Source organism: Lissotriton helveticus, chromosome 4_1, assembly GCF_964261635.1.
Source record: "Lissotriton helveticus chromosome 4_1, aLisHel1.1, whole genome shotgun sequence".
Taxonomy (NCBI): domain Eukaryota; kingdom Metazoa; phylum Chordata; class Amphibia; order Caudata; family Salamandridae; genus Lissotriton; species Lissotriton helveticus.
Window position 1 is genome coordinate 638,297,777 of NC_136063.1, and position 288,358 is coordinate 638,586,134.

Genomic DNA, 288,358 nt, shown 5'->3' on the forward strand with positions numbered 1-288,358 from the left:
AAAAAGATTCAATGAAAGGGGATATCCTCCAGATATCACCGAACAAGCATTATTTCGAACACAACAAAACACGAGACAAGAACTTCTGTGCCGTAAAACAACCACATCCAGTAATCGCATCACATGTGTAAGTAAATTCTCCACGGTTAGCACACAATTCAAGCAAATCATTAAAAAACATTGGCCAATGTTAAAAATGGAACCAGACTTCAAGGGCATTTTTTCTCAGGAACCAATTTTTGCACATACACGAGCAAAAAACATAGCGGACTTGTTAAAACCAACCAAGGAAGTAATCACCAAAACGCTTTTTCGAGGAACATTACCTTGTCACAACTGTAACACATGCAACAACATAATTAAAGGTTCCACTATAACACATCCTCAAAAAGGGTACCCCATACAGTTGAAAGTGAATGCAACGTGTGATACAAGCAACGTAATCTACATGATTAAATGCCCATGTGGAGATGTCTATGTAGGACATACTGAACGAAAATTGAAAATAAGAATAAACGAGCACAAGAGCACCATAAGACTAAAAACCGGGAAAACCTCCATAGCAGAACATTTCACCCAAAAACAACATAATGTCAGCCAATTGAGAGTATGCGTTTTAGAAACATTACCTAAAACCGAAGGTTCTATGAACAAAACGAGGTTACTCAAGCAGGAAAACTACTGGATTTATAATCTGGGGAGCCTGAAGCCAGGCGGATTGAATGAACGCACAGAATTTCTTTGTTATCTGTAGAAATGGAATTTGCAATATGTCATTTGTAAATATTACCAATTGTATTTAGATTCATAGTAAATAGTGTAAACATACTACACTAATTGTCTTTATACGCTGCAATAGCATAAAAACAGGTGGTAGCGAGCACTGGGGTCCATTCATTCAACATTGCAATCACAATAAAGTTAGAGAAAAAGAAAAAAAAGGGGCAGTGAAAAGTTTAATAGGGCGCATGCGCGAATCCCGACATACCGGAAGAGAGTAGAAGCGGAGCGTGGAGCTACAGAGCGGCATGTACGAAACGCCGAGGTGAGCAGCTAAGCGACCGTAGGATAGACTTACAAGGGCGCAGTAATAATTCGGTTCCCTTTTTGAAGGAACGCAGTCTCATAGAATTCAGTCAGCGCTTCAGGCGAGTTTTTTAATTATGCTACACCGCTGGTCAAACGGCAAACGCCATAGCTAACTACCGCTTTAGAGAGCCAAGCCGAGCCCCATTGTAGAATAGAAACTCACAAGAGCCTCTTTATTAAAGGACATATGAGTATATGTGAATAATGTCACGAAACGTTAGATAACCATGTTTATGAACAGTACAAACAATGAATTTATTTTGATAAAACGAAGGTTATAGTGATGCATGTTTTCTTTGATTATTTGTAGATAAATTAATTCCCTGATGAAGGCAGCAAGCACTGCCGAAATGCATTGGAAATCATGAGAAATAAATGAAACATTAATGAAACAATGGACTAAATAATTTATTTTTGAATCAAGTTACTTTGAAGAAAAAGCATCATGTTTTAATCACTTGAAGTTGAAATTTGATTGAAACTCAAAGCTGGTACACAGCACAAAACGGTGCCCAGGGGGACAGCCATACCCGATTAGGTATAGCAGCTACAGCAGGTTTAAAACCTAAAGATGACATGGTCAGCTCTAAATGACATGCCGCAGGTTCTTTTATTAACCTGTCCCAGTGTAGATTAAAGTCTCCCGTTACTACTACATTTTTGTAGTGTGAGCGGATGTCAGATATGGTAGACAAAAATAGATCGTTGAAGTTTGGGGTGGAGTTAGGTGGACGATAGACTGTAAGGATCACCAAACATAGATTGTCAAATGTAAACTTTACCGCAATCATATCAGCTAAGTCTATCGTTTCTGCCAAGATTTTAATTGCCGTTAAAGATTTTTTAAACACAATTGCTACTCCCCCCCCCTCTGGCGTTGTCTGCTCGATTATGCCATAGAATATGGTATTCATTCGGGACAGCAGCTATAATATCTGGCAGTGAGTTGTCTCCCAACCAGGTCTCGGTTAGTGTTAAAACATCAATTTCCCCGTCCTGGAGTAGAGAATATCTCGAGATTGTGGCATTTCAACGACCTGGTGTTTAGACTGGTCAGTTTTAAGGGGGGTAGGCTTGATGCGGACCTGCAAATAGTTGGTCTTAGGATGCCCAGATCGGATAGTGTATTCACAGTACCTGGGTTTAGTACTGCTACTTCAGTGTGTCGTTGGTGCAGTTCTGCCGATGTATAGGACAGTCTACTACTATAATTCTTCTCTTGTTAACCTGACACAACACCATGTACCACATCAAGAGGAATGTGATGTCAAAGGTGATATATTTGGCGCTATATAAAATGCCATCAATAAATATTGTACTCTATCCTGCCATTCCAGGATGCTTTCTTTCACATGTACCACCCTCTGTCTGATGCTCTTGCTGGTTATTGTGCACCCTGCAAACTGGACACATATACATGTAAAAGCTCCTCTAGGATCCCTTTCATTTGACCTGGACTTTTCCCAAGTGGTGAGCTGGCCATCACACCACACGTATTTATGGGCTCTGTTTCCAATTCTGGACTTTTGTGTGATAGCCAGCTAAATTCTTGGTTAGGTTCTGAAAAGGAGCATGCAATTATTACAATTTATTGCCAGAGCTCAATGGATAGACAGATGGCTTCACATACCTGAGCGGATAACATGCTAGCAATGATCTAAGGCAAATATCCTTTTATGATTTTGTTGAACGGATGCAAAGGTGATCACCAGCGCATTGACACTATTCTGGCAATAAATTAAGCTTCTGGGTGATCATCAATACGATAATCTCAATATGAATCGAAGGCAGTAATTCCTTCAAAGTATTTATCTAACAAGGGGCGCTAGAGGGCGCATGAGCGGAATGGCCGCTTGATTAAGTAGCTCCCGTGCCTTGGTCAGTAATCCTCCTTATAATCCTACATTACAGGGTGCAGACCCGCCAAGTAAGCCCGTCGCTGCCTGCAGGCTATCGCCCTCTACCTCCGTTCAAAATTTGGAACTGCTGCCGATCTCAGGGCCGGAGATATTGCGACCGCTGTGACTTCCGAGACCTGCATTGAAATTTCCGGGTGAGGAGCGCGGGGAGCGACGTCCTACGCGAGGCCGCGGTCGGCCGCGAGGGACTGGGCCACACTGCCGGACGACCGCCTGACCGGTGAGGCCCCGCGCTGCAATCTGGATTGGAGGGGTGCTGCAGTCGGTCCGCTACTAGCGCCGACCCCCCTGCTGACAAAGATCCTCTGCACCCGGACCGGTGGCGAGACCTCCGTGATTCACCCGGCGGGAGGGGGAGAGATGTGAAGGCCGGGGACGGCCTGGGGAAGACTCCGACACACCGTCCTGCTGGGGCTGGCACAGTGCTACGCGTCTGGCGCGACATACGGTTGAGCCATACACACCTACGGCCCTGAGCAGAGGGGAACACCACGCTGGAGGACGCCATCGCTCCTATGGGCCCCACGCATTGCGAGGTGTAGAGAACTTTGTGCTGGCACCCTTCTTACACGATACCCACATCGGACAATGCCTGCCTATCCAGTGCATGTGCTGTGACCTGGATATTGATCTGCCTGCACTGTGATTTCAGGAATATTGCGTTGTCAGCAGGGCCGCGAGGCCTCACTATTCCCTCGCTTCTCCCATTAGCACGGACGTCCTTGGGCTCGCGGGGACCGCGCCGGACGCGCGCCCTACTCCTGATAGACACTGCGACGCGCGGTCCTGCCGGCGGCTACCTTTCCGAGGGTTGCCGCGGCTGACCGCGACCCCCGCTGCCTGGCGGCCTACTTGCAGCCTCCGGAGAGTCACTGGACCACCTGGGCGCGTGGTATCTGCGGACTGCCCCCCTCCACAGTCATGGGGCGCCCCGATGGACGTCAGGCGAAGCTGAGTTTTGACGGTGCCAAAAAGGGTGCAAAATCGGTACCTAATGGCCCTGGACCCAGTGGGACACCCCCGGCGACCGCTCCGCCCCCCCCTACGGACCTGGATTTTCGAGCCCTATTTCAGGAAATGAGGCAGGGGTTTACGACAGTGGTTGAAAAGGTTGATGGGGTCACTGCTCGTTTAGACGTCTTGGTCCACAAGGTGGATCGTCATGAGGAGAGACTCACGACTGCAGAACAGCGGATTTCTACTGCCGAAGATACTGCCGCATCGCATACGACACAACTGACACAAATGGACAATTTACTCCGGATTATAGCGGCGAAAAACGAAGATTTGGAGGCTTGTAGCCGTCGCAACAATATACGCGTCACGAATGTGCCGGAATCTACCAACACGGGCAGGATGGAACTTTTTATTGAGAAATTGCTTAAGGAGACCATCGGAGAAGGTGTTTTTTCTGCCCAGTTCATCGTGGAACGAGCGCATCATTCCCTTGCGCCTGTGCCCAAGCCAGGACTGCCGCCTCGACCTATTATTGCCAGACTACTAAATTATCGAGACTGCGATGCAGCACTGAGAGCAGCCCGAACTCAACGCAACTTGCAGCACAATGGAATCACTTTTTCCATCTATCCGGACTTTACGCCGATGGTACAAGAGGAACGCCGCAAATTCCTACCCGTGAAGAAAAAACTGTGAGAAGCCCAAGTGGACTATGCTCTTTTATACCCGGCGAAACTGCGCATCACTCATCAGGGACGGCAAAGATTCTTCACCAACCCGCAAAAGGTAGAGGATTTCCTGAAATCACTCCGAAGGGAGCGACAAGAGAACCGGAATGCTGCGGAAGAGCTGGAACATGATGATCTGCCACCAGAACAGGACGAATGATGTTTGTCCCCGGGGGTTCTGTAGGCCGTTTACCCTACTTTGTTGGACATTCACTTAACATATGGACTGCGGCGCCTGCACTGGACAAAGTCACCGACGTCGCATGGCATCTGCACACCTGTGGTAATGTACGCCAAGGCCCACTCTCTTCGCTCTAGGCTCCACCAAGGGCGGTACGAACTGGAGCTGGGAGCCGAGAGTAGGCTGTGCGCACTCTATGTTTTACCCCCTCAGGGTACTCCCATTTAAGCTGTTACTAATTGTTTGGTCACTACATGGGTTAGAAGTGACAGGGAGGGGTGGGAAAAGTTGGGTGGGACTCATTGGCTACTGGCATGATTGGGATGCTGGGGTGGGAGGGGGGTTGGACTGTTTTTTGTTGAGGCTTTACTTCCTTGAATGCTGTAGGAAGATTGTACGAGGTTATGCATGGTCCTTACGAACAGTCAATAGCGGAGAACCGCCGCAGACCCCGGCTTTATGCTCTGGTTGTTACTACTACTATTGCTTTGAACTGAAAAATGTCTCTACCAACTGCTAATGTATATTTAAATTGCTTGTCCTGGAATGTCCGGGGACTGAACGATGCTAGAAAATGTCGAAATGTTATTGCCTGTCTAGATAGACATCACGCTCAGGTGGTTATGTTGCAGGAGACTCATTTGCCGCCACGAGATGGGGCCACCTTTGCCAGTAAGTGGGCTGGGAACCGACTTTTTCTTCTTACTCCACATATGCAAGGGGGGTAGCTATCCTTGTGGCCCGGACCGTGCCATTTCACAAGTATGGGGAACTTGCTGATAAGGAGGGACGATATGCACTCTTATGGGGCAGATTGGGCCGAGACACTTACACATTTGTTGTGGTTTATGCACCGAATATAGACACGCCTGCTTTTTTTACCGCTCTGTGGGGCAAAATTCTAGCTGCGGGATCCCGGTACATCATTTGGGGAGGTGATTTCAATCTGGCACTTGTGCCACACTTAGACAGAGCTGATGGGGTGTGTTCCTATAAACCTAGAGCTCGCGAGGCGCTAGAGGGGGTGATTGCTGAGGGAGACCTTCTGGATGCTTGGAGGCACGTACACCCAGTGGGGAGAGAGGGCACACATTTCACCTCACACACGGGACATGGGCACGTTTGGATTTTTTTCTGATTTCCAGGGGGGTTGCCGCGGAGCTGGAGGGGGTGTCTCACCTACCTAGGACGTACTCTGATCACAGCCCCGTTGTCCTTCGCTTTCGGGTTCCTGGGTGGGATAATCAATGTCCTCATTGGAGACTCCGCCCTGAAATTCTGTTGGACGCTCTGTTTCGGACTGAACTGGGGGAGGAGATAGCTGCTTTTTTCCCCAGAAATAAAGGATCTGTGGACTCTGTGGAACATATTTGGGAGGCATTCAAAGTCACTATAAGGGGCTATTGTATATCCAAGAGCAGTGGGGTCTTACGCGATATCTGTCGCACTATTAGCAAACTAGAGAATGAGCTGGGCGTACTAGAACGCCGCATGGTGGATGACCCCGATCCGGTATTACATGCTACCTTTAGGGAAACATTGTCCAAATTTGAAGAGGAGGCTGCCAGAGAGACTAAGTTCCGTGGCAAATACTGGCAGGCCCGAAAATACTGTGAGGGAGACAGGCCTGGGAGGGTATTGGCTGCACTTACTCAACCAACACGTGATCGCAATATCATCTTTGAACTCACAGACACAAATGGCGCCACACTCAGAAACTCGGACGACATACTCACTACCTTCACGACACATTACCTTTCATTATACACTTCTACTGTGGGGAACACACCATCTTACACTGACTACCTGAAGGATGTGGCATTATGTTGGCTTAGCGATGGGGACAGGGCCTTTCTAGCTGCACCTTTCGAGCTCGATGAGGTCTGGGATGCCATCATGTCTCTCCAGAACGGTAAAGCTCCTGGCCTAGATGGCATTCCAGCCGAATTTTATAAAGCATACATTGATACCATGGCCCCTGTTCTGCGTGAGGTTTACACAGAATCCCTCGACGAAGGGGTTCTGCCCTGCTCTATGCGCGAGGTCGTAATCACGTCCCTACTGAAGCCTGATAAGAATCCCAGCTCCTGCAATTCATATCGCCCACTTTCCCTCCTAAACTGCGATGTGAAGATACTAGCTAAAGTCCTGGCCACTCGACTATCACTGCTTATGACCAGACTTGTCCTACCTGATCAGTCTGGATTCGTTGCAGGCCGCTCCACATCGCACAACCTCCGCACCCTGTTTTCCCTCCTGAGAACCGTACACCCCGACACGCCTGTCGCAGCGATCTTTCTTGACGCGACCAAAGCGTTTGACTCAGTTGAATGGCCCTATTTGTTCTCTGTCCTGACGCGCATGGGATTCCCACCCTTGTTCATGTCCTGGATACGCCTACTTTACACCCGACCTACGGCACGAGTGCTGATCAATGGCCACCTATCGCAGTCCATTGACATCACTAGAGGCACGCGCCAGGGATGCCCGCTCTCGCCCTTATTATTTGCCATAGCTGTTGAACCACTGGCCTGCCGTTTACGTCAACTTCATCGGGATGGCGCGGTCCAATGCCTACAGCGACAAATTGATGTGTCCCTCTATGCAGATGACATCACGCTATATGTCAAGCACCCTGAGATAAACCTCAATCCTTTGCCCAGAGAGTTCATCGTATTTGGGAGCATGTCCGGAGTACACATCAACTGGTCCAAGTCCCAATTTTTTCCCCTTACTGAGGCAGTGAGCGACTTCCCTCTGGATTATCCACTGGAATGGTGCCGGACGGATCTCCGCTACCTGGGGATACGCATTTCCCGAGACAGGGAGGAGACGTTACGAGCCAATTACGGAGTTGCTATCACAAACCTAACTGATACTGTGGACCGCTGACTCACCTTGCCACTCTCTATGGCCAGTAGGGCGTCCCTAATTAAAATGGTTATCCTTCCCCGATTCCTCTACCTCTTTATCAACATTCCCTATTTCCCCGGCGCTTTCTTTTTTAAGACGCTAAGGACTGAACTGCGCAGACTTTTTTGGGGAGGCAAGCAATCGCGGCTTCAATGGGCCACACTGACCTTGCCCTATGACAAGGGAGGGTTCGATATACCGGACTTCGAGAAATACTACCAGTGCGCTCAAGCACACTTTGCCTACCACTGTATGGCTCCCACTCCTTACATGCCGCATATAGCGGTGGAGGACTGAATAGTGCGACCCCTCCCGCTGTCAGGATTACTCCTTTGCCCGGAATCATCCATAACCATGCCGAATACATCTGTTTCATGCACGATGGATGCGTGGCGGCGAATTGCCAGGAGCTTAGCATGCCAGCTACCTTATTCGCCGAAATTACCGCTTACCTATCATCCGGAGCTCACGTTACTACAGGAGCAGGGATTCCGTGTGTTGTGCACTACACTACGTATCTCCTGTTGGGGCGACCTATTTGTCAATGGTCAATTTAAAACGTTGGACCTTTTCTTCCAATCATATGTCTACACCCCACTAGATCTCTTTTATTACGTGCGTCTACACGCAGGGATGCGGAACATTCTCCCCAAATTTCCTGACGAACCTGAGATTTTGCCCCCGCTCCACTTTCTGCTGAACTCTCGAGATGGGAAGCACTTGGTATCTGGCCTCTACCGCCAGCTCAGGAACGCAACGCAGACGCTGGACTCCAATGCCCGGGCGCGCTGGGCGACTGAATTGGCTGCAGACATTACTGATGAACAGTGGCAATATTGCAGCGCGCTCACCTCTCGCCTGTCTGCCAGCAGCAGATTCAAAATTATACATTATAAATACCTACAACGAATGTACTACACACCGGTGCGCAAACTCAGATTTGGATTGGCAGACGACGACCGGTGCGTCCGATGCCATGCAAGTCATGCAGATATCCTACATTTAGCATGGGAGTGCCCGCAGGTGGCGCACTATTGGCAGCAGGTAGCGGATGCCCTTACAGATATGACGGGCGCCACGGTGCCCGTAGACCCCTTGGTGACGATACTTGGATACACGCAACAGATCCCTAGCACTTACCGGAAATTTGTCGACATTGCGTTGCTGTTGGCCAAACGCCAAGTAGCCTGTCGGTGGGGCCGAGGCAGAGCGCCTAAATTCAAGAGCTGGCTAGCAGACCTGACTTATTGTCAAGACCAATACAACACGTTTGCTGATTTATTACCTACATCCTGTAAACCCAGAGACATATGGGGCCCCCTGGTATGTTACATGCTCCAACGATCGGCTGCAGAAGACGCACCTGAGGGAGATACTGCTCCTTCCTGAGGCTATACTGTCCGACTCAGCAATAGCCTTGCATTCTAACTGCAACATTCACATGTCATAGACGTTAACACAGAACATGCCTCTCATACTGCGTATGGACTAGAATAATCAACTCGCATGCCTGTAGATGCATCCTTCACCTCGACACGCTACATATGACACGGGGATCCTGTCATAGACTCCGGACCCACTAGGGACCCTAACAAAACATGGTGCTATTAACATTAGACTGTACACTACACTGATTACCTGCACTGCCTCACCAATTTGTCAGTTATTATATCCTCTTTTACCTTTCAAGGACGATCAGAATGCCTCTTAGGTTCTTCCATGTTGGGAAGTTTTTTTTGTACTATTGTTCTCTCAATACAGGTTGAAATGAAAACCACTGTTCTGCTGCAGCTCATCCTCTAAAAACCCTACAACGCCGACTGGCCTCATCTTTCTCCTATTTGCTTATACATCGCCGTCGGGCCCCAGGGCTGCCGACTCCAGGGCTGTGTTTATACTTGTATACTACGCTGCCGGCCTCCGGGTTGTAGGCACTAACAGCTGTGTACTTTGGTCTATATCATGCAATAAAGCAGTGTTGAACCTCAAAAAAAAAAAAAAAAAGTATTTATCTAACAGACGTTACGGTGGTTATAATAGAGAAACATCTTGGTGATCTTCAAAAAGGCAATTCCAAGCCTGATGAAGTCCATGTTGGACGAAATGCGATGGCTGGGCTGATGCATTTGACTACAAATAAAGAATAATTGAACATATGAAATCTCAAGGCTCCTTGCACTCCATTTTTGCATGTATTTTGTTCATCCCATAATATTTTGCATAATTTGGGAATAAAAAATGTTTAATTACATGCTTGTGCATAATTAATGAAGGAATTACGTTCAATTGTATGCTCCTTTTCAGAACCTAATTACTTTGAGAGAAAATCTTTTCTCTTATATTTGTGACTTCTTAGTGGTGGGGTCACGAGAAGTTGAGCATCTCTACTATACATATATGAGAATTAAACACACTTGTGCATCCTCTATTGCCTGTACTGCTGTTTGTATAACTGCAAAAAGTCTTGGTTAGACTTATATGCCTGACATTAACAATATGTAATTTAAATTTTCAGGACTGGAGTGAGTGTTTGTAGATAAGAAGGGAAAAAGAAAGAAGAGACACACAAAAGGAAAATAAAATCTTGGTGGAGAATCCTATAAATCTGGCTTACAATGTTCCGGCACTCATGATTGCTTTGTGCATTATCAGGGCTGGAATAACAAAATTTGCCACAGCAGCTTTTGGTTCCGAGTCAAGTACTGGTTGAAAATGTTAATAGTTACCTGGTCAGACGCCAAAGTCCTCATCAATTTAGCATCATTCACACATGCCACTTTCTGGAACAATTGAGGTGCAGAGCATGTGGGTAAGTGAAGGTCACCCACCCAGTAAGGATCAGATGGAATGTAATTGATTAGTCAGTGTTCTTCCCCCACTTAGAAGCCAAGTCAAGACATGCGGGTCTTTGTATTAGCTCATGTAATGGATGTGGGGACCATGTTGATTCAATTTATGGAAGTGGAAGGCATCGGCACTCTACAGTCATCCAGCCGACTGGTGAATGACCGAAAAACATTGTAGTATATGAGAGAAATGTCGCTGACAGACAGAAAACTTAAATACAAAATTTATTTACAATTTACAAAATAGTTAAAACACTATAAATAACGTCTTACATGAAGTAATGAAGGCGCTTGTTATTATTAACCCATTTACAATATAAAAATAAATCAACTACAATGTGGGTATACTATTGAGTAACAACTTTTCATTGGTCAAGTATGCAACATCACATTTTTAATGCTGCTAGTGTGTAGAAGATTGGATGTGTGGGTGTTAAGGAGTGGGCCGTGTCCACCATGCATGTTTCAGTGGATGGACAATCCGCTGGAGTACACATGGTGGAAATCCCTTTGGTAACCCTGTCCACCATGCATGTTTCAGTGGATGGACAATCCGCTGGAGTACACATGGTGGAAATCCCTTTGGTAACCCCTCAATCAATTATGAGAGTGTAACTTTTTTTTCTACCCTTCACAAGGCCTGTACTCCACTTTCTTGCAGGAGTAAAGCTGTGAAGATTTACAGGATGGGTCCCAACCTAGGAACTAATAATACCAATTACAAACACTCACCAGTGTATGATCAGCACCTGGAATGGCCACCACTTGGATTGGTCACTGTCATACACCTGATGCTACAATTACATTTGTATATCGTGGCATTTCCTCTCACTGATCAGTTTCTGTATCCTTGTGCTCCCCTTACATGCACAGACTATTGTGTGGATTGGGCCCTAGGGGAAATATCTTATGAAATGGAGGCCAGCTCTCATGTCTATTTGAGACTCCCACGTCAAGTTAAGATCCCTCGGGGAATTATAACTACTAAATGCGGCCATGCAAGTTCATACTCTGACTGAGGTAGAAGCATGTTGTACTCGTTTCAGGGGATGCAGCAATTAATCAGGCTGAAGAAGGCTCCATTTCTGTAATAATGGCTCTGCCTACCATTGAAACATGGCCCTAGAAGGGCCTTAGGAACTTTGTCGACCCAACTCTTAATTTGGTAAAATAAATATTGGAGCACTTTGTATACATTTCTGAAATGGCAAGTATACGATTGCATTTGGAGACTTCCTTCTATATATTTTCAGGTATGTGCATCTTTACATTTATGCACATTTATATTTTTACATTTTATTTTTCATTTAAAAAAATACTTGACATATTTACTTAAAACCACAAAAAGCACTAAAAATCCAACAAAGGTCAATGATTAGTGCCTTCATTCAGACTTACTGGTGATCTGTCCAGTCTTTCTTTTTATGGCCTCTGCTACAGCTTCCAAATGGGAATTAAAATGGGAAAATTACATTTTGGAATCCTCCCTCTATAAAATCACGTGTCTCCCCTTCTCTGACAAAAGTCTGTCAAATTTTACTTTTGTGCAGTTTTGTCAAACGGGGCCAAAGTTATTACCCCCAAAAAACCTCCTATTAACTAGCCAACTTTAAGATAAAAATGAGGTGCTTTTACTGCCCTGTTGTGATCGCCCTATTTTCTACAAGGCTAGAATGCTACCCCACCTTCATGTGGTACGTGTCGTAAAACAATGTGTAATCTTTATACCCTAAAGGTTACATTTGTCATTGATTGTTTTACAAAATGGGTCCCACTTGAATAACGTGGACTGTGGTATACAAAGTTCATTCTTGAAATGATGTGGAAGTTGGAAAATTGCAAGTGGACCCCACTCTCATTCTCACTGCTGACACTCATTCAGTGCCAATCGGTGGAAATAGTAATGTTATTACACTTATTACAGTAATAAAGTTATAGAGGCACCAACTTTCTAACCAACACGGCAGAAATACAAGATGTAGACAATACACATAGATATACATTGTACAAACACAAAAAAACTTTCTGCTCATCCATGCAAAAAATGGTGTAACTTGCCTTCATGTTAGCTCACCATATAAATACATCCTTGTTCTCATATGGAAATGTCGCTCACTTGATGCATTTGAAAACAACTGTTTAGAAGATAAGTTGAGGCATAAAACGGGAAAATATTATATGTACATTTCACAACTGTGACATGCAACTTAATATCCCCTACGTTTTTTCATACACATCCGCCAGAAGACCCGCTCAAAGTGTCTTGAGTCTGTATTTGAATTCAACGTCATGGGTAGGCTGCAAAATACCAAGGCCTGCTCGTGATTGGTCCAACAGGGGCAACTTCACGTTCTTGTCAACGAGTTCCATCTCAAAATAGGAGACCAACAAACACAAAAACTGCTTGATCTCATGGACAGCGAAGAACCTTCCAGGGCACTTTGTTATTCCTGAACCAAAAGGCATGTAGTAGTACTTCAGCTTGCGCCCCTTGTAGTAGAAAGTGGTCTTCTCTCTCCCGTTATCATCCAGGAATCGGTCATATTTGAAGGTCTATAGGGAAGAAAAGGCACAGAGAGATGAGTCTCGATATTAGTGTTGGGGCGAGGACCTTATGTATGTGGCTGTCATTGTAGGCAAGCTAAAGCTCCAGAGATGGGCATCTGATATTATAATGGCTACTTACCAATGGGTCCTCATAGACTTCAGGGTCCAGATGCACCATTTGCGGGTAAAGAGCTATGATGTCATCTTTGCGGATGTTGTACGACTCGTTGCCGTCCAAGTGTAAAGCGAAATCCTCTTTGGCAACTCTTATGTTCATGGAAGCACTGGAGAGCCTCATGGCCTCCTTTATTATACTGTCTAAAGAAAAAAAAGGTGATTCGGTAATGAAGAGTGCAATGTTCATAGTGTAAACTAACAAGAGCCGCCTCACTGGTTCTGTGCCACGACTACCTGTTTCAGTGTGCTTTAGCATCGGCTTGAATTGACAGTAAAAAGTAAGCAGACAATAGCTTAAGAAAGTGACTTTTTCCCCACCCTAGTAACTGTTTTGCACCAGAAGATCCACAGCTGAACTGCCGACTAGTACAATACCGGTTACTGATGGCCCAAAAAATGCCGGCTTGTTGAGGTAGGGGCTCTCAGTCCAAAACAAACCAATAGCTGACTCAAAGCACTTTGTAGATATCATTCCAGTTCAAGCAATATTTGACTTTTTTTGTATGGTCTTACAGCACTTTAATGTTAAATTGATCCCTGATGTAGGGGATCATCACTGAGGGCTTTTCTCCAAGTGACAAATAATTTTATACCAAGACAAATTTAAAAACTCAACTTGCTCATTTCAATGGACTCCCATCTCCCCACACAATATTTTATCATGTTAAAAGACTTTTAATGCTATGTTTCTTATGCAATGGTTTTAAGTAACTATGCTAATAAAATATGAGTTGACTCAGTGGTGACTCCTCCTCTATGGCGGAGGAGCGTTGCCCCCTCTCCCCCCCAAAGATGTCAGGAAAGGAAAAATAAAACAATACTTGTTTTATTTCTCCTTTCCTGCTGAGGCTTGGGGGCAGGGTCTGGGAGGTGACAGCGCTGAGGAGAGTGGTAGGGCACTCTCCTCACTGGGTATGATCGTTTGGCCGGATGTCTCAGGTCGACCAAACCTTCATGGGCGGTGAAGCTCTCCAACCCCCACTGCATTGCTGGGTTGGAGAGAGCAGGCACAGACTCTCAGTCTGTCATGGAGTGCTAATCAAGGGTGTTCAAGCCAATCCTGAAGCGGCTGTCATTTGAGAGCAGTTTCAGGATTGGCTGCAGGGCATTCTGGGAGCCTGTGCCTGAAGAAGAGGAGCAGAGGAGTGGGACGCGCGACGCGGCCGGCTGAAGGTACACTTATTAGAAATTATTATTATTTTTTCTTTTGCTCCCCTCCCTTTGCGACCCCTAGGCCCACCTCCCATACAACTCGTCCCAAACACTGGCCGCTACTGACCTAACTTGACCTCCCTAGGCACTGTGAACTGTTTTAAACACATATCATTGCCATTTTTATTTGTAAGACAAGAACCCCCCCCTCTAATGGGATAGTATGATTCAAGAGCTATTAGCGCTAAACAAATACCTGTAGGGCTCTCTAAGACCAATGTTCCTCCCCTGGAAGGCAGTGTTAACTTAGGCAAGATGTCTACAAATCTTCAAGCTATATTAAAACTCATCAATTTCTTTATGTGGTAGGATTTTACAGTACACCAGCACTTTTTAAAAGTGCATGTTCATGATTGTTAACAGATGAGTCAGAGTTCACCACTAGTTCAGGTAAAAGTGAGATGACTGCAGTCTATCCTATAGAGAAGTGCCAAAAATGTGTGAGTAGAGCAGCAACACTGTTTGAATTTTGACCAGGTGCAGTTGCTGTGATAGATCACATTCCCCTTTAAAGAAGGGGGCTTCATCATACTGTTATTTTATCATGAAAATAAAGCTTTCAGATAAGGGCATGCTTACCTAATACGGGCATATTCTCCAGTTGTTCACGTGTCAGTGAGATATGTTTTCCATCCAAGCTGACTTTTTGGCCTGCGTTTTCTAACACTCGGTGTACCTCCTCTGTGGCAGCTCTCAGGGCATCTGGGTTTCTAAAATAAAAGAATTCAATAGTTGGAATAAAGGAAACATGTAGATCCAAATCTCGTGGCTTATATTTTTGCTGACGTGCCACGTACAGTGGTGTGAGGGAACAGATTTCTGCACCAGGAATTTCCTACTGAGTGGCTCATTTCATAAAAGTGTATGAGAAAATATCTTGTGGAGTTTCTAATAGTGGCTTACATTGTTACATCAATAGGTTACCACATGTTTTGCTGAACCCTCTTACAGATATTAACTTCCGCCTGAACTATGTAGGTGGGCTTCAGTGAAGGAAAGCTGTATCCTTATGTAATGGCATCAAGGACTAATATTAAAGGGTACAAAACCAAGCAATGATTATGCTATTTTTTTGATGGATTTTATCATTAGTAAAGATCATCTGATGGAAAATCAGACATCAATTGACATTAGAAATGAAATGGCCACATTTTTGGAGGGATATTATGAACAGGGAGAAATGTAAATGCTGTTACCATTTGCCACATCTTGTCTAAGTTGGAAGATAGTTGCTTACCTTATAGTGTAGAGGAGACTCCAGAAAGTGGCGGGCAGCGTGTTAGCTTGAGAAGCCCACAGTAATGCCAGATGCGTTTTTGCTTTTCCCATATCATCAAATGTGGAGAGAGTGTCGTTCAAGAACATTCGGAGTGATATCAGATCTGACATGTTGTCCCTTTTCCTCAGGTTCTCATGGAGCAGGCCTTCTGCCAGCTTTTCCCGAGCACTGTAGGCTGTCTTGAAAACATGGATTGGCAGACCGGCGACGAGTGCTGGAAATATTTTATCAAATTCCTTGAAATTTTCTAGAGCATTGAGGATAAGTGCCCTCTGTGCTTCTAGCCTTGCAGCATTCTTATCACCTTGAGAATTGAGCTCTTTGCCAAAAAGGGTCAGGTAACCAGATTCAAACATCACTCTGTAGCAAAAGGCATAGAGTCCATCAGCTTGCCACTCCCTGGAAGCAACTTTAAGTGTGTTGGATTGCAACATGACAAGTTGAAGGTTCTCCATCATGTTTTCGATGAGTGACCCAAGTGAGTCCCCCTGCAATGTTTTAATGAACGTCTGGTGTAAATTTTCTGTGGTATATCCATCACTAGGATCCATGCTGTTGTGTCCAAAAGCCTGTCATAAAAAAATATCATAAAGTAAATATTGCAGCCATTTCTATACCTACTGTGAATACTTAACAATACAATGTTATTTACAACAGAACCGATACAAATATTTTCCATGATGGTAGAACAGTTTGTATTAGAGCTAATCACTAAACCTCATATCTCAGTTTTAAAGTAGTGAGTCTGTTGTGGCGTGTGGGTGTGCTTGTGTGCATGCACCTGTGTGGGTTGTGAATGAACATAACCAGACATAGCAGTGGGAAGGAGGCCAAGGTGAAGCAGGGAGACATGTAGAGGGTTCCTTGTTAAGAACAGGGTGGCAAGTGGACAGGGTAGCTGTTATCTATTGTGGAGGTCCATTGGCAGGGGCGACTCCTCTGTGAGTTCAGAGGAGCTTCGCCCTGCCAACTATAAAACTCCCAAAAGACAGCCCCAGAGATGAAAAATAAAATGGTAAATGTAATATATTACCATGTATTTTTCATTCACCCTTCCTGAACTGAGGGTCAGGACGGGGCGGGGCTTGCTGAGTGGTAGCAGCAGGAAGGAGCGTGGGTTGCCTGGGCATTTTTCAAAGTGTTCATGTCCCGTTTGCCAAATGTTAACAGAAGTAAGCGCCAGCCCTGAGTGCTTCCGTACTCATGCTTCACACCAATGTTGCACCATGCTATTTATATTACCTTTTTTTGAAAGCAGATTTATTTGTCAGAAACAATTAAGACAGCCTCCATGCCTGGACTGGGAAACAAAATCAGTCCACACTGCAGGAGACAGTGGTTAGAATGGGGTTGTGGGACTTTCATGGTTGGGCCATGGCAGCCCATACTGTGTCCCATCCTGGGGAAATGCCAGAGTGACAGACTAGCCAATCCACCTATTCTTAAAACGTCGTGCTTGACCGTGACCTGCTGCCAGTATCAGGTAGATTACTCGACACCTCAAGGCTTATTTAAAAGTCCCTAGGGTTATCGGTACGTCACTTTTTGTGACGCACCAGAGGCACATTTTGGTGCCCCATATTTACAAGGACACGAAAAGCCACCCTGTGTGGCTTTTAACGTCCTTGTATATACAGCACCTTTACACACAGCACTTTCTGTGAAAGGGGCATTCCATTGGTGTTGCTGTGGGTGTTTCCATGTAACGCCCATGGAACCTGAAACATTACCAGATTTACGAGAAATCGTAAACCTGGGAATGCATCTGAATGCTACGCCTCCCCAGGAAAGGCATAGCGAGGCGCAATGAGGAGAAATGCTTTCATTTCTCCTCGTTGTTTCCTCTTTCTATGCGTGCTGTATTCTGCAGCACACATAGGAAGAGGAAATCACCTCTTGTGCACAAAAAACAAAAATTGAAAAAAATGCAGTTTTTCAACTTCTGTGTGTGCTGCATTAAGCCGCACACATAGAAGTTTAAAAATGCCATTTCCGATTGTTTATGTGCTGGAAGGGATACCTTCCTGCAGATACACAATCATTCCCTGTGGTGCAAGGGTGCCTGCACCGGCGCATGGCAGCAAATTGTGCGCTAGCGCAGGGGACAGCAAAGGGATCCGTCATATTGTTGTAGATATCACGCATGCCTGTGCTTCAGAATTAACCAGTGCAGCTCAGCCAAATGGCTTGCGGCAACCTGCTGCGTTAATTCCTTGTAAATGAGGGCCCTCATGTTTTTGCTGGCCACAGAACAAGGTGACGTCTGGATTCTATATTTGCAGGAAATTAAGGCGGGGAAATGATACGCAATCCATTCGAAACTGGTGAATAAAGAAGTCTTGTAAATTAAGACTTTCTGCCTTTTGTACTGCATTTAAGAAACTTTAAATGAAATACATTTATTTCACTGCATGTTTTATGAAGCACCATTATATTGCTTTTAACCAATCTGCAGTTCGAAAGAGTCTCGGGGAAGTTGTACCTCCTTTTCTCAACTCTGTTAAATCAGTCTCTGTGGAGAGACCAAGGAATAAAAGATCATGTCTAAACTTTGTGTATTAGCTTCCATTCCGCCTGATTAGACCAGCGCGATGACAAAGCTTCCTTAGCTGCCAATGTCCTCACCTAACACCTCTTACAAAAAGATTTTTTTAAACAATAATTTTAACAATGCTCTTACATGCTATTTTGTTGCACATAACGTATGTTTTGTGTAAAAAAAAAACTCTTCTAAAGTGATAGGAAACCTGTCTGAACCAGTGCTTCATTTGTGAAATAATAAGTGGCAAAGCCCAAGATATTTATCAGATGGCCACTGAAGTTTGCAGCACTACGGGTCCCTGCCAACACTGCAAAATACCAGCACCAACAACATCTGCTCAAGCTCACAGTCCTGCCAATGTGTCCATTTGGACAACTCCAGACGATCTAAATCTATAAGAATGGCCTGACCACTCTGGTATTAATATTTTGGTAATCTTATATTGAATTGTTAAACACTTTGATCTCATGCTTTAAAAAAAAAATAGACTGACAGCACCACCTTGTGGGAGACTATCAAATATATGATGGTGTCATAAATAAGTGCCGCCAACACCAGCGCAAATTAAGCACTAGCCTCAACTGTTTTGTCACTTTAATATGAAGCACCTTATTCGTTGGTAATCAGTTTTAACTGGCAGGCATTTAGACCTATGAATCATCATGATCTGCATCAAGATTCAAATGCCACCAGATTTGGATTGCTTCACCAATGATGAATTGCAGAGCCTGCAAGATCGCAGGGCTGACAGCCTATGCCTTTAAAGCAACACGCCTCTCCATACACTGCAGATGATATCACGTGCCCGCACTGTGCATAGCACAGCCCCTGTAGCCCCCTCCCCCCCCCCCCCCCCAGCAGGGGGAGATTCTGTGGAGGGTTCTCTTAATTTTGCGTTACGCCATCGTGCGTGCATGTTACTCATGCACACTGACATGGCTGTGTTATCAACGCTCCATGCTTCTCCAGACTACAAGATCTGTGAAAATATACTTTCCCCAAATCTTCAAGGGCAGGAGTTAGAAAAGTAAATTATCTTGTCCTCGAATACCTGCTCGTCTTTCCTTGCCTCCCCTATCCTTTTCAGGGGAAGCATGGAAATATGGCAACTTTCAGGAAGCACGAACAGATGGTGAGCTCCTGTTAGAGCATCTGCCTGCCTTGACAATGACACGTGACACTCAAGTGTGTCCTCACGTAATGCAACTGGTGCTATGTAAAGCGCTCGGATACCCGATTCGGGTCAAGTTCGCGCTATATAAAACTCAGTAAAAAAGAAAACAATAAAACAATGAAAAAGTGCTACTGTACCTTTGCAGAGGTCGAGAAATGAAACTTCTTCCAGTCGAAGTGTTTCCCCTGGCGGATCACCGAATGATAGGAGAAAGGATCCGTCAGGAAGTGCACGAACTTCCCTGCCAGCTTGCAGGTGAAGATTTGACCGAACTTCTTCTGGCGGGTCCGGAGGAACTCGAGTGGGTTGGAACCGAACTGCAGAGCGCACCCCAGATATGGAATGACCCCATTCTCCACGGGGGGCTCTTCTGGGCGCCTGAAACATACAAAACAAATCTTATTTATAGTTTTCAAATGACTCAGATTGATTACTCGTTGAGTTGCGATTCACCTAAAACACTTACTGTACAATGTCATGTTATGTTATGTTATGTTATGTTTTTGGTATTTGTAAAGCACGCTATCATCCATCAGGGCATCCTGGCACTGAATAGGCACGTGTGCCCAGTCTACCCTGGGGCAGGGGAGGGGAGTGTTATTCCCAAAGCCACGTCTTAACCTTCTTGCAGAATTCAAGAAAATAGGAGGAAGCTCTTATGTGTAGTAGGAGGTCGTTACATGCTTTAGAAGCTATGTATGAGAAGAACTGGCCTCATATCTGTTTCTGTGTATGAGTGGGATGTGTGCATGTAGGAGTTCGGCAGAGCTGAGGACTCTGGGTGGTTGCTGGAAAGAGATGTGATTGTTTAGATTGGTGAGGATTGTGTAGTACATTGAATGTGTGAGTGAGCAGTTTGCATGTTAGCTGTACTGTTTTGTTTGCACAGTTGGAATAAGAAAATAAGTAAGTGGCATTGGAAAAAGTTTATCTGTAAATCTGAATTTCTGCCACTAACTTCTCCATGGGGCAAAGACATTTCTGACATGGGATTATCCACTCCCAGGATTTCTTCTAAATGAGAATTTTTCATTTTTTCAAAAATCCACAGATTTTCTGTTACCACCCACCTCGGGAACAGGCTCAGAGACTCCAGGGTTGGGCTGTCTTCCTACTCCCATGTGAATACACAGTTTGGGTTCTAAATTTCTTTTTGTATTTCAATTCTTTATTACATTTTAACCAATATTGAGCAAACACTGCACAACAAATTAAAATGCCAAAAAACCAATATGTAATATAAACAGGAATAACACAAAAACAGAGAAGGAAAATAGCATAAGGAAAACAATACAAGTACAACAGTAACGTACAAAGATGATCTGTTGATACATCAAATTTTAAATTAATTATTACAAGAAAGAGAAATGGTATGCAAATAATGGATAATAGACTTATTGAAACCCATATGCACTAAGGTACAACAAACAGACACAATCACTGCACACCTAAGAAGGGGCCCCATGCATTATCAAACTGATGTAGATTCTCATTTAGTTTATAAATAATTTTCTCAAAGTGAGACACATCAAACATATCTGCAAGCCAGGAATGAAGTGCTGATATAACATTAGTTCTCCCAAAATTTCAAATAATAATTTTAGCTAGACTGAGAGCGGTGGAGAGCTATTTGAAGGCATGAATGGAGATATGCGGTACTTCAGAATTATTGTGTAAAAGTAATAAACATTTTGTGAGAAAGAAGTTAAGAAAAGAATGTACTCTTTTTCTTTGATTCCCATCACAGCCAAGTGAAGATTCTTATGCACTTCTAACACTGGGAGAAGCTCACAAGGACAATGCATGTTAATGTCTCCCACTATTCACACTCAGTATCGGCTCCTGGAGGGAGTGCTGCGGGCGGTAGGCAGGACAGGGGAGGGGTAGGGAGGGGGGTAGTAAACTCCGGCATACGGCCGAACGGTGGAAAGTTCATAAATAAATAAATTAAACAAATTACATTGCGCACGCTGCAACGCCAAAAGGTGATGCACTGCGTGTAATGTAATTTGTTTAATTTATGTATGTACTTACCTCTGTTCAGCCGTATGTCAGAGTTTACTACCCCCCCACCCGGCCCATCCCCCACCCCACCTCACCACCCCACAGCACTCCCTCCAGGATCCGTTACTGATCAATCTTTATATATCGATTCTGTCTATGCTGCATCCAACACTACAATTCCCAACAGCAGGCAGTGGATCAGCACAGGCGCCACAGAATGTAATGCAAGTACAGTAAATGCCCCCATCACCATAGTTTAGTAGTAAAAGGAAGTCGAAATTGAAATGCAGTAGGCCACTCATACGTGTATTCCCTGGCATCAATGCACTTACTTCACTATTGATAGCTATGCCCCTGTCAGTGGCCTCGCTTGTTTCTAGGTTCCTGTGTTGGGACCCAGGTGTGGCTGTGCTGTGTGTGGCTGTGGATTGAACCCCACAATATTTCTGCTACTCTTGAGGGCATGTGGTAGCAATGAGTGTTTGTTTATAGCACACTTTGGGAACAATCTGCCCTAATCCATTCCAAAGCAATCTGCCCCACTCCAATCCAAAATAATGAGCCCAACCTCATTCAGCCCTCTACTATCCAAAACAATGTGTCTCACTCCAATCTGCCCCACACCTCAATCCAATCCAGTCTGCCCCACTCCAGTCTGCAATACTCCCATCCAAAACAATACGCTCACTTCAATCTGCACCACTCAAATCCAACCCATTACAATCCAATCCACTCCACTCCAATCCAATTAATCACACACCAATCCAATCCTCCCCAATCCAGCCAAATCCAACCTACCCCATTCCAATCCACCCAACCCCACCCCAATCCAATCCTTCTCAGTCCAATCAACCCAAGTCCAGTTCACCCTACCCTACCCTAATCCAACCCACGCCACTCTAATTAACCCCACTGTATTCAACTGCACTCCATTCCATCTCACTCAATTCCACCCCACTCCAGTCCACCCCACTCCAGTCTACCCAGCTCCAATCCAATCTACCTCGTCAATCCATTTCACCCCACTCCAATCCACCCCACCTGAAGCCAATCCACCCCACCTCAATACAATTCACCCCACCTAACTCCAATCCATCCCACTCCATTCCACCACACTCCAGTCACCCCACTCCAATCCAGCCTACTCCAGTGCAAACCAATCCACCCGCTTCAGCCGAATCCAATCCACCCCACTCCAATCTAATCCAGTCCATCCACTCCAAATCACTGCGCTCAATCGCTGTCCAAACCATCCCACTCTACTCCAATCCACCCTACTTAATCTCAATGAACTCCACCCACCCCAGTACAGTACACTGCACTTAATACAACCCATCCAGCCTGCCACACTCCAATCCACCCCACTCCAATAGAATGCACCCCACTCCAATCCATTCCACTCCAGTCAACCCACTCCAATCCAATTCCCCACTCCACTCCAGTCCAATACATCCTACTACAATCCAATCCACCCCACCACACTCCAATCCAATCAACTCCACCCCACCCGACCCCAATCCACCCAACCCCAGTCCTATCACTCCAATCCAATCCACCAACCCCAAACCAATCTAATCCACCCCACTACAATCCACCTCATCCCATTTCAATACACCCCACTCTAAACCAATCCATCCCGTCCAGTTCACCCACTCTAATCCACCCCACTACACTAAATTATTCTTACCTTCTGCGGGTGCCTAGAATTAGCCAGACACAACAGCACAGCGCCACCACCAGTGCGAATATTAAGGATACGGTCAGCATCTCTCACAGGATGGCACGCGACTTCTAGGGAATGAAGCAACTGACACGGGCGCTGAGCAGGGTTCAGACAACTGCAAGGTGCCCAGCTGATCCTTACTGTTTATATACACAATGCGAGGGATGAGTCTGTGGGCGGGCCCCGGATTAGCATACCGAGCTGTTAATTAACCTCGTGCATGTTGTGTGGTGTGCTGGCGCTGCCTGATCACACTCTGTGGAAATGCTCTGGAGGTAAAAGTTGGCGCGCGGCCAGTGCGGCCTTGAGTCGGGTCCACGGGCATTCCAAAGTAATCAGAGAGCTGTAATAATTGATAACGTCAAGGTCTACAAGGCAGCGCCTCATTGATCGAGACCGCTTGCCCACTTGGCGCTACAGGTGACACAAAAGGCTTCTTCAGTGAATACCATGAAAACAGAGTAAAATTAAACCAGAAGAAAGTCATGACTTTAAATGACTTCTGAACGCTCCACTGCACCCCCGCCCCACCTCTCCCCCAGAAAAAAAACGTACCCACCCTGCTAACCACACTCCTGTACAAAACCACAAACCGGGAAAAAAAACTCCTCCGCCGGACTCGGACTACCTTAAAGGCGCGGCGTCACCGAAATAATTGCAGATGTGCGGACAAGTGTCAATTAACAGTAGAATTAAATAACAGTGTAGAACATGAGCTGTTTTACAATGTAGAACAGAAACATGGAACGGAGAACTGTTTACAGCCACTGCATAACATGGATCCCAGCGTGGAACCGGATAATGGAGCAGATTACAACGTAGAACATGAAATGGATTACAATGTGGAACAGGGAAAAACACTTAAATGGATCACAGAGAAGAACCGGGACGTGAAATGCATTACAGTACAGAACATGAAATAGATTGCAGGGTAGAAGCAGAACACTGACTGGATTGCATGGAAGAGCCAGAAAAAGAAATTAATCATCGACTAGAACCAGAATAAGCAAATGGTTATAGTACAGAGCATGAAATACATTACACCCAGAGCTCGAGTCGGGGTACCACTCGGGTGGGCGGCATCCCCCCACTTATTTTACTGGCAGCCCGCTAACTGGAGCAAAAGGAGCCACACATTCACTCTTTGGCCTCTCTGGGGTGAGATCGGAGCTCATTCAGAACGCTGCTCACGCGCTGGCTTCTCTGATGCAATCGCATCTAAGAGGTGAGCGAGGGGAGGCAATGAGTCTGATGGTGCAGGCCACCTTTCATGACGCCACTTCCTGTTGTGACGCCAGCGTCCCCCCACTTCTTTTTTAAGGACTTGTGCCCTGATTACACCATTGAGCATGGAATGGACAAGAGTGTAGGACAAGAACATGAATTGATCACAGTGTAGAAGTGGAAGTTGCAAAGGCTTTCAGTGTAGAGCATATAATGGAAAACAGCGTAGAACCAGAGGATGAAATGAGTTACGATGTAGAACCAAAATATGGAATGCATTACAGTGTGAAACAAGAACTAGACTGAAGTGTAGAGCTAGAACATGAAGTAGATCCTAATGCAGAATCAGCCCCTGGAGTGGATCACAGAGCAGAACTAAACAATGAAGTAGATCACAGCTTTCAAACGGAAAAAACATGGTGGTCTTAGATTTTCTCTCCTGGCCCCTCAATTCTGGAACTCCCCCCTCCACTGAACTCAGATCAGTAACTTCTTATGTTCTTATGCCCACGTTAGATCACTCCTTAAGACCCTTCTATTTTCTCAGGCATATAAGTAAGCCCCGCCCACAGCGCCATGAAACCGCCTGGTGTAAGTGCGCTCTACAAATGATTTTAACATAACATAACAGAGTGAACCGGTGCTTGTAATGATTTACAATGTAGATCAGAACATGAAACGGGCTCTATGTAAAATACAAGTACTGATAGTAACATCCTCCTGCTGTCTTATTGAAAGCAGCGTTGAACCAGAACATGGAGCGCATTGCGATTTAGAACCAGAACACCACATGAATTACAGTGTAGAACCTAGAAACGATTGCAGTATGTAGCCAAAGCATGCACGGTGTAGCAGTGTAGAACCAGAGCATGGAATGGAATACACTGCAGCACTAGAACATGAAAAGGATCAAGGTGTTGAACCAGACCGTTGAACGGATTGCAGTGCAATACCTAGAACCAGAATGGATGTAAGCCACGAGAGCAACAGAAAAGGGAATGTGCTGTCAATTGTGTCATATAAAAGAAAGGTTGGAATTGAGGAAATGCACGGGGTAATGTAAACTGCTTAGGAATGTTAATGTCTTCAATTACATACCGGTAATTGCATTTCTCCAAGTCATACTCTCTAGCTTGAACTATTACTATGTGAGGCATGCCGGCCTCCTCCCGGACTCACCAATCCCATAATAAGAAAACATCACGTAAAAAGCCCCCACCTTCACCCTCCATATTTCCGATTTTAACCAAGCCACAGAAAAAATCTTAAGTCAGCCTGGACTGAATGGGTGCTTGAGGAGATATAATGAATCAAGCAAGGGAGAAGGACTCTAAGTAGTTGAAGACATTACCTCCTTGCCACTCCCTTGTTTGATTCATTGCTATGTAAGATGTACCCAAACTCAAACACAGGATGACTTAAGCAATCCATGCAGTAAAAAATATTTATTTTAACACAGAAAGTCATCAAATACTTCTACTCTATTACATCATAGAAGTGAGTACCTTGGATGTATTTATATTCCGCGCCTTGAGCTATTCTGTGGAGCCTAATAAACACATAAGGAGCAGCCCATGCGGTGGCCTGACAATTCTCCTTCAGAGACTCTTTGATACTCCACCGAAAGTGCTGATTTACCTCTTGTTTATCTACCCTGGATTTTCACAAGAGAAAAGGAATTAGAAGACTTGTATGCTAGAGTAATCAAATACCTGATCCACCTGCCAAAGGTCTGAATGGAAGGTTTAGACCTCTTTCTGCTGGCCAAAAGGTCACAAAGAATTTGAAGGACAAAAGGAGCCACCCTGTCTAAATAGATAAGAAGAGTCCATTTAATAACCAAGATATATAATCTGGTTTACCCAAAAGCAAAAGGAGAATAATTTAAATTAAGTAAAATATCCTCATGATCCAAATGGAATGGAGACACTACTTTAGGAACAAAAGACGTAACGAATCTAAGCATTATTCTATCTGAAAATGCTAGGTCTGCAGTAAGGTTGTTTGCAGGACAGAGAACACAATTCACCAAGACATTTAGCTGAGCAAATAGCTACAAGAAAAAAGGATTTAGGAATAAAGAACTCTAAAATCTTCTGACTCCAAAGGCTTAAAAAGTGCATCCTTCAATTCATTAAGAACCAAAGGCAGTTCGCAAGAAGAAGCCACTGCACCACAATGTGACTTCATATTGTGAAAACCCTTATAAAGATGACTGACTAGACCATCTGAATCAGAAATGGAAACCCACGATGTCTAAAGGCTTTAAAAACCGTAATTTGGAGTTTAAGTGTCTCAGTTCTGCGATCCATTGGAAACAATCTTGTGCAAAAGACAAAATCTGGACCAAGTTTGTTAACAAAGGCTCTAAAGCTTTAGAATAACACCAATTCTTTTTTTGGTGTTGCAATTATTTATTAATGAATAATAATAATGCACAGCATGGAAAGTCATCATCCTCCACTCAGGTACAATAACTAGATACAATAATAACATGGATAATATGTGCGTCTAATTAACTAGAAAAGATAGAGGATGGGGGGAGGGCTTGGGAAGGAGGGAAGGACAGGGGAAAAGGTACCTGCCTAGAAAAAGGGGGGGGGAGCGCGAATGTGTGGGATTAAGCTGGGTGCCCCTAGGTTTGTTGCTAATCTACATACTATCACAGGAAGCATTAATATCCATGGAGGGGAGGTTGTCTGGTCCGGGTGTCTCAACATCGCTTTGTAGTTGATGGGTTACCGGGTGTCCGGTGTCCGTGCCTCTGAGGACAGATCATCTCTCCCATAATCGCCTTAGGGCATTTCCTAGGTGGCACCTGTCTGCGGTCTAGGGGACGGGGCTGGGTGTATTCCTGGGGGAACAAGCTTGTGTATAGTGTAGCAGGGGAGTGGGGGTTGTGGTGGGACATTTGGAGCTGTATATGTTCGTGTGAGGGTGGGGATGTGTGGGCATGTGTGGGCAGGGTGTGTGGTGGGGTGTGTAAGTGGGAGAGAGGTGTGGCTGTTGATGGAGAGCATCCTTGTCTGCCATGTCCACTGTTATTGATGGAGGAGTATGTTGTTGATGTGGCTGGGGGAGGGGGTAGGGTGTGTAATACTATCTGGTGTTGTCGGTGATTTCCTCCGCAGACATCAGGGTGAAAGAGAGGACCCTTTTACTGAGGATCTGCAGATCTAAATATCTGAATATCTGCATGATCAGGGGGGCACAAGGGTGGGGGAGAAGAGGATAGACAGGGGGCATAGGATGAGGTCGGGGGCTTATAAGGAGGAGGGTGATCGCATTTGGAGGTAAACGAGGAGGGGGGGCAGGGCAAGCATTAGAAGTGATCCTAGTAGTGACAGGATGACAGAGGGGAGGTGGGGGGCGGATAGATAGAGGTGAGTTTTGGCTGCATGGTCTGCTTAGAGTGTGTAAGGGAGGGGGGCACGTTAGAATGTGTGAGCCGTCTTGACCACGGGGGTGGAATTATTGTATAGAGTGGCGTTACTCATTGCGGTCTATGTATCTTTTGCCTATTACTGTTATTGTTGTTTCTGTTATTACTGTGGAAGGGGTGTTGGGGGTGTGTGGCAGGTGGGAGGGCGAAGGTCCAAGCCCCCTGGTATGTGGCACCCCCCATCATCTTCTTCTGTTCGCAGGAAGGGTGCCCACATCTGTAGAAACAGATCAGATCATGTGAGGCAATGTGGATCATAGCCACTAACCGGGCCTCCTGTGATGGTGGTGTCTGCGACCTCCATTGTCGTAAAATACATATTTTAGCTGTGGCCATTGCCGTGTGGAAGAGATGGTGTCATGGCTTTGATAGCTCTGGTGAATGCTGTAGATCATGTAGACGAAGAGCTGAGGGGGTGAGTGGTAGGTGCAGGGGCACAGAGGCACTCAGGACCTGGCCCTCATTGGAGCAGAAGGATTGTATCGATGAGCATTCACATATAATATGTGTTGTGTTGCAATGTGTGTTTGTGCATCTCCAGTAACCCTGGGCGGAACACTACGCTACGCTTGCAGAGTGTGCGTAGTTTGCGCAACTACGCGCTATGCAAATTGCACATAGCACAGTGCAAAAGCGCGTAGCGGGCATTTTTTGCTCGCTCGCGGTCCTCAACATCAAGTTGGCGACCGCGAGTGAGCAAAATCACCATCCCGGCAGACTTTTCCTCGTACGCGATCAGCAACATCAAGTTGCCGATCTTGAGCGTGGAAAATAAACCTCCCGGCGAGATTCTCAATGCAGGGAGGTCAGGTTTCTCATTGCGAGTGGTCGCGTATGCTCGCGACAGCTCGCGATGAGAAACTACAAGTCCGTTTGAGAAAGCTGCCGCTCAAGTGCAAATCTACTAGAGCAGCAGAAAACCACCGCTTGCAGTGTGCAAGATGCCGTTTGCAATGATTGCACAGTGCGGAAAAGCATCCGGTACTGTGCAATCAGTGCGAACAGCATGTTCCCTACCGCACTACGTGGTTTGCATAGCTACGCGTAGCGTGCGTAGTGGGAAGTGCACTTCGCATAGCTACGCGTAGCGCTACTACGCGAACTACGCCCTGGGTTACACAAGAGGAATATAAAGACCTCGGTGCATTCAAGTTGTCTGAAAGAATACTTACTCTAGTAGAGTTAGCGTGCTCGAGTGGAGGTGGAAGATCCCTGTTCCAGTGAGTGTGCCAATCGGGTGAAAGTTCCCGGAAATAAAGCGTGCTCGAAACAAAAAATAAAAGTAAAAGACGGACGATGTTTTAAAGAGATGTATCAGTGTAAAGGAAATGGTGGCTGCCATCTTAACCTGTGAATAAGTAGTTCAATACCAAAAAGAAAAATGGAAATAAAAACATTGTGGTGTAACATAACAAGCGATCTTAACCTATTAGAAATAATATTGCTCTAACGAGGTTCTTAAATGAGCCACGCTATAACAATGTCTGGTGTGATCAACAGTGTTCAACATACGATTAACAATAATAACTGTGGTGTATATACTCTCGATGGAGCTAGAATGACAGTTATGGTGGTTAATAGAATCAATGGAAAAGGTCAAGAGTCAGTCAATTATGAATAACAGAAACGGGCTAAAGTGACGAAGTGAAATGCAATTAAAAATCAGTCTGTTATAGATAACATTGGGACTCCATCCTGTTGTTCATTCCATTTGGTTTGAGTGCGTCAAGATGTTGGATCCCGAAATTCTCACGCTGTAATAAATGATTGCGGTTGTCCCTTCCTTCCAATTCGTCAACTACCTCAAGAATTAAGAATTTCAATTGACTGATGTTATGTTTGGTTCCAAGAAATGGCAGGTAATCGTGGATTTGAGCAGTTTGGTCTTATATTGCGTTTATGTCCATTGATACTGACCTTGATCATTCGAAAAATGTGATTTTTTCAGCTAAATATGAGGTTTGCATGGGATTCTAGGTCAGAAAACTTTGGGGGGGTCCTGCAAGCCATACCTCCCTAGACTCCCCCTGGTGACTAGTTTTCTGAAATGTGTGGGTTTGGTTGGTTTACCTAGATGGCCACTGAGCCTGGGGCCAAAAATTAGGTGACCCCACTTACAAAACCAGATCGTTTTGTGAAATGTAATTTTGATGCCCCACAATAGGTTTTGGGCCCTTCTATGACACAGGCACTTGGCCCACCCACCCAAGTGAGGTGCCATTTTTATCGGGAGAGTTTGTAGAATGCGGGTTGGGTGGAATTGTGTGGATTCACAAAGATTCCAGAACTTTCCACCACAGAAATGTGAGGAGAATGTTTTTTTTACAATGTATGAGGTTTGCAAGGGATTCTGTGTAACAGAACCTGGTGAGAGCCACACAAGTCACCCCATCCTGGATTCCCCTGGGTGTTCAATTTAAAAAAATTTATAGCTTTGCTAGGTTTCCCTAGGTGCAGGCAGAGCTAGGGATTAAAATCCACAGCTAGGCACTTTGCAAAAAAGGGTCAGTTTTCACTGTAAAAATGTGGTGTGTCCATTTTAAGTTTTGGCCCATTTCCTGTCGAGGGCACTAGGCCTGCCCACACAAGTGAGGTACAATTTTTATTGGGAGACCTTGGGGAAAGTGGTGTGGGTGAAATTTTGTGGATCTGCGCAGATTCCAGAGCTTTCCATCACAGAAATGTGAGGTAAATGTTTGTGGTTTGCAAGAGATTCTGGATAGCAGAACCTGGCGAGAGCTACACAAGGCACCCCATCCTCAATTCTCCTTGGTGTCAATTTTCATAAAATGTATAGGTTTGCTAGGTTTCCCTAGGTGCCGGCCGACCTAGAATTCAAAATCCACTGCTAGGCAATTTGAAAAAAGGTCAGTTTTCACTGGAAAAATCTGATGTGTTCACGCTGCGTTGAGTGCTGTTACCTAGACCTACCCACAAAAGTGAGGTACCAATTGTATTGGGAGACTGGGGTGTGTGGAATTTTGTGGATCCACGCAGATTTCAGAACTTTCCATCACAGAATTGTGAGGAAAATATGTTTTGTTTTTACAAAGTTTGAGGGTTGCAAGGGATTCTGGGTAACAGAACCTGAAGAGAGCCAAACAAATTACCCCATCCTAGATTCCCCTTGGTGTCTAGTTTAAAAAAATGTATAGGTTTGCTAGGTTTCTATAGGTGCCGGCTGAGCTAGGGTTCAAAATCCATTGCTAGGTAATTTGCAAAAAAAAGGTCAGTTTTCACTGGAAAAATATTAAGTGTTCATGTTGTATTGTGTCCTATTTCCTGTTGCGGGCACTAGGCATACCCTTACAAGTGAGGTACCATTTTTACTGGAAGACTTTGGGAAATGGTCGGTGGGTGGAATATTGTGGATCTGCGCAGATTCCAGAACTTTCCATCACAGAAATGTGAGGAAAATGTTTTTTTAACAAAGTTTGTAGTTTGCAAGTAATTCTGAGTAACAGAACCTGGGGTACGCCACACAAGTCACCCCATCTGGATTCCCCCGGGTGTCTAGTTTAAAAATAATTTGTAGGTTGGCTAGGTTTCCGTAGCGCCGGCTGAACTAGGGTTCAAAATCCACTGGTAGGCAATTTGAAAAAAAGGTCAGTTTTCAAAGGAAAAATGTGATGTAACCTTGTTGCATTGTGGCCTGTTTCCTGTCGCTGGAACTGGGCCTACCCACACAAGTTAGGTACCATATTCAAAAGTAGACTTTGAGAAATTTGAGGTGGGTGGAATTTTGGGGATCCACGCAGGTGCCAGTACTTTCCATCTTAGAAATGTGCAGAAAAGGTGTTTTCTTTTTACAAAGTTTGAGGTTTGCAAGGGATTCTGGGTAATGGAACCTGTTGAGAGTCACAAAATCACCCCATCTGGGATTCCCCTGGGTGTCTAGGTTTAAAAAATGCATAGGTTAGTTACGTTTCCCTAGGTGCTGGCTGAGCTATGATTAGAAATACACAGCTAATCACTTTGCAAAAAAGGGTCAGTTTTCACTGTGAAAATGTGGTGTGTCCACGTTGCGTTTTGGGCCGTTTCCTGTTGTGGGCACTAGGCCTACCCACACAAGTGAAGTATCATTTTTAATAAGAGACTTTGGGGACTGCTCGGTGGGTGGAAGTGTTTGTGGACCCACACAGATTCCAGAACTTTCCCTCACAGAAATGTGATGAAAATGTGTTTTTTTGACAAATGTTGAGATTTGCAAAGGATTCTGGTAATGTAACCTAGTGAGAGCCACACAAGTCACTCCATCCTGGATTCCTCTGGGTGTCTAGTTTTCAAAGATGTATAGGTTTGCTATGTTTCCCTAGGTGCCGGCTGAGCTATGATTCAAATTCCACAGCTAGGTACATTGCAAAAAAAGTGTCGATTTCACTGGAAGAATGTGATGTGCCCACGTTGCATTTTGGCCCATGTCCTGTAGCTGGCACTATGCCTACCCACACAATTCAGGTAGCATTTTTATCGGGACACTTAGGGCAACACAGAATAGTAGAACAAGTGTTATTACCAATCGACTTTCTTTGCAGTTCTGTCTTCCAAATGTAAGACAATTTGTAAAAAAAGAGGTAATTTTGAAAAATGACCTCTAATTCACATCCTTATATGGGTATCCACAATTTCGGAGATGTGCAAACAACCACTGCTTATAAACTCTACATTTCATTCTATTTTGGCAATATATTGATTTTCTTTATACTTTACCAAAAGATTTACTATATACCCGGTACACAATGAAAAACCATTGCAAGACGAAGCTCAATTATTGGCTCTAGGTTCCTCTGGTTCTTGGCGAACCTACAAGTCCTATGTATCCCCACAACTTGAAAGTTCCAGCGGATGTAAAGGTATTTTGCTTTAAAAAGTCTGTCATACTTAGAAGTTACATGTGAAAACTTTGACACAAATAGCTGTGTTTTTCAACCCAACTGCATTATTTTCATATTTCAACTGTTAGTATCTATAGGAAAACCTTGAGAGATATACAAAAATTACCCCTAGCTGAATTCAGAACTTTTCCTAGTTTTTAGAAATGTATAGCTTTCTGGTTTCATACCCATTTCATTTGTACCACTAACTGGAAGTAGACTGAAAGCACACAAAATAGGGTATTTCCCAGTAAAGTGCCAAAACTGTATAGAAAATGTTGTTTTTCTCTGACAAAAGTCTGCCTGTTCCTGAAAACTGAGAATATGGTGATTGATTTCAGCACCACAAACCCTTTGCTGCTGCCATATGCAGGGATAAAACTAGAAGCTTTCTTCTGCAGCAATTTTTATCTCCATTTAGAAACAAAAAAAACAACATTTAGCTGTATTTTGGCTGATTTCTGTGTCCCCTCCAGGGGAATCCACAAACCCTGGGTGCCTTTAGAATCCTCAGGGTGTTGGGAAAAAAGGTTATAAATTTGACATGGATACCGTATGTGGACAAAAGGTCACAGTGGCCTAAGCACGACGCACCCCAAATAGCCAAAAAAGACTTAGCACTGGGCGGGGGGAGGCCAGCAGCAAAGAGGTAATCTTCTGCCCTAGGAGCATATTTACTAACATTTCTTGCAACCCAGCGCGGCAAGGGAAGCCGCTGCACTACAAAGGGAGAGCTCTGAATTGCACCATGTGTATAAAGATATAGCACAGTTCAGCTCTCTGCTAGTGCAAATAAACTTGTGGGTGCTTAGCGCCAATTCAGGCATCCTTGAACCATGTCACAAGGGTGCCTGCATTATGGTCAGGATTGTTTTTGTGTAGGAAGGGGTACTTTCTTAAACATAAATAATAATTAGAGGCATATTCCTCTTACTATGTGTGATGCAGAATGGGGAAAGAGGAACTAACAAGAAGAAATTAAGATATTTCTCCTTGTCATGCCTCTTTCAGGTAGATGCACCATTTTGGTGCAAACCTAGGTTTACTGACTTTAAATTAATTTGGGTTCGCTTCATAATGAATGGGTGAATGCATGGGAACTCTTCCCAACTCAGAGTAAAACAAAGCCGTGTTATGCACTGAGCTGTACTCTTTTTTTTAATAAGCCACGCAAAGCCAAGCAAATCGGGCTTTGCGTGGCTTAGAAAATTCCAAAATTCCTATTTTGCATTGGGGCTACATTTAAAAAGTGATGCAACCTTCATGCAAAATGTTAGTAAATCTGGGACTATGTCTCTTTTTAGGTGCTTGTTATCCTTCAAGGGGCAAGGCTGTGGCTATTTCTCATGTTGAGTTCCACAAGGCTGGATACATTCTCACAGAGGGCCTGCTCAATCGGATTTGCCATTACAGAGAAGCTTTGAGTGGGAGAAACCTGTTTATTTAGTCCAGCGAAGTGGCTGCTTGGGTAGATAGGCTGGGGTGGTTTGTGTGGTTTCAGAACTTCCTCTGGAGCTCTCTGGAGTTATGAAAGAAAAATGTCACCATGTTTTTCAGGAGTGGTAGAAGAAGTCCACGTAGACACAGCCAAGGGTCCCAGACCTCAGAAACAACACTCGGGTGTCAAGCACAGACCACCATCAGAGTCCAAGTCAGGTCCAATTGGTACTGGAGAGATGGGAACTTCAAGAAAAGGCCTTGTGCAGCTTTTGATAGCACTGTAGTCATCCAACTGGCCCTTGAAAACCCACTACTTTGTCTTGGGTTCAAGACAGAGGAGCCTCAGTCCTTCAGAGCTCCTCTCAGGTCACAGACAGCAGGTCCAGTCCTCTTCTGTTTTTCAACAGGTCCAGAAAGTGTGCTGAAGAGGATGCCTTGGCATACCTCATTTATGCCTGGAACTAGCTAGTGAGTGGGTTGACTCATGGCCCCTCCCTAACCATTTGGGTAAAGGTTTGCTGAGGTGACCCTACACACTTTAGCAGAAGTTTCGTTTTGCCGAACTGAAAACAATCCCCGGAGCTGTCCACTCCTAAAAATCGGAGATGAGAAAGCAGTTCTCCCCTTTTGCAGAGCTGGTGTGCCCACCTAGAGGGGTATCCGGTAATGAGCTGTGACATACTGCCCCAAGTTTCTCTTTGGACAGCAAACTCCCTTCTGAAATCAGGCACCATGACACAGTAACTCTTTCAGGACATCAAAGGCCTTCTGACAGTTCTGTCAGGAGAATTAGAATGGTGCCATATGCCTTGACAAAACTACTTTAATACCCTTTCAGCACCAGAAAAGAAAGCTCTCACCTGAGTCTGAGTTTTGGGTAGTTATCAGTTATGGGAATGGTTTCCACTTAGTGGTTTCAAAAGTGGTTTCAAGTTATATTAAATAGACAACAATATCGAATCTTGAGTTGTCTATGATATCACTTGGAACCTGAGATGGAAAACTCAACATTATTGACATCAACCCAAGGACAATTTTATATAATCTATTCCCCTCGGAAATAATCAATTATGCAGGGTGTACAGGGGAAATGTGGGATCCAAGCACAACATGGCTTCAAATCCTGCAGGTCCGATTCCCACAGTTGTATTTAAAAATGAATATACCTTTGGTTGGCAGCCATTTCGCCCCTTCTCCTTCTTGCCACATCCAGTGAACCAAAGAAAAAAGCTGGGGTCTCTGCCGTAGAGTTTTACAGACATGTTATCAGTCAGAAATTTGATGGGGATTCTGTCTACCTTGTTACAAGTGCCACAGGATATAATGCACTTGTAATAAGGCGGACGGGATATCTGTCACATTTGTGCTGGAATAACTCATACACCAAACTCTAAATCAGACCCTTGGTGTCCTGTCTATTGTCAGTATATTTACTTCTCTGGAGTGTAACCTGGCATCCAGCTGCCACACCCCCATCACTCCCAGCATCTCCCACTCTGTTCTAATATTTAAAAAAACACATCAGAACCTAACATCTTGTCACCTTTTGTCAGCACCCTTAGTAATTCCCTCCTCCACCATCCCCAACATTAAACTAATCAAATTATTATATGTCATTCTGTTACAATCTACCATCCTCTGCTCCTTTACTCCCACTTGTAACTGAAATTGCATCCCCTGCACTCATTGAGAATGGGGAGCCTGTGCTGCTGTAGCTGTGGCACTGTGAGAGCATCTTGTCGGCGCAGCCTGTATTTCCCGGTCAGTGTCTGTAGAGACCCATAGCTCACAAAGGAGATGGTGATGGGGCAGAGGAGCACCACCCGCATTTTTGTCTCCCTCCTGGCTCCAGTAGAGGAGATGGGTCATTGTCATCAAAGAAGGGCTTGAGAAATGAAGGCCCATATTTACAAAGTGCTTGGTTTGGTCTTGCACCACCCAAGGTGACGCAAGGCAACAGAAGACCTTTAGTGGGATTTACTAAGCCACCTTCCTGGTTTAGTAAATCCAAAGTAATGCAAGGTAGCACAAATCCATGCCTTGAGTTACTCCACGTTGGGAAGGCATTCCTTAGGTGAAGCATGGGCGTTCCCATGTATCCACCCATGGATTTTGATATACTAAGGTTCACAAATCTTGGATTGTGTCCAAACAATATGCCTTCCCAACAGAGGCATAACCAGGAGAAATATCTTAATTTTGCCTCATTCCTTTCCATTTCTATGTGTGCTGCATTCTGTGAAAAGGCCACAAAGGATTGTTTTGTTGAGGAACGGGACTCTACTTGCACAAAACAATCCTTCCTGTAACGTAGGCACCCGTGCTCCATGAGGCAAAGGTGCCTGCATTTGCACTAGGCAGTTCTCAGTGCAACTGCACAAGGAGAGAGCAGGAATCCATCATATCTTAGTAGATATTGTACATTTCTGATTTCTCCCTAGCTGTCTTGTTGCATTGCTTGACCTTTTAATAAATCTGCCCCCCTGGGTGATTGCTGATCTAACATCAGAGCTGTGATAAATCAAATCATGTTTTCTCACTGATTTCATGTCAAAGCCATTGATAACCAGGTATTGAAACCTGTGTTGTTGATAACAAGCTTCCTATGGAAACCATACTGTTGGTTCACTGAGGTATGGGCCTTAGGCGGGCAGCAACCACATTCCTAGTCAGGGTTGGAGGCAGGCAACCCTAAATTAACCTGTGTTCCAGTGGCAGCTGGTGCCATGTAAAAATGGTGAAGCAAGGTATTCTAATCCCTCCCCATCTGTGGGGAAAATATGAAGATGGGCACTACAGCAGTGGGAGGAAGACTGGCAGGGTATGGAAGCGCTTTACATTGACACCACTCACAATTACACAATGTCAGGGTCATTTTTGTAGGCGTGGGGAGTCGCCTTGGAGAAGTATGCCAAGAGGAGTAACTTTCGTGCCAAAAGCAATGAGCATGATCCTTGCTCTGTTCCTCCAGGTTTCCCAAGGTTCTTTATTGTATTGTTTCATGAACAACAGCATGAAGCATCAGGGGCGACTTCACCTTCTTTTGTGTTTAGCGGCCCGTGTCACCACAAGATAATAATTTCCTGCGGAAAGGTAAACCGACTGCTGCGCCCACGCGCAATGGTGAAGGTGAGGCTGCACAGTCTTCTATCCCCAGCATTTGTTTCTCTTTATATGACATGCTCTAGTGATCACTTATTTCAAATATCTATAATAAAAACAAATAGTTTTTGTTGTAAAATCAACATGTTCCCTTGCCAGCCCCTTCCTCTGCCTCAGGTGCCAGCCTCGTTCCATAAAAGCTGTACCAGCAACCATTTGCTGTTTGGTGGCATTTGGATCTGTCTCTACAGTGCTTTATAAGGGGGATTCGGGGGGGTTCTCCTTCCGTGAAGAAATTATTTAAAAATTGGCATTTTTCTGCAGGCAACCTGCTACCTTCTACCATATGATATGGGAATGCCCAGCGATACAAAGCCGGTGGGGTAGAATCACAACACATTTGCACTTTGCCTTAGGGAAGGAGATTACCTTGACTCCAAGATTGGGCCTGCTTAACATCGGGGAGGGGACAGATCTAACGGAAACAGAGCAGCAATTGGTGACACTGGGCTTCACACTGTTCAAACGAGAAATCGCTAAGGGATGGGGTGGAGTGGAGCCACCGGTTGTGACCGTATGGAATAGAGAAATGGATAGATGCATGATAGCCGAGAAGGAAGTATTTATCGCTAGAGGATGCCCTAAGAAATGGGACAGGAAATGGTCAAAATGGAATTCGTACAAAGGAGAGATTTATGTGTCACCAACGGTAGAGTTGGATCTGAGGAGGACTGGGGATGGAGCACAAAATATGTAAAATATATTTTTGTTTTGAACTGACTCTATATGTGGCAATAACTATATGGGATGTAAGGGGATTTCAGCACATGAGTGAAATGTCTGTCATTTTTGTTAAATAAAAATATATTTTTTAAAAAATTAACATTTTTTGGTGCGATTTTCAGCACTATTTCTATGATAAATGGACTAAAAATTCAGTTCTTCTAGGTATACATAAAAGAAAACTCATACATTATTTCAGAGAATTTCTGGGTTGCCAAGCAAGTCTGACTTCTGAAGAGGGCTAGGGTACTAAGCAAGACTGCTTTGGATCTACCCTTTCCAATAGAAAACACTAGTTAGCGATGTGAACAAGTTCAATGGACAAATCTGGGGTCTAGGGAGAGTCCCTCTCCTGAGAATGAAATTTAAAAAAGATTGGCAAATGGTACATTTTAAAGCAAATGAATGCAGAGCCAAGGCTTATTAGTGGGAATGTATAGTCCTGAAATATTAAACACATTAAAAACTGCCCCGTATCTTCTTGCATTAATTTGTTCAACAGTTACTGTAATATGTAAATTGTTCTACCTAACAACTTTAGCACTTTAAAATGTATGCTTGCCCAGTGTCTTGCACTGCATGCAGCATTAACTTTGGAAAAATATGCTCTAACCAGACTTAGGGAAGCACTCACAGTTGCAGGCTCTAACCTTTCATATAGAAATATGTGCAGACAGGTCTTTAAGTGAGATGAAAAAAATGGGTGCTCCCTAACATGCCAAACACATTTCTGTGTTTCCCATAGTGTGCCAACAGACCGTATTTTTGGTTTCTCTCGGAGATGTAATTTTATCCAGATAAATGACACAGCCACCGACATACGCCTAAAGGCTGTCAGTATGATTGGCTTTGTCACTTGGTGTTAGCTGTTTAAGATAAATGGGTAACAATAATGATTTCTTATAAATAATTAACATCGAAAATGTTTAAATTCTGAAATAGTGAGTCTGTGAATTAAATAGCATTGAAACCTGTGGAAGGGGAGGAGCTTGGCGGGCATCCGTGATGGCCGCTTGAGCACAGCGCTCTCCGGACCCTCGCCGCTCCCGGCGATTTATCCTGACTAGATCCTGATTTCTTGTAAGAATTCAAGTAGAGGACGTTTGGCTGATTACCCTGGCACTTTTCGGAATTTGCTTTGGATCTCGTACTCCTGAGCTACGGTGGTCTGAACTTTTGGGCTCCGCCCTTGAGGTGCGCCCGGGACGGGGTGCAGATCTGTGGCCGTCCTGGAATTGAACAACAACGGCAGGAGATCTGGCCTTGTGAGACCCCCTTCCTGAGTTTCGGTTTCGATTCTGTCTCGACCTGTGCCACGAGTGTGCGTATCGCGCTTGGCTGAGACTTGGAGACAGTTCGGACACGGGGCTTTCCTCTTGTCTATTTGCTGGTTTGGTGGCCTCCTCCCGAGTTGAGCCCTTCTTTTTGGTGTACTTTTGATCCTGAGTTTTGGGTGTTTGGCCCGTCGACCCTGGTGGCTTGTCCCGTGACGCATCTTCAAAATGGCGGGCAGAGGGGACAGAGAAACGCGCAAGACGAAAACACCTCTGCGCGGAGCGCCGGTTCAGACGAACGTCATGGACCGTTATACTCAATCTAAGGGGTCCCCCGGAGCTGCCCTACCTGGCCACAGTACGGCGTCTGAACGAATTTTGGAAGAGTCGGCGGAGCCTTCCCTACAGGATATCATGGGCGCCATCTCGGGAGTGAGGGAATCCACCGGCCTTCAGTACGAGGCCTTGGCCCACAAACTTGACACCGTGGCCATTGAGGTGAATCTGATTCGTGCTGATCTCGGCAAGACGAATGAGAGGGTGCAGTCATTGGATATTAAATCATCTAGCCTCACGAAAGACGTCTCGGAGCTCCAGACAGAGGTTGGGAATCTTCGTCGGGTGAACGACTTCATGACCCGACGCCTGGAGGATTTTGAAAACAGGGCACGTCGCTGCAATGTTCGCCTGGTTGGTGTACCGGAAAACCCTGAACCCCACTCTGTTGATCTCCTGGTTGAGGGTCTGATTTTAAACCATCTTGCCCCCTCCGGGCTTACCAAATTTTTCACGGTTGAACGCGCACATCGTGTCCCGGGGGGCAAAGTTAAGCCGGGTGCTCCGCCAAGGCCTATTGTGGCTAAACTGTTTCATTATAGGGATCGGGACGCTATCCTGCAGGCCTCACGGGTGAAGGGCCCGGTGGCCTTCGAGAATGCCACAGTGAACTTCTACCCGGACTTCTCCCAACAGGTTCAAAGACAACGGATGGAGTTTCGTGGTGCTAAGAAACGTCTTCGAGATCTGGGTCTACGCTATGCTATGCTTTTCCCCACCAGACTTCGTGTCGAGTATAATGAGCGTACTCTGTTCTTTGATAGACCGGATGCTGTTAATGACTGGCTGGACTCCTTGCCGGACCGTCCTCCTGAGACTGAGTCTGCCGCTCACCCTGGTGGTGCCGAAGGTGGTGTGGAGATCTGATTGTTTGACTCTGATGTCTCGTTTTGAATACGTTCCCAGGAGTGGTGGCCGGCGTACCTCTGCAATGTGATTATTTCTTTTTTGTGTGTTGATTCTTGCTCTTACTGTAGTCTAGGGGCGGGTGGAACGGAGACCTTTCCTCCTCCGGGGTCTTTGTGTAGACTAGGGGTTATGGGGCGACAGGCACACTGCAGGTTGGGGTGGCTCTTTAGCTTTTTGCAGGGGTGCAGGGTGGGGGGTGTTTCCTTTCAGCTTGGGGGAGGGGGGATGGGAAGTTCTTATTTTTTTGTGTGTTGTTTTCAAGGCGAATTGCTTCTGTCTTTACTGATGTTTCTGATGTCTAGCTCTTGGATGGGGGGTCCTGGCTCGGGTGGGTGGGATGGGGGGTAGGGGGTTGAAATTTGTTTCCTGGAACGTTAATGGCCTGGGAGATCGCATCAAGCGCAGTGTGGTGTTGAAATATATAAGACGTTTGTCACCGGACATTGTTTTCCTGCAAGAGACCCATTTGATTGGGAATGTATGTAATGCAATGAATAGATGGGGCTACAGCCTTGTAGCACACTCGGGGTTTACTTCAGGATCCAGGGGTGTGGGTATCCTTGTTCGTAACTCCCTCCCTCTGGCGATAGATGAGGTGATTCGGGATGATCGTGGGAGATATATTGTTCTGGTGGGTAGATATGAGGGCCGCACCCTGTCCCTCTTTAATGTTTATGTCCCCCCAGGCTTGCAAACTGTTACTTTCACTGATTTAGGCCGTGTCTTGTTGGACCTTCCTGATAGTGTACTCTTTCTTGCCGGTGACTTTAATTCAGTGCTTTCTGGCCTTCACGATCGCCATCCCCCCAGGGATACCCCGCATGCCCAGCGTTGGTTGGGTGGGTTTTTGGATACTTTTGGCCTCGTGGACTGCTGGCGATTGTTACATCCTACTCAGCTTCAATACACTTTTCACTCTGGTGCCCATGGTAGCCTATCTCGGCTAGATTATTTCCTGATGCCCGCTGCCCAGTCGTCGGCGGTCCGTGAGATTATACATTTGCCAAGGGGCATCTCTGACCACTCGCCGCTCTGGCTTCGTTTTGAGGTTGGGATAGAGGCAGTGGGCCGAGTGGCTCCCATTAACCCATGGTATCTCTCCTCCCCTGAGACTCGTGCCCTCTTGCTCAAGTCCATAGATGCTTATTTCCTGGAAAACGAGGGGTCGGTCCCTTCGGCGGTGTCCCTGTGGGAAGCCTTCAAAACTGTGATTCGTGGACAGGCCCTTTCTTTGATTGTTGAAGCTAAGAAAGCCGGGAAGAGGGAGGTAGTGGACCTCGAGGGGAAAATTTCTGCCTTGGAGGACGAGTTGGGATCTGGTGTCACGCCTGAGAAACTTCATGCCCTGGGTCTGAAACAGTTTGCATATAAATCCCTAGTTACTGACGCTGCAAAAGTGATGTTTCGTGAGCAACAAGGCAGATTGTATGATGTTGGTGATAAGGCGGGTAAACTCCTGGCGTGGTTGGACAAGAAAGAAAGAGCTAATCGTGTGGTGCCTGTGATTCAGTCTGCGAGTGGTGAGAATGTGATTGATCCGATCGCCATTGTGGATCGTTTTGCGGAACATTTCCGTGTTGTGTATGTTCCGGTGTCTGTGAGGGATGTGGCTGACTCTCGCCTCCTTTTGCGTGATATTGCATTGCCCTGTGTCTCTGATTTGGACCGTATCGCTTTGGACTCCCCCTTTACGGTTGATGAAATAGCTACTGCCATTCGTTCGCTCCGTTCGGGCAAGGCGTTGGGTCCAAATGGTTTGCCTATTGAGTTGTACAAGTTGCGACCCGATAAAATGGCGCCATATCTCCGCGATATGTTTTTGGAATCACGTGAGCGTAACCTCCTTCCCTATGATCAGCGTTTGGCGACGATAGTCGTCATCCCTAAAGACGGTAAACCTTGCGACCTTTGTTCCTCATATAGACCCATCTCCTTGTTAAATGTTGAACCCAAGGTTCTGGCGAAACTTTTGGCGACCCGACTCCTATCGGTTCTTGGGGACTTAGTTCATCCGGATCAATCTGGTTTTATCCCGCATCGCAACACTGCTTTGAATCTACGTCGTCTTCACGGCGTGATAGCGAGGGCGGGGCTACTGACTGAACCGGCCATTTTGGCGTCCTTGGATGCCTCCATGGCCTTTGATACTGTGGAGTGGCCTTATTTATGGGCGACTCTTGAGAAATTCGGTTTCGGGTGCGAGTTTATTAGCTGGATTAAGTTATTGTATGCGGAACCTTTGGCGCAGGTTGTTGTGAATGGTAGGGTGTCTGCTCCCTTCCCCCTGGGCAGGGGCACCCGCCAGGGTTGCCCCTTGTCCCCGCTACTGTTTGCGCTCGCCCTTGAGCCGTTGGCGGCCTGGCTCCGCTGGGAACCGTCCCTTAAAGGGATCCGTTGGGCCCCGGACTTCGAGGACCGAGTCTCGCTCTATGCGGACGATATCCTCTTGTATCTTACCTCCCCTCGTAAGTCTTTATCTGTTTTATTTGACGTTCTTGTGTCCTTTGGTGCTAACTCGGGCCTCGTAATCAATTGGACCAAGTCCTGTGTGTATGTTTTGTCTGGTGTCTTGCCTCCATTACCGAGCAGGCTCCCTCTTCAGGTGGCCCGGGATGGTTTCAAATACTTGGGAGTTTTCGTTACTCTGGACTCGTCTCTTCGCTTTGATCGTAATCTCCTTCCTCCGTTGCTTCGACTGCGTTTGGACGTTGCTCGTTGGCGCAGGCTTCCCTTGTCTCCCCTTGGTCGGGCAGCCCTGTTTAAGATGATGTCGTTGCCGCGGTTTCTTTACGCTCTCCAGAATTATTATGATCCTGTCCCTCAGTCCTATTTTCGGGAGATTGAGACCCTTCAGAGACAACTTGTCTGGGATGGACGCCCGCGTATTGCTCTTGCTAAGCTTTCCATTCCTTGGTATGACGGTGGCATTGCACTCCCCGATATTAAGAGGTATTATTGGGCCTCACACTTGTCCGCTATCAACCACATCATGTTCTCGCCGGGTAGTAATCCGGCGTTTGAGATGGATAGACTTCAGCTTCCGGGAGGTGACTTTAACAGAGTGCTTTACTCTCGCCCTGCTGGGCGCCATCTTGTGGGTCCTACGTCGATTGCTTTGGCGGTGTGGCGGGCCGCGACTCGGAGCATGGGCTGGGAGGATCGCTTGACGTTAGCCACGCCGCTTTATGCTTCCGAACGTCTGGGCGGTCTTTGGTCTACCAAGGGTTTCGATCGCTGGGACATGATTGGAATTTCTAAAGTGGGAGATGTGTATTCCAAGGGCTCTGTGCGAACATTTCAGGCCCTCCAGGCTGAATATGGCTTGAGTGGTCGGGAATTCTTTCGATACCTACAGGTTAGGCACGCCTTGACCGCTGTATTTGCTCCTGGTGAGATTCCGCCTGATTCTTCCCCCCTTGAAGACCGTGTCCTTGACGAACATCTTCCTGACAGCACTATCTCCCTGATTTATAAGAAACTGATTAATAATCGGACTGATCTGTTGGTCCGACTTCGGGAGGCGTGGGTTCGTGATGGTTTGGAGCTTGACGACGAGGATTGGCAGTCGGCCCTCTCTTCTCCTAAAGAGGTGGCTATCCCGGCTCGTCTCCGTTTGGTCCAATTGAAGATCCTTCATCGGGTGTATGTTACGGGACCTCGTTTGCTTGTGATGGGTTTTTCTTCCGATGGGTTGTGTAAGCGTGGATGTGGTTTGAGTGCGACTTTCCTACATATTCTTTGGGAATGCCCGATGGTGGTTGCTTACTGGACGGCTGTGCTTGAGGTTATGGCTGTGGTGACAGGGGTGTCCTTGTGTCCGGAACCTCGTCGTTGTCTTTTGAATGTTTGGGAGCCCACTGACTGCTCGGTGGCCCAGACTAGGTGGGCCACCCTGGGTTATATGGTTGCGAAGCGAGATATTGCTCAACTTTGGGGGGCCTCCAAGCCCCCTGAACTATCGAAATGGGAAGACAACATGGATTGGTCTATGTTCCGTGAGAAGACTGTCTACGTGGCTAGGGGCAGACCCAGGGCATGGACTAGGGTGTGGGGTCAATGGAATGAATATCGTGGTGCCATCTGTACTCCTCCCCTTGTGGATGACATTGAGCTTTCCCGGTCTCCTTAGGCGAGCGTTCTTGGAACCTTGCATATAGGGGTTGTGCTGGTTTTCCGGCTCCCCCCCCCCCCCCCCCTTCTTTTTCTCCTTCGTGCCCCGTCCCCCCCCCCATCCGGGCTCTTTGGAGCTTATAGCTTTGATTCCATTTTTGTTGCTGTCCCCTCCCGTCCTTTGGGCTGACCTTCAGTAATACACTTTCGCCTTTTTTGTGTGTCTGTTCTTTTTTATAAAACAAAATCTGTTTTTGTTCTGTATATTATATGGAGTGTTGCATTGACGATTGATCGTTACCGCTACGGAAGTGTATATTGTGTATTTTCTCCTCTTTAGCGGCTGGCCCGTGTGGTTGTAGGCCCATCCTTGTATTTTATTGCATACTCAAATAAAGGTTTATAAAAAAAAAAAAAAAAAAAAAAAAAGAAACCTGTGGAAGGAGTTTTGGCCTTCAATTATGTGTGCTTCATGTTAGATATGTATCCTCTTTTTCTCTGCATATCTAGTCCATCTGCACATCTTCAACCCCCTATTTTTCCTCTTCAGCATCCTCTTTTCCCGAATGCCTTTCCTCACATCTCTGTCACTTCACCGCCCAAACATGCACTGCACTCAATATAAGCACTTTAATTTCTCTTACTGTTGCCTCACTGCCCGCCTTACCTGCCTCACTGCCTGCCTCACTGCTGCATCACTACCCGCCTCATTGCCTACCTCACTGCCAGCCTCGCTGCCTGCCTCACTGCCAGCCTCACTTCCAGCCTCACTGCCTGACTCACTGCTTGCCTCATTGCCAGCCTCACTGCCTGCCTCACTGTTTGCCTCACTGCCAGCCTCACTGCCAACCTCACTGCTGCATCACTACCTGCCTCACTACCTGCCTCATTGCCAGCCTCGCTGCCTGCCTCACTGCCAGCCTCACTGCCAACCTCACTGCCTGCGCAGAACTCGCTAAGCCACTCCATGTAAAGCAGACGGTGAGGCAAGAGACAGGCTGCTTTGGTTCTAGTCCCTTCCCAATTCTTAGCTCATGAAATGGTGGTAAAGGCCATCAATTAAGATGACGAGCAGCCCTCTTTTTGAATGGCTGTCATGTGAGCGGATTCAAAAAGGCCCTGGCAATGGAAACAAGTTCAAAGGCAGAGGATCCATTCCCGACCTGCATGGATGCTGTTTAGAGGGCTGACTCCACCAAGGGAGACTAAGTGATTGGCACAGGACGTTGAGCCAATTCCTGGACTCTGCACAGTTCTAGATGATAATCGTAACTCTCCAAAATAGTGAAAATACACAGGAAAAAGTAACAGGCTGAGGCAGCGCTTACCAAGTCACTTCATGGGTAACTTGGGGCCAGGACCAGGTGACGTGGAGAGCTCAAAGTGTAAATTTTTCATAGTCAGGCAGCGCCTGGCCATCGTCTTTTCATCGTCTTTTCTGCTCCCTGGGCAGGATGAGGCAGGAACAGCAGCGACCGAGAAAAGACAGGAAGGGATAGAAAATGACCGTTCACATGGTTTATGAAGCCATACTGTGATTGGCCAAACCTCCCACCCCAATGATGCCTCCAAGAGTTTGCCTACTCGCCTTTCTTCAGACAATCCAGACTCTGCTCCCTACCAGTGTCAGGATTGGCTGGAGTAGGCAAAATCAACGCTCCTTAGGAGACCGGCAAGGCTGCAGCTTTAATCCCCAGCTCACTAACGTTGTGCTGGTGGAAGAAACCTCAAGTGTACATTTAGGGTTGGTCGTAGGAAGACACCCGTCCAACCGGACATGCGAACTAACACTCACTTCAGACCCCCTATGCTGTCTATGTTGATGCCCCACCCTCGCCCATTCATGATTTAAAAAGACTAGGCATCCGCCTACAACGTGTGATCTGCCTGTGGCTGCAATTGAAGCATCGTAGACGGGAATATAAATAAATGTAAGTACATCATTTAAGCTTTTTAATACAGGGGCCGAGGGGGTAACAAATAAATGGGGGGGCGGCGTCTTATCATTCCCACAGAGAAGCTGCCACTGCTGTGTTCACCTTCTGGTAGCTTGGCACAGAGCCATCAGGCTTAACTTTCAAGGCAATGTGTAAAGTATTTGTGCAACACTTCAAACAGTAAATCAGTGAAAAACACCTTTCAAAATGATTCCACACCAGGTTAGAATAATAGAGCTTAGTTTAATAAATAAAGCAAGACCAAAACGCCAAAAATCCAATAAGTAGAACTTAAAATATTGAATTAGATTTTTGGGGGGTAAAAATTGTGCCTAGAAGTAAAACGTGCTATTTGTGAGATCTAGTTGTGCTGGACCACGACAAAGTCAAAAGTTCAAGCCGACTGCGATGGAACACTGGGCAAATACAGGGCCCCAGTTAGGCCTGCGGACCCAAGTACCTTAATCCTGGTTGCGGAGAGCTTGGTTGGAACCACGTTGAAGGTGTGTTGGTTCCGTAAAGCAGTGAAACTGCTATAAGAGGTCATGCTGCATCGTCATCAAGGATCCTGTCAACGGGGCTGACAATATGAAGTCTGGTGTCGAGGATGCGAAGTTCAGCAGAGGCAATGCGTCAGTTCTGATGAAAGCTGAAACTGCGATGCGGAGATCCATAGTCGAGACTGCCATCTAGAAGGGATACGTGGAGCTTGCACCGCGTAGAGCATTGCTCAGTGGCGGTTCCCAAGGCGGTCCCAGATGCAGGCGGCTGTGGTAATGTGAGTCTTTTGTGACATGTCTAATACACGCAACAATTGCAATGCGTCAGTTCTGCTTGAAGATGGGCCACTCAGCTGATGAGATGCATTTGTTCTGCTTGGGGATGCATCATTAGGCAGAGGATGCTTCTGTTCTGCTGGAGATACAACTTAGGCCTGTTTTCATGAGTCCAGAACTGGGGTGGCATTATTTGGCAGAGCAGACTCACAAATGGCGAAGTCTAGGCGCAGAAGCAGGTTGGTTGGAAGTCTTTTATGTAAATGAGACTTCAGATCAGGCGGCCAAACAGCTAGCCCTTCGAATCACTTTGGGGTCTCGGGACACGTGATAAGGCCCTGCTCTTCTTACCTGGGCAGGAAGGCAGCAGCAAGCAGGTCAACAAAGCAAAGCAGGAGTCCAGCAAAGCAGCAGTTCAGCAGAGTGGCAGTCGTTCAGCAACACAACAGTCCTTCTTCCTAGCAGAGCATCCACTGATCCAGAAGTGTACTGACGTGGTGATGTCTGAGGTCCAGTACTTATACCCAGTGGTACCTTCGAAGTGGGGGAGACTTCAAAGACAGATCTTTGAAGAGTACAGAGGTCCTCCCTACCTGCCCTAGCTCCCGACTCACTACGGAGGTGGGGGGTATGCAGCTCTTTGCGTGGGAACAAGACACAGCCTATTCAAGTGTAAGTGAGGCTGGGTCTAGCTTCTTCCTCCCATCCTGGCAGGTGGCCCATCAAGTCACACCTAAGCTTCCATTGTGTGTGGCTATCTAGGGGGAATACACAAAGCTATCACTCTCCCCAGACAGGTAACAGGCAGCAAATAGCTAAAGCAAGGAAATGCCAACTTTCTAAAAGGGTATTTTCAGAATTAGAATTTAAAATCTGCACTGGCTGGACCCAAGACAGGACTACACACCGGCATGGCTAACACTAGAACAGGGGCTGCTAAAAGGTATGAAACCCATCTCCCTCCTCACGGCCACCAAACACCCGGCAATCAAAGACAACCCGGTACTCAGAAACACAAAACAAGCTCTGCTAAAAATTGACAAACTTCTCAACACAAGTATCAAAGGATCGAATCTATCTGGCACAACCCATCCTTAAAATACAGGGGGAAGGTCCTCGACATGCACGACTGGTATAGCCTAGGGATATCCACAGCCAGGGATCTTAAGAACAAGGGTGCAGATGTAACATTCGACACCCTGAAAGGAGAGTACAACCTAAACAGCGTAGAACTATACAACTTCCTGAAGATAAAAGTCGCAATTAGGAAGGCGAACCTCAACACCCAGAGACCCTCGATAATACAGCTGGCCAACAGCCTGAACACGCTAGGACACCAGGTGGCACACCTCTACAAGATCCTAGGCCCCAAACACACCAAACTCAATGACAAGGTCCTAAACTTCTGGGGAGAGGCAGCAGGTCAAGCACTCAGTCAGGAAGCCAAGGCAGAGCTATGGAGGTCCACTAGCAGGAAAAAAGTGACGGCCACGCTGAATCAGACAAAATTCTGGCTGATACACAAGGCATACTGGACACCAGCCCGATTAGCCACTGTGGGCATTAGAGACAGCGACATGTGCTGGAACTGTGATAGAGAAAGGGGAGACTTAGAACACCTCCTTCTAAAATGCCCAAAAATCAAGGACTTCTGGGGGAAGATCAGAACACTCATCCGCGAGATCACAGGCATAGACATACCAATGAACCTCACAAGTCTGGCTCTAGGGTTCACGTCACAGGCAATCACAAAGGCTGAGGACAGGGACCTCATAGATCTCCTGCTGACGGCCGCAGTCAAAGTAGTCCTAACTAACTGGAAGGACACATCAAAGGCGGCTCCACAGGCATGGCTCAACTGGGTCACGTTCCTTAGGGGGGCGGACAACATAACAGCAAAACACACACCGAAGACGCACAAGCAGTCGACCATGTGGGGATCTTTAGACCACTACCTGTCATCACACAAGCCACCGTAGGCGTGAACGTGATACATCTGAGGTCACGGGCAGATACAGACTACAGACTAGAGCCAACAGAGCACCGTGTACATCTCCTACTTAACCTATAACCTATATCTCTCTCCACTATCCCCCGGGGCGGCGCGGGGAGCATGATGCTTGGTCACAAACGCCAAGGAACACCAATGGACGCAATATGACTATGAGACTATGAGACTTTGGACTATGAGACTACGAACTGGCGAATGATCTCAAGAGTACGGAATGCCACCCCCCCCCCTTTTTTCTTTTTCTCTTTTCTTTCTTTTTTCTCTCTTCTCTTCTTTCCTCTCATGTATAAGCCTCTTCCCTGTATGTAAAATTATATTTTTATATATACAATAAAGAATTTCGGAAATAAAAAAAAAAAAGAATTTAAAATCCGACTTCACCATAAATTTGGATTTTAAATTGTGATTCCAGGGTCACCAGACTTAAAGGGTTTATCTCTTCCCAATAATCAGTGATGAAAGAGAAGTAAATAAAAGCACTATCAGGATAGTTATCGGGTTAGTTGCTCGTTTTATGAAAATCTGTTGAAAAGCTGCTACAAAAGCAAACAATGGAATATTTCTAACATGGCTTGAGGAATTGAATAATTTCTTCCAACTTACTGATATTGTACAGGCTTTTTGGCACGAGCTATGTCATCATGATTCATTGTCATTATATAATGTACTTGTTGGCATATTTAAAGTCTCTCTGCCACAACTTGAATGCCAGTGCTGTTGCATAAGTGAGCCCTGGCACAGGAAATGCTTGTGAAAACACACATGGGCGTAACACGCACATATCTTTTCATATGAGAGGTGTAAACCGTGTCGTACAGCTGCGTCCCAATGACTCACAGTGAGGTACAGTTTGAGGGCCTGATTCACAAAGGAACTCCTCACTCGTGGCGGAGACCCCTGAGTCTGGGGCAATCTCCACACTTGAGTGCAGAGGCCAATTATGAATCAGGACCCAAATGTTCATAGCTCTGAGAGAATTATGCTTCTGTTACATAGTCATGGGAGGGCAAAGCACACTTAATTTTTAACACAGCAACTCAATGACTCAAGGGACAATAAAGATTACAGATAAGTAATATGTTCAGTATGTTACTCAAAGATGTTTTAAAAAGGTTCCTATGTGTTTTACTGGATGGTCCCTGCGTAAGGCTCCACGTCAAGGCAATGGGTTTGACAATGACTTTGCTTCGAATCTACGGTATTTGGAAGTTGAAGTTGAGTGCGGGCTCTACATTGGCCAAACAAATTACACAATCCATAGAAGATAATTTTATATTAGCTGGTGACTGTAACCATGTTTTTGATCCTTTTATCAATAGATATTCTAAATCCCCCTTTGTGCCTAATAAACCAAAAAAATCTTTTGTTCACACCATCACTCAACATAAGCTCCTGGACGCTTGTGTAATGCAACATCCAGAGAATTTACTTTTTACTCACCTACCCATCACACCCAATCCAGACTCGATTATATTTTTGTCTCCCATAATATGTCTCAAACACTCACACATGCAGAAATAGGCCCTATTTTAATCTCTGATCATGCCCCGGTTTTGATTGACATTGATGTTCTCCCTAAGTCCTCTGCTCCTAAAAGGTGGCGTTTTAACTGCGCTCTCCTTTTAAACCCTGAGTTTACTGCTTCCTTCACTACTTTCTCTCATGAATATTTTGAATTAAATCATTCTGAACACATGCCATTTTCAACTATTTGGGATGCTTACAAAGCTTCGGCAAGAGATTTTATCATTGGTTTTGTCGCAAAACAGCGTAGAAATGGCCGCATATGTACTAGAGATCTTCTTCAAGATATCAAGAAGTTAGAGCATTCCTATTACACTGCACATTCAAAAGATTGTATACCAGCCCTTATTAATGCTAAATTGCAATTTAACAAAATATCGTCTGACGATGCATCACCACTATACCTATTAAAATCCAGTTCAAAGTTTTATGGAGGCAAAAATAAAGCTGGCAAGATATTAGCTAATTACTTAAAGGTTAAACAAAGCTGAGCACGGGCAAATGTAGGTCTGTAAAGACCAGATCCAGAGCAGATATTCAGGATAATCACTGACAATATAAAAATACGTTTGGTTCAGATTTATTCTGTGTAAATGTATCATCTGTGGATTTCTTTAAAGTCTGGCATAAAATGACACTCCCTCGACACAAGTTGGACACGCCTATTGAACATCGGACACCAAGGGCCATATTTATCATTTTTTCATGCAACACAACTCAGCAAGACACTTGGCTTTGCTCCAAGAAAGGCAGAGGGTAGGAATGCACCATTTCTATCAAGATATGGCTCATTCCTGCCCTCTCCCTTTTGCTGGTAAACTTTTGGCTGGCTTGCGCCAATGCAGGCAGCCTCACACCATGGTAACACCCAAGCTTCAGCCATGGAACACCTCCCTGAGTCAGAGAAACACAAGGTAGGGACTTGCACGCCTTGCAATACTTCAGATTTCCAAGCAGTGCAAGGCCATGCAAGGTAGGCTTGGTAAATCACCTTGAGGTTTTGCATTGCCCTTGTGTTACCTTGCATGGCACAAGGGTGACACAAAATTTTGATAAATGTGTTCCTGAGTTTCGGTAAATGGAGCCTAAACCAAACGATTATCACCTGTTTTAACTGCAAACCATCACTGAGGTCCAGGAGTCTGAGCTTTTCTGTGGCTAATCTTTTGAGATCGAGGAATTGCAGTTCATAAATTGGATACTGTTATTCTCAGTAGACATACTGTGAATGGAGCACTCACCCAGCTAATCATCTCTTTGGTATCCTGGTTACATTGTGACTGCTAGCACACTAAAAGCATAAGGTATTATTATTTTCAAACAGAAAATACTAGAACTGGCATCTTCCTGAGTTTACTAATTTATGTACTGATGTGTCACCGGCTGCATCCCCAAGCAGTCACTAATAGTTTTCTTGATATAGTACCATGTCGGCATGATAGCGGCAGCATTTTGTGAAATGTATGGTCACTGTGAACCCTTTCTCAGTCTGGGTGATGGTTTTAAAGTCGGTACACAAGCCACACAATCATAGTAATTCTTATGTACACCATGTCTGATTTCACAAACATCTCAGCAGGATTGTTTTTGAGTCTTTTTGGTAAATCCATCTCCTTTGTAGATGGTATCAGGATCTGCTCTTACTCCAACAAGTTCAATATGTTATGCATTTGACTTTACCAGATTTCTAGCATCAAAATATCTGCTGCTTACTCTGCCAGCCGAGTTTCTTCTCACATCTCTTTTTAGGTCCTATACATCTCTGTGTCAATACTACTTTAGGTCTCAGACATCCATCTTTGTGGCTCATTCAGAGGTGCACCTAGCTATTTTATTTAATGATCTATTAACAAATCAGATAGAACAGAGGAATAAATATTAAACACTTCTATGTCTTGGTACTGCGCATGAACCGCATAGCGAAAAAAGTGGTCATACATGGGCACGAATAAGTTCCTACTTTTTACTATATACCAATAAGCTCCCTCTACACATTGAAACTGTTGTACTGAATACATTCTCATGTAGCATGTGCGATTTCAGTACCAGTCCGGAGGCTATCATTATGCTTTCATCCTTTTATGCTACCGTTAGGCATTCATTTTATGCTTCTCCATACAGCACTTTAAATAACACATATTAACATAAAACTTTAACAATCCAGAACTAGAACCTTCCTCCACATATACATAGTCCCTTCACGGAATCATTTTCCTCTTTTAAATGTTGCTCCACGTACAGATAAGTAGCACATTTTTATATGCATGTTATGCTTTTTAAAGGTGCAATTCTCATGACAAATTATTATTTAATTCGAGGGAATCCTTCTGTGTGAAAATTAAGAAGTTTGCAATGCTTTTCATCGTGAGATTGCCGTTTTAGTATCTATTCGCCAGTATAAATGCTCCTGCATACCTTTCACTTGTGAAGGCCCTCTGCCTATTTTCTTTAAGCTGAGAAGTAACATTTCTGTTAAAACACAGGGAAAGCTACATTGTTGCTTTACGTGCATGGAAAAGAGAAAATTACATGAGCTGTGGGTACACAACGTACCTTACGTATGATAAAAATGATGTACAGTTCTAGTTTAAATGTCAGTGAATGTGTACCTCCGTTACATTGAAGTTGTGCTGAATTCTACTTTTTAGGCCTCGCCTACCAGACAGCGCAGGTGGTCTGGCTTGGAGCCCACCATTGGCTTTGTCTTCACTCTCATTTTCCTGCTTTTTATTTGTTAGCTTGTGTCAGCTTTCCTTCGTCTTCTTGTGTTTGTCACTGCTCTAGAGCATAGCTCATTCATTACTTGTGTCATAGCACTGCTTACGTTTCAGGAATTACTATTTTCTTAAGCACTCTATGAGACTGCACGTGTTTTCCAGCTGTCTCCCTCATGTCTTATCTTCCCCCTCCACCACTCTCTGAGTTGTTCTCCTTCACACATGTGCTTCTAAAGCAGCAATCTATTTGTTTTGCTTGGGCTTATCTCCTAATATGTCATGTCTTACATTTATTAACCCCATATCAGGGCTTGATGTATGAGTTCAGGCTCATCACTGTTCCACTGGATGTATGACATTACAACGCATGCTTTCACTCCGCATGCCATTACGACGCAACTTTTACAACGCAAGTCGTTACAACGACTTGCGTTGGGGGCGCTGGATAGTGAATAGTTTAATTTACTATTCCAACTCCAGTCCCCGTGGATAGTAGGGAAGGTGTTGGATAGTAATTAAACTATTCCCTATCCTAGAGCGCCTCCCAGCGCAAGTCGTTGTAATGACTTGCATTGTAATAGTTGCGTCGTAATGGTAGTGCAGAGTAAAAGTTGCGTTGTAAAGGATGTTTCCCGTTCCACTTGAATAACGGGCCTTACCAATTAATGTAGCCATGTTTATGTTATCACTTAACACATTAGTGCCTATTCTGTAAACTGTACATAGCTGTTTTCTAAAGCGATTATATATGGTATTGATGCCTGTTCATAACTTATGCAAATTAATGGTGTGAAACTGTCTTGAAGAGCGACAGCATACTGGAGCAGGTATGATCCACTACATTCTGATCCTCTTCTGCGTTCATTCGTTACTCCATTAGGAAGATTCTCTGTCACCTCAACTGAGACTCCTTACAAAGCCCACTCCCTACAATAAGCACACCTCGTACATGCAGCGTAAAGAATGGGATCGCCCAAATAACTGCCTATTTTTTTTATCCACCATTGGTTTTATGATTGTGTATGTGTGAGGAGTAGTTTGAATTTTTTGCTGACCACGTTTCATGTAGTACTTGGGTTGCAAGTAGATTTTAAATCGTTGTCGGTTTCTCTGTGGAAAGTGAAACCAGATAGAGCCATTTAGTGCCGGCTGGTTACACTTTGATTGTTGGGCGGGGCATAAACTTTCTCCCTAGCACCAGTGGAGATGGTAGAGGTAGCACTGGAAAGGGGATGAAATCCTCTTCCTAGTAGATCCCTGCTTGAGGATCACACCAGGATCACTCGCCCCAATTAGTAATCCACCCACTAGACACTAGGAAATGCTTTTTTAGGGGGGAGCAGCCCCCTGTGACTGGGAAAGGGCTCCCTATGCAATAGTCTTTCTGCCACTTCAGGGGGAAGATAGGGTTGTTGAGCCGTAATCTGCCCTCCCTGGGTGCGTAGAAAGCCCACCTGACACCAGGGACAGGAAAAAAAGACAGAAGGGCTGGGCCTATCACCCATAACAGAAATGGACATATTGAGGGGCCATACAAAAGACCAGATTGACTACATATGTGAACATTTTTATTCATTGCGATCTCAAGTGATTGGCCCACCAACAGAAGTAGGGTATCGTTTTTATAAGAGGGAAGTGTAGCAACGGTGGGTGGTAGGAGCTTTTTTGGATCCCCAAACTTTCCCTCCTAGAAACATGAGAAAAATATATGACTGTAGCCAAAGTTTGAGGTTGACAGGACATTCTTGGTAGGAAAATGTAGTAGGATTCATGCAAATCACAGCAGCCTGGACTCCCCTTTTGTGTCTAGGTTTTAGAAATGTCTGCGTTTGGTAGGTTTCCAAGCCAAGCGAAGTCCGGGCCCGAATTCTGAAGCTACCCAGATCACAAAAATGGGTAATTTGTCATGATAAAGAATTGATTTCTCCACATTGCATCAAATGCCTTTCCACTCACTGACGATTGGCCCACCAACACAAATGCAGGATTCAGTTTTTATTGACAGAAGTGTGGGAATCCTGGGTGGTAGAAATGATGTGGATCCCTTCATATTCTGACACTTTACCTAACAGATATGTGAGGAAAAGGCATGCTTAGTTGTTGGCTCTGGTTAGCAAGTATTTATGGACAACCAACAAACACTATATATCCCTGTGACCTGAAGAGTCGGACGGACGTAATGGTATATTACTTTTGTAACTGGGCTATCAGGGAAAAAATTACAGATAAAAACGTTGTCACTATTTCTTTTTTTACCTAGTTTTAACATTATGTTTGATTTTAACAATTAGTTTCTTCGGGAAAAACATGAGTGATATATAGAAATGACCCCTTGCTGGATTCAGAATGTTGTCCACTTTCCAGAAAGGTATAGCTCTCTGTGGCACCATTGCTTTTTTCACAATAAGATCAATTCCATCTACCAAGACTTCGCACCCCAACCCTCCACCGAGGACAGCATCACCTGCATCACGTCGACCGACGTACACCCACACCAGTTTACCTCGTGACATCGCCCATTGTGAGATCCATCCACTCTGGAGCCCAAGACGACCCCTGCCCACATCATACTTTCAACCTTGGCAATCAGCCCATCGGCAAAGAACTTACCAAGGTCCTCAGCTCCTCAATTACCAAGGGCCACTTCCCCCAGAAATGGAAAAATGGCAACGTGACGCCACTGCTGAAGAAGCTATCTGCAGATCCAGGGGAACCCAAGAACTACCAACCTATCTCCCTGCTCCAGTTCCCTGCCAAGCGCATTGACCAAGCCATCTAAATCCAGCTCACCAGACTTCTGACTCCAAACTCCACTGGCTACAAGTCGCGAGGAGATGCCAGCTCAAGCAACTCATCCATACTTACATGGCACTACACAATGAAGAACCAAAGTACCTCAACCCTTAAATGAACTTCCACCTCCCTACAAGGAAACTCTGCTCCAAATCCCTCTTCCTAGCAGCCACACGTCGCATCCGCTAGAACAACAGCAGAGGGCGCTCCTTCTCCCACCTGGCGGCTAAGACCTGGAACAACCTTCCCCGCACCGCAGAGCGTCACCATCGCTCCAGCAGTTCAGGAAGGACCTCAAGACCTAAGGGGGTTCAACCAATAGGAGAACTGGCAGATCATTCTCTCAGTGCCTTGAGACCCTCATGGGTGATGCAGTCATGCTCTACAAATCCGATTGATTAGTGAACACCTGCCTTTTACACATGATTCCACCACAAATTGTAGGTGAGTTGAAACCATATAAAATAAGAAAAATGGACTGCTGTTGGACTTGGCCCTTTTGGCAGATTCACCCCTAAACTTTTTGCCTTTTATGTGACCTGATATTAGTAGTTTTTGGCCTCTGCGCACTTTAGCACTGTGGCCCAGTGTAAAGTGCATGCGCTCTCAGAGTGCGTGTGGTGAGATTGGCCTGCCCTCCCATGGGAATGCTCGGGGATATATGTTGCCATTGTAATTCCTAATATGAGAGGATTGCAGGGGAGAGTTTAGTATGTGCGAACTCATGAGAATAAATGCCGCGCAATAGTGTGCGCAGATTGTGGTTATTTTAGAAATGCCAATTTTAGAAGTTGGCATTTCTGTGTGTTGTGTATCTGCCTGTCTGATGTGAATTGCATGTCTGGCTTGTGATTGACAGGGGCTGGATGGTGAGTCTGCCCAGTGGTGAATAGGAAGATCTGTATGTAGATGGGAGGGAGGAGTTGCTTTTGTTTCTTATGAAAGGATTTGTATTCGCAAGTCAGGTAATCACAATTATTTACGATTACCTAAATTGCGAATGCAAATAGGGAATTGCAATTTGTGAATCCCTAATGCACATGTAAGAAGCCTTTCCTAAATGCAAACTGTGCATTTAGGAAATGCTAATTATGATCAACTTCAAGTTGATGGTAACCATGTGCCATTTTGAAAAATGCACAAAAATGTATTTTTCGAAGTGCCATGTTTCGCACAAATGCCCCCAAGGCATGTGTGTTCTTTACATGTGCACAATTGAAATTTTGGGGGTGCTTCAGGGGGGCCTTAGGCCCTAGGGCACCCTTGGCATTGCATAAGCTAGTTTTCAATTATCAATTAGGTAATGACAATTTAGCTAATGCAAAACCACGCACCTATGGGCCTTTCGGCCCATAGGAACGAATGGAGTCATATTACCTAATAGCGATTAGCTATTTAACAAATCGCTTTTAGGTAATATGAAGGATTCGCCAAATCTTTGGCGAGTCCTACATACATAGCATTTTGCGATTCCCAAATAGCAATTTGGTATTTGAGAATCTCAAAATGTTCTTGATACACCTGGCTCCAAACATTTGTTGATGCAAAGTTTAGTAAATAAATAAAACACAGCAGTTCTTTAACTGAGGCTAGAATTGTCCATTCTAGATTCCCTTGCTGTACCTGCGCTGCTCCCACGAATCAAGCATAGACGTCATTCAAGGATCGCCAGGAGATGCCGCTATGACCCCTGGCTTGCTTCTTGTGACCACTGGCAATACCTTTGTGACCCCTGGCCACATTGTGGGCAAAATCAGTGGCAAGAAGACAGGGGTGGCTTAGCCCTCTTTGTTTTCAGTTTATTTTGAAGTAAGCTGACAGTGAATAATGGTATACTCTTTGCCTTTAGTGTAATTAAAACTGGAGCATCAGATAAGTAAAACCTGTGTTTAAATTAATGTTGTGTGTATGCTTGTGGGTGAGACTGTGTTTGTATGAGTGAGGGAGTTTTTGTGTGCAAGCCTGTGTGTGTGTGAGCATGTGTGTGTGTGTGTGTGAGTGAATGCAGCAGTGGGTGATAGGAGTGGCAATACATTAGATTAAATGTCTGTAAGTGAGCATGTGCTATGCTAGTAAGTCTGCTTTTCTCCCTTGCAAAATATTGGTGTTGGCATACTAAAGGCAATTGTCAACAGAGAAGTACCTGGCATACTAGAGATAAACCTTGATGTATGGGACAGCCATGGCACAAGGTTGGTGCAGGCATACTAGAGATACTTATTGGTATGCGACACCAATGCAAAATTAACAAGCTAGCACACTGGAGATGGTATTTGGCATAAAGGATGACTGCTGTGGCATGTAGGAGAGGTACACACATGACCAAATGGTGGCCATTTCATACTAGAGGTACATTTTGACATACGGGTCATTCACAGTACATGAATAACATGAATAGCTAAATTCTAGTGCATCCTATTATATGTGATTGTTGCCTGTTGACATAAGAGGGCACCCTTGGCTTATTGGAGGTACCAATGGCAAAATGGAGGTTGACTTTGGCATATGTGGGCACCCACAGCAAATCCTTTCAAAAAGGGAGTCGAGGGAGGTTGCAAGCGCCTAGGGCATATATTCGATATCCAGGGTCTCATCCCCTTTAAGGACCTGCAGGAGGAATATGCCTCCAAAGCTCTGATCTTTTCCCCCACTCCCAGATGACGCATTGGATCTCAGGGGCCACAACACGCCCCTTGGCAGACCGACTAATGCGACCGTTTGAGAAATGTCTCACTCATAATAAAGTTGATCATGGGCTTATTTTTGAAATAAATTCCTTTCTCGCTTTAGGCATCCAGAAAGTTCGTACAGTGTGGCAGAGGCGCTGGGAGGCGGAACTTGGGGCGCACACTATCCGATAAGGAAAGGGGTGATATTTTTTTATAGGTCACACCACACAACACACTCCATGGGCCATGAGGAAATTGCTTTTAAAATTGCATCTTATTGGTACTATACTCACTAAGTGGCACCCTGGTTGCGACTGTCTCTGCTGGTGGGGGTGTGGTAGCCCTGGTACCCTCCTCTACTTGTGATGGCACTGCCCAAAGCTCACACGTTACTGGGAGACAATATTGGACGACATTGACAAGGCCTTCCACACCACCATTCCCAGGTTTCCGGCTTACACTCTTCTAGGCCTGCCTAATGTGCTGACCTTCCTCTTGCGCTCTATTAGAGGGAGACAGATGGTGCTCGCACTAAATGCCGCACACCCCGTGATTTTGGCGGGGTGGAAATCTGATAGGATCCCGGACCATACACAATGGTTGTATCAACTCTGGTATCTTTTAGGTATGGAGAGACTCTCGATGGCTGCCTTAGGGAGCTACGCAGACTATGCCAAGATTTGGGCCCCATTCATAGCCATTCTCTCCACTGAATTTCGGGAACTGACCTGCCCTAGTTATCTCCAACTCCTGAAACTGATCCCGAGGAGAAAATCCCTGCCTAATATGGAGGCTCCTCGTTAGACTCATAAACCTGTTGGACTTCTGGGGGTTCTGCACCATACACTACATGCAGATCGGACTTTTCATTTTTTTAGTTTTTGCTCACTGGGGAAGGGGGTTGGGAAAGGGAGTGCGAGATGGACCCCGGAGTAACCAAGTGTCTTACCGAAGTTGCCTCGGGAGGGAATGTGCCAATGCGGGTCATGCCTCACGGACTACAGCAACCATCACCCTCTGCTGTTTCTTCCCAGGAACGCGATGCCGGTATGAACCCGGAAGAGGTACAGACTGACCCTGGATGTGGTAGGAACGAGCCAATGAAAGGCATCTTCCAAGGAGCGGAGGGAGAGAGAATTGGCTCGCAGGACGCCAAAGAGAGGAGGAAACCGAAAACGGGAGAAGAAGACGCTGGACCCGTAAAAGAAGGCGCGGGACCCGTGAAAGAAGACGCGGGACCCGAGACTCCAGGAAACCCGGACGTAGAGAAAGACAGCTGGTGCGAGGACTGGTGGTGTCCGGAAGAGGCTGGAGAGCGGCCACAACTCGGGAGAAGGGTTGCGGCGGGGCCGGTGAGTGACTCGGCTCGAGGGACTTGGGAAGCAGGGCAGCGGGAGGGAGAGTAGGGTGGGGGGCTGGCTTTGAGAACTGCCCACTGTTTTCTGAATGTTCTGAAGTTGTTGGCTTTAGGAAATCACTCGAGTGTTCTCATTCGTTTGCACATAACCGGAGCACACAACTTCCTGTCCTAGGCACTTAAAGACAGTCAAACCCCCCCCTCTCCTTTTGCTTCACCGAACCAACACGTCTTTTTCTTATAGTTGTCACCTGTACAACCACCTAAGGTGCGGTGAAGGGTAACTCAGACCATATTCCGTTTTTGGCCATAATTCTCACGGTTCCCTCTGTAATTTCTTTCCTCTCCTATGAGCCTCCGGGGAGACCGCCAAGGCCCTGAGGATACGGAGAAGACCACAACACTGCCCACTTCCCCATCCAGCTCATCATCGGAGACATCAGAGGAAGAATCCAACGAGGGAACATCCACCAAATCCATAACACCTTCATTTGTTTTCAATAAACCACCATCTTTTAAACCACTACTTCAGCCTCCACGCCTGTTTATAAAACCCGCCCTCCCACAAGTGGTGTCAGAAGTGGGATCCCAAGGCAAAATGGAGGCTGCATTAACAAAGATGGCTGAGAATCAAGAACACCTTGGTAAAATTATGGAACGATTCCTGAACGTGGTAGAGGAAGATCGTGACAAAATGCAGAAAGTCCTTATGGGACAGGGACAATCTCATGGAGCAGCCATGGACAAACTCGCTGAAGCCTTGGGTCAACAAAGAGGTCCAACCACTTTGCCATCTGTAGTGCTGCAACGATATGTGGCGGGAGAGGACCCTGATTTTTTCTTTAATAACTTTGAGAGAATGGCAACAGCCGCATCATGGCCTGCAGAAAAATGGGGGCAATATCTGGGACCTCTGTTATCGGGTGACCTACAAGCAGCCTACCAGGCCGCGACCCTTCAAGGAGCCGTCCCTTATGCTGAGATAAAGAAATGCATTCTGGAAAGACTGGGAATAGATGACGAAACATACAGAGTAAAGTTAAGGCAAATGAGGGAAGGACCTCAAGAAACTCCGCGTGCCTTATACTTTAGAGTAAAGGATATGGCAGATCGTTGGCTTAAACCTGCAACCACTGATAAGGACGGGATTATGGCCAAGATCTATCTAGAACAATATCTAACGTCTCTCCACCCACCGATACAACGCTAGGTTCGACAACAGGCCAACCTTACTTTGGAAACAGCTGTAGAAATAGCCAGTGCATACAATAGAGCACAGGATATGCAAAAAGTAAAAGATGAGACAACAGGGAAGATAGGTGGACATGCACCTCATAGACCTCCTCGTCCTCCGTTAGTTAAGAAGCCTGAACCTATTGCTTTTCTACCCAGCGTACCATCCCCTAGTGTTCCGCCTATTCGTCCAACACTGATAGGACCACAGTGTTTCCAGTGTGGGGGGATGGGACATATTGCCAGGTTCTGTCCCCAAAAAGAGGAACCAATGGAGATAGGAATGGCCCGAAATTATTACTGTTCACCCACAGAAAGAAAGCCACCCCCATATCGGTGCAATGTATCTGTCAACGGCCAACCCGTAACCGCTTTAGCTGACACAGGATGTTTACATAGTGTAGTCAGACCCCAAGACCTCGGTGATAACCTAGGACCCATAGACGGAGTGGTAGCCATTAAGTGTGTGCATGGGGATATCAAACCCTACCCCACTGCCCAAGTACAGATCCAACATCCACAAGATAATGGAACGTCCTTAACAGTAGGCCTCATTCCCCGCTTACCTGAACAAGTAATCTTAGGAAACGACTATCCCAAGTTAACCCAGTTGCTACAGAAGGCCCCAGTAGCTGAAGAGGAATGGCTAGCTACTGCTCCGTTTTCAGATGATACAGGAAAAGAATGGCCATCCTCCAAGCCCCGTAAGAGTCGGAGACAAAGAAGGGCGGAGAAAGGGAGAGAACCCATGGTGATGCCCATTATACCCGAAGAGATCCCATGGGAAACAGACAGGAATTTTCATGCTGCACAACGGGAGGACCCCCTCCTTAAAGAAGCATGGAACAAAGCACTTGAGGACGAAGATCCTAATCATGTAGGTCCTTATTTCTTTGTCAAACAGGGGTTATTATACAGGAAAGGCAGTCAGAATCAGAAAGCCCAGTTGCTCGTTCCTGAGCTGTTTAGAGAGAAGGTGTTATACCTAGCCCATAGTCATTTATTAGGGGGACATTTTGGGGCTGATAAAACAGAGAAAACCATCCTGGAGAAATCTTATTGGCCAGGGATCTATCATCAGGTGAAACGATATTGCAGGGAATGCCCAGTCTGCCAGAAACACAGCCGTTATCAACCTCCAAGGGTACCCTTGCGTCCCCTCCCCATCATTGATGAACCGTTCAGCCGAGTTGGTATGGACATCATAGGGCCCTTGTTACCATCACGAAGTGGGTGTCGTTATGTCCTTGTAATTGTAGACTATGCGACACGGTTCCCCGAAGCGATACCCCTACGCCATCCAGACACTACCAATATTGCCAAAGCCATGATTGGTGTATTCTCTAGGGTAGGATTTCCAAAAGAAATATTAACAGATCAAGGAACACCTTTTGTTTCCAAAATGATGAGAGACATCTGTGCTCAACTAGGAGTGAAACAAATAAAAACAGCAGCATATCATCCGCAAACGGATGGGCTGGTTGAAAGATATAATGCCACCATCAAAATTACCCTAAAAAAAACTACTGGCACTAGAAGCAAAGACATGGGAGGATATGCTCCCGTTGGCACTATTCGCCATTAGATGCAAGGAACAGAAAAGTACCGGGTATTCTCCATTTGAATTATTGTATGGTCATAAACTCCGCACTTTACTTGACATGGCCCAAGAACTATGGGAAAGGGAACCCGACAATACGAAACCGCTTCTGGAGTATGTCTCAAACTTAAAGACCCATTTGAGACAAATCAGGGATATTGTTCGCAATAACCTGGAAAACGCCCAGACCGCCCAAAAGGGTCAATACGACAAAGGGACCAGGAATAGATCCCTTCAGGTAGGGGACTTAGTATTGCTTATGATGGCTTCCTCAGACCAAAAGCTTTTGGGACAGTGGCAAGGACCCTACAAAGTCCTCGCCCAGGTGACCCCGGTGACATATCGCATTGAAATCGATCCCAGATCCCAGATTTACCACATTAATTTGCTTACAAAGTGGGAAGGACCTTTACCTGTGACAGTGAATGTGGTAGAACCCCAAACCCCACTGTTTCACCAGAGCATTGATATGGAGTTACCGAGCTCCCAGAAAACTGAATTGATTGCGACTTTACAACCATGGTCTCATATCTTTTCTACCTTTCCCGGGCGAGTGTCTGTCATTGAACATACCATTAAACCCCCACCGGGTAAACGGGTCCGGTAAAGACCATATCGGATACCCGAATCCCGCTGTCAGGTAATAAGAGAAGAAATACACAAGATGTTACAAATGGACATCATTGAGCTGTCCAGGAGCGAATGGAATTCGGCCATTGTGCTTGTGCCAAAGCCGGATGGGTCAGTCAGATTTTGTATTGACTTCCGCGAGGTAAATAAAATATCCGAATTTGACACCTACCCCCTTCCCAGGGTGGATGAAATGGTGGAGAGGATAGGGAGAGCTAAGTATATAAGTACCCTGGATCTATGTAAGGGATACTGGCAAAAACCCCTAAAAGAAGAAGACAGAGAAAAGACAGCTTTCTCCACCCCTGATGGGCTATATCACTTTAAAATGATGTAGTTTGGCTTACATGGGGCCCCGGCAACATTTCAGAGAGCCATGAACATGATCTTGAGACCACATGATGACTATGCAGGGGCTTATATTGATGATATCGTGATATATAGTGACACCTGGGACCAACATCTCTCACACCTTTCCCGAGTAATTCAAACACTAGGATCATATGGGTTGAGAATAAATCCGGCCAAAAGTCGCTTGGCTGCTCAAACAGTTAAATATCTAGGTTACCTGTTAGGTGAAGGGGTGATAAGACCCCAATCATCTAAAGTGACAGCCATATCCCAGATCCCATTACCCAGAACAAAAAAAAGACTTAAGGGCTTTTCTTGGGTTACTGTGTTACTATAGGCGGTTCATACCCATGTTCTCCCAATTGGCAGCTCCACTAACCGACCTCCTACAAAAGAACAGCAGAACAGAAGAGATCTTAAAATTCCCTCCGGCTGAGGTAATACACTCCTTTGAAGCCCTAAAAAGCTCCCTAACGTCAGACTCTGTGCTGATTAGCCCTGACTATGACCGCCCCTTCATCTTACAAACAGATGCCTCCGATCAGGGCCTAGGAGCAGTTTTATCTCAAGAAACCCCCCAAGGTGAGAAACCTATACTCTACATTAGTCGCAAACTCTTTCCCCGAGAAAAAAATTATGCGACCATCGAGAAAGAGGCGCTGGCAATTAAATGGGCCATCGAGTCCTTATGTTATTATCTGGAAGGAAGGGAGTTCACCCTATTTACTGACCATGCACCCCTAGAATGGTTAGCCACAAATAAGGGTCACAATGAAAGGGTACTCAGATGGTTTCTATCTCTCCAGCCCTATAGGTTTCATACTAGGCACCAGAAAGGGAAAGAACAAGGAAATGTAGACTATTTGTCTAGATATCCACAAAGCACAGACCCTAGAAGAAGGACAGCAAGGGAAAGGGGATGTGAGACGGACCCCGGAGTAACCAAGTGTCTTACCGAAGTTGCTCAGGAGGGAATGTGCCAATGCGGGTCATGCCTCACGGACTACAGCAACCATCACCCTCTGCTGTTTCTTCCCAGGAACGCGATGCCGGTATGAACCCGGAAGAGGTACAGACTGACCCCGGATGTGGTAGGAACGAGCCAATGAAAGGCATCTTCCAAGGAGCGGAGGGAGAGAGAATTGGCGCGCAGGACGCCGAAGAGAGGAGGAAACCGAAAACGGGAGAAGAAGACGCTGGATCCATAAAAAAAGGCGCGGGACCCGTGAAAGAAGACGCGGGACCCGAGACTCCAGGAAATCCGGACGTGGTGGAAGACAGCTGGTGCGAGGACTGGTGGTGTCCGGAGGAGGCTGGAGAGCGGCCGCAACTCGGGAGAAGAGTTGCGGCGGGGCTGGTGAGTGACTCGGCTCGAGGGACTTGGGAAGCAGGGCAGCGGGAGGGAGAGTAGGGTGGGGGGCTGGCTTTGAGAACTGCCCACTGTTTTCTGAATGTTCTGAAGTTGTTGGCTTTAGGAAATCACTCGGGTGTTCTCATTCGTTTGCACGTAACCGGAGCACAGAACTCCCTGTCCTAGGCACTTAAAGACAGTCAACCCCCCCCCCCCCCCTCCTTTTGCTTCACCGAACCAACACGTCTTTTTCTTATAGTTGTCACCTGTACAACCACCTAAGGTGCGGTGAAGGGTAACTCAGACCATATTCTGTTTTTGGCCCTAATTCTCACGGTTCCCTCTGTAATTTCTTTCCTCTCCTATGAGCCTCCGGGGAGCCCGCCAAGGCCCTGAGTATACGGAGAAGACCACAACACTGCCTACTTCCCCATCCAGCTCATCATCGGAGACATCAGAGGAAGAATCCAACGAGGGACCATCCACCAAATCCATAACACCTTCATTTGTTTTCAATAAACCACCATCTTTTAAACCACTACTCCAGCCTGTTTATAAAACCCGCCCTCCCACAGGGAGTTAACTTTATCTTTTTATTGATTTTGCCTCTTATGAAAAGCAGTACCACTATGAATATTCAACCTTTTGCAGGCTGTCGCCTACCATTGGCCGCTTGCCTGGCAGCACACTGGACCATATGGCTACCAATGCGTTGGGGAAGCGGTAGCCGCCTCCCTTCTCCTTTTTTACCTCATGATGTTACCCGGCCCGCAGGGTTGTAGGTGCCAGTGTCCTGTTCTGTCTTGCTTTGTGCTTGCCAATAAAAATTGTTTTAATATTAAAAAAAGGGAGTCAACTACGGTGTACATCAGGTTTCAAAGGATTGGCATAGCATGAAAGGACTTAGACATTTCACAGCCCACAGCTTTTTAGCAGATTTCTGTGAAAAGTTTTACGTACACCCCACCGCTTTCAAAGGTTCTGTAAGCACCATAATATAGGTGAATCCAAAAGAGAAACTTGTATTTTTATATTAAAGACACAGCTATTATTCAGTGATGTTAATTATTGTGATATCATCTGGGTGAAGGTCAAGTAACATTAGTTCCTGGGAAGATTCAGGATGAAAGTTCATATGATGTCTCTTCCTTTGATGTCAATAAGGTTGAAGGGTGTGTGATGTCACTTCTGCTACACCTGGCATTTTGGTGAATCAATTTCCATGGAATCAAGAGTTAAATGCCAACTTAATTTTTAGCCGCCAATTTCAAATTTCTTCATTCATATAAAATGTTTTACAATGCTCAATTTCAAATGTTTTTACTTTAAGAAGCAGGTGGGGGGGTTGGACTTCAGAGAACAATAACAGACAACATTCAAACATATCAGCATATGATTAAAGTTTTTACTGAAGAATCACGCCTTGATTTCTAGAAGTACTACGCTTCTCAAAGACATACAAAGTTCCAGTTAACAGATTTTAGCATTGGGAAGATAATATGATTGAACTCCTCCTGAGTTGGCTTCCACTCTGCTTGACTGGGCTTGGGACAAAAAACAGCTCAACCAAGCCAGTACCGAGACAGCAGTAGGTAAAATCCCCCTAAGAAGTAAGGCTACCCCAGAGAGAGAGGAAGTTAAGTTAAGTAGAGGATGGTCTACTGCATCTGAAAATAAGCAAAAAAGTCATAGCTAAATAAAAAAATATGAAATCATATGTCAAACATTAAAATGTTTAGCTTACAAATAGCTGAGTGCCGCAGTGTAATTAAAGATTGGATAACGCGGGGGAGAAAATGTAAAAACAAGCAGACCACAGCACAACCTCGTTTTCATCTATCTCTGAAACTAGACCGTAGTAGAGGGTGGGTTTCAACTCCTCCTAAGTGAGCGTCCACCATGCTTGATTGGGCTTGAGAGAAAAAACAGTCCAACTGACACAGCCAGTTCAGAGAGAACAGCAGCAAAAATCCCCCAAAGAATTAAAGCGACCTGAGAGGTAGATGAAGTGAGTTGTAAGATGTCTACCACATCTCAGAATAAGCTAAATAGTGTGAACTAACATAAAAATATAATCCACGTATTAAACATAAAAATATTTATCCTTTAAAGTGCAGATTGCAGCAGTGCAAATAAAGAATTGGATAGCCTGGGGGAACAAATGCCATTGGAAATGGACTTTCCCTAGTGGTAGGGTCAAGCACCAAACTACACTTATTTATGGACCCTGTTTCCAGTTCTAGACTTTTGTGTGGTAACCAACTGTATTCTGGATTTTGTAGTCATGTTTGATTCCATGCAACCAATTAGACTCATACACCTGAAATCAACAATATAGAAGTGAAATGTTCAGGACTGAAGACAGTGTCGGTAAATAGAAAGGAAAACAATAGAAAGGACATTAAAACCTTGCCTGCTGATGACGGCTCCCGTCCGTCATGCGTCACAGTGCTCGTGTGCTGATGAAGGCCGGGAGCCGGCATGACCACGCCCGCGATCAGAATGTCCAGCACAGGAGCGGAATTCCGGCCGCGGGCAAGGGGTTAAAAAAAAATCAAATCTTGGGGAAGCATCCTCCAAACCTGGCTTACAATGTTCAGGCACCCATGATTTCTCTGTCCATTATCACTGCCGGAATGACAACATTTGCCATGGCTATTTTTGGTTGTTAGTCCAGCCGTGATTGTAAATGTTGGTAGTTAACTGGTCAGACGCCAATGTCCTCTTCAATATAGCATCAGTTAAACTTGTCACTTTCTGGAACTGGCGAGGAGCAGAGCATGCAGGTGAGTGGAGGTCACCCACCCTGTAGGTTCTAATGGGACTCAAAAAATCAAGGGGGAAGGATCACTGGTCCTGCATAACCAAGGTTTGCAGGTCGGTGTGTGGTGTCTCTCAAAATAAAAGACCCTCATGCACGTGTAGGTAAACTTTACGTAGCGGTATATGATGTCTCCCCGCTTTGTTTCACACGTGTGTGCATAATCCTTGCGTCAGTATTCATGCAACCTCCACCTGGAGGTATTAACCATTGGTTAAAACAGTAGTGATCGTAAATGAGGGATAGTGTGTGGTAGGGAAAGGGGGTTAAAATACCCGGACAGCCAGATGAAACTTTAATAAGTCTGGATTCGGGTAGCCTAAATGGAGGTAAAAAGCTGTTGTGCCGCTACGGAATTAGTTATGAATTCAAGCGCACAATAAGGGTGATTCTTAAAATACGGTCGACATGTTTCAGCTCTGGTTGCCTCAGTAGGTCAGCGAGCTTTCTTCAGGACCAGTGCAAATGGTGAAGTGGTGAAAGACAAACAAAAGAAAAAGGTAAATTTGTGACCTGTTTCTTCAGTCAGGGTGAGGTCGCATTGTACCTCACGGAGAGTTAGGTTTAACTTCATCGGGCAGGAGGCAAGTGGAATAAGGAGCCTTTCTTCGGCTTTTCCTCTACACCCGCAGCATGTGCTGTCGCTGCCTATGCTGACCCGGAAAACCTAATGGGATGCAATTGATTTGTCAGTGTTCTTTCAACACTGAGAAGTCAAGTTGAAAGATGAAATGCAGGTCTTTGTATAAGTTCCTGATATGATGAGGAGACCTTGGAAATTTAAGTTATGGAAGTAGAAATATATCCGTCATTCTATGGTCATCTACCCAGCTGGTTAATGGAAGCATTACATTATAGTAGTACATGAGAGAAATGACTCCCAGAGACCGTAAACATAAACAAAATGTATTTACAATTGCAAAATAGTTTAAACACTATAAATAAAGTTATGCATGATGATTGTTAACTCTTTTACAATACAAAAATAAATCAACTAAAGGGTGGGTATACAGTTAAGTAACGATCTTTCATTTGACAATTATGGAACACCACAATTATAATGTTGCTAATGTGTAGAATATTCCATGTGAGAATGTGAAAGAGTAGACCCTGTCCACCATGCATGCTTCAGTGAACTGCCCATGGCATTGGCAATCTGCTGAAGTACACTAGGTGTTAATCACTGGGGCCAAAGAGAAAAAACTTATGAAATGTCGACAGCCTCCCATGTCTATTAACGACACCAGGGTCAAGTTAAAATCACTCAGAAAATTGTAACAGCCATGCAGGCTCACACTCTGTTAGAAGCATTTTGCAATGGTTGCAGAGGATGCAACAATCAGTCAAGTCAACTTCTAAAGACTGCTACATTTCTGTATTGATGGCTCTGCTTACCATCAAGACATGGCACTAGAAGGGTTTTAGCGGCTTTGTGGTGCAAAGCCTTGATTAGTTAAAATAATATTAGAGAATTTTGTACACATTTTACATGTTCTCTTTTCTCTTTTAATAATGGATACATTCAGAATGCCAATGATCGAGTTCTGTAAGGAAACCTACATTTGTAGATTATTGCACAAGGTGATTTCTGAAGTCACATGGGCAGCTCCAGGCTGCAAAAGCATACAGCATCCATTTATTGGCACTAACTACAGAAGAGCATCACAACATAATACATTTAAGATAATAAAAAAGCTATGTGCTTTGGAACAAAAGTTTAAAAGATGCAAAAAGTTTAAAAGAAAGGGGATATCCTTTATACAACCTCGAATATACAGTTTAGTGAAAACATGAATGATAATTCACAAAAACAGCATTAAAAACATTCTCAATTCAAACAGCAGTTTAAGAAACGTCAGTCCATAAATACAATAATGCGTACAGCACCATTTATTTTATTTTTAGCCAGTCCTAGTTTTATTGCAAGCTTCTGTAAGAGTAAGCCTTGGGTGAAAAAGCGTCAGTTCTGCTAGGCCGGTCAATCTTCATGAGATTGAGAGAACAGGACTCCACACACCAGTATTTCCCCAGTGACGCCACCACCATTGCATCATATGTTTTTTTTCCTTCAGGCGTGAGCACTAAAACCCACCTGGAACGCAGCTTAAGAGGCGAGACCCCAACAAATCCACTGGACAACACTAGGTTCTGTTTCACAAACTCCGTCGACTCTTCAATAAGGTTGTTAATTTCCGGTGCTGCCTTGTTTGCCTGTTTTCTTTTCTTTCTCTTGGCTCGAGTTACTTCTATTTCAACTCTTTTCCAAACAATTTGTACATAACCACTGTGACTAGCAATCTGTAGTAGGAGAAAACCACCACCTACTGTTATGGCTGCATGCTTTCCGACTTTCTGGAATAAAAATCCTGCGCACCAGCCAGACACTCCGCCAATTACAATTTGAGTAGCCACAGAATATTTTTCAGTGATTGGTCCAGAGTTGTTGCCAAAGACCCTGCTTCACCAGTGATGACGTCTAGCATACTGTGTTATATCTAACACTTCAAAGGAGTTGTCATCACTCTCTCAATCTCTCGTGTCCTGCTTAGAGTTCATCTTGTGAGGCTCTGTGCGGCTCCCGAAGTAGGTGATTTTAGAGGTGCTGAAACCCCCGCGCTCAGATGGACGAGGGCCAGAGCCGCTACTCTCCTATTGATGATGTTCATCTGTGACACCGCCCCTTCCTCTCCACAGCCTATCCACAGCATCAGCCTCCATCACAGGAAACGTCCTGTCAAACGTGCCTCCGTCACGTGACTGTGCGTCTGCCACTGACTCTGACTACACGTGCACATTTTTACATGTATACAACAGCATAAGGAGAGTTTTTTGTATGTCTTTTAGATATGTGTATCTTTATAAGTGTACACATTTTTATGCATGTCGGTAGTTATAGTTAGGACCTTGTTTCCATAGGAAGAAAGCTTTTTGTTTTGCTAATAACTTTGTCATCTTTGACAAATTAAAAAAAAAAAATCAAAACTAGTTTGCTCGTCACTTCAGCTGCTGTCTGTAACATTTTGGGGTGATCCATCAAGTGGGGGCCAAGAAAAAGGGAGGTCCCAAAATGCATTTTCCCCATGCAATTTCTTATAGGGATTTTAGACACAACTACATTCCAAACAGCTGATCGGAAGTACACCGAATTTGGCAGAAAGATAGATCTTACTCGAGAAAAGGTCCTTTGTTTTTTCCAGTTAATTTCTAAGGTTTTTAAACATTTTATTTCCTAACTATAATGGCCAAATAACCTTTGCTTTTTTCCAAGTGAATTTCTATGATTTTGAAAAAACCTTTTCCTAACCATAACCTCCCTGCAACCTGGGGTTGTGTGGGGGGTGTGAATGGGTTTATGGGTCTGTGAGTGGGTATGGGAGTGGTTACACCCTAAAACAAAATTGCATTTATGATTGATTTGTTCACAAAATAGGTCTCACTTAGATAACATAGAATGTGATATGAAAGAGACATACCTGAAATATGGAAGTTGAAAAACTGCATGTGGATCCCACTCTCGTTCTCGCTGCTGACACTCATTCAGTGCCTGTAGGTGCTGGACTGTTCTCATGAGGAGCAGTGTCAAGACTGATTTGCATATGGCTGGCTCAACACTGTGATGGCATAGTGGGCGGAAAGTGATGGATTGGTATGTGACCCTGAGAGATTGCCAGTGGCTGAGATTAATTCAAGCATTCCCAGCCGCGGCCCGTGGAGGTAAGTCCGCCGGGCAGAGAGGCAGGGTGGGGGTTGCTAAAAACCAGAATGTATTGATAATTGGAGGTAAGTAAACAATTTAATAAATAAAACGGATTTCGTAGCGCGCCCTGCATCGCATATTGCAATGCTGGGTGAAACGAAATACGTTTCCCCACGGAACTCCCTCTACGGGCCGCAGCTGAGCATTCCATCCATCACCGTGCTATTTTTGCAATTGGCACCCTAAGTCAATCCGCAAAGTCTCCCGGTTCTTTTCCCCTTCTGCCCTCAAACTCATACTCCTGGCGATGGTGATGTCCCGCTTGGACTACGGCAATGCCCTGTATTGTGGCATGCTGGCGAACCTCGTGAGGCGTCTCCAGTTGGTCCAGAACCAGGCGGCCCGCCTGGTTTTCAACTTATCTAAATCACATCACGTCACGCCCCTTCTTAAATCCTTACATTGGCTCCCCGTACAGCAACGTGCCCTGTTCAAGCTGGACTGCATCATTTTCAATGTCCGGTCCGGTTCTGCCCCTGCATTCATCGGTTCTGCAATTCACGCTTTCACCCCGTCTAGAGAGTTGCGCTCAGCCACCCAACAACTTCTCGTGGTCCCCCGCTTTAAACGAAAAAAATGGGGTGGATCTAAGTTTTCTACTTTGGCTCCTGCCTTTTGGAACTCTCTCCCAATCCACTTGAGATCCTGCCCTCAGTACTCCCTTTTCCGGAAAGCCCTTAAAACCTTTCTTTTTAATCAGGCCTTCCCTTCTTAATTGCCCCCTTGGCTCCCTAGTCTTTCTGTTCCTTGGGTTTTGTAGTACTGCATAGCGCCATGAAACCGCTGGGTGTACGTGCGCTCTAGAAATACTTTTAAACTCAAACTCAAACTAAGTGTGCTGGGCATGCCCCGACATGGGTCCTGGTTCACTGTGCCACTTGAGCTAAGCTATATCTGGCTTAAGAGCCTTAAGGGCAAAGCTGGTCCTGACCTGCTTGTGTTCCGGTTCAGAGAGAACCTGGAATGGCAGTTCAGCCTGGACTGTTTCCTTTGAGGAGCATAGTCAAGACTATTTTGCATATGGATGGGTCCAAACTGAGGTGGCAAGGTAGGGGAAAACTATGGATTGGGATGAGGCCTGAGCAATTGCCAATTGCAGAGATTAGTTGAAGCATTCCATCCATCACATTGTTGTTTTTGCATTTTGAGGTGGAAATTGTAATTTTATCACAACTACTGCGGTAAAGAAGCTATAGACGCATGACATTTCTAACCAATACAAGATAGACAATACACATACATTTACATTGTGTTAATGCAATATTTACATACATAAAAATGCTTTTCTGCTCATCCATGTTAAAAAAGCGTAACCTGCCTTTGTGTTAGCTCACCATATAAATACATAATTGTTGTCAAATGGAAACATCCCTCACTTGATGCATTTGAAAATACATGTTTAGAAGTTAAGTTTATGCATGAAACGGGAAGATAATACATGTACATTTCCCAACTGGGAACTGCTCCTTTATATCAACAAAGAGGTTTTTCATACACATCCCTCAGAAGACCCGGTCACAGTGATTTGAGTCTGTATCTGAATTCAACATCATGGGTAGGCTGTAAAATACCAAGGCCTGCTCGGGATTGGTCCAACTGAGGTAACTTCCCATTCTGGTCAATGAGTTCCATCTCAAAATAAGAGATCAACAAACACAAAAACAGCTTGATCTCATGGACAGCGAAGAACCTTCCAGGGCACTTTCCTAATCCTGAACCGAAAGGCATGAGGTAATACTTCAGCTTGCGCCCCTTGTAGTAGAAATTGGTCCTCTCTCTCCCATTCTCATCCAGGAAGCGGTCGTATTTGAAGGTCTAGAAGGAAGAAAGGGCACAGAGAGATGAATCTGGATGCTTATGTTGGGTTGGGAAGCTTATGTACGTGGGCAGCATTGTAGGCACGCTAGAGCTCAAGAGATGGCATCTGGTATTCTGATGGGTACTTACCAGTGGGTCTTCATAGACTCCAGGGTCCAGATGCACCATTTGAGGGAAAACAGCTACCCAGTCACCTTTGCGGATGTTGTACGAGTCTTTGTCGTTCAAGTGAAAAGTGAAATCCTCTATGGCAACTCTTATGTTCATGGAAGCACTGGAGAGCCTCATGGCCTCATGTATTATACTCTCTAAAGAAACAAAAGGTGACATGAAAAGTTAGAGTGCAATGTTCATACTGTAAACTAGGAAGAACCTACTCACTGATTCTGTGCCATGACTACCTGTTTCATCCGGCTGAGATTGGCAGTAAAAAGCAAGCAGGCCATCACTGATGAAAGTGGCTCTTTCCTCACCCTAGGCACTTGGATTTCTCAAGCATATATCATCGCCAACTTTATTTATAAGACAAGAACCCCTCCTCTCCCAGGTAGTATGATTCAACAGCTGTTAGCACCAAGCAGGTACCACTACGGCCCTCTTAGACAATTTTTCCTCACCTGAAATGTAGTGTTAACTCAGATAAGATGTCTACAAATCATCATACTATATTAATGCTCATCAGTTTCTTTATGTTGTAGGATTTTACATAACACCAGCACTTTTTAAAAGTGCATGTTCACAATTGTTAGTCAGGTGAGTCACAGTTCACCACTAGTTCTGGTAAAAGTGAGATAACTGCAGTCTGTCCTGCAGGGAAAGTGGCAGAAATGTGTGAGTAGAGCAGCAACAGTGTTTGAATTTTGATCAGGTGCAGCTGCTGTGATAGATTACCTCCCCCTTTAAAGAGGAGTGCTTCATCATATTGTTATTTTATCAAGAATATAAAGCTTTCAGATAAGGATACACTTACCTAATACATACATATTCTCGAGTTGTTCACGTGTCAGTGAGATATGTTTTCCATCCAAGCTGACATTTTGGCCTGCGTTCTCTAACACTTGGTGTACCTCCTCTGTGGCAGCTCTCAGGGCATCTGGGTTTCTAAAATAAAATAATTCAATAGTTGGAATAAAGGATAAAATGGATATGTAATCTCATGGCTCATACTTTTGCTGACATGCCACTTATAGTGGTGTTAAGGGGACAGTTTCCTGCACCAGAGATTTCCTATTCAGTGGCCTTGTTCATTAAGATGTATGAGAACATAGATTGTTGAGTTTCTAATAGTGGATTATATTGTTACAAGCAATGGCTTACCACATATTTTGCTCACCCCTCTTATAGATATTAGCTTGCCTTGAACTATGCAGGTGGGCTTTATTGACGGAAAGCCATATCCTAAATGAATGCATCAAGGACTTTAAGCTCCTATGGATGTGTACAGCAATTGATGAAACATTGGATGGGCTTCCCCAGTGATGGGCAATATATATGCACCAAACACTGACAATTCCGCTTTCTTAGCATGCCTTTCCAGCTCACTTGGACCATGGGCCCATCTCTCATGTGTGCTTGGTGGGGATTTCTATGTGATATTCGATACCACCTTAGGCAGATCCTATCCTTTGTTGCCTCAGGCTCCCACTGAAGGCAATGCCTGCTCTCTTACTGACTGGATAAATAATTGATCATTGGTAGATGTGTGGAGGCAACACTATCCAGGTGTCAGGCTATACTCGTACAACTCCACCCCGCATGACCTCTGTGTTTGCTGGATATTATGCTCATCGCACCTATGCCTTAAATTCTCTGCCTTTGACTACCTTGACCAAACCATCTTAGATCATAACCCTCTAATTACATCTTTCTAATGGTGTGATACCCTTCCTTCCATACAAAATTGGCACATTCAAGAGGACCTCCCATACCAGGAGTCTCTCACCTCCCAAATATAAGATGACTTTGAAGTTAACAAGGGCTCCACTTCCTCCCGCTCCACCGAGTGGGATGCATTTTAGGTAGTAATTCTGTGCCATGTTAACATTTTGTACACACTAAATTAAGATCTCACAAGCACTGAAGAAACCAACAAAGACCTACAATGTAAAATAGTAACTAGCCCAGACTTCCAAACTGATCGCTTTTGGGAGGCCTCCTTATTACAGTGACTAAGAGGCCTACACTACTTCCAATAAATTTCTCGCATCCATATTGAAGTGGGCAAGGCATGACGGTTATTGGCCTGGCTGGCTACTAGTGACACATCACAGACCATGATCACAGTGTTTGATATCCTGTCTGATGCTCTGGCATCCATACAGTGGGAAATCCACTTGAGCTTTAAGAGCTATTACAGTCAATCTAACATTGAGATCCCAATAGATGTATTCTCCCGCATTCAAGACTTTCTCCAGGATCTATTCTTGCAACAGGTGACATGCCTTGAAAGGGAGGAAATAGATGTCCCAATCACGACCCAAACAATTAGCTATTCGCGAACTTGTGGCATTAAACATGTCTGGAACAGAATGCCTCCAAAATAATGTTTGCAAGATCTTCTCGGGCTCACTTTCCCCAAAACTGGCAGCTCTCTACGAAGTGGACTTAAATGGCAGACTTACCACGATCCCTTAGGGAGGCACTGCTAGTTCCTTTCCTTAAGCAGCAGCTCTCCTCTAAACATTCGTCCTCCTGCAGGCTTATAGCTATATTGACCTCAGACAATAAAATACCCGGAAAAGACCTGCCCTCCAGTATCCTACTTATTCTTCCACAATTAATCCACCCGATCAAAACGGGTTTATTCCCCTTAGGAGCACTTCTTTAAACCTCTAATGTCTCTTTCAGATCTTAGAAGCGTCTCCCTTGTCCTGGTCACGAGAAAGTTCTCATTCCTTGAGATAGGATTAACTTTTCAAGGTTCTTAGGCTTTTTGGCTTTGAGTCCTGCACTCTTCATTTCATTTGAGTGCTGTCAAAGAACCCCTCAGTGCATATTGAAGTGGGAAAATTCATATATCCTTCCTTTGAAAGTAGCAGTGTGACTAGACAGGGTCGTCTCCAGCCCCCCCCTGCTTTTTGCCCTAGCTATAGAGATACAGAACACCTGGTAGTTCGGTGCCAGGTAAGCCCCACATTTTTGCGTACTCCAAAAATACCCTGTTGGAACTGAACGGGGTGGATAGGACTTCGGAATGTATATGTATTTCTTTTGATTCAAAACCGTTTGCTCTTCCAGGGGCCTGTCCTAATTGCAACACTTCTCTCCCTGTTATCAGATATCAGCCTATTAGGTCCATTATTGATAATGTATCATGGTGAATGCCAGGTCCTTGGTGAAACATATCATGGAATGTGCAAGGCTCATAAAGGAAAATGAAATAATGATGGCTTTCATCACTGAAGCTTGGACAGACGAGGCATCTGGTCCAGATTTGGTGAAAGCTACCCCATCTGGTTTTCTCTGCCATGCATTGAACAGGCCAGTTAGGAAAGAGGGTGGATTGACAATAATATACCATAGCTCTATTAAAGCTGTATTCCTGCCCGTCTCAGCTACAGCCTGTGAGGCTTTGTCTTTTAATTTCAGCCTATCAAAACGGGTTTATTCCCCTTAGGAGCACTTCTTTAAACCTCTAATGTCTCTTTCAGATCTTAGAAGCGTCTTCCTTGTCCTGGTCACGAGAAAGTTTTCATTCCTTGAGATAGGATTAACTTTTCAAGGTTCTTAGGCTTTTTGGCTTTGAGTCCTGCACTCTTCATTTCATTTGAGTGCTGTCAAAGAACCCATCATACCTTTTAAGGTATTTTATTGTATAGACCACCAGGAGCTAGAAATTAGTTTGCTGCTCCTCTTGGTAATTTGCTGGAAGAGGCTCTTTGTTGCAACGCCTACACCATCTTGGATGATTTGAACTTTTATTTAGAGCTCTCCAATGACCCTGACACAGCAATGTTGATGTACTTGATGGATAGTGCAGATTAAAAGCAACTTGTTAGGGGACCGACTCATGGAGCAGGACATACCCTGGATGGTATTTTCTCAAACCACCCAGGCTTGTCATTTACAGACATATTACCACTTGTGTGGTCTGACCATACTGCTGTCAAATTTGATCTCACCATTGCGACACAGCATGCAGGTAGTCGTAATCACCAAAGGTCAGATAGAGATGAGAGCCTGGATTAGAGTCGATGGAGTTGCTCTACTTGAGCTTCCAACTTCCATGGCAGGTCATTTACTGCAGGGGTAGAGGAGGTATCCTCCATCTACACCATATGGCTTGCACAAGCGTGTGATAAAGTAGCTCCACTAAAAACTGTCTTCCCTAAAATATTACATCCCTCTGCTCCATGGTTTACGGAGAAGGTGGGAAATCTAAAACGGATCTATAAACACCCTGAACGTAATTGGAGGAAAGGCTACAAGGAAGCAGAGAAGAAACTGTATAAACCTAGCCTTCAGATCTATAAACAAGCTATCTTTTCCGCAAAACAAAAATTTCATTCAGCCCAAATTGATTTGGCAAAGAATTCGGCTAAAGAGGTCTTTAGAACCGTCTCCAGTCTTGCTTCCACGAGCTCAGTTAATGTGCAATCTAGTCAGGAATTATGTGAGATCGCCAAATTCTTCCTTAATAAAATGGTGAGCATATTCTCAGTCTTCAGAGCATCAAATGATGCTGGACTGAACATAGCGAAGGAGGTTTTTGAGCCTAAAATGATCCCTCCTTGTGCCTTGGACCAATTTAGGCCACTGACCGTTCACGATACTCTTGAGCTCCTAATAGGAGCCAAATCGGGCTCACCTTTTGATCCATGCCAGGTGACGGTTGTAAAACTGGCCCCTGATCCGATCGCTCTTTTTCTCACATTCATTTTTAACGGTATGTTTGAAACAGGACAGTTCCCCAAGCTTTGGAAGGTGTCCTCAATATTGCCCCTTCTGAAAAAGTCAAGCCTGGACTCCAAGGACCCCAACAACTTCCGCTTGATCTCTCGTCTCCCTCTCCCTGCCAAAATGGTTGAGAAAAATATGAACCATCAACTCAGTGCTTTTTTGGGGGAAGTCCAATCATTGGATCCCTCCCAATATGTCTTTAGAGAGGGACACAGCACTGAGTCGGCACTCATTAAGGCCACGGAGGAGATCAGGGAAGCAGTGGATCAAGGAGGCAGGGCAGCTCTGATCCTCGTGAATCTGTCCGCAGCATTTGATACGGTCCATCATGATATTCTGATGGACCATCTCAAGGACTGTGGGGTCCAGGGTAAAGCTTGGGATCTTCTCAAATCCTTTGTATCAGACAGAGGACAGATTGTATCTTTAGATAAATTTCAGTCCAAACTCTTTGCACTGCTATGTGGTGTACCACAGGGGTCATCAATGAGCCCTACACTCTTTAATGTGTATGTCTCGTCATTGGCTCCTGTTATCAGTGCATTTGGGTTTGGGATCATGTCCTATGCTGATGAGACACCAATTGTGTTGTCTCTATCACCCGGCCAAGAGTTGGGAATAGATACACATTTTCAGACCTGCATGGAATCAGTTGGGTGTTGGATGGCAAACAATTGCCTAAAGCTGAATTCAGATAAAACCGAAGTTATGTTGTTCAGGAATGATCTTAACTTCTCGACTCCTAACTGGTGGCCTGCCTCCCTGGGGTCACTCCCTACACCCTCTAAAAAGGTGAAAAATGTGGGAATAATACTGGATGAGAAACTCTCCTTTGAGTCCCAAGTGAATGCAGTAGCTTCAACAACAGCGCATGTCCTGAGAACTGATAAAAAGGAATTGCAGCTTCTACATTTGGGGAGCCGTCAAGTAGTGGTTACAGCATTGGTCTTGTCGAGGCTAGACTATTGTAACAGCCTGTATCTAAAATTACAACAAAAACTCCTGCATAAACTCCAGCAGCTACAAAATGCCGCAGCCTGATTACTTACGGGCACATCTAAGTTCTCCCCAATTTCTAAAGAGATAAAAAAAATTGCACTGGCTCCCGGTGAGGAACCGGGTGCATTTTTAAATCTCTCTGTATGGTTTTTTAAGCACTTTAAGGGACCAGATCACCTAAGATGCCAGTTTCAATGGTATAGACCGACGAGAATGCTTAGATCACTGGGAGCCAACCTGGTCATAGCTCCACCAACAAAAAAAGCTCAGTGGGGTGGGTGGCTGAAGCTTCTCTTCATGCGTAGCAAAAGCCTGGAACGACCTGCCATTCCATCTGAGAAATACCACCAATCTTCTAGCTTTCGGGAAAGGGTTGAAGACCTGGCTCTTTGATAAATAAACCCTCAATTTTTCCAGCTCTGCATTAGGGAGAAGTAACAAGCGCCAAGACACCTCCGGGAAATCGTGCGCTCTATAAGTCTCCAAATAATAATAATAATACAGAGCCATTGGTGATCTAGGTTAGGGCTAGTGATAAAATCTAATATACTAAGGTGAAACACTTCTGCATGTGAATGAAATACACTTTTTTAAGAGATTTTATCATGTTTTTACATTTTTGTTGCAAGATGTACTTAAAATGAAAGGTTTCCTGAAGTTATGTGGTGCAGGACAACTTAGATAATGTCTTTCGCCAAGGTTACTATGTAAATGAATGCTTGTCCATTTAACAGCTTTCTGAATGTTCATGCTCATTCAAATATATAGCAGGCCAATCCTGCTTTTGACCAGGAACTGCATGTAAAGGTGACATGGGCCTCACGTTGCCTCTGAGCCGTACATTGAGTATCAGTGCTGTAATAGATGGGATTCACTCTACCTCCTTATATACTGATGATCTTATCATATATCTCAAAGAATGTAAGGGTAGTATAGCTGATATAATCCAACTCTTTGAAGACTAACGGCTTGTGTGTTAACTAGTCAAAATCACGTATATTTCCTTTTGCACCGCATAACCCCCAAGAATAAGCAGAGATCATTGGGGACCCACTCCATTGGAAAGTGTTTCCTTCGGTACCTGGGTATTAAATTTACTACACCGAGCAAGACCTGCTATATGGCAATCTTACCCGAACAGTAAAGGCCATCATATTCTAAGTGATATTGTGGAGGGCTCTTCCTCTGTCCCTAATAGGACAAATTGTTGTTTCAAATGTTATTGTTAACCTGCTTTTTATTTTGTGTTTTTAATCTCCCAGCTATTCTTCCCGTAGGGACCTTAGATAAACTCCTAGGGTAACTCATACAGCATAATGGCAAGCAACATGAGACCTTAGCTAAGCTTCACCTATCAGAGGATGAAAGAGGTCTTGCAACACCCCAGTTCAAACTGTATTACCATGCCACCCAATACCAATGCTTGAGCAGGTGGCTCTCTGGATGAAACATGCACTGCAACACGAGCACTCAATGTTCTACTGGTCTCACACTCCCGGTGATAACTACCTCACACTCGACTTCTCAGAGTTGCACTCAGCTGTTATGCGCATGCGCTCTGCCTCAGACAGCAGACAAAACTATATGCTCTAATTATCCCTCTTCAAGGCATCTAAAGGCCCCCAGGTGCTTTAGACAGCAGGCTCAAACCCAGTGGCATGCTGCAAATTTTGGAACCCTGGGCAACCTATTTGATGAGAGATACTTAATATTATTTGATGAATTGACTTCTCGATACAACCCCCAAAAAGGCCAATTCCTAATATACTGCAGAAGGCAGCATATACACTATACAAACTGGTCCATTATTGACACCGAGACAGAATATGCCTTCTTCATCCAAGCCATCCGTACAATGGAACATGGTCGCACACATATCACTTAGTTCTATAAGGCCCTACATCACCACGTAGTCCTTTCCCTTTTGCCCCTATATGACAAACGGGAGAAATAGGCGGCTAGTGTTTTATAGGAGGAATGTGTCAAAGGCCTTGCCCTTCCCCATTCAATATGTCAGAATGCAAAATTCAAGGAGATGTAGTTCTTCATTACTCACAGGATTTATCTCTAGCCTGTCACCATTAATAAATTAATAAATAGTTTCAACTGGTGAATGCAGCCTGCCATTACTCTACGGACCCTGTGGATTTTCTACACATGTTTTGGGCCTGTCCACCATTGGGTCCATTCTCGTCCCACCTAATTGACACAATTACTACAGTTAGAGACCTCTCCCATATGACTAGACAACTACAGCCCAATACACCTACAAATGATCCAAGAAAGATAAAGTGGCCAGACTTCTAACTAAAATTGAACTCCTTAATGCAAAGCGTGCAGTCCCCACTAACTGGAAGGCCAAAACACCTCTCCACTTTATGGCATTGAACACACCTTTTGGCGTGGGACCGAGGGCGAAAGCAAGGCGTTGCACAGACAGGAGGCCAGGGGCGTATGTCTGCACACAATGGCTGGGTCATGTGCCTCTTAAAATCCTCAAAGGAAAACTTATCTGAAACATCTTTGCCCCAATATACTCCATACCATACAATTCCCTTCATATCACCTTCTACTATCTTAAGTCACTCCCTTTGTACATCATTGAAGGCACCCGGAACGTAAGCCTAACTCCCCCCCCACAACTGCTCGATTACTTGCACTGTGGGCTACTGATAGTGCAGAAATGTGTAAACAGTTTAACTCTTTAACTTATGACAGAGATCTCCAGCTCCGCGCCAACTCCTTCTCTTGGTCAACAGATCTTTGCCACCATGTTAGAATGGAAAAGACACAGAATTGATGAAGGCCATTGTTCTGCATTCTGTCTATCAATTAGTTTTGCACCCTGTAAGAAAGGAGCTCAGCTCAAAATGTATCAACTTATAGTTAATGATGAGAGGGTTGGTAAAGTTTTAAAAGTTTTATTTCTCATTAACAGATTAGCAATAATTTTGTAATTTCTTCAGATTAGTCAGATATAACCAGTTACAGAAATATCAATGAACATGTGGTTAGAGACTACATGAAAAATAACAGCGTGTTCCATAAAGAAATAGTCCCAATCTTAATCTAAAGGACCTAACCTAATCTAACATGAAACCCATAAAGAGTTTCTGTGGAAAAGAGCAAGGATTTGGAGCATCAAGCTACTAGTTGCCAGAGAGCAAACTTCACTTTAAGAGCAGTTCTGGAAACTCAGCTGAGTTCGCCGACAGTTGTGGTAGCAACCATCAACTCAAGTTCGTCGGAAATTAAGCACAGCAGCAGCTATTATTCTGCATAAAAAAAGAAAGTCTCGTCACGAAAGGTACGGAAAACAAGAAAATCACTGTTAGTGGCAGCTTACAGTAATTCGGACTAGCACAAAAAAGTGCTAAGGAGCATGCCAGGGTAAGTGTGCATAGAATGTGTTGAATGCTGCAACTCTTTAACTAGGAACACATACTTTATAGAAAGCACAAAAACATATGCTGCAAAAACAGGTGCTTAAGTCATTTCAAGCTAATGAAGAAGGATCTTCCATGGTCCTTCGCCTCCCCCTTGGTTCCCACAGTAAACGTCCATGTTGACATGTTATTTGAATGTGGCTACAGCGTTTTACAAAAAGATACATCCCGGAAGGTTCTAATGAGAACCTTTACAAAACCAACTCTGTTAGCTGTTCAGTGTCTCATTTTGTAACAATGGACTGCTCTATGAAATGAAACATTAGCCGCATGCGCGCTAGCGGTTTTCCCGCTGCGCGCTGCGATTTTGAAAATCCCGCGTTACGTGACAAGGTCAGCTCGTCATCCGCGTAGCGCAGGTTACGCCCATGACGAGCTGACCTTGTCATGAGCGCAGAAGGGGTTAATATCCAGCATGTCCTGGTTAGATCAAGAGAAACATTAACCTAATACGACAATATCATATGATGTAATGAAAGACAGAAATGCATTTTCTTGAAACAGCACATTTTCTGACTATGACATGTATTACAGCTAAATATTGGGATAAATCAGCAGTTCTAAAGGAATTATTCTATTAAAGGACAAAGGAAAGAGAAAAAGAAAAAAATATGAGGCCTAGTCATGTAAGCACAATCAAAATGAGAGCTTTCTGGCGACTAATAGGCAGCACATTTGTTTTTACACATTTAATCATTCTCTACAATATTGTCAAAATATATTTTAGCATCTGTGTAAGGTTAATATCGTCCAAAACCTTCGGCTCTGTCAAATCCCACCTTCAGATGATTTTCTAACTCATTACACAACTATGTCTCACATGTCAACTTGTCTTAGAGACATGAAACAAGTAAAGGTACCTCTGGGACCATCGATTCAATGTATTTATCAGGACCTAGGCTTAATTATTTTACCTACGTTAATTGTCTGGAAATGAAAATAATACTTTTAACCATTTGACATATAGGGTAGATAGACATCAACTTATCTCTCTGCTTTTGCGACAATAATCAGCACAACAAAATAAATACTTTTACGTATTCTTTTGAAGGTAGAATTTACTTCATATTCTTGAATTTGTTAAAAACAAGTATACAAATCTTTTAGCATTGCTTTTTTTCATATGATTTTGTACATATGACCATTTTTCCATGAGAGTTAGACAAATATAGAAAACCAGTGCAAAACATATATATTTACACAAATTCATTCTTGTTAAAAAAAATCATAAATTGTGAAAGTCCTACTCTACTTTGCATGCATATCGGGATAAGCTGAACTCAAATTATCCTCGATAGTCTTTCACTGGGTGGTCCTAAAAAAAAATGTGCTCAGAGTGACATTTAAGAACTCTTCAACTGTTTAGACCATCTTGTGTTTGCTTAACTTCTATATAACTTGTACAGTGGTAGTACTCTGAGTCACGTGAAAAAACAGTGAATTGTGTTGGTGCCGACACGTTTCGACCTTCGTGCAAGGGACCGGGAGGATTTCTAGGAAGGTCTTCCTCAGAGCTGGGGCTGTGAGTGTAGGACTCGCTGATCTATAATTCATATAGAAAAATGAAAGGGGGAAATTTGTGTTTGCCAATTACTAAATAGTTCTGGTGTTATTGAACATGGCCTCTAATTGGTTCTTGTTTCATACCTAATGTACAGGGAACTCTTAGGACTTGTCCTGTAGTCCAGTTCTGCAGGGCACTGAAGGATTAAATCTTCTTCCTTTTGGACAAATTCAGATGTCATTGTACCTATGGATCTAAGCGTATTTCTATTTAAAAAGAATTAAAAGCATCTAAGTGCCATGGCCTAAATATGCCGTGTTCAAAATATTTGTCAATGGAACTTAAGTGTGTGTACATGCCGTGGTTGGGGCACGCGCGCCGAGCCGGTTATTAGCTCTTTTGCGGTGCCCCGTGATTTTCAAGGTATTCTTAGGGATGGACTGGCTTTAGTTATGGCTATGGATCGTATCTTTATAATTCGGGCAGCGTACTTCTTTCTAGCAAGCGGGGTCGCATTTCGGAATCGGTGCGTAGTGGCCTTTCTTCATGCCTTCACCATGCTCATAGTTTATCTTTTGTACATGGACATGCCAGTGAACTTGCTTTCAGTATAGCTAACGAGTCTGGTGCATTGAGACGTGTTTTGGCGGCATGCTGGTAGGTGTGTAGCAGTTGTACAGTGCATATTTAGCCACACATATGCTTCTTACATCCTCCCAAGTGGTTACCCTTGCAATTCGTTCAATAATCACTGGTTTCTGGGGCTGCTGGCCGTTCAACAGGTGAACGCTGCTCCGGTTTTCTTTACTGCGGCTCACACATTCCGGGTTGGTCACGTGGTGTTTTGGAACCCGACATTTTGCTGTTGATTTGCTGCGTTCAGGACGTGGCGATTGCATGCTGTCCCACTGCAATGCCTGACTTCCTGTTACTTTTGTTGCCTTAGAGACCGCCTGCTTGATGACGTAGTTGCCGAAAATGTTTTTGCATGTTTTCTCGGGGATGTGGTAGACTTGCTTTTACTGTAACTTCTTATAAAATATTAAAAATATTAAAAAATATTGCTGCACAATTTTAACGTTGCCAGATATTTATTTTCACGTGCTCCTGCAATGACCATAATAACGCTGATTTCATGGTGAGGCCAGTTTATTTTCTTTTTCTTTTTGCAGGTGAATGACTGGTCCTTACTGCTCAGGCATACCTTTGGATAGTATGTAGCTTTGGGCGTGGTATCCATCGATCTATTTGAAATTTTTCAGGGCCCGTGTGCGGGGGAACCACATTGCTTGTCCGAGAATTCACAAGATCGAATTTTCTTTGTAGAAACCCAAAGGTTTGCGGTACCAGCAAAATGACAATTATTATGACTGGTTGTGGTAGGATTAGTGTGTATGTGTTGTTTAGAAAGATGGTTCATGTGTTCCCTAAGGGGAAGAGGAAGAACGCATGGTTCATCCATATGTTCTAACTTTCATTAAAATCACTTCTGCCTGATGGGGTTCAATACTTGTGTCAGATGGTTATGTTAGAGACAGTGCATGATCTCTGAGAGTTCATTTAGGCCATTTTCTGTCATCCCTAATTTCAGTATCATTTTGGCTTCGTAGTTCGTCAGTAAGCTTGTTGACGTTCTTCGTTTAATTTGTTTTAGGACTGTCCATTTCATTTCCATAGGGGTGTGATTTAGATCCATACAGTGTTTTACCATCAGCGCTGTTAGCACTTTACATTTGATTCTTGATTTGTGCAGTGTTATTTGCGTTTTCACTTGTTGAGTAATTTTCCAACATATGCCAGGCCGCATGGGCAGATGATACAGTGTACCACGTTTGAGGTATTACAATTTGTAAATTCCTCGTGCTTGATGCTTTTGTTGCCATACACTAAGCTGAGCCTTACACGGTAGTGCTGCAAACTATACAAGCTCCGCATCGATGATGGCCTTTAACTTGTGGGAGAGATAGCATCGATTGTAGGGTTGGTTGGATTTTTTTCTTCTTCGTGTTGGCCCTAACAAGCTGTTCCTTGATGCTTCTGTTTTTTTCAGCGCAAATATTGGCAGTTCTTTAAATTCCTTTAGTCCTTTCACACATTGCCAGTTATGTCTGATGATTTTTTTTACCTCTTTCGTAGAACCTGAAAAGGTGGTCACGCATACCAGCGGCATTTCCTTGTTCTTGTCTTTTGGTGTTAGCAGGGATTCTCTTGGTGTAAACCAGGCCCTCTTCATTGCCCTTTTTGTCAATTTTCTGGGGTAGTTTCGTTCCACTAATTTCTCCAGTAAGATCTTAGCATTGGCAAAGTAATCCTCCTTTATAGAACAGTTTCTTCTTATTCGAAGAAATTGGCCGAATGGCAAGTTATCTTTTAGGTTTCTCTGATGTTGCATTTTTCGAGTTTTCATCAGAGAAACCCAAAGATCTTACTGGAGAAATTGGTGAAACGAAACTACCCCAGAAAGCTGACGGTATAACAACTCATTCTGTACTAATAAGAAGCAAACCTCCAGATATCTCTAATGCAACACATTCTCTTTGAGTCAGACCCCAACACTTAAGTTTAGTAGATTGTAGTAGAACTCAATATGCAACTTCAATTGGTGTAGTTAATTCTTCTTTTTCAGCAGTTAATTTCGTAAAAGACTACCTCTATCCTTACTCTGTGTTCTTCTAAAACGTTGTCCCTATTTCTTCTGTAGCTTTTACTCGGGCCTAGGTTGATCTTCTATAAAACAAAGAGCTAAAACAAAAAATATCTAATAATTCTATTTAGTTTCAAGTTCCCTTCGCATTATTTCCATCAGCCTTGTTTCCTCGTTTTTTAGGAAGGTTCAAATAGTTCAGGGTTCACGTTACACAAGTCTTCCAATGTGACATTCAAAACAGTGTTCATGTGGTATGAACATTCAGGTGTGACAGCACACTTGTGCTCATTTCGATGTTCTTAGGTTTTGCTGATTTTGATCTAGGCTACCTTCGTCTCTAGACTTAACTTCTTCAGGTATTACTTTTGTAATTCAAGCTATTGTAGAACCTCTCAGATTTTTGTTTCCATGGCTTTATGGCCATTCTGCTTGGCTATTTGTTCTCCTCATTTCAGTGCTTGTACCTTTGCTTGGGTCCTCCTCTCCTCAGTAGTTGATTCTGCTACTGATGAGTGCATGGGTGACCGTCTTTCTGGACACTGTGGCGAGCCACTTGAAAATCTTTCGGAGCAGGCGAAGCGTGTGGAAGCAGGATGATGAGACGGTGTTGATCTGGTGGCTCATGGTGAGCGAGAAGTCCAGGATGATGTCAAGTTCTGTGTGTGGTCCACGGGTGTGGGCCACGCAAGGTCGTTGCCGGCTGAGGTTGTAGAACCCATGATGAGGATTTCTGTCTTCTCTGAATTGAGCATGAGGCAGCTGTTCTTTATCCAGGTGGCAACAGCCCTCATCCCGTTGTGAAAGTTGTTCTTGGCGACTAAGGGTTCATTGGTGCTGGAGAGATTCAGTTGGGTGTCATCGGCGAAGGAGACGACAATGAGTCTGTGGTTCCTGATGATGGCTGCAAGCGAGCCCATGTAGATGTTGAAAAGAGTGGGGCTCAGGGAGGAGCCCTGAGCAGGAGTTTCTTATGCAGGTAAGAGCGGTGGGGCATTGGGGTGGGGGAAAGCAACAGACAAAGAGGAGGGAAAATTAAATAAAAATTACATTTTCCGTTATCGTCGTCAGTCGAGTCCTCCCAGCCCACCATACCCCACCCCAGCCCACCGCTCTTACCTGCATGGGCCGCTCCTGGCCCTGAGGCCCTCTGTAGCTGATCTGTGTGGGTTCCGAGAGGGACAGGGGTAGTCTGACTCTCTGTTTTTGGCTGGTGAGGAAAGAGCGGATCCATTCCAGGGCTTTGTCATGGATGCAGGCGTATGGAGTCTTGTGCTTGGGGTGCAGGAGAGACGGTATAGAAGGTGGCCCAATTGTCCAGGAGGATGAGGGCTTCGGTCTTGCATTGGTTAAGGAGGGAATGGATGTCATCTGTGGCAGCAAGGAGGGTGGTGTCGGTGCTGTAGTTGCCTCAGAAGCCGGATTGGGAGAGGTCTAGATTGTGGTTCACTTCGATTAACTTAGAAGGTTGGGAATTGATGACCTTCTTGATGACCTTGGCTGGGAACGGGAGATGAGAGATGGGTCTGAAGTTCTTGAGGTCCATCTGGTCGGCAGAGGGTTTCTTCAGCAAGGGCTTCATCTCTGCATGTATCCAGTATTCTGGGAAGGTGGCAGAGTAGACGGAGCAGTTGATGATGCAGCAGAGATTGGGGGCGATGGTGGTGGCTGCTCTGTTGAAGATGTTATGCAGGCAGGGTTCCAAGGGTGCTGCAGAGTGGATGCTCTTCATGATCTTGAGGGTGTCATCCATGGTGATGGGAGTTCAGTTAAGCAAGATCTGTTAGGGTCCAGCGTAGGAGGGTGCAGTGGTTGCAGGTGGGGTGGGAGGGTCTTGGATAAAGAGACTGTTGAAGCTGTTGTATATCTCCTTGATCTTGCAGTTGAAGTTGGTGCCGAGGTTGTTGCAGAGGTCTTGGGAAGGGGATGTCTGCTGTGTCTGTGCTGGGTCTGGTGAATTATTTGACCACAGTTCTTTATAATTGAGTGCGTTGGCGTTGATCCTTTGTTGCGGGGCTGCTTCTTCGCTGTCCTGATGGTGTGTGGTGACAGCGGTCTTGAAGGCTAAGTAGTCTTGTAGGGTCTTGCTGCTCCTCCATCTCTTCTCGAGCGGTCAACAGGAGCGTCTGGACTCATGATGGTTGGGAGAATGCCAGCTGGCTTTCTTAAAATATTGCTTGCTTTGGGCTTTCATGAGGGGAGCCAAAGAGTGAGCGCAGTCGGAAATCCATCAGTGGAAGTTGCGTGCTGAGGTGTTGGCATCTGTGGATATTGGTGGAGGGGGTTGGCTGAGGGAGGTAGTGAGTTGTTCTTCTGTAACCTTGTTCCATCTTCTGCGAGGGTAGTGATGGGCGTGGTGGTGTATGGTGGGTTTGGTGAAGGAGAAGTGGATGCCTCATCATTAGAACTTTATTTTGGTTGATAACGAATATAAAAGTATAAATAAACAATTACACAGTAAACAAATACATAAATTCACAAAAATACACTTTTAAAAATTATGATAAATACCATATTGTTTAAAAGGGGTAATAGTACCCATTACACAATTGCTGTTAAAAAAGTATAAAATATCAAAATCACGGGGGCGTGACCTGGCACCAGCCAAGATGGCCGGGTAGTTCAGGAGCTTCGTTGCAGCCTTCCCATCCTCGATAAAATCTGGCATCATCCTGGGGAGCTCTGACATGGCAGAGCCTGCCGAAATACCCAAGGAACAGAGGAGCACCGTACCGCACCAAAACAAAACCGCAATCGGCAGCAGGAGCGGTCTGACAGAGACAAGGCCGCGAGACCCGGGTGTGCCGCTGGAAGCTCATGTAATAAGGCTGACTCTGGCACCAGAAGAGCCAGAAACTAGAGGAGCCATGAAGCGGTGCTCCAGGGACCGATCGGAACAGAAGGCCACGCTCAGACTATGCCGGGGGACGTTGGAATACCCAGCTGATAGGCCCCAGCTGCCATAATAATTTTTTGAAAGGTGACCTCCACCCTTCCACCAGACACTCGCTGAGAGATTAATGGGGGGCTTCTCCCCTCCTTGTTTACCTGATGGAGGACCACACTGTGACTTAATTACTGCGAAGGCTGCCGAGTTGATTGGGCTCTGCAGAAGGCCGTAACTCTGCGGTGTGTACCTGGCCGCTTGCCACGGGTGACAGATACAGAATACGCCCCAAGAGTGCCCCCTGCAGCAGACTAAAAAACTCGACAAGTACACAGTACCCAAAGTATCGAAGGGCAGTGGAGATGGATATTCAGGACCCGGCAGAACCCTCGTTAGGGGCAATTATGGCAGCAATACATGATCTGGGAATGACACTCAAATAAAAAATTGACAAGGCCACAATTGAAGTGACCTTGCTGAGAGCGTACTTGAATAAAGCCTCCGAAAAAATGGGTACGGCAGAAACAAACATCGCCGAACTGCAGACAGCTTCCTAGAGAATGGAGAAACAGATACAGCATCTCACTCAGCAGCACAGGGTGATGGCAGTGAGGCTCAACGATCAGGAGGGACGACCCGCAGAAATAACATCAAAGTAGTAGGCGTGCCCGAGGGGGCGGAGGTCCCAGACGCAGGACTCTTCCTGGAAGACCTCATACTTAACCACCTCCAACCCAACCACCTTTCGAACCTCTTCTCTGGGGAAAGAGCGCACAGGGCGTTGGTGCCACCACCAAAACTGGGGGGGCCTCACTACTGACAATAATTGCTCCCATCCTCAACTTTCGAGACGTGATATATTACAGATGACTCGTACAAGGTGTGATCTACCCTTCGAAAACTCGGTAGTTGGGTTCTTCCTGTACTTCACCTTTGCGGTTCAGCGCAGAGACGCAGCTTTGATGAGGTGAAGAGAACCCTAAGACTGAAAAACATCAAATATATGATGCTGTTCCCCACCAAGCTGAGAATCCTAGATCAAGAAAAATCCTGGTATTCACAACTCCTCTTCCTGGCGGCACTCTGACAGATGACACTGGAGTTCATACACATTTTGGACCTGAGGCTGGGGGCTGACCGGCGGGGGGTGTGAGGATTCGCCTCAACGCCGCAACTGGAAAGGAAATAACCATGCCTGACCTGGCAGACAAGTAGAAACAGGAACTGAAGACTTTGCAAGGTACCAGGGGTCTATCTGATGTGATTAATGACTGCCGAGAAGGTGCAGATGACACTGGACAGTATATTGCCTATATGGCCGATCCTCTGTTGTAGGAGGATGGGAGGGCGTCTGCCTACACGCACATGGCGGAGCCAACCAACCCCAAGTTGTAGTTAAATGGTTTTATTAGGGCAACAAGTGCTCTGCAAATTGGGGAGGTGGGTAGTTTTAAACCTAAATTGCAGGGTGGCAGGGAGGGGGACAACTACACAGGGAAATTATGTTTTAGGCATAAGATTATGCCTGTTACAAGTTGTTGTTGTATTATATATTGATCCATCATTTCAGATACAGAGCATCAGGCAACAAGCATGGACAACTACAGGGGGACTTGTTTTATATGCATAGTATTATGCTTTTCACAGCTACTTGTTGTGCTATGCATTGATCCGTTCTTTCAAACACAGCGCATCGGGCAACAACCGGGGAAGAAACGAATGGGAAGGGAGGTGGGAAATGGCCCTCACATGCACAACACCTAGATATGGCTACAGTATCACAACGCGTAACTACACTAAAAAATTTGACTTGGACGGTGAACGGTTTAAGAGAGAAAATTAAGAGGACTATGGTCATCATGCAGTACTTATGCAGGCACTCCCCTGAATTGGCCCTCGTCCAGGAAATGCACCTGAAACGCAATCAGTGCCTAGCACTTAATAGATATGGCTTCACACTAGCAGCCCACTCGAGCTTCACAACACAACAGGATCCCGGGGGGGAGGGAGGGGGGCGATACTGGTCAAGAACTCAGTACCTCCGATAACAGGCTGTATCTGGCAGAACTCATTGGGCAGATAGGTGGCATTAGCTGGAACATGTGGGGGGCAAAGCCTCAATATATGCTCAATGTACATCCCAACCAAACTTCAGGCGGGCACCCTCCCTGAATTAAGCTAAATACTACTGGATATGCCACCAGGGATACACATACTGGGTGGGGACATGAAGGCGGTGATGTAATAGGAGCTACATAGAACCTCAAAGCAGACCTTTGGGCATTTGCAAAGGCTATGGGCCTATCAGACCTGTGGAGACTACATAACCCAACCAGCAGACAGTACACTCATATTTCAGCCGACATGGATCTGGCTCTCGCATATATTATCTCTTCATCCAATAAATGCATGTGGGACACTTCTGAGGAGCGAAACACAAAACCAGCGGAGCTGGGTTGCTGAAATCCATACAACTGACGGTACAAGGCGGGGATCGGGAGCGGACATAGCATTTTACTATGAGTTGCTCTACCAATCAAAAACGGACAAAACAAGGGATGACAGTTTAGAATTTCTTAAAGACATCTCCCTCCCAGCCCTCACTGTTGAGGACAGGGACGAGATAGATGGCGACTTAACAAAAGAAGAGGTGGAAGGGGCCATGAATGATTTACAATCCAGGAAGGCGGCGGGCCAAATGGGCTACCTGCGGAACTCTTCAAATGTAGTGACAAAGGTAGCACAACCTATGCTCGATATGTTCCAGGCAGCGTTGGCGGAGAGGGGCTTACCCGAGGACTTGAGGATGGCTACGATTGTAGTCATCCAGAAAAAAGGCAAACCTGCAGATGCACGTGGTTCATACCGGCCCATATTCCTCCTTAACTATAAAACTAAGGTACTTGCTAAAATACTGTCTACCCGACTCATACGCAGAATTTCAACTCTAATACACCCTGTTCAATCTGGGTTTATATCCCACAGAAGTACCCGACTCAATATCAGGCGACTATACGGAGTCATCCATGCCATGGTGACACAATCTCATATACCGGCTGCCCTCATGTCATTGGACGCCCTTATGGCATTCAACAGTATCAAATGGCCCTATTCGAAGCTGTATTGCTCAAACTAGGCCTCAGACCACGTTTCTGTGTCTAGGTTCAACTTCTGTACCAGTGTCTGAAAGCCCTGGTGCGCGTTAATGGGTCGGTATTGAGAACATTCACCGGGGCACGCAACAGGGATGCCCACTATCCCCTAAACTCTTCGCGCTGGCGCTGGAGACAGTGGCTGCATGGATCCAGCAGGACCTCCTGATCTGGGGCATAGACATCAGCTGGGGGTGGGAAGAGCGTTTATGGCTGCACACAGACAATGCGCTGCTCTATGTGCACAAAACCCAAACAAATGTTTCATAGACTAACAAACATACTCCGGACCTTTGGCACCTACTCTGAGTATCAGTTAAATTGGGATAAATCCCTTATTTTCACTCTTGTGGGCACATTCCCACCACTCACGACTTATTGTGCAACCCTAGCTCACCAGGATGGATTCAAATACCTAGGCATTTGTATCACAAAAACAGCTGAGGAATTCCTAAGCCTTAACATAAACCCACAATTGGTGAGGCTACGTGGAGATTCAAAACACTGGTGGACGTTACCGATCTCACTAGTGGAAAGAACAACAATATTCAATATGATGGCTTTGCCGCCCTTGCTCTATGTCTTACAAAATCCCTGTAAAGAATCCCAGATTCCATCCTTAGAGCTATAGAAGGGCAACAACGCAATCTCCTATGGGAGCGAGGCAGATCTCGATTAGCTCTGTGCAATCTACAGTGTGGAGTTTACGAGGACGGGCTGGCGGTCCTGCACATTCAAAGCTATTACCTAGCATCTCAACTGATTAATATTAATGGATGGGTCTTTGAACCACAGACAGAACCGGCATACAGGGTCGACAGACATGCGATGGGTAGTGGAGGACACTTAGCATCACTCTACCGGAAACAACAGGGGAATTAATTACCACTGCACACACATAAGAGCATGGCGAACCACCAATAAGCAACTGGGATGGGACTCGAGGCTGACTCAGCAGACACCACTCTGGGTTAACGACGGCCTGGGCAACGTAGGGCGCCTGCAGGGATCTGTAAATGTAGCCTGATAGGCTTAGACCCTATTGGAGACATATGGCGGGGTGGGAAAATGCTAACCTTTGAAGAACTTAAGACTGAATGTCAACTGGCCGATACAGAGCACTTTTGCTACATACAATTCAGACATGCCATACGTCGCTATATACCAGAAGGAAAATCCATACCTAAGCACTCTCCCATAGGTAACCAACTATTACTTGACCCCATGCTCGACAAAGCAACATCCCTAACTTACCGGAAAACCATGAACAACCTCCCAGATCCCCTCATCTCCCTCAGAGCCGACTGGGAGACTGAACTGGCATTAATAGAGGACGATGACTTGCAGGAAGCAATTCAGAGCCCCAGAGAAATTCCCATACGGGCAAGATTCAGACTGGTTCAGTTGCGAGTCCTGCACAGATCCAACACCCCATGGACGTTACATCATAGACTCGGCTGGTCATACTCGGATCACTGCATCAAGGGATACGGCGAGACAGGCCCTTTCTTCCACATTATTTGGGAATGCCCCACAATACAACGATATTGAACTTGCATTACTGGAGTGATGTCTGAAGTGCTAGGTACACAAATACCCTTGGATGCTCGAAGGCATTTATTGGGCATCACGGGTGAAATCAGATGGCCATCTCACATAAAAACATTGCTAGCACTGGCATCCGGGGAAGCAAAGAGCAACATAGCCAGATTGTGGGGGGTATGGGAACCTGCAAAACCCCCCGACTGGAAGCAGTATCTTGACTGGTGCTGCCTGGCTGAAAAAGCTGTCTACCAGAGCAGGGGGTGTCCCAAAAAATGGGAGAAGATATGGAGTCCATGGGATAAATACAGATCCTTGACGCACATAGGCACAGTTGAAGGGGACCAACAGCAAAACAGTGCAAAACAACTGAGGGATCAGCGATTCTCCCTCTTATGGTGTGTAATACTGTATCTTTGTCCTGAAATGGCTGATGATATAAAAAGTGATTACTAATTGCCACAATGGGATGTTTGTATGTTTGTTTGTTAAATAAAAAGAATTTAAAACAAATATATCAAAATCACATAATGTGCCTTCATTTTTTAAATGCAAAATGTCACAGCTCAGTGCTTCCCACATTAAAACCATTCTCAGTTGGGGACCGTGGCCTGAGGAGTCAAGATGGCGGTCGCACTCTAAGAGTGCTCCGGACCCCCTCCGTCATCCGCCTCTTATCTGCCCGTTTGCAGCTGCCTTCAGATCCCCTAACCTACCCGCGGAGGCTCCCTACCCCACCGGCATTGCTCCAATCCCTTTTGCTGGTGGATCTGAGCTCCTGCCGCCTATGTTTGACCTCTTTCCTCCTGAGGCCTCGGGATCCCAAAATGGCGACCTTCACTGTGTACCGTCCCTGGGCCTGATGCCTCTGCCCTGACTGTCCACTGCCTAGCGTTCCCCTGTCGCTGCGGGGTGGCGGACGTGCCTGACAGAGGTCCGCTCACTTCCCCCCCACCTGGGTCTCACTCTGAGAATTTATCTCTTTACTGGCGTCCATCTGCGGCGTGTCTGTGCCTGAGGCTGCGGTTGGGGGCTCGCTTCCCGTGCTAACGGAGCCGGAGAGAGACGGGGCGAACGTGACCCAGCCACACTGGTGACGTCCTCCTGGCTCCTGCTGGGGGCCATGCACCCGCCTGATGTCCCCGGAGAGGCTCGGCCCCGGATCTACATGAGAGCACCCACGTGGTGAGTGGGGATTAATTGGGCTCGGCTACCATTGTCGGGTAGCGGTGCGAGGGGTTGGGCGTTGGCCCCCTCTCACTATATCTGTGTCCTCCACCCTGTGCCCGGACAGCCCATCCGCTGCGGCTGGAGGTGGGGGTTGTTCTGGCTCTCCAGATGCTGCGTCCCGCCGGTCATAGGAGAGAGGCGGTGGACTCGCCCCTGGTGCGGCCTTCTCATCACCGGAGGCTCCCACTCCTTGGCGACTTGCTGGCACACCCCACTGCTGTTAGGATGCTGAGCATGGCCCTTTCTGGGCCTCCCTGCTTTCCATAGACCGTGACGGTGCTGCGACCTCACCCTGGCTCCCAATATGCACTGGCTTTTAGGGGCAACGAAAACCTCCTTGGCCTCCATCTACAGACTCTCAGTGAGTGGGGTTGAAATTGGGGATCGGCTACCATGTCGGGTGGTGGTGTGGAGAGACGATGTTGGCACCCCGGCACCCCTTCCCCCCTCATTGATTTACCCCACCGCCCCCATGCCACGCATCCTACCTAGGGGTGTCTCTCTGCGGGTATCGACCTGTGAGCACGGAGTGGACCTGCCTGGCCTTCCTCGCCATGTACCGGCCCCCTGCCGATGTTGAGATCCCAGCGATACAAAAGGGGATGATGGACGGAGCGTTTGAACAAATCAAACACTCACCCCCAGTCAACTGATCTGGGTTTAATCCATCACCGTTCTTTAGTTCACTCAGCCACCCCAGTTCAGACATGGCTATATGCAAATCAGTCTGACCCTGTGCCTCATGGGAACAATCCAGCCCGAACTGCCAAGCCATGTCTTCCCTGGACTGGAAACAAGCATCCTGGGACCGGTTTCGGATTCATAATCCTCATCAGCCAGGCTATCTTGAATCCAGTGGCCAAGTGAACAAGGGACTCACGTCTGAGCATACCCTGCCACACTTAGGGCGAACAAAGCGATACAAAAGGGGATGATGGACGGAGCATTTGAACAAATCAAACACTCACCCCCAGTCAACTGATCTGGGTTTAATCCATCACCATTCTTTAGTTCACTCAGCCATCCCAGTTCAGACATGGCTATATGCAAATCAGTCCGACCCTGTGCCTCATGAGAACAATCCAGCCCGAACTGCCAAGCCATGTCTTCCCTGGACCGGAAACAAGCATCCTGGGACCGGTTGAGATCCCAGCGGAGCTGAGGTCTTGCCCTGTGGTCTCCCTTCCCTCATATCTGGAGCAGTCCTCCTTTCCTTCCTTTGGCCTCCTACACTGGTCAGCAAACATCCCCGGCTTGGGGGAAAGATCTCGGCCGTCATTTTCGGGTGGCACTGGGCCCTGATATTAGCATCCCCTCTCATTATCCACCCACTTAGATCCTGTCCCTGCACACACCATGGTGCTTAGAGCCTGCTGTCCGCCTTTGGCCACATCCGTCGAGCGGCGCCAGACCCCCAGTAAGCTGCGGCCTTGAGGTGGTCGAAATAGATCTTGTTTGATTACGTTGGGGAGCAGCGGACCGACTCCACGGGCCTCCCCCCCATCGACCCATTGCCACCCATCTTTAGAATGGGGGTGGTGCCTTCTACTATCGACCGTCACATCGGCCGGAAGTGAGAGAGAGGTCCCTGGATTCGCGCTGGTTCACCTGGGAGGAATGGCCTTGACGCCTGGGCCCGAGTATTGACTGCTTGGGTGTTGGCTCCCTCCTTATCAGAGACTGCTGCCAACAAGGGCCTCTATCCACGGTCGCGATGGGCAGGGAATGTGCCCCGAAGACATCTGCTCCACAGACCCAAACCAAAATGGACCAATACACCACCAATGACCAGGACCCTGGAGGGGGGGTGTCGAATACCCCTGCACCCGCTGGAGGAGACCTCTCCATTATCCTCCAAGCAATTGGCGCCTCTCAGGCTTCAGTGGAGAGCCAGATTGGTGAGGTGATGGTGGAATGGCCCTTATTCGTCAGGACCTGCATGACGCCACTGCCCGGATCTCGGAGGCTGAATCGAGCATCTCCACAGCTGAGGACGATATAGGCCAACTAAAGACCCAGGTGGCCTGGCTCCAGACTCAGACCTCAGAACTCCACCGACGGGCCTAAGACGTCAAAAACAGGTCAAGAAGCAATAACCGGCGCCTCTTTGGGTTTCCTGAGTGGGTTGAGCAGGGTTGAGGAGACACATTTGTGGAGACCTGGGTTAGATACTGGATACCTAAGGAGTCCCTCTCTCCATGGTTTGTGCCCATTGATACCTGGCTCCCCGGCCTCCGCCTTGGGCTCCACCCCGGCCCATCATCATGAGGGTCCTCAATTTTCGTGACAGAGACGCTATCCGTAGGGCGGCGAGGACTCAGGGCCCAGTGACTTATCAACACAGCACGATTATGCTTTTCCCGGACTATACCAAAGAGGTGCAAGCCCAACGACGAACATATGACAACGTCAAACAGAAGCTCCATAATCAGGGACTTCGTTATGGGCTCAGATCTGTTTTTCAGGACAAGACACTCTTTTTCGACACCCCTCAAGCGGCCTGGACTTGGCTCATGGAGGAGCGCCCCCTCCGGACTCATCCCGCCTCCCCCCCCCCGTTCTGCGGGAGCCTATGCAACCTCAACCACCCCTTCCCAAGCTGCAGTGGCACCACACTCGGTCCCACAAGAAGGGTGACCAGCACAATGGGGCCTCACGATCGCCGGAAGCAGTGTGCCAAATGCTCATTACCTCTAAATTGTCTCTGTCTCTGGGACCTACAGCCAGACCGGTTCTCTGATTGATCTGAGCCGGGTCCATGACCCCTCCGAGACATTGCGCCCTGCTATGTCTGACTCTGACATGTCTAGGAGTCCTGCACTTTGGGGATCCGGGGAGGATGACGGAGTCTGATCTCTGAAGCCCTGAATTGGGACCACAAACTGTTTCTTAAGTTCTATTGAAGCTGTTAACAATAGCTTATCTGTCTACATGGAGGGGTCCATCACCGCCACGACTATGCTCTGCTAATCGTTTCCGCTTAGCACTCAAATTTGCGTGTATCATTGTTTCTTGGTGATTTTCCTTTTCAGTGCGACAGACGCTTCAATTTCAGAAGTGTAGGGTGGGGGTGTTGGGGGCTGTTGGGTGGGAGGACTGTTGTCTCCTGATTGTTTATTGTTTTTGGCCTCGTTCTGGCTTCTGTTTTTCGTTTTCTATGACAGTTCACTGCGCACATATGTCACTACCGATGACAAGAGACCTATCGCACTACACAAGCCCTATCGTTACACCCAGACTTTGAGATGTCAACTTCCCTGGGACCCGGGACCCTTTGGGCTAGTCCACATATATACCTTATGGTAAGGTACCATATCTAAATTGCAAATATAATTTCCTAGCCAGTGGAGGAGCAATTTCATCTATGGTGCCTCCATAGCCCGCTAACCGTTTCCGGTCAAAAAAAAGACTCAGATAGGGAACCCGTACAATCCATGTTGGTCAAGAGGTCATTCACTTGGTTGGTGAGGTGGAGGGTGCTTTTGTGTATGCTGGCGATGCCTCCCCTCTATTTACTGAAGTGGTCCTTGTGGATAATCTTGTAGCCATCTGGGATGGTGGTGGCAATGTCCGGGGCGGAGGTGGAGTTCATCCAGGTTTCCGTGAGGAATGCGATGTCGGGGTCGACGGAGTTAAGTGGGTCCCAGATCTCTGCGTCTTGAGTGTTGAGGGAACGTGTGTTAAGGTGCGGTTAAGGTGAAGCTAAGGTGGCCGGTATTTGTCGAGCATGCTGTGGGTGGGGCTGGGGCTGGTGTGCGGTGACAAGTGAAGGAGCAACTGCAGTTCCAGAAAGGGAAAAGGGCCTTGGGTGTCTATCGGTGATGTCTGGTTGCAGGCAGAGTGGCGCCAAGTGTTGAGGGAGTGGAGGGTGCTGGTGTCGTAGCTCTGGATGGTCTGAGAACCAGGGTCTGTGGTGCTTGGCACAGTCTAGGCGCAGACTGGTGAAGATGGGTGCATCTTTGGGGCACCTTCGGCATGCCAGCAACTCGTCCGCACAGCGGCCACCAATAAGTAGTGTGCAGGGGAGGGGTGGGCAGCTGGGAGGCGGGAAACGCGAAGGTCAGGAAAGTGGCGGGCCATGGGGGATCACAGCAGTGGGGGAAAAAGAGGCATGGAAAATAAATGTCTAAAAATGGCAAAAGGCAAAAAGTGGCAAAGGACAGTGGAATGGAGAAAGAGAGAGAAAGACAGAAAGAAAGAAGGCAGAGCAGAGCGACAGAGGGCAGCGCAGCAGCAGAGCAGCGGCGCTCTACCACTGGACCATCAGGAAGGAGGTGCAGGTGGGAGCTGTGGGTGGAAGAGTTCCTCAACTACTGACAAGAGGGTCAGCAGCAGCTACGGGGGCAGCAGCTACCAGGTGGAGCTGTGCAGGGAAGAGAGCAGTCCACTACCAAGACAATCACCAAGTTGTATCTAAGCCCGTTATATACATGACATCCCAAGAAAATCCATCTGCAGCCTGTTAAAAGGACCACCTGATCTCCCTTTATGTGTTAAGGTAACATGTTCTCTTGCCTGCATTTAGTTGTTGACAGGTTACATCTATGGCAAATCTCTTCTGTCAGCATACTGATTCTGGGGTTGTACCAACTTTGCCTGAACAGTCTCACCATTGAATCCCATCCTAAAAAGGTATGGCCATGGCAATACCATGTCATTTGAAACAACAAGCTATCTGGTAATACGAATCCCACATCAACAGACACACAAATGTCATTTACATCTTTCTTGCATATGTTTTAACTCATCCCAAGCATAGGCTAGTAGTGCGCAGTACCTGGCAACAGAATCAGCGTACTGGTTGCCCATGGCAACATATCTACTTTCATTTTGATGAGCGACACACTTTACTACAGAAATTTAGTAGAGCTTTCAATAGGTCTTTGACATGCATCCCATTCTTTATCGGAGCACCGGCAGAGGTAAGGAAACCCCTCTAGGACCACAATTTCCCAAAATCATGGACCACACCAAACCCATACTGGCTGTCAGTGAATATGGTGACTCTCCTTTGTGCAGTAAGAGCAATCAATGCAGCTACTTGGGAAGAAACAATTCTCTGAAACCATGAAGCTTTGACAACATCATTTATGGTGCACACATCATATGCTGCTCTTAGCATGCCATTATTCTCTCTCAGACATGAACCTTCTACAAACAATGCATGGTCAGGCTCAGTTAGGAGTTCATCCTTAATGTCTGGTCGGATTTGGTGCATAGTTCTGTGACATCTAGGCAATCATGTTCAACCTCATCACATTTGTCACCATCATCATCATTTACAGGTAACAGTGTTGAAGGGTTTAGGAAAGTACACCTTTACAGAATGATATTGGCAGAGGATAACATGTTCTGCTCATAGCGGGTCAGCCTGTTATGGGTCAAATAAAACCCTGGGAGTAGTTTGCGAAGTAGCACTACACATAGCTACGCTAAGTGCAATTCGCACTACAAGAGCCACGCGTAGCACTACGCGAACTGCGTAGTACCCTGTTCGCCATGATTGCACAGTGCTGGATGCTTGTCCGCACTGTGCAATCATTGAAAATGGCATCTTGCACAGTACGAGCTGTCTTTTACTGCCGCTCAAGTAGATTTTTACTCGAGCGGCAGCTTTCTTAATGCATACGCGACCACTCGCAATGAGAAATCTGACCTCCCCGCATTGAGAATCTCGTCGGGAGGTTTATTTTCCACGCTCGTGATCGACAACTTGATGTTGCTGTTCGCGAACGAGGAAAAAGTCTCGCCGGGATGTCATTTTGCTTGCTCGTGGTCACCAACTTGACGTTGAGGACTGCGAGCAAGCAAAAAATGACTGCTGCACTACGCTACGCGTGTTTGCACTGTGTTACGTGCAGTTCGCGTAGTGCGAAGTAGCGCAAACTTCGCAAACTATGCGAGCGTAGCGTAGTGCTTTGCCCAGGGTTAGTCAAATACTGTTTTTTGGCTCTTGTTAACAGTAGCTCCACAGAGTGTGGGACCATGTCAGTTAAAGGGTATTCCATCACCGTGTTCTCACTTTTTCCCACACTAGTACGACCATTTTAAGGCAACCAGGAAGACAGGGTCAAGTATGAGAAATAGGCAATTGGCATTCGAGCCCTTCCATGCTCTTGTGTCAAAACTGAGAGACGCTCCAATCCCTCTCACTATAAAAAAATTTCAATTCTTTTGTATAATCAGGCATTCCTAGTGCCGGGGCACAACACAACTTGTCTTTCAGCTCTAGGAATGCTTTTGTACATTTGTTGTCCCAAGGAATTGGATCAGACACATCTCTGTGCGTCATCCTCAGTAGAGGTTTTGCCAACAATGATAAGTTTGGTATCCACTGCCTGCAGTAGCCAGCCATCCCCCAAAATAGCCTGACTTCATTTTAAGTTTGTGATGGATTAATCAGCAAGATTACTACCACTTTCTCTGGGGACGCCTTTCTACACCTTTCACAATAATGTGTCCCAGATACTGAATTTCTTTTTGACAGTACTGTAGTTTCCCAGTAGACAATTTGGGGCATATTTACAAGGAACTTACACCACCGCTGTGAAATTTGTTTGGATGTAGTGGTGGCGCATTTTATGCTCAATATTTACAAAGTGACGTATGTGGAATAAGACCCCACTCTTATCTCTCCTGCGTCTTTTTTTTCATGTGCTTGGTCTGGCTGCATCAGATAACATCAATGATATGCAACGTAGGCATTCCCCCTTAAAACGTCACACAGAACTAAGGCAGCCATATTTACAAGGATGTGGGAAAATGACGGAGTATTGGAAAAAGATGCTTAGCGTTAAGAAAATGTCAAAATTCATACGCCTCAGCGAATCAGACGTGAAAATGAGGCATTTGCACTGGTACATAGGCAGAACATAGCCAAAGAACTCTGGCAAGCTGTACTACACCATAGGCCTACTCCTGCTGCAGCTCAGAGCACTAAGAAGAGCACCACAACCATCACCACTGAGGCAGCGCAAGAGAAGGGTGCACCTATACCAGCAAAGGATTACCCTCATTGAGCGCAGAGAGGAGGAGGTCATTACCCACTACAAGCTCAGCAGGGAGTCCATTATTCACCTACCGTACCAGATTGCACCAAGGCTGCAGCCAACATTTCAGCGCTGCACCAACACCCCACCGCAAGCCAAGTTACTGGTTGTACTATATATGCTGGCATCTGGAACATTCCAACCCACAACAACAGGAAAACAACCAAGGCTTCTTTGCCATTGCAGGATTTCCACTTGTGCTAGGCACAAGGGATCGCACACATGTGCAACTTGTTTCTTCAGCTGGTACTTCCCGCTGGTACTGCAGTGAGAAGCACACCTATTCCAATAAACATGCATGCAATAGTGGACCATTCTGGGCTGTTCATCAATGTCCTGGCAAAGTACCCTGGGAGTGCTCATGATGCATACATCTTCAGACATTCCATCATCAATGAGCACTTCCAGAATGGAGTGATATGGGAATGGCCTACTGGTTGGTAAGTACTTCTCAAGCTCATGACTGAACACATGACAGTCAATAGTGCTGTGATAACATAGCCATATTAGTGTTGGGCTGAATAAGACAGTGCATACGTAACAGGTGTGGGACGTCATACTTGCACCATACTACATGGCACATTTGCAGCACAACCCTACAAATCACACTTGTTGAGACCTGCTATGCCACTGTGGGCTACATGGACAAGTGGACTGCGCTGCTGGCGCATCAATGTCCATGATGCTCTGGTGGACCAGGTCTCTCACCCATATCTATGAGGCAATGCAAAGTCAGTTAGCGTGCGCTTGCATAGACGCATAGATATGTAGTAAGGCAAGCCACTGCAAATGGACAACTAAAGTGCAGTGTTGCCTCACCCTACATCAAGGATGTGTTCCATGAGCCTTGCATTGGCTTTTCCCATGCAACACCAATGAATATTTACACATTCCCAGATAACAAAAGATCTGTGAACCGGGGATTGTGTCTAAATTGTGTGCCTCCAAAGGGGAGGAGTAACAAGGAGAAATAACTACATCTCTCCTCGTCATTTTCTCTTTCTATGTGTGCTGCATTCCGCAGTACATATAGAACAAGGAAAACGCATCCATTGTTGTTTTATTGTGTGCCGAAGGTGTCCCTTACAGCCTAAAATGTATTGAGCACACAATGCTGACACATGTGCACCATGATGCAAGGGTCTGTGTATTGGCGCTAGTCACCAATATGTGATGGTGTGTATGTGGACAGACCACGGATACACCATATCGTATTAATATGGCACATTCCTGCCCTTCTTTTGCATTCAGGGCTTCACAGCCAAGTGACATTCTGTTCTGCGCTATGGCAATAGTTGGTAAATGAGGCCCTGTGTGTGCATCCAAAAGGATTAAAGAGCCCCAGTAATGGTTCACTATGTAAAATGATGTGTCACAATACCATGTTGAAGGAAGGGATTCGCTCTCTGCTGTTTGGGTGTCCACAGGTAACTCCCTTGGTCAGGAGGCATGTGATGTATCTAAGACCTGTGAAACAGAGAACTTTAGTCCTATTGTTGCCTCTCAAGGTCATGTGTGCCATGCAAAATGACATGAGTCATTGTATACACAGCTCTCATCCTGTATGTTCACCTGTTCGTGCCACACAAACCTATCTATCAGTCCTCCAAGGGTGCAGACTAAGCAGCAAACTACACCCTCATGCGCAAAGTACATCTCACATGACAGTCAGCCACACAACCACCTTGTTAATAATGTGGCTGTCTTGGAACAATGCTGCACATTGTATGCCAGCACAATCTGCAAACCCTGGACACTGATTCATGTGGAAAATATGTCCTAAACTGTCCACTGTTATGTGATTAGTTTACAATTGCACTGTACAGTGCAAGATGGCCACATATCTGAAACTCCTTGTGTACTATCAACACAGTGGACACAGTGCACTGCCATTTGTACACTATCATGCCCGATATTGAGATCCACTCTCTACTGTCCGCATGAATGTAGCTATTGAACAACAGTGACTCCAACTCTCACAGACAAATATGAGTAAATGAAGTACAAAACAACACCTGCTCAGATATATATCAGTTCAGAAATGGCAATAGTAGGCAAAAACAGACACAATAGAGGGGTGTGAGAGAATTGTTTCCTCAATGCTAACTCCTTGAAAAATCACCACCTTGATGGCATTGGTATTCACAAGTATGACAAATCGTAAGTTTTTCACAGAGGACAATACACTTTTATGTGTAGTAAAGTGTCAGTCATATCATTATTCAAATTGAGTGTTTGCCAAAAAATTTCATGTGCACATCTAATAGTGTTGGCAAAGTGTATGAGTCATTCAGGACACATAACAGAATGTATATGAATGTGGGGTCACATCTGTCATTACCATTTACTAATTTTACTCTTTGCTGTCTTTGTAGTTGACCAAGGATATGGTCTTCAGTCATGGGTGATGACACCTTATAAACACTCCCAAATGGAAGCCCAGCGGAGCTTAAATCATGCCCTAAGAAGAACCCGGTCCATAGTAGAGCGGATGTTCGGATTCCTAAAGTCCCGCTTTAGGGGTCTGGCCATGTCTGATGCAATTTGCTGTACTCTCTACCAATGGTATGCAAAGTAATAATGGTGTGCTGGTTTTGCACAATATCTGACATCAAGATGTCCCATCACTTGCAGCAACATGGAGAGACCATATTTAAAAAAAAAGTTTTGATGAGACATGAGTGACTTTGAGGATGTACTAAAATAATGACAAAATTAATACAGTGTACATATATGCAAATAAATATATGAGCACTAACAGTTTGTACTTAATTTTACTTCATAGTCACAATAAACATCTAAACACTCACATCACATCTGCTAGTAATTGCCACACAAAAAAGGTATGTAGCTATGTGAACCAAACCGCGCTAAACAATATCAGGTACATCCAAAAAACTGTGCAAGGCAAAAACCTGTTCCAATGAGTCCTCCATTACCAACCATAATCAACATGGTGTGCTAAAGTAGCTAGTGTGCTATGACTGTGTGCGTGTGTCTTGTACAACTAGCCATTTGTACGAGCTCATACTTGTGGAGCATAGTAGAGTTAACTCAAGTCTGATGACTGTGAAGTGATCCACATTGTATGTACTTGGGAATGCAGTCCAACCCCTACAGTCTACATATGCAACATACAAATCTGAAAACACATATTATATCCAATAGGAGACCTATCACACATGTACATGCTAAATACTGTACTTTGACAGTGCAAGAGTGTCTACCTAGTAACAATGTGGCCCCACTTGCCCCACTAGGCTAAGATGCTAATGGAACACGCAGTGATGTAGCCTACCATGTTGGAGTGTTGCACTCAGATCCAAACAATGGCTTCACTCCTATGAGTACAATCTTAGTGTAAATGTGTAGACAAAGCATCAATAGTCAGAATATGAAAGAATTGACCAACAGAAATCACAAAAAGCATTGTCAATCCAGCCAAGGTGCCATGCACTGATGCATTCTGAGACCTAGTGGCAGACTCTGGCAAGGAATTCACTGTTGGGCATTGTGTTGACATGCAGTTTCCACTCTACGGTAGGAACTGCGAGGCATATTATCAAGGAGGGCGATAAGAGATTATTGCCACTTTAGCTGCCGTTTTTGACCGCTAAGCAGCGATAATTCTATCGCCCTATTAGCAAGATGTCGCTAACAGTAGTTAGCGACAGCTTGTAGGCGATAGCGAGCGGTTTGGGGCCCGCTTTGCATGTCAGCAATATTTATCGCTAATGACATGCAAAGTGGGCGTACCCAACCTGTTAGCGACTAAAAACAGTCGCTGACATCGCTATCGCCTATTATCAACGCAGGCGTAGCGATGGAAATATTCGCGCTAAGCGCGAATATCTCCAAAAGCTAAAGCCTGCTCAGACCAGTTCTTAGCCATTATATCCAATGGAAGGTGGATATTATGGTTAAGGCCCTATTGGCGTTAATGTGTGAATATGGCTGTATTCTCAGCGATATTCACGCATTTTTCCGCTATCGCCGGATATTTTATCGCTTTAGAGATAAACGTTGCTAATAGCACGTTATCTCTGCGATAATTTCTGGCGATGCTTGGCGATAAAAAAAGCTCGCTAAGCCCATTTAGCGATGAATATCGCTAGTTGTTGGTAATATGCCCCTGCATGTTTATGAACAGCATAACCGTTGGGATGATGCAAAACTGATTCCATGCACCCCCTCAGGATATGCCGTCCAATAGCCACGCGAGCTCACCGTGCCACCATAAGCACCTGGCAACCACTGAACATGACAACCTTGATCCCCCAGAAATCGTGGTAATAGATCTAGAACACTTTTGCTCCATCACTTGTGTTCTCTTTCTCTCACAGAAATATACAAGGAAGACACAAAAAGGTGTGTTTTCAATGTTTATAGAACAAATGTGATTCTTTCATGAAATATATGTTTTCAATGATCAATGGGCATCAGCAAACAAAGGTTGTTACAAGTATTAGGACAGTGAACAGGATGAAAAGTTCCACCATTGTGCTAAAACAATGTAAATATGCAAGAATATAAAACAATATAGAAATATGGCGTACTTCTACTATGTGTCCCCTAACCTAAGTGTCTAGGGTGTGTGTGTGTGCAGAGAATTCCCATACTGGATGATCCAACCCCCTTACATGAAGGGAAAGAATGTAGGTTCCCTTCATGATCACAAGCTGGACACCCCTTGTAGAGATATCAGCAGGCTACTGGGCCCAAGCATCAGTAAGTAGAGAACTCACAAATGACTGCAAAGCACTCCTCTGCCAACACCTGGACACAACCTGGCAACTTTTGGTGTGATTCACCTGTTTTTTTGCTCTCTGACCTCCTGATTTTTACTCTGTTTTTGCCGGTTTAGTGTCTCTGCGCACTTTCTCACTACTGTTCAGTGTTAAAGTGCAAGTGCTCCTATTGTAAATTGTATTATGGATTGGTGTTTCCATGATTGGCATATTTGATTTCCTGGTAAGTCCCTAGTAAAGTGCACTGAGAGTGCCAGGGCCTGTAAGTAAAATGCTGCTAGTGGGCCTGCAGCACTGATTGTGCCCCCCACACGAGCAGCCTTTCAAACGGTTTTCAGACCTGCCACTGCAGTGTCTGCACACAGTTTTTACTGCCATGTCGACTTGGCAAGTACACCTTTTCTTTCTATTACATGTGAGTCACCCCTAAGGTAGGCCCAAGGTACCCCTATGGGTAGTGTGCAATGCATGTGAAAGGTAGGCCATGTCCTTGTGTGTGTGACATGTCCTGATAGTGAACTACATTGTAAATTGTTTTTCACTATTGAGAGGCTATCTGTTCCATAGGATAGAATGGGGAATACTTGGTAACATTTTACAAGTATATCTTCCCATTGGGACAAGAAAGAGAATTGAAGATTAGTATGCCTGAACTCAGAATGTGGAAATGCATCTTTCAGTACAGATGATTTTTATGTTCTGTGCTTGAAAATACAATTTTTAGAAAGTTGGTATTTTCCTGCTTAGACATCCTGTGTGCCTCCTCTGGGGGGTTGTGGATTGACTCTCTAGCTTTGGAGTGGCAGGGTTTAGGGATGTGCATTCTCCTTAGACACCCATTGAGGGGGACGAGGTGTGTCTGGCCTTTCCTGGATGAGTCACGGCTGGGCTGAACAGACCTGGCCTGCATTTAGAGTAGTTAGAAGATGCTTCCTGGCACCTGAATGGGACTGGCCTGCCTTGGACAATGCTGTCTCCACCTCCTGCTGGGAAGCTGGGCCAGTGAGGACCAAACTGGTTTGGATTAAGCACAGACACACTCTGCCCAAGAGAACAAAGAGAAATGCAGTATAAATATTGGGGCCAAGACCCAAGAACTTTAGAACTCTTGTGGATCAAGGAACCTGCCAAGAAGAAGAGCTGGAAAAGCTATGAGGAGGAGCTATCACTTTACTGTGTGCTTTGCAGTGTTGACCTGCAGTAGCTGCTTCTGTATTGGGCAGAGAAAGGACTGGACTGAACTTTCTGCAACTTCTTTGGGTGAGTTTCTCCAAGGGCTTGAGGTAAAGCTTGCCCCCTGTTAGAGAAGTTTCAGGGACAGCAAAGGCTTCAAGTTAATCTGCTACCACCACTGGAAACTGTGTGTTTTGTGCTGCAACAGAAGAAAAAGCACCCTGATGTAGTCACCCATGCTGCTGCCTGAAGGCACCACAGTGGGCACCGCCGCACCTCACACAGCAACCCTGGTCTCACTGACGATGACAGCCGCCACCGCCGCCACCGCCACCGAGCTGCTGCTTGCACCGCAACCTTTGGGCACCGCACTCTGCACCACCTCACTTCATGCCACCGTCCTGGTATCACAGATGACACTCCACGCCGACATCAACAACGCTGCTTGCACCGTGGTTTGAGGCCACCATCCATAACTTACATGACGCACCGCCCTCATCCTTCACCATAGGCTTGGCCTACCGACGCCGGTGCCATTGACTCTGGTTGGTCAGCCGACAACAGCGCTTCTACAACAATGAAGCCGCTGCTTGCACCGAGATCTACCAGCACCGCATCACTTTGCACCACAACCTTGGTCTCACCGACGCCACTGGATGACCCCTACCGAGCCGCTGCCTGCACTGCAACCTGAGGGCACTGCACGCCGCACCGCTGTACTTTGCTCCACAGACCTGATGGCTGCCGACACTGGCACTCCCGACTTCAACCACAAGGAGTTTGATCTGCAATACATGTGACTTCAAGGGCCCGCCGACTCCTGCACCGGTCTCCGGAACCGACGGCTGCAGACACCGGCTCCTTCGAGCTCATCGAGAGGTCGACGACACCCTTGCATTTCTAAAGGTACTGTTTTGCTGGTCTGCCCGTTGCCGTAGCTGTCCTGCAATGCCGCGGTCAGCCAGAACTGTTTTGACTTCAAGAAACTGTATTTAACATAACATAACATAACACGTGTATTTGTAAAGCGCACTTATCACCCATGGGTCTCAAGGCGCTGAATAAAAGATGTTTATTCTTACCCAACTCAATGGTGCTCTTTTTATCAACCTCAGATGGATGAAAGGCTGAGTGGACCCGCCAGGATTTAAACCTGTGACCGTGCGGTTGAACACAGGCCTCTGCAGTGGATGCATTAGTCCAATAAGCTACCAGAGTATTGATATTTCTGAGAACTGTATGGTGGATTTGTATCGTCTTGTTTGCACAGATAAAGTATTGGTTATTTTTGTAAACTGGTGTGGTGTCCTTTTGTAGTGTCCAAACTGCATTACTGTTGGTTATGTCCAAATGCTTTACAAACTGCCTCTGAGATAAGCCTGGCTGCTTGTGCCAAGCTACCAAGGGGGCGAGAAGGGGTTATTTCATTTGTGTATCCCCCTTATCCTGACTGGAAGGAAGGCTCCCTATTTTGACAAAGGTGCAAACCATTGCCAACTAGAGACCCCCATTTCTAACAATATGTTTATTTATAACAAAAGGCATCCTTGCCTTGGGGGTAGATCTTGGTCAGGCCGACATTTTCTATGCAGTACAGATAGCTCTGTCACCATATGTAGGAAACAAATAATCACAGTTTGCACAATGTATGTATAGACCGTGTACATGATGTTTGAAGATATCAGTGTAGTGTTCTTGCAAAGTTGGTTGGTAAGCATGTATAGTTTCCTAGAAACTAATCCTCACTGTCATGGTTGCAAAGGTGTGTCAAAAGTCATTGTGTCATTTCATTTCATTTCATTTCATTTCAAATAACTTTATTCGATTCCAAAAGAATCATAAAAGTATGCTAATAAAAATGATCAAATATCGAACATACAAGTCACAAATGGTATTTCACAGATAAATATTTTGATTTCCAAAATTCACGGATGATACACAATATGCAAAAAATCATGGCACTATACATTGTTGGACTAAATTATTAAATAAGCCGGGTGTAGTCTCTCACACTAACCACCATGCTTATTGAGGAAATCTAGAAAGTGCAGTGCATTAAAATAAATTTCACATCTACAAAATATTATTTCAAATTCACACAAAAAGGATCATAGACAAATACATAATATACAAAATATCATATCAAAAGACATAAAATCGATAAAGTTAATAATTCATAACGATTTCTAATCAAAAGGGCAGATCTAATAAAACTAAGCATAGAGCTACATATGGCAGCAGTTGATATTGATCTCAAATACTCAAAGCCTTCCATATATGTGCAAGGTCTAATGTCCCTCAGGAGAGGTTTAATAAAACAATCTCTTGGAGCTTTATAAAGTGAACAGAAGAGTACAAAGTGCACTGTGCATTGTTGGGCTACATTATTACATGGGCAGGGGAGCAGCCTCTTACACCAACCACCTTGCTTAGGGAAGGCAGCCAAAAAGTGCAGGATTTTTCAACTGGAATCTGGTCAAATAAAAACGCCATTGTATGTGTGTGGTAAAAGACAAGTAAAACTGTTGCTGTAATGTAATCACTTGAATAGATGTGGGTGTATCTTGCCTAATAGATCCTACAACAGTGTGATAGGCATTCTTAATGACCTTCTTCATGTTCAAATTAATAGAATCAGGATTATCATAAAAAATTTCTAGGCCTATTTTATAAAAAGTTTCCTTCACGTAACGCAACCAAGGTATCATCATGGCCTTGTCGAGATTCATACAATCCTTTAGAATTTCTTTTGAAAACGACAAATCCTCTGAGGTCCATATTTTTCCCCAGAGGAGCAAAGGGGGCACATGAATTCTGTCCTTTACAAAATATAGGCCCACCTCCAACTGACAGAAAATATTTGGAGAACTATTAGAAATAGATAAAAGTCGCTTTAAAAATTTGTTCTCCATAATTTGGATTTGTTCGCTTTTGTGGTATCCCCATACCCCTGCCCCGTAAGTCACCACCGGCAAACATATACAAGGTCATCAAATTCCCTATTGGTTTTTGACCCAGTTTACTAGCGAAGCGAAAAAGGGCCTCTACAGATCTAGTTGTTTTTTGAAGTCGGGTCGTTATCAAATAATCCCAGTTTAATGTTCTATTAAAAAGATTTCCTAAATAATTAAAATTTGTGACTTTCTCAATAACCATATTGTCCACAGTATATTTACCAGTCTTAATTCTACTTGGACCACAAGCCATTGCAAATGATTTACTGAAGTTCACCCTAAGATCTAGTCCCAACATAAATTTGTTAAAAGCATTCAGACATTTTTGCATACTCTTTGCTGTGAAAGTCATCCGCACGGTATCGTCCGCGTATGACAGCAACGGTACATAATTACCATTTATTTTAGGAAAATCTAAACCTTTTTGCAATAAAAACTGTTCCAAACCATTTGTGTATACTAAAAATGTCTTACATTTCTGACCATTTCTTTATCCCGAGGGACAGCATGAAGTGTCGTCCTCAGTGCTGTTTGCGCTTTGGAGCATTCACCATTAAACCATTTCTTATCCGGGAAAGCAAATTTGTGGGCACACTTGCAGAGAACTTCAAAATTTTGCACTATCAGCTCTGGGTCAGAGGTGACCGTTAGACAAGTCATCATTTGTGAAGAATTGGCTTTGTGAATCCTTTCCTCCATTTTTTGGGGGTCAATCTTGTCCCATTTCATTCTAACCCCTTGATTGTGATTATATGTTATTGGTTGTTCTAGGGGCCTTATCCTTGATATCACAGTACTCAGAGATAAAATAAGGGGGTTATGATCACTGGCAGGATTCGGTTCTATCCTAAAATCATCAGCAAGATGAACATATCTGCTGGACATTAACATGAAATCTATTATACTCATAGACCCCCTGGCCCCCTGAAAAGTTGGAATGAGTGCCGTTGGTATGTTAGTCAGGGTATCAAGTATGCAAAGGTCATTAACCACAATGATGTTATTTAGTGCATCTTCCTGTATGGTGTGCTTAAAATGTGCCAGGGGTTGTTCGTTAATGTCAAAAAGCCCACAAGCATGACTCCCACTATATGGACATAAAGTACAATTGAAATCCCCTAGCCACATACTACATAAGGGAGAGATTTTCTCGGACACTTTAGTGATTTCTACCTGCAAAGAGTCAATAATAACAGACGTATGAGTGTCAAAAATGTTATAGTACCAATTAATCAGAAGCAGAGGTACAACAATCAAGTTAGTACACAAAGTCATTTGGTACCAAGGACAAGAAAATATCTTTTCTATCTTTAAAAACATATTCCATATTGAAATTGAAGTCATTAAACCACCCTTTGCCTACCCAGAAAGGGACGGTTCAGCATGAACGACCAGTATATTATAGCCATCTAAAGAAAGATCCTCTCTGCTCCACGTTTCCTGGAGACAGATAATGTCAAAGGATTAAATGTACTCATTCCATGCCTCATCCGCTAACCTACGTGAGATGCCTGCTACATTCCACGAAATCAGAGGGAGAGTACAACCATCAGACCGGCTATTTGCGAAACCAGGGGGTTTACTGGACTTATACTCTTCCACTATATGTTCGGCTCGAGTCATATTCTGTCCCTCCTCACTGTCTTTTATTGTGCTCTGAGTTTTATCAATAATGTTAAGAGACAGCTGAGAATCACTATTAATGCCCAAAGAGTCAAGAAGAATTATTTCTATGGTGGCATTTTCCTTAACATTCTCTAAATGAAGTCAATCGACCTCAGCCAGAGTACTCAGGGGGTCAAAACTATTTGGATGGTACCATGGGGGAGACTGTGGATATGACTTTGATCTTATTTGGGATGCAATTTCTGTTTGGCTAGGTCGCCATATTAAATGACGATAGAAAAACCCCAAGGGCAGTATCGAGACCCAACACGTATCCATATTTTGGTCATTCACCCTGTCCATTATAGCTCTTACCAGACCAGGGGACCTGAAGGTCAAAACAATACAGTCTCCCTCCATTGTTTTCTCAGTGGGGCCAACCCATCTAACCCTACGTGCCATCTTAAGTTCTGAGAACAAAAAAATGTGGTTTATACCAATCTTGGCATTTATGAAATGTGAAGATTTATTCCTCAGGGATGGCCAGTCTTCACTCTCTCCAGGGGCCAAAGGAGGGACGTTTGCTAAGACAACAATATAGGGAGTAGTTTGTGGGGGCAGATTAAGAATCGAATCTGGGCTACTGTGAGACAGATTGCGTGAGTGGTGTTCCACAGCTAAAGCCGTGTTTGATGTATCTTTATTTTCAATATTTTTCTCCCTTTGTGGTTTATTAGTGGTTAAGGGGTTTGGAGCCTGGGGGTCATCCTTGGTCTGGCCATCCGGTGTTATCAAGATGGTATTTAAATGGGGACTCGCCTTACCAGAATTCCCCCTCGAGTTCCCATCATATACAATACTTTTCCCCAAGGAGTCTGATTTATCTGCGCCCACACTAACAGTTTTCGCTTTGGGCTTCTTAGAGCTAGTTCTTATTTCAGGGTGTGACACACAGGCACTGGAATATTGGTTCTCTAGGTGCGATAATCTATTATCAATAGTCATCAGTTTATGAAGCACAGGTTTTAAATGAGAGCAGATTACCGCTTCCAGTTTAGTCCAAAAACTCCCCTCCAAGCCCTGTTCTATGGTGGGTAATGTGGGTGTAGTTTGTAAGTCTTCTACAACTATATCTTGACTTGCCTCAGATACAGGCTCAGTTAAAGGTTCTGAAGCCTCTTTTGTAGCCTTCCTTGCTAGGGACTTTGGTATGTGCTGTGTCTGTTTACCGAGGTTTTTTTAGTGCTTGGCCCTTCCGTTTTTTTAACAATCGGGACAAAACGGCTTCCATTTATTTGCATATTTTTTTTGCCGTTGTAACTACACTAAGTTTATCGTTAGGAACAGGGGAAGGGTCTAGAAAATCTAAAATCTCCTGAACACTGGGTGATTTAGGTGATAATACAACACACCCATTACTTTGTGAACCTTCGGTAACTGGACCGTCATTTGAGTTAGGGCTGGCGATAATGTGGCCATTTTGGAGCATTTAAGAATCCAAGGACAATCTACGCTCTGTTAACTTCATTTCCTGGATTATGGCTGATTCAGCTCTTAATGGGAAACATCCTTTACACCGCGGATGTTTCAACGCAGTGCTGTTACAACGCGTCCTTTACAACGCAAGTCGTAACCACGACTTGCGCTGGAGGGCGCTACAGGATTAAGAATAGTATATTTACTATTCCAACACCTTCCCTAGTGTCCACGGGGACTGGTGTTAGAATAGTAAATTATACTATTCTTGATCCGCGCCCCCAACACAAGTCGTTGTCACGACTTGCGTTGTAACAGCACGCGTTGTAACAGCACGCGTTGTGACGGTACGCATCGTACCGTCATACATCCGCTCTTAATAGGAAGGCATCCAGTGTGCCAACTACCCCCTTCCCTTTACCATCCTTTTGTCTAGCCATTCCAAATATGTCCCCACAGGACGACAGCTTTTCACCAATAGAAATGACACTAAACAGTTTTAGGCCCTACAAAGGTGACATAGGCATATATACCACTCAACAGGCTAATACACGAACCAGATAGTACACCAAGTTTTTCAAGTTCCGATATGCAAATGAACGAACAATGTCTTACATGGTCCAGGAAGTGGTTGTTGGTGCCGTGACCCAGCCCGGCCTCCTTCGGCCCCTGACGGCCACAGACGGCCCGCCCTTTGCCCGGGCTTAGCCCGGCACCGCCTGTGCGGATCCCGCGAGGCGGGAATGAGTCATTGGCTATATCCTCCCCGGTGTCCAGGGGGAAGGGCTGCTGGTCCGCTGCTCGCCCTGCAGCCTCCTGGGGCGTGGAGTCCTGTGCGCGACGTACCCCGCTCTCCTCCCACAAACAACTGCGCCGGTACGATGCATCTTCCACAAAGCGGGAGGCGCGAGGAGTTTTTCAAAGTCCCCGTTGTCCAGGGGAAGGGGCTACTGGTCCGCTGCTCGCCCCGCAGCCTCCTGGGGCGTGGAGTCCTGTGCGCGGCGTCCCCCGCTCTCCTGCCACAAACAACTGCGCTGGTACGATGCGTCTCCCATGAAGCGGGAGGCGCAAGGAGTTTTTCAAAGTCCCTGGTGTCCAGGGGGAGGGGCTGCTGGTCCACTGCTCACCCCGCAGCCTTCTGGGGCATGGAGTCCTGTGCGCTGGTACGATGCGTCATTGTGTCCTAGTGATGGCAACTTTGGGAAGAAACCTGTGTACATGTAAACATGGTATTGTTTCCTTGTAGGTCTAATTGGGACACACAACACTGTGTGAATGCATATCCACATCCATATTTCAAGTAACTACACAATATAGAAATATGCTGTTGATGGGTGCCAATGGCAAACATATTAATGATTGGACCTGGCTAGCTGTGGCTAGACAACCTGACATCATGATCACCAAATCATAGGCTAAGCTTGTGGTTAAAAACAATGTGCATTTGCAATGTGAATGTGCCATATCCTTCAAGACACAAGGCCATACAGCCGATGTTTATGAAGCACAACATGATATGATGGGTGTGTGTGCAGGCTCTCTGGTAACTGTTGGTATGCATGTATAAACTCGGGTCATTAATGCAACCACACATACATAGTAAATGTAGACCGTGCTTTTGTCCCCTGCATGCCACTTACACTGTCCAGTGTTTGAACCAGACACTGTCGGTCACACCCTGAGTGGGTATGCTGCAACCATAATACATTCTAGAACAGCAATTTATACAGATATGGACCTAGGTACCACAGGCTGGGGACCCAGTGTCACACCACTCTTGGACCATCTGGTGGCACAAACCTCTCAACAATTTCCATTAGGCCACGCAAATTCAACCTGTGTGGCTCATCCTGGACTCATGGCTATGGACGAAATGAAGGTACACCCCAAGAAGCTACCTAGTCTCACTCTTTGTAATGTGTGCATTGCCGGGCGCAGTCTTGATGGCTAATCCCCATGGATAATCAGGATGACTCATGCACACTGATTGATGCCAGCTTGGGCCTGTCGAAAAACCCTATACCTCCCTCAATCTGCTGTCAACTTGCATTTCAGTTCTGTAAATACTTCCCTGCGCGTAAATCATTCATGGAACAGTTCTACATGGTCAATGTGAGCAGAAGAAGGCAGGACACATGGAAACAGATGGGCAAGGTGATATCATTTCATACATCCTTGTTCTGGCACTACTGGGGATGTTCAACAAGTTTGGGACCATGCCAGGTTCAAGTGAATCTCATTAACTGTCTCAGTATCAAACTACATGGGTGTTGCATGTGAACACCCATTGCTACATACATGCAAAACTTTGTTGATGTTGAATGTAGCAATGGTGTGTTATGCTGCCTTGCTGTATTTTGGAGGTAACGCCAAGGCATGCATAGTGGTCTAGAGATTGCACCATCAACATCAGTGAGAATCCTGTGCCACCCAAATTTTGAAAGTGTTACTTTCCTGTCGGGTAGGAACCTTGTATCTCAATGTCCTACAGTCAATCACTCCAGAGCACTCACACCTATATTTCATTACAAATTCTGTAATGTTTGCATCACTGTTGTCCCCATCCATGACAAAGATTTACATCAGTGAAATCCAAAGCCAGGCAAGGGCCAATTTGAGCTGCTCTGTGAGGGATAGCAACAAAGGTCATGCAAGTCATTGTCTTGTGCATCATTGCATAACATTTCTGAATGGAAACTGGTCCAGGGGGTGGACACCCATTCCCATCCTTTCACCCATGGATTGCATGCAATCCCAGAGTCTCCAAGTTTGTAACCCGTGTATATGGTTGTTGTCACCACCCATCAACGAGCATGCCAGAACCATGAGATAAATATGTGAGAGAGTGCCGGAATGTATTCCCACCTGCACATAAATGTAGCTCCTTGTGATGCCGGCACACATGCACCATGGTGCAGGTGGCTGTGTTGCTGGTAGGCTGAATGGACTGCATCAGTGCTAGGAAAGTGTAATAAGGCTCTACATTCCCATTTATGGCCCATTCCTGTCCAAGCCTTTCCACGCAACACAGCACAGCATAAGCAGTAAGCGACGGCAGAGGAAAGAGCAAGTAGAGGCAAGCTTTAGGGCTGACACAGTTTTTAAAGTGTTCTTAACCCTCACAAATGACAGGATCGTTTTGTAGCACAGACTACTGAATATATCTCTTGCACGCTGTTTATTTTAAACTCACCTGTCCCGCTTGACTCCTAACTCTCCAACTTCAGTCCATGCCCTGTTCCGCCGCGGCTGTTGGTGCTGTTTGAGCGGAGGGCGGGACTTATCCTCAGCACACACTTCCGGTCATGGAAGTTGGCAGACCAACCTCGACGGCTCTTTGCCTATTGTAGTCGCATGCTGCAGCAGACTTGGGCAGTTGGTGCGCCAAAGGCAAGCCCGTCTGTGCACATCCGTGGACAGACCATGCACAGTGCCAGCCACTATGCCGGTTTCAAACCAGATGACTCTGGTAGTTTTAGATGCTGTATTCAAAGGAAGCCTTGCTACGTGATAGACCCACAGGCAATCTCTGCCCGGGTGCTCTCTTTGATCCTCAATCGATTCCAGCTAAAAAACACTGCCCCCATTGCTCCATTTTGGTTCACTTTCTTCCACTATCACTAGCGAGATGATGGAGTTTCACACAAAGAACTCCAGAACAGAGACAGAATAAAACTCGTTGTGCACTCCTTAACACTAGATCTCTTGCTAAAAATGCATTGGCATTCCATGACTTTTGGAGGAGCATTTAATCCATGCAGCCTTCGTCACAGAAACCTGAGCCAATCACTCCTCCAAACCTGATCTCTTAGGGGCTCTCCCGAGGGTTATAAAATCCACAGGAAAGACAGAGTTGGGAAAAGAGGAGGAGGCATAGCGCTTATAGCCAGAAATGTTTTAAATATATGGTTCAAACGAATCGCAGACTACACAGAGTGCAAACACTTTTAATGGCACATTACTTATCGCCCACCTAAAGCCAAATCTATCTTTTTAAATTAAATAGGCCAGCTGCTGGAGAAAAAGGCAGAACAGTCCAACTTCTCAATTCTGGGTGATTTCAACTTCTACCATGAAAATAGTGCTGACAGGGATACCGAAGCCCTTATCAATCACATGGCCAGTGCAGGACTCAGTCAGTTGGTCAAGGAGGCCACACACTCGGCCGGGCATTGTTTGGATGGGATCTTTTCGGGTCATCCCAATCTAGTATTGCAACTTATAAGATCTGAACACAAGGCAATTATGTTTGAAATTGCCCTGCCACCTTAAAGACCCACTAATTCATCTAAGAAAGTTTTCAGCTTTCAACCTTGGAACAAGGTAAATGTAGAAGAGGTAAACAAGGTGCTTACCTTTTCTCTTCAGCCTGCCCCTGCAGATCTTGATGAGGCAGTGAGGAGCTATCACTCCTGGGTAGTCTCCGCAGGTCAGCAGCTCCCTCCATCAACCACTCTGAGATCAGTCACGCAATCTCACTCAGAGCCATGGTTCAATGAGTCATTGGAAACACAAAAACAAATATTCAGAAGACTAGAAAGGAAATGGAGGCTAGATAGTGACCAAATCAGACTTTAGACTAGCCATCCAAACATATAAAAAATGTTATGCTGAAGGCAAAATCATACTACTTCAAGAAAAAAATAGAAACAGCCAAGGGCTGCTCTAAAAGACTATTCTCCACTCCCCAATCTCCCAGAATCACAAGATCATGAAAGTACCCAGCAATTCTGCAATAAGCTTAACGACTCTTTCCAACAAAAGTTTAAACAAGTCTTTTATGCGTTTGTGCCCCAGTCACACCAATATGGGATGCCCCACAAGAACTCGGGTGATAGTCCTGGATCTCACTCAAACGCTGATAGCTCCTCCACTCCTCCACTCTCAGCCTTTCCGCTTATCACTCTTGAACAGATTAGTAAACTAACTCTCTTAGTAAAATCAGGGTCTCGCCTTAACCCTTGCCGACTGTAAATTCTTCATTTAGTCCCCGAGATCATAGCCTCTGCACTCTGATCTATTTTCAACCTCATGATCTCCTCAGGTTGCTTCCCCATGGAATGGAAGAAAGCCTCCATTCTGCCACTTTTTAAGAAACCCAGTCTGGATCCTAAGGACCCCTCCAGCTATAGACCCATCTCTAGGCTGCCGTTCCCAGCTAAGATTATAGAAAGATGTCTAAATGAGGAACTGTCCACTATTCTTTTGGATGGTGACAACCTGGACCATTCTCAATATGGTTTTCGGGCCTCTCACAGCACTGAAGTAGCACTAATTACAGCCATGGAAAAGCTTAGGCAAACTCTTGACAGAGGGGGGAGCGCCACCCTTATCCAGCTAGATCTCTCAGCCACGTTTGACACGGTCAACCATGATGTGTTGGTTGAGTGCCTCGCTTCACTGGGAATCAGGGATAAGGCTCTCCTCCTGCTCAGTTCCTTTATGACTAATAGATCACAAATGAATTTGTTTCCCCTGCTTTCTCACTACCATGTAGAGTCCCACAGGGTTCATCATGAGCCCCACACTTTTTAACCTGTACGTCACTCCCCTGGCCAAGCTAATAAGAATCTACAGTTTGACGCTGGATACTTATGCAGACGACACATAGATAATAGTGTCAATCAACATCTTATCCACTGACACTTCATCTCGCTTCAAAGACTGCATGAACCACATAGGAGAATGGATGCAGGATAACTGTTTTAAGCTCAACTCTTCAAAAATGGAAGTCATGCTATATGCCGGAATCAACTTGTCACTGATCTGCAAGCTCCAGACCATACTGAACACTGCAGCCAGATTCATCCTCAACATTCCTCGACATGAGCACACCATCCAACACCTATGGAACCTTCACTGGCTCCCCGTTGAGAAGACAGTCACTTTCAAGATACTCACCCATGCCTACAAATGCATCCACAATACCGGACCCCAATACCTCAATGAGAGAATCTCCCTCCACGTACCCAAGAGAAACCTCAGATCCGCCGACCTCACCCTCGCCGAAATTCTGTGCATCCGCAGAGGCAGAAAAGTTGGAACAACCTTCTCCTACATCGCAGCCAAGACCTGGAACGAGCTCTCGCTCAACATCAGGCGCGCCCCCTCCCTGAACATCTCCAGGAAGAAGCTCAAGACCTGGCTCTTCGACTGAACGGAGCTGCTCATCCCCCCCCAGCACCTTGATAGCCTCACAGGTGAGTAGCGCGCTTACAATTCCCCTGATTGATTGATTGGGAACCCATCCCTAATCTGGTCATACAGCTGGTGGCCGATTCATATGGGTCCCCTTCCCACACCTGCAAACAAAGTAAAAAATCTTGGCGTTTTCTACGACACTAAGCTGTCCTTCACAACCCAAATCAATCACCATACAGCGGCTTGCTTTTTCATTCTCAAAATTTTGAAAAAAGTACTTTTGTTTATTCCATTTTAGCTAAGAAAAACAGTGGTCACAGGGCTAATTGCATCCAGGCTGGACTACTGCAATGCCCTTTTTACCAGTGCAAGTAAGCGAGGCTTACACAAACTTCAGACGACTCAAAATGCTGCATCTAGAGTCCAGTTTGGGCTCACTCGCTATCACTCAGTATCCAGGGCTCTCACAGAGCTAAACTGGTTGCCCATCAGCAAACGTATTAATTTCAAAGCGTTATGTATTGCGTTTAAAGCCAGACACGGCCTTGGTCTGTGGCAACTGTCCCATTTTTTCAAACCCTACACTCCAGCTAGATTACTTAGATCATCAGACAGTGGCAATCTGGTAATCCCCAAAGCGCACAGAGTAAAATGGGGAGGAAAAAGCTTTGCCTACACCGCAGCCAAACTCTGGAATTCCCTGCCTATTTCCCCAAAAAAAGAATCCAATCTGCTTAAATTCAGGAAGTGCTTAAAAACATGGCTATACTAGCGCACCTCCACTGGATTACCTTTGCTCGTAAGCTCATTTAAGTACCTAGACATCTCCGGGTATATGCAGTGCTATACAAATTCTTAATTTGATTTCATTCACATCAACCTGGCTGTATGCCCTGGGATGTCTCCCCTATCAACCAATGTGTAACTGAGCTGTACAACGTGTAACTGGACAGTGAGATTTACAGTTATTTCATGTTTAACAATAGATGAGCCCGCATTCTACCCTTTGGCCTGAAGACAGTGCAGTGGAGCGCTGGGACATACATAGCTGCCAGGTTTCCCAGGTTCATGCATGCTGTGCACTCCACTTTGGCTATTTTCTTTTTATTTTATAATGCAATAAACAAGACTACAAGTCCCAGATTTCAATGAAAAAACCCCGGACTGGAGCAGCACATCGCGCATGTACCTGGGCAACTTGGCAGCGCTGGACATAGCTGCCTGCACCTTATTACATAACCTAGATGCCCACATTGGTCCTTGTTGTGACTTACCCTGTAGATCTTGTGGTTACATCATAGCCAGCCTGTTGTGTACCGGGATTCGTGCCACCAACACCAACTCAGATGGAATGGCAGCTGTCACCCACTCCTCCAAGGGATGCAGCTCCTCTTGGAGTGCCAGGCCTCCTCCTCTGGTCTGCATTGCTGCCTTGAAATTGTTGGGCAGTTTCTCCTTTGTCTTGCGCTTGCAATCATGCCAGCGCTTTTTGCAGTCAGTGAGTGCCTCTTTGCTTGTCCCACACTGTTAAAACCTCTACACAATGGACTGCCATATGGCCTCTTTCCAATCTAATGGAAATTTTGAGGTGACGAAGAGCTGATGTTGGTGCTCCGTCACCTCAGTGATCAGAATTAATAATCGGGGGTGAACTCCACTCACTTTGTGGAGTTTTTCGCACTCCATGCTCCTCAGAGGTCATAGAGTTTTATCCCCGCTCATGCTCACCAATGTAAGTTGGCAAGCGCAAGCAAGGAAAATCCAATTCTAGACTGCGTCCCTGAGAAATTTCTCAATGCTGGCAGTTGCAGATGATTGCTACCTCTCACGTTGAGGAAACTTCTACTCGAATGGAAGAAATAACCTGTGCCCTCTTGCCCTGCACGTGTTTGCATTTGCACTGAATTTACAGCCTGGGACAAATACCCAGCGCTAAAAATTAGACTGCACAGTGCGAGGTAACGCACTCTGCCGCTCGCTGAACTCGTGTAGCTTGGTGGAGTTTTTTTGTCACTACGCAGAAGTTTGCCTAGCTAAACTCTGTGAACTCCACCCAGGCTTAATCAGGATGTCATTCTCCACCTCACTAAAGTTTCACTTTCTCTTCCCCTTGGAGTCTCTCTGGACATCCTGGCAAGTACTAGGGTTGTTGGGACTGTTGTCCTGGGTGCTGCTCTCTGCTCTTTCCTCCGTTGTTGCTTCTGGTAAGTGTTGCCATTTATTTATAAAAAAGTGAAGCCTTTCTTAAACTTTTTTTCCTGGTTTAGGTGCTCACAAGTGACGCTAAGACTGTTTGCGTTTCTTTACGGGAAGCTTAGCAGCCCAACGTCAATTTTGCAGCAGTAGTATGAGATTTCCTTACAACGCAGCGCACAGGCAACATCTGCCTTTTGACGTAGACTAGAGCCTTATGCCATGGTGCGCCATATTGTAAATACAACACTTCCATGGTGTAAGATTCTGTCAACCCGAGGAGTATGTTTTGTTGACACATCGTTGCCTTGGCACAGCGATGAATCATTTCTTGTAAATGCGCCCCTTTGTGTTCATTTTCAGACAGGTGATTCAAAAGCCCAGTGGTGTCATATTTACATTAATTAAATTAATTAATTATGTGCTTATATAGCGCTGGAATCACTCCCGAAGGGGTACCTCCGCGCTTCGACTGCTGCGAAACCCTTCCTGGCTTCCCTGAGAGATGGTCCCTTAATGGGTATCTCCAGGGTGAGACCAGGCATCCCCGGCGGTCTGGTGGGGCCGTTAGTGAAGATGAGGCAAGCTAGTGCCCAGAGTTGCCGAGTGTGATCGCTGATCAGAGTGGGCACCGAGGCGAGAGAATTATCGAGTCCGCTGACCCTGGTCCAGAAACCTGCCGCGTCGGGAATCGAACCCTGGTCCCGGGCCGTCCTCTGCTCTCGGGTCTGCCGCCTCTAACCAGTGAGCCACACTACTCCACATACATGTACATGTATCTCGTATTTCTGATGCTACAAGCAAATCATCTATATATTGAATAATAATAGAATTGTATGGCATTTGCAGAGTATCCAGATATCTTTTCAAAATCTGGTTAAAGAGGGATGAACTTTCGGATATACCCTTGTGGGACACGACGCCATGCATACCTTCTGTTGGAAGAAACATTTAAAAAATATACTGGCTTTCTTTGTGCAATGGAACTGAGAACAAAGTCTGACACAGGTCAATAGCTGTAAACCATTCTGCAGTACATAGAATTTGAAACAGTACAGTAGCTGGATTCGGGTCCATGGGACAGCCAGGCACTACAATTATGTTCACCTTCCTCAAATTCTGCACTATTCTAAACCTTCCTTTGGGATTCTGTAAGCCCACGATTGGAGAATTACATGGACTTCCAATCAATTCTCTCAAGATCCCTTTATGTAACATGTCATTCATCACTAGATTTATTACTGCAATTGTTTCTGGTGTCCAATGATATGGCGGCATTCTAGGATAAATAAAATTTGACTTAACAGTGACTCGGACTGGTTCTACACCTTTAATAAGTTCATTGTCTTTCCCTGTAAAACCCCATACTTCTGTATTCACTGTTTCTCTCAAATCCTCTGGTAATTTGTTAAGGGTCATCAAAGGGAACATTCCTGTTTCAGTCTGCTGTCTGTTCATCTTAAAATCTACATCCTCATCATGGGTCTGGAAAGCCACAACATCTGGTTTACAGTAAATGGTGCAAATTACTTGTACAGCTAGCTCTCCCTAATAAATTCACAGAGCTCGAATCACAAACAACAAATTGGTGTTTTTCCCTAAATTAGCCTATTTTTCCTGAGACTTTCTCTGAAACTGGGTTGATGACTTCTTTATTGGTAAATCCCTCAACTTGGATAGTATTCCCCGAGAGAGGTAGGTCTGGGACTTGCACTGTTCTAACAGTGATCCGGGTAGCACCTGTAGCAATGAGAAATGATGTGGGATGGTCATAAACTTCAGCATCTACATAGGGTCCACTCTGGACTACAATTAAGACTGCGCCAAGTACGCAATCTTCCTCCTCTGCCAGCCACTGTCATTGGGAGTTATCTGAACCGGAACCATCATTTTCAAATAAAGGGAATTGTTGTAATGCATTCTGGTTTAGTTTCTGAAAATGTGGCATATCATTCTGAAATGGATTGGTATTCATTTTTGGCATTTGATTTAGATCTAACCTGGGATTTCCCATTTGTGCACGCGTAGTAGGGATCATTGGAGCCTGCCCCAGCATTGGCATTTGCTACGTGGGCACATTTTGTATATGCATATTTTGTTACACTTATACTTTCTCCCCTGCATTATCAGGAATATATCAAAATCCCCTCTTCAAATGTCCAATTCTATTACTGATGTGACATGCAGTAACTTTTTCATAGCAGCAATCATCTCTGATCCAAATCCTGTATCCATAGGAATACCTCTGCCATGTGACACATTCACTCCTCCTTGATTTCAAACAAAACCAGGCTGTAAGACAGCAACTCCTTGCATGTTTCCTTGATTCCCTGAAAACGAAGGATGCTGAAAACCTTAATGAGCCAGTTTGGTTTGTGCCACAATGAATTTCTCTGGTATCCTTTTCTACTTCATGTCTAATAGATCACTGCAGTATTTTGCATATCTCAGAATTTCATTAAGTGATTTATTTTGCCAACACACTTTGAGTTATGTTCGAACAGATCTCTGGCTTCTATCCTAAAACAAACTGAGATACGAAAATCCTCATATCCTTTTCCTCAGGATATTCACCTTCACTGTGTCGTTGAAACACCTGCAACAATCTCTCATAGTACTCATGTACAGTCTCCATAGGTGACTGTGTGCAACTTTTAATTTGGAATGAATCCATATCTTTCGGGGGTACTTTACCTTTCAAAAAGTTAATAACTGTCTCATACTTCTCCATCACAATAGGAGACTGTGCATTTATCCCAGCCACTCTCGCTGGTTCCTCCCTAGGACTCTAGGATACTGTAACACAGTCTTACATTCTGCCCATAATCAGCAGGTACCACAATGTCAAAGAACGTATTTACATCTGTCCATAAGACTATTGACATTTTTGTAAACCGCTCAACTTGTGCATACCACTTATCTCTCAATTTCAGAAAGTTGTTTGTGAATGCTGCCGGATAACCATAACTTTAAGGAACATGTACATACATTCCTACTGTGACTGTCACCTCTTCTTCACTTCCTTCATCTTGCTTCCCTGTAAGGCTTGCTTCTCGCTTTTTCTTCTCATTTTTCTTAGCCCATTTGGTTTCCAATTTTTTATTCTCACTCCACTTGCAAATGCACTTGACCAGTTCCATAATATGCAAACGCAGTCCTGTAATACGCACATTCTCGAAAGCTTGGTCATCCAATTGCACCCTATAACATTTTTTGTTAAGATCTTTTTCATATTTTTGAGCTAGTTGTGTTAATTGGTCATGAGCTAAGGCTGCCCTTCTCAAAAGCTCTTTGCACAAGTGCATTAATTCTTTCATTTGGAACTCTTCTATGTGTTCAAATTCCAAACATCTCCGTATTATTTCTTCCAGTTCAACCTTCAGTTGTGAGATGTTTAAGGTCTTCCCGTTCTCAACCTCTGGTTTCTAAGGTGTCCCTGCACTCTCTGCCTTACTTGGTCCTCTGTTTCATCAAACCAAGCTGATATATATCCTTCCTCAATTGCAACTATTTCTTCTGGTGCTACTGGGGCTGTGAGTGCTAGCATCCCTCCATCTATTAGTGCTTGCACCGTTAGTGGTGGCTTCCAGGCAACTATATGTGAGTTCTGCGAAGTCTGAACAAATCCTTAAGTGGGTACATTTCCAGCAACTAGTTGAGCTTAGGTCTTGTCTCCACAAGTGGAAGAGCACCTGCTATCTACCCTTGTTACAGTTTGAGCATTAATAACAGAAACTGGTGCTACACTGGTCACTGCAGCTGTGGTAGTCCAGCTAGAAGAGTAACCTGTGGTAGAGCTATTAAGGGTGAGGTAATGTGCAATATTTATTAGAGTTTTTGGGGTTGAACCTGGATGTGGTAGAGCTGTAGGCGCCGTCGAACTAGCACAAGCGCCTGATTCACCTTGCCCTGCAGGTATCGCATGTGGTGGGGGTCTTGAAGTTAATATTTGTTCCAATATTTCATCCCCTTAATCTGTATCTGAAGGAATCTTTGCCCTTTCCTTTCTTTTAAAAAATAAATATTTTTATTGAAACGGAACAGCTCCATTAAAATACACATCAGATAGCAACGGAAGTGCATTTGTACAGTTACAATCATACATATGTAAAAAACAATTGGCAAGATCCATGTAAGCCAATCCCCATAGCGCACCCCTCACAAAATTCAACGTTCTGAATGAATGAATGAATAAATGAATGAGCCCCCCTTACTATGTCAATATTAATGCATGACTGGTGCCTAGATCGATGCTACTTCTTACCTTAAATTGACTCTTGTGTACTCTTGTAACCTTTTAACAATGTATCACATTTCTAAACACATACATTTTCTTTGAAAAAAATGCAATAAACAGTGCTTATGCTATTTTTGTAAACTGGCTTAATAGTGGTAAAAATCATCTGATGACAAATCAGACATGCATTCACACTACATAAAGCAGCCACATCTTTGGAAAAAAAATATGAGCAGAGATCAATGTAATGTTCCTGTCATTTGTAATATCTTGACTCAGTTGGAGGATAATTGCTTACCTTAGAGTGTAGAGAAGACTCCAAAAAGTGGCGGGCAGCGTGTTAGCTAGAGAAGCCCACAGCAATGACAGGTGCGTTTTTGCTTTTCCCATATCATCAAATGTGGAGAGAGTGTCGTTCAAGAACATTCGGAGTGATATCAGATCTGACATGTTGTCCCTTTTCCTCAAGTTCTCATGGAGTAGGCCTTCTGCCAGATTTTCCCGAGCACGGTGGGCTGCCTTGAAAATATTGATTGGGAGCCCGGCGACGAGTGCTGGAAATATTTTATCAAATTTCTTGAAATTTTCAAGAGCGTTGTGGATAAGTGCCTTCTGTGCTTCTAACCTTGCAGCATTCTTATCACCTTGAGAATTGAGCTCTTTGCCAAAAAGGGTCAAGTAACCAGATTCAAACATCACTCTGTAGCAAAAGGCATAGAGTCCATCAGCTTGCCACTCCCTGGAAGCAACTTTAAGTGTGTTTGATTGCAACATGACAAGTTGAAGGTTCTCCATCATGTTTTCAATGAGTGACCCAAGCGAGTCCCCTTGCAATGTTTTGATGAACGTCTGGTGTACGTTTTCAGTTGTATATCCATCACTAGGATCCATGCTGTCGTGTCCAAAAACCTGCCATCAAATAATGTGATAATATTTTCAACAGAACCAATATAGACTTTTCCATGATAGTAGAATAATTTGTGTCAGTGGTGTGTGTGTTGTGGCATGTACGCATGTGTGCTCATGTGTGTGTGCTTGAGGGCATGCAAATGTGAGGGGTGAGAATGAAAATAACGAAGCATAACATTGGTAAGGAGACAAAGGTGAAGCAGGGAGACATGTAGAGGGCACCCTGTTAAGAAGAAGGTGCAAATGGAAATGGAACCATTACCTGTTATTGAGGTCCATTGGTCTGATTTTGAAAAAAAATGGTTTGGAGACAATCGAAAGATGCCTACAAACTTTCAGAGCTACATCAGATGCATTTAATTTTTTTAAACTAAGAAATGAATCGCTGATTAGAATTGAGGTCCTGCAACTAGGAAGAGGTCTTACAGGGCACTGAGAAGAGAATTTCATTATGTTCTGAACAAAAACTCCTCAAGAGAGCTTGTATGAGAACTGGAAGCTGCAGACTGATTATGAAAATAAAGTGTACTCACTATTACAAGTGTATACCATGAGTATGTTGATAGATGAGAATATTTGGGCCTATTCACAGGGGCATTTTGGTAAGTGTAAAGTAGCACTCCCATAGTATTCTTTTACATTCTCTTATGCCTTTGTAAATTAACCGCAAAACATCTAAAATGGGAACAAAATGGGAATATTCATGGAGTATTCCTATACAATCGGTAACATTGAAAAGACTGTGCACTGGTTAGACTTTTACTAATAAGAAAAGGGAGGTTTTGGGGGTTGTTTCACAAAGGTATGTAAGAGTACATAAAAGAGAATTCCTGCAGTAGTATTAGATCTCATACTCATAAATCCTTTTGCGAGTTAGCCGACTGTTTCCACTTAGCGACATAAGAGGTTGTACAGAGTTCTCGATTTCCAGGCCTTATAATCTCCGAGAATTATCACATAGGTCAAACAATTAGTGAGACGCATTAAGCAGTTATATGCAGAGTTTGCAGACTGTGACGTAGTTGTATCAGAAAGAGAACTACCTGGTTTGGTATGGCAATGGAATACAATTTCAAAGGTTTCAGGTTGTGGAGCAAGATGGGCTTTTTAGCTGTCACTTGAAGGTGTTTTGTGCGAGGGGGTGTGAACGCCTCAACAGTGAGATGTACGCCCTGTGTGCCTTGGGAACAACCCAGAAATGATCCTGTGTTGTGTCCAGCCTAAGGGACGTCTTGACCTTTAGGAGAAATAGAGCTTTCCCGCATGTGCATGTAGTCATAAAAAAAACAGGGACAACACCCATTTAGGTATACTCTAATAAAACTCAGGAACCCCCAACATTTGCATTTAGGGTCAGATTTATTTTTTAGTACATTGCATCACAGCAATCAAAGATGCACAATGGAGAGAAAATAGCACAGAACCATATTTATTAACAAGCATTTGCAATGCACTCGGTCTCCCCTTTGGGACCTTATTTGTATTTAGCTATGCAGCACATGAGCCTGGGTGCTGAAACATCTACTGTTCTTTAACATGGAGGGAAAGTAAGCACCAAACTGCGTGACACGCCAGGTATGTACCCCCTAATGCAGTGTGTCCAGTAACCCACTGTACCTCCTGCTGCAGTGTCTCCTGTACCCCACGGTACCCCCTGCTGCAGTGTCTCCTGTACCCCACTGTATCCCCTGCTGCAGTGTATCCTGTACCCCACGGTACCCCCTGCTGCAGTGTCTCCTGTACCCCACTGTACTCCCTGCTGCAGTGTCTCCTGTACCCCCTGCTGCAGTGTCTCCTGTACCCCACGGTACCCCCTACTGCAGTGTCTCCTGTACCCCATTGTATCCCCTGCTGCAGTGTCTCCTGTAACCCACTGTACCCCCTGCTGCAGTGTATCCTGTAACCCACTATACCCCCTTCTGCAGTGTATCATGTAACCCACTGTACCCCCTGCTGTAGTGTCTCCTGTTGTGATGTATTCCTATAGGTTCTGAATCGATCCCCCTATTCCTGACCCTATTCTGGTTAAACAAACCAACAAGTTAACTAGCAGTCAGCCCATGAGGCAGAAAACCCCCATGATGCAGATACCGTTATCTGACGCAGTCACACTACGGCACAGGAACGTGTTATCTGATTAGGTCATAACGCTTGCGATCTAATTAGACAAGCGATATTCCTCCAGCCCCTGATAAGGCATACGGAGTTCTCATAACAAATCAAACCTATGACAACCTGGGCAAAACCCTGCGGCCATTGTTTTGATTTCACCGAGAACTTCAGCAAAAGAATGTGCTAACGAGCAAGTCGTATGACATCCTTATTGACGTATCTATGTCCATCCTTACGTCAATCTCGGCACCTTAAAGGTATAAATATTACCGATATTGCCCTATGCAAACACACGCGGTGGTGACGAGACGGAGCAGCCATACTTGCCGAAGCGAAGAGCAGAGCAGACCCCGCTGGCGCAGCCCCGCCTTCCTGACGCGCTGAGAGACGCGCTGCTTTCTCCTGCCGAGAAATCCAGCACCGGCGCTTCTGGGTAGCCCTCGCAGGCAGCCTGGAATATCGAGACCAGAGAGAGAGATACCATCCCTCATTCATCCTAACTTCCAGGTACAGAACTGAATAACCCCTCACAGAGAATTCTTTAGTTATTCACTTGGCAAAAACAAACTTAACTTAAACTGTAACTTTCTATTCCCGCCCACGCATTAGACTTAGGTCAGGTACACGGGGTAGGCGTATTTAGAAACACCAGTTGAGTACGTTTAGTCAAATGTATATGTGTATGTAATATATTTTATTCATTTTAAAACATCTTATGGCTTAGAAACCATATCAATGTTTTTACAGTATTATTTTATACTATTGCTTTTAATGTATGCACTTTACTTAACTATAAGTATTGCAATAATATCGATCCATTTCTCTTGTATGAGAAAAGAGACTGATCAATAAATAACACCTTTTTATTGAACACGCCCGTCTCTTCCTTTTCTCTACAATCTGATGAGACTAAGAATGCACGTACTGACTGAGTAAAATAAATTGCCTTTTGTTCACACGACTCTCGAGATACACTCTTGATTAGGGGAGAGCAAAGTTGTCATGTTCTATGGTTGTCAGAAACTAAATCCCTTCTTGTCTAATCAGGGAAGTTAAGTCCTTCCTGAACATTCGAGAAAGTTTCTAGTGAACTCTGAGCTAAGCTGGCAAACCCAAAACTTTAAGTCTAATATCGACAGTAGTAGACCTAGTTAACGTCTGGTCTAGGCCTTTACTATTGAAGGTATTATTCCAATGCGCAGAGCCTATTGGGATGATAGGAACTACACTACATGGCGCCCAACGCGTTTGGAAAGGGCGATAAAACTAACGTAAGACATTTAGAGTAACTCAGTCGTGCTTTCTCACTCAGACCCCTTTTCCCATAATACTCCAAAGACGTCTGGAGTGGGTGAAAGGTTATATCCGCCAGACCTCGCAGGGGGGAACTCCTATGTATGGTTCTTGGTATAGTCAACGTTGAAGGATACACTGTTCCAAAAATATTGTGCATCTAATCTTTCGTTTCCATAAGAAACCTGATCTGCAAACAAACAAAATAACCTTCCTGTCGGTAAAATGGTAGACAGTGAAGATGAAAGAGAGGCAGTTAGATTAGCAACTGAACTCGCAGCAGCTGATGCTACTATGCAAGATGCAGACCCGGATATAATACTCATCCCGGTCATCAAAAGAAAATCTATAACCTTAAAACTGATAGAAAATGGACTGACACCTAGTGGTGGCACAGTCATATTCGTAATTGAGGCACACGAATATCGGCAGACAGAGGTATACTATTCATGGATACATTTTCCAGCAGCAAATGCTGTAACAAAGTACTTCCACTATTACAAAATAGAGGAACCTCCTGAAACGTACACTCCTTTCGAGGAGGTGGAAGTACCACTCAAATTTCAAGAGCACCTGCTCTTATTTGATGGCGCCCTAAAACATAACAATCACATCACCAGGCTCGGTCCTTTAGGTAGACCAGGAGCAACGTGGCCGGTCCTAGCCGGATACACACCACATCCAGACATCAATGGGATGTCTGCAGCAGAGCTGTTAACACAGCTAAAATAATTAATAAAGATACATAGACAATTAGTCCAGTATGTGATGCGGACTTCAACAATTCAGCCAGCGATTAAAATTCCACAGCTGACCCCTCACCAGGGGAACACAAATAAAATTACACCACAGAACATCCAGTCCTGCCTAGGTAAAGTACCGGCTAAACGGGAACAAATACCATTCTGGTTGGCACAGAAAATCACCCAAATAGAGGCGGTGTTTCCTGACACCACCCCGTTAGAAAAACACAGGATTCTGACTATCTGTCTTCCAATGGGAATCGCACCACACATTGAGGACTGTGACACTTGGGGTACAGTCTTTGCTTCCATCTACACAAAAACGCACGGTGTTCCATCCATTTCGGTAATACCAGATGTGCTAAAACAAATTCAAGACGAATACGGTCCAGAACCCGCTTTAACTCTTGGTATGAAATTACTGAAAGACTTCAAGCAGGTCTCGGCTATATTATTAGCCAACATAAAGGGAGAAGCAGCAAACGTGGCGATCCGCCAGAGGTTAAAAGAGACAGATATAGCAGACCAACCAGCTGAAATTGCCAGAATCATAGAAAAATCCTATGAGGAACTAGGTAGAGATAGTCTAGGTGGAATACCAGTAAAACCACAACTGATTGAAAGTCCAGAAAAATTATTTTTTAATAATAATTCAACATCACCAAAAAAGAACTGGGATGGAAACAAACAATCCAATCCTAAAGAAAAGAAATTCCAGTCCAGAGGAAGGTCTCCTAGGCGAAGAGAAAAATCTCCGAACCAAACACACAGGTCACCCCAGAGTGACCCCTCTGGGAAAAGATATAACCTTAGAAATAGGGATAATATAAAAAAGCCTGATAGATATCAAGACATTGATACACGTCCCTCTCAATCTTTTCAGACTTCCTCGCAGAAATCGGAAAGAAGAGGACGATCAGAACAAAGAGAAGAGCACGCCAAGTCCAAAGACAAGGAACCTGCTCAGCTAAAAAAGAAATTACAATTTCCAAAAAAGAAGGTAGCCAGTATCAAGGTAGTTAACAATGCCGAGAATACTGAGGACACAACTGAAAAACGGAGAGTGGGCTCAGACAATGCTAGACAGCGCAGCAGAAGTGAGCATAGCTCGCAAAGTCCTTATGAATCATCTGGAGACAGTGGACACGAATGAATATCTTCAAGTGGACACTGCGGACACCAGAGTTAGCAAACCTCACAAAATATACGAAATAACATTGCGTATAGAGGGGGATAAGACTAGAAAAATAAGGGGACTATTTTGGGATAATCTCTCCAAGGGCTATGATATCCTTCTAGCTGAAAAAGACTGGCCACCAGAGTTTGTCAGGGAGTGCCCTCATGGCGAAGAAATAATTATGCCTGCCTTCTCAAATCAAATCCCAATTCATAAAAAATACACACTTGCTAGAAAGTGGGCAGTAGCTCTAGCTCCTGCTTTATATAAAAATCACTTGGTATGGGATGAGGACTCTCCTCCTCACAAAATCCAGTTAAAATCACAACCAACTGCACAAAGGCAGTACCCAATTAAGCAAGAAGCTAAAAAACAGGTAAATGAAATACTAGATCAGCTAGAATACCAGGGGGTGATTGAAACTTGCACCTCACAAATGAACAACCCTTTGTTTCCGGTCTCCAAACCAGACAATTCATATCGTCTAGTTTTGGATTACCGACACCTTAACACATGTTGCAAAACTTTTGCAGTGCAAAACTCACATAGTGCTGCACTAATGAATAACATAGTGCGCAAAAAATACAAAACAACATTAGACATCTCTAATGGATTCTTTTGTCAAAACATAGCACCAGAGAGCAGATATTTAACTGCGTTCTCAATAAATGGCACTCAAAAACAATTCTGTCGGTTAGCCCAGGGGTACAAGAACAGCCCGGGGGTATTCTCAGCGAGAGTAACAGATTTACTACAACTATATGATGATGAAGCATTATCTTATGTCTATGACATTTACTTAACAGATGATGACTTGAAGACTCACTTGAAAAGAGTGAACACCATAATACTTGGGTTCGCAGCAGAGGGTTACAAATTCAACTTTAAAAAATCCAGAATTGCCCATCTGACAGTCCTGTTCTTAGGATATGAATTATCAAGTGAAGGCAAAAGCCTGGCTGACAATTTCCTAGAGAAATGTGCCGTACTCCAAGCACCTAGAACACTAAAAAACCTGCAGTCGATTCTAGGCTTCCTAAATTTCGGAAGAACATACATTGCAAATTACGCAGAAAGGGTCAAACCCCTTTATGATCTAATAAAACCAGATTTTAAAAGATGCAATTGGACTCAAATACACACAGAAATTTTGAGATCCTTACAAACAGACATGCTAATTAAAACAAAATTAGAAACACGTGATAACACACGCAATCTTGTGATTCGAGTCATCCCAGGGAGATGCGGATTCACATACCTGACCTCTAATGAGGGAGAAAAGGTACCAATTGCATTCAAATCACACTTGTACACAGAAGCTGAACAGAAATTCAGCAACAAAGAAAAAATTGTTCATGCAGTTCAAACCGCAATAGCTAGAGAAAAAGACATAGCTGACGGTAGACATATCACAGTCAGAACAGCTGAATCAGCCTTTGAGGCACTAACAACACCGTGTAATTTACCAACAACAACATTGAATCCGGAATGGATACAATGGGTGAATTCAATCACAACGGACAAAGTATACTATTACTTTGATCCAGAACTAGAAGAAATGGAAAATTTAGAATATGAAAGAACATTCCCTCTGCCAATCGACATTCTGCCTTTACGACGGCACCTTAAAGGTATAAATATTACCGATATTGCCCTATGCAAACACACGCGGTGGTGACGAGACGGAGCAGCCATACTTGCCGAAGCGAAGAGCAGAGCAGACCCCGCTGGCGCAGCCCCGCCTTCCTGACGCGCTGAGAGACGCGCTGCTTTCTCCTGCCGAGAAATCCAGCACCGGCGCTTCTGGGTAGCCCTCGCAGGCAGCCTGGAATATCGAGACCAGAGCGAGAGATACCATCCCTCATTCATCATAACTTCCAGGTACAGAACTGAATAACCCCTCACAGAGAATTCTTTAGTTATTCACTTGGCAAAAACAAACTTAACTTAAACTGTAACTTTCTATTCCCGCCCACGCATTAGACTTAGGTCAGGTACACGGGGTAGGCGTATTTAGAAACACCAGTTGAGTACGTTTAGTCAAATGTATATGTGTATGTAATATATTTTATTCATTTTAAAACATCTTATGGCTTAGAAACCATATCAATGTTTTTACAGTATTATTTTATACTATTGCTTTTAATGTATGCACTTTACTTACCTATAAGTATTGCAATAATATCGATCCATTTCTCTTGTATGAGAAAAGAGACTGATCAATAAATAACACCTTTTTATTGAACACGCCCGTCTCTTCCTTTTCTCTACAATCTGATGAGACTAAGAATGCACGTACTGACTGAGTAAAATAAATTGCCTTTTGTTCACACGACTCTCGAGATACACTCTTGATTAGGGGAGAGCAAAGTTGTCATGTTCTATGGTTGTCAGAAACTAAATCCCTTCTTGTCTAATCAGGGAAGTTAAGTCCTTCCTGAACATTCGAGAAAGTTTCTAGTGAACTCTGAGCTAAGCTGGCAAACCCAAAACTTTAAGTCTAATATCGACAGTAGTAGACCTAGTTAACGTCTGGTCTAGGCCTTTACTATTGAAGGTATTATTCCAATGCGCAGAGCCTATTGGGATGATAGGAACTACACTACACTGTAACCCACTGTGCCCCCGCTGTAATGTATCCTGTAACCCACTGTACCCCCTGCTGCAGTGTATCCTGTAACCCACTGTACCCCCTGCTGTAGTGTATCCTGTAACTCACTGTACCCGCTACTTTAGTGTGTCCTGTACCCCACTGTGCCCCCAACTGCAGTGTACCTGTACCCCACGCTGCAGTATCTCCTGTAACCCACTGTACCGCCTACTGCAGTTTCCTGTGTACCCCTTAATGAAGTGTGGACTGTAACCCACTGTACCTCGTACAGTGCGTCCTGTAACTAACTGCAACCCACCATTTGGACAGTTCCTTCCTTTGTAGCTCACCCCAGTACTACTCCAGTAGTTAGACCAGGCCGCCCGTCGGGTGGCTTCCAGCCCCTCACCGCTCCCACCCTGCTATGCACAGAGCCAGAGCCAGCTTCAGGGTCTGCCGGGCCCACCTGTGAGTGATCCCGAGGGGTGACAGACCTGTATTACCAGTACTGATGCCAAGCCAAGGGTCCGGATGTAGGTAGGATACGGGATACTGGCAGCACGGAACCCTGGCATGGTATGCGCCACCAGTGGAGCACTGCCTGCCTCCAAGCACCCATAAACCCCCACCTGGTGCCATGTTCTGACTTGCCCCACGCTTGGCAGCAAACGCCCAAGTGATGCGCCTTGGCAGGGTGGCACGGGGAAGCCCCGGCTCTGGTTCCTGCACATGCCAGGGAGCTTAAAATGCCATCTGAGGGCAGCCATGGACACTCTCATTCTAAAAGGAATAGTGCTGTGTGGTAAGACATGAAACATACTACTGCCGAGGGCAAGAGCACAGGAATTGCAAGGCGCATGCACAGAACTCTCCATCACTTCCACAAGAGTTAATGAAAAAAATTATTGGACACGTTATTAGCAACCTCAAAAACAATAACAGAACACTAGGACGCATGAGTCAAGGCTGCTCACTTCATTGGAATTGGCCTGCTCTGTGGTTTGCAGTTTACTGAAGGAGGTGGTCTGCCAGTGCCACATAAACCTGGAGGGAGGTATTAACAGACAAAGGGCTATAGGGTGTTCAAAGGCCGGGGAATGACTAGGTCTACATTCACTCACCATCGCTGCGCTTGATCTCCACATAGATCCCGATGTGCATCTTCCCGAATATTGCATTGTATTGTAATTGCATTTATATAGCGCTTACTACCCCTGACGAGGCGTTGAAGAGCTTTTTCGGCAGGTAGCACGCTATTCCGGGACCCATAGAGGATTAGTGTTGAATTAGTATAGTGAAACATGCAAGTACATTTTAAGTGGTGGATAGGTTAGTCAGTTATTTGGATTTGGAATGATAGCAGAAGGATAGCGCTTGTTATCCCTGATGGATGTTGAAGCGCTTTTCTGACGAGTCGCACGCCACTCCGGAACTCATAAAGGATTAGTGTTGAAAATTAGTATAGTAAAATATGAATTAATTTGAGTAGTGGATATGTTATTCAGTTATTTGGGTAGAGCAGGGTAGGTGGCGGGATAGTGAAGGGAAAGAGGTTTGTATTTATATAGCTCTTGCTACCCCTGATGGGGTTTTGAAGCGCAAGTAGCACGCTACTCTGGAACCCATAAGGATCAGTGGGGGTTGTAACTTCAACCCCATGGTTGTACTTCTGTGTACATGACACAAGAAGTCGCTTCAAAACCCCGCCTAAAACGCCCGACGCTCCCACAAATGCAATTTCAAACTCGGACTTTCATTACCAACCAGGTAAATAATTTTGTGTTCGTAACACAGGCACAATTAACTGGGTCAGTGAATACTAGCAGTCTGCTGAATTCTACATGGATCTGGCCGCAAGGTAAACATGAGTGCGTGTGCGCATCCCGCCCCATACATGCACCCGTCTGTCTGGGCTGCCGTGGGAGTGCGGCTCTGAGAGGGGCAAACACGTGCACGTGTACAGCTGGGACCCGGGCCCGTGGAGCGTGCTCGTGGTACAATGCCATGAACACACAGAAAAGCAAACCCAGGACGAAACACGCCGAACAGGATCCAAAAAAACAGAAATAAACTCCCTGGCTGGGATAGCCCCAGACCAGCAGGAAGTGCCTGGGCCTGAGGCGGTGGCTAGAAGAGGTGGGTGACCCGGCGTCAGGTACAGCAGCTTCCCTAGCAGTTTAGGGCTGGTTCGACCAGTGCACATAACATGCAAATAGATAAACAGATTGAAAAACAAAATCATAAAGTGATTAAAAAAGAACTGTATCAGTGAGCTTAATGTGTGTGTGATACTCTTGCTCACATTTATACAGCTCACATCTTGAACAGTGTGGACAGCGTTATACATTTTGCCGCTAGCACTCAATACTAACAGGCACATTGTTTGGGTATTAACTCCTTGACCGTCAAACGGCATCGCCCCAGCCCCCCTCGAGAACCTGGGGTCTGGAAACAGGCCCCTCTTTGGAGCAGGAGCTGGGAGAGTGCAGAGTCGCCAGACATGGGCGGGGATATCTGCCGTGTTTACATCCAAGGGAAGCCGCAGTGGTCCCATTCAAACCAGGAAAGAGACATGCAAACTTCTTTCCGATAAGACGCCTGTTCTACGACAAGATCATTTGGGGATGGGCGGAATTTCCAGAAGGAACAACACTATTATAATATTTGTAACACAAAACTTATGATTGTCATATTACTGCTGAAGATGAGACCCGGCACCCAACACAGGAGGAGGAGGCTCAGAAGAAAATATAACAGAACGGGGGCTGGGCTGGCTGTGGAAGGAGAGGTGTTCACTGCACATGAGTAATATAGCCGTCAGCAGCGTGCAAGACAAAAAAAGAGTGCAAATTCACCCAGAAAATCCCACGACATACAAGCATTTGTAATGCAATAGGACTCACATTTATGCAAGACCTATTGCATTGGAAACGGGAGTGGGGGAGTGAGGGTGGCCGAAAAGTCACGGACTGCGGGAGAGGGGCGAAGGGACACAGGGAAGAAAATAGTGTTAGAGTGAAGGGGCCAGTAGCCAGGGAAGGATACAAATGATAACATGGCCATCAGGAGGAGGGACTAACAAGCCTAAAACCAGACAGCAGCATTTAGGATCTGAGCCAATCAAAAAGATGGGAGGAGAGTGGGCGGAGCTTCCACAAAGCTTCCATGCTATAGTGTATACTGCATGCTTCGCAAAGTGAGCAGCGCAAGTGCTGCAACGCTAGGCGAGACCAAAAAAACACCTGCTGCTGCTCACTATCCCTAACACACAAACAAGCTGCCTAGCGCCATCACATCTTAACACCATGGTGAAGTGGTATCTGCGCGCTGTCTAGTATAGGATCTGCACTGGAAGAACCCCCTTCCAGTATAAATTGCTAATTTTTTAACATTCCTGACATTCTATGTTTTGTGCGTGCATAACCACACACACACACGTACTTACAGACCAGTTGTTTTCCCTAATGGTTTATGTATTTTATAATATTCTATCTACTACTTGAATCTGGCGTAGGATTTACAGTGGACTAAAGCAAATATATCTGGGCTTTAGTTTTTTGAAGCACTTGCTTGAAAGTACCTAAACGTACTAGAGCTGGTACCCAAATCTTACTGGTCTTCGCAGAGATGGTATTTGTCTGGCTATGTATGAGTTGCCAACATTGTCAAGACCCACACAGATATATTATATTGATCAATTGTACAAAACGTTTTCCTACCATGAATTAAATTTGCTGCAGATCAAATTACTTGATTTGTAAAAATGCATCAACGTGAGGTGCTCACAGAGACACACATGTTATGTTATGTTATGTTATGTTAATTTTTATTTATTAAGTGCTCGTACGCCCGGAGGCTTCATGGCGCTATCGAAGGGAACATAACACATAGTAAAACTCAACAGTAAGCCTGATTGAAAAGCCATGTTTTAAGAGAGTGTCTAAAAGTGAGAAGATCTGTGCTCATTTTTAAGGAAAACGGTAGCGAATTCCAAAAGGTGGCTGCAAGATGGTCAAAGCAGCAGCCGCCAAGGCGTTTTATCTTAAAGGACGGGACAACCAATAAAGCTTTATAAGCAGAACGAAGATTTAATGAGGGGTTATATCTGGAAACAAGTTTTTTTTATAAATTTCGGACCTGTGTCCTGTAAAGTTTTAAAAATAATGCATCCAGTTTTAAACGCAATTCGCTGTGCCACCGGCAGCTAGTGAAGTTGTTTCAAGCCAGTTCTAATAGACTGCCATTTTGCTTGTTTAAGGATAAGCCTAGCAGCTTGATTTTGAACAAGTTGGAGTCTTTTTTGCAAGCCCGCTGGAAGACCCAAATAAAGACTGTTTGAGAAGTCCAGTCGGGACAAAACCAGGGCAATGATAACCTGAGTGAGTGCGGCTTGCTTAAGGAACTGGGCTATTTTTTTTTATTTTCTTAAGTTGAAAGAAGCTGGCAGAGACTACTGTGCCAACTTGTCCTTTCAAAGAAAGATCCGCGCTGAGTGTGACTCCCAGACTTTTAACCGAGAAAGATCTCATTGGTGGAGCCCCCATACTAGATGGCCAAAAGCATGGACTCCAACTTAGTTCGCTTTTCCCAGGCAAGATTAATTCTGTCTTGCCTGGGTTAAGCTTCAAGTGATTAAGGCTCATCCACCTCTGTATGTGTGTCATAGTGTTTTGAAATTCCACCACGGAGTCTGTGGTATTAAGAGGAAAGACAAGTTGGAGATCATCCGCGTAGTTATAGATGGTGACTTTGGCATTCCTTAGGGAGTATAGTAGTGGGCGAAGACACAAATTAAATAATAAGGGTGACAATGATGATCCTTGCGGCACCCCACATGCAGTGGGAGTTATAGGGGCTGGGAAAGTACCAAGTCTTACTGATTGCGAGGTAATCCATCTTAAAGCAGGACCCCTGAGGCCGGCTTGTTCGACACGGTTGATAAGAATGGTGTAATCAACCGTGTCGAACGCTGCCGACAGATCAAGGAGCACAAGGGCCTGGTGGATGCCTCTATCGGCATTGCGTCTTAGAGTGTTTTGGACAGCAAGGATCACGGCTTCCGTCGAGTGACAGGGGCGGAAGCCAGCCTGGTTAGATTCAAGATATTCAGAATTTTCTATAAATTTGGAGTAGGAGAGTAGATCTGTTGAGTTTAATTCAAATCTAAAAGTAGGTCCTTAAGTTCTGCTGCCTGGGGGTCTACCTCAGTGTCATCAAACCAGAGATTAAAATCCCCAATTAGGACAATTTTTGAGTAGTTTGTTACAAAAGAAGCCATTTGTTGGGCCAGTAGAACAGAAAAGTAGGCATAGATTGAGGGGGTCGATAAATCAGAACTAATAATAATGATCCACTATCGGTGTCAGTCTTAAAAACGATATTCCCCGTGCTGGTCAGGACAAGAGATGGGAGTATAGTAAACTTGTGAGTGTTGTGAATGATGGCGGCTACTCCTCCCCCTTTTTTTCCTGAAGATCGGTTGACATTTAAAATATAATAGTCAGATGGAACAGAGGCCAAAATATCTGGTAATGAGTCCTGGTTAAGCCAAGTCTCAGTGAGAAGCATGATATCAGGTTTCTCAGATGTCAACAATAGAAATATGTCCATTTGGTGTTTAACCATAGACCGCATGTTAAGATAAATGCAGTGAAGTTTAATCTGTGGTTTTAATGAAGGCTGAGGTGCAGTGCATGGACCAGAAAGAGTAGAATTGCCAGCTGTATACTCGTTTTTAGAAATGCCATAAAAGGAAGTGCGTTTTAATACATATGGGGGTATTTGCGGGCAAAGGTAATCGGGGGTCTTAAAGTAAGTAAATCATTAGAGGAGTAAATATATGTTTGGCCATAAGTTTTGGCCCCTGGCCCCGGCCGGCCGTGGACGGGCGCAGACGGGCTTACCTTAGGCGCGCCATCGTCGCGCCCACTGCGCTCCCGGATGCACATGGCGTTTTAAGCCCTGCCTCCCAGAAGAGCTAGACCGCTAGCTCCGGTCCAGCCCGATCAAAGATGCCGCTTAGCCCTCCACGCAAACGGCACCGTCAGCCGCGGTGGAACGGGCGGGGTACAGTTCAAAATACACAGCTACACAGTGCACATAAATGGTACATGGTTTAAAATATTTGGATTAAAAATAAGGCAAGACAGCCCCGACATCTAAGTCATGCCAGCACTGTCTTAAGCTATCAGCAAGTGACTGTGCGCGGTATAGCGCTGGGTATTACAATCGGTCGGTTCCCACAAAAGAACCTCAGGTGCTGCCACCAACCTTGAGTCCTCGAGGGGCCTGGGCTCTCGGTCGTTTTAAGCCCTGCCTCCCAGAAGAGCTAGACCGCTAGCTCCGGTCCAGCCCGAACAAAGATGGCGCCTCGCCCTCCACGCAAACGGCACCGTCAGCCGCGGTGGAATGGGGCGGGGTACAGTTCAAAATACACAGCTACACAGTGCACATAAATGATTAAAAATAAGGCAAGACAGCCCCGACATCTAAGTCATGCCAGCGCTGTCTTAAGCTATCAGCAAGTGACTGTGCGCGGTATAGCGCTGGGTATTACAATCGGTCAGTTCCCACAAGGAACCTCAGGTGCTGCCACCAACCTTGAGTCCTCGAGGGTCCCAGGGCTCTCGGTCGTTTTAAGCCCTGCCTCCCAGAAGAGCTAGACCGCTAGCTCCGGTCCAGCCCGATCAAAGATGGCGCCTCGCCCTCCACGCAAACGGCACCGTCAGCCGCGGTGGAACGGGGCTGGGTACAGTTCAAAATACACAGCTACACAGTGCACATAAATGGTAAGTGGTTTAAAATATTTAGATTAAAAATAAGGCAAGACAGCCCGACATCTAAGTCATGCCAGCGCTGTCTTAAGCTATCAGCAAGTGACTGTGCGCGGTATAGCGCTGGGTATTACAATCGGTCGGTTCCCAGAAAGAACCTCAGGTGCTGCCACCAACCTTGAGTCCTCCAACTAAGGGGTGAGATGTGAGCATCTTGTACTCCTATAGCAGTCAGTGCCATGTGTACTCCATTAGGAGAGTCCTGACCTGATGCAACTCACATCAAGTATGCACTTGTTCCAGCTCCAGGCCGGTGCAGTCAAAAGTGAACAGAGAAAAGGACCAACCCTGAGAGCTTCAGCACTCATGAGGCACATGAGTGCTGTACCATACTATTTACATTACCTTTTTGAAATGGGGAAAAACAGATTTAGCTACTTGTCAAAAATACTTAGAACAGCCACAGTTGGCCTGGGAAATCTAATTAGCCCAGGAAAAACTGGCCACACAGACCAACAATGCAGGAGAGAGTGGCTAGAATGGAGGTGGGAAACTATCATGGTTGTGTCATGGCAGCCCATTCTCTGTCCTGTCCTGGAGCCAAGTGGGAAAATGCAAGAGTAGAGGAGTAGCCAGTCTTGCATATTGTTAAGACTTCATGCTTGAGCATGGCTGACTGTCAGTGTCAAATATATAAACCGTCTCCTAATGTTGTGGCTAGGAATACTGCATTTTTAGACAGAGAAATCATATGTGTTGCAGTCTGAACAACTGAATAAAGAAGTTTTGTTTTGTGAATCAGATATCTCTGATTTTGTGCTGCATTTTAGATACTTTCATTGAAATGCATTTACTTTATTACATGTTTTTGAAAGCGCCAACATGTTGCTGCTTTTAGGCTTTTAGGAAGAAACTCATGTGTTAGATCTGGGGGTCTCTAGTTGGCAATGGTATTCACCTTTGTCCAAATAGGGACCCTTACTTCTAAGTTAGGATAAGGGGATTACACTCCTTGATAACCCCTGCTCACCCCCTTGGTAGCTTGGCACGAGCAGACAGGCTTATCCCAGAGGCCGTGTGTTAAGCATTTGAGAATATACACAGTAATACAGTGATAACACTACAGATGAACACAACACGGGTTTTTATAAAAATAAGTATTCTTTATATAGACTTAAACACTAGACCACAAACGACAAAAATCCACAATACTACACTTAATAAGGCTTAAAAGATGATTAAAGTCTCTTTGATCAAGTTGCTGTTAAATGCGACAAAGTTCTCAACAAAGTACCTGGATGCGTAACGCAAAGTGAACAAAAGGGCTTGCAAAAGGGGAGATGCGTTGGTCCCGTGATCCGGGGGAATGGTTGCGTCCTGCCTTAGTGCTTGCGCAGAGTAGGGGACTCGTCGTGAGCCTTACCGGCGGAGGTGATGCGTAGATTCTCGGCTTGTGGGCCCGTTGCGGTGCACAAGATGGTGCCTTGATGCGATGCGATGATCCAGTTGCGATGCGAGAAGATGGCGCCCTTGATGCGGTGATGCGATGACGATGCGATGACGCACTGGCAGCCTTGCGATGACTCTGTACTTTGGAGCCACGACAGGCCCTGCGACGCGCTTCTCTGGTGATGTGACGGCGACTCTCACGATGGCTTCAAGCTTCTCCGGTGATGCGACAGCATACAGCTTCGATGAACACACACTTCCAGGGAGATGCGGCGAAGACTCGCTTCTCCGGCGTTGCGATGATTTCAGCTGCGACGGCGACACGCTTCTTCTCGATGTGTCACGCTTCCAGCTCCCAGCGGCACGCAAGTGACTGGAGTCAGAATTCCCAGCAAGGAAATTCAGGAGGGAGCTAGATGTGAAGTCTTTTGTCCCTGAGACTTTAGGAGGAGGCAAGCACCGTTCAAGCCCTTGGAGAATATTCTGTAGATGAAAGTCCTTACAAAGTTCCTTCTCCTTTCCCTCGGCAATGAAGCAACCACTGCAGGCCAATCCAGCAAACAGCACAAACTCCTGCAGCTTCCTTGGTCCTTCTCCTTGGCAGAAAGATTTCTTGTTCCAGAAGTGATCTAATTTCTTGGGATCAGGGTCCCAATATTTATACCCCAAAATCCTTTGTTCTCTGAAGGCATAGAGGCCTCTGCCTAGTCCAAACCAGTTCCTGAGCACTTTGTTTACATGACTCTCTTCTTTCTTTCACTGTGCAGGGCAGAGACATCAGACGCCCCACAGGAGGTGGAGCCAGCATAGGGGAGGGAAGATACAGCTCTGGAGCACTCTGTTGACATGATTCCTCCTCTCCTTTCACAGTGCAGAGACATCAGACAAGCCACAGGGGTGGAGCCAGCATTGTAGAGGGAAGGCCCAGCCCTATTCAGGTCCCAGGTGCACTCCTCCCTCCCATCTGGATGTAAATTTCTCTATTCACCACTGGGCTGTCCCAGCCTGTCTCCAGGAATTTCCCCAGCCCTGTCACACACAAACCCAGACAAGGAATACACAACCCAGCAGAGGCAGGCTCAAATGGTTAGGCAAGCAAATACCTGCTTTCTAAAAGTGGTATTTGCAAACACAGAACATTAAAATATATATATTTTTTTGTCCTCATTTGCCAGACCCTCGTTCCAAAGAAAACGCCAACCACCTTAGGTGACCATTGTGCACAGGGCAAGAATATAATCTTTTCCCAAGAACAGAACAGATGTACCAGATTGGCGGTAGATGTTTTCAGGAAATTTTACTCCATCTAGGCATATTTCAGCCCGTTGGACCACGTTCATTATCCTTATCGGGCAGTACCACGAACAGGACCATGGAGTGAATAGGCATAATCATCGGACCCGGGGTAAAAAAAAACCAAAAAAACCCCGGCAAGCCTGGTGATCCTTCTATCTCCACTGGACCAGTAGGTTCCAAAAAGTGAGGTTGCGTTTACTGCAGGACCTGACCATATCCACCTTTGATGTTTCTTACAGGGACATTAGCCAACCAGCATGCGATGGTGCCTTAGATTCGACCCAACATTGCAAATCTGCTGTCTCGCGAGGAGAATTGCGTAGAACAGGAAAGTCCCTGCTGACCCCGTAAAATTATCATCCAATCCAAATATTATTAGTGGCAGAGTGAGGGATACTGATGTTTTAAGAATTGAATCCAGGGTAGCCTTTAATTCGTCCCAAAAAACGGTAATAAGGGGACATTCCATAAACATATGGATATCGGAGGCTGCAGGGAGTTGACACTTGTTACAGCACTTTCCTGGCTGAAATTTGGATAGCTTTAAGGGGGATAGGTAAGCTCGGTGTACTGTAAACAGGTGATTTTGCCTCAACCAGGCTGGCTTAACAGCTTTGTACAGGAGAGTGAAAGATCTTATCCATACGTCCTCACCCTGAGCACCCATATCCGATCCCCACAACTCCCCAGGGAGAGTAAACTCCCCATCTACCTCCTCCAGAATTGACCAATACCAAAAGGCTACCTTTTACCCACCGTTTGCCTCTCTACCAGTTGTTGTTCCATGAAGCTACTCCTCCCTACTTGGACCTTTTTACTGAACAACTCCCGGGACCAACTAGCCAGTTGTATATATTTGAATCTCGATAAGGCTGTGACCACCCTCTTGTAAAGCTCTTCCCATTCTACCAATACTCCTCCTGCTAGCAACTCTCCCCAACCTAGAATCCCTGCCTCCTTTACGGGGGCTGCTAGACTGTCTTTTAGACAAGGGGGAAGCCCCGGGGAGTCCCAAATTGGGGCGAAGTTTGAGAAATAGGCCAGCCCTACTTTTGTTTTTATTTGCACCCAATCTTTAGCCAGTGATTGTAAGCCCTTTAACCTCACCTTTTTAAAAAACCTCTGATCCCCAAACTTGAATAGAAATCCATCAAGTGGCAGATTTGCGCCGATTAACATGGCCCCAAACATTTTCCCGTTTGAGGAACTTGATGGAGTTTTTAGCAACATCCTTGAATAAGCTAACTGGAATACCCAAGCGTAATATTGTAGGTCTGACAGTGCAAGCCCTCCCTTTTCCCTCCTACTCCTTAATTTCTTCCATGCCAGCCTGGTTGCTTTGTATCTCTAGATGAAAGAATTAATTTCCTGATGACACTTTTGAAGCTGTTTTGAATCAAAAGCTAGTGGGATAGAATTGAAAATAAATGTAAATTTGGGGAGGATTGACATTTTTACTAAACTTGTTCTCCCAAAAACGGTCAGAGGGAGGAAAGACCAAGATTTTAATAGCGCCCTACATTCTCGGGAGACCCGGTCCAGATTGATCTGTGCTATCTTGCTGATGTCTTGAGTGATCCTTATTCCCAGATAGCGCATGGAAGGTGACACTATAAACTGTGAGTTGTCTAAATTCCAGGTCATAATCTCAGTTTTCCCCACATTGATTTCATATCCAGAAATCTGCCCAAATTCATCCGCCCTTTTTACAACTGTGGGAAAAGCTTGGACCGGATCGGTTGTATAGATAAGAATGTCATCAGCGTAAAGGCCTACCCGCTTCTCCCAACCTCCAAATTCAAAACGGGAAATACTAGACTCCTCTCTCACGATGTGGACGAAAGGTTCAATATATAAATTGAATAGGAGGGGGGAGAGCGGGCAGCCCTGCCTGGTACCCCTCATGATTTGGAAGGGCTCAGTGCTGGCACCATTGACCAGAAGACTGGCCCTAGGATCCCTGTATAGAAGGTTTATGACTCGACAAAACTTAACCCCAAACTGAAACTTCCTCATTACTGTGGCCAGATAGGGCCAATTGACCCTATCGAAGGCTTTGGTAGCATCCAAGGTCAAGATAGCCAGGGGGAGGGAAAAGGTTGAGGCGATGTCGATTGCGCCGACCAGGTCATGGGTAAGGTTTGCCAACTGGTGCCCCCTTATAAATCCCTTCTGATCTTGGTGTATAATTGAGCCGATCTCACTCCCAAGCCGTGCTGACAAGATAGCGGCGAAGATCTTGTAATCATCATTTAGGAGTGAAATCGGCCGATAAGACCCGCAGTCGGTCGGGTCCTTTTCAGGTTTGGGGATCAAGACAATCGTTGGCTCCCTCCATGACTCAGGTGGCACCGCACCGTTTAAGAAGATATCATTAAAGAGGGCTGTCAATGCTGGAATAATAGCGGAACCCAATGCACGATACAACTCCCCGGGTAGACCATCTGGCCCGGCCGCCTTCCCCCGCTTCAGTCGGCTAATAAATTTGCTGACTTCTGCCTCTGATATTTCCTTGTCCAGACGGTCACTCTGTTCTAGCGAGAGAGTGGGCAGTCCGACCTTATCTAACCACGCGTCCCTAGCCGTTGCGTCTTCCGTGATCTCCTCCTTGTAAATATTCTGAAAGAACTCATGAAAGGCACTCCCAATTCCTGGGTTAGAGGTCCTAGCTGTAGCTTCCCCCACCACCTTTTTTTCCTGATGTATTTTTTGGCCTGATCTGATTTTATTTTCCAGGCCAAAACCTTGCCTGCAGCCTCTCCATACTCGAAGTGTGAGAGCTTGCTCAACTCCCACCTCTTAGCCACCATTTCTTGAAGTAGGTTTTCCAGGTGTTTCTTCAACTCCGCCCGCCTCTCTTGGTCAGCTAAAGATCCTGTGGTCTAAGAGAAACAATTCCTGCTCTATATTTGTAGTTGCTTCTCTATATACCTTCCTTCTATAAGAGGCTTGGTTGGTTATACACCCTCTTAAGTAAGCTTTGAGTGCTTCCCACACAGTAACTATAGTAGTAGAGTTTAGATTAATTTCCAAGAATGAGGTAGACTCTGCTATAAGGAAGCTTATCTCTTCTTCCTCTAGCAGAATTGTTCGGTCAAAGGACCAGAAAGTATGTCTAGGCTGCTGGGAGAAAGTTAGAGTGAAGAGGATGGCTGAATTATTGGACAAGTGGGAGGGGAGGTAAACCAGGTCCATCAGAGCGTCTTTAAGATTGTAACTAAAAAGAGCGTAATCGATTCTCGATTTGTGTTTATATTAGAGGTTCTGGAAGGAAACCCCCAAGGTGTTGCCCGCTCTCTCCCTCCATAAGTCCGTTAATCCCAGAGTTGTCATTAATGATATATGGGTTTGCCTAGATTTGGAGTGTGTCAAAGCTCTAGAGTTAGGTGACTTGTCTAAAATGGGGTTTAAAACAAGGTTAAAGTCTCCAACCCATATCACCGGATCTTGAGAAGTGATCAAGTAACTCTGAATCTTATTCAGGTATGAAGGATCATCATGGTTAGGGCCGTAATAGCCCACTAAAATGTATGGCCTATCATCTAGCCGTACTTTGGAAAAAAGCCATCTCCCTCTGAGATCCTCCTTATACTCCATAATCTGAGCCTTGGCCTGCTTTTTAAAAATAATGAGGATCCCCGTGTATTAGTATTATGGTCCGTGCATAGAAATTTGTCCACCCACTTCAGCCTTTTCAGCATATCATTCACCTCATGTTTGAGTAGGTGAGTCTCCTGGATGACGATGACCTGTGCGGGGGAGTCTCTCAGATATTGTAGGATGCTATGTCTCCTACCCCTTACGCGCAGGCCATTGACATTCCAGGATAAAAACTGCAACCCTATCATGTCCCTTTTCTACCCCATTTCACCCACCCTCCGGTAAGACCTATAGGGCCACCCTCTCTTAAGTACAAAAGTTGACCACTTTTAACCTGACCAGCGCCACTCGTGGGGCGTTTAAAAAGATTATGATTTAGAACAAATGGGACGAGAACCGACTTACGACGACTTTTTAGCTCCCCCCCACCTCCCCCCTGGAAAACCCACCCTTACTTACTCTGGCCAGATAGATAGCCAGGTTTGCGTCTTCGAACGGACCCTCTCCACTTGCCCTGCCCACCCTGAATAAAGATAGTAGCCGGCTAAACAGAGTCGTTCAAGACTGATTGGCTGAATGACTTATAAGATAGCGTAGAATTGACAGAACGGAAAGTCTCACCGCCCCCCATTTGTGAATTTTTTTTTCAATCGTGTACATTTTATTTTTTTTAGGTTTCTAATCTTATAAGCTTTTTTTTTAACCTGTTTCTCCGTAACCTTCCGTTTGCTAATTGCATTGTTAGTAAGATTATCCTTTTCTTTCATGACATTTTGCCTCTTCTTTTCTGTTGTTTTTTTTTTAATCCCTTTTTCTTTTTCTATTTTTTCCTGTTACATTTTTTTTTTCCAGTCAAATTAAGGTTTAGGGTATAGAGTAAAACCGTATCTCTGAAGCTCTCTGCCTGGGGGTTTAAAACGAAGCAGGAAAAAACCTTAGTGACTTCCCTGTGCGTGATCGCTGATGGATGCTAATAATTCGTCAGCTTCAAGAGGTGAGCGGATGTTATGCATTTTATTATTATACATCACCCTCAAGAATGCTGGGAACAGCATCTGCACAGTTGCCACCATGGCCCTATACTTCTCCATTTTTTGGCGAAGTTCCCACTGTCTATCTAAGGTGGTTTTTGACGAGTCGGATCGGACTTCAAAGGAACAATCTGGGGCCTTTAGTGACTTTGTCTTTAGTGCGAGGTTCAGAATTAAAACAAACTTTACTAAAAGATGTATTTTATTATTCTGAGTTCAGGCATACTAAATTCGAATTTCTACCATGTTCCATGAGTCAGTTAGGATTATAAGAATGTAATAATCTAACTGCCCATTCTAACCTATGAGAAAAGGGAGCCTTCAATAGTGAAAAACAAAAATGGCTGTAATTCACTATTAGAACATGCTACACACATGAGAGCATGTCCTACCTTATACTTACAATGCACCCTGTCCTTGGACCTACCATAGGGGTGTCTAATATGAAGCAAAGGGAAGGTTTAGGGACTAGCAAGTGGGTGCACTTGGCCAAGTCGACATGGCAGTGCTAGACTGCACATAGGCCTTGCAATGGCAGGCCTGAGACACATTTTACAAGCTGCTTCTGTGGGTGGCACCACCAGTGCTGCAAGCCCACCAGCAGCATTTGTCTTACAAGCCCTGGGCACATATGGTGCACTGTACTAGGGGCTGACAGATAAATCAAATATCCCAATCATGGAATCCAATCAGTATATCAATTTAACATAGGGAGCACTTACACTGTGGCACTGATTAACAGTGTCCAATCGCTGGTCCTTTCCAGGATTGACTATGGCAACGCCACTTTGGCTGGCACCCCTAAAATCCATCTTGCTCCAATTAAATCTGTCCTCAGCCTTGCTGCTAGACTCATCTCTGATTGTAGAAAATTTGATCACATCTCCCCCGTCCTCAAAAATCTCAAGTGGCTCCCAATAGAAGGTAGATCCACCTATAAGATTGCCTGCATCACTCACAAAGCTCTCCACCAAAACTCCCCTTCCTACCTTGCAGAAAAACTACACAAAGCAGGTTGCTCTAGATCCCTGAGGAGCACAAACTCCCTTGTCCTGATCCCACCTAGACTAAAATATCAAAAGACCCAATCCCGTGCGTTCTCTGGTAACGCTCCCACAATCTGGAACTCTCTCCCAAAAGATATCCGTTGCAACCCCTCTTACCCTCTCTACAAAAAAGAACTAAAAATACTTCTTCTCAACAAATATTGGGGTATCTAATGTTACTGACACTGTACATGTTCCAAGTATTGGGGTATCTAATGTTAATGACACCTTACATGTTCACTCCTCTCTCCTCTATTATGCACTCCTCTTTACTCCCCCTCTCTATGCCCTCATACTCTTACTCCCCCTCTCTTCACCCCCCTCTCTCTCCTAACTTTCATTATCCATTTCCATCTTAATTTCTATCTCTATTCTCTTTACCCCATTAGACATGCTGATTACACTATAATTTTTTAACTCGTTCTTGCCTAATTTTTAGTTTATTTCATTGTTTGTTTTCACCTGCCTTGTAAAGCGCTCTGATACACTTGGGTCTAGTAGCGCCTATATAAAACCTTTGAAATAAATAAAATAAATAAAACAAACAAAGCATAAATCCAGCAAAAACATATCAAGACAGAGGAGGCAATCCGTCAAATAATGGAAGGGAGACGCACGCCAATATTGCCAGGTCTAACATCATGTTTCACCACCTTTTCTGCCACAGAATTACCATGTCATTGTGGGGCTCACCTGAGGTTTCTGCAGAGGTGAAATGGAAGGAACAGATGCTGAATCCCAACTTCCCTCACCCGCCTCCTTCGCCCAACAATGTCAACACAAAAGAGGAGAAGGTGGGGAAGAGGAGAAAACAAAACAAGGAAAGGGAGAAGGAGCAGAATCCACTGGTCTGTCTGGAGTGGTGTCGCATTTATTTCCTAATAGACAACAGTAAAAAAGGTAAGTACAATCCAACCTACTCATAAAGCAGGTCATACCCTTGACCTTATCTTTTCAAATAGCGAGAAACTCAAAATCCTCCCTTCCCTACCCCTACTATGGTCCGACCATTTTCTTATACCCTTCGTGCTACCCCTAACCCCAGTCACAAAACTAGAGTCCGTCATCAGAGCTCAGGGCAGAAAATGGCATAAACTCACACTTGCGGCCCTAGAACCTAACTTCCACAACAGTCTAATCCCTTTCCCGGACGACCTCAATAAAGCAGTGAATACACTAAACAGCGACCTCACGGCCGCCATCGACAAAGCCGCTCCTCTCCAAAACCTCTCCTCCCGTAGGAAACAACCATCGGCCCCATGGTTCACGGAAGCACTACGGGCACATAAAAGCACATGCAAAAAGCTAGAACGACAATGGAGACAGAACTACGATACAGGAGCTAAGGCCCTCTATCGAAAAAGCCTTAAAGAGTTTCGCAAACTCAAACGTCAATCCATGACCACCCATTTCTGCGAAACAATTGCCAAAGCAAATAACTCCACTAAGGCTCTATTCAATATAGTGAAAGAATTCACTCACCCCAGCGCACTTTGCACTCCTGTTCCCGGGTCACAGATACTATGCGAAAACCTATCTAACTTCTTTGAGGAAAAAATTGCCAACATAGCGGCAGCAATCCTTCAGAAAGATCAAGACTTCTCCACAGACCCCACCCCCAGTAGTACGCATGCATTTACCTCATTTAAGCCCTTAAGCAAAGAACTCGCTCTTAAACTACTTCTGGAATGTAAATCTGGCTCACCCCTGGACCCAGCCCCTGCTCGGATCTTGAACGAAATTGCCCCCATCATCATTAACCCCCTATTAGATATCTGGAATGCCTCATTACGCACGGGGGTGGTTCCCACGGCATGGAAACACGCCATGCTAATCCCTCTACAAAAGAAAACTGGCATTGACCCCTCCTGCCTAAACAACTACAGACCTATTTCACTTCTCCCCAAGCCTGCAAAAGTTCTGGAAAAAGCCGTCCAATTACAACTGTCCCACTACTTGGAATCCAACTCCCTATTCCACGACACCCAGTCAGGCTTTAGACCAGACTATAGCACTGAGTCGGCGCTGCTCGAGGTATCCGAATCGATCCGCGAATGCACGGACAAGGGAGAGGAGGCCATGTTGGTCCTCCTCGACCTATCCGCGGCATTCGATACCATCTCACACGACACACTGCTGATTCGTCTACAAGAAGTGGTTATCAGCGGACCCCCCCCTGGATTGGATAAAATCCTTCCTCACAGACAGAATACAGCAAGTGATGCTGGGACCTTTTCTATCCTCAAAAATACAGCTGATCTGGGGCGTCCCTCAGGGCTCTGCCCTCAGCCCGCTCCTGTTTAACGTGTACCTCAAACCGCTGGCTAAAGTTGTTGAAACCTGGGGCGTCAAAGTAACCTTCTACGCTGACGACACCCAACTGGTGTTCGCCTTCAAAGAACACACTGAAAAATCTTTCAACAACTTCCGTCTCTGCATGCTCAACATCGCAGCATGGATGTCCACTAACAACTTGAAGCTCAATACAGACAAAACCGAGGTTCTGTTTTTCAATCAAAAATCGCCTATTTCACCCAATCTCTGGTGGCCGTCTGAACTTAACCCCCCCCCAGAAGCAGTTCAAACCGCCCGCAACCTTGGTTTTCAATTCAACACCTCCCTCTCATGTACAACCCAAATAAATAAAGTCACCTCAGCCTGCTTTGGGAAACTCCGAATGATAAAAAAAATCATTCCTTACCTTCCACTCGAGTCCCGAAAAACGGTGGTTCATGCCCTCATCACAGCTCATCTGGACTATGCCAACAGCCTATACGTAGGCGCTCCCACTTACCTCATCCACCAACTCCAAAAAGTCCAGAATGCAGCAGCCAGGTTAGTCTGCAATATCCCCTACCGCCATTCCATCACTCCCCACTTAATCAAACTCCACTGACTCCCAATAAAACTCCGTATTCAATTTAAGGCCTTGACTCTGGCTTTCAGAGCGCTTAATGACGGAGGCCCATTATACCTACGACAAAGAATGAGATTTTCTCAAGCTCCAAGAAACTTGAGATCTAATCACCTCCGCCTCATGATCTGCCCTCGCTTTCGCCTCACTCGTACTGGGGGAAGGGCCTTGGCAGTAGCCACCTCCAAACTTTGGAACCAACTACCCACTGAGCTAAGATTCCTAACGTCCGAACCCCAATTCAGGAAGAAACTAAAAACCTGGTTATTCTCACAGATCTAAAAAACTCTCCACTCCTCTCCATCCCTCCTGAGAATAGGTCTTCAGCGCCGGGACACCTCCGTTGGAGGTAGCTGCGCGCTCTACAAAATTCTAAATAAATAAATAAATAATAACGTTGCGAGGGCTATATAGAAAAAATGAGACTAAAGGTAGGAATATACCTGTGGAATGTTCTGTTGGTAGAATAAGGAAGACATGAACAACTAGGGCTTGAGACTCATACTGTGATGTCTAAAAAGGTAAAACAATATGCATATCTTACTCTTTAGGACTGCAGAAGTTAAGCATGAAACAATGACAAATGTGAAACATACCAACTTTAACGGTGACAACCATCTGAGTTCATTAGTTTCAAAAGGATAACGTTATTATCCTGAAGAACTAGGGAAAAAAACAAAAAAACATATTTTCCCAGTCAGGATAAAAAGGAAGCAAATGAAAGATGCACAAAAATGGTGCTGGGGCATGCTAGGTATTTTGACTAAGCCATACAAATTTAAGGAACTAACCCCCAGATTCATCATTGTCCTTTTTTGTGAGTCCTTAATAGCGATTATTAAGGAATCGCTATTAAAGACTCGCAAAACGGGTTGCATGTAGAAATCGCAATTAATTTTGTGATTTCTACTGCTTCCTTATTTGCGATTAGCTAATTGCTAATCGCAAATAAGGAATGGCTTTCCCATTCATTCCTATGGGCCTCAAGGCCCATAGGAATGAATGGGGAGTCATTCCTTATTTGCGATTAGCAATTAGCGAATCGCAAATAAGGAAGCGATTTCAAGGGTGCCAGGGTGTCCAAAGGACACCCTGTAGCACCCCTGAAATGCAAATGTACACAGGTGTTGCGCACACACATGTCCAAAGGACATGTGTGTGTGTAACATACAACTCAGAAAAATGCACTAAAGTGCATTTTTCTAAGTTGTCGCTATTTACCACGAAGTTACACTTCGCAGTAAATAGCGGCCCCATATTGCGAATTCGCAATTTTTAAAAGGTTCATGAATAGCATTTAAGGAATCTCTAATTGAGATTCCTTAAATGCGATTCTTCGCAATTTATCGAGTTCTGTAATTGCAATTTTTGCATTTGGGATGATGAAACCCAAATGCAAAAATAGCGCTCGCAAAGGGCCGGATACTCAGAATCTGGCCCTTTGCGAGCCGATTTTACTTTGATGAATCTGGCCGTAATATCTTTCTCTTAGTTTGCAGCATAAGATGTGAAGCAAGAATCCATACCGCTGTAAAAAGGCAGAATCAGATGTGTATCTTGTTTCTACGCTTAAGGGATATAATAAATCTAGTATTTAGAGAAGACACTGTATCAAGCCCCGGAAGCGGAGCAGTAACCCGGAGGACAAAAGCACAGAAGATGTCGGAATACAAACGCGATGGACGTTTCAGCACTCCGACGCCGATGCAAGAATTCAGGTAAGTGCGGGCGTACAATTGCTGAGACACTAAAGGAGGCTAGGCGGGGGTCCGAGATGAAACACGAAGCGCGTTCTCATCGTAGGCCACCCCCTTTAGTCGTTCTCATGCGCTGCCTCCAACTGCTGATTTGTGTCAGCCAGTGGGGCTTGCGCTCGGGGATGCTGGTGGGGGGATCAGTGAGGCCGTGGGCAGGGCAGCCCGACAGTACACTCCCTCCAAGGATGCCCCCCTGAACAGGCTTAGGCTTTGTGGGATAGCGCCTATGAAACAGCTGCAAAAGACACGGAGCATGAACATGAGAAGCAGGCTCCCAGGTTCTTTCATCAGGACCGTAGTCCTTCCTGTGAATCAATAATTGTAGCCTACGTCGTGAGGTTCCGTGACGATTTTAACCCGTGTTTTCATTATTGTCGTAAACACATGATTTTGGTATCAGTGAACCGCAAATGATCCATTTAGTATATCCTGGTGTTTTCGCTATGCTACGAGCAAGAGCACTCCTGTTATGAACACATTTCTGATCTACCCGTGGCATCCATCTTAGAACACGGAAGCCATTTTGTATTCCTTGCCCTCACATAGTCAATGGACACGCAATGACCTCTTTTCATCTAAGGACACGTAGGCTTTAGCCGGCGATTCACCTTGCGAGGGACACGTGCACCTTAGGCCAGCAACGCTGTGGCAGCATGACTCGGCAAGAACTGCCTCCCCAGCCTGAGGCCAGTCCTGCTATACTGGTTCTTGTGTTCGTTGGCCTGATCATGATTAGGCGGCCGAAGCTGGTAACCATGCCCATTTACGACCCACAAACATCTCTTATCCTGTCTTTCTATCTTCTGCACCTGGCTCTGCTCCTTTCCTTCTGGGCTTTTATTAGGGGGAGGTAACGAAATTTACGATGAGGCGGTCCGGGTCTTGAATGAGAAATTGACATGGGATTATGATGGAATAGTGGGAACCCCTCATTCGTAATGTTTCGACATCAGATACTGTTGACAATTCCTGTGCAACGCCAAATATTTATTGTTTAAGACACGAATGTTTAGAATTGTGGTAACATGTAAAGAATTTGCCCCGAGCAGAATATTTAGGGGCAGATTTATGTTAACTGGCGCATCCCCAGGGATGCGCCAGTTAACATGCGCCACAGTGCGCCACAGCTCCGCCACCCATGGTGCGCCGCATTTATGATGCGGCGCACCATGGGGCAAAAACGGCACAGATGCGTGACGCATCTGTGCCGTAAAGGTGACGCATTGCTGGAGTTGCGTCGCAAGCGCGACGCAGCTCCAGCAAGGCTCGGGGGTGCCCCATCTCCACAATGCTGCGTCAAGACCTACGCCTGCTTCAAGCAGGCGCAGGCTTTTGATGCAGCATTGGCCTGAAAGTGACTGAGTGAAATCTTATAGATTTCACTCAGCCACTTTTGCGAGGCGCACCTGCCCCGGAACGCCCACCCTGCGCCGGAACGCCCACAAGCGGCGCAGGGCTTTACAACGTGACGCATCTGCCTAGATGCGTCACGTTGTAAATCGTTCGTAGGGATGCGCCACGTTTACGCCGCCTTGCGTGACGCAACAGCGGCGTAAACGTGGCGCAAGTGCCTCATAAATCTGCCCCTTAGTATTTAAGGAGTAACCCTCTTTGTACAAATTGAACAGGCTCCTAGACACTGCCCGTGTGCAGTTTCTGTGACTTCTGTGTCCCTGCAGTAATAAACCTTTGGTCTTTGACGCCACCATCGAGAAGCCCGTGTTTCTGTTTGTTTGTGCACCGAGACAGGTAGAACTCTGGGGTCTTCGGGTGTTATCCCTGACACCTCTGGACAGAACCAAAAAGTCCAGAACTCCAATTGGCGCCCAACGTGGGGCGACGTCATTCGGTACCGGTCCAGAAGCCTGAAGAGTTCGAGGAGCTTCGTGTGAAGATTTCAGAGGGAGGCGCCCCACTTCATCGATCCCGGCATATCGCAAAAGTGGCCCGACGTTCTCTTCCACGAGGGTTCCCGTTCAGACGGCTGCAGTGGTCCGTTGCCTTGACCGTCGCCCTGTCTTGGACCCGAGGTGCAGTCCTCAGTACGGCGAGACGTGACGGGTTTCTCCTTGGTGACGTCTTCAGTGCCTCAGTTAAGTATTTTGTGAGGGTTGCTCCTGTTTGGATAATCCTTTTAGTTCTCAGTTCAGTTCAGTTCTGTAAGATTATCACTGGTTATTCTGGTTACGATAATCATTCTGTTCAGTTCAGGTATCGATACATTTGTCAGTTCTGGTAGGCCTAAGTTCTTGGTTCGAGTGCGCATCTTTTCTGTTTGTGTTTTGTCTGTTCTGTGTTCCGGATTATAAAATGGTAAGTCGGAAAAATTGTATGTTGTCTTGTTTTAGTTGCAACAGTGATTCCCAGTTGGAGGACTCGTGTTTGGTTCCTCCGATAGGAACTCCCCTTTATGATCTATATTGCAAGTTTGGTGTGGGCCCTATCTCTTATAACGAGGTATGGATCCACTATACAGAGAAAGATGGTGTCCTTAGTTGGCCACTACATGGTAGTTTTGAACCTGAAGTTCTCGATAATCTAGAAAGAAGGTTGTTTAAGAAGAAAGCCCGGCCGGCAATGTTTGATTCTTTCCATTATTGGCGAAAAGAATCTAAACAGAGAGAAATTAAAAAATTGAAGAAAGAACAGAAAGAGCAAGAGTTGACTTTAGAACAGTCTGCTAAACAGCTGCAACTCAATGAGTCTGAGAAAGCGAGGGAGGTGGCCAATAGAGAGCGTAATTTAGCGATAGACAAGTGCTATCCTGCTTTGCCATCGAGTACGGCTAAGATAGTAGAGGACCCTGAAAAGGATCCCCTGTTGTCTTACTTGTTACGATCACCCCCACCGTATGCACAGGGTGCTACGGCTCCACCTATACCGAATGTTCAATTACCGGTTGCTGGACAACCTGGTGTCCTTGTTCCCGCTCCCCTGAATCAAGTTCCTGTACCTCCTGTGGTCAATATTCATGTTCCTTTGACAGCCCCTCTTCCAGGGTTGCCGGCTTCTTTACCCATGCCTGTGTCGCTCACACCTGCTAGTTCACAAGCTATTTTGCCTGCTACTCCTACTGTTCCTGATCTATCTGTTCCAACTGCTACTCTATTTACTGCTTCTGCTAATATTATGACTCCACTTTCTGTTCGTCGGAGAATCACTGATTCTGTCTCTAATATTCTATCTCCCTTCTATAAAACTCTGATTAAGACTCCTACCTCTGACTCTGTACAGAGACGTAGTCAGCTACCCAGTACTGAAGAAAGAGGAATATTAGATTCCACTGCTCTTAGATGGGTTTCAAAAGTTGGAAGATATAATGTACAAGATGTATGAGATACATTTATGCAATGGAATGAACCGACACAACGATATGTGTTCGATGAAATGTGTTTCCTTCTACGTGAGGAATTGGAAGAGGATGACCCTGAATCAAATCTAGGAGAATTAATTAATGTTCAGAAAGAGTTTGCTGCAGGTATGATAGTTGGTCAAAATATAAAAGAAGCGATGGAACTGATTTTAAGTTATAGGAATGACCCATCCCTTCGTTCACCAAGAGAGTTAGAGAAACGTAGTACGAAACAAAATCGTCAATACCCAATGAGAGAGGTTCCACCAATTTGGCGTGAAGCTGTGCAAGCTAATGTAAACCTTGGTATTGCAGCCGCTCCGGCCCAATTCCAGAGAGTATGGATACATATTCCATGGAAGCGAGCTGAAGTATTAGCAGTGAAACAGGCCTTGCCAGATCCACGTAAAAATCCTGCAGGGTACTACAAAGAGTTGGCTCAAACAGTTGACGCTTGTGTATTAAATCTAGCTGACATAGATCTGCTGTTTGGTAATGTAGTACCACAACCAATTTGGGCTAAAATTCGTAAAGAGAATCATCCAATTGCCCTAGGTGGTGATTGGGCAGCTATAATTGCAGCGGATGGTCAACAAATAGGTGGTTCTAAACCTGAACCCTTAATTGCTAATTTACCTGGTAGAATAATCGATTTAATGAAAACCTTGATGCCAGCATTGCGCGTTAACTGGGACAAATTGTCCGCGTGCAAACAAAAGAAAGACGAAAGCGTCTCCGACTTTTTCACAAGATTCGAAGAGACTTTCGTGGATCATAGTGGTCAGGATATGAGCACAGAAGGAGGCCAGAGATTATTTGTTGATAAATTTGTGCACAATCTGTTGCCAGAACTTAGTGGTAAATTAAAGAATTCTGAAAGTGCGTGGGCTGTCTCTACGACTGCACAAATACTTGCGACTGCCCAGTACTATGAAAATAGGGATAAAGAGGAGAAAGAAAAAACAGATAAAAAGACGAAAGATCTAAAAACTAAAGTACTTTTACAGCAAGCATATCCGCCTCGCACGAATCAGACTAACATGCAGCAAGGGTCATATCAAAGAACGGATTATAATTTTCAAAGGCCACAATACCAATGGAATCAATGTGCTTATTGCAAAATGGAAGGTCATTACAAAAATGAGTGTCCAGTTCGAACGCAAAATAATACTGCGGCTGCTCAGAGAGGTCGTGGTAGTTCTATGCAAAACTCTAGAGTTCGAGGACGAGGTGCTATGCCTCCGCAGACGAGTGATCGCCCTTCTAATTATTTCGACCAGCGAAATGGACAATCTGCCCAACAGAATAGGTCTCCACAGTATCATGTTGAAGACTATTATGAAGCTAGTGAGGAAGTTCAGCAAAGTGAGTACTAGGACAGCCATGGACAAAGAGAGGGAGTAGTATCAGTTCCAGTAGATCAGAGTGGGCCTTATGTCGCAGTAGCAACATCAGGTATAGTCGAACCGTTTCTGTTGGATACTGGTGCAGCAAAAAGTTCTATCATACATGCGAAACTCCCTGGCGCACCTTTGTCTGGCTCAACAAACGTTTCAGTAGGTTTTTCGGGCGCCCCTGTTCATAACCCTGTTTCTGGTCCTTTGTCTATTTCTGTTGGACCCTGTCAATTGAAAGCACCCCTGATTTTGACGACAGGTTGTAACGAAAATCTGCTTGGTTTAGACTTGTTAAAACGCCTGTACGCGACATTGTACTGTTCTCCAGCAGGAGTACAGCTTATGTTGGGTAAAAGAATAATCTCTCCGATGTACTTGTCGATGGATGCGCTCCCACCAGAGCTGCGTTCACTCCCTGATACTCTTTGGGCGACTGGTCCTAATGATGTAGGTCTATTGGAAATTCCACCCTATGTAGTAACTTTGAAAGCAAATGTCAAACTTCCACGAATTCCACAATACAGAATCTCTAGTGAAGGTGAGCGTGCGCTCCTACTGATAGTACAAGATCTGATCAAGAAGGACGTAATAGAAGAAACTAGAGGTAATGTCTGTAATAGTCCTGTACTGCCTATTTTGAAACGAACTGACCCAACAAAACCTCCAGTATATAGGTTTGTAATTGATCTTAGAGAGGTTAATAAAATTGTGATTCCACAGTTTCCTGTGGTTCCAGACATTACTGCATTGTTAACGTTGATTCCTGCTACAGCAGCATGGTTTTCGGTTGTCGACTTGAAAAATGCCTTTTTCAGCATTCCGATAGCCGAGGAAAGCAGAGATATCTTCGGTTTCTCTCTAGGAGGACGAAGCTTCAGGTTTAAACGCGCTCCACAAGGCTATTGTGAAAGCCCATCCATTTACAGTCAAACATTAAAAAGCCAGTTAGATTCCTTCGTACTTCCTCCTGGTTCTGCTTTAATACAATATGTTGATGATCTTCTAGTGGCTGCCGATGACAAGGAAACCTGCAAAACAGCTACAATTTCTTTATTGCATCACTTGTCAGATTTGAATCACAAGGTGTCACCTTCAAAAATGCAATACTGCTGCCAAGAAGTGACCTACCTAGGTCATCTCTTGTCAAAGGAGGGAAGGAAGTTGACCCCAGAGAGAATAAAAGCAATTACACAGATGAATGTTCCTAGCACGCAGAGAGAAGTACGTGCCTTTTTAGGTATTACCTCATATTGTAGGCAATGGATCCCAAATTTTTCTCTTTTAGCAAAACCATTGGTAGCCTTGACTGGGAAAGGTGTTCCGAGTCCGGTACCATGGTCTGCAGAATGTCAGCAGAGTTTTTCTGAATTGCAAAATGCACTGTGTTCAGCACCTGTATTGGGTACACACGACTACAGTAAGCCATTCACGCTCTATGTCCACGAGAGAGAAGGTTGTGCATTGAGTGTTTTGACACAGAAATTTGGTGATAAACAACGCCCTTGTGCGTATTTTTCATCAACGTTAGATCCGGTAGCCAGAGCATTGCCTAGTTGCTTGAGAGCTACAGCCGCAACTGCAGTTTCCATTCGACAATCTGCTGGTTTAGTAATGAACAACATGCTAGTGGTCATGGTTCCTCATGCTGTGGATACACTCATGAACCGAACCAAGACGCAGCACCTTACCAGTGCTAGATTATCAGGTTATGAACTGACACTGTTAGCTAGTCACATTCAGATCAAGAGATGCAATGTATTGAATCCAGCAACATTGTTGCCGACTAGCCAAGAGTCGAGTGATTCCGAACCACACGACTGTTGTTTCAAAACTGAGGAAGAAACAAAAGGACGAATTGATCTAAAAGACACTCCGTTATCAGATCCAGATGGCACGCTGTATGTTGATGGGTCTTGCTTTAAATTGGAGAATGGTGATGTGACTGCTGCCTATGCAGTAACGACCTTGAGTACGATTGTGGAGACTGCAAGAGTGAGTCAGAATTCTGCCCAGGCTGCAGAATTGATCGCGCTAACAAGAGCGTGCGTTTTAGCTAAGGGAAAGAGAGTGAATGTGTTCACAGATAGTCAGTACGCGTTCGGCGTGGCCCATAGTTTTGGCCGTTTGTGGAAAGAGAGAGGTTTCATTACGTCCCATGGGACTAAGATTCAACATGGTCAGCTAGTTAATGACTTGTTGGAATCTCTAACCTTGCCGACTGAAGTTGCGATTGTGAAATGCAGTGCTCATAAAGCAATCACGGATGATGTTGGTCGTGGGAATGCTTTTGCCGATGAGACTGCAAAACAGACAGCTAGAAACATGATGAGTAGAATGTATGTTTCAACGTCTGCAAGATGGATTTCTGAGTCTGGAATGTGTGAAGACACAGTGGAAAGCGTGAAAGAAATTCAGAAAGAGGCGACTGAGGAGGAAAAACTTGCATGGAGAGAGAGCACGGGTAAATTGGACTCGAGTGGGTGTTGGATTGATTTGTCGGAACAACAGCGTTGGATGTTGCCTGATGCGTATGTGCTTGCAGTAGTAACGATGGCACATGGAGCAGCGCACATCAGTTCTAAAGGGATTTGTAAGATGTTGGCCCCAGTCTGGAAGAATGATGGGATTAGTAAGTGTGCAGAGAGAGTGGTGAGAAATTGTATGGTATGCTTGATGCATAATCCTGGCAAGGGAATCCCCACACCTGCAGGTCATTTCGCTCCTCCTTCCTGCCCCTTTGAAGTGATCCAGCTAGACTTCATTCACATGGATCGTTGTAATAACCTAAAGTACGTCCTAGTGGTAGTTTGTGCTTTCTCCAGATGGATCGAAGCATACCCGCTAAAGGACAATACTGCCTTATCCACTGCCAAAATTCTTCTTAAAGAATACTTCCCCAGATACGGAATGCCACGGATTGTATGGTCAGATAACGGAAGTGAGTTCGTAGGGAAAGTTATGCAGAGTGTGTGTACCGGCCTAGGGATTAGACAGAAGTTTCATAGTGCGAATCATCCCCAGTCCGCGGGTTTAGTCGAGGGTTACAATGGCACCCTTAAACTGAAACTTGCTAAGATACAAGCATCCACGGGTTTGCCCTGGCCAGATGCACTGCCTTTGGCTTTGCTATCAACAAGAGCAACTGTACATTCTAGAGTAGGGCTTAGTCCATATGAAATAGTTTTTGGTCGTCCTGCAAATGTTTGGGGGGTACCTAGACCAAAAGAATTCAAGCAGCTGGAATACCCAATGTTAATTGATTACCTTTTCGACTTGACTGCCAAATTGAGTCTTATTCACCAACAGGTTTTCGATGCATTGCCAAAGCCACCGGAGAGTCCAGGCCATCAGCTGAAACCGGGTGACCAGGTGGTCATTAGAAATTTTGCAAGAACGAAAAATCTTCAGCCCAGATTCATTGGCCCTTTTCAAGTCTTACTAGCAACGAGAACCGCTATTCGTGTGGCCGGAAGGAAGAACTGGATCCATACGACACATGTCAAACGTGTGCCTCTGCCACTTCCTTACGACAACTGGGTAAAGAAAGGAATCGGTACCTCTGAAACAGAACAAGTCCCCAGGTTCATACCTTTCAGTGATGCAGAACTGATCACGGATACATCAAACTCTGACTCTCCTCCTGAAACTGCTCTTTTGAACCCTGAACATTTGCCATCTGCAAATGTGAACATTGCAACGTCGGCTGAAAATACATTGTTTCCAGACCAGACAGCTCCTGCAAAACTGAGATACAATCTGCGACCTCGCAATATGGACAAATAAAGCAGGAAACTGCCTATTTTCACATTTTTGAATTTTCAGTACCTTGCCTCCAGCCAGGAAGTTTGCTATTATTTTGTTGTTTTAAATTTTGCCTTGCCGTCTGGGTAGCCGTAGGGTCGTGGCTGTGTGCCTAGTTGAATCTGCGGGGGTCAGACACAAGGTCGATCTTTCTGTTAGTTCTGGGAACTCCCAGGGCTGATAGAGGCATTTTCATCTACGTACACATCATCAGTGGTCGCGAACGGTCGTAGAAGATGGAGCTTCCTGAGCTGCAAAGAAAGAATGTAATTTATGTTCGCAGAAATAGACTGTACAGAATACTTCACAGCAAATGCTTTCTAATGCAATGTGCAGTTACATTTTTAATTGTTTTGATAACGTTGGTGGGTGGAATCATCTTTGGTGTGCATTTGATTTTTATGCCAGTAACTACAGTACCTCCCCTTGATCCTACTACTTCTACGGTTTCTTCTATGCATTCTTTTCACTCATTTCCTGAACACGAACAAGCTCGACGCTCAGAATTTATTAACAATACATTTGTACAGCTCTTGCATCAACACCAACTGGTAGTAAATACTACAGACTGCTGGGTGTGTGGCTTGATACCTCACACTATGGATAAAGGCATTCCCTATCTAGTCTTGCCTTTTAGCTATAATGGATCATTTCAGGCCTTTCAGACCATTTTTTCATATGCCCTTGAGACCTATCCTCCGCGTCCACCACGGTCCACTAAATACAACTCAGCCAACAAAGCTTTAGTCCAGGGAATTATTGACATGATTAAAGACGTCAATAATACTCCATCTTACCCTAGAGATGAATTACGGGTGTATTTAAGTTGGAACTCTACAGAGTATCGCCTTAGTTTGGGAGAAAGCAAGCGTAAAAGCTCCACTTCAGTTTGGGTCGTGCCTCACCGAGGTCAGGTCTGTTTGCAAGGAAATGGGAGAAACCTGAGAGCTCAGCTAGGGAGGAGTGAGTGCGTTGAGACTTACGTATTTCCATCTAACTCCTCCCCTGCCTTCCTTACTGCTAGAGGTACTTACTTCATCTGTCAGGACAGAGCATATACATGGCTGCCTGCTGACTTTTCAGGTTCATGTTATATTGCTCGATTGTTACCTCCGACATACACTGCTTCTTCAGATTATCACAAGACCAGAGTAGCAAGAGGTGTCTTCAGCAAGGAAGATACCGCTGGTCAGGAAGCTGGAGACTTCTTCAAAGGTTTCCTTCCGTTTTGGGGGCCTATGGCCAATAGTAGAAATCTACGTCAACTAACACGGGTAGTTGAATCTACTATTACAGAAACGGCTGGTGCCCTTAGTAACTTAACAGCTGAGCTTCAGGCGGATCGTCTCATGACGTTGCAGAACCGAATGGTTCTAGACGTAATACTTGCAGATCGAGGTGGGGTATGCAGAATGATCCAATCAAGCTGCTGTGTTTTTATTCCCAATAATGCTCCAACTGTCTATGAAGCGATCTCTAAGCTACACAAGATTTCCGACTCTATACACGTAGACAAGGGAAACTGGTCCTTCATGGAGTGGTTTTGGACTCTGGTATCAGCGTGGGGATGGAAGGTCCTGATGGTCATTGGCGCCATCCTAGTATTTCTGTTCTCGTGCTGCCTTATTATCCAATGTGGTCCCGCTCTGTGTAGTCTCTGTGCTGCAACCTGTTTCAGAAAACCACCTACATTAGGAGAAAAGGCACGGGACAGGATGATGGTGCAACAACATGTCACTGACCTAATGAGCATAGAGTTAGATTCTGACATAGACTGAGTAATTGCCTATGTAAGGGCAAAAGGAGGGTCTGAGGTTCCGTGACGATTTTAACCCGTGTTTTCATTATTGTCGTAAACACATGATTTTGGTATCAGTGAACCGCAAATGATCCATTTAGTATATCCTGGTGTTTTCGCTATGCTACGAGCAAGAGCACTCCTGTTATGAACACATTTCTGATCTACCCGTGGCATCCATCTTAGAACACGGAAGCCATTTTGTATTCCTTGCCCTCACATAGTCAATGGACACGCAATGACCTCTTTTCATCTAAGGACACGTAGGCTTTAGCCGGCGATTCACCTTGCGAGGGACACGTGCACCTTAGGCCAGCAACGCTGTGGCAGCATGACTCGGCAAGAACTGCCTCCCCAGCCTGAGGCCAGTCCTGCTATACTGGTTCTTGTGTTCGTTGGCCTGATCATGATTAGGCGGCCGAAGCTGGTAACCATGCCCATTTACGACCCACAAACATCTCTTATCCTGTCTTTCTATCTTCTGCACCTGGCTCTGCTCCTTTCCTTCTGGGCTTTTATTAGGGGGAGGTAACGAAATTTACGATGAGGCGGTCCGGGTCTTGAATGAGAAATTGACATGGGATTATGATGGAATAGTGGGAACCCCTCATTCGTAATGTTTCGACATCAGATACTGTTGACAATTCCTGTGCAACGCCAAATATTTATTGTTTAAGACACGAATGTTTAGAATTGTGGTAACATGTAAAGAATTTGCCCCGAGCAGAATATTTAGTATTTAAGGAGTAACCCTCTTTGTACAAATTGAACAGGCTCCTAGACACTGCCCGTGTGCAGTTTCTGTGACTTCTGTGTCCCTGCAGTAATAAACCTTTGGTCTTTGACGCCACCATCGAGAAGCCCGTGTTTCTGTTTGTTTGTGCACCGAGACAGGTAGAACTCCGGGGTCTTCGGGTGTTATCCCTGACACCTCTGGACAGAACCAAAAAGTCCAGAACTCCAGTCGCAAACCACGAGAGCCTACAATATAGTCGACCTCATACTCAGGTTCATCATCCACCAGAACAGGGGGAGGATGAGCAGGAACGACAGTACCAGGAACCACAGGTTTGAGCAATGACACATGAAACACTGGATGTATTCTTAAGGAGGCAGGCAGATCTAATTTCATGGCAACAGTTTTTACCACTTTAGAGATAGCATAGGGACCAATAAAGCAAGGCTTGAATTTAGTTGTCCTCTTAACCTTGATATTCTTTGTAGATAACCAGACTTTGTCACCAACTGCATAATCAGGAGGTGGTCTCCAATGATGATCAGCATTGTCTTTATACCTGTTTTTTGCCTCCTCCAGATTTCGTTTGGCCTTAGTGTGGATATCCTGGAGATGCGTCACTAGGTCCAAGGCAGCAGGAATGGCATTATGAACAGGAGGAGACACGAGCCCACAACAGGGGTGATAACCATAATTACAGGAAAAAAGGATACGCTGATGGAGGAATGTTCACTATTGTTATATGCAAATTCTGCAATCCGAAGAAAGGTATCCCAGTCATTATCTGTGTGCAACAGTTGGCACGTTATTCAATACACTGATTGACCCTTTCAGTCTCACATCAATTTGCAACAAAGTATTCATCCCTTTCCAAAAGTTAGACATGAATTGGGGTCCCCTATCTGATACAATAACAGAAGGAAGACCATGAATATGCACCACGTGTTAGAGAAAAACAAAAGCAAGGTTTTTAGAGTCAGGTAGGTCCTTCAAAGGTATGAAGTGAGACATCTTTGATATCATATCAACAACCACAAATATAACAGTATGCCCTTGCTTAGTGGGTGGGAGTTCTACAATATACTCCATAGAGATGGAATGCCATGGTGTCGGAGGCATGGATATAGGAGTTAAAAGCCCTGCCTGAACCTGGTGCGAACTTTTACTCTGAGCACAGATATAGCATTGCTGAAAATATGGGTGAGTGTTTTCACTCATAGATGGCCACCAAAAGTATCTTTCGAGTAAAACAAGGGTTTTCTTATGACCCGGGAACACATGGGAATGACCAAATTCAAGTGCTTGTAACTGTAAGGACTAAGTAGGGAGGACTCGGCCTCCTTGAATATACAAAAGATTGTGACTTCTATCTCCCTTATGTTTGTTTTAATACTCTGAATTCCTCAGTATCTTGTGCCTGAAGTACTTCTTTCAGAAATGAGTCCTCTGAACAGGTGCCTCCCAAGATACTTTCAGGACTTAAGATGAAGGGTTAATTGTGAGCAACCGAAGTATCGGATAAATCATAACCATATCGTGATAGAGCATCCACTATAAACAGTTGGGAAGAATAAGGATATTTTAGAACAGAGGCAGTAACAAAAGATTTCTTTAGACAGGAAAAGGCTTCTTTAGCTGCGAATGTCCATAAAAAGGGACCCTCTTTTTCAGGAGTTTAGTAATAGGGGATGCCAAAGAAGCAAAACCACTGATGAACCGTCTATAGAAATTAGCAAAGCCCAAAAAATTTTGCACTTCTTTCACAGAACCAGGAGATGACCAATTTGTAATGCCTGCCAACTTTTCGGGATCCACCCTTACTACTTTTGATGACAACACAAAGCCCAAAAAGGTTACTTTAGAAACATGGAATTCACATTTGTATAATTTCACATAGAGGTTATTGTCTCTGAGATGTTCTAACACTCTTTTCACGTGCCCAATGTGTTCTTAAGTGGAAGAGGAATAGATTGGAATGTCATCTATGTAAGCAATGGTATTCACATCCAATACTTCTCTCAAAACTTCATCAATAAAGAATTGAAATGCCGCAGGGGCATTACATAGCCCAAAGGGCATAACCAAATATTCATTGAGGCCAAATTTAGTTTGGAAAGCTGTTTTCCATTTGTCTCCTTCTCTCACGAAATGATTGGCACCCCTCAAATCCAGTTTAGTGAAAATGGTAGCATTTTTCACCTGATGAAGTAATGACTGAATTAGAGGTAGAGGATATGTATTCTTTATTGTCACACAGTTTAGGGCTCTGTAGTCTATGCAACACCTAAGTCCCCCTTCTCGTTTTGGTATAAAAAAGGGGGGAAGATGCCGGTGACCAAGAAGGTCGAGTGAACCCTTTCTGTAGCATATCATCCAAATATTCTCTCAAATAGATATTCTCTTTCTCTGTCAAGGTATATATGCCACTACACAGAATGTTTGCGCCTGGTACTAAATCAATTCGACAGTCGTATGGACGATGAGGTGGTAGAACCAAGGCCTTTTCTATATCGAAAACCACTTTTAAAGCATTGTAACATGCATGTAATTCTGTTAAATCAGAGTCAGAGGTCTCAGCTATGCATTGTACTGGGGCAGATTCTGATGTATTATTTACCAGGCAAGCTAGTTTACAATATTCGGTGGAAAAAACATGGAATGGTCTTTCCAATTTATATTTGGTTCTTGTTTCATCAACCAAGAGAGTCCCACAATTGCTTGAAATTGAGGTGAGAAAATGATATCAAATTGAATGGTTTCAAGGTGGCTTTAATGTATTTAAAGAACTAGGTCTTTAGTAGAATGTGTAACAGATCCTGATTTCACGTGTCTCCCGTAAATGGTCTTTAATATCTCAACTATGTCCTTAGTTTCAATTGGGATGTTCATATTTTTAACCTAAGTAGAGTGAATAAAGTTCCCAGTGTCCCCTTGCTCAAGCATGATTTACACCTCTACAGATTTATCTCCCCAGCTTATTCTAGCTGTAAGGAAAAAGGTGCATCTGACACAATGTGTGGTCCTGACTTAGAATTTGGGAGACCATTACACCTGACTTACCCGAGCAACTTGTCTCCACCTTGCGCGGGCTAGTCAGTTTCCCGACTCTGTGCATTTTTTAGGTTTAACCGGGCAATCTCGCAAGAAGTGTCCTGGTTTGTCGCAGTATAAGCATAGTTTATAGTCCCCTCACCTTTGCCTTTCTTCAGTACTCAAGGGTCTTTTAATACTACCTATCAGCATAGGTTCAGGTTCATCAATAGGTTTGCAGGAATCCACCTTCTTTTCTCTAAAGGTAAGGAACATGGTCTCTGAACCTCCTTTTTCGCATTTCCCCTCATGTAGTCTGTGATCTAGCTTAATTACCAAATCTATTAAAGAGTTACAGGAGGCAGGAGGGTCCACTACTTGAGCTAGCAAGTCCTTTAAGTCATCCCTCAAGCCTTTGTAGAATAGGGCACCACGCTTGGCTTCAGGCTAGCCAGCCTCATCCGTCAACCTGTTGAAACAGGGATATAGGTCATGAGACCCTTTGATCCTTGCTTAAGATTTAGTAATTCTGTGTCAACAGACTGAATACATGAATGACTGTCAAGCAGGCCTGTTAACTCTTCCTTAAAAGGCCTATAATCATACAACAAGGGATTATTACAGTCTGCCAGGGGGATTGACCATGTCGCCGCTGTGCCTCCCAGGTAAGATAAAACAAATGCTACCTTGGATTGTTTGGTAGGACAACAAGAAGCTTTACACATGAAGTGTAATAGGCATTGGTTAATGAATGTGACAAATTTGGCAGGATCACCTTAAAACCTTTCTGATGGTGCTAATGGTATGGTATAAGGGGTGGTAATATGGTTTACCGTCGAAGCACTCCCAGAGGAAGGGGATTGTGATGTAAAAAAAGTATCATGAGCTCTAGACATTGGATCTGGTAAGGGAGATGTTTGAGAGGCGTGCTGTAAGACATCAACTCTCAGAGATAAAGCTTGTGTTTATTTTTGCAAGTTTCCTATCATATGCGTCACATCGTCTAGGGTAATCTGATGGTTCTCCATTATACCCAGGCATTCTGTGTGGCTCACCCGAGGTTTCTGCAGAGGTGAAATGGAGGGAACAGATGCTGAATCCCAACTTCCCTCACCCGCCTCCTTTGCCCAACAATGTCAAAGCAAAAGAGGAGAAGGTGGGGAGGAGGGGAAAACAAAACAAGGAAAGGGAGACGGAGTAGAATCCACTGGTCTGTCCAGAGTGGTGTTGCACATATTTTCTAATAGGCAACAGTAAAAAATGTAAGCACAATCGTAGAGCCATGCAAGTGTTCTATAGAAAAAATTAGACCAAAGGTAGGAATATACCTGTGGAATGTTCTGCTGGTATGATAAGGAAGACATGAACAACTAGGACTTGAGACTTTTACAGTGATGTCTAAAAGGTAAAAAAAAAATGCAAGTCTTACTCTTTAGGACTGCAGACGTTAAGCATGAAACAATGATAAATGTGAAACATACCAACGTTAAACGTGACAACCATCTGATTTCATTAGATCCAAAATGAAAATGTTATTATCCTGAAGAACAAGGGAAAAAAACAAAAAACATATTTTCCCAGTCAGGTTAAAAAGGAAGCAAAAGAAAGTTGCACAAAAATGGTGCTGGGTCATGCGAGGTATTTTGACTAAGCTATATAAATTTAAGGAACTAATGATGAAGCAAAGCTTCGCATATTTTGCGGCTTGCCGAAGTCAAGAACCTCGTTTATGTGTAATAAGGTAACCTAAGTATGTTCTACTAACGTTTATTTTTGTTTAGGCAAAATTTATGAAGCTTGCCTACGTGTATTTCTAATACACTTACCCCGTGTACTTTAACATGGCCGCCGCTTGTATTTTAGTTACTGCGCATGCGTCAGCCACACTCACGTGTCCTGACGCGTCTGCAGAAGTGGAGGGAAATTTATGCGCATGCGTAATTCATAGCTGTGCTTATCATGTGGTACTGCTCGTGCCACTGCTCTTGTACCCGTATCAATGTAGCTAACATTTAAACCGCATAAGAATATTTTATGATGATAAGTAGAAAGTACAAACCTTGTGATGTGTTTTCATGATGACATTATTATGTATTAATTTGTTTTCGCTTACTTTTCATGTACCGCGGGGAATGGGGGTCTGTCTGTACTGAAAGCCATCTTGGAGGTCCCTTCTGCGCAGATGCGACTTTTCGGGGACCTGACAACCTTGGCTGATGGAACATAGCCAGTTGGCAGTGATGGGCGAGATGCTCCTGAGAAAGTCACCTCTGCCCTGCGAGAACGGCGAATGTTGCTCCTCATATGATACAATGTTAAATTGTCATTGTGTTTCTGCACAGTTTCTCCTGGGAACCCCAAACCTGCTAGGCGGTACCCAAGTATGCTAATGAAGGCTTAAAATCTTGTATTGTGATTGGTGTGTTACCCAAATCCTACCTTAGGACCAATCGAAATTGAGGGATTCTGACACTTTGCAACATTGGGGGGTGGTACACTGTCCCCAAACTGTATATCTACCCTGGGTTCACCTAGGGAGCCGTCCGACTTGTCTGGTTTAGCTGACCTGTCACTGACCCATCGTACTCAATAAGTGACTGAAGATACAGAGCGCTGCGGAGCACTCTGTCCGAATTTGACCATAGACTAAGGTTCTACTGAACCTTAAAGTGCTGGTGAAGCACTTTGCTGGGAGTTCGCTGACCCAATCGGGGTCTTGATCGATAACTACAGAGCGGGTGGAGCGCAGGCGTTGCTTCCAAACTGTGGGTTCCGGTCCTGTCCTGAGCGGTCCTGTCCTGAGGGTTTGCTGTCCTGTCCTGAGGTCTTGTCCTGATTCCTAATCCGAGGGTATCCTGTCCTATCCGGGGTGTCCATTCTGCACCTGCTGTCCTTTGAAGGGTATCCTTCCTTGAGGGTTTCCTGTCCTTAACTAACCCGTGGCCAGGGTTTGGTTTCCACACCTTTCTAGGTAAATATTGATCTGAACCTCTTAAAATCTTGCACCTTCTGAATTTCTAACTTTTGCTTTAATAAAGTTCACCATTGCATATGTTATTTTTTCCATGTCTTTCCCCAAATATTGAAAGTCATTTGCATTTTTCACATAAGTTTGTTCCTATGTCTTCACACTTGTTAGAAATTATATTTTGCATTGCAGTTTGTCATTTTCTGATATGGTCTAGAACCTCATTGCCTAGATTGTTCAAAGGCCCGTTCACCTTAAGTGAAGCGTGTTACTCTTTATAGGCCCTCCTGTAGTTATACCTACATAGTCTGCCCTTGCTCAAATAATTCTGATTAGCATAAGTATTTTCTCGTTATACTTTATATCAGTATTTCAATGATTACTCTGTCATTGTTTCTTTACAGCTATATCATTTACGTTATCTTGGTTATTGATTGCCTTATTTTACTGTACCTCATACACGAAACAAATGAACTTTAGATAAACATTTTAAAATTTCCAGTTGTCCGTGGTCATTTCAACAGAATTTTGAATGTTATTGGTTGGGTTTGTATTTTGCTGCCTTTTCTTTACAGCTAGCTCCCCGATTCATTGTGGTCATTAGGTACCCGCATCGGTGGATGGTAAGTCGGGTGCACTGAAAATTAATAGTAGGGAACACACACACAAATTGGTAGAGCTCGTGAAGTCACCTGATCGATGTATATGGTGATTTGAAAGTATATGGGCCCTGAAGCCGGAAAACGGCGAAAACTATTGGTCGGGTGGCCTCGCGCGCTCTATCAGTTTTTCTGGTAAGCAGAGGTATGGTTAGGGACTAGCTAAAGGTTAGGCAGGATTAGTTAGACTAGTTGAGTTGGAAGCTGCTAGTACATTAATGCTGCTAAAAGAGCGGCTGTTCTAAGAGACCTGATCAATCTCTTGTGAATACGCACGAATAATATCTTGTAAAAACAATTCATGAATTGCTGTATTGTTATTATTCTTGTTCTTATATTGTTATATGTACTAATCCATGCATTTGTCAATCGTTTAGTTTCTTGTTGTCCGAACTCCCCGGGGAATTGAAAGGGCAAGTGGTGAATAGAATCCATTGTCCTGAGGTCACAGGCTCGAGGAAAGTTAGGTGCAGGTTAAGATAACCGGGAAGCACTAACTAGGGTTTTCTGAATACATGTGTGAATAAATGACAGTAACGGGGTTCATTGGCAAAATTCCCATAGTGGCGTAACCTGGTAAGGGTCACATCGGAAGAGTAGCAGGTTCCTCGGAGCTAGCGTGAAAGCAAAGGGGTCCGCTGGGAAACCTTAAACTCGGAATATATCCCGGAAAGAAGTGGATGAGTTTAGGGGAATAACAGGTTCACCGATGCTAAAGTGAAGGGTAGGCGGAAGAGATCTACTCGCAGCGAGTGAAAAGTAAATGGAAGTAGTTTACTTGCAGTAAAATAATTCTTTCTCTATCTAGACACTTGAGCACTGTGGCGAATGTGTATTTGTTGTAAAATAACCAAGCACTGAGCACTTTAAAAGAAAGAAAGTTTCCGTTACCTTGTGAAGGGAGGGAGTCAGTCGCGAAGCGCCTCTGACGTCACTCTGTGCCGCGCTGGGATTGGTAGAAGCAGCGGGCGGGTAGCGGAGCTGGTATTGTAAAGGAGGGGTGAGAGCCAGAGCGTGGGAACTGTCTCACGAAGGGGCCGCGCACCCATTGGCGGAGATTATTCAGAGTCGCGCACCCATTGGTCGCACGGATTTCTGAAGTGCGTTCTGATTGGAGGTAGTTTGTAAACAAAGTTTAGCGTAGAAGTCGTATGTGGCACTCGCAGACTACAGGAACTCGACCTGATCCAAGGCACCTAGGGTTTGAAAGGGATCAGTGGAAAACTAATAGATACGATATTATGTACGGAACAAAGAGAAAATTGTCCCTTGTAAGTAAGGTGAAAAATTATTTTAAAACGGACAAACCAATTAAATCTAGGGAAGGTGTTCTTGTCCCACCACCTAATACTCCTGCCTCATTTATGATGTTTGACCGAGGGTACAATACCTGTGTGTGGTTGGAGAATTGGGTGAAGTACACAAAAGATGATGGAGTATTGGCATTTCCATTAGATGGGACTTTCAATGGTAGGATCCTATTTAATTTAAGGACTCGGATGAACGAATTGCATCCCAGACCGAGACTAACGCAGTATGAGGCATTAGAGGAATGGGAAATTGAGGCTTTTGAAAGAGAAAGACCCCGAATGGACAAGGGTTTGACCAAGTGGTACCCCAGGCTGAAACAGGAGTCCAGGGATAAAAGGATGAAACAGTGGAGGCAGAGCATGATTGTTGAGGGTTTGTTTCCCATGATGCCGGCATGTCATAACCCTGCAGCGGGTGAGAAAAGTACCGAAAAGTGTAAGCATTGGGGGGCCCCGGGGGAGTCAGATGATGTACCAGAAGTCCGCCACCTTATAACGAGAGAACCCGACCTTCCAGTGTAGGAGATGCTCCCCGACGCCACTTCCTCAAGGAAGAAGACAGATTCCTAGGACTGGGAGGGGGTGGTCAAGTATTGCCCTATTCTGAGAAACCCGAACCTGCGGAAACAAGGGATATATATCCCAAAGTGCCCGCAAGCCAGGAAGAAAAATATTCACGTACGAAAGTTTTGTTTCCCAGACCCTTGTATGAAAGCGAAGAGAAACCATCGAATTCAGGACTGCCTTTTATTCAGCCTCCATATGGGGAAGAGCGCAGGTCCTTTAACACTGGAACTTTATTTCCGAAACCAAATTATGGTGGGGGACCAAGTGAAACGCATCCTACTGCCCCGAGTTTTACTCCTCCTTTGACCCCACAGATATTACATGACACGACTTTAAGAAGGATACTAGTGGAAAAGGAGCAAGAGGCTCTAGCTAGACAAAGGACAGAAATAATTCAGAAAATCTCCCAGTTAAATACCAGCCCTGAGGCATTGACTATTCCAGTAACTATTGGACCAGTGGTCCCGTTATACGGAAATGGTCAGGGAAATCCGATCACTCCAGTTATGACCCCAGTCATGGCACCCCCGAGACAGGAACCGATAATCATAGATGATCAGTCCAGTGAGTGCGAGTCTGAAGTTGCGTTCTTGGACTTGCCAAACAAACCGACCGGAAAGGGAATGCAGCAGAGGCATAACCCTTTTAATGCGAAAGAGATTAAATTAGAATCCGCAACAGGCACTAGGAATGTCTCTCTGGTAACTCCAGATGAAATTGAGAGTTGGAGTCGTGAATTAGAGAAACAGACTCCGCAAACGAAACCTTTAGACCTCTACAAGCTGAGGGTAGAAATAGAAGAATTAATGGCAGGAAATGTGGGGTTGGATCGATTGAATACCTACTCTGAAGAAGAATTGTCGTTTATATGTAAAAGCTTTACAAGGAACACCAGAGTGCTCCACGAAAAACTGACCGAAACAGCAGTTAGTATGGGGGTAGATATCTCAAAATCCAAGCCCTTACAGAAACCGTACAGAGCAGACTTCTCAGACAAAGATATAGAGCACTTGAATGTGGCAGGGAAAAAGCTGCAGATTAAAGAATTATTGGGAGTACTGCAGAAATGGGGAGATGTGGAAAGATGGAGAAGCAGGTGGGCGAAAAAGAGGGAAGAGGCTCGCTCCCGACAAGTGACTCCTGAATTTGCTTTAAGGGAGGTGGAGAAACCTGAACAGTTATGCCCCATGCGCGAAGTACCTGGAGGGAAATATGTGCATGTCCCCTGGTCTAGACAGGATATTGTGTCCTTTACGAACGATTTTCCAAAATTACGAGAGAAACCAGTAGACTGGTACAGGCAGGTGGAAAGGTTCGTGAAGGTACAGAAATGTCTGTGGAAAGACCTGGATGGGTTTTTCGACATTGTCGTTCCGGTGGATTTATGGACCCAGTGTAAAATAGCCATAGACTGGCCCAGTGAGGAGTACCCAAGAAATAAGGAAACAGGGGAGCCATCAAAGGATGTCATGCGAAAATATGAGCAGGTGATTCAGCATTTGAAAGAAAAGGTGCCCGCAAAGGAAACTGATTGGACAAAAATAGATAGAACAACACAGGAAAGGGACGAGACAGTGCACTCCTTCTATGAGAGGTTATTGCAGGTATTTAAAACATACAGTGGTATTGATAACATCGATTTGAAGGACATGACGCATTTTATTTACAGGTTTGTAAATGGTTTAAGACCTGAAATTTGTCAGTGGATAAAAGATAATAAAATCTGCTGGCATACAAAGAAAATGGATGAGGTCCTGCGGTACGCTAAGTACTGCGAGGACGAGATGGCAGAAAAGAAAAAGGCCCTTAAGGAAAAAGTGATGTGGGCTCAGGTGAAGCTTGCAGAACAGCAGGAAAAACAATTGAGTAACATGGTTAAAAATGCTGAGAACAAAAGTCCTGGGGGAGGGGGTGGAGGAAAGCCCCGGCCAAAATTTAGCAGGGAAGAGGCTATGAAGAAATTTCCCTGCCATCAGTGCGGCGAAATTGGACACTGGCGAAACGAGTGTCCTCAATTAATAGATGATAATGCAAAAACTCCTGATTTAACTCCACAGACGCAGAAAGAAAGACCAAGAAAGACTCAACCCCAGGTAAAAACAGTTCAGGTGCCTCGAGCACCCAAGCAGGTATACAGGGGAAGGCAAGCAGAGGGTGAGGAGATAGAAGTTTGGGAAAGCGGTGAGAACAGAAATACAGCAACTTCGCAGTATCTGCTAAATGATACCTTCCTTTGTAATGATCAGGACTGACGGGGCCTGAGAGGGGAGGACGAGGAGTGCGTACTTGGCGCTTCCTTGCCGGTAGACCAGTCTGGACCATATATTGAAGGAAAGGTTGACGGAAATGATGTCACCTTTCTGTTGGACACTGGCGCTACCCGTTCTACTGTAAGAACAGTGGACGTTCCAAACCTACCCCTCTCGGGAGAAAATATCCAAGTAGTGGGTGTATCTAATCAATTGATTAGTACTCCTGTTACCGAACCAATGGAGATTTCAATTGGAAATTTTAAACAAATGCATAGGTTTGTTGTCTGTGACACCAGTCCAGTGAATCTACTGGGTCGTGATTTGCTGTGCAAAATGAACTGTACCATCTTTTGCACACCAAAAGGTGTTGAAATACAGACCCCGGATGAAGATGGCATTTATAAATTATTGTTACTTAGACCTGACTCAGAAATTAAAAGATTGACCCTGCAGGATTTGCCCCAAGAACTGCAGGAAGCGGTAAAGCCAGAGGTGTGGGATTTCACTGGAAAAGATGTGGGATTAATGAAAGATGTGGACCCCATACAGATAGCCATCAAGGACAATGCAGTATATCCTAACACTAAGCCCTACCGAATGAATGCTGAAGTGAAAGCAGGTGTCACTCTGGAAATACAAAAATTATTAGAAGGAGACATCATACAGGAAGTGATGAGCAGCCCATGCAACTCACCGATTATGGGCATCAAGAAGCCTAGTGGCAAGTATAGGGTAGTGCAAGACCTGAGAAAGGTAAACAAAATTGTAGTTCCTTGCTGCCCTATTGTCCCGAACCCTGCAGTGATTCTGTACCAGATTCCTTGGGATGCTGAGTGGTTCACTGTGATTGATTTGTGTCATGCATTCTTTTCGATACCCCTGCACCCCGACAGCAAATTTCTTTTCTCATTTGCCTTCGAAGGTCACGTGTATTGCTGGAACAGGGTCCCTCAGGGGTATACAGAGAGCCCCTCTATCTTTAATCAGATCTTGAAGAAATGTCTAGAGACTTTGACCTTACCTGGGAACTCTGTCTTAGTGCAGTACATAGACGACCTTCTACTGGCGTCTAAAAGTCATAGGGACTGTGTAGTTGACACCATTGCCCTCCTAAATCATCTGTGTGAGAAAGGTCATAAAGTGGCCCCTGACAAACTACAGTTCTGTGCAAAATCAGTGAAATATCTAGGACACCAGATAGAAAAGGGTGTCAGAAAAGTCACATCAGAAAGAGTGAGAATAATTCAAAAGATGAAGTTGCCCCGTACTCAAAAAGACGTCAGAATGTTCCTGGGAGTACTAGGATACTGCAGGCAGTGGATTCTGGGATTTGCAGTCTTAGCCAGGCCTTTGATAAAAATGACCACGAGAGGAATGCCAGACATTGTAGAATGGGACGATGAAAGCCTAATGGCTTTCACAAGACTGAAAAACTGTCTGTGTACAGCCCCTGCGCTGGGAATGCCAGATTATTCCAAAGAGTTTGCCCTATTCTGTGACACTCGCGATAATTGCGCATTGTCAGTCCTGACTCAAGAACATGGCACGACCAGAAGGCCTGTGGCCTATTTCTCTGCCACCTTGGACCCAGTAGCTGCTGGGTTGCCAGGCTGTCTGAAAGCAGTAGCTGCTACCTGTGCAAGTTTGGAACAAAGTGAGTCCATAGTCATGGGACATCCTGTGACTGTGTATGTTTCACATGGAGTGGTAATTCTATTGACCAGAACTAAAACGCAGTATCTCACCCCTAGTCGGCTGACTAAATACGAGAGGATTCTTGTGGGTGCAGCAAATGTAAGCATTGTTAGGTGCGGTATTCTGAACCCTGCCACTTTACTCCCCGACTCCCTGGAAATGGAAGGTGGGGATGATGATGAACATGATTGCATTGATCTGACAGAGTTCAGCACAAAACCACGCCCAGACATAAAAGAAACGCCATTGCCTGAGCATGATAAAGAGCTGTTTGTAGATGGTTCCTGTCTAAGACATGAACTAGGAGGCCTGAGTGCTGCTTATGCAGTAGTCTCTTTAACAAAAATTGAAGAAGCAGGTTACCTATATAACATCAAGTCTGCACAAGTAGCCGAATTGATTGCTATGATAAAAGCTTGCAAAATTGGGAAAAACATACGCATAACAGTGTATACTGACAGTCAGTACTGTTATGGAGTTGTGCATGACTTTGGCCAATTGTGGCTACAGAGGGAATTCCTGACTTCCTCAGGTACTCCCATTCGGAATGCAAAGGTTGTGCATGACCTTTTAGAGGCCATCCAGTTACCCAAGGAACTGGCAGTGGTAAAATGCGGTGCTCATAAGAAGAGCATGGACAAAGTATCACTGGGAAACGATTATGCTGACCGAGTGGCCCAATGGTGCGCCAGAGATCGGTATATCGTAAATCCAAAACGAGGGGGGCCAGGAACCAGCTGCCAACTTCAGGTGTTTGAGGAAGTGCCTACTTGGGATGAAGTGAGAGAGTGGCAGGAGTCGGCTCCTTGGCAAGAAAGAGAGAAATGGAAGGAGGATGGGTGTAGACCGAGACGTGTGGATGGTGTCATCTTGGGCCCAACTGGTATGCCTGTATTACCCCGACACTTGCTTGGCACAATGGCAAGATTAATACATGAAGGATCACACATTGGTAGGGATGCCATGATTCTGGTATTTCAACAGACTTGGTATAGTAAGAAGTTCAGGAAAGTAGCAGAGTCCCTCTGCCAGAGGTGCCTGTCATGTCAACAGATGAACCCAGGCAAGAGGACAATGGTTGAACTGAGCAAAATTGGGAGATCAGGGGGTCCCTTTGTAAGGATACAGATTGATTTCATCACCATGCCCCGTTGTGAAGGGAAGCGATATGTCCTTGTCATTGTTTGCGTATTTTCAAAATGGGTAGAAGCTTACCCTACTCCCCAAAGTGACGCACTGACAGTAGCGAAGTGTTTACTAAAAGAACTGATACCTAGATTCGGGGTGCCATTCATTATTGAATCAGATAAGGGTGGACATTTCCAGAATGAAATACTGGCTGAACTCTGTAAGGCCTTTGGAATAAGGCAGAAACTTCATTGTGCATACCACCCAGAGGCTTCTGGAATAGTGGAACAAGTAAATGGAACTATCAAAAACAGACTAGCAAAGCTGACAGATGCTACTGGCATGACCTGGGTGAAGGCCCTGCCCCTGGTCCTGATGGGACTGAGAAGTGTTCCTGACCGCAAGACAGGCCTAAGTCCCCATGAAATCATTATGGGAAGAGTGATGAGACAAGCATGGGTGCCAGGAAGCAAACTGTTGAGTATTACTGATGATTTGGTGCTTGAATACTGCAGAAGATTGGGTGACCAAGTGCGTTCTATCTCTCGCCAGATTGGAGACGACGGCATCCTCAATCCAACGACTCCTCTCCACAGCTTGGTTCCAGGAGACTGGGTCAAAATAAAGAAGCACACTCGATCAAACTGTCTGGCACCAAGGTGGGGAAAGAAACGCCAAGTAATCCTGGTAACAACCACTGCAGTGAAGGTCGCAGGTGTTCCCCAGTGGATCCACGCTGGCCACACCCAGAAGGTATTACCAGACAAAGAATTTGCAGAAGAAGGGCAACCAGCAGAGGACTCTGCAGGAGCCAGACCAGAAGTAGCTGACAACGAGCAGCCCAGCACCAGTCAGGCTGCAGGAACAGCAGACGTTGGCCCAGGAGTAGTTGACTACGAACTGCCAAGAATCCAGCCTGCTGAAGAGGTCCAGGAAGCTGAGCCAGGAGTAGCTGATGACGAGCTGCCAAGCATATGGCCAGAAGAATGGATACCGATGATTGATCTGACTGAAGATCCTATCAGAACAAGAGAGCGACTTAGTGAAGGTAGAGAGTGGACTAGTCAGGAAAAGCAAGGCACAGGCGAAGAACCTCAGCCGCCTGAGATTCACATCAAAACTGAGGAAGGAGAAGGTCAGACAGGGACAGAACAGGTGTTCGATACACCTCCACTAACTCCTGATGAGGATAAGGGACAGCTTAGACATAGAGTGATAGTTCGAGCAGAAGAAAATCAAGAGATCGAAGTGCTTGAACAGGATCAGATAGGGTTAGAAGAACGGGTTCAGGAAACAGAAACAGAAACAGAGACAATCGAAAGCCAAAAACAAAATATTCCTGAACTAGGCCAGATTAGTAACCAGGCAGAAGAAATTGATGATAGCCCTGGAACTAGCGAGATAAGGGAAGAAGAAGAAGAAAGTGAAGCAGAATTGCCACAAGCTAAAGAGAATAAGAGGATAAGAGAAGAAAGTGAAGTTCAAGTACCAACTAAGAGACTAAAGAAAAGAAACAACCTTGAGCCTAGGTTCATAAAGAGACTAAGGCTAAGGATAAAGACGGTGGAAGAGAAACGTGCAGAAGCAAGGAGAAGTGCACGGATAGCAGAGCAAGAAGAAAACTCTTCCAAAAGAAGGAGTGAACGATTAAAAAGACAAAACAAGAAATACAAGTCTCCTGAATGGACACTCGTTTTGGAAGAACTTGAAGATCTTGATATAACTGACGTAAGCGACGGAGAGCCCGTCCCTGAGTACTCTGCTGAAGAAGAAGACGAACCACCGTGAATTTGCACAAAGTAAGCTAGCTGTGTAAAGACACAAAGAGGGGTCAAGAAACTTCTTCTGAGCCGAAATGTCTGATTCAACTGTGAATGGTAGACCTAGTTGCAGTCGTTTCAAGACGTGCTGCAAGGTGTGTATATGTAGTATAGTAGTACTGATAGTAATTTGGATAGGACTAACAATCTTTATACCCTTCACTGTAAGTAAAGATACTAACATTGTCCCTACTGAGATTGTAAATACCGACAGTGAGGAGTTGACAACACAGAGTGTAGCAAGACATGAGAGAGCACTGAGACAAACAAAACGAGACTTAGAAGCATCAGATGAGGGAGGACTACATTATCATGGAATTAAGAACAGGACACACTTAAATGTTTTTGCAAACTTGTTAATACACTATGTAGAGACTATGGAAATTGAAGATTGCTATGTCTGCATGAAGCTACCTACTTCTGTGGCTGAAGGCGTGACATACCATCACTTGCCATTAACATATGGAATCTCCTGTAGCATTTTAGCTAGTTTATTTTACAAAAGAGGACCATTACAGTACTATTACTCTAATAATGACGTAATCTTTTCTGAACTTCCTATACGTGGGAACTTGAATCCTGTACATACCAAAAGCGACACCATAAGATATATGGGAGACTACTTCTTGACCATAGGTAACATTGACATAGCAGATGCACACAGAGATAACTTGACTTGTTCTTTGCGTGAACAGGAAAAGATGTTCCTGAACATGGCAGAGAAAAGAAGAATTAAAATACAAAAGAAGGCTAATGACGAAAGTCAGAAAAAGCCAAAATGGGCAGAGAACATGGAAGGCACCTCAAATGGTGGGGCGGGACCTGCTCTGTTGCTGGATTTTGAAAAGAAAGGCAAGCTATGTCTTCACCGCGAGAAGACTAGCTATTATAATAATGTTTTCATTGGTTCCAGTGAATGCGAACATAATTACAAGGTAATTGGAGGTTGGGGTTTCAATAATGGGTCAGAGCCTGTGTTTCCTGGAATTTATTATATTTGTGGGGACAAGGCTTATTTCAAATTGCCGGATCACTGGTATGGAAGCTGCTATTTTGGCATTGTTTTCCCGAACATATACCATGTGAATGGAAAAGCTGGAAGCAATGAAGATACTAATGGCTTAGTGCGTAGTAAAAGAGGAAGTATAGGTGAAATTATGGGTAGTATTTTCAGTGCACTGATACCTAGAGTGGGAGTGGTTCTGAACACTCACAGAATTTGCAAATTGTCTACTATAGTAGATGTGCTGTCTACTGAAACAGCTCATGGATTTCTGCTGGTCAATACCGAAATGGTTGCGATCAGATCAATGGTTTTACAGAATCGACTTGCTCTTGACACCTTATTAGCGAAAGAGGGCGGAGTCTGCCGGATGTTGAAGGCGCAACATTGTTGCACTTATATTCCGGATAAAAGTGTACAGATCAAAAGATATGTGAAAAACATTACTAATTTGACAAAGGAACTCAAACCACTCGAGGTTGATAGTGCCTGGAAGAGACTGGTAGATGGTCTCTCAAATGTAGGTCATTGGCTTGCTAGTGTAGGTAAAAGCTTGTTGTTCAAGATACTGATGCCAATTGGTATTATAGGTCTTATTATATTTCTCATTTTTATCTGTTGTAAATGCCGCAAGCGCACCAAGAAGCACGAGGTAAATGCAAGAGGGTTGAAACGGAGTGTGGATGAGATTGAGTTGGAGGAAGTGAATGATCAGATATACAAAAAGGTGAAGACTTCTCACCCTACTAAAACTGAGAGAGAAAAGTTAGAACGATTGCTGGAAGAGATAGAGCTATATAAAGTATGAAAGAAAGTTGGCATCTGGTTCCATTTTTGTGATGATAGTAAATATCATCAAAGAGGGGATTGATGAAGCAAAGCTTCGCATATTTTGCGGCTTGCCGAAGTCAAGAACCTCGTTTATGTGTAATAAGGTAACCTAAGTATGTTCTACTAACGTTTATTTTTGTTTAGGCAAAATTTATGAAGCTTGCCTACGTGTATTTCTAATACACTTACCCCGTGTACTTTAACATGGCAGCCGCTTGTATTTTAGTTACTGCGCATGCGTCAGCCACACTCACGTGTCCTGACGCGTCTGCAGAAGTGGAGGGAAATTTATGCGCATGCGTAATTCATAGCTGTGCTTATCATGTGGTACTGCTCGTGCCACTGCTCTTGTACCCGTATCAATGTAGCTAACATTTAAACCGCATAAGAATATTTTATGATGATAAGTAGAAAGTACAAACCTTGTGATGTGTTTTCATGATGACATTATTATGTATTAATTTGTTTTCGCTTACTTTTCATGTACCGCGGGGAATGGGGGTCTGTCTGTACTGAAAGCCATCTTGGAGGTCCCTTCTGCGCAGATGCGACTTTTCGGGGACCTGACAACCTTGGCTGATGGAACATAGCCAGTTGGCAGTGATGGGCGAGATGCTCCTGAGAAAGTCACCTCTGCCCTGCGAGAACGGCGAATGTTGCTCCTCATATGATACAATGTTAAATTGTCATTGTGTTTCTGCACAGTTTCTCCTGGGAACCCCAAACCTGCTAGGCGGTACCCAAGTATGCTAATGAAGGCTTAAAATCTTGTATTGTGATTGGTGTGTTACCCAAATCCTACCTTAGGACCAATCGAAATTGAGGGATTCTGACACTTTGCAACATTGGGGGGTGGTACACTGTCCCCAAACTGTATATCTACCCTGGGTTCACCTAGGGAGCCGTCCGACTTGTCTGGTTTAGCTGACCTGTCACTGACCCATCGTACTCAATAGGTGACTGAAGATACAGAGCGCTGCGGAGCACTCTGTCCGAATTTGACCATAGACTAAGGTTCTACTGAACCTTAAAGTGCTGGCGAAGCACTTTGCTGGGAGTTCGCTGACCCAATCGGGGTCTTGATCGATAACTACAGAGAGGGTGGAGCGCAGGCGTTGCTTCCAAACTGTGGGTTCCGGTCCTGTCCTGAGCGGTCCTGTCCTGAGGGTTTGCTGTCCTGTCCTGAGGTCTTGTCCTGATTCCTAATCCGAGGGTATCCTGTCCTATCCGGGGTGTCCATTCTGCACCTGCTGTCCTTTGAAGGGTATCCTTCCTTGAGGGTTTCCTGTCCTTAACTAACCCGTGGCCAGGGTTTGGTTTCCACACCTTTCTAGGTAAATATTGATCTGAACCTCTTAAAATCTTGCACCTTCTGAATTTCTAACTTTTGCTTTAATAAAGTTCACCATTGCATATGTTATTTTTTCCATGTCTTTCCCCAAATATTGAAAGTCATTTGCATTTTTCACATAAGTTTGTTCCTATGTCTTCACACTTGTTAGAAATTATATTTTGCATTGCAGTTTGTCATTTTCTGATATGGTCTAGAACCTCATTGCCTAGATTGTTCAAAGGCCCGTTCACCTTAAGTGAAGCGTGTTACTCTTTATAGGCCCTCCTGTAGTTATACCTACATAGTCTGCCCTTGCTCAAATAATTCTGATTAGCATAAGTATTTTCTCGTTATACTTTATATCAGTATTTCAATGATTACTCTGTCATTGTTTCTTTACAGCTATATCATTTACGTTATCTTGGTTATTGATTGCCTTATTTTACTGTACCTCATACACGAAACAAATGAACTTTAGATAAACATTTTAAAATTTCCAGTTGTCCGTGGTCATTTCAACAGAATTTTGAATGTTATTGGTTGGGTTTGTATTTTGCTGCCTTTTCTTTACAGCTAGCTCCCTGATTCATTGTGGTCATTAGGTACCCGCATCGGTGGATGGTAAGTCGGGTGCACTGAAAATTAATAGTAGGGAACACACACACAAATTGGTAGAGCTCGTGAAGTCACCTGATCGATGTATATGGTGATTTGAAAGTATATGGGCCCTGAAGCCGGAAAACGGCGAAAACTATTGGTCGGGTGGCCTCGCGCGCTCTATCACTAATATCTTTCTCTTATTATGCAGCATAACAGACGAAGAATGAATCCTTACGCTGTAAAAAGGCAGAATCAGAGATGTATCATGTTTCTAAACAATACAAATAATCTAGTATTTAGAGAAGAAAACAATGGTTCTTTAAATACTACTCTGCGATTTTATCTCCTTCCCAGGTACTGGAAAAAACAGTATAGAGGAAGGCAGAATAGAAGGAGAAGCAACTAAGCTGATTGACGAGGGAACGTCGACAGTGTAGCAAGCCTCAGAAGAGGAGGGTATCCCGGAAGACAAAAGCACAGAAGACAACAGAATGAGTACGCAATGGACATTTCAGCACTCCGACGCCGATAGAGGAATTCAGGTAAGTGCTGGCGTACAATTGCTGAGACACTAAGGAGGCTAGGCGGGGGTACGAGATGGAACACAAAGTGCGTTCTCGTCGTAGACCACCCCCTTTAGTAGTTCTCATGCGCTGCCTCCCCCAGATGATTTGTGTCAGCCAGTGGGGCGTTGGCTTGAGGCTCCTGGTGAGGGGATCAGTGGGCCGCTAGCGGGGTGGCCTAATAGTAATTTCCCATAAAATTCCCAACTCTGGAAAAGCAGTCACAGAGGAGAGGCCAAATATTGAAAGATCAAGTCTAAACTCTGTAATCAATCTTGCAGACCACCTTATTAGGACAAAGGTATGAGGAAGCTTCCTTAGCTGACACATTTTTCACTTGGCACCTCTTACAAAAATATTTAAACGTTAGATTCAAAATCACATCTAAATCTTAAAATAGTGTGCGTTTACTAAAAATCTCACTCTTAAAGTGAAAGGTATTGGTTTTTTTTCTCACTGTACTGTGAGGCACCTTAGTTATTGGTAACCAGCTTTAACTTGCTGTCATTTAGACCTATGAATCAACATGATCTGGTTTGTGATTCATATGCCACCAGTTTTGGATTGCTACACCAGAAATGCAGATCAGAACCTGCAGGCTTGCTAGGCGGAAAGCATGAACATGAATTCACCAGAATGCAATGGGTATCGGAAGTAACATCACTATTTGAACACTTGCCTCATGACATCACAGGAAGTGACCGCACATGACCATTGACCCTGGTAACATCACAGGAAATTGTCATTTGACCGTTGAGCCTGTTGATATTATGGGAAGAAACATCACAGACCTTCAAAAACACCTATCGTAACCACAGTTAACCAAATAACAAACACTGATAAAGCAGATAACACTCTACTCTAGTTACCACCAATGTATTAACTAAGGTGTTGCAATGGCATGCCAATTGCTGGACATTGGTCAAGGCCATCAAAGGACAGCGGTACAGCAATCATGGTCCCATGACCAGCCATGCACAACCATCATCATGGTCTCACAGGACCATATGTGCAGACCACTCCACCTCAGAATTAGTCTTCATGTGTGCTCAGGTAACAGCATGCCAAAACGTTTGGATTGGACGTCTAACAACTCTTGTTACAATGCCGTTGTTGTAACAAATGTGTTGTAATTGCCTCCTAGGAAAAAGAATATTTAGTAAGGTGCCATATTCTCTCCACATAGTTAAGACAAACTTATATAATGATTTATTACACGGTCGTGAATTCCCAAGCTTTCAACAAACTTTTGGTGTTCCTGAAATATTGCAACCTCACTGTTAGTCTGATATAGTTCTTCTGTGTAGACTAGGCCTATTCATTAGGAAGAAGTGCCAATCTAAAATGTTTCATATTCTCTTTGAACCTTTCCGGAAGGCAGTGACACGGAAGATGCTGGATGCTTTCCTAAAATGTGGAAGTGAATATGTATCAAGCTAATGATGTTAACATTTCTGATATGCTAAGGAGCTGTAACTTATGATGATACCATGATGAGCTTGCTATTTCACTACTCTGTTATGCCGAAATTGAACTCCTTTATTCTGGGGGTGAGCCAGAAGACGTTCCTGTTTACTAGGGATGCTGGCCGATATCTGTATGCGTTGTATGATGGAACCACGCATGTATTTACCACGTATGCCGGTTCCATGTAGGCTAAACAACTAAATTCTTAATCATGAATATGCCTTTACCACGCATGCCTTTACAACGAATCATTCGTTGTTAAGGCATATTTGGTAAATACATATCTGTGGTTCAGAATTCACAGGTAAGTCTTAACCCTCCCCGACCCCTGCCCCTTGCCCGAGTTCCTTAACTATGCCACTTCCCCCCAGCCCTAGGAACAGTTTCACCTCGCCCTCCCCATATCCCTAAAACTACCCCCTAAGCCCTAAAAATTACCCGGCCCCCTAAGTCCTAAGTGATATCACAATTCCACCTCCCGCCTGAACCCTAAAACAGCCCCCAAAGCCCTGAAAACTGCTACCCATTAAACCCTAAAAATGACCCCGCCGTGAACCCTAAAACAGCCTGAAGCCCTGAAAACTAAACTACCTCCTAAGCCCTAAAAATGACCCCACCCTGAACTCTAAAACAGACCCCAAGACCTGAAAACCACTCCAAACCCCTCCTCCGACCCAGCTCAACTTTAAATAACCCCGACCCGCCCCATAGCCCAGAAAACTACACCGACCCACCCGCAGCCCACAAAACAACCCCACTTACCTCTTCCTGCTTCTGTCTGTCTGCAAGTCCTACCATGCATATGCCTTAACATCGCACATGCGTGGTTAAGGCATATGCGTGGTAGGACTGGCGTAGTACAGCCTTCGTTGTAAAGGCTGTTCGTTGTTCAGCGTTCTTGTTAAAGGCTGTTTCCCATCTGTATGATTTTGCTGCTTATTTCAGAATTAGGATAAATTCAGATTTTGATTACTCTATATAATCCTGTATTGAGCCGTCATGTCATTTTTTATGCACTGCTTGATTTTGAAACATTTGCGATAAAACCCTTAAACTTTCTCATATCTAGAACTTGATTATTTATTTTATTAGTCTGCTAAATAGATGTTGGAGAAGGTGCCTTTTTGTGTAAGATCAACCCGTGGGAAAACCGTTTTAGGTAACATTTGGATAATCAAAATTTTAGGGTGCCCTGGGGTACGGTTTTTGCTCCCCCAGTAGTATACATTTTTATTGCATTTCTCTTACCTAGTGAAATGCTACTGTTTGTAGTAGTTTGCAAACACTGGTGTTGTTTTAATGTGATTATACCGCACTTACATTACCTGTCTTGTCATAGCAATAGAATTGTGTGATATACCTTTGCAAAGTTAGGCTATTTCCTCAAGTCAGTGGTGTGTAATCTTTTAATCATGATGTCTCAGCATTTGCCTGGAGCTGTCCCTTGGCATTGACCCCAAGTCAGGCAATCACACATATCCAGTCCATTAGTCCACAACGTGCAATCTTGAGACACCCTTTTAAGCCTTCACCCAGTTGTTACTATGCTTTGAATGTATCCCCTGTAAAACTAAAGTAAAGTTTGCTGCTCCATTTGTTAGCGTATTCACTTGGGTGATCTTGCAGCCCATAGGTATCTGCTGCCCCAAGTTGCATCCTTACACCTTTTAAAATGCTGATGCATTGACCATAAGTTATGTCCTTAATGCGCATGCAATGATAATAACTTTTACATTGTGCTTCATACCACGTGTTTGCAATTTCTAGGCAATGACTGGCATTACTATTTCCCAATGTATCTTTCCTGAGAGGATGGATGGTTGAGTAGGTCTTGTTGGTATATACATTTCTGACTTATATTGAACATGTCCAGGGAGAGGATTAACTGAAACCCCTCTTGCCTGTGGGCACTTGCATACTCTGAGATTTAGTGTGATGGGAGAAACAAATACATATCTACCATTTAAAGTGGAGATATTAGCAGCAGAGCCCCTCGGGCACAAACACAACACCTTCTGCAATGATCATTTGACAAATGAATATATATATCTATGTCTATATATATATCTATATCTATACCTGTATTTATCTATATATATATTCACTGAAAAAACCATAGGTTATAGACCATATATAGTTAGGAATTAGCATTTAAAAAACCTTATTTTACTCACACAAAACCATTGAAATTCCATATATAGTTAGTTGTACTAACTATATATCGCTCACCCGCAATCCACTGCTGATCATGTCACATATTACATCATTCATGACATGGTCAGTGACATCACTGATGACATCACTGATGACATCTCAAATGACATCACTGATGACATCACTGATGACATCTCAAATGAGATCACTGATGACATCACTGATGACAACATCCAGTGACTGTATTTTTCTGTAAAGTTAAAATATGTCTTGAGTGGATGTATAAGTGTCTGGATGAAGGATTTAGTAGGTGCATGACTGACTGTATGAGTGAGTGATTAAATGTGTCTCACTGAGTGCATGGGTTAGTGACTAAACTGTCTTAATTTGTGCATCATTATGTCTGTTGTTCTGAAAACTGCTGCATGTGTTGTTCAGTAGCTATATGAGTAACTATATGGGTTATTGATTGGTTGCCCAAGTATTTGTATGGGAGACTGAGTGTGTGTGTGGGTGGCTGGGAGGTGTATGACTCTGTGCATAGATGTGTGAGCAGTTGATTCACTAGATGTATGGGTTCAAAAGTGCATGTGGAAACAGCTGTATGGGCGGTTGACTGTGTGCATCAGTGTATTGGTGAGTGAATGGATATCTCAGTGCTACATGTCAAAGTAAGTACATATGTAAAACACAGTACATGTGAGACTTGACATATATAAATAACTGTGCATAAGAGCCAGTGAATGTGTGAGTGGCTGTATGCATCATTGTGAACTTGTATCCAGGATTGTATAAGAGAGTAAATATGTTTTAGTATATGTTTGAATAAGTAAGGTGTGTATAACTGTATAGTTGGGAAAATGGAGGTGTGATTGATTGTTTGCATGACTGACTAGGTGTGTGTGTGTAACTTCATGGATGAATGACAATCTGTGAGTCTGTGTTTACACTGAGTGTATCTAAGGTTATATTAGAGTCTGAAGAGGTTCATCGTATTATCACATGAATGATGTCATCAGTGATGTGATCAGTAATGTCAAATGAGATGTCATCAGTGATGTCATCAGTGATGTCATTTGAGATGTCATCAGTGATGTCATCAGTGATGTCATTTGAGATGTCATCAGTGATGTCATCAGTGATGTCATTTGAGATGTCATCAGTGATGTCATCAGTGATGTCACTGACCATGTCATGAATGATGTAATATGTGACATGATCAGCAGTGGATTGCGGGTGCGCGATATATAGTTAGTACAACTAACTATATATGGAATTTCAATGGTTTTGTGTGAGTAAAATAAGGTTTTTTAAATGCTAATTCCTAACTATATATGGTCTATAACCTATGGTTTTTTCAGTGAATTTTCAAGGTTTTGTAAATGCTAATTCCTAACTATATATGGTCTATAACCTATGGTTTTTTCAGTGAATTTCAATGGTTTTTTAATAGCAAATATCATAAGCTGTCGATTGTCAAGTACGTGGTAAGAATTTTTTTTTTTCGTGTTTATGCACACTGATCTGCTTTCAATGCTGCCCCCCCCCTCATTTCTATTAGGAGTACTCTCTCTTTGCAGATAGTGAAGGGTAGTTAACGCAGGCCTTTGCCCCCGTTGTAATCCGTCGTGCCTGCTTCTCTCTCCATTTGATTGATTGTTATCCAAGCATTTACTGTTTTAGAATTAGTTCTCTTTGGTTCATTCTCTATTTACAAACAAGCACAGAGTCGCAATACTGTTTAGTCTTTGCAGATAGCGAAAAATCGTGGAAAAAAACAAAAGGAATCGAGCAAAATCAGTAGGCCACTAATGGGATCTCTTTTTGACCTCGCTAAAATAGAAACATTAGGAACAACCTGTTGAAAATAGCAATGTGTATGTACATAAGCGGCGTTCATTTGTGTTCACAGTACCCCTTGTTGATTGTTTGAATCGAGCATTGAATTGTTCGAAGTTGGTTCTCTTAAGGATCTTCTCTGCCTGCAAACGGGGAAGAATAGGAATATTCTCTCTCCCTTTGCAGATAGTGAAGGGTAGGTAACGCAAACCTTTAACACGTCGTGCCTATTTCGTTCCTCATTGATTGATTGTTTGCCCGAACATTGACTGTTTGGGAATTGGTTCTTTTTGGAGGTATTCCCTGTTTGCAAATAAACGTAGGAAAATCTTTGCAAGTAGTGAAAGGGTAGGTAATGCGGACCTTTGTCCCCAGTTGTAATCTGTCATGCCTATCTACTCCCCACTGATTGATGCACCTGTTTCACCCGGACCATTTACTAGAGATAGGTCATCTGGCCCGACCAGAGAGCACCCCTAGTGAAAAGGACATATGCAATAATAACGAAGTGATCACTGTATCCTGTTAACAGAAACTTTAGCATGAAACAACCTGGAAAGAAAGGAATAGGAAAACGAAAATCAGTAGGCCACTGATGAACTTTTTAATAAATAACAAACAAAGAAACGATAACAATACGTAATGATAAAACCTATTATTGTCCTAGAAACAAGAAACGTTAGAAGTAAGCCCGTAATAAGAAACCTGAAAACAGTAAGAGAAACCAAGTGTGACATTGCAACGGCCACAAGGCAACAAGGCTTCATCGCCCCTCACTGCCCCAAAACGTGTCTGTCCCACCGCCTGCCACGCCCAAATAACGGCAAACTGGGAAAGATACAAGTCAGCAGACATCCGCCCCATTCTGGAAACTTCCAAAGTGCAACAGGTTTGCAACTACGCCCAGCCGGAAGCAACACATATAAGGCGGGTCCTGCTGCCAACCTTCGGCAGAAGATCATCACCTAGGGTGTAGCCGGAGGAAAGGCCGAGGCCAATGGGACCCGGCCAGGGGGATTGCTACGACAACCCTGGAGAGTTGCAAGGGGGGGAATGTCTGTGTCCTCGACCCTCCCCTCTCTCTCCCAGTCCGGCCACCATCAACCAGAGGCCGAGGCCGACGGGATCCGGCCGCGGTGGCGGTAACCCTGGAGAATTGCAGGTTCGACCCTCTCTCTCCCAGTCTGGGCCAGCATTCATGGAGGGCCTGGGAGTGGAGAGGCCACTGCACGAAAGGCCCAGGAGAGGCACCACACGCCAAGGCCTGCCCCACCGGATGAGCCAAGGAACCCGTTCATGGGGCCAGAGCAAAGGGCGTCCGGCCGCCATCCACCGGAGGTCCGGCCCAAAGACGGACGGGACATTTTTTCTTTCTTTTATAATGGCTGCGACAACACTGGGGGGGATGTCTTGCACATGCCTCCGACCCCCCCCCCCTCGTCCTCATCGCCTGGTCCGGCCATAACAAATGTCAAGCGAGACGCCGTGGGGTGCACTGGGAGGGAGAGACGGTGCGAACAGGCCTCTCCCGCCTCCCCAGGTGGAGGCTTCCCAGCTGCACCCTCAGCGCTCCAGACGCCCGGAAAAGGGTTCTTCCACTGTGGCGATGCTGCAACGTCTCGCCCGGCAGGGTGGAGCCCGTCCGCTCATTTGACCCCGCGATCGCCGGTAGCTACCGAACTCTCAAAATGGCGGTCGACCTGGCAAGAGCGGGCCCAGCATAAAGAAATGGCCCGGTCACTGGTTGACTCCACCACCGTAGTCCTCCACGACCTTGAAGATTCTAGAGGGACCGCGGGAGTCCCCGACCCCCGCAGACACCCCCGATGGGGAATGACTGCCATGATCGCCCATGGAGCGACAAAACTGTAGCCGCGGGACGTCGGCGCTCCCATGCTGGCGCCAGCCTCAGTTTGAATGACTAGAATCCTGCAGACCACAGTTCGGATCAGTTCCGGTGAAAGCACAGTGTGACCCGGTTGGAAAAATTGTTGCACCCCCTCCCCTTTTTGACTGATGGTTCAAACCACCGATCCTTTCCTTTGCCCTTTTAACGGAACTTTGGACTGCCTCCCCCCCCCCCCCGGGGCGCCCCACGCCGTTATTCGGAGGGCGGCAACTTACTGGACATCACCTTGGTGCCATCCACATTTCAGCGCGTTCTGCTGCCTTGGAACTATTCGCACAACAGACCGCTACTGACGACACACCCCCCGGGACGCCCCACGCCGGATACCCAAATCAGCGCGGCACCCAGACAACATCACCTGGGTGCCGTCCAGAAATCTGTGCTGCCTTGGGACTATTCGCACAACCGACCGCTACTGACCATTGTTCCTTCTTTTTCCCTAAAAATGTTTAAATGTTTTTACTGTTTTTGTTTTGTTGTATATATGTATAAGTTATTAAAGTTTTATATTCCTACTACTTTGTTGGAGTGCTATATATTTTTAATGTGACACATAATTGTAAAAACTTTGATGTACAAAGAGTCATCCCTGGAATCTTCCGCTTCAGGCTCGGTCCCCTCCCCAATCACAATACAGGATGGTTTTCAGATAGTAGGAACGCGTGTGGTGTGACGGATCTCATCGGGTGTGGGCCTTGATCTACTATAACTCCTTTGAAGAGGGGTGATTCTTTACAGCTGGGGCCATAAACTACATCTGCAGGGCTAGCTGATAGCCTGGGACCGGCCAGGACAATCGGACACAGAGGAAGAGGAGTGTCAGAGGGTGCGGTAGTGAATAGGGCGAAAGGGAGGTGTCGGGCGGGCACAGAGTGTGATTCTCAGGGAAGAGCAGCGCAGATGGGGGGAGGTTTATTGCCCATGCATAAGACAGAGAGCGGGGGTGACCAGTGCCTGGGGGAGATGCTTGCGAGGGTGGGGAGCCATGCTACGGATCGACAGCGTGCAGAGAGTGGGTCTGGTCAAGGCATCTAAAATGGCTGCCGTGCACGACAAAAGTGTGGCATTTGAAAAAAGGCAAGATGGCGCAGACAATGTTTTTCAACACTTCCTGATTTCCTTCGAATCGAACGTTAACAGACGTTGGGGCATATTACCAAAGTTAAGCGATATTTATCGCTAACGATGCTTAGCAACGAATTTTTTACCGCTAAGCATCGTCAGAAATTATCGCAGATAAACCTTGCTATTATCAAGGTTTATCGCAAATGCGATAAAAAACGGCCGCAATGCATGAATATCGCTGAAAAGTCAGCGATATTCATGCATTACCGAGCTAATGCTCTTAGCCATGTTATCCACCTCCCATTGGATAACATGGCTAAGAACTGCTCAGGGCAGGTGTTACTTTTTGGAGATATTCGCGCTTAGCGCGAATATCTCCAAAAGTTGGTAATAGGAGATATCGATGTTAGCGACTGTTTCCAGTCGCTAACATCTTGGCATGCCCACTTTGCATGTCATTAGTGATAAATATCACTGACATGCAAAGTGGGGCCCAAGATGGTCGCTATCTCCTACTAGCGGTCGCTAACTGGTGTTAGCGACAGCTAGGTAATAGGGAGATAATTTTATCTCCGCTTTCTTGGCTTTTAAAGCCAAAAAAGCGGAGATAAACCCCCTTGATAATATGCCCCGTTATCTCTCCCACACTACCGGTCCCCCTGGGCTTAAACGCCGAGATGGTAGGGACTGCATCCCGTGGAGATAGGCCGAGACGTCACTCAGCAGAAAAAAAAGTTAAAAAAAGTCTATAAACATACAATAAGTTAAAAGTCAATCATTCTTCTTTCCTTGTAGTACGCTCCCCAGTCCGCTTCCCGTTACGCTAACTGGGCGCACCCCACCAAAAAAACTATTTTTTATTTTTTTTTTGCCCCGCGGAGCCCTTTTAAAGCCTCCACATCAAACCTATCTACTATGCCCCCTTATTGTCATTTGCCCCTTCGCTTTGGCCTCCTCTTGTCTCTCGATCCTACCGAGAGACAAGATGGCGGCCGCTACGGACTGTTTGGAATGTTTACAGACGCCGGAGAACCAATCAGCTTCGCTTCACAAAGCTCCGTAACGCGAAAAGTACGCGTAGCGGAGCGCTGCCCGGTGCGCTGTTACAGATATATATCTTTTTTTGAACGTTAATTTCTCAAAATCCACTGGAGCACATATATTGAGACCTAGCAAAGGCACATCGGGCTACCAGTCCCTACAATTTTGCCAAGTTTCGTGCAAATCCATTCAGCCGTTCGATTATTATTATTTATTTATTTTTTTGCCCCGCGGGGCCCTTGTAAAACCTCCACATCAAACCTAGGGGGTCAGGGAGGATCTACTATGCCCCCTTATGGTCATTTGCCCCTTCGCTTTGCCCTCCTCTTGTCTCTCGATCCTACCGAGAGACAAGATGGTGGCCGCTACGGACTGTTTGGAATGTTTACATACGCCGGAGAACCAATCAGCTTCGCTTCACAAAGCTCCGTAACGCGAAAAGTACGCGTAGCGGAGCGCTGCCCGGTGCGCTGTTACAGATATATATCTTTTTTTGAACGTTAATTTCTCAAAATCCACTGGAGCACATATATTGAGACCTAGCAAAGGCACATCGGGCTACCAGTCCCTACAATTTTGCCAAGTTTCGTGCAAATCCATTCAGCCGTTCGGGCTAAAAGTGAGGCCAACCGCCCTATGGAAATTATCATTGGAAAAATGCGTTTTGGGACCCCCCTTTTTTCTCGCCCCCCCCTTGACAAACCCCCCCCAAATTTTCAGGGGCTGCTCAGAAACAAAATGTTCTATTTTGCTGAAAATTTCAGCCAATTCCGTCCACAAACGCCAAAGTTATTAGACATAGAATTTTCAAAAATCCCATAGAGAAAAAATCCTAACTATATATACCTACTGGCGACCGCCAGTAGGTAATATATATATATTACCTACTGGCGGTCGCCAGTAGGTAGTTATAGTTAAAACCTAGTTTCCAAAGGAAATCCGCAACATTCTATTTAAAATAACTTTGGCGCCGGAGGACGAATCTTTGCAAATTTCTCCAAGAAGATGGCCTGCTCCGCTCCTTCCCTGAAAGTTTGGGGGTGATTCGTGAAGCGGGGGCCGAGAAAAAAGGGGGGTCCCAAAATGTGTTTCCCCCATGCAATTTCCCATAGGACCTTTAGCCGGGGCTACAGCCCGAACGGCTGAAAGGAATTACACCAAACTTGGCAAAAAGGTAGAGTTCTGCTCGCAGATGGGCCTTTTTGTTAAATGGTGCAAATCTGTTCAGTAGTTCCTGAGAAAATCAAAAGTAAAATCATAAGTATATCTAGAGGTGCATACGGTAAGCTTACTGTAAGCTTACTGTACTCTGTACCTTCCCGCGCACAAGCTGAATGCTAATTGGCTGTCAACTGTCTGCCAACACTCCAAACCAGAAAGTGTTTGCAGCCATCTTGAGCCTCGGTAGCTGAGGCACAAGAAAGCAGAAAAATAAACGTGTAGAACGCAAAAAGGGGGCAGGGTAGAAACACCCTGACCCTCTAGGCCTGCTCAGGGGGTCCCACAAGGACCCCAAAGCCCCACTCAAATTTGTTTTGGACAAAAATCGCGGGGTACGAGTACCGTACGAGTACCGTACGCGTACCTTTCCGAGTACGAGCTGCATGCTCATTGGCTGTGAACACTCCAAACCAGGAAGTGTTAACAGCCATCTTGTGCTCGGTAGACCGAGGCACAAGAAAGCAGAAAAACAAACGTGTAGAACGCAAAAAGGGGGCAGGGTAGAAACACTCTGACCCCCTAGGCCTGCTCAAGGGGTCCCACAAGGACCCTCAAGGCCCTCCCAAGAATTTTTTTTTTACAAAAATCTCGGGGTATGGGTACCGTACGAGTACCGAATGAGTACCCTACGCGTACCTTTCCGAGTACGAGCTGCATGCTCATTGGTTGTGAACACTCCAAACCAGGAAGTGTTGGCAGCCATCTTGTGCTCGGTAGACCGAGGCACAAGAAAGCAGAAAAACAAACGTGTAGAACGCAAAAAGGGGGCAGGGTAGAAACAGCTCGACCCCCTTGGCCTGCTCAGGTGGTCCCACAAGGACCCCCAAGGCCCCCAATTTTTTTTTTAAAACCCGGTCTGCTTTTTTTCAAATTACCCCCCGGGGGGACCAAATCCCGGAGGCATAGTGAAAAAGAAGTGTGGGGGGCCCAATCCCCCCCACACTGCCCCTGGGACCACCACCCCTCGGGGCAAAGCAACGCAGCCCCCTAGCGCATACTGTAGGTTCCAGGTGGGCTAGTTGGCCCCCATGGACCCACAGTATGCAAGGGGACTTGGTTCCCCCTCTGCAAACGTGCCAGGGGGCTGCGCTGCAGAGAGGTGTAAAAAGGAGGGTGGCCTCATTACACCTCTCTCAATGCAGCCCCTGGCCCATACTGGAGGTTCCTGGTGGGCTAGTTGGCTCCCATGGACCCCCAGTATGCAAGGGGAATTAGTTCCCCGTCTGCAAAAGCGCCCGGGGGCTGCATTGCAGAGAGGTGTAAAAAGGGGCGTGGCCTCATTACACCTCTCTGCAATGCAGCCCTCTGGCGCATACTGGAGATTCCTGGTGGGCTAGTTGGCCCCCATGGACCCCCAGTATGCAAGGGGAATTAGTTCCCCCTCTGCAAACGCGCCCGGGGGCTGCATTGCAGAGAGGTGTAAGAAGGGGCGTGGCCTCATTACACGTCTCTGCAACGCAGCCCCCTGGCGCATACTGGAGGTTTCCGGTGGGCTAGTTGGCCCCCAGGGACCCCCAGTATGCAAGGGGACATAATCCCCCAACTTAGAACACTCTACAGGGCGCGTTAGCACAGTGGTGAAGGTAGGGGCGGGGCTTGAGGTGATGTGAGTGCAAACATGACCTGAGGCGTGTTTTAAGTTGGGGAATTAATTCCTGTTCAATCCAGAGGTCCCCTAGGGGGCAACTAGTCCAACAGGTATCTCCAGTAAGCGCCACGGAGCTGTGTTGCAGATTGTTGTAAAAAGGGGGCGTGCCCTTTGAACGACTCTCTGCAACACAGCTGCCTGGCGCATACTGGAGGTTCCTGGCGGGCTGGTTGGGTCACAGGGGACCTCAGGATTGAAGAGGAATTAATTTTTTTAACAAAAATCGCGGGGTATGGGTACCGTACGAGTACCGAATGAGTACCCTACGCGTACCTTTCCGAGTACGAGCTGCATGCTCATTGGTTGTGAACACTCCAAACCAGGAAGTGTTGGCAGCCATCTTGTGCTCGGTAGACCGAGGCACAAGAAAGCAGAAAAACAAACGTGTAGAACGCAAAAAGGGGGCAGGGTAGAAACAGCTCGACCCCCTTGGCCTGCTCAGGTGGTCCCACAAGGACCCCCAAGGCCCCAAATTTCTTTTTTAAAACCCGGTGTGCTTTTTTTCAAATTACCCCCCGGGGGGACCAAATCCCGGGGGCATAGTGAAAAAGAAGTGTGGGGGGCCCAATCCCCCCCACACTGCCCCGGGGACCACCACCGCTCGGGGCAAAGCAACGCAGCCCCCTAGCGCATACTGTAGGTTCCAGGTGGGCTAGTTGGTCCCCATGGACCCACAGTATGCAAGGGGACTTGGTTCCCCTTCTGCAAACGTGCCAGGGGGCTGCGCTGCAGAGAGGTGTAAAAAGGAGGGTGGCCTCATTACACCTCTCTGCAATGCAGCCCCTGGCCCATACTGGAGGTTCCTGGTGGGCTAGTTGGCCCCCATGGACCCCCAGTATGCAAGGGGAATTAGTTCCCCCTCTGCAAAAGTGCCCGGGGGCTGCATTGCAGAGAGGTGTAAAAAGGGGCGTGGCCTCATTACACCTCTCTGCAATGCAGCCCTCTGGCCCATACTGGAGATTCCTGGTGGGCTAGTTGGCCCCCAGGGACCCCCAGTATGCAAGGGGAATTAGTTCCCCCACTGCAAACGCGCCCGGGGGCTGCATTGCAGAGAGGTGTAATAAGGGGCGTGGCCTCATTACACGTCTCTGCAACGCAGCCCCCTGACGCATACTGGAGGTTTCCGGTGGGCTAGTTGGCCCCCAGGGACCCCCAGTATGCAAGGGGACTTAATCCCCCAACTTAGAACACTCTACAGGGCGCGTTAGCACAGTGGTGAAGGTAGGGACGGGGCTTGAGGTGATGTGAGTGCAAACATGACCTGAGGCGCGTTTTAAGTTGGGAAATTAATTCCTGTTCAATCCAGAGGTCCCCTAGGGGGCAACTAGTCCAACAGGTATCTCCAGTAAGCGCCACGGAGCTGTGTTGCAGATTGTTGTAAAAAGGGGGCGTGCCCTTTGAACGACTCTCTGCAACACAGCTGCCTGGCGCATACTTGAGGTACCTGGCAGGCTAGTTGGGTCACAGGGGACCTCAGGATTGAAGAGGAATTAATTCCCCAATCTAGCTCACTACTATTCCTGAAAAGTAAATTTAACTGTACTTACCAGTAACTTGAATTTCCTTCCATAGGATATCATTGCCTGCTATATAAAAAATATATAAATTAAAAAAATATTAAATGAAAATATTAAATATTAGAATTTCAATATTTTTAAAAAAAAAATTTTTTTCAATTTGTATTAAAAATGTGTAATGTAATATAAAAAATAAAATATCTAAAAATAAATAGTTTAAAATAATGTAGTAAATCAGTATAAAAAATATAACAAATAATACATTTAAAAATTAGCATTTACAAAACCTTTGAAATTCACTGAAAAAACCATAGGTTTCAGCCACGTTATAGCCCAAAATTAGCATTTAAAAAACCTTAGAAATTCACTGAAAAAACCATAGGTTTCAGCCATGTTATAGTTAAAAATTAGCCATTAAAAAACCTTAGAAATTCACTGAAAAAACATAGGTTTCACACACGTTATAGTTAGGAATTAGCATTTAAAAAACCTTAGAAATTCACAGAACAAACCATAGGTTTCACACATGTTGTAGTTAGCTGGACATTTCACTCATACAAAACCATTGAAATTCCCCCGTTATAGTTAATTCAGCTAACTATAACTCGCACGCCCGCAATGCACTGCTGATGACGTCACATATTACATCACTCATGACATGGTCAGTGACATCACTCATGACATCACTCATGACATCACTGATGACATCATCCTTGTGAAAGAGTGGCAGACCTCCTCTCAGCGTAATATAACCCTTGATACACACATTAAAAAATAGAAACTACAATTTTCAAAAAAATGGAGATACCAATTTTAGTTAGAACAACCTATTCAGTAATTCCAAAATCTACATACACATCCAGTCACTCACTAACAGTTCTATATAGGCACTCATACATGTACTCAATCATCATATGTACTCATACACCTATACATCTTATGACACACGGACAATCATCTATAGAGTTACTCACACACAAACTCACACATGCAAATAAACTATAAAACATCCACTTACTTGCATATACAGCTATACACCCACCACTACACTTACTTCTACAGAATCGTACACATACTTACTCTCTTAAACAATCACTTATAGAAACACATACTTATTTATACAGGAACTCTTACAATCTCTCGCTCTCACATATACTCATTTATATACATCAATACTCACATATACTAGTTTAACACATATATAGTTACTCATAAATATACTATTGAGACAGTGATTCACTCACTAACACACCCATACAGACACTCATCCACCCATACAGTCCTGCACACATGCTGTCTTCAAAACACATATAAACAGTGAGTCACCCATTCATGCATCTATGTGGTAAGTAATACCCCCACCAAACCATACAGACACTCATACTGATAATCTAAAAACCAACTAATAACCCATATCGACACTCATGTAGCTAGTCACCAACCCATGCAGCCACTTATACACAAAGTAAGACACTGATACAGATATTTTCATATTTAAACATTACTCACTAATACATGTATTCTCTAAGATACACTTAATAAGTCAGTTATACAATCATTTTTACAAAAAAAAACATCCATTTAGACACTTATTTACACATTTTTTCTTCCATCGACCTTTAGATATACATATATAAAACATATTTATTTTTCAGAAAGACACACATTCACTGGATGATGTCATCAGTGATGTTATCAGTGATGTCAATTGATATGTCATCAGTGATGTCACGAGTGATGTCACTGACCATGTCATGAGTGATGTAATATGTGACGTCATCAGCAGTGCATTGCGGGCGCGCGAGTTATAGTTAGCTGAATTAACTATAACGGGGGAATTTCAATGGTTTTGTATGAGTGAAATGTCTAGCTAACTATAACATGTGTGAAACCTATGGTTTTTTTCATTGAATTTCTAAGGTTTTTTAAATGCTAATTCCTAACTATAACGTGTGTGAAACCTATGTTTTTTTCAGTGAATTTCTAAGGTTTTTTTAATGCAAATTTTTAACTATAACGTGTCTGAAACCTATGGTTTTTTCAGTAAATATATATATATATATATCCATACTACTATTATAAAGAGAGAGCTGAAACCTTTGAGGCGGGTAAACTCAAGAAGTACAGCACCAATCACAACACCCAATACAGCATTGGAAAGGGGAGTTGCAGCAGATGGACATAGGCTATACAGGTGGCCACCATATACATTAGAAATGTCAAAGAACCTTAGGGATAAAGTAGTCCCTTGTGGGCATGGGCGTTGGCGTGGGCGTGTCGGGGCGTGTTTGTGGGCATGTCAAACTACACACATTTTACTTTGTGGTCGTTACCATTGTCAGAGGGGCATGGGCGTGTCAAACTACACACTCAGAGGTCCGTGGGCGTGTCAGGGGCGTGGTCATTGCCGTGTCAAACTACACACATTATACTTTGTGAGAGGGGCGTACCACAACAGCGTTCTCAGAGGGGCGTGCCACAAATTTTATAACCAAAAAATGGCCGCGTCATTCAGTAGCGCGCCTTTCCATCCATGAGTTATAATCACTTCTCACACGTCCGTGTAGAAGACAAAAGGTGTGCCGCATTCACGCACAATGCCATTCAGGCGGCGTTAATAACATATGTTGCGGAGCAACCTTTGTGGGCATAAGCGTTACCGATCAACTGGGGATAAACGCAGGCGTCTCAGAATGCACACGCACACACGTCTCAGAATGCACACGCCCACACACAACGCTGAACAGCATGCACACCTCACGACGTGCACGAACGCTAATCTCACTGTGATGAGATTAGCGTTTGTGCACGTCGTGAGGTGTGCGTGCCCTTCAGCGTTGTTGTGTGTGGGCGTGTGCATTCTAAGACACCTGCTGCATTGGAAAGCGGTGGGGTAGCGTTCGGTAAAGTTTGCCGTCCTTCAGGTAAATCTTTTTTATACCCGGACAACGTCGGGACGGGCAGCTAGTATATATATATATATATGTCTTAGCAAAGAAGCTTAAAAAATGAAGATGCCGCACACCACTTGAAGATAATTACTTCACCTGTTTTTTTTCCCGTAGGTTCCCCAACTACGCGTTTCGGACCTAGACGGTCCCTGGTCACGGTTAACAAACATTTGTCTATCTTTAGTTTCCGTTATTTATACAAAGACTCCATTTAGCTCATTATGGTGCATTATGGGCTTTGTAGTGTGTGATCCATTGCTCTTACCGAGCTTATCCTTATGTTGAATTACGGGTGCCCGGCAGTTAACATTATTGTAGGGGACAAGTCTAACGCTTGGAAGTTGATAAGCGTAGTGACCAAACATGATCGTGAGCAATCATAAAGATGATTTGCCCTGCGCATTAGTTGCGACTAATCGATACATGTGGTGTCTGTAGTATGGACTGAGTTTCAATAAGTCAGTGTTGGCTGAGTGCCTTTTAATGACTCTTCCCCATATTGGTGTATTATGCCGGGCTCACAGTTTTACAACAAAAGGATAACAAATTAGAAGGTGTAATTCACATATCTCTCTTTTTCTATACTTAATTAAACCTGTACTTTTATACATCATGCATGTATCTGATGGCAAAAGATTCAGTTTCGAAATTTCAGTACAGTCTCAGAATGAAGATTGGGTTTTTCAATTGGAAATTGTTCATTTAGTTTTCAGAAGGAGAAGCGTTTAGTCTATAAATGCACATGCATTTCCTCCTCACTGTTCAATCCCCACGGGATTCTAGTTTTGAAACTGATTATTAACTTAGATTCAAGACGTCTTAGTTTTTGGATACCATTGCCACCTCTTTCATGCTCCTTCACCATGGCTATACCTGAATATTTAATGTCTTTCCAGGTTTTTTCTGGGTGGGTTTTCAGGTGTTTGGAAATGGCGTAACTGTAGTCATTGTTTTGGATTGACCTTATGTGTTCCAATATCCTCTTCTTCAGAGGACAGATAGTTGAACCAATATATCTCTTTCCACAGTAGCATTGTATTAGATATACTACGAATTGGGATTCACAAGTTAGGCATCTTGTGAAGCCCAATTGCCTCTTGTGTAGCCAGGTTTCAGGTTTTTCTTTCTTGAAGTGGCTATTAACCAGGGTATCTTGGATCGATGGGGCCTTTCGGAATGATATTAACGGTCTGTCTCCTATCAGAGTCCCAATTTCCGGATCCTTTTTTAGGACACTCCAGTATTTGGTTAGAATTTGTCGTATCTTGAAGCTCTCTTATGAGCAAGTTAAAATAAGCCGAGGTTTTTCTTCATCTGTTTTGGTTTCTAGTTTGTTCTTTACTATCAACGTCTCTGCCCTCGTTTTAGATCTCGCTCTCTGTTCACCACGTATAATATCAGTATGCTTGTATCCCCGTTTGGTGAAGCGAGACTTGTTTTCCGCAAATTTGCTTTCCATTTCTCCTTGTTCTGAGCAGTTACGTTTCATTCGCAAAAATTCACCATAGGGTATTCTTTGTTTTAGTGATGCAGGATGAAAGCTGGTGCCATGTAACACGCTGTTCGTTGATGTTTTCTTTCTGAAGACAGTGGTTTCCAATTTGTCATTCTTGACATATATTTTAGTGTCAAAAAAGTCTATTTCTTCCTTTTGGATGTTAAAGGTGAATTTTAAGCCCACTTCATTCTGATTCAATATTTTTATAAAGTTGATTAGTTTCTGTTTGGAACCTTTCCAAAGGAGAAAAAGGTAATCTATGAATCGGAGCCATAACACGACAATGAAATTTATTTATTTATTTATTTATTTAGTGTATTTGTAGAGCGCAAAACCTGTCACCCAAAGGGCATCCTGGCGCTTTGATCAAGAAACCGTACACTTTAACAGCTCAGGCCGTTTATGGAAACAAATGGGTTTTTAACGCTTTACTAAATGGAAAGTAGTCATTGTGACTTCTCAAGGAGAGTGGCAGGGAGTTCCAAAGTTTGGCCGCTGCAACACTAAAAGAGCGGCCACCCATCCTCACTCTGTGAAACCTCGGAACTACAAGAAGATGCGCCGAAGAAGAGCGGAGGGGCCGCGAAGCGGAGTACCAGGTGAACATATTTTGCAAAGGAATAGGGCCCTGTTGGTGTACAGCTTTAAACACCAGACACGCAGCTTTATACTGTACCCGCAAATGTACCGGGAGCCAGTGTAGGTCTCTTAAAGCAAGAGTGGAGGAACTGGACCTAGGGCGGGAGAGAGCCAGCTTGGCGGCCATGTTCTGCACCCGCTGTAGCTTCCCGGTCAGGTTTTTTGGGGCCTCCAGAAGAAGCCCATTACAGTAGTCGAGGCAACTTAGTATGGTCCCACGAACTACTTCCGGCCTAGCTTGAGTGGGGAGAAGGGGCAGAACTTTGCGCAACATGCGCAGCAGCATCATACACGTAGAAGTGGTTTTATTGATGTGTATGTCAAGCTGTAGGTTAGGGCCAAAGATCACCCCCAAGTTACGAGCTGATTCCGCCGCCAGCACTGGCTCAAGGAAGGTACTAGGCCAAAAGTTCTCTGGAAGTGCCCGCGGAATCCGGTCGATGGAACAGTGGAGCACCTCCGTCTTGGAGCTATTAAATTGTAGGGAGTTAGCTCGTAACCAGTCCGCTGTGGCTGCCATGCAGCGATGGAAAGTATCCAGCGAAACCGCATTATTCCCTTCCAGAGAAAAGACCAGCTGGGTGTCATCGGCATAATTAAATGCCGAGACACCAAAAGATTTTATTAGCTGGACTAGAGGGCGAAGGTACAGGTTAAAAAGTATAGGGCTGATGGCCGAGCCCTGTGGAACCCCCTGTCCTACACTCCTTGGCTCAGAGCTAAATGGCGGGAGTGAAACCAACTGTTGCCTGCCACCAAGATAGGATGTCAGCCAGTCTCTTGCCCCCTCAGTGACCCCGCACTCCTCCAGTCTCCTGACAAGGGTCCGATGGCAAACCGTGTCGAACGCGGCCGACATGTCGAGCAGCATTAAAAAGGCTGCCCGGCCACTGTCGACACGCGAACGAAGATTGTCCAACACGGACACCAGCGCGGACTCCGTCCCGTGTCCGGGGCGGTAGCCAAACTGGGCCTCATCGAACCAACCGATGTTCTCCAGGAAACCTGAGAGTGAGCGAGTCACCCATTTTTCCAGAATCTTAATCGGAAAAGGGAGCAAGGAGATAGGCCTATAGTTGGAGAGACAGGCCGGGTCCAAAGTTGGCTTTTTAAGCAAAGGTGACACTACTGCTAGTTTCCAGCATTCTGGCACCGATGCCAACTCCAAGGATTGGAGACAGATCGAAAACAAAGGCAAGAAAAGATCTGCGTGGAAAGCCTTCCAAAATTTGGGGGGCAGTGGGTCGAACGGGGACCCCGAGGACATCGTATGTGCCACATTACAGAATTCCTCAAAGGAGGGGGAAGGAAAAAACCTTAGTTGGGGTCGACTGGAGGGGGTAACCGGAGCTCCCAAACAGAGGTCAGGGGCGTTCAGCTGGGGTCGACTGGATGAGCTGCCCGGAGCTCCCAGACCAAGGTCAACGACACCCGTCTGGGGTCGACTGGGCAAGCCCACCGGAGCTCCCGCACCAAAGGCTCCCGATGTGCGAGCAGAGCCGGTCGGCTGGGGTCGACTGGGTGAGCTGCCCGGAGCTCCCAGACTCGGGCCAGAGGCATCAGTCCGGGGTCGACTGGGCAGGTCAACCGGAGCTCCCATACCAGGCGCTCCTGAAAGAAGGGCAGGAACAGTCGGCCGGGGTCGACTGGGTGACACGGTCGGAGCTCCCAAGCCAGTGCTAAAAGCAGTTGGCTGGGGTCGACTGAACGAGCGAACCGGAGCTCCCGAGCCGAAAGCAGCAGGTAAGGGGTGCGTTAGGCCCTCTAAGATCTTAGCAGTCTTCTCCTCGAAAGCAATCGCCAACGAGTCACAAAGAGCCTGCGACGCACGGACCGTATTAGCTGCACAAACAGGGTGGGACAAGTCCCTGACAATTTTGAACAGGGCTTGGGATTTATTGGGCGCCTGAGTCAAGGAAGCTTCTAAGAAGGCCGCCTTGGCCCGCTTAATCTGTACCTTGTAGCCTTGCAGTGCGAGCCTATACGAGGCTTTTGCCGAGGTGGAGTACTGCTTCCTCCACACTCTCTCAGCCCGTTTACAGCTCAGCTTCAATTGTCTTAGCTCTTCCGTGTACCAGGGAAAAGCCCGGTTCACTCTCCCTCTAGATTTACGGAGGGGCACCACCTTGTCAAGCGTATCAGTAATCGACCGGCACAAAGAGGAATAACTTTCCTCCACCGAATTACTCAAGCGAAAATTAGCAGGTATTAGGGAGGGCGTAGGAGATGAGCTGAGTAGTCGGGACCAAGGTCTACCCAGTTTCGAAAGTCCTACCCCGGCGCCTTCAGAGGAGTAATCCCCTAAGCATAGAGAAAAAGCCACAAGCGCATGATCAGTCCAGCATTGGGCTAGGATGTCGTTAATCACTACCGATTGAGCGTCAGCGAAAATCAAGTCCAAGACATGACCACCCCTATGTGTCGCCGAGCGGACCAGTTGCTGCAGTTGGATGTCAGCAAGAGCTTGGCAGAGAGACGTGAACGCTCCGTCTGATGGACCCCCCTGCCATAAGTTGAAGTCGCCCAGGACTAACAACTTCGAATGGGTGTTAGATAAGTCGTACACTAGGTCAAGGAACTCTGATAGAGAAATCCAGGAAAGAAAACAGCGAAAGTTCAGACGTGATGTATCTGATTTTGAAAACGGTACAATCTTCACCTTTGCCAAACGATTCGATGTCTTAAAACAACAACAAGCGAATCCTCAAAATCTGCAAGACAAGACAGACACCTCACAAAGTGAAACTGAATCAGACCCAAGTGACGGCGAACAAAGACCTATGGGGACCGAAAAGCTGTCTTTTTTAGACAAAATGCAAATTCTGTACAGAGATCAGCAAAATCCAAAGACAAAAGGAAGGGGACGGGGAAATTCCAGAATGAGAGGAGGGGCAAGAGGACAAACTGGCAATCAAAACCAAGGCGGAAAACAAGAAGAAGCAGGAAACTAAAGGTACCAGCTTCGCAACAGAACAGTAATGAAGAAGTAACTAGAATGGAGACTAACAAAACGGACCCCAATCTAATAGTCAATCTATCTGATTACCAACTATCAACAACAGAAATCACACTTCTTAACAAAGGTTTAACCTTCTGTCCGGAAAAACACCAAGATGAAGTCGAAACACGGATAGACATGTACAAATACATCCGTAAATTAAAATTAAAGAAATTCTTTGCTAAGAAGAGACCAAGGCCATTGTCCAACACAACAGCTAATGAACCTCATCAAACAATAGGACAAGAGGACTATGGAATTGCGGATACAACTAGTCTTAGAACAGCCTATGAACTAGCACACGAGATAGATGAAACAGAAATTACAGATACTCAACTTCTATCAGAGATGGGGATCACAACTGGATCACATTCAAGAACCAATTTGAAAAACAAGTCCAAATTTTGTCCTACTCTATACCCTGGAAACCGCATTGACACATTCCATGACCTGGTGGTGGCAGAGCTAGAAGTCATGAGCACTATAATAACCAAAAAGGAGAATCTAACAATTAAGTAACACGCATCTCTCAATGCCCTCAAAGTCAATTATGCAATCGAAATAAAACCTGCAGACAAGGGGGGCAATATTGTCATCTTAAACAAAACAGACTACATGGAAGAGGCGAATCGTCAACTAAATAACACAACTAACTACAAATTGTTACAATCCAACCCTACTCTAGAGATTATGGACAAGTTACACAAATTCATGAAGATTTGGCATGAAAAGGGAATAACAGCAATGAGTAACAAACCTATCTCACTGTACTACATCCGATAATTCCAACAATATATTTTCTGCCGAAAATTCACAAAACCCTACACAATCCACCAGCCCGACCGATCATTTCTAGCTGTGGTTCACTATGTGAAAACATAGCATCATATGTCGACCACTTCCTGGCACCGATTGTCCCAACCCTAAGCTCCTTCATAAAGGACACTGGAGACTTCCTTAGAAACATCATGGAAACAGAGTGGCAACCACAATACTGATTGGCCACGATAGATGTCGTGTCACTTTACACGTCAATACAACACGACGTAGGCCTAAAAGCACTCAAATACTTTCTAAATCAAAGGCCGTTATCGGAGCAGCAACATACTAAAATGTTGATGGACATGATAACCTTGAATGAATGAATGAAATAAAATTTATAAACGCGCGACTAAAACCCGAAGGCATCAAGGCGCCTAACAAAAAAAAAAATCATAAAAAGGCAAATCCAGAACTAAGGGTAGGCCTTGGCAAATAGCCACGTCTTAAGAGCCCTCCTAAAGGCTTGCTTGGAGGAGAGGGATTTAATCTCAATCGGCAGAGTATTCCACATCTTTGGAGCCAGCGTTGAAAAAGCTCTGCCACCCCACTTGGCTCTACGGACACGGGGGACTGAGAGTAAAGATTTATTAGCGGAGCGCAGGGTTCTGGAAGGGGTGTAAGGAGCCAACAGATCCCTAAGGCCTCCAGATCTATTTGTGGCCAAAGCCCCATAGATCAGACAGAGGGACTTAAAAGAGATCCTGGCCTCAATTGGAAGCCAGTGTAGTGACTTTCTGGCAGCCGAGGCAGAAGCCCGCTTAGGTAGATCCAATACAAACTTGGCGGCAGCATTCTGCACCATTTGAAGTCGCATTAACAGACCCTTGTTGATGCCTAAATATAAGGCATTACAATAATCCAGTCTTGAACCAATTAATGCAATTACAATTTGCTTTCTGGCTTGAGGGGACAGGTAATGTTTGATCTTCCACAGGATGTTTATTATGCCCCAGCATGTGGAAATGGTCCTCTTTACTTGCTGACCCATCCCCAGGGTAGGGTCAATCATGACTCCTAAGTTCCTGGCCAGGGTAGTGGGTGTCGGACACACGCCCAACGAAGTAGGCCACCATTCTGCCGACCAAAAGTCCTCCTTTCCTCTGAACACCAGAATTTCAGTCTTTTCGCCATTAAGCTTCAATGAATTGCTAATCATCCATTGAGCAACTGCCTCCATACAGTGTCTAAAATTGGAGGCAGCAGAGCTGGTAGGTTGGGCGAAAGACATCAATATCTGGGTATCGTTGGCATAGGAGACTACCTCCATCCCATAAGATCTAATAAGCCTGGCAAGTGGGGTCACATAGATGTTCAAAAGGGACGGACTTAATGCCGACCCCTGAGGGACCCCACAATGCACAGGAAGGGATGGAGATAGGAACTCCCCCAGCTTAACTCTCTGTTCCCTCTGGTCGAGAAAGGAGGCCAGCAATCTAAGTGCGGGCCCCTCCAACCCTATCTTCCTCAGTCGAGATGTTAACACAGAGGGAGACAGGGTATCAAACGCAGCAGTAAGATCTAGCAGGATAAGGAGAGTGGTCTGACCCTTATCTACTCTTGTGCGGATGTTATCAAGCACAATTGTAAGGGCCGACTCCGTGCTATGCTCTCTCCGAAATCCATGCTGCGAGTGATCCAGAAGGCCAGAGGTTTCCAGAAATGCTGCAAGATGCTGGTTAAGATGGGTTTCCAGCATCTTTGCAGGTGCTGGGAGCAGCAAAATGGGGCGGACGTTTTTGAGAACCCCCGGGTCTAGAGTGGGCTTTTTTAACAATGGTTTAACCACCGCTTTTTTCCATTTTGATGGGAAAATCCCATCCCTCATTGCCCTGTTCATGATCTCTAATAATGGGGGCAAGAGAACCTCCTTACACTGTTTAAGGATTTTCAGGGGGCACGGGTCTAGCGGAGACCCCGATCTAGTCTTGATCATGAGGGCTTCAAGTTCCTGGAGGGAAAGGGGTGGGAAGCTGGACAGACACCCTGAAAGCACCTCCTCGGATGGTGTTAGCGATGGACCAAGTAAGCAGGCAGAAGTAGGTAGTGCCGCCCTCTGAAACTCTAATGCCGAATATATGTCCACAATTTTAGATTGAAAAAATTGTGCAACATCATTACAGAGCTGCTGTGAGCTGATAACGGGATCCGGCACCTTCAATGATGTAAGCGTGTCTACAATCTTGAACAGCTCTTTCGGCGAAGAGAGTGAGGAGGTAAGAGAGGTAAAATACTCTTGCTTAGTTTTTATCACCTCCATCGTATAGTTCCTTAGGAGGGTTTCATGACTGTCCCTCTCCCGCAAGTCCCAACTTGTCCTCCAGAGACGTTCCTGTCTCCGTACTCCCTGCCTAAGAAGTCTTAATGATTCTGAGAACCATGGAGCTGATGGACTTTTCCTCGCGGAATAACGCAGCGTTACCGTCTGTTTAACAAACAATGTGTTCCTTTTTAACAAAAATTCGTATGCTCAAATATGCGGATGTGCCATGGGGGTTTCCTTCTCTTCAAGCTATGCTAATCTCACCATGGGCTGGTGGGAGAGGAACATAGCTTGGAGAGAAGAAAACAAACCATACACCACGGATGTGGTGTTATGGCTCCGATTCATAGATGACCTTTTTCTCCTTTGGAAAGGTTCCAAACAGAAACTAATCAACTATATAAAAATATTGAATCAGAATGAAGTGGGCTTAAAATTCACCTTTAACATCCAAAAGGAAGAAATAGACTTTCTTGACACTAAAATATATATCAAGAATGACAAATTGGAAACCACTGTCTTCAGAAGGAAAACATCAACAAACAGCATGTTACATGGCACCAGCTTTCATCCTGCATCACTAAAACAAAGTATACCCTATGGTAAATTTTTGCGAATGAAACGCAACTGCTCAGAACAAGGAGAAATGAAAAGCAAATTTGCGGAAACCAAGTCTCACTTCACCAAACGGGGATACAAGCATACTGATATTATACGTGGTGAACAGAGAGCGAGATCTAAAACGAGGGCTGAGACGTTGATAGTAAAGAACATACTAGAAGCCAAAACAGATTAAGAAAAACCTCTGCTTATTTTGACTTACTCAAAAGAGAGCTTCAAGATATGACAAATTCTAACCAAATACTGGAGTGTCCTAAAAAAGGATCCGGAAATTGGGACTCTGATAGGAGACAGACCGTTATCATTCCGAAAGGTCCCATTGATCCAAGATACCCTGGTTAATAGCCACTTCAAGAAAGAAAAACATGAAACGTGGCTACACAAGAGGCAATTGGGCTTCACAAGATGCCGATCATGCAAAGCCTGCAAGGTCGGACAAAATATAAAATCAATCATTGACCACAAAGGTAGAAACTTTGAGGTTCGAGATAAAATAACTTGTGAATCCCAATTCATAGTATATCTAATACAATGCCACTGTGGAAAGAGATATATTGGTTCAACTATCTGTCTTCTGAAGAAGAGGATATTGGAACACATAAGGTCAATTTAAAACAATGACTACAGTTACGCCATTTCCAAACACCTGAAAACCCACCCAGAAAAAACCTGGAAAGATATTAAATATTCAGGTATAGCCATGGTGAAGGAGCATGAAAGAGGTGGCAATCATATCCAAAAACGAAGACGTCTTGAATCTAAGTTAATAATCCGTTTCAAAACTAGAATCCCGTGAGGATTGAACGGTGAGGAGGAAAGGCATGTGCATTTATAGACTAAACGCTTCTCCTTCTGAAAACTAAATGAACAATTTCCAATTGCAAAAACCCAATCTTCATTCTGAGACTGTACTGAAATTTCGAAACTGAGTCTTTTGCCATCAGATACATGCATGATGTATAAAAGTACAGGTTTAATTAAGTATAGAAAAAGAGAGATATGTGAATTACACCTTTTAATTTGTTATCCTTTTGTTGTAATACTGTGAGCCCGGCATAATACACCAATATGGGGAAGAGTCATTAAAAGGCACTCAGCCAACACTGACTTATTGACACTCAGTCCATACTACAGACACCACATGTATCGATTAGTCGCAACTAATGCGCAGGGCAAATCATCTTTATGATTGCTCACGATCATGTTTGGTCACTACACTTATCAACTTCCAAGCGTTAGACTTGTCCCCTACAATAATGTTAACTGCCGGGCCCCGGTAATTCAACATAAGGATAAGCTCGGTAAGAGCAATGGATCTCACACTACAAAGCCCATAATGCACCATAATGAGCTAAATGGAGTCTTTGTATAAATAACGGAAACTAAAGATGGACAAATGTTTGTCAACCGTGACCAGGGACCGTCTAGGTCCGAAACGGGTAGGTGGGGAACCTACAGGAAAATAAACAAGTGAAGTAATTATCGTCAAGTGGTGTGCGGCGTCTTCATTTTTTAAGCTTCTTTGCTAAGACATAGATGACGAGGCTGTCCTAAACCTCGTCGCCAGCACCAGCTAATTAGCCGCTTCCCCGCCTGGGACCTTTGCTCGTATATATATATATGTATATATATATATATATCAAAGCTCCAAACTTTGTTCCCATACCCGGCCGGGTTGGGAAACCAAGAAAACAGCACTCCCGGGCTCAAAAAGATGCAGCAGAAGTTTTTATTACTTAAGCAAACGCGTTTCGGGACAGCGTCCCTTCGTCAGTGGACCACTGACGAAGGGACGCTGTCCCGGCCGGGTATGGGAACAAAGTTTGGAGCTTTGATTTAATAACGCGGTACACCGCCGCGTTTGACGGCACCCGACACCAAGAGTGACCCACGGTTTCGGTGTATCTGGAGCTTGTATATATATATATATATATATATATATATATATATATATATATATATATATATATATATATATATATATATATATATATATATATTTATATATATGTATACATACTGAAAAAGACAACGGTTAAAGAGATGTTATAGCTAGGTGAACATTTCATTTAAAAACACAGCTACTGAAATTTACCAGATATGGTTATCTCAAGTATCTATAACTCACACCGCACCATGTAATGTACTGTGTTGTCATCAATGATTTAATTTCAAAGGTTACAGTGATGTTATCAATGATGCTATAGAACATGTAATGAATGATGTAATATGGGAAGTAATTAGAAGTGCATAGTGAGTGTGCAAGTTATTGTTACTTTAGGGCACTAGCTTTAGTCAGTTGAGATAACTATAACTGGTGAATTTCATTGGGTTTGTGCATTTAAAATGCTATGTTTTAAACATCTAACTATAAAGACCCTTTATCCTTTTTTTGTGTGCAAATTTCTATTTTTTCAATGCAAATTAAGATATTATTTGATGCCTAACTATAACGTCACTTTAACCTTTGTTTTTTTTCAGTGGATTTCTGTGCTTTTTGTGTAAAGTAATATTGTATTGCCATACATAACGGACCCTGTGCCCTGGGGCTGAATTTAATTTAAATGGGAAGGGTACATGCAGCCCTGCTCTACAAGCCTTTATAGGCCCCAGTAACACCATTGCCCTGGGCCATATTCTTTTTTAGGTGGAAGGGGCATGCAGCCCCCTACTCCCTGAGCCTTTACAGCCCCTGCGACCCCACCCCCCATGTATTTATATGGGAGGCTTTTACAGGCCCCAGAGGTCCCATCAATGGGACCCAAAGTGGGTTCCCTGTTGCCCAATGACAATATTGGGGCCTCAGGGAAGTCCCAGGGATCAGCAGCCCTGCATGGACTCTTTCAGGGTGCAGCTGGAACAGGCTTTGCTCCTGTCCGGCAGGAGCAGGAACAATCTCAGTTACCCTTATGTGCCCTTGGGGTTAGAGAACTGAAAACAGTGCAGCAGACAGTTATCAACGTAGAGAAGTGACATCTCCACAGCAGTTCTTCACTCACAAATGACAGCATGTAATAACAATGTAACAACAATGTTATTTACAATGGTTGTCATACTGTAAGCCACTATTTACTGTTATTGGGGTTTCCCTGCATGCATGGTACAATGTTCCTACTGAGTATGTTTGTTTCCACTATATGTTTCTTGTTCCATCATGTGAAAGAGTTTAATAAAAGGTATATAAAGGAAATGTATGTTGGTAAATATAACATAGTCACTGATGTTTGTATGCAATGGTAAGCCTTTATTTGATGGATGTGACGGTAGAAAATCAAGCGCACAGGTATGATAAGATAATATGTCAAGAGGAAATATAAACTCGCATTTCTTGTATTTCATGAGTGCATGTTTGAAACCTGAAATGTTAAACCGATGTAAAGCCTTCTTTACAGTAAGAATTTTGAAAGAAAAAGTCAAAATTAAAAGTATGTATGTTGAACTGGCAAATCATTGCATTTATTTGTACCCTGATTGGCTGGAGAACCCACTTTTTTTTGTGATTGCGCCCAAAGCACACACACTTAAATCATACTTCTATCACTGCAATGGGAAGAGTTCATTTTGGTATGCATTTACAAAGAAAGTAATGTGACTAAAAGCCTTTGTATATGTTTTGCACTTAAATCAGATGCACTCAGGATTAAAAGTAATGTTGCACTGGCTAATTAAAAAAAAGAAAAGCAGCATGTTGAAAGTATTTAACTTTGATTTGCCTTTGAAAAATTTCATTTAATTCCGAATATGCTGTGTGAATTACTTTATACAACATGTGCTTAAACAAAGGATTTGCATTGCTTCATTTCACCCAAATATAGGGCCTGATGACAGCCACACTCGCAGTGGCGGTGGTCGGTACGCCATGTTACGACTACATGGAGTCGTAGCAATGGAGGACTGCCGGCTGCACCAGGGTACAGCCGTTCCCTGGCGGTGGAACAGTGGAAGCTCAATGCAATGTGCTGAGCGTGACTAGCGCAGTCCCATTCAGCATATTACAAGTTTTGCCGCTGCCAGCCATTTCATGAATACCCGCCATGGGTCTGTATTCCCTCCCAGCAAAAGGACCGTCTGCCTGTATGAGAAAAACTCATAATCAGGCAGGTGGCCTTGAGCAGCTTTTGTGGTGCTGTGTCGGCAGAGAGCCAGTGCAGCACCACCAAAGTCGTAGTTAGGCCCAAAGTCTTTAAATTGAAGTGATACGAGACAGGACTCCACTGGACGGACCACAGCTGTGTCCACTTCACCTTCAAAAGAACGACGATCCACCACCACCAGCAACAGGTTGCCCGAAGAAGCTGGAACAAGATCACAGCCGACCAGCTCACCGCTTCCCTGAGCCAGCACCCTCCCGCCAGCTCAGCGAACCCCAGCCAGGCCGCCGACAACCTCACGATGTGGATCAACAACTGCGCAGACGAACTCGCCCCTCTGAGAACCCCACCCCGCGGACCCTGCAGCAGAAAAACACCATGGTTCACCGACGAACTCAAGAGCTCCAAGAAGAACTGTCGAGCCCTCGAGAAAGTCTGGAGAAGGGAACCAACTACGAACAACATGACCACCCTCAAGCACGCCACCCGGAAACACCACCAACTGATCCGCGCCACCAAGAAAAATACTTACAAGGACCAGCTGGACAACAACGCACACAACTGCAAGGAACTCTTCAACATCGTGAAAGAGCTCTCCAACCCCAACGCCGCTAACAACGACATCACCCCGTCGCAAGACCTCTGCAACTCCCTCGCGTCCTACTTCCACAACAAGATCGCGGACATACACAACAGCTTCAGCAACCAACCAACGGAAGCCACAACCGCAACAACGCCACCCACCACCACCCTCCGCACCTGGACGCCGATCAGCACCGAAGACACCATCCGCACAATGAACTCCATCCACTCCGGATCTCCGACCGACCCCTGCCCTCACCACGTCTTCAGCAAGGCCGACGCTGTCATCGCACCCCACCTGCGGGACATCATCAACACCTCCTTCGACACCGCCACCTTCCCTGAGAGCTGGAAGCACGCCGAACTCAGCGCCCTTCTCAAGAAACCCACAGCAGACCCCACCGACCTCAAGAACTACCGTCCCATCTCGCTCCTCCCGTTCCCGGCCAAAGTCATCGAGAAGACCGTCAACAAACAACTGGCCGCCTTCCTCGAGACGAATGGATCCCTCGACCCCTCACAGTCTGGCTTCCGAGCGAACCACAGCACCGAGACCGCCCTCATCGCTGCCACCGATGACATACGAACTCTGATGGACAACGGAGAAACAGCGGCCCTCATCCTCCTGGACCTCTCCGCGGCCTTCGACACTGTCTGCCACCGCACCCTAGTACAGCGCCTCGGCAACATCGGAATCCAGGACAAGGCACTGGAATGGATCACCTCCTTCCTCGACGGCAGAACACAGAGAGTCCGTCTACCACCGTACAAGTCAGAGGCCACCGAAGTCATCTGCGGCGTACCCCAAGGACCCTCGCTGAGCCCAACCCTCTTCAACGTCTACATGAGCCCCCTCGCGACCATCGCACGCCAACACAACCTGAACATCATCTCCTACGCCGATGACACCCAGCTGATCCTCTCCCTGACCAACGACCCCGACGCCGCCAGAGCCAACCTGCACGAAGGGATGAGAGAGGTAGCCGAATGGATGTCGACCAGCCGCCTGAAACTGAACTCAGACAAGACGGAGGTCCTCATCCTGGGATCCTCGCCCTCCCCCTGGGACGACTCCTGGTGGCCCCCCGCCCTGGGCACCGCACCTAAACCAACGGACCACGCACGCAACCTGGGCTTCATCCTGGACTCCTCCCTCTCCATGACCAGACAAGTCAACGCCGTCTCCTCGTCATGCTTCAACATCCTGCGCATGCTACGGAAGATCTTCCGGTGGATCCCCACCGAGACGAGGAAGACGGTCACCCAGGCCCTCGTCACCAGCCGACTGGACTACGGCAACGCCCTCTACGCCGGAACCACCGCCAAGCTCCAGAAAAGACTCCAGCGGATCCAGAACGCCTCAGCAAGACTCATCCTCGACATCCCCCGACACAGCCACATCTCCGGACACTTGAGAGACCTGCAATGGCTCCCGGTCAACAAGAGAATCACCTTCCGCCTCCTCACCCACGCGCACAAAGCCCTACACGACCAAGGCCCGAGCTACCTCAACAACCGGATCAACTTCTACACTCCCACGCGCCTCCTCAGATCAACCAGCCACGCCCTCGCCGCCGTCCCCCGCATCCGAAGAGCGACAACAGGAGGAAGGTCCTTCTCCTACCTGGCTGCCAAGACCTGGAACTCACTCCCGTCCGACCTGCGCATGACCCAAGACCACCTCTCCTTCAGGAAGAAGCTCAAGACCTGGCTGTTCGAGCAGTAACGGCACCCCCCCCTCCCAGCGCCTTGAGACCCTACGGGTGAGTAGTGCGCTCTATAAATGTCTTGATTGATTGATTGATTGATTGATAGAAGTGAGATTTAGCCACGTGTTTTGAAAGTCAACCATGGGCACTCAGAATTAGAAGTATATCATACCAATTCTGAACCTGAGTATGGACGTACACCAATCATGTGTAGAATGCATGTGCCTCACTTTCACAACATGCGCTTAAACACTTTGGATCGCTTGATTTAGTTTAGTAGCACGTACCCAAATAAAGACTTTAATTTGAAGTGATATAAGTGTGATTTAGTATTAAATCTTTTTATTGAAGAATTGCAGCACATAGAAAAACAATATCATCAATCGCAGTCATCACATTGCCTCTAATATGACAAGAAAAAGGGTGTCAGATGGAGTCAAGCAGGTTAACTGTGCTAATGCGGTCTGATCTGCATCAAAGGAGGCTGAGCCGACATTACATTTTATCAGAAAATAAGAGGTAGAAGAAAACCAACAATACCCCCTCCCCCCAACTTCTCCCCACCCCCCACCTGTGTTCCAAGTCCACCACTCATACCATTCATACCCTTGCAGTTCTCAGTCCGCTTTCGGATGCTCAGTGTCAGAGAGGCGAAGTAGTCGGAGGTACCGAGGACACGTGACCTCATGGAATTCCATGGCCAGTAGGAACAAGAAAGGCTGCCAAAACTCTGCATATTTGGATCCCTCCATGGCCAAGGTTAAGGAAAGCTTTTCCATCCCAAGTACATGCCACAGTCGGTGAAGCCAGCTATTAAATGCAGGGATATTGGTGGTGCGCCAGTGTGCGAGGATGTTTTGCATGGCCGAACCCCGTGCTATAGTAATTAGCCGGCCTCTACGAGACCGTAGAGGATATGTTAAAGGATTTGGTAATCCCAGAAGAACATATGAGGGGAGGCGCGGGATTTCGGTCTCAAAATGCGCATCCACCGCATCCAACGCCTGCTTCCAGTAAGCCTGAAGGTGCACATAATCCCATAAGATGTGGACCAGTGTACCCACCTGCCCGCAGCCCCGCCAGCAAGTCGCATTCTTGGTACCATCCATTGCGTGGAGACGCTCCGGAGTGTAATACCAGTAAGTTGCAATTTTAGTGATGGTGTCAGTAAGCCCCATGTGATATGCAGAATGTCACGCTCTGTAAAATATCCCCTCCCATTCCTTATGGCTAAGTGCCCTGCCCAGTTATCTTTCCCTTCGCGCCTTAGCAGCACTATATGTGTGCGTGTACCTAACCAGTAACATTTTGTATAAGTCAGAGATTAATTTTTTGTCCGTCGTGCGGATGATCAGCCAGCTCTCATAGGGCAAGAGGTGCCTATCGGCCACTGGACCCACCTGCTCACTAAGTGCCCAGTGTCACACCTGGAGGTACTGCAGCCTCTCAATCTCTGACATTCCGTACGTTTGCCGAAACTGTGTGAAAGGAATCACTCCTTCCGGTGTGTACATATGGAAGAGGCATCGACAACCAGCCGGTCTTCACCTCGCATAGGCCACAGCATTGGTACCTGACGTAAAGTCAGGGTTGTCCATCAAGGGAGTGAGTGGGGACGGGAAAGTAGTAAAATCGTGTTTAACATTAGTTTGGTCCCAAACTTCCAGGGAAACCTGCGTAATATGGGACGCATAAAGGTTGGGAGGACGATGCTGCTTCCCAAGAAATGTAATTTCCTGGAGGGGGCGGCCGGCCACAGCCTGGTCCTGAAACAACCAGTGTTTCTCGAACTCCCACCTACTCCACTCCACCAGTAAACGGAATTGAGCTGCCTGAAAGTACAGCAACAGATCCGGCACCCCGAGTCCCCCGCTCTCCGGCGGCAGCATTGCCAGCCTCAGTTTGAGTCGTGGTTTACGCCCATTCCAAATGACTTGGGCCAATTCCGCTTGTGTCCGCTTTATCCAACCAGGCGATGGTCGGAGAGGTATAGTGCGGAACAAGTACAACATCTGGGGAAGAACGGTCATTTTGATCGCAGCAATTTTGCCCAACCACGACAGTGGATAGTGTTTCCATCGCCCCAGTTCCCGCCGTATCTTCTGTTGCAGTATAGTATAGTTAATGGTGACTGTATCAGAAAGCGAGGGGGCCAGTTGAATACCCAAATACGGGATGGCCCCTGTAGCCTAGTGGATGGGGAAAGAGCGTTGCAGATGTTCTCGGGTGGACGCACCTAAAGATAAATCTAGGGCCTCCGACTTGCTCATATTGATTTTGAAGCCAGAGCATTGTGCAAAAAGATCCAGGCCCGCAAGGCAGGCAGGCAGGGAGACTCGTGGATTAGACAATGAGATCAAGACATCGTCAGCGTAAAGAATGATTGTGTGAACATAGCCCATAAATTTAATCCCCGCCACTTGCGGGTTAAGCAGCAGTTTCTGCGCTAGGGGCTCCATATACAGAGCGAACAGGAGGGGTGATAAAGGGCACCCCTGCCGAGTGCCCCTCTCGATGGGGAAGCGAGGAGATGTGTGCCCATTGACTCGAACCACCCACTGCTGTCGGAAACCTGTAGCAGTTCAGCACATACGTGCGGAACTTTACACTCAAACTCGCCTTCTCCAAGACTCTCTCAAAATAGGGCCAATGCACCCTATCAACCGCTTTTTCAGCGTCGCTAGCCATCATTAAAAATTCTGCACTCGTACGAGTCGCTTTCTCAATAAGATGCATAGCCCGCTTAGTGTTGTCAGAGGTTTGCAGTTCCGGGATAAATCCTGCATGATCAGGGTCAATCAAGCCACCCATATGGGGCGCCAGTCGTCTTGCCAGTATCCCTGTGTACATTCTGAGATCCACATTAAGGAGCGAGATGGGGCGATAGGCGCCACATTGTGACTTATCCTTCCCCGGCTTGGGGATTACAGCTATGGATGTCTGCAGTAGGTCTCCTGGTATCGCACCAGGTTCTGAGAAGTTGTTAAAAAGGAGCGTGAGGAGAGGGGCGACCTGCGCACAGAAGGTCCTATAGAATATTGCCGGAAACCCGTCCGGACCCGGTGCTTTGGCCACCTTAAGGCGCGATATGGCAGCTATAACCTCTTCCGGTCGGATGTCGCGCTCAAGATACTCAGCCTGCTCTGCCGCGAGGGTAGGTAGTGGGACAGAGGCCAGAAAAGTCTCTGCGTCGGAGTCTCTCAGAGGAGAGCTGGCGTATAAATCAGCATAGAAGTCGCTAAAGTCCGCCGCGATTCCAGGATCATCAAACACGCAGCTGCGGTCTGGTCAGAGTATTTCCCGAACCATTTGGTGCTGGTGAGTCTCACGCAGTTTGTGAGGTAACAGTCTCACACCTGTCACCACCGGTATAATAGGCATGTCGGAGTCTCAGTGCTGCAAATTCCGCCCTATCTTGATCCATAGCTGCTAACTGCTGTCTCACTGCCTTAAGTTGCCTCCAGATGCACGGGGCTCCCGTGCGCTGGTGCATTTGCTCCAGTTCTCTCGTGCGCTGGCTAAGTTCCTCCCGCTTGCGTCTACGCTCAACATTATCTGCCGCTGAAATTGCAATAAATTCCCCTCGCAACACCGCTTTTAATGCTGCCCAGTGCGTGGCGAGTGTAGTGTCATCAGTGCTATTGTGAGAAAGGTAGTCAACTATGACGCGCTGTATTCTCGTGACCACATCTGCCCGGTGTAGTAGAGTCTCTCTAAGTCACCATGTTCGCTGTGCGTGCTCAATTGGGGGGAAGGCCAACACTACGGTCACCGGAGCGTGGTCTGAGAGGGTGGCAACTCCAATCTCCAACTCCGTTGCCAATGCCTGCAGGGAAGTTGACGCTAGCAAATAATCCAATCGGGCATATGTTTTGTGTGCATTGGAGTCATAGGAGTAGGAGCGTCCCTGGGGGTGAAAGGTGCGCCATAGGTCACTAAGACCAAGGTCACGAAGACGGGCTAGACCCTCTGCAGAGAGTGCACCGGTCTGCGAGGTGCGCTGACATGACCTATCTAAAATGTTGTCAAATACTAAATTCAAGTCCCCTCCCAACAGAATATGGTGATCCGGGGTAACGGTAGCCGCACTGAGGGCTGAGTGAAAGAACCTCTCTTGACTCTCGTTAGGGGCATATATTGAGCCAACAGTGAACGTGTGATTCCCCAGTGTAAACCGGCACGATAACAACCTGCCCTTTATCTCGGCCTCCTTCCGTATGACCTTTCCTTTAAACCTCTGAGCCACCAAAATGGCTACTCCTGCTGTCTTGTTAGCTGCTGAGGAAATAAATTGGGATCGAAGGCGGGGACAGTCTTTCTGCAAAAGTTGTGTCTCCTGTAGGAGACAGATTTCTGCTTGTGAGTGCTCCAGGCAGGAGAGGACTGCCTTGCCTTTCACTGGGCTATTCAGTCCCCTCACATTCAATGTGAGGACCTTAAGATCCGGGACAACATCTACCCCACCCAATGGACAGGAAGCGAAAAGCCCACACAGGCCCAACCAAACCATTGGAAAAACAAGGACGTCATTTGTTCTGAAAGGACTAGGAACTGGGTACCAAGCAAAGCCCCGAGCATACGGTGGACAAGGAACACAAAGAAAAACCCTCCCTCTTCCCTCCCGCACCCCAAAACCCCCCCCCCCCCCAACATGAAACCCAATAATTAAGAACACATTGTCCATCATCCGTAGGTGATTGGTAATGAACTGCAACGGGGTAGATCGATCAGTTCACAACAGCTCCTCCTCCCGCCGACGGCCTAGGCAAGAAACCCAAGTAAAAAAACAGCCATATAAAGTTAGCCCAAAAGTCAGCTGGGATGGGGGGAGGGCAGACCAGACGAGACCGCTTCTACTGCAGTGCGTTGCCCATCTTTAATCTCGACTGTGGGAGGCTTCCTTACGCGACGCCATCTGCCTTGCTGGCGCCATTGGAGCCGTGAGTCCGCCTGCTTCACAGTGCGCTCTGATGCCTCGCCTCCTCAGCCAGAGGGTCTATACCCAGCAGACAGCATGCTTCTCTCAATGACTGGAGCTGATAGAATTTGTTATCTAATTTAAACATCAGCCGAAAGGGGTGGCCCCAGCTATGGGAGATATTGCGTTGTTGCAAGTGCTCTGTGACCGCTTGAAGAGTCTACGCTTCTGCAAGGTGAGTGCGGACAAGTCCTGGAACAAAACTGGGGACTGGTTCCTGAAGGACAGAGGGTGTAGCTGCCGTGCCTTTCGGAGGATTTCTTCTTTTGTGCGATAGTCCTGTACACAAGCTAAAATGTCTGGCGGCGGAGCCGATTCCAAGCGGAGGGGACCCACTCTAAGCACTCTGTCCTGTCGGAGTTCTGACTCCAAGGGGGGCCCCAGAATGTGATTGAAAAGTTTGCTTGTGAATCTGAACAGGTCCTTGGTATCCTCGGCCAGTGTCACGCCCCTTATCCGGATGTTATGGCACCAAGAACGGTTTTCTAGGTCCTCCAAGTGCGTTTGTAGGTCTACCTGTTGGTCGTGGATCCGAAGTATCTCCTGTTGTAGCGCCTCTATCTCGGAGTCTCTCCCGTCACTTTTGGTCTCTAGCCCCGCCACCCGCTCCCCTATTTCGTCCATGTCTCTGCGTACCTCTTTAACCTCCTCTGGGAATTCCTTCTTTAAGGTATGTATGTCGTCCCTCAGGGTCGTGAACAGGGATTCCCGAAAGGCCTTGGTAATGGGTTCTGAGCCATCCGCCTGATCCGAGGCAGGGCGGACAGCAGTGGCGGCCATGTCTTTTGGTTGTTGATTCGCCTGGGCCTTGGAAAACAAGTCTTTCACTGTTTTATCTTTGCGCACTCTCACGGTGAACATATCGCTCTCCATGCACTCTAGAAGTCCCCCATTAGGCTCACCCCGCTCCGACGCCGCTTCAGGGCCCAGGCAGGCTGCTCACCCCCCACAGTGGTCCTCCACGGCCGGGAGCCTCTACACGTCAGATTACCAGACAACCTCTCCCAAGTCCACTCTTAGCCCAAGGTAAGGTGCTCTCCAGATCTCTTCAGTCCACCCCAGTGGGTCACCAATCCACCAACTGTCACCCTCTGCATCCCCTGGTGGACCAACTCCACCCAAGTCCCTGAATGGCCCGCTATGCAACCCCACTGGGCGTTCTGGAACTCACCACCGGCTCGCCAGCTGTCTCTCGCCCCTCCGGGGGGACTAGTCCGCACCTCAACGCCTCCCAGCTCTGTCACCACTAGGCACGCTACCCTCTCATGCCTGCCGGTCACGCCTCTCAAAAGCTAGGCTAGGCTGTCTCCATCGGCCGACGTATCACCGCAGTTAACACAGTGAGGGTCACCGGTGTCGTCTTCTACGGTCCCAGGGGGATCTTCAGGCCCGACTGCCCTCTCAGAAGCCACCAGCGCCGCCTCCTCTCTCAGGCCCGCCCGTCCCCACTCACTTCCAGGGCCAGGCCCCCAGCGCGCGGCTCTCCCGGAGCATCGCCCCTTCTCTGCAGGCAGTCTCCTGATGGGGGGGGGGCAGAGCACTCCACCTCGCGCTCGCCGGTATTGACCATCACCGGCCTCCCACATCATCAATCAGCTCACTCAGGGTCAGAAGCACTCCCCGTCGTGGCCCCCCAGAGGCACCGCAGGCACGACAGTTCTAACAAGGCAGGGGGGGCCAAACTCCACCTCCAGCACTGGTGCCCTTCACTCGCAGCCGACGCGGGTGTCCCAATGCGCGATCACCAGCATTATGGGCCTCTCCCGACACGGCACCCCTACCTCGCAGCCAGACTCCTTATGCCACATCCACTGCCACCAGGGACAAACGCTCAGCCCAGCCGTCGATGGGCTCTCAAGCGCTGTCCTCGTCCTGCACCACCCAGGCCATTACAGTACTCCTTATCAGCCTGGGCAGGGCCCCCCGCACTCAAGCTCCAGAGCGGTCTCTGGTCCCCTCTCACCCCAGTCTGGGCAGGCCTCGTCGACCCCCGGCCTCTTCCACAACGATGGTGCCTCTCGTAGCCGCGTCTATGCCAGCTCGAACTAGGCGCAGGCAATCTCCCTCAAAATGGCGGCCGTCACAGCCCGCGGGCACCTCCACCAAGTCACGCCATCAGGATAGCGGGGCACCCTCGTCCGGATGGCCAGTCAAGCTGTCGGGCCTCCGGACCTTGACCCCGCTGCTTCTCGTCTCCTCGGCTCCTCGCAGAGGCCTTCTCCTGCGGTGGCGTAGTCCCACGCCACAGACCCGACCCAAGATGGCGGCCAGTCCGGTACTGTCGCAAGGCAGCGGAGCTCCGTGTGGGTAAGGGGAGAGGGACCCCTCCATGCTGCCTCTCAGCGGCTCAGCTGTTCGGCGCCTTCCGGCGTCCTGAAGTCACTCGTCCAGGAGGGCAGGGACCGGCGCAGTGCCCTGTCTCAGCACTTGCATCCCGCCAGCCCTCCCCGGCACTCACTCCAGACCGCCGCTCACCCAGGGGCAGAAACAACCCACCGAGCTCCGGTCAACGCTCGAAACCGCCTCTGTCCGAACCGGTGCAGGTACGCTCCAGTATTTCGGGCCGACTGCCACAATTACGTCCGGAATCCTGTGCTAAGGAATGCCGTCGGCGGGAGCTCCGGAGCTGAGCGTCCGCTCACGCCGCCATCTTAGCCACGCCCCCTAGAAGTGTGATTTGTGTTTTGAAAGTCAATCACAGGCATGCAGAATTGCAAGTTTATCATCCTGATACCGGACCTGAGTGTTGACGTATACCAATCATGTGAAAAATAGCTAAACATTCGACCTCGGAAAACAGCTTCTGGCAATTTACCTCGGTCTTTGAATACAGAATAAATATTATGAGATAAAAACAAGATTTAGAGGCCTATTTACAGAAAGATTGAAAGCCTTAGTATAAGCGTAAGTAATGTTGCACCAGGCAATCAAAATAAAAAATAAACGCAGCATGTTGAAAGAATTTAACTTCGATTGTCTGGTGCAACATTACATTAGATTATAAATGTGTGTGAATTACTTTTACAACATGCACTTAACCAAAGGCTTTTTATCGCTTGATTTTGTTTGTAAACACCCACCCAAATAAAGTCTTTAAATTGAAGTGATAGAAGTGTGATTTAGCCACTTGTTTTGAAAGTTTGTCCAAGGCACTCACAATTACAAGTGTATCATACTGATGCTGGACCTGTTGACGTACACCAATCATGTATAGAATGTGTGTGAATTACTTTTACAACATGCGCTTAAACAAAGACTTTGCATCGCTTAATTTTGTTTGTAAACACCCATCCAAATAAAGTCTTTAAATTGAAGTGATAGAATTGTGATTTTGACCACGTGTTTTGAAAAGTCAATACCGGGCACACAGAATTACAAGTATATCTTACTGCTGCTGGATTTGAGTGCTGACGTGCAACAATCATGTGTAAAATATGTAAACAGGGCCCTCAAAAAACAGCATCTGGTAATTGACATCGATCTTTGAATGCACAAATGTGACATGACAGGAACAGGATTTACAGGTGTGTTTACAGAGGATCTTGGAGCAGCAGGTTAAAACACGAGCGCTCGTGTTAAGAGCTCTTTAACAAAGAAAAAATGAGTTCCTGAAACAGATCCTGAAATGGAAACTGCGGAGGGATAGTGTAATTTGTCCATGTCTTGGCGAGGGCTAAACACAGGAAGACACATGACAAATGCATGCCATGGACAAATGGGGAGAAAGAATATGAGAGCAACAATCAAGACAGCAAATGGGAAGCTCATGGACAGGCTTAAGCTCATTAAGTATATACATGTATGTTCAAGACAACGCATGTGCTGTATAGTTGACATCTAAACATGGAGGATCCCACCCGATGGTGGCATTTATGCAGCGCCTGCCGGGTGGGAGCACACATGTTCATCCTGCCTGAGTACATCGGGCAGGGAAACAGAGTCCCAGTGGTGAGATTCCCGGGACCCAGCCCCCCTCCCCTTCCATTATATATTGGACCTGGGTGGTATGGTCCTTGGGCCTCGGAAATCCCTGCAGGATTGCACCTTTAAAACAAAAATAAACAGAATTGCTCATCAACATTTTAATTATAATTCAAATAGACCACGTGGGCTGGGCCAGCCCCCGGGGGTCTTCTCATGATCATTTTTGGGTAGGGAGGCATTCATGACATGCAGCCCCCCTCTGAGCCTCACCATTGGACCCGGGGATCCCATCCCCCATGCCTGATGTCTTTGAAGAAGGGAAGGGAGGGAACTGCTGCCCCTTCCCAAGCCTCTTTTGGGCCCCGGGGACCCCATCCCTGGGGCCAAATTACTAATAGAAGCGGAGGGGGGCCATACATCCCCCTCTCCGTGCCACTATTGGTCCCAGGGATGCCATCCTCTAGGCACGATAATGCGCAGTGTCCAGGGGAGCCCATCCCGGGAGACTGTGGTTATCTGTCCGGCGGAGTGTGGCATACCCTGCCTGCAGTCTTGCAGACAGGGAACTCCACTTTTTTCCCGCTCAGCGGGAGCTGTTAATAACAGATGCTCCTGCCAGGTATAAGCAAAGATAAAGTGCTGGCTCCCATCCATAATGTTTTGTGCATCACCCGATTTCGCACCTACTATTGACACCATCGTCCCCATGGATTAGTCCCCAGGCCCTTAAGGTTCATGGATGGGGGCCGCATGCCTCTTTCCCTTATTAAAAAAGATGCTGCTCCGGGGGATTGGGCCCCAGCATACAGGAAAGGCTGAGCAAGGGGCACCACCCCCCTCATATAAAAACAATGTATGGGTTTCCCGGGTGGGTACCAGAACATTCACAATCATATTTTTTTTAACTACATAATGAGCGGCAGGAGCAGCTCATGTGTTTCACAATGCTCCTTTGAAGGTGCACCCTATAATGCCCTTGAAGGGATTTATTTTGTAAACTTTTTTTGAGCTTGGTGGTGCCTCAAGAATAGGTAGGGGCACCACAGAGCCTTTTTGTTTTTTACATTGTTGGGGGTTGCAAGGAGTCCAGCAGCCCTCCAACACCATTAAAAAAACAGCAGGTTTTCTGGGTCATTAAATCCATGACCCCAGGAGAACTTAACATATTTTTAAAGCACTCCCATCTGAAGTTCTATGCTCTTCAATTGGAGTGAAAGGTCCTATTAGACATGAATTTTTATTAGACATGATTTTTTTTTATAGCAATATGTCTCTGACCATTTTTTCTGACATGTTTTACCATTAACATGTAATAACAAAAACTATAAAGAAAGGAAATGTCACATTTCTTTTCATTAAAACTTTATTAAACATTTTATGTATAATCTATGTTAATTCACATTACATTGTCTGAATTATTGAAATATACATTTGATTGAAAATATTGAGATATTCGGAGAAAGATGACAGATCTGTTTTATAAAAAATCATATGCTGATCCCTTGATAAAGCCAATAGGCTCACTTTTTTATGTTGCTGTTGCCGAACGCCATGAATGATATAGAGTCGATTGCTCGCAGGCCAGGCACTGTGGCCAACCCCATTCCGCACATAGTGGGGCCCGCTGTGCATGGACAAATGCATGTGGGTTGTAAGGTTGGTTGCTCGCGGGGTGGGGGGTTTGAAAGCAGGACATGGCCACAGTAAAAAGTCTACAAAGTAACGCAGTAACACCTACAAATTGCTGCTCTAGTTAAAAAACAACTTTCTGATTTTTTTTAATACATATTAAGATACTCCAGGGGAGTCCTTGGCTGTTGCTGAGCAACCCATTATGGTCAAATGTAATGTTGGATTTGAAATTATGTTTGTGCCTACAGTTCAATGCATTGATGGCAACAAAAAGCGCTTGTCACTTTAAGGTCAAAATTGCACAGTCACTTTAATTTTATTTAAGACTCCAGGAACATGTATAAAAGTAAATCAAAATGGCAACCACAGAAGGTTTGACAAGGGCTGCTGCGGCTGCTGAAACGCGCTATCTGTTGTTTGTGAGCCAATAAAACCGTCCTTTAGCGAAACTGAGCGAGCTGGTGTCTGTCTGGATATTGAGGCAGACGTATGGAGCTCTATCTATCTATCTATCTATCTATCTATCTATCTATCTATCTATCTATCTATCTATCTATCTATTTATCTATCTATCTATCTATCTATCTATCTATCTATCTATCTATCTAGCTATCTATCTATCTATCTATCTATTAGATAGATAGATAGACAGACAGACAGACAGACAGACAGACAGATAGATAGATAGATAGATAGATAGATAGATAGATAGATAGATAGATAGATAGATAGATAGATAGATAGATAGATAGATATATACAAAGATAGTTCAGTTTTTTCCTCTGCTCGCATACATGCAGGCAGGGGACACTGAATTGCTCCTGTACAGCGGGGAGCAGAAATAATAGGGTATTGGTGCCGGGTGGGGACAACTTAAAAAATAGCAAGCTTCCGCTGGCACCCAGGGATTAGTGCTGGTAGGGGAGCCGGTGGGTATGTGGCGGCCTTGGGCCTCACCCCAAGTCCCCCAGGAGGGGCCAGAGTTGTGGATGCCCCACAAAAAAGGCAAAAGGAAGTGTGGCTGGTTGCTATGTGCACCCCTGGATTGTTGCAGAATGAGGAGCCAGTGGGGCTGTTGGGGTTTGGAGCACCCCTCCATCCTCTCAATAGAATGTGAAACTGTGGGTATCCACCGTGGGATTAGGACACACCCCACAAATGAGGAAAGAAAAAATAAATGTGTGGCCAGTGCCGCTCATTTATTATTTGCTGCTCCTTGACATGGAACACCCTATAATGCCCTTCAATTTGCTTTTGTTTTCCTGCTTTGTGGTGCTCCAAACTGGGCAGGAGCACCACCAGCATGTTAGAATAATGTTGTGTCGGGGGAGGGGATGCTGCAGGGAATTCAGCAGCTCCCACCAAAGTAGTAATCCTATTTTTCATGGGGTGTATACAGCATGACCCAAGGAAAGGTTTATGTTGTTTACAAGCATTCCTATAACTAGAGAATGCCCTGTTTGCCTAAAGATTATAGGGACCCCTTGTGGTCAGTTTTATGGATGCATTGCCTGGCCTGAAACTATTAAAAAAAGACTCTAATGTGTGTCTGGTATTGTTGACAAAGACAATCAATTTATTTTTAGATATTGCTGTGGTAACCCTTGCCAAAGCCAATAGTGTTGTCTTGTACATTGCTGTCATCACCTCTTGACAAAGCTACTATGCTTGATTTCATATAATGATGTGTTGACCGCTTGGCAAAGCCTGTAAGTGTGCTTTGTATATTGATGTAGTTACTCCTAGACAAAGTCAATAGATTTGCCCTGTATATTGATGTGGTCACCTCTTGACATAGTCAATACAATGGTCTTCATATAATGATGTGGTGACCAGTTGACAAAGCCAGTAGACTTGCCTTATAAATACTGATGTAGTCAGCCCTTGAAAAAGCCAGTAGATCTACATTATTTAAAATGACACCCCTTTATATTGAGATGGGAGCTCTCATTGCCTGACCATGTAGTGGTAAGGGGAAGGCCACCCCTGGTGGTGGGGTTGGGTGCAGGGGTTGTCCGACACAGAACAGTGATGTTATAGTTATAGTTATGTATGTTAGTAAGATCATACTTTGCATGGAACAAAACAGTGACATTATAGTATGGTAGGGTAATAGGATCCTAATTTACCTTGAAAAAAACTCAGAAATTCAGCAATAAATCCAAGGTTAAAGTGATGTTAAAGGTAGGTGAAAATGGCACTTAAAACATGCCATCTTAAACTCAAAAGTCCACTGAAACTCACAAAATATACTTATCGGAGCTAACTATAACGTGGGCCTTGTCCATGCACTGCTTATGATCTCACGTATTACATCACAAATTACATATTTAATGACATCATTGATGACATCACTGAGGACATCTCAACAGACATCATTGATGACATCAAGAGCAGGAGTTAGAATCGCAAATTCTTTTGTCCTCGAATATCTGTTTGTCTTTTCATAACTCTCCTATGATTTTCAGGGAAAGCATTGAAATATGGCAACTTCCGGAAAACACTGACAGATGCAGAGCTTCTATTGGAAAATCTGCCTTCCTCTAGATATTATGTTCCTGCTTAAACCATAAACACAATAACATGTGACACTCAAGTGCTACTGTACCTTTGCAGAGGTTGAGAGGTGAAACTTCTTCCAGTCAAAGTGTTTACCCTGGCGGATCAATGACTGGTAGGAGAAAGGATCTGTCAGGAAGTGAACAAACTTCCCTGCCAGCTTGCATGTGAACACGTGACCGTACTTTTTCTGTCGAGCCCGGAGGAACTCGAGCGGGTTGGCTCCAAACTGCAAAGCACACCCCAGATATGGAATTACCCCATTCTCCAAGGGGGGTTCTTCTGGGCGCCTGAAATGCAGAAAACAAATATTGTTTGTATTTTTGTATTTTCAAAATGTCTTACAATTGACTTGTGATTCACCTTAAACACAAATTTTTCTATGCTAGCTGTGCCATCCTGTTTGAACAATTAATAAGCAACTGGCATTGGAAAAAAGTATAAAATAACTGCAAAACTAAATTACCTCCGCTAATGTCTCCCAAAGGCAAAGAGATGTATTTATTCAATAGGATTGTTCACCACCAGAAAATTGTCCAAATAAGGGCCCCGTTTGATGATGGTCGGAAGACTCCGACCTGTGGTCGGAGGCTTTCGGACTGACATCTTCGGTTTCACTTTTGACCACCGTAATACAATGAGAGCGGACGAAAGTGAAACAGGCCGGTCATTTCGGCTGGCTTTGCCCGTCGACCAGTCGAAACAGGCACGTAATCCCTTAAAGTCAGCATTTCTGCTGTCAGAATTTACAATGTTGGATTTCCACAGGCTTTTCATGCCGGGCTTTCTGACATGAAAAGCCTGTTGGATAGTGACTTTGAGGAACCCTAGCAGGGCCCTTTCTGCAGCCTCCAATTGGGGGCCAAGGGGGACTGTAAATCCCTGTCTGTGCACCACAAAGTGCAGGGATTTACTCAAACTCCCATTTCTCTATGAGAACTCGACCTGAGGGTAGAAACCGCCCGCAGCAGATGCTCCCATGGAGAAATAGGAGTCTGTTGCAGTTGCATTGTAATTTGGTGGTCCATCATCAAAGCGGTGTTGGGCTGACTCAAGTCTGCCCGACATCGTAATAAGGCCCTGGGTGTTTTCCACTTCCTCAACAATCCACAGATTTTCTGTTACCTTCTGCATATAAACCAGGCCCACATTCTACAGAGTTAGCCTGACTTCGTACTCTCATCTGAACATACAGGTTTTTTTAATGTTTGTTTCTTTGATCCTTGGTTACCATCACACCCATGGAAGGATTCATATGCAATTCTAGCACAATGAGAAGAATTTTGCTTACCAAATCAAACTTTTTTCCTAACCTTTCCAAGAGTAATTCTCCAATTGTTGTCAGGGATGAAATTTGTCAGGACAATGTTTGAAAATGTCCACATTTACTCGTGTGGGTGTGCACATACTTAAAGGCCATTCCTGCTAATGAATGCCCACACCATGACTTTGTAAGTAGATTTAATGAGACAAAAATGTCAGTGGTAGTTAATCGTCTTATGAGTTTAGTTTTCACACTGGTGTCATGCTCCACGGAGTGGTTTGTGTACTGCCATCAAAGGTGCTGAAAACCATATCTCAAAAGGAAATGTGGAATATTATCTGTATTTCAAGACTCCCCGTTAAATGTGTTCTTTTATACCACTGCATTTTGTGCACAATGTGTGTACTTACTTTATGTGTGTGTGTGCATGTATGTGTGTCTTCCCATTAAAAAGATAACATCTTACAAATTCTTACCTTCTGCGCATGCAAAGAATTAGCCAGATGCAACAGCACAGCGCCACCACCAATCCGGATATAAAGGATATGGTCAGCATCTCTCAATCTCGATGGTAAGCAAATGCTAGAGTATGAGACAACTGACACAGGCGCTTAGCAATCTTCAGTCAACTGTAAGACAAGCAGCAGCTCATTGCTCTTCAATATACACAATGAGAGGGATGAGCCTGTAGGCGGGACCTGGATTAGCATACTGAGCTTTCAATTAAGCTCTTGGATATTATGTGGCTATTGGATGATGTGTTGGTGCTGCTTGATCACACTCTTTGAATATATTCCTGAGGTTGAAGTTGACATGCTTCCAGTGTTGCCTTAAGTCAGGTCCAGGAGTCATGTACACAGGTATAAGCAGACATTCCAAAGTAATCAGAGAGTTGTAATAATTGATAATGTTAAAGTCTGCAAGGCAGTCCTCGTTGATTGAGTCCTTTACTGACTTGCCTCTAATGGCTAGAGTGTAGATTCACTGGGTCTGGGGTTACAGTGGACATGAGATGAAGGATGTCAAGCAGAGGAGGTGACTCGGTTTGAAAGTTTTGAGGTGCTGATGCAATCACTCGTAAGGATGGGCTTGAGGTACTGGGATGGGCTTGGCGGTGGCGATTTGTGGACCTTTTATTTGATAATGAGGTTTCTATCAAAACTTTAATAAAAAAGAATTGCAAAAAAAGGTAAAATTAAACTTGCAGAAAAATACATGACTTTAAAATTACTTCTGACTGTTAGACACCCCCAAAAAAACAACTCCTTAAAATTAAAGTGATGATGGAACAATATTCAGAGTGGGGTCGATGCCATCAAAGTTACGTCACTGAACTCATAAGGATTGTGGAAAAGCTAAGTGTTGCACAAAGAACAGGAGTTGCAAACTCTCCAATAAAATCGCCACTAAATTTGCAAAGCTAAACAGTTTTACTATACAGTGCACAAACGATCATGTGTGCAAATCGGTTGTCAACAAATGTTTTTCACCTGCCCATCACCAAGTGATGTATCTTGATTTGTTTTGATCGTATTAAATTGTTGTTTCCATCACACTTCAGAATGTTATATTTTGTAATAACTGTGCAATTCATTTATAGGTATTTAAATTGTGTTGTATTAGAAAACATGACATCCTTCAGCTTTTCCTTTCACACAAGTAAGAATGTCACATTGTTCGCTTCATAAAATTTGCTCACTTTGCACTCAGAGAAAGAAAACTAAACATCAATTTCCATGTTAAAAGAATAAGCAGGAATTTGTCAGAATATACAGCCTTACATTTAACCTCTGTCTTTTAAATCTCAGCAAATGTGAGGAGACAAAAACTAAATTTAAACGCATCTTTATTGCTCATTCACCTTCGGAATGGTTGTTTTGGGGGTGCTGCAGCGCCCCCGCACCCCTACTTTCAGAGTTAATGTAAAACTGACTTACGCACCTTGCTGACCACACTTCTGCACTGAACCGAGCCACACGACGGTTTGCCGCAGAAGCGTTTGGAAAATCATCCCCGGAGTAGGTAAAGGCGCTGCGACTCCGAAGCAATGGCAGATGTGCGCTGGACAAGTGCCAATTAGAATAACCGCAGGGTCTCGCATTACTAGTGTCACTTTAAGGCTGAATAAAATCAGAAAGATTGCCCCCGGGCCACCACGAGCCTAAGAGGTGCAGGGATGTTTTACAATGTAGAACAGGACATTGAACAGAGAACTGTGTAAAAGCAGCGAATGAAATGGACCACCGTGTAAAACCAGGATATGCAAAGGCAAACAGTGTAGAACGTGAAATGCATTACTTTGTGGTACACAAAATGGACTAAAAGTTGGAATCAGAACATGAAATGGAAAACAGTGTAAATAAAAACAGAATATGAAACAGATCATATTGCGGATTCAGAACTTGAAATGGATTACAAAGTAGAAACAAAATATCGAACGGAATGCATTACAGTGTAGAACGTGGAATAGTTTACAGTGTAGAACTAGACAATGAAGTGGATTACAGCGTAAAACTAGAGCTTGCAATGATTTACAGTACAGATCAGAACATGAAATGGCTTCTATGTAAAATGGTACTACAGCTGTTAACATTCTTGTAATACCTCAATATAGCCTTAGAGCCCACCGTAGCGGGCTGTATCAGCCATTAAAGTCCCGCTCTAGCGTTAAAGGCCTGAGCCGAAGTATTTTATTACTATGTGAGTCCTGTCTGCCTCCTCCCAGCCCCACCAATCCCAAATTAAGAAAACACAACATAAAAGGCCCTTTCCCTCCATACTTTCTGTTTTAATCATGTCATAGACTAAACTCATTATGGCCAGGGACTGTCGGAATTCCCCCCCCCCTTCTTTAATCAAACATTATTAATATGAGAGGGATTTCTTTGGAGGCGGGGGTCGTACAACCCTCGGCCTTATTTATTAAATATGCAAATAAAACAAAATTGAATTAACAATATTTCCACAATTACGCAGAAAATGTTCCATGACATTGATTACAATGGATATATACAGATATCAGATGGCTAACCTTAACATCATTCTAGTACAAGGTATTTTCTATCCGAGTCTAACATATGAACCATAATCATACAATAATTACTTTTCTGCGTATCCTATTTTGGCCTACGGCAAGGCCACTAACTGGCGTCAGATCCTTAATACTTAACCACGCCCTCCAGTCGGAGTGCACATGCGCAGAGGGCACATTTACAGTGAGGGTACTTCCCCCCTGGTTCCCCCGTACTCTATATTAACCACACCCCCCCGGCAGAGTGCGCATGCGCAGAGGGCCCGTTTACCGTGAGGGTACTCCCCCCCCGGTTATCGCCGTACACTCTATTACCTCCATTAAAGGGGGCCCTTGCATCTCTGCGCCGTATACTGGCGTCATTGTGCACGTGTGGGGTGTCCAACCAGCCCAGAGAAAGCGTGACTCCCCCTCCCCCGCACCCATCTAGCCAATAGGCTGTAACTGCTCCTGGAGTTCTAGGAGAGACCACTTGTTCCTCCCCTTGGGCGACCCCATTCAAGAATGGCGCCGCCCTCTAAGGACCTTAAATTTACTGCTCACCAATCATGACTTTACCGCCTGACCAAGGAATAGCAATAAATACGTCGATTGATGACCTGTAAACGGGATAAAGTTCTAAGGAACAAAACATATTAGTACAACACACTTGTCCTCTATTTACATTTGGAACAAACCTCTGAAAGACAACAAAACAAAACCTTAAGAAAACACAATACCAATCATCTGCTTCAGGGGATGGTGGGTGGGGAAAAAGAATTACAGACTCCCTAGAGGGTGGAGGGGCAGGCCGTGGAGCGCGGAGTCAAAGATGCAGACTCCCGCGCTCCCCGGTCTTTTTAACCTCTCGCTTGCCAGGCCGGTTTTAACCGGCCTGGCCTTTGCTCCCTGGTGACCCGGAAGTGATTCAATCACTTCTAGGTCACTGGGCGACCCGGGGTCCAGTCAGTGGTAAGGCTCGCCCGCCGCGTCATTGTGAGGCGACGGGGCTTGCCCCAACATCGATCGAGTGTGGGGGCCGGTGCGCCCGCCATACTTGCGGCAGGGCCAATGCCGGCACCGCCTTTCTCTGTGGCCAGGGACTGCCGGAACCCCCCCCCCTTCTTTAATCAAACATTACTAATACAACATGAGAGAGATTTCTTTGGAGGCGGGGGTCGTACAACCCCCGGCCGTATTTATTAAATATACCAATAAAACAAAATTGAAGTGAAAAATATTTCCACGATTACGCAGAAAACGTTCCATGATATTGATTACAATGGATATATACAGATATCGGATAGCTAACCTCAACATCATTCTAGCACAAGGTATTTCCTATCCGAGTCTAACATATGAACCATATTCATACAGTAATTACTTTTCTGTGTATACTATTTGGGCCTACGGCAAGGTCACTAACTGGTGTCAGATCCTTATCACTTAACCACGCCCTCCAGTCAGAGTGTGCATGCGCATAGAGGACCCGTTTACCGTGAGGGTACTTCCCCCCCGGTCCCCCATATGCTCTATTAACCACGCCCTCCCGGCAAAGTGCGCATGCGCAGATGGCCCATTTACGTGAGAGTACTCCCACCCCAGTTACCCCCGTATGCTCTATTAACTCCATTAAAGGGGGCCCTTGCATCCCTGCGCCGTTTACTGCCATCATTGTGCACGTGCGGGGTGGCCAACCAGCCTAGAGAAAGCATGACTCCACCCTCCTCCGCACCCATCTAGCCAACAGGCTGTAACTTCCCCTGCAGTTCTAGGAGAGACCACTTGTCCCTCCCCTTGGGCGACCCCATTCAAGAATGGCGCCGCCCTCTAAGGGCCTTAAATTTACTGCCCACCAATCATGACCTTACCGCCACAGGCCACCGTAGTTGACCGACTATCTGACCCCCCCTACCCTCCTACACTGAAAGGTCATGCCCTGTCCATAAAATTCACAAGCCAAGCCATTGTATTTTTCAGTCCGACTATCAGGCCCCCCCTACAAACTCACTGAAAGGTCATGCCCTATACACCACTAACTTGGCGAGAAAATCCTCTGCGATGATTTTTTCCCCTGATGTGAACAAATGGACACTATCTTTTAAAAAGCACAACTTCCCCCCAGATGCACCCCTGGGCTATAGTCTGTAAATGTCAAGCACTAGCTAGCCTCTCCAGTCTGTTACTAGTTATTATGCCCTCCTAGACTCGCTTCCCCCCATTGGAATCTCTAGAGTCTCTGCGCCAGGGCGTGAGGCTAGGGCTGTCTGACTCAGGGAAAGTGGACATACAGCCATGGGGCCATTAAATGGGGTCAATTGATGGCATCACGCTGTGCCATATAAGCCACATCCCCCCAGACACTGGGACTCATTGTTGGTGCAATTGGAAGGCTACCCAGGGAACCACAGGCCCCAAGACCTCCCATAAGAATGTTATGAAGTCTGAGAACCACCTACACCTGCCCACTATGCTCTGGAAAATGCTCTGTGTATGCCTACCTTCCTACAATGGAATATCCCAACCACGCAGTGTCCTCTACGATGGCACCCTCGAGCACAGGCGCCGTAAAGGCAGAATACTGTTTCCGAGAAGGGGTGTTGAAGTGTTGCATACACCCATTACCCCTGGGTTCGGTCAAGCTGGCACGGCATACACCTGTGAAGCAGCGTACTGCTACATTACTATGGCTGGCAAAACCAATTGATAACACACCTATCCACAACCAATATAGTGCTGGCACCACTTGAGCCCTGATTGATCGCCCATCACACTTGATGCCGTCGCTTGCCACTCACGTTCCGGATCCACCGGTCCCCTCAGCTGTCCACCTCTTGCAGTTGTTGTGGTGTGGAACACTTCCCAGGTATCAGCCATGGATCGGTCATACATAAATGAAAACAAAACACAAATTATTCGTGTTTTTGGCTTTCGGACAAAAGATGCAGTCCACATGCCAGCCCTACTTCATGATAATGACCCCCTCCTTTTACCCATACTCCCAGCTAGGATGCATAGGCACTGTTGCGAGACAACCCAGACATCTAATATGCCGGCCAACGGCTGCAATGATACTGCGAGATACTACACCTGTACCCTTTGCCAAATTGTACGTGCCCAATGGGCAACAGGTATTGTCTGCCAGTATAGGCAACCAATTTGCCCAAGACCCCCCGGGGAGAGGTACCGTGCAACACAACACAGAAGTAGGATGTTTAGTCGTACCGGCTCAAGGACGTCAATAGTGTGTGACCCCACGTGGACATTACTCAATATAAGTGTTCAAGCACAGGGTGCAGGAATACTGCGGGAAAAACCGCAGGCATATAATGCTTTCTTGTACAAGCAAAAACGGGGGGCAATGGTACCGTGTGATGCCACACGGCCATTGACTGCACGGGTGCCCAAACATTGGTGCAGAGGTACTGTATGGCACAATGCATTATTGTGCCTACGTATGTGCACACGAGGGTGTATAGATACCGTGTGACAAACCACCGGTATACAGCGCATGCGGGTATAAGCGGACCGGTGCTATAGCACTTTCTGCCATAACACACTTCTGAAACATATGTGTACCTATAATTGGTGCCTTGGTGCTTTTGACAGAGACCCCTAATCCATGTGTGCAACCGCACTTGCGTGCAGAGGTACTCTTGAAGGTGTGACACCTGGGATGTACTGCTTCGACATCATAAGTGTTGCTAATGTACTCGAGTGACCTCACCAAGGCCAGTGCCTCGCAGGACTGGCCTCAAAACCTCGGAATCTATTGCTGTAATATGCTAAGCGTAACTCCCCCAGTCGGTATTAAGCTGAATATATAGTTCGTGTTTCTTGTGAACTGGTCCAAACTCAATTTAACCGTGAATGGTCCCTGCCCTAATGTTTTAATGTGACAGGCTAGCATAGCATCAGTTGTATTACATAAAGATCATGGAAATCTGACAGTCAATGAGCGTCTTATTATAGCACTAGTTGCATCACCATCCGACTATCAACTGAGAGTGCTTGGCACAACAGCAGTTGTATTACCTGGGGAACATTGAAAATTAGGCTTACAGTAAGGGTGCCTAGCATAGCCCCAGTTGCATACGTGGGGGCCTCTTCCTAAATAACTGCAAGAGATTAAATGCTTTCCCAAGCATCACCTGTGTGGATGCCATTGACATGACCCGAAAAATGAAGCCTCTGACCGGGGAAAGGACAAGTACCATCTCCCAACTTGGACCCACCTTTTGAGAAATGTTGCAAAACAAAGTGAAATGCCCATTGCTGCCCCCAATGTGTCTGACTAGATGGGAATGCAATTTATTACTTAAGTTAGAGAACTGGCTTTTTTTCACAGCATACCATGGACCCGGCCCCCCTGAAGGTGTACTCCACGTGTGCGAGTGCCCCACTAATTACAAAATTGGAGGTATACAGTGGATTATAATATCGCGTTCATTGTTACTTAGGGAAGGTACCGGGTACAGAGTGGAGTGCAATAGCGCACTCATGATTATTTTAAGAGATGCATAGCACCAGTGACATTAAGTGAGTAATTTTGAAAACAGATTCCCAGAGACCAGTGCCTAGGCTAGCACCAGTAGCATTAAGTGACTAACTATCGAACACAGATTTTTTAAATAAATCATGTGAGGAACGTTGAAAACGGACTTTCCCGTAAAAGCGCATAGCATAGTACCAGCTGCCTTAATTGATTAACATTGAAAAAGAGACTTTCAAATAAAAGGCGCTGAGCCTAGTACTTGTTGCCTTACTTGATGAACATTGCAACCAGTTTGTAAACTGCGAACGTTTAGCATACCACCAGAGGCATTAAGTGATGCACAATGAAAAAAGACTTTCACATGAAAACGCCTAGCTAGAACCGGTTGCATTAAATGAGGAACATTGAAAATGAGACTTTCGATTGATAGCGTTTGGCAGTGGCATTTTCCCTTACCACTGCAATGCAACAGTGCCTGAGATTACATTATGTAATGTAATCCACAATTCCAGTATAGAATGGGCTAATATTGTTCCTGCCTACCATGTCCCCGGCCCCCCTGCAGGTGTACAATAAATGTCTTCTTCCGCATCCGCCATGTTGTCCAAATTGTCCGCATCCGCCATGTTGAGCGTAATAGCGCATTCAAGGTTGCATTATGACTTCTGCAGCTACCAATGTTTGGTCAAACTCCAAGCAGAATCTCAACAGAATTTACCTGGGGTGTACAGTAGAGCGTAATAGCACTTAATGCTTCCATAATGCTGACACTAAAAGCGTCTTGTCAACCCCCAAAGCAGCGTCTCCAGCCTCTGATTGCTGTGACACACAGGTCAGACCCTGGGACATTACCTGGGACATTTGGATTGCTTCATACCACCCCTGCTGCTGGAATGAATGGCCTGGAAAACTTGTAGCTTGAGGACTGATATCTATTGCTTTAGATTTGCCCAGATGTGGACACGACCCCGAGGCTCGCACCTTGGTTCCCAGCACCCAAGTCAGCAGTCTAGCCGTCAGACCACATCCTCCCTCCCTTTATCTGTATAAAAGGGGCACGTTTTTCGCTTTCCCTCGCAAATCCGGCTCTGCCCAACTCAGGGAGGAGGTGGGAGCACTCCCACCACCCCTGCATGTCCAATAGGCAGCTTTCAGCACAGCAGCACGTTGAGTGTTAAAATGGAACAAATGAGGAGCAACCAATGGCCACTGTTAACAAGTGTAACAATGCCAAATAATTAAGTAATGCTTATCAAAAAATGTGCCCCAATACGCAGCACAATTTGCCTTTTCTTGCCACATAATCCACCCAATCCTGCTGTATAATTTGGCCCTCAATATTCTGCCGCATAATTCCAGTGGCTCTGCTTTTAGGGAATCAGGACAGAGTATATTTGTCCCGCAGACCCCGATTGTCAAAGATTAAAATGAAACAAAACGGACAAATGTGGTTCTATTATTTCCCTGCCCCGACCTTGTGGTCGAATTACAACATGCAGCGAGTAGAAGCATTCTTCGTTTCTTGTTCATAGGCAAGAAACTCCCCATTTTAAGATCAAGATCTTATTGTGATTGGTTGTCGTATTGTCTTGAATGCAGCCGCAACCCAGGTACCACTTTTTTCACAATCTGTGGAAGGTTTTTTAAGGATTAACGGCCTGCTCCAGTGATTGAGGTAAAATACACCAGGGCAACTGTCCTTCTACTGAACATTTTGGGCACCGCACTTAATGTATGCATTTAATTATTTTTTATAAATTGAACACTGATTAAAGTTGCTCTATGCCTACTATTCAGGGTCAACAAATAGTTAAGGTTTTGGCTGCACTCCAGCCGTTTGCTTCGTATTATAATGGACGTCTTCCTGCAGCCATGAATGCAGCAACAATAGCCAAAAATGAGCCCGGGCGTGATTTGCCGATTGATGCCGAAGTCTCCGGTCCATCGCAATTGTGCCGCTGCATTGTCTTATAAAACCCAACTCGTCAGTCAAAGTAAGACTTTTCATTCATTGCTGAATCTACTGAGAATCTACCCTTTGCACCATAACCATCTGCCTACATGCAGTTCTCCTCACTATTTATTTATTTATTTTATTTTATTTATTTAAAACATTTATAAAGCGCAGCTGTCACCTTGCAGGTATCCTGGCGCTGAGACAACTCTCTAAGATGAATGCAGTAGGAGATGAGCAGTAGAGTGATTGGTGTTTAGCATTTTGGCTAGGTTTTAATCCGTTTCCTAAAAGGGAGAAGTTCTGTTATTTGGCGGGCATCCAGAGGCAGGCTGTTTCAGAGTTTTGATGCAGTAACCCTGAATGATCTTCCTCCCGTCCTGGCTTTTTTAATTCTTGGAACTTTAACCAGACAGGCTGTTGTGGATCTAAGAGCTCTGGTTGGAATATACCATTCAAACAGAGATTGCAGAGGAACAGGGCCAACTCCGTGCAGAGCTTTAAAAACAAGGCAGAGAGATTTAAAAGCAACTCGCTGTTTCATAGGAAGCCAGTGGAGTTCAGCCATTGCCGCAGTAGCCGAGGATCTCCTAGGCCATCCCAGGGCCAGTTTGGCGGCAGCTGATTGAACTCTTTGGAGTCTGTCCAACAGTGCAGACGGAGCCTCAAGCAGCAGTGCATTACAATAGTCAAGGCGACTAAGAATGGTACATCTGGGGGAGGAGCCAAGCTCGCGTCCGAGATGGCCGCGTTTAGCTCGGCTCCGATCACTCTCCTGTCTGCAACAAATATCCTGTACTTTATCCTGCCCCGGGAAGTATTCCACGATGTGCAGTGGAACGACGATAACTCACAGGCACTTACCGTCTGCTCCGGTGATTCCTGGGTGTCACGGATCCTGAGTTACGCCCCTGTCTGCTTCGGGGCCTCCGGAGCGGCCGGGCCTGGCACTCCTTGACGGCGCCCGGGCTGGACGGGGCGCGGTGGCCGGCCCTTGGTGGTGGTGTGGAGTCGGTCGGAGGGGCCGATGTGCTAATAGACCGATTGCGGCCTCCCGGGCCTGGTCCGGCGGTCCTGCGGCCTGGTGTTGGGGAGCTGACTTTCATGGACGGGGTTAACCGTACATCTGGCTCGTCTCCCCTTTGTTCTCCGGCCCGGCCATTTTGAGTTCCTCCGCCCGGACTCGGAGAACGGTGCCGGCGGCGTGTGGGGTGCCGGCGCATCGCCTTCTTCTGGTGGCTCCCCTTCCTGCCCTGGTGGCACCTCCGCTGGTGGTTGCCGGTGTCCTGTTTTGCCCCGCTGATATCCGGGCGGGGGTCGGTGTTCGCAGCGGCCCCGCCGGGCTTCTAAGATGGCGGCCGGCCCCATGATCCTCGGCCTTGCGGGGACCGGCGATGCGGGTCCGCCACGCGGCACGTTTGCTGAATACTGTAAAGGTGAGCCTACGCTTCGCGACATCCTCGCCGCTCTGTGCTCCTGGGTGGCACCCATGTCCGCACCGACCGCTATCCTGGAGGGGGATCCCTTTGTTGGGCCTGCCGGACCCCCCTCGGTTTGTGCGGCTTCATCTCTGTTGTGTGCTGCTGGAACTTTCCTTGGGGTCGTGGACCTGGAGGCTGCTGTTGGTGTGGATGTACGGGGGTCCGCTGCCCTTCTTCGTCCTGTGCCCCCTTCTGCTCCGGAGGTTCCCCGGCTGGATCCCGTCTGGACCGACCTCGATGGGTCTCCTTTTCCTCTTTTGCCTCACATGGCCGTACGAATATCCTGTGACGGTGCCGCTGGACCGGCTTTCTCAGTATTCTCATCGGAACTTTGCCTGCTTTGCCTGAAGTGTTTACTGTACTTTCTGGATCACCCGGGTCACGATCGCTACAACTTGAGTGTATTTTTGATTCGACTCCCTGTTGTTCACCTCCTGTTTTATGTGATCTGGTTCCTGGTGCGCTGGACGATTACAGTTTGCGAAAAACGAGGACAGGGTTGAGCTGCTCTTGCCTCTGTGGACTGTTATTTTGTGGTATGGTTGGGTGATCCGTTCATAATTGTATGATTATGTTTGATACGTCTTTACGTTCCTGGAGCTTATCCGTGTGTTTATTATCTTCCCGTGAGCTCTGAGTATTTTCGTGCGGGGGAGTGGGAGCTGGAGGGGTTTTGATTATGTGGCTCCTCTCCCGCTGTTTTTCCCTGTTTTCCCTTTCCCCCCTTTTTAATCTAAGTGATTCTTTCTTTCTTATATTTCTCTATATTTCGGGTTCTAATTAGGGCGACAGGCACGCTGCTGGGGGGTAGGCCATAGCCTTCTGCAGGGGTGCAGGGTGGGCTGTGCGGGGTGGTGGGGGGGTCTGTTTATTGTATCTTTCCCTGTTCCTCTTTTTGGTTCTATGGCTCTTATGTATCCCCTAATTTTCGTGGCGCGGTGTCGGCGCGTAGCCCCCCGGGGTGTTTGTGCTGGCATGGCCCTTTTGGTATGTCTGCTGTCACGGTTTACTACGCATTCATTTCTCCTGTTGCCACTAGTTCCATGTGCCGAATTAGTATTGGGTGCTTTGTTAGCCGTGGGGGGCGTGCACTGACGCTGCGCCCTCACTTTCCCCCTCCCCTTTTTTGATGTCCTCTCCTCCCCTTTTTTTTCCCTTTGCCCACCCCATTTTCTTTTCCTCCCTTGGGTTGTTGTAACGGAGGGCTTTTAGTTTTGTAAGCGTATTTTTCGCTGTTTTATTATTATGTGCCCTGGTAGTGGTGGGTGGGTGCTGAGCAGCGATTGTGATTGTTCTTGATGTGGGACTCACGTTCTGCCTTTGCCAAAATGTACTGTTCTGTTGATTTTTTCCTGTATTCGAGACTTCGGCTTGCTCACGGCCCACCACGGCCCTCTGGACTTTACAGATTGTCATTATCCTGTGACACCCTTTTTTCTATTATAAAATTAACCTACTTTTATCCTGTCCGTGATGGCGACTCAAAGACTTGTTACCTTTGCCTTTCATATGAGCGATTTAGAAATCCTGTTGTCTCTCCTGTATTGCCTCGTATGTCTCTTTATTGTGGTGGCCGGCCCGGTGGGTTGTAGGCCCGTATCTGTGCGCGCCTTATGTACAATAAAGGTTTAAAAAAAAAAAAAAAAAAAAAGAATGGTACATCTGCCGATTAAGGTCCGGGCCTGCAAGGGTAGGAGTGGGAAGATCTTGCGGAGTGAACGAATCAAAGCCGTGCAGGTAAGCACTGCTTTCGCAACCTGGGCTTCCATGGTGAGTTTGTTGTCTATCATAACTCCCAGATTGCGAACGGTGGTGACCGGCTGTGGTTTTTCCAGAGTTTCAGGGGGCCAGAACTCAGCTGGAAACGGGCAGGGGATCCGACTTCCGGCACAGAACAGAACCTCGGTTTTGGTGGCGTTGAACTGTAAGGAGTTCCTGTGAAGCCAGCAAGCTGTGTCTCGCAGACAGTCATGAAACGACTCCAGAGGAATCGATTCCTCACCCTTCCAGGAGAGAATGAGCTGAGTGTCATCGGCATAGTTGATTGCTCTTAGCTTGTGGGCTTTGATTAACGTAATTAAAGGTTTTAAATACACGTTAAATAAAATCGGGCTTATGGACGAGCCCTGAGGCACCCCGTGGATCACCGGGGAGAAGGCCGATTGATACGGGGGAGGGACACAGCCTGCTTCCTATCCCGCAGGAAGGAATGAAACCAACGCAGGGCAGTACCGCCCACCCCGGCCTCTTTTAGTCTCTCCAGCAGAATCATATGGTTGACCGTATCGAATGCGGCAGACAGGTCTAACAGGATCAAGGCAGCCGCCTGACCCCTGTCTGCACGCATACGAAGGTCCTCCATGGCAGTAAGTAGAGCTGTTTCCGTGCCATGGGCAGGACGGAAGCCAAATTGTAATTCGTCCAGAAAATGATTCTGCTCCAGGTGTTTGGAGAGGCATGAGCTCACCCAGCGCTCGGCAATTTTTGCCGGGAAAGGTAACAGGGAGATTGGCCGATAATTCTGTAGACACTCAGGGTTCAGGGAAGGTTTCTTCAACAGTGGCCTAATAAGAGCCTGCATCCACCGGGCAGGAACTAGGCCACTGCTCAAGGATTGATTACAAATCCTACAGAGAGTGGGAAAGAGTTCCTCTCCAGATAACTTCCAGTATTTAGGGGGGATGGGGTCGAGAGGAGAGCCCGAGGAAATCCCATGAGCTAGTCTGTTAAAGTCTACCTCAATAATGGGGGGAAATTCCCACATGAGATTCATGGGCTGGTGCTCTTGGCTCGCGGCTCCAGGGTCAATGATGTCAGTGTCAAGGCCGATGGAAGCGACCAGAGTGGGGGGAATGCTTAAGTTACGAATGATGGTCTCAATTTTATCAGTGAAAAACAACGCCAAATTATCGCACAGAAGTTGAGTGGGAGGGGTAGCTTTTTTTGCGCAATCAGGGTGGATAAGGCTGTTTAAGATCTGAAAAACACTTTTGGAGCTGTTGGCGGCTGTGCAAATTGTGGAACAATAATAAGCGGCTTTGGATTTCACAATCGCACTAAAACATCAAACACCTTAAGCTACGGGTAGGAAAGCAACAACAAGCATATGTTGCTTCCATTTCATCCACAGCACGCATCTTGTTTCGCTGCTTAAGCTTGGTGGGAACTGCACATCCCAGACTACACCGAGAGGCGGCGAAAATACTGAACATCTGAGGCTACAGGGCGGAGGGCGATTGTGGAGCCTTTCCGTACACCCCCTAACATAATTGGCGTGACACAAAAATTATGGGGTCCCCTTACAAAAACAGGATGAGCGACCTATTCGCTGTCCCAGACTGACCCTGTGCACCATAAGGAACTGTAACACTAACTCTTCGCATTTTTGGCCCGTATAACCGCAAACGACGCCACCAAGAAAGCTCGCAGCGCAATCAAAACACGCAACGCTTACAGCCCGACTCGCCACTTGCCCCATTGCATAAGCTGCATGCCTACCGCGCACAAGGTAGCTTACTGCTTCCAATTGAAGGTGCACCAAAACGCCCCGTATACTTAACATTGGTGCTGCTTCCTCTTCGTGCCACCGCCGCAGCATCGTGAACAGGTCGCACTGCTGCCGACACTCCCCCGCTGCCCCTCCGATCGGGCACACCGCTGCTGCCACTTGAGCCCAGGAATCCACACGAAAGTCACCATGATTCCACTCCAGAACTGCCCACGTTGAACGCTGTGACCTTGAAGACTCCTTACAGCTTCTAAAATTTCTGATGACTTACAAGGGCGAAAAAACAAAAAAAAGAATTACAGCCTCCCTAGAGGCTGGAGGGGCAGGCAGTGGAGCGCGGAGTCTAAGAGGCAGACTCCCGCGCTCCCTGGTCTTTTTAACCCCTCGATTGCCAGGCCGGTTCTAACTCCCCTGGCCTTTGTTCCCTGGTGACCCGGAAGTGATTCAATCACTTCCGGTTCACTGGGAGACCCGGGGCCAGTCAGTGGAAAGGCGCGCCCGCCGTGTCATTGTGACGCGACAGGGCTTGCCCCAACATCGATCAAGGGTGGGGGGCCGGTGCGTCCGCCATACTTGCGGCTGGGCCGATGGCGGCCCCGCCTTTCTCAAATCGGCCTGGACAGAAAGAGTGTTAGGGAGAGTATAATTTATTAAATGAGGGAGAAGGTCTTGGAGTAATGCACTTATCAGTAAGTAATTAAGGACATTACCTCTTCATTCCTCCCTCACTTGGGCCCAGATTTTCTAATGTGTTGTGTCACCTTTGTGGCGCATCCCCTATGTAAGATCTGTTTTGGCAATTAATAAGCCATGCATAGTGAATTTGCATTGCTTTGCGTGGTTTAGTGAGCAAAATGTAATGCAAGGCAGTACAAAGCTTAGCCTTGCATTAGTACATAGCTTAGTACCATAGCTTGCGTGGGTGAACATTATATAAGTGGAACATGGGCATTCCCATGCACCCACCCATGCATTTTAATGTAAACACAAATTTACAAAAACTCGTAAACCTGGGCTTGTGCCAAAATGGTGCACCTACCGACAAAGGCGTAACATGGAGACATAACTATCTTGTGGCTTACTCTTTCCATGTGTGCTTCTTCTTGCAGCACACATAAATAGGAATATGCCTCTAAGGATTTGTTTTGTACAGGAAGGTCAACCCTTGCACAATGGTACAGCACACAGTGCGCTAGAGCTGGAGAGAGCAGAAGTGCACTATATGGTAATATGTTAGTAGATACAGCACCGTTCTGTTCTTTCCATTTCACGCAACGCAGAACAGCAGGTTTCCTTAAGGCGTTTTATGAAAGAAAAGTAAAACTTGCTTTTGCTTCATTACTATGCGAGATGTACCAATGCTCAAAAACAAAACGACTTAAGTAATTCTTGCAGAAAAAAAGATTTATTTTGACACAGAAAGTCATAAAATACCTCTCCTCTAATACCTCATAGAAAAGAGTACCTTCCCTATGGTTCTTCTTCGGAGAGACTCTTTGATACCCCGCCCAGAATGATGACTTTCCCCTTGAGTCTTCAAGAACCAAAGGCAGATCCCAAAAAGGAACCACCAAAACCTGGTGACCTAATTTTAAGAAAAGCCTTAAATAGATGACCGACTGGATAATATGAATCAGTAACAAAATCCCAAGGTTCTCTAAAGGTCTTAGTGCCAGTTTGATGTTTGATTTCCAAATGTATTATATTGCATTTCAGAAATAGAAGAATTCGATTTCAATACAGAGTAAAGTGTGCATTGTAGCGTTACAAGAAAAGATGTACATTTAATAATGCCATTGTGGAGTCTGATACACTATTGATGGGCTCTAAGCACAGAGATAGCCTTGAGCAGGTTTCTGCCAAGCAGATCCATGTGTGATCTATAAATCTAGATGCCTAAATATTTGAATGTGTGATAGGCTACCGGGATCGTTTGTGCAACCCAGAAAGATCTTAATGTGGTGCATAGCTGTCTGGAAGGAAAATGCATGTGATTTGGCATGGTTAATTCAAAGACCAGATAAGTCTCCAAACTCATGGAGTATAGTGGAAATAAGAGTGAGGTTCATTTGCAGGTCTCTGGTGTAGATAATAATGTCATCAGCGTATAATAAAACCACGTGGGATTGAAGTCCACAAGAAAGTTCAAATAGTAAAGATGATAGGGGACAGCCCTGACACATGCCACGGGATACAGGATATTGTGTGGAAATATGTGAGCCCGTTTTAGCCCAGGCTGTGGGGTTAGCATAAAGTACCTTGACCCAGTAAATGAAGGTGGAAGGAATGTTACATTTCTGCAACAGGGAAAACAAATAGTTCCATTCCATAGAATCGAATGCTTGTGGCAGGTCTAGGTGCAGGGAGCCAGCGGCAGGAAGTGTGTCACGTGCTAGTTTCATAATTTGGTACAGGCGTCTAATGTTTATTGAGGTGCTTCTACATGGAACAAATCCACTTTGATCGGTGTGAATCAGATCCATAAAGTAGGAGAGCAGTCTCTTGGCTAGGATTTTGTAATCTGAGGTCAAAAGAGATTGCAGGCTATGGGATGAGAGGTCCTCCAGGGCTTGACTGGGCCTAAGCAAGGAGGGGACAAGAGCCTGACTAGTCATTGAAGGTAAAGAGCCAGCTTGCAGAGATGTCTGGTAAAGCTTCTCAGGATGGTGAAGTAAACGTGTGGCAAAACTGGAATAGAATTCAAGGGGGAGTCCATATATGCATGGTGTTTTGCCACAGGCCATTCCTCTAATTGTGCTGCGTAGTTCTCCCGGTGTTATGGGAGCCGCCAATGAAGCGTGTGCCACCTCTGGTACCTGTGGGAGTGGCAAGTCGCCAGGAATCTATCTCTCACCTCTGGGGGATGTAGAACTAACCGTGTATAGGGCCGCATAATAAGAGCAAAACGTGTCATTGATGTCCAATTGTGTATTACAATGTATTCCTTCGGATGATGTGATGGACAGGATCGGTGTGGGGGACAACTGTGGCCCGATCATTTGGGCAAAAAGAATGACCGCCTTATCCCCTTCTGAGTGTAGTTTTCTGTAAATGTGTTGTGTGGTCAATAAGCCTCAGTTGTTCTAAGCTTAACATGTTTTATATTCTAATCTCCTGTAGTTCTGGTGAGTGTGTAGGATTGTGTACAGTTGTCTGTTCCAGGATTCCCAATTGCATCTATATAGGTTTGAGGTCATGCAGAACAGAGTGTTGGCTCCCTTGATTACCACCTTAAATGCTTCCCATTCCACTAAAGATGAGAAGGCCGAGCCCTCATTTTCAGTAAAGTAAGTGTTGATGGCAGTACCCCGAGTGTTTTCTAAAAACTACATCTTCTAGTAGGGATGGTTGCATGTGCCATGTGGGTATTGCAGTGGGAACTCTGCCCCATCTCATTACTCATTCAAGCAGGTTATGATCTTAGAAGGTCTTCCCCGAGTAAGTACGTTGGAGAATTTTACCGTTTTATTTGCAGGGCAAATGATGGGGTCTGAACGGGCATATAGGCCCTGAAGTGGAGAAAAAAAGGAGTAGTCTCGCAGACCATCATTGTGGGCCCTCCATTTATCAATCAGGGACCAGTGAGACACCCAGCTTGATAGGGACAGGGCCTGTCTAGCCGAGTATTAGGTAAGGGTGGATGTGAATAATCTAGATTTGTGTCGAGAACCGCATTAAAATTGCCCCCTAATAACCAGGGAATATGTGACATTTCGGAGGACTGCAGATGTTTGTCATAGGAAGGCATCCTGGTCAGTGTTCGGTGCAATCATACCATCCAAAACCACAGTTATCCCATCCAGCAACCCACGAACAATTACATATTGGCTCAGGGTAGCAATTTTATTATCTTGTGCCACAAACGGCACACCCGCCTGTAGCCAGATAGCTGCCCCACGGGCAAACACAGATTATATTGTAGTTAATAACTGTCCTCTCCATTTCGTGCATAACTTAATAGTTTCAGGGGTGGAGAGGTAAGTCTCCTGTAAATACACTATTTGCTTTCCGGCGGAGGAGCTGTGCTAGGACCCAATGACTTTTATGAAGGGACCCCAACCACTAGACATTCCAAGTCAGTTTTTTGTAATGTTGTGAGGTCAATGACATTCAGTACCTTGTTAGTAATCATGACTGAGGGGACACTTGCATAGTGAAGGATGAAAATGACTTTTACAATGCGGTCGTTACACCGCAGTATGTTTACATTGCGGGCATTACACTGCAAGTCATTACAACAACTTGCACTGGATGGTGCTCTAAGCCAAAGAATAGTATGATTTACTATTCCAACACCTTCCCTACTGTTACATAGGCTGGAGTTGGAATAGTACATCATACTATTCCTACGTTCAGCACCCTCCAGTGCAAGTCGTTGTTACGTCTTGCATTATAACGAACGCAATGTAAAATACCGCGTTGTAAATGTATGCGTTGTAACTTCATAAATTCAGTGAAGGATATTAGAGATGTATGGACATATCTGGTGATAGAAGAAACATTTCCCCAATTCAGGGTCCAACAGGGAACAGCTGTTTGACCAAACCGCAAACAATAAACAAAACAGTAGAAACAAATAGTACATTATGCAGTTGTCTAAGGAAGGGAGACCAATCATAGTACATATGCACCTCTCTAATAGGGGGATTAATAAAGACTTGTGTCTTGCACTGGAGTGTTGGGAATTCCAGATGGAAATAGTTGTCAGGAAGTATTGCAAGTTACATGTAACAATTAGATGCAGATTGACTGTTAGGCTAGCTACCTGACAAAGATGTCTGATCAGGAGTGGCAGGCTGTGATAGCAAAAGAAGGGAAGGAAAGGAATTGATCAATTAATTAATCACTCAGGGTTGATAAAGTGCAACTAATCAACTAAAAGTGTCTCAAGTCGCTGGGGGAAAGGGGGCGGCTCAGTTGAGTGCTGGGGTCATTCGAAAAGCCAGGTCTAGAGGTCCTTCCTGAACTGGGGCAATGTGGCGGAGACTGTTGAGGAGATTGAAAGGGGGGAGGGAAGGGAAGGAAAAGCCTACTTCCGGGAGGGCAGGTATTTTGTGTAGCAGGAACAAAGAGCGTACTGCAGCAGGTTGAAGGCGGGTCATTAAGAGTTACAAGGTGTCACCGCTCCCCAAATATTTAAATCATAGAGTCTGCAGTCTGCTTTGTCACAGTGGTGAATAACGCCACACTTTCATTGAAGTCCGAGTTGGAGTTCACACTCTTTAAGGAACATGACGTGGGTTGTCTTGTTGATGCTGAGTTTCAAGTGATAACAAAAACCCCAGTACTGCCACCATGCCCTCCAGAGCTTGTTGAGGGGAGGGTGCCACTTTCAAAATTGTTTGATGAGCCCGTCAACGATGGCAAGGCATCTCACATTCTGTCCTCTTTGTGCGCTTCATGGTTGGCGGACGGAGTGCAGCTGGATACTGGCTTGCCAACCAGTCTCAGGTGGCATAAGGAGTATCAAAAAACAATGAACACACATCATGTAAGATCTTCAATCGGGCTGGGAATATTAAAGCATAGGTAACTCCCTCCAAGCTAAGCTGCCGTTTTGTAAAAGGGTGACGCTACCAACCAGAATATAAGATCCTTAAGTATTTGCCCGGCGGTGTCGCCTCTCGAACCCACAAGATATTAACAAATGAAGAGGCAGGCGCTGGAGACTGGAAGGCAGGAAACAAGGTTTTATTTTCTCCGGAGGAGAAACACATCAGTTGGACAGCAGGTATCGTTCTGAGGTGCTCTACCCGCATCTCTGAGGCCTGGCCTCTTATACACAAGTTTATCTCTTTATTGCATGTAACACATTCTCGTCAATACTTTGATGTACGGAAAGACATCCTCGGAATCTCCCCTTCAGGCCCGTTCCCACACATAGTTACAGTTGAAGTCCCCACCCCGGTCACAACAGGTGATGATTATCGCGCAGCTGGATATTCCGCCGATTCACGGAATGTGTGGGGTTCGATCGGATCTCGTAGGGTGGGGGCTTTGATCGACCCGAGGGTCCTTTAATGGGAGGAAGCTTCCTACTGTGCTGGGGGCAATAAACAGTATCCGCAGAGCCAGGTGGTGGCCTGGGAACGAGGAAGACAAACGGGCACACAGGAAAAGGGGGTTTGTATCAAAGGACCTGGGACCATGAAAGGAATGAAGGGAGGTGTCGTGCTGGGAACAGGATGGGATTCCGAGGCAGAGCTGCGCTGAAGAGGGGTTTATGACCCGAGGCATGTGAGGGCGAGGGGGTTGTCAGCGTGCGGGGGATGCCTGCGAGGCTAGGAGAGGGAGAGAGACGCGCTGGCTATCAGCAAGGGGCAGGGAAGCCATGGTGTTCAAAATGGCGGCTGTTTACGTGCACGAAAGGGTTCGAGAAGAGCAAGAGGGCGCCGATAATGTTGACGGTTTCAGCCTAACTTTCAACAGTCCTCCCTTTTCAACATATCTAGCCAACTTGCTTACTCAATGTCAATTTTCATCAAATTCCTAACCTCTGCATCATACAATGCTCTCATGTGTTCGCTTCCAAAGTCCACAGTTTTGGGGAAAATACAACTTGCACATAAAGAACACAGAGGTGGCAGACATTGGATTCCTAAGCATAGACCACATATTACAACTACAGGAATCAGGATAATGGTGAGCAGTCTCCAGCCCCAGTTCTTAACGGTGTCCCAGAACCAACCACCAAGCGACCATTCTTCTTGTTCTTGGTGGACTTCTGAAGAGAGTCTGTGAAGATGTTCGATGGCTTTGTACACTGAGGGTGAGTTGTCCGGTATGTATGTACAACAGCTGGACCCAATAATGCGGCATGCTCCTCCACGGTCCGCCAGAACCACATCTAGAACAAGGCGGTTTTGAAGAGCCACCAGACGGACCGCTTGGAGCTCGGCAGTGTTGTTAGCAAAGATACCAGCTGTGATGTTCATGGTTGTCTCAACTGCCTGAGTCAGATGTCGGATGGCACGGCTGTTTGCCATCGGGCCCCAGAGGGGGACGAGTCCTTTCATAGCATCGAGGAACTGCGCTCGTGTTGAGTCGGCTTGTTCAATGTCTTTAGCTCGTTTTTGTCTATGGTGATTCGCTGGGGCCACATAAGTCGGGGGAAGGACGAAGGAGATGAAACAAGTGCCCCCCCAGCCTTTGGGGAGCCAGGTGTAGGCCTTTGTGCCGCAGACGAAATACATGTTTGGGGATGACACAAAGGAAGGTGGATCCGTGGAATCCAAAGTTCTGGTAAAGCGGCAAGCGCTGCGGCCCACCAGCTGTGTCCCAAGTCCTTCTACACATATGTGGCCTGTGACGTTGATGACCGACAGGGCCACAGTCAGAGTGGCAGCCGTTCGTTTCCGCAGATAGGAGAAGGTGGGTCTGGTTGGATTGTTGAATACCTGCATTTCGATTCGTTCTTTAGCAGGGATGTCCATTTGGATTGAGTCGTTGGAGGTCTGCGGGCAGAAGTGTATCTTCGTTTTGTTTCGCCGGACCCTGTGGGAGAAATGCGTTACGGTTCTGCCGGAGGTGGCATTGTCCTTATAGCTTTCTTGCAGGAGGATCAGCCAACCAAGGCAGGAGCCGTGAACAGAGAAGGGTGAAGGGATGAATGGTATTGAATGTCCACTGGCATGGGGTAGCAACCCACAGATCCAGCAGTTGGTGGCATTGGTGGCAAGATTGTGTTGGTGAAGCAGCTGCACGAAAGAGTTATTCCAAAACTCCTTTCGCCTCTCTCTTAGTTGAGGAGAGAGCGAAATCAGATAATGTTCCTTCATGGTGGTAGGCTGAGCAGTGGTTAGGAATGTTTCGTGAGCAGGTGCATGTTCTTCCATAATCCAGAGCGTGGTCATGAGGAGAAAGCAGAAGAGGATTGCGATGAAGAGTGCAATTGTCTTTGAGCTATGGAGTCTGTCTGTTCTCGGATTTCTGTAGTGGGTATTTCCTGTTGTCTCCATCGTCTTCTTATTTGGCGCTTCCATCATCTTCTTATCTGGCGCTTCCATCATCTTCGTTTTCAAGGTGCTCGGTACAAGGGCAGAACCACAGACTTAGTTTAGCTTCTCTCCAGGTAACCCTTGGTAGTTTTGGGTCACCGTTCTGAGACCCTTTAACCTAGTCAGTGGCCTACTTAGCCGAAGCTCCCTCCTTTCGACGCAGGAAATACCCATCTCGAGATGGCACAGTGGGATCAGAATGTTTTGAAAGTTCAAGTGTCTCTGTGTCGGGATAACAGTTCAATGATGGTCGGTCTTTGTTCAGGAGCTCTTCTTGGGTACTGACGTTGTCTGTCGTGGCCAGGGCTGAGGAGACCTTTTTGCAGTGATGGGCGTGCAGCCAGTGCTTCTTCCCCTCCACTCGAAGAGCTGTCCGAGTGGTGATCAACACTTGCCAGGGGCCCGTCCACCGGGGTTCCAAACTCTTCGACCGCTGAAAATTCCGGATCAGCACGAAATCCCCAGGTTGGATGGCGTGACCCGGACCCCTGGAAGCATCGGGGATGGCCTGCTGCACCTGCTGATGAATGACAGACAGAGTTTCAGTCAATTTATACAGATAATCAGACATTAGGACGTCCGGGACGTCATGAATGAGGTTGGTTTTGGGGCAGACCAGACACTCATGGGTCGACCGAAGACAACTTCATAAGGAGTTAAGTGATGTCGGGTGGGGGTAGAGCGCATCGATAGCAATGCCAGTGGGAGGGCGTCTGGCCATTTCAGACCCGTGGTAGCCACTATCTTGGCCAGTTTAAGCTTTAGTGTGGCATTGTGTCGCTCAACAAGTCCAGCAGATTGGGGGTGGAAGACTGCGTGAAATTTCTGTTTGATGCCCAACCCCTTTAAGATGAGCTGGATAACTTCGGCTATGAAGTGGGGGCCATTATCACTCCATAAAATACGACAGAGGCCGTAACGGGGGAAAAATTCCTTTAATAGTACCTTTGCAGTGGCCATAGCGGTGTTGTCACGGGTTGGATATGCTTCCACCCACTTGCTAAATGCGCACACCACAACAAGTACATATTTTAGGCCTTGGCACCTGTCTAGCTGGATGTAGTCCATCTGCAGGACTTCAAATGGGTGGTTTGGGACCCCAAATCCCCCCCGGGGTACTACAGTTCCTTTCCCGGGGTTGTGTTGCAGGCAGATTAAGCATTGTTGGACCAGGCGTTTGGCGGAATCTGGGATTTTATCATTGTGCCAAACTCTGGAGACAAGTTCGATCATGGGGGCTGATCCTATGTGGGCAGGGGAGTGTGCCATAGCCAGTATGGGAATCAGGTATGAATCAGGTAGCAACCATTTGTTCGTGTCTCTTGTCCGCCAGCAGCCGTCATCGTCTTTTAATCCCACCCGTGTCCATTCAGTCAACTCGTGTTGTGTGCTAGCCGTTTGAATGTCCCTGATAGTGTCTCTAGCGTCAGTCCATTTTTCTGCTTGTGACCTGGTCACGTACATATGTGTTGTCGTCCTATTTTCAGCTGTCGTTCGGGCAGTGATGTCGGCTAGTGCATTTCCCTGTCCAATAATGTCTGTCACCTTTTTGTGTGCCTGGCATTTGATGACGGCAAGCTTGTTGGGGAGAAGGACAGCTTCGATCAAGGCGGAGACTAGATTCCCGTGCAAAATGGGTGTGCCGTGTGAGGTCAAGAATCCCCTTTCCCTCCAAAGGAGCCCAAAATGGTGAACCACCCCGAAGGCATACTGGCTGTCGGTGTAAATGTTCGCTGTGGTTCCTGTTGCCAGGATGCAGGCTCGTGTCAAAGCAATCAGTTCCGCTGCCTGGGCAGATCGCTGGGTGATGCGGGCTGTTTCTACTACGGTTCGAGCCGTGGTGACTGCATAGGCAGCGGAAGTGGTACCATCGGAGAGTTTGATGCAAGAACCGTCCACCCACAGCTCCCCGTCGGGGTCAGGGAAAGCCGTGTCTCTGAGATCAACCCTACTTCTTGTCTGTTCGTCCGTAAGAGTCACGCAGTCATGTACAGGGTGCACATTGGGATCGTTCTCTGGCAAGGGTAACAGAGTTGCCGGGTTCAGTGTGGTGCATCTTTTCAGGGTGATATGGGGCGCAAGCAAAGTCAGTTCGTATCCAGTCAGTCGTGCACTCGTCAGATGTTGCGTCTTGGTTTGGTTCAGGAGGGTGTCGACTGCATGGGGTACCAGTACCGTGAGGGAATTCGAGAGTACAATCCCCTCACTCTGTCGGATAGAGATTGCAGCAGCAGCTACAGCTCGAAGGCAGGCAGGCAAGGCTCTGGCGACAGGGTCAAGAGTGGCAGAGAAGTAAGCGCACGGTCATTGCCTAGGGCCGATGGCCTGGGTCAGGACAGATAAAGCGCACCCCTCCCTTTCGTGAGTGTAAAGGGAGAAGGGCTTTTTGTAATCAGGGGTACCTAGGACGGGGGCTGAACAAAGGGCATCTCGTAGTTCCGTGAAGGAAGTTTGACACTCAGGGGTCCAAGGGAGTGGGAAAGGGACGTCTTTACTTAGCAGAGAAAGCAGTGGTTTCACAACGAGGCTAAAGTTTGGTAACCACTGTCGGCAGAAGGAGGTGAGGCCTAATAGGGAGCGAACCTGCTTCTGGGTCTTAGGGACAGGAGTATCTAGAATGGTTTGGATTCGATCAGGAGTGAGTTTTCTTCCTTCTTTGGACAAAAGGTGGCCTAGGTAAGTGACCTGGGGTTGGCAGAATTGCAACTTCTTCTTGGAGACCTTGTGGCCATTTTCCGCAAGGAAGTGCAGGAGTTGAATGGTGGCTGTGACTGCTAATGGAGTGGTGTCGGCTGCTAAGAGGATGTCATCGACATATTGCACTAACACCACTCCATCGGGTAACTGGACTTGATCTAGTTGTCTTTTGAGGGCCTGGCTGTAGATGCTAGGGCTTTCTGTGTAGCCCTGGGGTGCTCGGCAAAACCTATATGAGCGGGCTTTTAGGGTAAAGCCGAAGAGATATCGGCTGTCTGGGTGGATGGGGATGGAAAAGAATGCATTTTTGAGGTCGATGACGGTGAAGGTGGTGGCAGTAGAAGGAATCAAAGTCAGGATGGTGGTGATGTCTGAGACCACAGGGTACTGGGGTACCACCACTTTGTTGATCTCTCGGAGGTCGATGATAAAACGGTATGCTTTCTCATCTCCCTCTCCCTGTTTCTTGATGATGGGCAAGATAGGGCTGTTGCAAACCACTTCCTCTACCACTCCTGCGTCTATCAGTGACTGGATAATCTTTACCAATGCCTTCTCGCCCTCGGGCGATATCCGATATTGTGGGAGTTTTGGGAGTGTTGCGTCTGGTCGGACAGTAATGTGCACTGGGTCAATTAACATACGCCCTACGTCCGAATCCGCTTTGGCCCACAGATACGGAGGCAGAGTGTCAAGCAGGGATGCGTCAGTGTCGGTGATGGAAAACATGTGTTGGGGAGAGCAATGTCTAAGCAGAACGGGGTTGTCGTAAAGAAACACTCGAACTCCATCTTGAGAACATCTGATCGTCGCTCGGAAGTGTTTCAGTAAGTCAAGTCCCATAATGGCGTCAGGGCTATTGGAGGAGAGCAAAAACGTGGTGTCAGTGCTGTTGTTTTCTACGTCAAAGAGAATCGGGGCAGACAAAGGGTTAGTGGAGGGCGTTCCATCGAAACCTGTCGATGTTATGAGTGAGCCAGACAAGGGTGCCCTTGGAATCAGTCGTTTAGATAACGCACTACGTGTTGCGCCAGTGTCTACCAGAAATGGAGACTTGGTACCCAGGACCTTAGCAGTGACGTAAGGGCCCTGCTGGTCAACATAGAGCTCGACTGGATCCCTCCCTTGCCCTTGGCTGTCCTATGCGAAGTTGTGGGCATCTTCATAGTCGGATTGCTGATATTGGTTCTGCCTGGGTCGATCAAACGTATTTGGTCTGCCTGATCTGTCGTTAGTCGTGTCATTTGGGGGCCCTCGCTGTTGTCCCTTATTTCTCAGTCCATTTGCTATGTCCCTGGGGTCTCTGTTTTTGATTATTTCCAGAAGAACTGGGCACTGGGATTTCCAATGGCCAGTTCCTTTGCAGAAAGCACACTGGTTCTCTCTAAGGTCTGTACGTCCACTGTAGGAAGTCAGAGTGCGGTCCTGGGGAAATGTAGTCTTAGGGACGTTCGTCTGGTAGTTTCCCCGATATTGGTCTCGTCCTATAGTCACCCCTTGCAGTTTGGCAATCATCACCCTCTCTTTCAGGTCCTTCTTCTTTTTCTCTGTTGCCCTATCGTTTTCATTTTTCTGATGTTCATAATATTGGGCCATTTGGAGAATAGCTGTAGGTTTGGAGGCTGCCCAACTACTCTCGCTGGCCTGTAGTTTCTGGGAGATCTCCGATGACAGGCCCTTAACATAATTCTGGACAAACAGATGGTGTCCGGTCGCAGTGGTCATGTCCTGGCCGCTGTAATCGGAGAACACCGTTTCAAACCGGGAGAAGTATTCCGATACATCCTCCTGGGGTTTCTGGCGACAGGCCGTTACTATCGACCAGTCCACTTTCTTTTCTGGAATCAGGGTTTTTAATTTCTCTACGATTTTATCTGGAAGGTCTAGAATGGATTTCAAAGGCTTTTGTCCTGGTCCCCGTTGTTTATCCAGGTCATCGAGTTGTGACCAGGTATGTCCAAACAGCTCAAGGTGGTCGACTTTCCGGACTTGCTTCCACACATCAGCTGGTAGACATAACCCGAAGAACAAGTCGATGTCAGCCAGGGTCATAATCGTTGAACCCAGGGCTGTACCCAATTCAGTATAAAAGGCAGTGGGGTTTTTACGTAGGTCGGGCAGAGATTTCCGGAATGTCAGAATCTCTTGCCGGTCCCATGGCTGGTAGACCCAGTTGTACACTACCCTTCCCTTTGCATCCTGGTTGTTTGCATCATCGTGAGTCCCTGTACCTCGGGGAGGAACCCAGTAAGGGGCAGCCTCTCGTATCGGCATCATGGTGTTAGATTGTTCGGTTGGTGGCTCGGTCACTACGGAGGTCGTGGGTTTAGTTCCCGACTCTCGTTCAGTGAGGTGGCGGAAAACCTCAAGCGTACGCGTAAGGAGGTCCGACACATCACACTCGCCCTCATCCCCGATATCGACCTTCCGGTACAGAGTCGTTAGGCTCTCGGGACCTTTGTCTCGATATCGGTCCTCGTATGCATTCAAGACATGGTAACACAGTCGTACAGTAAAATGTCGTCTGTGACTCCCTGTATACGAGTTAAACATATCCGTGATGTACTCTTCATCTTCCTTCCTTTCTACCAGTGTCCTTGCTATCTTGTCGATCCCTGCTCGCTCATCTTTGCTTAGTCTGCTTGTTCTTGCAGGGCCAGCCTCTCGAGTCTCAGGGTCGTCTAACGTTGTCGTTGATGCAGTATTTAATACAAGGGGTTCGGCTGGCACAGAGGCCATGGGGGCCGAAGCTGTGGCGGTACTTTCGTTTGTACCTGGGGGTGGTGCGTGCTGTGCTAAGGGTTGGGAAGGAAATAAGGAGTTAGGTCCCGGGACACAGGGTCAGCTGGACCATAGAATAATTTATAAAAAGAGAGAAATGCTGGCCCTGCGATTTTTGATAGCTATATTTTGAGCAACAAACCAAATCCTTGTTATGATTTGTATGGTCGAATTTATTTAAACCATTTACTTTTTCATATAAATCTCATTAAGTTAAAGCATTGATTGCATGAGAAAAACACTACGTACATACAATTTATACAAAAACATTTGACAAAGAATTTTAACAAAAATACATAAATACATATGACAAAATTACATCCAATCATTTAGTGTACATAAATATACAAATACGGTCATACGAGAAGCATCAGTCGTTATGTAGTATTAAGCAATGAAGCTATTTGCAGTAAGGAAAAGAAAACACAATGAATTGTAACAAAGGACCTGGGACCATGAAAGGAATGAAGGGAGGTGTCGTGCTGGGAACAGGATGGGATTCCGAGGCAGAGCTGCGCTGAAGAGGGGTTTATGACCCGAGGCATGTGAGGGCAAGGGGGGTTGTCAGCGCGCGGGGGATGCCTGCGAGGCTAGGAGAGGGAGAGAGACGCGCTGGCTATCAGCAAGGGGCAGGGAAGCCATGGTGTTCAAAATGGCGGCTGTTTACGTGCACGAAAGGGTTCGAGAAGAGCAAGAGGGCGCCGATAATGTTGACGGTTTCAGCCTAACTTTCAACAGTTTGACCATTTGGAAGGATGCACTGCATCTCTGCACTTCCAATGTGTAATCTAGAAAAATAGACACAGTGGAATTGTCCACGCCTCTCTAGCTTTGTGCTGCAGATGATCACGATCTCTGTAGTTGAGTATACGTGCTACCACAGTACTCCCAGGGGAGGACATGGGGCTGACATCCTAAGCTCCCTCTCCACAGTAAATAGATGTGCTATGCAATGGGGGGCTATCGGTTTTTGAAGCCATTTTGAAGCCATTGTTCAATGAATACAATTAGATTGGGGCCCTCATTGCCCTCCAACATCCCCACTATTCGCACGTTAGTACAATGTGCACAGCCTTCTGCATCCCCTGTTCTTTCATGTAGGGTCCTAAAATGGCTATGAAATGTGCAGTCTGCTGGGGGACCAGCTCGGCTAGTGTGGTTTCCTCTGTGTGCAGTTTATCTGATATTTTGCGATGATCCGCACTGAATATGCCAAGGTCTGTCGAGAGGGAATCAAAGCGGTGTTTGATAGCAGACCTGGATTCACATATTTCACTGAGTATCAGATCAAGTTTATCCAGTGGAGGCGCCAGGTTTGTAGGAGGTATACAGTTATCCAATGTGTGTTGAGGAACCATCAGACTGGCTTCGCAGTGTAGGCACACAGGTCTGTTGGGATGATGACCAGACAGACTTGGTATGCCCCAAGTTGGTGTTGTGGCTGACAGTAAGGGTAGCGCCTCGAAATAGGAAGCAAAACGTTGGGATCACTAGCCAAATGGAGGGTGAGGGGTGCTCAAGGCAGACAGGAGTGCATGTAGCACTCACCAGCTAGTAAAGTGGAATATGAGCAGGAAACATACCCCTGCTGCAAGGCCCAGTAAAGGCCAGACAACCTGCTGGTCACAACACTCTTCCAGGCATAAACCGGATGATTGCAGGGCTAGCAACAAATAATGAGGGCCCCAGTCAGCCAGGGTGAAAAAGAGTATAGATTCTGAGGCAGTGTAGCTTAGTCTATGGCATTCAATAATGAGGGGGACACACACCACAAGGACCAATGTTCTACCGCAGCTCTCAGGAACAAGTAAGGGTCTGCATTTGATGTGGTGTTAGAGACTGGGGTCCACACAGAATTCAGTGCTTTGATACTGTAGCCCAGCAGTCGTGCAGTCAGGATACGGCATCACAGAAAACTCACTGGCCCGCATGCCAGGGAGCTCCAGGAGAAAAGGGCCACTGTGGCTCACAGTCTTTTGAATGTGGCAGGGGGGCAGAGAAGACATTAAAATCTGTGGAAAGCTGCCAGAAAGACAGGCTGTGTTCCCCTCCATGCCACCAGCCTCCCGCCATCTGGATGAGTGGCCCAGTCCTAGATTAATTAGGGAGTTCACAGCGGTCCATTCAGGGCCACTTGGAGGAAAGCACTTGAGGTTGCACGATCTCCACGCTGGCCACCGATATATACAATAAGGGGAACCAGACCTCCTCCACCCAGTAATGTCTCCCATTTTGTCAATGTCCAGGTAAGCCACTCAATCCCCCAATCGTCAACCCATATAGGCTAAACCCAACACCAAGCCACCTCTAAACTGTTCAAATTCTTATAGTTGGCAATCTGCATCCTCACTGATACTTTATACTGTTCCAAAGTTTAACGTTTGTTATAATTAAGACTTGCACAAATATATTTACGACTTACATTTATGCGTAGGAACAATATGCCATAAAACAAATAGCCATTACAGACTAATGGGGTAACCCAATAAATGTCAAAGGACCTGGGTATAGTACAATAAGAACAACAAGTGGTCCCACTGTTCCTCTTCGGACAAGCCAAAAAGGGTGTGACTTTTCTAATTAAATTTGATGAGTCACTCAAAGATTGTCTTCACAACATGATTCCACAATAGACAAATGATGCCAACATGATCAAAAATGCACCATCAAATATTGGTGGAGGCGTGGTACACCACCCTACAGGCCCTGGATAGGGGGATATAGATAGGTCCCCGATATTGGTTGTCTCTTTCATACTCCTTTGTCCTGATGAAGACCACCAAGTGGAGGTTTTAATTTACCCTCTACTCTCCAAGTCGGGTCGAAACGTCGACAACCCCCCATCCAGTGCCTGCACTACAGTATACCACCCCTCCAACAATATTTGATGTTGCATTTTGATCATGTTGGCATCATCAAGAAAAAATTGATAATAAAAAATGAAGAACTAACTTTGTCTTGCAGACAAGCCCACTTGCACTGGTATATTTCAGCAAGTGTTTATTATAAATTGTGAAACTACATTTTACAAATTGCCTTCATTTGAACTCTCTGTTTCTTATTTACTTTACATCTTAGCACTTTTTCTTTGCACTCTTTCTATAGAGCGACCTTCTATTGATATACTGTTATATTTGGTGATGAATTTGCCACTTTCATAAAAAGATTATAACAGAACTAAATACTCTTTTAAAATACAATGATTGTTTTCTTTTTTTGCTTCTCTGTTTTTGTGCGTACTGAAGAGTATTAATTTCTCTCTTGAAGAATCATGTCGTTAAGACACTCTTTGAGTGACTGATCAAATTTAATTAGAAAAGTCACAACCTTTTTGGCTTGTCTGAAGATGAAGGTTGGGATCATTTGTTGTTCTTATAAAATAAATAGCAGCAAGATAAACTGCATGGTCTTAAAATGTAGATCGGCAATCAAATATGCAACAGAGTTGGCTGAAGCCATACTGCACCACAACATTGACATTGCGTTCATCACAAAAACCTGGCTCAATGAATCATCCTGTCCGATCCTCGACTTCCTAGTCCCCCCAGGTTTCTCTTTCATCAAGAAGGACAGAATGGACACCACAGCGGTGGCATAGCCATCATACATAAAAACAGCATCACAATGGCTGAAACAAACACCTCATCCTATACAACATTTGAATACCTCAGCACCACCCTAAAGCTCAAAGATAACAAAATAACGTAATGTCAGCTCATCTACTATCCACTAGGAAACTTGCTAGTCTTCGGGGAACAACTATCTGATCTACTAATGCACTGCTCTCTCTCTAACTGCGATAACATAATCCTAGGTTACTTCAATCTCCACTGGAATAATGAGAAGTACACATTTATACACTGTGACAACTTGGTCAAATTCTTCAATGACAAAATCCCTAAGAACGAGACTCACTATAGTAACTCCTCCACAACAGAGGTAAACTCTATCCTAGATCACTCCTTGATCCCTAAAACTGAGGCCCTTCCATCAGTTACTACCAATATCAACCAATACCCAAGGCCCTGCTCAGCACCCAAGAGTTGGAAGGTTTTCAAACAACTCACAGAGGAGGACATCTCCATGGTGATTGCCAGTTCCAAGCGCACCTTCCACTACACAGACCCCCCTCCATTATTGGCAAAAAAAGTTCTATCGATCAAGATAATAAACAGCTCCCTGAACAATGGGCTGATGCCCAACTGCCTTAAACAAGGCCAAATCACCCCTCTTTTAGAAAAAAAACAGATGCAGACCCGAAAGATCCCAAGACTTTCAGACCCATCACTAACCTTTCCTTCCTAGCAAAAATTCTCGAGAAATGCATCCTGTCCCAACACAAACAACACATGGACTCCAATAACCTACTTGACTCACACTAGTCAGGTTTCAGGAAGGACTGCAGCACTGAAACAGCTATACTGAATATAACAAATGACATTCATAAATCCCTAGACATGATTAGATGCAGTCTGCTCATTCTCCTAGACCTTTGAGTGGCTTTCGACATGGTGGACCATAAGTTACTTTTGGACGCCCTGCAACAACAAATTGGAGCAAATGGCACTGTTTTGCAATGGTTCGCCTTATTTCTGCATAACTGAATCCTACTAATAAAAATCAACAACTTGATGTCCCATATTTCACCCATCACCTGGGGTGTACCACAAGCCTCAGTCCTCTCTCCAACACTCTTCAACATTTACATGGAGCCCCTTACCGCAATTCTGGGACAAGCAAGATTCTCCTATCACCTCTATGTCAGTGACACCCAGCTCTACTTAAAAATATCCTCTCTGAACGAAATACGCAGACTTTACACCATACTCTTAAAAGTAGCAAACTTGCTATCACACAACCACCTAACACTCAACCAAGAAAAAACTGAAATTCTTGTCTTCTCTAACCACGCCACTCCTCACAGATCCAAAATGGATAAATAAGCTAGATGCTCTGAACTGCAAACTTACTCTAGCAGACTCTGCCAAATATCCGGGGATCTCTATGGACTCAAGATTAAACATGATCTCACACATAAGGGTCACTGTCTAGGGCGCTTTTAATAGCTTAAAACTCCTCAGCAAAATCATGCCCTTCCTCAAAATGACCTAAAAACCGCAACACAAGCACTGCTTCTGTCCAGACTAGACTATGGAAATGCCACAATCACTGGAGCAGCTAATGCACACATAGCCTCCCATGAGAGCCACTCTTATTGCAGCAGCAAGAATGGCCACAGGAGCAAAGAAGCACATCTCCCTCGCACTGCAAAACCTAAAGTGGTTACAAACTAAAGCACGCTGCTGCTTCAAAACTGCCTGTCTCACCTACAAAGCCTATATAAACCTCCTAAATAAATAAATAATGGTCCACACTGCTCTATGTCTATCCACCACCCCTTCCCCAGCGTAAATGGATATGATTTTGCATTTTAGCACATTAAACCTACCAAGAACTTCCGCTCTCTCTCTCCGCCCTGCACTGTTCAGCATCAAATCCATACCTTAGCACACAAACCTCTAGCTCTCTCGATACTGCACTGCACAGCACGATGGTGCCCATACCAATGCCCAAATTTTTCAAAAAGCCCAACACGCCATCGTGGCTACAGAGAGGGGACCTGGTTATTGTGAAGACAATTTACCAGACACTAAACAATAAGGGGCATATTTACAAGCCCCTTGCGCCACTTTTGCGTCACTTTTCCCATGCTAAAAGTGACGCAAAAGTGGCGCAAGGGGCTTGTAAATCTGCCCCCTCAGAGTGCATCTGAGAAGCCCCAACAGTATTTTTAAAAACAATAGAAAATCAATGGATTTTTGGAGGGCAATATTGAAGCAATATTTGACCATGAATTGAACGATAATTCCGAGGTCTTTCTAGTTACACCCAACTGGAGGTAACAGTGGAATACAGGGATGTTTTTCACCGAGCGTTTCTGAGTGACATTAAATCGAATACAGTTAATCTCAGTGGACATGCTGTGAATGGTGCACGCGCCCAGCTAATCGTCTCTTTGGTTTCCCTGTTGTACCGTGACTGCTAGCATACCCAAAGCATAATGTATGAGTATTATGAAACAGGAAATACCGGAACTGGCTCCATCTTGAGTGTAATAATGACTCATGTGCCTGTATGTCAGAGGCAACGTCCTCAAGCCAGCACAAACAGTTTTCTTGATATAGTGTCATGGCTGCAGGGTAGCGGCCGCATTTTGTGCAATATATGGTCACTAGGAACCCTTTCTCTGTCTGGGTGATGGGTTGAAAGTCGGTATTTATCAAGCCATAAGAACATAGTAATGCCCGGTTACTCACCGGTAATATCCATTACTCCGAGTCCTGGTCTCCCCGTCCCATTCCTTACAAGTGAGCAGCTAGTCTGCTCCACAGAAACCCCTAGCCTAGCTGAGCTGTTTGCACTTCCCCCAGGATGATGCCACCATTATGTGACGATAAAGGGGGAAGTGCAGAAACCAAACATCCTGAGAATACCAAAGAAACCAGAACGAAAAACATACAATCACCCAAAGAAAACCCAAACCAGGGGGGGAGGGAAGGGCTCAGGAATGGGACGGGGAGACCAGGACTCGGAGTAATGGATATTACCGGTGAGTAACCGGGCATTACCTCCTCGTCCTGTCTCCCCGTCCCATTCCTTACAAGTGAGCCCATACCCAAGCACACGGTGATTGTAAGAAAAAAACAGATCAAACAGTTTTGAGAAAATAAACAGGTCCATTTTAATCCATAGAAAACAGTACAGTTCACAAACCATGCACCGCAGAAAGGACACTAGCCCCAAAGGCAGCAGAGGCCGCCATCCCCAACTGAAGACAATAATGTGTAACAAAAGTATGGGGAGAAGCCCATGTGGCAGCATTGCAAATGTCCCTCAATGAGGCCCCCTTGAACATGGCCCAGGAGGATGACACGCTCCGAGTCGACCGACCCTGAACAGAAGAAGGCAGAGGACAGTGGGCAGAATCGTAAGCAGAAACCACAGCGCCCCGGACCCAACGAGACAAGGTGGACAAAGAAGGCCGAAGCCCCAGACCCGAGAGGCCATAGGTGACGAACAAGGGATCAACCCTACGGAAATCAGCCGTACGCTCCAAGTAGATGCGGAGAGCCCTCAGCACATCCAACGAATGGAGGAGCACCTCCTCAAGGGAGGCAGGAGCCGGAAAAAACACCGGGAGAACAATATCCTCCTGACAGTGAAAAGACAACACCACCTTAGGAATAAAGAACTGACTCGGACGGAGAATGACCTTATCAGCTCAAAAGCGCAAGAAGGGGGGAGAAGCCATCAGCGCTCCAATCTCACCAACCCTCCGCCCAGAAGTAATGGCCACCAGGAAAATAACCTTAGCAGAAAGGAACTTCAGGGCCACGGAGTCCAAAGGCTCGAAAGGAGGACCCGTCAAAGCCCGTAGAACCAAGGGAAGATCCCAAGGAGGCACAGGAGAACGAGAGACAGGACGTTGAATCAAGAAACTCCCCAGAAGGTGAGCCACCAACGGGGAGACAGAGGAAACAGAGGAACCCCGAAAAGCAAGAACGGCAGCCCATTGTGCCCGCAGGGAAGAAACCGCAAGCCTCAAGACAAAACCATCCCGCAAGAAGTCCAACACCCTCACGGCCTCACAGGAGGCACAAGAGAGACCCCTCCCAATACACCAGGTGGAGAAACTCTTCCAGTGATGGGCATACGACTTCAAGGTGGAAGGACGCCGGGAAAGCTGGAGACATTGGGCAACCTCCACCGAGCAACCCAGACCCAGCAAACTCAACCTCTCAAGTGCCATCCCCCCAGCCGGAGGCGTTGCAGGCAGGCAAGCCCGAGAAGAGGAGCCCGCAGGGGGGAGGGAGACAGGGTAAACCTCCAATGAGGGCAAACAGAAAAGGTCAGCAGAAGGGGGAACCAAGACTGCCGAGACCACTCCGGAACCACCAGGAGAACCTCCGCCCGATCCAACCGAATCTTCCGGAGGACCAGCGGAATTAAGGCAAACGGAGGGAAGGCAAAGAGCAGACCCTCCGACCACGGAATCGAGAAAGCATCGGTGGCCCATGCCAACGTAGAGGGAACGATGCTGCAAAACAGAGGAAGAAGGGCGGAATCCTCCGAGGCAAAAAGATCCAGCCAAGGAAGGCAGAACCTGAGGACAATCGGATAGAACAGATCCAGGGACAGACAGAGGGATACCGAGGAGGGGAACACCCTGCTCAAAGAACCCGCAGGCCCATTCTCCTTCCCCGGAAGATAGACCGCCGTCAGAGACAAGAGAGTCGACTCGGCCCAAAGGCTAATCTTCCGTGACAGGAGAAAAAGAGCACGACACATGCCCCCCTGGTGATTCACATAGGAACGAACCACCTGATTGTCAGTCTGCACAGAGACTGCCCGACCCCGAAGGAGAGGAGTGAACCAAAGAAGAGCCAACCAAACCGCCCTCAACTCCTTCCAGTTCGAGGACTGGAGGGATTCGAAACTGGACCACCGACCCTGAGCCTTGGAGGCCCCCAGAACGGCACCCCACCCCAAAGCACTGGCATCCGTGGACAACACGACCACAGACTGAGGAGGAAGGAGATCGAACCCCCGGGACAGAGACAGAGGGGACAACCACCATTGGAGATCCGCATGAATCCCCGGAGTGACAGGGATGAGAGTGTCGTAGTCCAAGGAGGCAGGATCCCAGTGCGACAGGACATGATGCAACAGGGGGTACAGATGCAGCCTGGCCCAAGGAAGGAGATGCAAAGTGGACGCCATCTCCCCCTGACTCCGCAACCAGAGTCTGGCAGACACCCGGGACTGGGACAGAAGCCAGGAAAGGTGATGAAACAATGTCAACTGGCGCTCCTTGTAGAGGAACACCATGCCCAGGTCCATGCAGAAGAGAGCCCCCAGGAATTTCAGGGACTGGGAGGGCACCAGGGAGGACTTCTGGTGGTTGATAAGGAACCCAAAGGAACCCAGCAGAAGACACACTTGTTCCACATCCAACAGAGCCTGCGAAAAAGAAGGAGAGACAATCAACCAGTCATCCAGATATGGAAACACCAGCAGCCTCCTGGAATGAAGAATACCCACCAGAGGGGCCAAGAGCATGGTGAACACCCTGGGCGCCGATGACAGGCCGAAAGGGAGCACCCGGAACTGATAGTGAAGGGCCCCCACAGCAAAACGGAGAAACCGCTGGTCCTCCGGACGGACAGGAATGTGCAGATACGCATCCATCATATCCAGGGACGCCAGGAAGCCCCCCGGAAGGACCAGAGGCAGGATGGACTGAAGGGTCACCATCTTGAATGGACGATGGAGGACGAAGCGATTGACCCGCTTCAGATCCAAAACAGGACGAAGATCCGAAGTGTCTTTCTTGGATACCAGAAAGAGAATCGAATAGCAACCCCGGCCCCTATCCAGCGGAGGAACCGCCACAATAGCCCTCTTCTCCAACAGGAGCTGCACACCTGCCAACAAAGCATCTCTCCGCAGAGGAAGACGGGGCAGGGGAGTCTGAACAAAACACGGAGGAGGAGGAGAGGAAAACTCTATCCGGTAGCCTTCTGAAACAGTCTGAACCGCCCAGGCATCCGGAATCGACAACCAGTGGGCGCTGAAGAACTGGAGGCGACCACCAACGGGCAAAGGCAGACAGTCATTGAGAAGAGGAGGAAGCGGGGGTGGCAATACCGGCAGCGGACCGGGGCTTGGCACTTCCAGGGGCCCCCTGGCCACGACCACTGCCACGAAAGGGCTGAGAAGCGCCACGAGCAGGAGGCCCAAAAGCGCGACCATAACCAAACCCACGCCCCCGAGAAGGAGGGCGGACCGGAGCCACAAGCTTGCGGTTCTCCGCGGACTGCTTGACCATGCCCTCCAGCTGAGGACCGAACACCTTGGAACCATCAAAGGGCAACTTAAGGAGGACCGACTTCTGGGAAGAGTCCACCTTCCAGGAACGTAGGAACGCTTCACCGCCCATTCAACGCGCTTATCCACAGTGTCCGCAGGAAGGGCGTCCTCAGAAACTACCAAACCCTGAGAGGAAAGGCCAGCCATCAAATTGTCAACCTTCACAGCCTGAGGGAACTCAGCCGCAAAACCCTCAAGATGGTAACGCCTGGACAGGAAACGAGGAAAAGCAGACTTGTCCTCCTCCTTCCATTCGTGAGACAGCACATTGCGCACTGACCCGTGCAAAGGAAAAGAGTCAGGTGCAGGCTGGACATATTGTGTAAAGAAGTCATCCTCCAAAACAGCATCCGCAGGAGGAGAGAAGCCCAAATTGGACCGCACATGGGAGAACAGTTCAGCGAGCTCAGCACCCTGAACAAAGCGACCACGAACACCCTCATCCTCAGCAGGACCAACGTCATCCACAGGAGCAGCCTGCGGATCCAAAGAAACACGAGGCACCTTGGGAGGAGGTCCAGACGCACCCCTAGCCAGGAAAGCAGCAGCCACAGCCTCATTAATAATGAGGCGCAGGGCATCCAGAGGGGCAGCTGAGGAAGAAGCCTCAGAATCCATGCCAGGAACCAAAACACCAAAATACAGGCAGAAGCAAGGACAAAATTCCAGCCAGGAAGGACCCCATATAAAGGACACGAAGTCCCGAGGACACAAAGTCCCATGAGAGCTGTAAAAATGGGCTGGGACAAAAGGCACAGGCAGCAACCAAATTCGCCCCCAAAAGCATTGTGTAAACACGAGCGCCGCACCTCCACACACCGAAAACCCCAGCCCGCTAAAGCAGGGCACATGGGGAATCCAGAAAACCACCCAGAAACGGCCGCTGAAGCCAGCCGAGCAACCAGGTAAGAGCGGACAAAGCAAAATGGCCGCTAACGCAAACCCCGTGGGAAAAGGCAGACCGCCGGCAGAGGCAGCGCGGGGGGAACAAACAGCAAGAAACAAGGTGCGGCCGCTAAAGCAGGCCGCCCAACACGAAGTAAAACCAAAAAGGAACTCACCAGAAGACGAGGCAAACTCCTAACAGCACAGCACAGCCAGGCAACAGGAACTGGTGCATAAAAAAAGAACAGGATGTTTGGTTTCTGCACTTCCCCCTTTATCGTCACGTGATGGTGACGTCATCCTCGGGGAAGTGCAAACAGCTCAGCTAGGCTAGGGTTTTCTGTGGAGCAGACTAGCTGCTCACTTGTAAGGAATGGGACGGGGAGACAGGACGAGGAGGTAATACCTACGCATAACATGTTTGATTTCACCATCATCCATGCAGGGTTGTTTTCACGTTTTCTTGGTGAAGCCGTCTTGCTTTTATATTATATGGTGCAGGGCCTGCTTTAAGGCGGTGCAACCAGTGCCGCTGCCTCCGGCACCGAGCTCTAAGGGCACTGGATTTTGAAATATCTTGAAGGATTAAAAGCACATCCTGCAGGGTTTCCTTTGTGCCCATTAAATGTACAGGCAGTGATAACAATGTCAACATAACTCTGGTGATTAATGTGCCTGCTGGAGAGATCTGAGTGGGAGTTTTAACATCACAAAGTAGCGCAGAGGCTTAATGCCTGCTGGAAAGTGCATCTAACTTGCAAATCACAGAATTGTATTTTTTGGGGTGGCTCAGGGGGTTATTGCGTTTGTCACAGAGATTGTTTTTTTTCCCCAACCATCTTTATTGGTTTGTATGCTTTAGTTGCAATACTGTGATGTGAACATAGTAACACGGGGCATGCATTACAGCACTAAAAGAATATAGCAGGCCGGTAGCGTGTAGCTGTAAAGTGGTAAGACTATGTAACTGCATACATGCCAACATTTCAGGAGAGCAAAGTGGGAGATTTTAAAAAAAATCGGGAGAATGGGGCTTTGAATCGGGTTTCTGGCATGTACGGGCTTTGGAAGTGTGCTGCTGTAGGATCGGACATTTAAAACGCAAATGCACGTTTTTTTTCTTACCTTTCAGAAGCATGGAGCATAATGGCAGGCAGAGAGGGTGATGCAAGTGCTGGGCACTGGCTTGGCAGGTTGTTGGCAGTGCATGCACCCCCCACCCCCCTGTGGCAGCCCGGGCTGAAACAGCCCACCCCCCAGTACTTCGCAGGTCTTTAAAAGACGATTCCCTTGTTAATGACGCTTTGTTGGTTTTTCACCCCTTCGAGAGCCCCTGCATCGCCACTCTTTGCTGGAAGAATTAGCACTTTATACAATACCAAGCCTTGTCAGCTGAAACCCCAGAGGAATCGGGTTTTTGCTTGTAGGAATCGGGAGGCGGGAGACTAGTCTTCAAATCGGTAGTCTCACGCCTGAATCGGGAGGGTTGGCATGTCTGTAACTGTAAGTAATGAATGAACTGTTAGCCTGGTCATCTGCAATATTTATGGACATATCAAGTGTGGTGCAGCAACACCTTAATGGCCGGTGGGAGCGGGGGGGCAGTAATGCACAATTACTCTTGGTAATCGGGTATGCAGACGCAACGTGGGATACCTCCTAACATATCACGACTTGACTATGGGGGAGCTAGCGTAGGATGTGGGAAGGAAATGGGCGTCAGTTGTGGTGTGTGCACTGTTATTCATGTTGGTCTGGTTTCGCCATTAGACCCCCCTGGATGGTAATGAGCTGGTGGTCATCTCATGCGGCCATGATTGGTCACTTCTCGGGGGAGTCTGGCAGATTTCGTCATGGCCCAAGGAATAATCATGCTTAGCCATCTCGTAACACTTTCCAATGCATTGTTTTGTAATCGATCACCGGGCAATCAGCAAGGCTAGATCGGTGAAGCGGTTAGATGCCCCACCAGCTTTAACTTCAATGCGCTTGTAAAGGCCCTGCAGTCCAGAGGAATGCAGAAAGAGGCAAGAGGGATGCAGATATTTCCAAAACAGGTACAGAAGGAAGCAGGAGCAGTGCATAAAGAACCAACAGAGGTGCAGAAAGAGGCCTTGTTGCAAAGTCATCCTGTGCACTGGGCACCCCCCAACTTTTTGCTGACTGGTACTGGTGGTAACTGATTCTGACTGACCCTGGGCTCTGCCTAACCAGTCCTGGATCCAGTGCTATGCTGAAAACACTCAGAATACAGTGAAAACACATACATACACTAGTGTACACTATGGGTTGGGGTACCCCTGTGATTGGCATGACCTCCCCTGTAAGGCCATAGTACATAATAGGGCAGGGGGATTAAAACTACATCAAAGTCAGAGGTGCAGGAAAGAGGCAAGAGAGGTGCAGAAAGAGGAGAGAGGAACGCAGAAAGAGGCAAGAGAAGTACAGAAGAGGCAAAAGAGGTACAGAAAGAGGCAAGAGAAGCGCAGAGAGTGGCAAGAGAAGTGCTGAAAGAAGCAACAGAGGTATAGAAAGGAGCAAGAGAAGACGTCAGTGATTGCCACCGAAAGCAATGATTTAGTTTATTTAAACTTGCTGCTTGTGGCCCCTTCCAGTGTTGTCGCTATAGAGTAAAAGATTATGAATATAGACTAGATTTTCATAAGCTCATTGAGTGGAATCAGGACTTCCCTGTTAGTTTTTGCATATGCCTCCTGCTTCGAAATTGAAAAAATGTGAAGTTTACCTGCTTAGGGGAGAGGAAGTGGCTTTACGGCCAGAGGGGCGACCTCGAAGCTCCGAAACCGAGTCCGAGTCTTGGCAGGGACAATCAACATCCAGCGATTCTGGGCAAATCACTTAATCTCCCCGTGCCTACTGAATTCAATGTGTCTGTCTGTACAGCAACAGGTGCTCATGTAGAGCGCTCTGATACCTTTGAGTGTAGTTTGCACTATATAAAACTCCGGAAAAATGTAAACAAAAAAGTTGTTTTATTACAACTGCAACTAAACTCCTGCTGTGCCAGCTGCATGAAGATGAGAAAAGGATAATTCCATTCTGCAGTCCATCAACTTGTTACACTTCTTACTGTCTTGTGGGATCCTGTCCATTTGCTTATGACAGTGTTATTCCCCACTTTGAGCCTCCCTGCTTGAGCTGGTCTTAAGCACTGATTTCTGAAAGCAGGGCAATTTGAGGCATGGGCTGCATTCCCCCTGGTGCTTGCTATCATCAATGATGTCCTGGCTACCCACCTCACTGTCAGCCCCCAAGCACACACCCCTCTCTCACTACCTCAATATTCTAGCCTCGTGAGTATATGAGGCAGGCCTCGAGAGTGCCTGTATGCCCGCCGGCTCTGTCCTTGATATTCTTCTTGTCGGTGCCCCTCAACCAAATGTGGCCAGGGTACCCCGAAGATGGATGCGTCAGCATTGCAACCACCAGCGCGGTCTCCGCAAGGCCACAGACCGCCAACTGCATGGGTCCGAACAGTGCTGGTTACACCCAGGGCGGGGCGCTACCCAGTCTTCACCCCTACTGCCCCACTGAAGGGAACTCAATTAGCAAGGTATTTGGACAAAGTCCGTGAGCTGAATTACTTGTAAACAGGACCAAAAGAGTCTCAAAGCCCTCTGAACTGTTGTGTCTGGCCTGACCTAACAGCTCTGCAGAGTCTGGACTTCGGAGGCCTGTCTGTCTCTCAGCTTGAAACCACCTCCTGTTCCATCTGGACATATCAGGCCAGCGCCCCCTACTGGGGGATGAGGTCACTTTCTTTTCATACAGAACTGATCCAGAGAAGGGGAGAACTCAACTGCCCTGCTTCAGACTTGATGCGCTCCTCTGTGCTTGGAAAACCGACTGGCGGGTTCTCTGGATTTTGCTTCCCGAAGCTATCACCCGTTACCGCAGCCGTTGTCTACAAAACCTCTACATTTCACTTTCCAGGCTGATGGCAGGACCTAAAAGGGGGAAGAAGAGAGAACCTATAAATCATCACTCCCAGCCAGAGCCTGACATCAGTGCTGCCTTCACGAGGGGCGAGTTACCGTTTCTATAACTTTTATTTTATGGGCGTGATAAGGTAGTACTCGAGTGGTTGTATGTATACATACAAAATCTTTCATTGGCCATGTTCAGTGGCATAAACTCAATATTTCTGTTTGTCAGAGGATACTGTTTAGAATTTCTTTTAAAAGCCTTTGGTTTCCTGCTAATTGTTAGTCGAAGTTGTCTCAGTTTAGTGTTTCAAATGAAAACAACAACAAAACATGCAGAGGCGCGATTGGGGTCACTGGAAGCGGATAATGCGCTACCATCTTTAGAAAGCTTGTATATATTGAGATTTCCCAACATTCTCCAGCATCTTCAATAACCTACTCTGAATGACTATCAAAATACACCATCCGGAGCTAAAAGTACCCAGTTATGTTTAAATGGAAGGTTCTTTCCAACAGTTCGAACTTTTGAGTTATGTGTGGTCTGGAACCAGGTCCCTGGCTTGTGGGAGTTCTGTACCGCTATGTTTTGCACTGAATACTAAGATGGAGAAAATGTTCTGTGTAAACCTCAATGATGTTTTCAATGACTATTATCACCACTTTGGAGCTCTTCATCCGACAGGGTTGCAACATGATTTGGAGCCAGCAAATCGGAATGCATAGGGCGAGTTCGAACTGTGTAATTACTACCATAGCCGGATAGCGTCCAACCCAGTCTTGGACATTGTGTATTATGCATTTTGGTCTGTGAACCAAGCTTTGGAAAAATGCTGGTTACATAAAAGCAGCGAAGACAATCATTTCAAAGATGTGATGTGGCGTTACAGGTAGAGCTGACAACTTTGGAACAAGGTTCCACCTCAGGCGTCGCTCTGCACCCTGTGACTATGGGCAAATCACTTAATCTCACCATGCTTTAAAAAAAGCGTAAATGGGTCCTTGGGTAATCCAACTCATGAGAAGCGTTTCAATACATTTTCCTCTATGAAAAATGTAAACAAATTAGACGTGAATGCAATGTCCTCTACCCGGGGAAACCAGTCGTTAAAAAAACACAAATGTCGCAAATACTGGCATCTCTCCTAGTGAGCTTCAGTTATATTTAATCCTAATTTGTTCATTGGAAGGGTGCTCCCATGACGCTTTTGGTCTGGCTGCACACACACGCTCGGTGAGGTGTCCATCTATCCTGTAAAGCATAGGTGTTCAAACTGTGGGGTGCACCCCTCAGGGGGGGCGCGCACTCCACCCCACCACTTCACCTCCCAGGCACCAGTCGTGTGTCTGAGCCATAGGCAGAGTGGAGATGCAGGGGCTCTCAGAAGGGGTGAAAAAACAACAAAGCCTCGTTAACACGTGAATGGTCTTTTAAAGACCTGTGAAGTACTCGGGTGCAGCTAGCAGCTCAAAAATTGTCGGTGTGTGTGTCCTTTAAGCTGTCTCAACCTGGGCTGACACACGACAGGGGGTGAGAGGGGCTCTTCGCAACTGCAACTTGTCAAAATAGTATGCCTTTGTTCCGTATTTCTCTTATCTCTGATTCACACTTTGGGGACCCTTCTGCACCCACAGGGTGTGTCCATATGGCAACACTTTGCAAGTCCAAACCGGTCAGTCAAGAGGTCCTGTATGTTTCTTAAGACCTTTGACATGGCTGCCGCCAACGATTCAGATACTGTCAATTCTAACATGATGCTAAAATCTGTGTCCATAACATATCTTACTGTTGTTTCCTGCCTCACGTACCCAAGCTCTTCAGCCATGTCTGCGTGGAGGTGAGTGGCAAAGGGGAACTACGGATTATCAGTGTTCAGCAATGAAATCAGGCCCCATGGCCCTAGCTGCTGTTGAAACTTCCAGGGAGGACTGAGATTGAAATGGGACAGCTCACAGGGGAGACTGCCCACTGGAGCTCTCCTCGATCCATGTGACATTTAAAACTGGAAGCGTGGCCTTCTGCAGCAACATGTGCTGAGGCGGCGGCACCTGTCGCAGCATCCCTGTAGCAAACCATAGTCGCACCCACACTGGCTCCACATCAAAGCGAGTGCTGCACAGTGCCCAGAATGAGATGCCAACAGATTTTATTCCTGAATCAAAGATAAATAATACTACATTTATCACTGCAACTTTAAACTAATAAAACAAGGAGTGGCACTTATGTCGGCTAACACACGTAGCAAAGAAAGAGGACTAGAAAATGATGTCAATGCTTCTTTGTGGATGTTCATTTGTTTACTTTGATCACGTTTGTTGTAACTATCACACTGGAATGCTAAGTATTGCAGTTTTGACATCCAAGAAAGTAAAGTCTAATCTGAGCCTGTGTCAAAGTCATAGAAACTTAGGGAAAGGCTATCTAGTTAAAAAGTTGCAAACACAAATGATCCACACCAGAGGCGCAACTAGAGCCAAACATTTGGGGAGAGGGCGGTGGACTAATAACATTTTCGGGGGCGGGGGCGGGCTAATTCAGGGGTGAAAAAACAACAAGGCGTTGTTAACAAGTAAATGGTCTTTTAAAGACCTGTGAAGTACTCAGGTACGGCTGTGATAAGACGGACACCAGATCAGCCAGCCTGCAGCAGCTCAAAACCTGTCTGTGTGTGCCTGGGAAGTTGTCTCAGCCCTGGCTGACACACACAACAGGTGGTGGTTGAAGCCCTCTGAGCCCTATGGTTGTTGAGCGCCTGTTAAAGACCACATACCTTTATAAACTGATTACAGAGGCTGTTTGTTTTCTGGTTCCAGTACCCGTATAGTGGAGTGGTGTGGCTCACTGGTTAGAGGCGGCAGACCCGGAAGCAGAGAACAGCCCGGGACCAGGGTTCAATTCCCGACGCGGCAATGTGGTGGACCAGGGTCAGCGGACTCGATAGTTCTCGCCTCGGTGCCTACTCTAACCAGGGATCACACTCGGCAACTCTGGGCATTAGCTTGCCTCATCTCGACAACGGTCCCCCACATTCGCCGGGGATGCCAGGTTTCACCTTGGAGATACCCAGTAGGGAACATCTCACAGGGATAGCCAGGACGGGTTCCCCAGCGGTCTACAGCGCCACAACGCCTCAGGGCAGCAGTGCGCTTTACAAGACACATACATACATACATACCCCTTGGGGCCCCACTCTGCCTATTCCTTACATTTGGATTTTACTTTTTACTGCCTTAGTGTGAGAATGCATTTCATGAATAGGAATAGAAAGTAGTGTTATCAGAAGAAAAATGCGATCCATGTGTTGTTTAAAGTGCCTGAAAAGTCTTTGTCTTGACACTAAATAGGGTTATGTGAAAATAAAGCAACAATGTCATTTTTTCTTCGAGACTTTTCATTTGAACTTTAGAATAAGCACAAGCACTAAAAAAATGTCACTTTATTAAACACTCTTACTTTATTTATTATTATTTGCCCTATACGACGTGGGCACTGCACTGCAGGAGGGAAGGGCCATCAATGATGCAGAGTACCAGCTTCCAGAACTTTTTTGTCAGGTGGTGGTGGGGTGGGGCTCGACGTGGAAAAAGCTTTAGATGGGGGGGGGGGTGGGGGGGGGGGCTCAGCCGACAAAAGTTTGAAGACCTCTGCTGTAAAGGCTGGGCTCTGAGTGTATCCATGTATAGTTTATGTGTGCCCCTCTGCCTTTGCGAACAGTTTCCAGCGCACTCCCTCTCCCCCATTTCTGAGGCCAGAGAGCAGGACTGATGAAGGCTGGGTGTCGGAAGACAGATGCCCCCCCACCCGGGAAGGTGCTGAGGCCGAGGGGGGCATTGCCGGGACCCAGGCCCATGGGACCTGAGGAAGACAGTGAAGGCAGTAGGCATAGTCTAGCCCTGGCTCTGGAAGGGGCTGGCGTCCAGGTAGGGGCTGAGGGGATGTGTGCCAGAGAGTGGCCCCGGGAAGGGTAGTCCCTGCGGATGCGGCGTAGTCCCCACTTTCTCCCACTTCCTCCACTTGGCGTGCCGATTCTGGAACCAGACCTGTGAGAGAAATAGAGGGTTAGTGCACACAACACCAAAGTAACTGGCCATTGCTCTCAAAAGGATGGGCGCAATAAACCAAGTTCCTGGCAATAACTACATACTCTGCAGAACCGGGGACCCCAACCAAGCACATTCCGTACAATCAGCACCAGAAATAAGCAGCTAATGACATTCAATCTGTGTGGTTCCAAAGATACAGCTCAGCCAGCAGTAGATCTCTGCATTTAAATAATGCACATCCCAAACCAAGCAGACTCCCAAAATACAGCATCACAGATAACCAGCCTTTGCAACGTAGTGGATTTGCAAAATGAACAGCGCCTCCCAATTGGAGCGCGTTGCCAGCAACCCTCTGACCTGCAAGTCAATCATATCCCAAACATCGTATCTCTCCAAGGCACGGATCCTGAATTCTCTACAACAACCCAGGAACTGCCGTTCATTATTGTCTGTACTGCCGTCGTTGTTTGTTACTGTTCAGTTTCTTATGGTTGTTAAATACCTGGTGTCTTGTCATTCATTAAACCACATCCATTGTCATTCGTGAGCATCAGGGGACATCTCGGCCTCTGGAAGTATCTGGCTGAAATCAACCACACAATATCCCCACGGTCCACAATTGAGTCCTGTGCATTCACTCCTGTGTCGAAGTTGATTTTCCACCAGTGACCCGTAGACTACTATAAAACAAGCATTTACAATGCAATGGTCTCGGCATTATTAAAGGTAGAGCTATTGGCATTGCTCAGGACATTGTTTTTCATTTTTTGTTTTTTTAAAACATAAATAAATGGTATTGTCATTTACAATGGCAATAGGTGAGCATTAGAGAGTAGTAGAGAGTATTCGCGGACACAGAGCCACACACACACACACACAGACAGAGCCGCGCACATAAACACAGACAGAGCCACGCACACACACAGACAGAGCCACGCACACACACACACAGACAGAGCCACACACACACAGACAGACAGAGCCACACCCACACACAGACAGAGCCACACACACACACAGACAGAGCCACACACACACACAGACAGAGCCACGCACACACACAGACATAGCCACGCACACACACAGACAGAGCCACGCACACACACACACAGACAGAGCCACGCACACACACACACAGGCAGAGCCGCGCACACACACAGGCAGAGCCGCGCGCACACACACAAACAGAGCCGCGCACACACACACAAACAGAACCGCGCACACACACAGACAGAGCCACGCACACACCAGCATCACCACTGCAGAGTTCTCCTACGTTTTCTTCCCCCAATTCATCATCACAACATCTTCTTCCAAAACCTCCTCCATTCATTACCATTGCAGCTGCCCCCACCCCTCCCCCCCGTAATACCACTGCATGGGTCCCCTACTACAACGGCCAACTCTGCTCCTGCCATTAGCACACCTCCACAGTAGCAGTTAAGAAATAACCACCTGCATATATATTGACTCCAAATAATAGCTACAGAGGTAGCCATCCACACGGCAGTGAAAAAGAATGTGAAGAAAGTTTTAGGAACTTTGTTCTAATAAACAAATCCAGGGACAAATTCGTGCATATTGGCCCCCTCAGGTGCACACAGAGAGGGTGAAACTAGGGATGGTACCTGATTAGGTTTGACCCACGATGTTTTGTTTGAGGTGATCTAGTCAAGTCAAGCGTAATAGATGTCCCATTTTGTATTCTTGAGTGTTTTCGGTTGGAGAAGGGTTAATTTGTAATTGCTCAATTGTAGCTAAATTTTGACGTATACATGCATCAACGTATGTACATACACCATACATAAATGAGTTGGACACACACAAAGAGCCACATCCCAGCACAGGGAAGCCACACAAAAACGTTTTAACACAAATGCAAGAGCCATCCATCCACATTAGCACAGAGAGGAGCTTGGCACACACATACTCATAATTCCCAGGGCAAAGCATGACACACATATACAGTCATGCATTAGACAGGCAAACTTGAAAGACACACAAGCACACTGAAACATCTGTTCATACACAAGACTAATACATATTCAAAAGCACACATATACACACTTAACAGAAAAAAACACCAAAAGAAGAGTCATTCTCAAAAGTAAACTCAAGAGCCAGACACACTAACGCAAACACACACATCCCAAAACCACAAATATCAACACAAACAATAGATACACACAACAACACAAGAACCACATACAAGAACCACCCACCCACCATGAATCATGCATGTATAGCCATAAACACCAGAACACAATAGAGCTACACATACTAGCAAACGTAGGTCCCACACAAAGTAAATTCTGTCAACCTGGGGTTTGGAAATTACCAGGTGAGTAAGTAATGCCGACAAGTGCCTCCACCCTCAAAAATAGAGATGTAGATTTTAGAGCTAACTGGTATTTACCAGGCATTTTCCCCCAGTAAATTCCGGCATGTTTGACCTGTCCAAAATGATCTGGTGAAAATTACAGAGGTATGCTGTTTCCTACATTTGGTTAACGCTTCAAGGGGGGGGGGGTGTCCACATGACTCGGAATTCTGATATATAACGTAACTTGGGTTCCTGCACATACCAGATTTCAAAGCTAGACATGTCATTACCCTAATAAGATTCATACACACTATTACACAAATACACTAGGGTTATAATACACATCATATTACGAGGACACCGCATTGCAATCTGGGCTTTCTGGGAATTGTAGTCTCAATGTTGTTCAACTGAACCCACTGGGCTACCAGACCTAAAAACAATGTTCTGCTCATCCGTAGGACTAGAATATGTGTGTAGCCCATCACTCCTCCACCCCAGAGCTCAGGTTAGCTCCATCAATTGAAGTCTTATAACAGGTATGAAACGCCTGCTAATCAATAAACATTTTGTTACTATCTCCCAAAACAAGCATCTCTCATGTAAAGACTGGTTGTCATGAGTAACACCTGGAAGGCGAGATGATACATCAAGAAGCCACAAGCATCAGTCAGAGAGTTTATACTCTATGAGTGCAGCCAGAGTCCACTTTGTAAATTGTGTAGAATTGGTAACAATACGTTATGAGCTAAAGGTCCAGTCAAGCCAGACCTGAACATACTTCCAAGTCATTTTCCCCTTTCTAAGGACATCTTAATTTTATAAGACAGTCAGTCACCTGCGTAATATGGAACAATCGTATCATGACTGGTTTAGAATTGATTCACACGCAAAGTAAAATACATCTTTACATATTCTTATTAAATTTGAGTAGCACAGGAAAAACTGTAAGGTGACAGCTTAGAATAAAATAAAATGGAAATTGCGTTGATTAATGCAAATAAGCTTTTCTTCTGCGTTGTACTAATTGGTCGAAAAAGGTGCTTTACAAATACGATTATAAACAAAAGATTATCATGCAGCTATCCGCCAGCAACCCGGCTTACCGCACCGGCGGAAGCTCTGCAGTGTCAGCATCCAGGAGCAGATCATTAAAGTCGGATTCGCCACAGCCGCCACAAAATGTGACTTATGGTGAGGAAGAGGAAACGAGCATGAAAAGGAGAGCGCCGCCCCTCCCCCGCAACCCTTGCATCCCGCATCACAACTCCGCTGCCATCCCTGCATCCGCACTTCCATGGAGCCGCTGCACCTCCATTCCACGCCAATTAGCCCCCGCCACCCCCTAACCAAGTGTATCCCTCCTTCACGCCGCACCTGTCCACTCCACACCGCCGCCCCCTGGCACCTATTATTGGGCACCCCCACTCCACGCCGTTTACAATTTGCACCCCTAACAATTTGCACCCCTTCTTCACGCCGCACCTGCCCTTCCCCGCACCCCTTACATCCCCACTTCACGCCAAGCCCCCAACCACTTGCATCTCCACTCCAAGCCGCCCCTCCCCTCCGACACCCACTCACATCCCCTCCCCGGTTGCCAGGGGCTGTGTACATGGTATTTAAAGGAATTTAATTTCTGGTAATCTTCGTTAAAAGCATCATCTCGCCGGGAGAAAGAATAGCAGCTTCAATGCGATTTCCACAGCACTTACTTTTGGGAGCTGTGGGCAGGAGGGTTGTCAATAACTGGCACACGTTGCTTTCTGATGTTCATTTTCGGTGTGTACAGGGCTCTAGCAGTTTTAAGCCCAGCCTCACCAAGAACACTGCCAAGATGGAGGCCCAATATCCAGTCAGCAGCAGGCACGCGAGACCACCGCGCGGCTTTTACTAAGCGCAGCGGGGTTAATCGTCCCGGGAATCAAGTAGGCTTAAATGTCAGCGTAGACACGGGAGAAATTGATGTTTTATCGCAGCACACACATGGGGAAAGCCCCATGTGAAAGGGCTTGCGTCAGTCTTACGCCTTCTGTGAGGCAGGCGCAAGATTTTGACGCAACAGCGTCTTAAAAGTGACGCAGTGAAATCTCATAGATCACTTTTACGAGGCTTTTTGCGGGGGAACGCCCCCTCTGCATACATTATACCTGACGCAGGTATAATGTAGCGCAGGGGTTTACAAAGTGACGCATCTGCTTAGATGCGTCACTTTGTAAATAGTGCGCAACAGGAGACATGTTTTACGCCGCCGATGCGTCACAAAAAGTGACGCATCGGAAGCGCAAAACTGACGCAAGGCCTCATAAATGAGGCCCCGGGTTTTTTATTTTCGTAAACAAAATATTTATACTCCTTTCAGATACACGCATTTTTAATGCCCCTAGCAGAGCCAGGTGAACAAAGTACATACACTCTCAAATAATAGTATTGTTTTTCTGCCCCCTTGAGTTCGACTAAGCTTTCAGAAGTGCCTGACTGGAAAACTCATTGGGTGTTCCTTCTCCCTTCCGTGACCATTCGGTCAAAATAAAATACGTTCCCTGAAGAGAGCACCCGTTTTTACAATAAGTGCAAGAACTGTCCATTTTTAACCCCATTAAATTGCACATCTGAGGCTGATCAGCATTCATGAAAAAGAAATGCAGTACTCCTCCCGCACTTTTTCTTATAAAATGTTTCTCTAGTGTTGAAAGCATAACGGTATACAGATGACCCAGGCAACGAGATAACTATAGTTGTCAGGTGTTCAACATTTAGTGAAAATTGTTTGCCAGGTGGGTGATTCCCCCTAGGCTGCTGGTGACATCTGCTCCCTAATGTCCCATGTCCTAAACCGTAGAGGCTGCAGTGTGCTCGGCTCTGTCCCCAGTAATTAATCCACTAAAACATGTTTCCGTACATATTTTGTTTTTCACTATCTGCATTGTATTGTTTAAATACAGTGATTAATGCTAGATATATATAAAAAAAAATAGGATACCAAGCATTGGTCCTTTAAATGCATATAAAATACGAGTAAAAAATAATGAAATTTAAGTAACCGCCCCACTCACCCACGTGAAGATTAAGACTGCACCCCGTCAGTTCTTTTAAGGCTTGATGTGTGTACAACGAGAAAGCGGTCTCTCTTTATATCTATAGTGTTTGTTTTTTAAATAAGTTGTACTTAGTAATTGAGTTTAAGGTCGAAGAAAATCCAATTAACATTATTATAAGTAATAAGTGCGAGTATAAAGGACGCGTTATCCCACATTATGTTCTAACAACAATAGAATAGAAAATAACAAGTAACACATATGTTATAATGAACGTAAATATCCTAAACACAATGGTCTCAAACTGTTGTTTTCGCTAAAGGCAGATAAATCAAATTATTATTCAAACTTTCTCTTAGTTATGGGACATGTCTCACAGATCAACCCAATACATTCAATGTTTTTCTTATACAAAAAAGCAACAGCAATAATTCTAGATTCAGGGGCAATTTTAATTCATTGCATTTGTAGCTATCTCAATATAAAAAACTTTTTGTTGCCCAAAGAAGAATGTGCAGAAAATTGAAATGTAGAGTGCTTAGTAGAGAAGAAGAAAAAGAGCATAGAATTATATTTACAATTTTATATATACAATCAGTGGGTTAGCACAATATACAATTTCTTGATAACCTGGCGTGTAAAATGAATTCTAAACACAATTTTCATTAAATGCAGACATTGCTTCCAAACTTATATTGCACTAGAAAATGTGTTACACCATCCAGTAGTAAAATTATAAAGCGTCGACGTTTCGACTCGTCTTAGGGCCTATAGGTAAGTTAGACCGTGGCCATGCGAGTCTTCATCAGGACTACGAATTTGGGCAACCAGAAGAGCAGTGCAAGCCCCAATGGTAGTGGAGGACAAGGTGGCAATATCTTCACTCTTGTTCCAAGGATTTGGGAATTAATACCTTATTCATAAGGCCGAGATGATTTATTTAGTCATCCAGATATAGCAGGCTTAGAGTCTCTGCATACTCGATTTCCATAAAGATTGGAATTGGTCCCGTTATATAACGGCAAATCAGCCCTTAAGTCGGCCGGCTGGAGAAGTATGCTGTTGTTCGGTAGGGTGTAACTGATTCAGTCCTTCAATTCACAGTGAGGAATGACTCCCACGTTAATCCATGATCGTTCCCAAGCGCTCAGCGTTCAGCTCAGGACGGTGTCTTCACGCTGAATTCAAAAAGTGTTTTATATTGAGATAGCTACAAATGCAATGAATTAAAATTGCCCCTGAATCTAGAATTATTGCTGTTGCTTTTTTGTATAAGAAAAACATTTGAATGTATTGGGTTGATCTGTGAGAGATGTCCCATAACTAAGAGAAAGTTTGAATAATAATTTGATTTATCTGCCTTGAGCGAAAACAACAGTTTGAGACCATTGTATTTGAACAACATTTATAACCCAGGTCTTTTGACTTTTTGGGTTACCCCATTCTCTTAATGGTAAATATCCTAACCAGCGCACAAAGAGCCGACGAAAAGGAAATGTCAAAGAGAAGGGATACGTTTAATTGCAAATGTGGAATGTAATAATGTCATTAAGTTCTAACGCTTTCCCCATAGACACAGATTTGGTGAACCAGGCCTTAAGTTCCGAAGGAGGCTGGGCTCTGGCAGCAACAAGGGGGGGCTGGTGCAGTGATTAATTAAATGCCACCGTTCCCCTCTCCACTCTCGTAGCACACAGAAAGTGAGACTGTTCAATAATACACAACATTTCATTCCACCTCGGGAGATGCCTGCAGTCTGTTCAGCCTGGCAGGAATAGTAGTTTAACTTTCCCACAACTTTGCTCCCCTAGTTTTGATGTCACATCTCTGTCTGACAGTGGAGCAATGTGTCAGCAGAGGGGGCAGGTAACCCCGTGGCCCAGCTCATGCCAGGGGATGTTGTGTGTTAAATGAGCCGTATGGAATTTATTGTGCTTTATCAGCGGCGGATTGTTACTGTAAAGTGCTTGCTTTTCGGGCCAGAGACATCTGTACTCTGTTTGCCACTGGGCGGCTTGAGGTCCCTGGATGGGGCCTGCATACAGCTTAATAGGGTCCTCCCCACGCTGGATCCTGCACACACTTCGTTGGGGGTGAGCCCCCCACCGCGCCCTATTTGCTCTCGCACTTAGTGGCTTTTTATGGAGCCTATCAGAGCCTTAATCACGAAAAATACCTGCTTTGAGCAGACAGATTTCTTTGAACAGTAACCTCAATTTCCTTCATCACTTGAATTAAAAGCAAAACTGCTCCCGCTGACTTTGTCCTTGCTGTTTCTGAGGCCAGGGTGTGAGGGAAGGGGGGCTATTTGTTCCACCTGCTGCTGTGTCTCTTCCCAAG

The 288,358-nt window shown here is 45.8% G+C and overlaps 2 protein-coding genes and 1 pseudogene across 2 annotated transcripts; all 3 read right to left on the bottom strand.

The window, feature by feature from the left end:
• Window positions 1–10,845: 10,845 nt before the first annotated feature.
• LOC144828790 (cytochrome P450 7A1-like) lies at window positions 10,846–23,430 on the bottom strand. The gene is made up of 7 exons (XM_078687271.1): window positions 23,256–23,430; window positions 19,702–19,942; window positions 15,807–16,417; window positions 15,149–15,279; window positions 13,320–13,498; window positions 11,224–13,186; window positions 10,846–11,152 (listed from the first exon to the last, which is right to left on the bottom strand). Exons 1-6 carry the CDS (start codon window positions 23,333–23,335, stop codon window positions 12,887–12,889), a joined length of 1,542 nt encoding a protein of 513 aa, XP_078543397.1. The 5' UTR covers window positions 23,336–23,430; the 3' UTR covers window positions 10,846–11,152; window positions 11,224–12,886.
• Window positions 23,431–69,445: 46,015 nt separating this feature from the next.
• Window positions 69,446–71,273, bottom strand: LOC144828791 (FUN14 domain-containing protein 1A pseudogene; annotated as a pseudogene).
• A 2,429-nt stretch (window positions 71,274–73,702) lies between these two features.
• On the bottom strand, window positions 73,703–234,617 carry LOC144828792 (cytochrome P450 7A1-like). The gene is made up of 6 exons (XM_078687272.1): window positions 234,408–234,617; window positions 232,717–232,957; window positions 128,308–128,918; window positions 75,101–75,231; window positions 74,260–74,438; window positions 73,703–74,127 (listed from the first exon to the last, which is right to left on the bottom strand). Exons 1-6 carry the CDS (start codon window positions 234,485–234,487, stop codon window positions 73,828–73,830), a joined length of 1,542 nt encoding a protein of 513 aa, XP_078543398.1. The 5' UTR covers window positions 234,488–234,617; the 3' UTR covers window positions 73,703–73,827.
• Between the last annotated feature and the right edge of the window lie 53,741 nt (window positions 234,618–288,358).

What these genes read in the sequence shown, in the direction of transcription:
- LOC144828790 (XM_078687271.1), bottom strand. Translation starts at nt 23,335, where the DNA reads ATGCTGACCGTATCCTTAATATTCGCACTGGTGGTGGCGCTGTGCTGT. An exon ending in ATTCTAGGCACCCGCAGAAG is followed by an intron (nt 19,943 to 23,255) that starts GTAAGAATAATT and finishes TGTATGTTTCAG; the next exon opens with GCGCCCAGAAGAGCCCCCCG. An exon ending in ATTTCTCGACCTCTGCAAAG is followed by an intron (nt 16,418 to 19,701) that starts GTACAGTAGCAC and finishes TTTTTATGACAG; the next exon opens with GCTTTTGGACACAACAGCAT.
- LOC144828792 (XM_078687272.1), bottom strand. Translation starts at nt 234,487, where the DNA reads ATGCTGACCATATCCTTTATATCCGGATTGGTGGTGGCGCTGTGCTGT. An exon ending in AGTCTTCTCTACACTCTAAG is followed by an intron (nt 75,232 to 128,307) that starts GTAAGCAATTAT and finishes ATTTTATTTTAG; the next exon opens with AAACCCAGATGCCCTGAGAG. An exon ending in GAGTCTATGAAGACCCACTG is followed by an intron (nt 74,128 to 74,259) that starts GTAAGTACCCAT and finishes TCTTCCTTCTAG; the next exon opens with ACCTTCAAATACGACCGCTT.